Source organism: Clytia hemisphaerica, unplaced genomic scaffold (genome assembly GCF_902728285.1).
Source record: "Clytia hemisphaerica strain Z4C2 unplaced genomic scaffold, Clytia hemisphaerica genome assembly, whole genome shotgun sequence".
Lineage (NCBI taxonomy): Eukaryota > Metazoa > Cnidaria > Hydrozoa > Leptothecata > Clytiidae > Clytia > Clytia hemisphaerica.
This window is the reverse complement of record NW_027104407.1, coordinates 178,720-415,470: the sequence shown is the minus strand read 5'-3', so window position 1 is coordinate 415,470 and position 236,751 is coordinate 178,720. Positions and strand designations below refer to the sequence as shown.

Genomic DNA, 236,751 nt, shown 5'->3' with positions numbered 1-236,751 from the left:
TCACGTATCCTACTAAACACATCACTTTCAGATTAGATTGACAATGTTTCAAGCTTATTCGTTATTGACTATTTATGCTGCATGAATTTTTGGTTCAGTATACCTTCCGTATCTATTCAATGTCTTGTTATTGGAATATTGCTGTTGGAATACGTTGGTATTGACAAATAGACTTTATTCACTAGAGAGATTACATATTTTAAATGTATTGCAAAGAAGTAATTAATGTACAATAGTTAATATTTATAGACAATTATCTGATATCTAAAACAAATTGTTAAAATTTATGTTAAAAATGAAATTTATCAAACCTTGTTACTCATTTTTTTTATAAGAAACTCCATTTTTCGGGTCAGGGCTGGAGTCGCTAAGGGGTTTTTCGAAATCCAGGCTCAAGTTGCTTGTAAGGTTGCTTAAAATTTTTCAAGCACATTTTTTTTTGCATTTTTCGAAGATTTTAAGTTTTGTCAAAGTTATTTTTTATTGCTGAGGAGAAAAGTTACTAATTTGGATTTGAGGCCCTCAGGGTTGCTAAGCAAGGTCCTTATTTTTTTGGGCCATATGAGGCCTGAGCCCTTAGCAACTCGGTTGCTTATAAAAAATGTGTAATCGACCCTGACAAAATGTTGACGATTTTTGCACCCATTTTGTCTAAGCCACCTCCAAGAGTAGTTTATCGTTATCTTGTGATCACATCCTTTTTTCTACTCTCTCTTGATCCAGCTTATCCTTTGAACTATCTTATCCTTTAGGGCTGACCTTCCAGCGCAGCTGGTTTATTACAATTGTACATTGCACGCCTTTTGGGACCTACCCCGGTGGGGTGGAGGTCCTATAAATTAACATGTGTTCGTTCGTCCGTTCGTCTGTTACCAACAATTTCTATCCTTTTGCATTATCAGCATCACAATAATTAGTGGCACAAAATATTTTGAAAATAGTTTGAGAAGCTTTGTATTTCATCATCAGATTGTTATTTCTGTTGAAATTAATCATTTTGTCAGCATAAAGACAATAGAATAATTGATTAGATTCATATCTCCAAAACTGGCCTTCCCAATTTTTTTCCTACTGACAAGTTCTATCTATTCATACTAAAGGCATCTCATTCAGCATAATTAAAATATTTGGTTTAACAAAGCTTACAAGCATCATACTTAATGACCCTGTCAATATTTTTGTCAAATAGTGTCACTTTGTCAAGAAAATGACTGGTTTCTTCAAAGGTCACTTTTTAGTATTCTGAGGACTTGATTTAAACATTCTCTACGGTGGAGAGAGCAGATAAACTCGATAACCCAAATTTATCTGGTCGCCGGTCGTGGTCGCTAGTCGTGGTCGCCATTTCTGGTCGATGCTTAGAAATTCCCCCATAAATTAACCGTTCGTTCGTTATCAGCTTTTCTCTAGATTGGCTCATTAGTATTTTCTGATTTTTTGCACAAAGATACATAACTATAAACCCTCGAATGTAACGGAGCCCGATTTTCGGGAAAAAAAATTTTTGCCCAAATTTGAGCCAAAAAACGGCTAAAAAACGGGTTTTTGGACTTTGTGAAAAATTGGATCATTAATTTTTTCTGATTTTTTGTATGAAAATAGGGTACCATCATAGGTAAAAGATGGTTCAAGCAGATTTTTGCAAAAAGATTTTTTTGGCTCAAAAAATGCATGTTTATCTATAAGAATCACTATTAATAAGCATACATCAATGTTCTTAGTCAAATTACTCATTTTTTTTATGAGATAGATGGTTTTTTTGCTCACGAGGGCTTACTTTTGAAGAATATATATGTTTAGACATGAAATTTTGGTTGCTTGCTGTGTTTTTATAGAAAAACTGGCCAAATTCGATATTTTTTTATAAGCACATTATCAATTACTTAGGTATTAGCTTTACTCGAGGTTGGCGCTTTCATTCTTTANAGCGTGTTTTTATAGAAAAACTGGCCAAATTCGATATCTTTTTATAAGCACATTATCAATTACTTAGGTATTAGCTTTTCTCGAGATTGGCTCTTTCATTCTTTATGATTTTTTGCACAAAGATGCATAACTTTAAACCCTCAAATGTGACGGAGCCCAATTTTCGAAAAAAAAATATTTTTGGGCAAATTTGGGCCAAAAAACGGCGAAAAAAAGGGTTTTTTGGACTTTTTTTTCTGATTTTTTACATAAAAGTAGGTAAAAGATGGCTCAAGCAGAATTTTGTAAAAAAAGAATTTTTCAGCTCAACAAACGCATCTTTATTTATAAGAATTACTATTAATAAGCATACTTTAATGGGATAAATTTTAGCGGGGATTAATTTTCGCGGATTTCGTAGATTTGGGTGTCATCCGCGAAAATAAGTCCCATTGGAAATTCGAAAAAGGCCCATCCGCGAAAATTAGTTTCCGCGAAAAATTTGATTTTTTTTTGCAATCCGCGAAATTTCTATTTTTATCGTTTTTTATTTTTTTTTCTACATGAGGGCACGCAACCCTCGAAAAAGGTCAATTTTTTTTTCAAACTAATTCATTTTCAATTTAATTTTCTTATCCCGAATTTCTCTTCCGCTTTTTTCCCAAATAGGCTGTGAATATTTAGCTCCGCACCATTGAAGTTCAAATTCAACTTTTGATAGTTGTAATACATATCTCCTCGCCCTATTCCAAAACACCCTCTTATTACTTGTAAAAAAAATTCTTAATTTTCCTGGAAAAAATTTATTTCAATGTTTTAACCCTTTTCAAAGATTTTAATTTGTACCCCAATTAAATCCCCGCGAAAAATCAGGAAATCCCTAGTCTGAATCGCAGACCTCTACAAAACCACAGGTAGTATAAGGAGCACGAATCCGTTAGTGGATGCCAGCAGCCTAGGAAATCCCTCATCTGCGAAAATTAATCCCCGCGAAAATTTATCCCATTAAAGTACATCATGCATACATCAATGTTGTTAGCCAAATTACTCAATTTTTTAATGAGAAAGATGTTTTTTTTTGCTCACGAAGTCTTGAATATGAAAGATTATTTCAAGAGCATGAAATTTTGGTTTCTAAACGTTTTTTTATAAGAAACAAACGACTAATTTTAATAGATCGTCACTATTTGTGTTCTGAATGATTGTTTAACGGTCATGCTCGCGTAGATATAAATTATATTTGTTAAATGCATAACCAGGTAGGTCCATAAAAGTATCACTTGTTCATTTTTAAATAATATCTAATTTTTCAATTTTTCAAAATTCTCAAACCTATTCAAAAGTCTTTCAAAGTCAAACTCTGCCCACGATGACTAGATCTTCCTTCCTTGCCCCAGCAGGTTTAAGAAAATGGCAGTTTCAATTCGATTTGCTTTATAATAATTCTACCAGTTTTTAACTTTTTTTCAAGACAGACAGAAAGCGATTTTTCTTCAAGAATCAACTTGTTGAAAGCAGCAAAACATTTCTATAGAGATAACTTTCTTGAAACATTAAAATTGGCTTATGTAATTTTTTCCTTTGAAAATACAGCAAGTTGTTTATGGCAATTTTTCTTGGAAAATACAGGAAAAATATTTTAATCAATATTTCATTCAATATATGTTCAATTTTTATTTTATGAATGAACTCGACCTTTGCGTGTCTTTTTATTTTCTGTTTCGCATTTTTTTTTAAGATGTAGTACCTTTTGCTGCCTTTTTAGGAAATTTTATAGGTGAAATTCTACTTTTATTTTTATTTTATTTTTTGACCGACCAACCCTCTTTTTTAGTTAGCCTGGCCAGTAAAACAACAAATTATTAAACTTAAGGCATCGCCTTAAGTTAAAAGTTTTACAAATTTCCTAGTTTTTCAAGAATTTTTCATAAGCATAATCTTTCGCGATTTTCTTAGAAAAAATGTATATTAATTAGACATTAACTCTGGCGAAAAAAAGCGCCAAAACTTGTGAAAGTGTGTACGCTGTATTTTTCAATTTGTTTTTTAAGTTAGCCTCTTGTATAGAGTTAAGTTAGTGAAGAGTTCGACAAATTTTAAAGAATTCATCTGGGTTCCCTAATGGGATGTAAAAGAGGAAGAAATTTGTCTCAGTGTCAAACCCTGACTTTTAACATGACATTAAAACTCGGTCAATAGGATATGTTGGTCTTTTTTGCCCTTTTTCAATCGCGAACTCGGTCGTTTAGGAACTTTACTTTCCTGTTTTAAAGATAAATGGAAAAAGACTTTGTTAATAAGAGGAATTTGAGTTTATAAGGAACGAACAATTTTGTAAATTGAAGATGGATTATTTTTTTAATCATGAGGTTTTTTGAATTTGATAATTGACCCTGATATTATTGACCCTATGCAAACTATCCTTTTTGTTTGATAAAGAATGTAAGATTTCCTCTCTTCCTTGGAGCTTGTTAAAATCAACCTCTCATCCTCATCCTCACATGTAGAATTTTCGTGTAAAATTTGAATTTCAGTCTACGTTGAAGTATATTTTTATGAGGCAATGTTTTTATTTGAGAATAAGGGGTTGTAATTCTGTTATTGATGTTTGTTTCTCATTTTTGATTATATCCTCCACTCCAAATAGTTTTATTGTTATTTGGATTTATAACATTTTTCAACCTCGCCAAACGCTTCTAGTCTACTTCACTGGACTCAGCGTCATAAAAAATTATCAAAAAGCAAAGTTCAGCCAAAAGTAGACTCAAGTCTAGATAATGGTAGGTTTATCAGAAAATTTTTTAACATGATCGATTCACTTAAAGTTTACGGATCGTCTAGCATTTTTTTACAGAACAATCACTTAAAACCCCACTACCCTACTATGGTAAAACATTATTTATTAACATATTTATTTACATTAGACGAGACCAATTTGATTGGTTGTTTTACGGGCCTGACCGACCCTGAAATTTTGAAAATAGAAATAAAATTGATTTTGGTAGTACATTTTTATTTTCACTGTTTTACAGACTGCCAAATTTTCAAAATTTTGGTATTTTTTCCAAGGTTTTGAGAATTTAATGTTCAATTTTTCAGTTTATCTATGGATTCGCGCTTTTGTGTCTTTTTATTTCGCATTTCGCATTTTGTCAAGATGTTGTAGTTTTTGTTGCTTTTTTAGGAGATTTTATAGGTAAAATTCTATTTTTATTTTTTGGCCAACCGACCAACCCTCTTTTTTGGGAAGCTTATGGCCCATAAAAGAACAAATTAAATTAGTCATCGCGAAAAATCTAAAATCCAGATTTTGGCCAAAACCTAGACTAGTAAACCACGTCGTTGTATTTCGCTGCAGATTAAACTTGCAATGGGATCTATTTCTATATATGTTCACTGAATACAATCTTTCCAATCCACTCTCCCGCAGCAATTTCAATTTTTTATATGAACTCTTTATTATAAGCACTATTCCCGCGTTCCTGTGTCCAAGGAAAGACAGACGCTTGCTAGTCTAGCCAAAACCCTACGAAAATAACAGAACAAAAGAGTCCGATTCGCAAAATATCGTCCATGCGAAAATTTCCGATTCTCAATTCGTGAAAAAAGTCCAACCATGGATTTATCATAGAACTCTGGATACACAACGAGCTGGTTTTTCATTGATTTCTCATGTTCTAGCCTTGTCCGCAGTAATGACATTATTGTTCACCCTGTTCAATTTTTTTATTGCATTTTTCATCAAAACACAGCTATACAATTCCCAAATGAGACTTACAGATCTCTCAAGAGAGTCAAATGCATCAAATTGATTGCTAATAATATGTCGTTATGACGTTTCAAGCTGTGAGAAAGATGCGACAAACATGCTATGTATAAGAAATTGAATGTTGACACCAGAAAATTTCAAACTTCCACCTCGCCAAAACCACCATGCCACCATATCACTATGAAGCCAAGATACTCCAATCTAACATATGTCAATCCTAGCTCTTCCCAGGAAATAATTGGATAGATATTGTCAACCTTATTTTCAGCGTCATTCTAGGCTTTACTCAATTTTTTTTGTTTGATGAAGTTTTTTTTCACATTTAATTTCATAAATGTATTCGTTAAGCTTTCTTGCTTTCATTTTCAAAGTTGCATCCAGTAAATATACAAAAACAAGAAGTTACAGGACTTTTTAGAAATGGGATTATTAATCATTTTTCAAAATCAGGGACCTTCGAGCCGCCATGACAGTTGTCCTTTGCGGACAAAGCTAGAACACCGATTGTTTTCTAAAACAATGGAAAGACAATAGTTCGATCTCCACCGTTTTATTTGATGTTTATCCAGAGTTCTATGATAAATCCATGGTCCAACCAAAAATCAATAAACTAAAAAACCCTATTTAGCACCGGGAGGGGGAGGGCAAAACATCCATTCTGAAAAACATTTTCTATTCTGGAAATTTGCCAGAAGAGCTACTGCCTTGAAACTTTACAAGTTTTTTATTTTGTTACTCCTTAGCACTTTTAAAAATTGACCCAAAGCAAAATCATATAGTATAGAGAAAAACGTTAGATTTTTTAAAATTTACCAACTTGAATATCTTTTCGACTAAAAAAACTGCTTACGTCATCAGAATATGTGGAGTGGCAATTTTTTGTGAGTGCTGAAACAAACTTTTCATGGATATGTACAATCATACAAAGACTTTTTCACCATTTTTTAAGATTTCATGAGAGGGGGATGTTTTGTCCCTCCTTCCCGAACTATTTCATCTCAAAAAAGGCCGTGCTAAATAAGGTTAAGGTATTTTCTTTCAGCCGAGTTTTTTTTTGCACCAGGCGGAACCTACAAGCCTACAAACAAGAATTAACCTCAAAATATTTAATATCTAAACCATCTGTTGACGAGTATAATCTAGATTATTATCCCCAGTAAAAAGCCCAGAGATATAGTACACATTTCTATAAACAACTCCAATTTTCGGGTCAAGGCTAGGGTAGCTTATAAAAATGTGTAACCTAGCCTAATAAAATCCAATAGTAAATTTTGAAATGTTTGACCTTTACTTTTAGCAGTTGGTAATATGAAATACGTATCTCGATAAAAAAACAAAGCAAAGCTGGTTTCATTTTCAAAACAAAGTTAAAACGCATGCGCATGCGTATATTTTCATTTTATAAACTGTTAGTTGTTATTATACGCAAAACACAAAGAGGTTGCGACAGTCAATTTCGGTCGGGGTTTTGGATGAAATTTGTCGTTCTTTTTTAGGGTTGCGAAGTAGGAACTTTCTCCCCTCATAACATCGTCATATGATATAGAAATGGTAAAGCTACTATCAGGTGCCTAATAAACAGTGGATGAAGATTGTACCTCAAAATACGGTAATTATAGATCAAAACCAGGCTAAGGGATATATATTTTGCCGTTAAAAATCTCATAAGGAGCTTAATACCAATCGAGGTATTTTGCTCAACTGGCTGAGTTGGTATGCTCCCTGTGAAACAGCAGAACCGTTTCTCAAATTAAAACTGAAATTTCCCCCCATTATATTTAAAACGTCAAGCCCTTCCATGGTAGGTGGGGAAAGTTTCATAAAAACAAGGGAAACCTTAAATTGAATGGAGATTGAAAAAAGTGTGAGAGGTTCTCCAACGTGCAATGTCCTTCAACATTTTATACTACTGTAAACGTTGTTGATACCTGAACTGAAGTCAGTTAGCATAAAATAAACGTCATCCCTGCGATTACCCATTTCTGAATCAATTGATTTTACTAATTAGATTATATTATTAAATGGTTTGGCCATTTGAGAGATATAGAGTCTAGCTTGTAATACTGTGAGACTACTGTTCGAGCCATTGTTTTCGCTATTGATCCTTGCTCTCGTAATATCATCATGGCTAGATAAATTGGATAGTTTTTCGTATATTTTTACAGATAGATTATGCTTGTCATTCGACATTGGTATTTTGTGTACAAAATCTACACTGGTTGGTTTTTGAAACAGTCACCCGTTATGGACGCTGTGAGTATTTAAACGTTGAAACAACGTTGTTTGCCAGCTGGTTGGACAATTTGTTCGAGGTTAGACTTGAAGGTCGTGTTCAGACCTGAAAGTTTAAGTTTAAGGTTTAAATAGTACTTTGTTGATATGGGAATTCAATTATAATCACTTTTCTTTTGTCATCATCGATTGGCGATCTCGAGGAATCTCCTTTCCTAACTTGAAATCATGTCATCTTCTCTCATGAGACACTTTGAAACAAAAAAGATTTCAGGGAATCCCTCTGCAAAACGCTAATTCGTGTTCGCTGAAGCCATTACTGCTAGAGATGCTCCGAGCGTCTCTAAGTCATAAATTTTACGTTCCTTTTTCTTCATTTACAAAAGGAGCATGCTTTTCACTTGCGAATTCTGATTTCGTCTATTCAGAAAACTGTAACGAAATCGTAAAAACTTTTTTTTTAAACCAGAGGGTGATTCCTTTTTAAACTTTGGTTTAACTAATGAGAAGCGTGCCGTTAAATACAAAAGGAATATAAAAGAAACATGTAGACCTAATTGCTTTAAACCTTGGTCTGAACACGACCGAAGACTTTTGATATAGACCTTTTCATAAATTACGTCACGAACATCACTTGCCTTGTATTCAAACAATTATCATGGTGATTATGTCCCTTGAGACATTAAATAATTTTTTTATGAATGGTAAATAGTTTTAATAAAATCTACTTGGAGTTTATCACCATGGCAATATAATTTCAAAAGGAGGCAAGTGATGTTTGTAACGTAATTTATGAAAAAGTCTACAGTATATGGCCCCTAAAACAGAGACGGCCCCCAAAACGGATGTCGTCATTAAAATGAAGATTCTGACTTGTTAAACGATTTTTGTTTATTTTGAAAGAATGATGGTCGTTTGAAGGAGATACTCTCGGGTACCTAATAGCCGGGGGGATTGGAATAAGCAGGGGGGGGTTGGGAAAAATCTCAAAAATTAATAAGCGGGGGGGGGGGGGGGTTGGAATATAAATGTCCTGGGTGGAAAATTTTCGAAAAATTAATTAGCGGGGGGCGGCTATTAGGTACCTGAGAGTATTTCAACACCAAAATTAGATAAAAATTACATATAACTCACTCTAGCTCCTTGGATAATGAAGTTATGAAATGGGGTATAGGAAACTTTGTACACCTAATGCCTTTCAGAAAATGCAGATAAATCTGCGACTTTAGAGGATGGGTAAAAGATATAGCATCTTGAAGGTCAACCAGTATTTTATGGGGCCCTAGAATCAGCATTGATAAAACCGAAAATTCTAAAAATGAGAAACAGCAAAAAATTTTGGAATTCCATTCTTATCAGTTTGAGTTAATAGTTTATAATAAAAAATTAACATTATATATAAAAATTTTCGCTGAATCAGCAAAAACGGCAAATTCTGTCATTTTTTGCAAAATATAGAAGAAAAATACCTTTAAAGCTTAATATTTTCAGTTTCAGTTAAGCTGTTTTTCTAAAATTTTTACAACATATTCCATACATGAATGAAACTATTTTCAAAATAGATTAGTTTCCAGAAACTTGATTAAGACGTCGTAAAATCAAAATTGTCATTTTGAAAATTTCTAAATTTTCAGTGTGGACTTTGCATCATCGAAAAACTTGAAATATTTTATATAAATCATAAATTTTACATCCATCGGGTCGTAAATTTAAGGGAAAACGCAAATATGTTCATAGTTTCTCCCCCTACTGACACTGCGGGGGCTTAGTAATTTTAACTACACCTACGTTTTGGGGGCCCCAAACCTCCGTTTTGACAACCAGGGGTATACTGTACAAATCTTAAAGATATCTCGAGAAATCGCTAGAATTTCAAACCTCCGTTTTGGGAAAACCTCCAAATATTGTTGAAAATGAAAATTAAAAAATAAAACTTCCGGGAAATTCAGCAAAAAAAAATTTAAAACCTCTTTTCCTCTAGATTTGAGAAAAATTTTAAATTTGATCGACGTTTCGGGGGCCACACACTGTATTGCTTGATCTGTAATCTCTAACTATGATCCTTGCAGGGAAATCTAAGTAATTCATAACTTATCTCACCTTCAAATACAGCCTAAGTTCAAGATGAAAGAATGATAGCATAGATCAAATAAAAAGGAGAGAAATCAGCGAAAAAAAAATTATGAAGAAAAATGTTGTTAAAATGGGATAATGAGGATCTTGTAGAACAGTTTTGAAACAGTAGGAGCTGAGAGTGAACTTGCTGGTACCATTTTGTTTTGTTGCTCGGTACGCAGTTAAATAAATTCTTTTTAAGTAAGACAGTTATCGTTCATGAAAGAATGATCGAATATAGTTTTTTGTTTTGTGTTAAAAGAGGGTCTGTTCTGAGAGGTACTAAGACCTTTTTGGGGAAGAGAAGGAAGTAAAAAAGTAAAACGTTCATAGAATGAATTGGTAAAGAAATTGGTATGAAGAAAAATTCATGATGTTCATGACGTAATGTTTTATACGCATTTACTCCTAAAATATCCTGAACGTCAAAATGTGAGCACAGCCTCTTAGTTCACTTGTTTAAGATTCTGATAGTGCTCGTGAAAGGCTCAACCTAAGTTCATCAGTTACGTAAAAAAGTGATGCAAGTGGCTCTGGGTGTTAATTTTTTTATATCAGGAATGCTCAATTCATCACAAACCTGCACAAACAGTGGCATATCGATTTTTCGTGTGATACTTGATTTTTAAACCACTTTCTGGTGGGTGAGAGATGGTTGAATTAGTTAAAATTGGAAGGAATTTTAAAAAAGGAAGAAAAATTCGTTCGAGCTTTGGATTAATGATTCCATAAAACTCTTTTAAGATTGAACTTAAAAGAAGCTCCTTATCGATTGAAACCCTTCACTGTTGATTGATTGGTTTTTTAGCTTCAAATATTGAATATGTTTGTCCTTTTTTTTCACGAGGTTCTTAGAGTCTGATCACTTCAAAATTCCAATAGAATCCGGGATTATGATTCAATATGGTGCTCAAGATCTTTTCGATTAGTTCTTCTTTTTTTAACCAAAAGTTCAAATCCTCGGCAAAAGTAGCTTATTTTGTTGATCATCGATAAAAGAAGAAACTTTCAAAAAACGTGGGCTTGAAAAAGTATTCCGCCGAGGAAGCGAATCCAAGGAAAGTTGTTTTCGCAACTCTCGATTGATTTGATTAACATGAAGTTTCAATGTCTTCCAATTCGAAACAAAAAAAGTTTTCTTCTTTTCAAAAGTGAAGAAAAGTTTGTCAATGGAAAATTCTTCCACCTTCATTGGTGAAACTTGAACCTGTGAACAAACTTATTTCATATCTTTAGTTTGTATATTCAAGGTTGATTTTAAAGACCATATTTATCGCTTTATTTTCTCTATGTGTGTTTGCTGTTTGTTTATTTGGGGGGAAATAAGGGTGCTTTCTTTACAACCCTCTTAAAGTATGGGAAAATTATTTTTCAAAATATTTGTCTATTCTTCGTAATTCTTTCTGCTATTAGTTGATGAATAAGGAAGTATATATCTGAGACCGTAAATTTTTTATTCAAGGGTACTTTACATGCTTCCTGGAAACTAATTTTCAAAGGTGTGAAGATATATAATCGGTGAATTTCTGCGGAGCTAATTTTCATTATTACCAAGTGGATGCCATCCTTAGGAATTTGATTTTGAATGCTAACGATAGGCCAATCAAAAAGCTGGAAAGATCTGACAACTATTGTATTAATTTTCACTCCTGTCTTATTGAACCAATGAGAATATTTTCGCAAATGGAAATATTATAAAGTCTATCTCAAGAAATAAAATCTGCAGTGGAAACAATATACAATGTGTAATGCTATTAGCAATATTCTACAATTCTTTTTCATTTTTCATCTTTATTTCCCAAATAAAGCTATGGCTTTTATGTCCTCGCTGCAGATTATATTGAAACAGACTTTAGATTATTATATTATAGTTTTTAAAGAGAAAAGCAAATTTCAGGGATTTTTTGACTGGTGACAATTCTTTGTATCTTCTTCCGGAGAGTAGGGGTCCCGTCAGGGATGTGAAACTCTCCGATATCCCTTTGACATATTTTGTCTCAAGAGATGCAAATCGGCCCCAAAAATTAACGTCTTGTCATCGATTTTCCACAAATCAAGTTTTTTGAGGTGAAAATCGTCGATGTCATCAAAATTTCAATGAGGAATAGTATCATGGTAAACAAAGATCAATTAATCGAAATTACAAATAATTCAATCAAACATAATCGAACGCAATCGAATAATTGCTTTCGATTGCTTTCAATTGAATCATTTGACACTGTCTGGACAAGGTCACAAATTTGCATTCCTATAGTTAAAATTTCATCGGATTAGTATATATTATAGCATGGAGGTAGGAGCATCCAGCTACGGTACGCAAGGTTGTGGGTTCAACCCCCAGCCGGGTCATACCAAAGATTCCCAAAATGGTACTTGATGCCTGTCTGCTTGATGCTCAGCAATTGAAGAGAAGGATCAAGGGTAAGTGGAGAAATCCAGGGAAAGGAGCGGCGCCCTCTCCTACTTTCAAGTAGACAGCTAGAGAAAAGGGAGCCTTCGGGTCGCCCTCGACTGCGGTCGCAAACTTAATTACTTATATATATTGTATTTAAGCTGTTTTGTAGATCTAAAAGACAATTTATTTTTCAAATAGATTTTTCTGAAATCGTAAAATTTGACGTTTTTTTTTGTTTTGAAAACTTGCAATAGTAATAGTAACCTCCAAATACGGTAGGATCTAGTTCTTCAAAATGTAATGACGCAAATTATTTTGTCTTGCGCACGTCACTGGTAATTGAAGTATGGAAAGAAAAGAGTTGCGACCTATGTATTTCAAGATTTCAAGATTTTGAGAGAAAGAAAGAGAAAGTAAGTCGTTATGTATAAGAATTGGAAAGGTCCAACTTCCTGGGAAATTCAGTATCTGTCGTCGTGAGGAGGAATAAATGGCTTGAGAAAGCTTGTATCATTTCAGTTTTAGCTTTGAACACTTTCATGGTCTAGGTTAACAAGCCTTTTATATTTCATAACATAAGAAAAATCAGCAAAAATTACCGTGACTTTTTGTATTGACTAACGGTGAAAAGCTGCAATCTATTGAAAATTTTACCGTGTTGAATGAATTCATCTAAATTATCACAGTGAGTTTTCCGATTTTTTCTTATTTTTCTTTGAATTTTCTCATGAGAATAATTTTTCATTGAGGTTTGCATAGCCTGTTAGATGAAAACTGCTTTCTTTATCACATTTTAACATTAAAACAAAGAAGTAATTTGGTTTGTGGGAAGGTACTGGTTAAGCTTTGCAATGAATGTTTTAGAAATAATGCGAAAGAAGCATCAAAAATTATTTACGTAAAAAATTGACTTCTTTAGAATTTTCACGCGAGGCGAAAATAAAAAAATGTAGTGTTTCCGGAATGCGGGTGAAGGAAAAAAGCTCTCATGTGGTCGGCCGGAAAAACATGTTTTTGCTATTTTTTATAACTGAAGATCATTGAAACAGAACTTTAAAGATAACTTTTATGTACAAACAGTATGAAGTAACCCCGGAATACTAATGTATCAACTACTAACGAACAAAACTTGATTTACAGGCGGGAATATCTAACCAAACGACGTTTGATAGCTTGAACGGTCAACTTGATTTTCTTTATGGTGAACCATGTAGATGACCCATAGTCTGCGGCCGGGTCAGAAAATATTTTTTTTAACCAGGCCGGTTTCCGGAAACACTAAATTTTTTTATTTTCACGTGAGAACCTAATAAAATATAATGTCTGATAACAACATCAAGTCTGATAATTTCACAAGGGATAACAACTAGATTTTAATTTTCAACGACGAAAAAAACCTGTTATCTCTCTTGAGGTTTTTCTCCTAACATATTAATATTCTTTTATGTGTAAAATAAACCATTTTCCTTGATTTTCTAACCAAAAATTTTAATATCAGTATAACCGCTTAATATTTTTATTTTTAGGATAATCCGTTGTATTGTTATGTATATAAACTTTTCTGGTGAGCAAGCGGCTTTGAGGGTCTTAAAAATTGATTTTGGTATTAAGAGAAATTTAATAATGAATCCAATTTCATCATTTTGTCTGTGTGTTATTCCTTTTTTTATCACCGATTTGGAAAGAAATTATCAAAATATTACTAATTGAAAATCTTCTCACAGAGAATGTGATTTTTAAGTTATTTTCAGTTCATGTGAAAACGGAATTTTCGAGTTTAGAATGATTTTCGAGTATAAAATCAAAGCTAAAGCCTGTTTATTACGATACAGAATTTCGCGAATATTTTCGAATATACAGTGTTTTCCGAAAAAATAAAAAAAATAAAGGGAAATTCTAACAAATTTATTACTTGATTTCCTTTTCAATTTTTGTTTTGTACCGTAAAAATTATTAGTTAGCTTTTTTAACCACTTTTGACTTTTTTAACGGTTTTTCCTGGAAATGTACAGTATCAGACAACATCGGAATCTTTTTTCCGGAAACATATATAATATATAATATAATATAAAATAAATACCTTTTTTTAGTAACACAGAAAAAATAAAAGATTCCCTTCAATAGAAAATGTCAAATGTACCAACGTTTGATCGTGGTTCCTTCTAATTGAGCGCCATATATCATTCTCCTACAGAAGCCATCGTAATACTTTAGATAAATTAAACAAAATAGAATTGTGTAGCAAAATAAACAAAATTCTTACCACCAGCATCAAACTATGGGTGCAATCTGTTCCCACAAAACATTGGTTTCAAAATCCTTTGTCTACATCAAGAGTATCCAAAAGTCATCCAATATTAAAGTTCCACTGTCAGCCAAAGAAGTTAACATCTTGAAAAAAACATGGCCACCTGTCAAAAATAATTGGTTGAAAATATGTTTAGTGGCTTTTGAAAGGTATAATTTTGTGCTTTATAATATATTTTTCAGACCCAGGTTTACTCACGCTCCTCCCCTGGAATGGGAACGTTTGAGCCTTTAAGGTCTTAATTAAAGTTTCATACCCATCTTTGGATTCTTAACAGTATCGTGGTGGCAAGTGGGCACCGGGTGAAAACTACCCCTCCCCACAAAGAGGCCGGAAAACAAGGGGCTAAAAAAAGGTGCCTCTGATATGTAATATCAGCGCCCCTTTGCTTTTTTACACCTCTGAATTAGCAGTTTTCAATCAAAAAAGCTCGCTTCGGTCGCGTAACTTACAAAGATATTTTACTTATAAAAGGGGGCGCCGAAACCCCGAATTTCCAAAATTGCCATTCCAGTTTTGACCGACCCACTACGCTACCGATTTTAAGAGTTTTTGATACGATGTGGAAACTAAAGAATCGATGAGCTCTTGTTGGATGATTCTGTTTATCATTTTACCTATCTCCTCCATTTGCTTACACATCATTTTTAAACAAAAGAAAGATCAATTCGCTTTCCCCCTTTCGTCCGGTAAAACGTAAAACCGCTTAAATTTCCTCATTCGACCAGATATAAAAAGCTTCCGTACCTGTAAAAATGAATATCTACACTACAAACACTATACCCACAACTGCGGTATATGTTTCGCTCCCTACCCGAAGACATACAATTCGAAGATCTTTTCAAAACAGATGCATTGAAAATGCATGTTGATAAAGTTCGTGATGTTTTAGAATTGTTGATCAATAAGATTGATAATGTTGAAGAACTTGTCAACACATTAGTAGACTTTGGAAGACAACATCATATGTTAGGTGCTGAACAAAGATACGCAACTGTAAGTTTTTAATCTTTTGTTTTATTTTTCATCACAGTACGTAACTCAACTTAGCGACCGTAGTGCAGTGGTAGAGCATCCGGTTACGGTGCGCAAGGTTGTGGGTTCAACCCTCAGTCTAATCATACCAAAGATTTCCAAAAAGGTAATTGATGCCTCTCTGTTTGGTATTCAGTAATTAAGAGAAGGATCAAGGGTAAGTGGAGCAATCCAGGGAGAAAGAGTGGTGCCCTCCCCTACCTTCGGGTAGTTAGCTATCGAAAGAGGAGCCTTCGGATCGCCTCGGACTGCAGTCGCAGTCTTACTTACGTAACTCAAATCGATTTTCTAGCTAGAAATATTTTTTGCCTTGTGCTGATTCAACTGACGCTCTCTAATTCGATTTTCAAGGGGAATCGGATTTTCATTGAATAAGGGAGCGTATCAAATAGTAGAGCGTCGTTTATGAGAGTGTCTTTCAATATTATCGAATAATGGAGTGTATCGAATAGTAGAACGTCGAATTAGAGAGCATCAACTGTAGCTACAAGATCAAATTTTGTAAACTTCATTGTTCGGCAAGGTTTTTAGTCGTTTTTGAATTATTTATACCATAAAACATTATTAGAGAAAATTTGCTTTAGATACCGCAAAAAATTACACTTTTTATCTTATATGTAGTCTAGCAAGCTAGACGACTAATTCAGACATAGTAGAAACAATGAAGCAAAAAGTAAAGGGGGGAAAATTATACAAACTAAATACCGTAACAATTATCGTATTATCATATAACGCCTATACTTCTGTAATACACGCATTATAAATGACTCCAGTCCATCTTAAATGAAACTTTTCCAAAGCGTCAGAATAACGCAAAGTCGTATTTAAAGCTCTTTAATGATTCAAATATAAAAGTATGTTATGAAATTTCTTTTAGGCGTTGGCAGCGAGTTTCCAATATGGCATTTGTATGATAATGGACGTAGATTCGTCCGTCGAGAACGCGTGGGACAGTTTATTGCGTTTCGTCATGGATCTACTAAAGCTCGGTATGCGAATGGAAAAAGAAGCACAAGAAAAAGAGAGTTTAAATAAAGGCTACAACACAGAAGAACTATTAGAAAAAGCTCAAGATGGCGGAGAAGCTTTGGATGAGAATGAGAATTCCGCTCCGATGCCGCTTGCTTTGATAAACGAAGATGATTCTACGAGTAGCGTAAGGACGTTTCATGTCGCTGAAGCGGATCCAGACGGCTGATAAATTAGCTCAATGCCGTTCTTGTTTCTGTTGATAAATGGTTGTTTAAGGAGGTAAGGATGGAATGACACGTGAATGGTGTTGCAAAGAGACTGGTACGGGTTATATCGTTGTTAATATCTGACGCACGTAAATAAAGACATTTGATTGGCTTCTTTACCATCTAATATATCGATTATAGCTTACGATGTATTTTGTTTGCAAATTGGATTCGAATTTATTTAAAATAACTGTTTAATATAATGCCTGATACTTCGTATGAAGGACGATTGTTGGAGTGAGAAAAATGCCTTGAAAAGGCGAGAGATGATCTTAACACACCTTGAGATAGCAAGAGATAATGTCAACATTATTGGAAGGGACAGCTACCGGAGAGAATTTGTCAAGCATTTCCAATCAAAAGAAACATAGCGTGTTTCACCGTTAGACTTGACATTTATTTCAAGCAATTATTTATGTATCCTACCAGGTTTTTACTATGATTCTCTCACAGACATCTACGTCAAGTGGTACCCTGCAGACTGATTTTACGTTCTCGTCTTAGCAGGAAGAAACAAATCACAGCTTGAAGACTGTGAATAAAAAACTTCTTGAGAGACTGCGATAGATATATCAAATTTTGTGGATTCTTTACTACTCGATTGCTGGGTAAAATATAAATATTACTTTATTTTGCAATTTGTAATTCTTTTCCTTTTTGTAGGTCATGGTAACTTTTTCAGAGAGCATTGATATTAAAGCAACATCTTGGATCAATTGGAAATTTGCCAATAATAATAAAAAAAAGACTCCTTAAAGCGGCCCCGGAATTTCTTAGCCCTTGTGTTGAATGTATAAAATAAGAAATAAGAAAAAAACTAAATTTCATACAGTAGTACTGTAGAATAATTCAACACGTTTATGAAAATGAGAAGTCGAACAAAAAGGATTGGGATTGAAATTAGTTTTTGGACTTGCATGTGTATTCATTATCACTCATATGTGAAAATTTCCCCTTAAAAATTTATATTTTTCCTTTTCGCACAGCCTCGAAAAAAAAAGTGAGAAAAATTTCCCAAGGTCGAAATCTATTTGCTAGCTCCAACGCATTGAGGTCATGCAGGATTAAGATTTTTTGTGAGTGTTTTGCAATAACTCATACCGCAGAACTTCAACCGCATGAAAAGATTATGAGCATGGGAATTGGGTCAAATTACTTATTTTTTATCATCGCCATTGAGAACAAAATTTTGAATATATGAAAGTCACTGACCTGATGGAATCCCCTCTACGAGATTGATTTTTAACCTTTTAAAAGTAATTAGTTATTCGGGTCCTTTCTTCTACCCTTTCAACAACTTTGTTAGACGATCCTTCGTCTACACAATGTCACTAAAAAGGAAATTATTCAGGAGGCGGGATAAATTTGAAATTGAGTTTAGTTCGGGGCGGAGTAAACATTGGCGGAGGTATTTACGTTTGTTCCAAACTCTACCGCCACTATTTTTCCCGTAAACCGCCCTGACGCCCTAAATCTGCGCATATATCCTCTAACGGACTATCCCTCATCGTCTACAACTTTGTCAACATTGTTTTAGGAAAAAAAATACATAATTACAAAAAGTCGACAAGAATGTATACTACTGAGAATTCATACCTTTTTAATTCCATGAAAATAAAGTTTGAGAAAACTTATTGGATAGTAAATTTTGGCCGAAAAGTTTCGTTACAATTGAAACAATTTCCTCTTGTTTTTTATACTCGTATATTTTTCCTGTTACACCTTCTTTAGTTAGGTTTATTGTTTTGATTGGTGATCACCTGGTAAAATTCTCAGGGATAAAAATTGTCCAATACCATTTTAATCTGACAAATTCTCAAGATCAAAAACACGGGTAAAAATCATTTAGTGACAATAATAATATTATTCAACGTGAGGTCAAACAGACGAAAGATTACACAACTTGGGACATAACTACAGTTTAGAGCATAGTCCTCATAAAAAACCCTGGTCTGGAAGACTATTGTAACTTTTTGTTAACTTTTTCCTTTTTCCTCAGGTTTTGATCACGTTACGAAATACTCCTCTTGGGATTGGTTCAAAAGTTAATCACATGATCAAAAAGTAAGCAAAACAAACTAATTTCTCAATCAAGTTCAAGTTCAACACAATAGAAAGAAACAAAAGGCTTCCAGACAGGGTTTCTTAAACGTCCTATGCTTAGAGCTTAGATTTTGGATATCAGATATCAGAAACAAAATACAGTTTACAGTATGTCCCAAAAAAAAGTGGACAAATCTTTATATAAAGTAAGTAAAATCCACAAAACTCATTACCTAAACAAGTTTCCCCGATCTTCCAAAAAACTATATTTCAAATTTTTTTGCTTGATTAGGTTGATTTTTTAGTCTATTGGGCGGGCTCAATAATTCTTCACTGGACCACTTTCACTTAAATTTCTTTGAACCTTTCAAAACTTAGGGATTTTGCTATTAAAGTTTGATAAATACTTGATTTGCTTGAATCTTGTCTTGAATGAAAGAGTTTCTGAGTGTGTCTGATTGAGCTAATGGAACATCGTAGGTCTCTATGGTTTATTTCAGAACACCTCTGTCTCAAAGCATAGGTGGAAATTTTTCCTTAGTGGGGATAAAAACTCCTATTGAAATCCCAATTGGGATAGAAGTTCTATTGTTCAAAAATTAAAAAATCCAGTGGGGATGGTTTTGGAGTGCAACTTTAAAACATTTAATTTCGAGTGGAGATGAAATTTAAGTCAATTTCCCAGTGGGGTTGAAATTCCGGGGTATTTTCCTACCGGGGACAATTTTTTTGCCCGATTTTCAAGTGGGGCTGGGAGTGTTTTAGGGGCAGAAATATCATATGCCGAATTAAAAAAAGTGCCAGACGACTTTCAGTTTTGTTCGAGAATCTGTTTCAAATTCAGTATGCATTTTCCCCCTTATTGGGGAATGAAAGGTTACCAGAAGCCAAATTACTAGCGAGATAGGGTCAATGCCTCCCATTTAGAAGGAACACTGAATAACAAGGTGCGCCAAAGAGAAAAATTATACAAAATATTTCTCTAGTAGGCAAGAAGAAAAAAAATTCTTTAATCACTATAATTTGTCTCCCCAGTCTTGGTCAAGTCTTATTAGGTAGCTCGAAATTTGTTTATATGTTGCTAACTATAGCGCGGCGTCAAAGATTTACGTACAAGAGGTCTCCGTTAACATCCAACGCTAATTTGAATGCTTGTAATAAATGCCAACATTTCGAGAATTGATTGCAAAATCTTAATAAATATATTTTCTTTGTGGAAAATCGAAACAGGTGGAAAACCAACAAAGGATGTTCCCACGTCTTTGACGCAGTATTTAATCCTCCCGTTCCTTATCCAATGAATTCAATCTAGATGTTACCGATCACTTCATTAACAAGAACACGCGAAATATTCCGTTCACAACCAAACAGAAAAATCTTCATCCAAAGTTTATAAGAAACAGAAAATCAAGTCTATTTTCTTCTATCTATCAAGAATGCTCAATGATATTAGAGCTTGTTCAAGTTCTTAACAAGACTTAAAAAACTTAAACAAGAAATAAAAATATCGAATTTCGATTGAATTATAGAATATTTTGAAAGACCCTTTCCTCGGACCTGATCATTCTAAACCTAACAAAATCTTCATTAATAGGGAAAGATTTAACAAAAAAACTACACCTCCAGAACCTATCAGAAAAGTTTCACTTCAAAATTCTTTGTGGATTCTTACAAATAGTCCCTATCCCCGAAATTTTAGTGTTTCACTTAAAATTAATCAAAATCACACTCTAATCTATGAATTCAATTTTAGAAAAATATTAATATGATTTTCATTGATATGTTTGTTAGCTATTCTTATTAGAAGGTGTTTGCCAACGGACAAACAGGCAGACAGACAGGTGACAAGACGATGGGTGTATATAAAGAGGGTGACGCCATCAAAATAGTTTATTGCACCAGTTATATTGGTGAAAAGTGCTTGTTTTGAAGATAGTGGGGCATCGTAAAACTTATTGAAGGTAAGTCCTTTATCTAGCTGACACACAATGTTGTTTTAAAAGGTTCAACACAACTTCAGCTCCGTTTATCCCAGGCTTTATTTATGTCGCTGATGGACGCCAGAGAATATCGAGCCTTATCTGGCGCTATCAGTAACCATAAAATGCCATCAAATGCCATATCGATTTTTCCTACAATCGGTGCCGAAATATTTGGCACAAAAGGGGAATTCCCTCAAAACTTTAAAACCGCAATAATGATTTTTAAGTGCTTTGAAGTACAGTTGGAGAGTAGAGTTTTAACTCTGAGTTTTAACATTCGACTTAAGACTCAGGATCTAAAAGCTGAAAAATTTTCCAATAAGGCTGAGAATATAGCCTGGAAGCCACTTAATCCCTCCCAAATCGATCAATCCAACGAAGCAAAGTGGAAGTACTGAAACTGCAATTTTTGCCCGACCTTTAAATTCTGAAAAATGTTTAAATATACCCAAAATTGCCAATATATTTCGGCGCTGATTGTAGATCTCAACAAACGTTAGATGGATGTTTTTTGGCGTATAAAGCCAGCTGAGGAAACTAGACAAGTAGTAATCGGCTGGACAAGAACTGCTTTGCTATGGTGATATCTATCAAAAAAGTACATCGAACACAATCAGTTGAAATTCTAGTGTTTAGATTACAACTTTTTAAAGTTCGATGTTAAAAATAATTTTCGATATCCGTTAATTAACATTAAATCGGCTAGATTAAATCTGGAAAAAACTACTCCCGGAATTTTTTAGCAAATTCAAAGTTGAAGTATTGATAGTCGCCTCGAATCGATTATGCATAGTTTTATCACATATTTATCATATATTCTTTCTAGATGAAAACAGCAATCATTGTTTTGCTTGGTGTTATTGCTTGCGCCAGTGCAGGTATGTCATAATTATCCCTCTGGTTTTTCGACCGTAGCATAAAGGTAGAGCATCCAGCTACGGTGCACAAGGTTGTGGGTTCGATCCCCAGAAGGGTTATACCATAGATTCCCAAAATGGTACTTGACGCCTCTCTGCTTGATGCTCAGCAACTAAAGAGACGTATCAAGGGTAAGTGGAGAAATCCAGGGAAAAGGAATGGAGAGCTCCACCCCTACCTTCGGGTAGCTATACGAAAAGGGAGCCTTCGGGTCGCCCTTGACTGCGGTTGTAAACTTGCTTACTTTTCGACTTACATTTTTTATGAAGTTTAACTTGAAGAAATGATAAATGATTTTATAGACGTAGAACAAAAAAAGGAATTTTTATGGATGACATCTCGCGAAACTGCGTTAGCGACAAGGAAGCCTTTTTTGTTTGTTTCGTCGAAAATATCATTATTTTTCATCTGATAAATTTTATGTTACAGCCTTCCGAACATGTGACCGCAAGATGTTCGCCAAAGTCGGTTGTTACGCTCGTAACAAGGCTTTATTGCCCGATATGATTTTGAACGGTCGCGAAGTTACCGCTAAATATTTACCTGAAGATGGTTTGATTAGCTGGGAAGACTACAACAGTTACATTCACAGTTTAGCCTGTGAGTGCGCTGAAAAAGCTAAGGAACAAGGCTACAAATATTTCGGTATTGGTTTCTATGGAGAATGCTTTGCCGGCAAAAACGTTGGATTGGCTGGTGTGTTGGCTAAAACACAAATCTCAGATGTAAGTCTCTCTTTCTCAGATTTCTATACCTAGTTAGCTCTCCCTAAAACAACCTTCAAGGCAGTAGTTATTTTTTGAATTAAACAAGGATTTGACCTTTGACCTACAGGGCGTTGGTCTAAAAAGCAGGGTAGCCAATTGGGGTAGCCGCTTGGGGTAGCCAATTGGGCTAGGTTGTGGGGTAGCCATGTATTTCACAGACCAGAGTAAAAAAATAAAAAATTTTTAGATGATGATCCTAATTGGAGCCAGGGGGAAACTTTGAAAAAAATATTGCTTTTTAGACCAATCCCTTAAAGGAAAACCTTCTGTAGGACTTTTAAAGCTCAGATTATAACTGCCGAGCAAGGTCAGTCGCTCATAGGCATCAAGAGAAGTATCTTTTCAGTTATTAAAATAACAAAATACTAACATTACTTACATAGAAATATATTTTACATAAAAAAACACACACAAAGACACCAAAAGTGACAACCTGAGGACCGACTTCTGGGATCAGTTGCAAAACCTTTCAGAAAACCGAACAATAACAACTGGTAACATTTCTTCTACTGTAGCTTTGCATCAGAGGTGACTACACTGCATGTGAGAAGGTGGAAGATGGTTCACACGAGTGTGTTGGAGGAGCTAATGCTGAATACATTTACACCATCCAAGAACAAGCTGCTCAAGCTGAACAAAGTAAGACACCCTCTGCACACAGACCCGTTGACACCCTCTGCACACATAGACTGGAAAAATTGGCCAAAATATCGTACCCCGGTGAAAATATTTTAGTTTTTGTCCCCGCTGAAAATAATCAAATAAACAAATAGTTGCTCCAAAAGATTGCTGTTTTTTTTCATTGTGAATTTTCTAGCCTGAAGATAATACAATTCAAATTCCCAGGCATAAAAACATGAGGAATATCAACCCCCATTGAGTTCCAGTCTGTTTTTTTCCTTTTGCTAACCAAGATCCTATTAAAATCTGAGAAACTTGTTCTAGCTCTGTTCATGATGTTCATTATCGGCTTGACACATTACCCGATAAAAACATATAAAACATCGCACTTTTGATGTTTTTGAATTTGATCTATTATAAGCTCCAATGATTCAAACATGGTTTTCTCTGTTCACACTTACTAGGAATAAACGGTGGTTATGGCAAATGGGCTGAATGGACCCAGTGTGACCAGGAATGTGGTGAAGGAATGCAATTCCGTGAACGTGGTTGCAACAACCCAATCCCCTCAGGTGGTGGTGACGATTGTGAAGCGTTAGGAGATGCTGCTCAATCAAGAAAATGTATGCTCAAAGAATGCCCAGGTAAAACTAAATTGACCAAAAAACTTCTCGCTTATTTAACCGACTGTATTCTGCTTGTAACTTTAATTTGAAAATTGAGAGAAAAACACTTTATGTTGAAGCATACTCTACATATTAAATGTTTTTGGGCATCATCATATTTGCTTCTGATTCTGCTACCCAATCTTGATCAAAGAATTTCCAAAGATGAGTTTTGATTTCTTTCAAAGCAAAGCTCGTTTCAAGAGCAGTAGCTAATCATTACCCTTGAAGTTCATACATATATACGAGATTGTCTTATCTTTATTAATCTATTTTCCTAGTTGACGGAGGATATTCCCGATGGAGTGAATACGGAAAATGCAGCGCGTCGTGTGGAGGGGGTGTTATGAAGCGAACACGAACATGTACCAACCCTGAACCGTCCAATGGTGGTCAACAATGTGAAGGCAAAGCTGAAGAAACACAAGCATGTGGAATGGATCCATGCCCAGGTATTTGGACTTATTATTATCAGAATACTTTGACACTCAGTCAAGTCGTTATCTCAACCTCCCAAGGGTTCAAAAGAGGCTCGAGATTCGAGAGAATAGTTTTGGCTGTGCGGATATAGTTTGAAGAGTGTGGGCTTTAAGCATATTCTTTCTTTAACCTACACGAAGGTGAGACACACTTATTCTTAAGGATCTAGTGCAATCAAAATTATTTCCCTAAGTGGATGTCATTAATCACCCGGCACACTTCCATATTCCCTTACAAAAATGATATCACCTACACCAGACCAGAGAAAAATTTAGATATGATAGGTCTGCAAATCAGACTAGTTTTCTCCTTACTGACTTGGATTGCCTTTGAATATAACTGAAGCTTGACGACAAAAATAACGTTTTCTTTCTTTCACAGTCGACGGTGGTTTCAGCCAATGGTCTAAATATGGTCAATGTACTTTAACTTGTGGCGGAGGATTACGCGTTCGCGAAAGGTCATGCACCAAACCCTCACCAGCACATGGAGGAAAAGATTGTGATGGGTTAACTCAAGAAACTGAGAGCTGCAACTCACAATCATGCCCAGGTAAGTTCGTTTATAACCATTAAAATTAAATCTTAAATCTAACTTGGTTTTCTTCATCAAGAAAAGAAGTGGTCCCGAAACATTGCGTGAACGCAAAAATATCATAATATCAAAAAAGACATAGCAAAGAAATCGAAAAAGTTTCATTACGCAACTGTACTTTAATCTGGAGAATTGTCCCGAAACGTTCTTCCGAAATCAAATAGAACACTATATCGAAAACGATACAAAACTGTAACGTCTGAGCATGGTCTGAATGTAAGAACTTTCAGCTCAATATAATCCTTCTGATGTCACTTCTTTCTTTCAGTTGACGGAGTATGGTCATCATGGGGTTCATATGGAGCATGCTCAAAAGATTGTGGTTATGGTATTGAAACACGCATGCGCACTTGTACAAATCCTGCACCGCAACACAATGGAAAAGGATGTGAAGGCTCCACTAAAGACACAAGAGCTTGTTACAAAAAAGCATGCCCAGGTAATGAAGAAAATTTTTCTTTTCCCATCGTTCTTGACAATAAGAAAATGTGCAGTCTAGAAATGAATAAAATCTTCAAAACTCAAATACTTTTAACCCTTTAAGTGCCAATGACAAGGGCTATGTAGGAGAGCGAAGCCGTCCTGTAATGCCCAGTTTGAGTTTGAATTGAATTGAATTGAATTGGGCTTCATGGTCAAGCAAAAAAAAAATCGAAAGTGAGTCTTTTCAGCGAGATTTTAAGCTAAAAAATCAAAAAATGCAAAAATTTGACAAGAACCTCCAAATTTGGCCCTGCTTTACTTGATTCTGTCTTCCAGTGAAGTAGTTTGAAGTTTTACAACTGGGCACCTTTCTATCATTCAGGCAGGTCCGCGCATCGGGCTTGACTGCTTTAATTTCCCTTACCTTACCCCCCTTAGCCGCCGCCTACCCCGCCCTTCCTAAATCGGTCGGTGCCAAAGGCGCCTAAAAGAAAGAGGAGACTGCAATCTATCCAACGAGCTATGAACAAGCTTCTAACTCCTTCTAGATAAGATAAGCCTTTAAAGTTTGAACTAGCGATTTTCTTTAAAAAACTTAGAAAAAAATGACTGTGGCACTTAAAGGTTAACTGAAGGAGTACCGAAAAATCCCATTTCATTGGCATTCGATTCGTTGGCATCCCCATTCAATTTTCTCCTCTGCATTTTTGTTGGATGGTCTTAATCCACCTTCCCATATCAAATCAGAGCATAAGGCGGGCGTAAAATCGTCCTTTAATGGACGATTTAGATGAGCAAAGTCCGCAACTAGTAACATTGCATCTTTTCTCATAGTTAATGGTAAATGGTCAGCCTGGTCTTCATACACCAGTTGCTCAAAGTCATGTAAAGGTGGTCAAAAGTCACGCACACGATCTTGTACCAACCCAGCACCAGCACACAACGGAAGATCGTGTTCTGGATCGACCAAAGAAACAGTTGATTGTAACCAAAAAGTTAGATGCCCTTGTAAGTGACTCCTTTATTATTGTCTCATATGGACCGGTGTTCATCAAATCATTGGACACTCTATACAAGTTTCTGATCATGAATTTGATAATATTCTGAGATCTCTCAGGTCCTAAGGGCAAAAACAGATTAATCGTTTTGTTACGCTTTTCTGCCTTCCGTAATGAAATTTCTTGCCAAAGTAAAAAGACATAATGGGAGACAAGAGCCAAACTTAATGACAACCCGCCCTGACAAACATCAAAAAATCTAAGACTCCCTACATAAAATACCAAAATATCACTTAACTTGTAACTCCTATACGTCTATGTACTTCAGATTTTCAATACTTAAGCCCTTGCTTTCGACTCCAAGAAATCGAAGTCCCCCAGATAAGTTTGGGCTTTTTTCCGCGCAAAGCATTGTGGGTAATTCTCGGGGGTCAAATCTGAGTTTTCACGTTTTAGAGCCGATATCGTCTATTCCCTTTGAAGAAAGGTTACATATCAAAATGGGTGTTTTACAGAGAAACCTCGCAATAAATTAAACTTTAGGGTTACCTGATGGGTCCTGGTCCTGGGAAAATTCGAAATGTTTAATAAAAAAATAGAACACCAAGACTATCAGTATCAGTAGGGAATAGCTCATTTGGAAATTCAAAACATATCTTTGAAAAAACATACGACCACTCATCTAGGTGCAATGAATACAGACTTACGTAATGTGAAAATAACTCAAATAGTGGATTATTTATTGATATGTTTTGTTCAGTTACCCAGGGTATTAAATCCTTAATTGATCATGTAAATGAAATTTGAAACTAAAAGAAAGCTTTCAAAAAATTCTCAAATTATTTTACTTTATAAAGATCAATGTTTGACAGTTTGTTTATTTTGGACCTGTTGCCTGCGAGGCAAGGAGGTACCTCACTCCAGGCTCTTTTATGCCTTCCCAAAAGGAAGAATCTGAATAATTTAATAATTTTAAAGCTCAGTAACTCACGTGAGCTTTTGGGTTACTTAAAAAATACCTTTTTGTATTTTAATAGGGTCCCCTACCCTGATATCAACCACAAACCGTACTACAAGTAGATAAATATATATAATAAACCTCTGTCTCAGGGACCTGCTGAGAACATTTTAGTCGGTGGGAATAAAATACATCACCAATATAGATGGGAAATCTCGTACTTGATCAGATGATCAGAGTTTCGCAAATTTTGCTTTTTTCCCCTTTTGATAATGGTGACAGAAGCTAGTGTCCTGTCACCGTCATAATTCTAGACAATTGCCCTAAGATAATTGCCCCCGGACAATTACCCCAGGAGAAATGCCCCAGACACCTGCCCCAAATCCCTAAGTCGAAGCACCATAGACATATAAACGGTTTTTTTTTACAAAGGTAATTTTAAAAGACGACGAGGCTCAATTTTATTCAAAATTTAACTGAAAAATTAAAAACACAGGGGCCGCAGCTTTACTTTGAAAGTGGTAGGGCCATGTTTTAGTGTCTGAGACAGGAGTAATTTTGGAAAATTAGCCCTTCTAGACTGCCTAAAACAGGTCTTTTTCAAGATTTTTACCCAGAATTTAGCTGAATCAATAAATTTTCTTTTTACTTTAGCCCAGTTGCCCCCCCCCTCCCGCTGCCGCCGCAGCCCCTCTGTGCTAGTATGAGAGTTTTGAAAAAGCAAAGAGAAATCCGATTTCAAGTCCCTTTTAAGAATATTTATGCCTAAATCAGGAAACAATAAGAAAATAAATCTACATGCTGATTGCACCACTCAATAAATTTCATCATTTTATTTAGACTACACTGCGTACCATATAAACCATGTCTGTGAAGGTGGAAACATGAGAATGTGGTGTACAGATAAACATCAAGTTATCAAGCTATCTGAATACTGGTATGGTAGAACAAACACCAACACGTGTAAAAAGGGTATTAACTGGTTCTGGCATTGGAAAACCGCGTGTAAAGGGGGCTCAAATAAAGTTCACGCCTCATGCCAAAATAAGAATTCGTGCACTGTCTACGCAAACAACAGCTGGATGGGCGGAGATCCATGTAAAGGCACACCAAAATATTACTACGTTAAATTCAGATGTTATGGATAAGTTGTAGTATCGTAACAAAGGAACTTTTAACATCAACGTGCCATATTTCTACGTTTTACGAACATTTTTTTTTTTTTTTTTCAATCATATTTGAAGAAATATAATTTTTGCTTCAAAGAAAAAATACAACTTCAAAGAAATGACCCAGTGAGGTTATCCAAGGCAAATTGACGAATTTTTCCACGACACAGGACAGTGTTTGAAGGTATTTAATAGACCTTAGAGTTTTTAATTTTTCTAAAAAAGTGATGCATCGTGGGATTGTTTCGAGTGTATTACAATAGAATTCCCTTGAGGAATTCGTAAGAGATTTCTATTGTAATACACTCGAAACAATCCCACAATGCATCGTTTCTTTTAATATAAAAAACTCCTAAAGGTCTATTGCGAGAAAACGCATTAAGACAATTATCGTGAAATTTATAATTCTCAGTTCTTATAAACTGAAACTGAAAAGTTTATTTTTATTGGTAACAATCTTTTAAGCTTCCACGCATGCGTGACCCATGGCCCCAATCTAAACACTAGCAGAATGTGTTAAATGGTTTTAATTACGCAACTATGGAGGTATGCAGTCATAGAATTATAAAAGTGAAAATTAAAAGTATACCCTTCCCAAAAGATCAAATTTAATCTTTACTAATTAACTTTTACAAACTTTTGGCACAGAACTTCATCTTAAAAAATTCTAGCAATTTAACGCTGTGGATAGTGGTTTAACACGATTAATTTTGGTGATTAACAATCATTATGTTTCTAGGTCATGTGAGAAAAATGAATCACCCGGTGACACTCTGCCAAGCTGGAATTAAAATTTAACCAAAAGTAACTAGGGATACCGTTATTCTAAAAAATCTTAGTTTTTTCAGAAATGTTTCCCAGATTTATCTTTTAGAGAATGGTTTTAAAACGAGCTAGTTCTGACGAAACGGTAATATCCTTACTTATTAGGTAAAAAGAAGCACGAATGTACCCATTGATTTTAACCCGAAGGGCTAGAGCAGAATCTCTAACCTTTCCCAGGCAAGAAAAAGTGAAGCCACTTATTTCCCATCCAGAACGCGCATAGAACGCGCCGCAATCATGGCGACGGATTGTATCTAGCAGTTCCTTTGTTTTTGATGACTGTATTTTTTGAAATCTAGCGATAGATTTTACTTTCAATTCGGTGTTTGTGTAAAAACCATGTGCGGGCGTTCTGGATGGGAAATAAATGTCTTCATTTCCCATCCTAGAGTCTCGAGTCTAGCCCTTCGGGCTTGGAAGTCAATGGATGTAGCACAACAAAAATGGTCACCCTTTATCATCTCAAGAACGAAGAAAGAGTAGTCCCTGGAGTGGCAACAGTGTAATTCAGGGTTCCTTTTTCTTTTAGTCATCATTCAATCAAAAGTTTTTAACAAATTTTATCGAGCCAAGATAAAACTAATACTCTCGTATCGCAGCCAAGTTGAAAATTCCATTCAAACCAAAAAGTTACTGCAATAATTAGCCGACACTCCTGCCTAAAAGGCGGTCGCAACTAATTAGCAAATCACTTCCCGATGGAGAAACAAACAAAAATGGTCAAGGGTCACTTCTTGATATCATTTCAACGAGAGTTACTAGGTGCGGCAAATCACTGAAAAATTACTAGCAATATAAATTTTCCACACGGTATTAACCATGACGTGCTTAAAACCAGACCCATATCCTCAAATATGAAAAGGCAGACTTCAAGCTATCTCTTAAGCATATTTTAACTTTTAAGTCAAGAAGGAAACTCCATAACATTTTCAGAACGTTTAAACCTGAAAAACGAAATAAGATCAACAAAATCTAAATCAAAATATTACTGTTTCTTACAAAATGTATGTACCTCATCATGAATTCATGAATCATTATACCGCCCTAAGAGACAAAAACACCCACACTATATAACAGTAGTCTACTAAGAAATCGCAATATTAGTGCAAGACCGTTGAATATAATATGATTTGGCATCGAAAGTAACAAACATAATTAGCCTCATCTTGTTGCGCTAGTTCTCCAAATCAGTTAGCTAGTTTATCAATTGCAAAGTGGTCATTAAGGTATTACTTTGAGCCCACCTGAAGAAAATTTAGAACCGATATCATCGTTTACAGTAAACAGTTTCGACCTAACAGGAGGAATTTCTTAGGCTTTTAACACCCACGCGAAACCAATTTTCCACTCTAGAACGATAAACAACGACCGAGCAAAAAGGTTTACATCAAATAATCAATTTAAGGAGAATGATAGAATATTATCATTAAGATACTTTCGATTGTACTCATAACACTTAAACAAAAAGTCTAGAAGTTTCCTTGACAAGGAAGTTCAAGAAGTTTCACTTTAATTGTGCTGTTCCAAAAAAGTTCTATACGAACCTTTTCAAGTCAAAACAAAAGGACATCATTATAAACTATAAAAATTACTCTAAGGCTCTAAGGTACCTGATAGAAGGGGATCAGAACCATCAAAACTTTGGGTTTCTGAAAGCCTCAAGGATCTCAGGACCATTGGGTTTCAAGCCCGAAGGGCTAGAGGCGAAACTTTAACCCTTCTCAGGTAAGAAAAATAGATGCTACTTATTTCCCATCCAAAACGCCCATAGAACGTGCCGAAAACATGACGACGGATTTTTTCTAGCGGTTCTTTTGTTTTGGAGGACTACTAGTCGCGCTGATGATATTGAAAAAAGTGGCTAGAAAACGATTTTCGTGATACATCTCTGAGATATGATTTTTTTTGATGGAGACATCTTTTGAAATCTAGCGATAGATTTTAGTTTCAATCCGGCGTTTGTATAAAAAAACGTGCGGTTGTTCTGGATAGGAAATAAGTGGTTTCATTTCCTATCGAGGAATTTCGCCTACAGCCCTTCGGGCTTGAAACTCAATGCTCAGGACTAAAGTCTCTTGTGACGTGGCTTAGATTTTGATTTCGACAAAAACAAGGAGAATGCATCCGGCCGTGGGTGGATAAAGGAAGAGAGATAATCGAGAGACAAAATGACATAATTAATTAATTGTTCGAGTAATTAGAGAGTCGAAATAGAAGACTTGATTAGTTCCTTGTACAATTTTTTTTTAAGAACATCTAAAATCTTTTAAGCCTCTGGATGTTCTTAACATTTTGCGTTTTAAACCTAAAAGTCTTCTTAACATGTTCTTAATTCCACCATCTTGTGAGTATCTTTGTCAATTTTCTTAAGACATTGGATATTTCAGAGTTTGTTCTCAACTTGTTCTTGATACGACCAAAAAAACCTTATGTTTATAGTTTGTTCTTATAAAAAAGTGTAGCATTTAAGCTACATCCAACTCACGAAACTCACTAGACTTCCAAAAATGTTCATGAAATATGAAGAAGAAAATACATTATCGGTCAAAACTTAGTCGGGCCTAAGTGACTAAATTTTGGCTTGTTGACTAAAATTAGGGCCGACTAAAAATTTGGGCCGACTAAAATTTGGGCCGACTGAAAACTTAGAAATGGCCAAAACTTAGTTATTAGTCGGCCCTTAGGGACTAAACTTTGACGAGGTGACTAAAATTAGGGACGACTAATAATTAAGGCCGACTAAGTTTTGCCCGATAAGGTACCATTTTCACACCATAGTCATTATAAAAAACCCGGGTCTAGCAATGTATTGTTTTAGCTTTTTGTTCAATTTTCTTTTGTTACAAACAAAAGACAAGTTGCGATTTGCATACTTTTTGATCACGTTACCAAAATCTCCTCTTGGGATTGGTCTATTTTCTAATCACATGATCAAAAAGTTTGCAAAATAAATCGATTTCGGTACGTAAGCTTAATCTTTTAACAATAAAAAGAGACAAAAGCCTTCCAGACCAGTGTTTTTATAATGATTATGTTCACACGAATGACTTTCAGATATCAGAAAAAATCGAAAAGTCTAAGCATATAAAATAAGCATAAATTAAGGCTGAAAATGAGAATTTGCCAAACATATTGAGCCTCGACCCGATTTTCGGTATGCTTATAAAAAAAGAGTCAAATTTTCATCAATCAATCATGTTCCTATATAGTTTGCCATAGAAGTCTAATGTTTGTTTCAGAACTCAAAAACTTAAGAACATTTGAAAGCTTCAAAAGTCTTGTATCTCTTCTAATTCTTCTACTTTCCATAAAGTCAACGAAAATCGACCTTCTCAAAATTTCGAACAACATTTTTTAATAACAAATGGTAAATTTTTGCTGAGGCTCGACTGTTCTTACTTTTTGGCATTTTCAGCTTCAAATTGTCTTGATCTTTTTCGATCAAAATATTGGTATTGCAAGCCTTTAGTCCTGCAAAATCGTCAGGTTTTTTCTTAAAACACATGTGCCGTAATTACCTTTTGAACCTTGTTGTTTTGTAAGGAAATTGTTCTCTTTTTAATAAGGAGAGCATAAAATAGTTAAAGTTAAGTTCCCTAAATTCGAAGTATCAAGGATCGAAGTATCAAGAATCGAAGAATCAAGAATCGAAGAATCAAGAATCGAAGAATCAAGAATCGAAGAATCAAGAATCGAAGAATCAAGAATCGAAGAATCGAAGAATCAAGAATCGAAGAATCAAGAATCGAAGAATCAAGAATCGAAGAATCAAGAATCGAAGAATCAAGAATCAAGAATCAAGAATCAAGAATCGAAGAATCAAGAATCGAAGAATCAAGAATCAAGAATCAAGAATCGAAGAATCAAGAATCAAGAATCGAAGAATCAAGAATCAAGAATCGAAGAATCAAGAATCGAAGAATAAAGAATCGAAGAATCAAGAATCGAAGAATAAAGAATCGAAGAATCGAAGAATCAAAGAATCAAGAATCGAAGAAAATCATTAATTTTTCGAAAATCGGAAAAAAAATATTGCCAGAGACAAGCGTATTCCAGTCTCAAATAAACTGAAAATGCGTTGCTGGTTAAAACCCGTATACTGTCAATTCAAAATCAACAAAAAGTGTAATAATATTAATATTCCCAGGTATTCACTCTAAGAGCAAGCACGCTAATTTCACAGGCTGAACCAAAATATCAGAATTTTGGAATCTTTCCGCGGATATGTTATTGATAAAGAAAGAAATTTAAAAAACCTTATCAAATCCGACCACTTTGGCGACCTCCAGGCTTGTCGAAAAGTATTTGCAGAGAAGACAGAAAATTATCATCACATCTTCCTTATTAAAGTTAATAGTCTTTTAAAGAGATGACGATGTTTTTAAAAGGGACGAATTGTCAAAGTCGCTTCTTAACGAAGGGGGGCTTAACAAAGAAATTGTTTTGGTTAAGCGCGCTAGAATTTCAAATTCATAGAGCTATCTTCTGATGGCTGCACAAACAATAAAAACTTTAGAAGTAACCTTGGGCTTTTCGAGAAAAAAAATTTGAATATGAGGGGGGGGGGGGGGTGGAGGATATAACATCATTTAGAAATTAACCCCCCCCCCGGATATTGTGACTTTTGACCCCACAGACAGCAGGTCTAAACCCCCGGACAAGCATTAGTTGACCCCCTGGGCACTCAAAATTACCCTCAAACAGAGCAAAATTACCCCCAAACAGAGCAAGCTTAACCCCCAGACAAGCCAAATTTTGTAGATTTTTCACTACCCCCAGACATTATATCCTCTTCCCCCCCCCCCCCCGTTCGAGCCAAAAATGAAATTAACAGATTATTGCAAAACCAGCAAAGATTACACCCATAAAAAGAATATCGTGTAAGCCTGTCGGTTGTTAAAAGTTTTTCTTAAAACTAAACAGTTTTAAATGTCAATGTATCTGTAAAAAATACAAATTTACCAAAAAAAATCTAAAATTATAGCACAAATAAAATTTCTTTAGATTTTCAATATTTACAACATAAATAATATTTAGTACAAAGTTAAATGATAACCGAGATCAAAGAATAACAGCTCCCCTTGATAAGAGCAATACAATCTGAGGCTAATGACTAAGGCAATTTGAACAACCAAGGTCAGAATTTACCATGAAAGGCGTGCAAAGTGAAAGCGAATCCAATCAGATGGATTGTCAGAAGGGGTTTTAAAAAAATCAAATATTTTGGGACTGGAGTTCAGCAGAATAAAAACTATACCCTTTCTGCTCTCTTTTCACAACAATATGCACTAATATCAGAGCTAAGAACACACCCCCTTCTCAAAAACCCACTGGGAACCCTTCCCACTGGAAAAATCGTCCAAAATATCACCCCGGATATATCCTAGTATACCCTACTGGGTCTGTGAGAAGGAGGTGTAAAAAAGCTTTGGAACTCATGTATTTTTAGGGAATAGCCTCTGATCAACGTTATATTTCCTTGTGTTCTATGATAATTCCGAGATAAAAATGTTGAGCAAAGTCTATAAACTGTTGTAAAAAGACTATTTATAGCAAGGAATTTACACGCCTACAGGCGGACCCATACAAGAATTATACATTGCCCCATATGTATATTGATTATACTTAAATTGGTTCGTGATTTCTTTAAATATCGAATAGAGTCTAATTATATTCAATCAATCAAAAAAACCAACAGATATAAAAAATAGACCTACCGCAATGAATTCTAACATGCAGTAGCCAGCTTTGAAACCAGTGTTAACAACCAACAGTTTTTTAAACGTTTCAAGCGATTTTGCCACGTACTAATTCATTGTAGATCTTTTCGAGGTGCCAGATATAACAACAATATCAGCCATTCATATCCCAGCTCCACTAGAAGTGAGGGTATGTTATCCGCCGCTTTCTCTTGTTACTTACCTCGCCTTGCCTTGATTCATCCGTGTGGTGAAGCATTACCAAAGTTTTCTTTCCATTTTTTTCGATCTAACATGGATGTCAACAAATCTTTACCGGCAAAACCAGTTTCCTCTTCAATAATCGACTTCAGAGTAACATAAGGGCGACCAACACATCTTGGGGCATCTGGACGCCAGCTTATCAATTTACCGGCTGGTTCGTTATGTCTTGTTACTATCACTGAATTATTCATCTCTTTGTTTACTTTAAATTCTGACTACGTTGTTGATTCCTTAACATACTCAAGTTCATTTTCCAAAACCGCCCGGCAATACGCCCAAACAATTTCTTGGCGGTAAGAGTCGTTGAATTCACCTTTCGTGGTTTGTAAACTTTCCTTCCAAAGAAACGAAATGCGTTATCAGGTGGCGGCGGACATTTTTTAGTAATTGGATCAGCTCCTTGCTTGCATTCACGACCAGGCCCTGGTTTTGGTGTGGTGAAAACCGGTGCGTTAGTGACACGTGGTAGAGTTTGTCTTCCGAGAACTTTCAAACCAGGAGGTAGCGTTCCTTTCTGCCGGCGAATAACTTGCGGAACAACGTTTTGACTTGAGACGCTGATCTGGAAAAGAAGATTAAGCATTGTCAGCAAAATTGAGATGAGTGTGGTATAAAATCCAACCATTAGATAAATTATCTTATTCATTCAAAAATTATTTGACGGCAAGCTTGGTCCTCTTCGTTTTTCCTAATGAGCCTAGGTAGTGATGATCAACCTGTCTTAGCAAATTTCAAATTGTGGTTTGAAAATTCAAAAAATTTTTGAGGTTTACCTATATACAGAAGACAAAAACAACGATTTTAAGTGAAATTGGTTGGAATTTTACTTTGACCAGCCTTGCAAATAAATTTACAATTTTTATTTTTTATAAGAAATTTAAACTCTGTAAGGAAACAATTAAAGTGCTTATGATACTTTAAATCTGAAAAGACCCTACTTAATTATTTTCTGTGTAAATTATTCGGGCAATGCATGTATTAATAGCTGTCCTGTTGTCTGAAACTTTGGACACCGGTTTATATAAGTGTAGATTTTAAATAAATCGTGTAAACCACAATAACTGAAGGAGCATAATATATTTTATAAGTTTAATAATTCTATTCTTATAACATGAAAAAAACTAAAATAGATTGTATGAGGAATCTAAAGGGCAATTCACACTTCGATTAGTCGGTTAATTTTCAAGAAATTGCATTTTAATTGGAATAAAACCGCAAAAAAGTAAAACATATACTGTTGACAGGCAAGTTGCATAGTGTTGTTGCACATTCGAGTGCTTTAGCAAATCTTTTATATCGAACACACCCATGATGTATGACTTATTCTTTGAAATTTTTCAATCAACTGTAGGATTTCATATTTAATGGTTTTCATTTATAAAATCAAGTGATGATAGCAATATTGCTTCAAAATCTGGATTATTTACTCGATGGAAATTGTGTTACAAATTCTAGATTTTCTTGATTTCAGAGGTTTTTCACTACCACGTGTACGAATTATTCCAGTAGAAAGTCTTTTGAAAATTGTTGATAAGTGGGCATTTACTAAAGATCAAGGAAAGGTTTTTTGACTTGATAATTTCCATCAAAGTAGAAGAAGAAGTAATCAGTTTTGTCGTATCAAAAATTTGCAGGGTTTTTTAAATTCAAGAATAATGAGAAGTGCTCATATCCTACTAATTAATATTTGACCTAATGAACCATTACATAATATGGAGCTAATATACTATATAATATTGTATATAGACATTAATCAGAATACATTCTTCTCAAATGGAGTGTTACAAGAAGACCTGGTTTAAGTTAAAATCAGTCAGTGATTTTATTGCACTATAGTTGATTGACATTTGATAATTTCAAGCTTTTTAAGTCATTTCTTAACGAATACATCTCTATAAGAAATATACAGTTGGAAACATATTGCCGATAAAAAAATAATGTTCTATTTAAAAAAAAAATTGAGATAAAGAAGAAAGAAGAAGAAACTTTATTCCAAAAGTATTTCCACAGCCTCACTGTATCAAAAATTACAGCATCTTGAAGGTAGATAGTTGAATGTGAAAAACCACTTTATGGCCAAAAGCTCTAACAATTGATATTCTATTATAAATCAGAAGGGGTCAAAGTACATTTAAGTTATTCTTGTAGAAAGAAAAGGTGTTGATAAAGCAGAATTAGCAGAATTAGCATGAGAATTTCTCAAAGTTTGTGCTCAGCTGGCGCACCTACTCCCCGTAAGTTGTTAAAAATTTTTGTTTAAAAAGTGCTGTGGTCCTTATCCATATATCAGACAAGCAAAAAAAAGCGTTATCTCAAGCAGCAGATGCAGATCTAGACAATTATTCTGGACCACCAAAAACACTAGCAAAACAAAAGAATCGGTATAAATGTATAGATAGATAGATAGAGTCGATATTTTACGTGGATAGCCCAGTAATCTAGGACTTTCGTCTTTCGATTGTTTTCATACGGGGTCCACGGCCAGCCGGCTTGGCTATCTATGAACTGAACAGAACATTGGAAGGAGCGGGGATTCGAACCACGAATCCCTGGTTTGAGACGTTGACGCCTATGACCCCTGGCCATTGCTCCTTGAAAAATATAAATAACAAGAATCAATATTTGCAAAAATAAAGACAAAGCAAAAAATAAGTAATAACTCACCATATAAGAAATAATCCACCACACTAAAAAAAATCTTGATATCAGCATTTGTCTATCGATACAATGACACATCATTCCTAAAAAATTGAATCCTCTGGGTGCTCCGTAAGGTCAAAATTGATCATCTGCAGTCTGACTTCCAAAGCTGTCGAGGTCCTAGTCCTTTTATACTACTACACCTCTCGACCGGTATTGTTTTCTATTGCAACCACGCAGATAATGACCTTAATTCCTTTTGATCCCTTCTTTATCAATTGTCTATCTATTGTTTACATCATAAAAAGGGGCTGACCCATTTTTCAAAGTTTAAGAGGTCACACTGGCAGACGACATATGACGCGTCCTTTCCAATCCGCAATCTCCGTATCATTGAATGTATGATATATATTAACCACTATACTGAGTTCGTTTTGTCCAGAATGCAATAATTGAATAATAATTGAATAGGATATGTACTACTTGAGCTCGTTAGGAATTTATCATGGTGTAAAATGACTTGTAAATTAGCGTTACTATAGCAATAACATATATATATAATAAATAACATTAGCGGACTCGTTAGTTTTTTTAAGAAGGAATGAACTTATAAATGGGCTGTTCCATAAAATTTCCATACAGGGGGATGGACAAACCTTTTCAAGGCAAAGAAAACTTTTTAGAAATGTGTGAATACCTTGGAAAAATTCTTTTCATGTCTTAAAGTGAGAGTGGACGAACTAAAATCAGTCTTTTGCCCCCTGGAAATTTTGAAGTCCTTTTACCCCATGGAAAAATGAAAAAATACCTTTTTATACCCCCTAGAAGTTCCTCTCTGTTAACCCCCTGGAAATGTTTGTCTATCCCGCTGTTTGGATATAAAATGGAATGGTTCAATACACGGGTTGCAAAATTATATCAATGCAGTCAAAACATATGATTACTCAAAAAGGTTCCCGTGATTTTATTTCCATGTTACTTGCTTTACAACTTACAGCTGATAACTTTATTATAGTGTCAATAAATTCGAACCAATCAGAAATAAATGTCATGCAACAAGCACAAAAACATTTCGAGTAAAAGCGTGATTTGTCTTCAGACTTTTTATTTTGCAACCTGTGTGTTGGGTCTCCCCAATACTAGGAAATTTTAAAGGGGGGGGTTCACTTTTACGGTACGACGGTATTGGGCCTTTTTATCCCCGGTAAATCGGTATTACCAGAAAAAAACGACGGGATTACGGTATTTCATTTTCTAACGGTATCGGTATTTAGGTAATTAGGCTTCTTTTATCGACGGTACTACGGTATTTGACCCAAATTTTTGTCGGTATGACGGTATTTAAGACCCCTGAAAACCCCCCCCCCCCTTTAAACTGTACAATAGATTTCCTTTTTTAGATATAGCTTTAAACTTTAGTTGATACTCCTGAGCAGACAGCACTTCCCATTTTAATAAGTTGATTTACTTTCTTAAAGCTTTTTATGTATTTACAGTCATTAATTTACTGCAGTCTAATTTGAGGCTTTGACTTAACTGTAATGGAAATTCTTCATTAATAACAAACAAAAGTTTAAATTAGCCTGTCGTCGTGATTGCAGCGCATTCTGAGCGTGTTCTGGATAGGAAATAAGTGCCTTCACTTTTTCTTGCCTGGGAAAGGTTAGAGATTCTGCTCTAGCCCTTCGAAAGCATCCAACGAGGACCTTTTTTCAAACGCCTGTTTCCCAATTTTTCCAGTCAATGATAACTCCTAGAAAGGGGAAATATATATTTTGGGGGAAACAGAACTGATGAAAGTACCACAAACGAGGAAAATGATGAAGGCTCAATATGAATTGATATTTGCTGGGAATTGGAGGAAAATATCTAATTTGGACAACCAAAACCAAATACCTTTTTAAAATTTTTGAAGCCTTCGGATTCTTAGCGAAGTTTCAAGCCAAAAAATGTTCTTAACATGTTCTTATTTTCCCCATTTTTTATGTATTTCTGTCCATTTTCCTAAGAAATTTGGTGTTTAGGAGTCCACAAAGCCTTAAAATCATTGAGTTTAAAGCCCGAAGGGCTAGAGTAGAATCTCTAACCTTTCTCAGGCAAGAAAAAGTGAAGTCTTAAAAAATGCGGCGTATTTTTGACGACAGATTGAATCTAGCAATTACTTTGTTTACGATTGATTTTTTTTTTCTCGAAATTTAGCGGTAAATTTTAGTTTCAATCTGTCATTTGTGTAAAAACCAGGCGAGCCGCTCAAGGCCGCGCAACTTTGGTAGGATTTGTTGGCTTCAAATTCTACCAAGGAGATTCGATTCTAGCCCTTCGGGCTTATACTTCATTGCTTAAAATTTTCTAAACTAGGTCGTTTCGGTCATCAAAGCCTTATGTTCGATATATTTTGTTCGTATAGAAAAAAGTGTACAGTGACTCACCTTCCCATATGGTCTTCTTTTAACCTTTCCAAAATTAAATATATTATTTTTATTATTATTTTTCAGATAAATTGATCTTCGAGAGGGCTCAAAGAAACCATCAAAGACAAAGCAGTCTATATTTTAAACAAAAAACTGACACCTATATGAAAAATTGATGGGATTTTTGTAAAAATGTTCTTTTACTTTCCCTTTTATTGCCGACTGATGAAAAACTAAAGCGACCAAAGTCACCCAGGGTGTGTCAAGGCCTTTCGAAATCATTTTAATTATGTTCTTTTTCAAATCCTATGGAGAAATAAAATGCTATTAATATATACATAATTTTCTTACGTGCACGGTAAACCTCTGAAGGCGCTTGAAATTTAAACATCTGAGGAAAATGATTCTCCCGCGGAAAATTCTACAACAAGAATCTTGTTGTGCGCCGGAAAGTAAAAAACTGATACAGCGCCCTATTCGTAAACACAATCACGCAACTTTGTTGTCATTCCTAGTCCTTTTAGACGAACACAGTACGATTTCGAGATTGTTTATTCGTCAGATTGTTTGTTTTCACACATCCCTTTAAAGGTTCAGCGTCATGTGCAGAAAACAATCACAATCTGATCTCAGGTCAGGAGAGGAGGAGCCGCAGTGCTTAACTTAGTAGATGCGAGCAGCCACCTTGACACGTAAACGACACTGAGAAAGCGGAGGGTATAATTTGCACTTTACGAGAAAGCACGCATTCAAACCGGAAATCCATTGTACCACTGGTTGTACACGTCCTGAATTTCAATAAATTTTAAGTAACAAATGTTGTTTCTAAAACCTGTGAGAAAATCGGTAATCCATCAGACACTAGAAAGCTTAAACCAGTTGCATTGAGGAGAGGTGTTCAGTAGTCAATGAATGATGTCATCAAGCGTCCAAGAAGACAAAGGGAAAAAATTCCGACACGAGTAGAAAAAAAGAAAATAAACATCTGCAACCACAAGTAAATTATATGTTTTGAAGTTGAACATATTATAGTACGCCCTCACACAGTACAATGTAACTCTTAATTCGATATAGGTGGTCTGACTAAGTAACACGTAACAGATGACAAAATGTCAAATATTTTTTATGAAGAATATTGTGTTTTCTGAAAAACATTACAAAACTCCTTCGTGAAACCCCCGTCCCAATTAAATTGTTTTTGCTTCTACTAATCGTTTGTCTAATGCTTTAAAATTTCCAGCGCTTTAGGTCTGGCACAGATAAAGAAGTGGGGTAATATCTCTCTAAGGACATTATTACTTTTTCGCTAAAATTAAATCTTTCCGAGGTCAGGATTCAGCGATCCTGTCTGCACATACCCAACATTCTAAACCTAGTATATCTGATATAAAGGTTTGCGATGACAAATGTTAAGCAAGAGGGACAAGAGGGAGAGTGAATACTTGAACGCTTCCATGCGCCAGTGTGCTGTCCTTTTATGAGGTCCCCCAAGCGGTTTTCGTGATGACATGATACGGACTTTTTTACAGCGTGATTACGTGATTTCGACATTTTTGCGTGATGAGAGGTCAAAACGTGATCGTGATTTGAAAGATTTTTGAGCCGTGATACGTGGTTTGGACTTTTTCAAAGGGATGCGTAATTGTCCATTTTTTTGCTGATTTGTGTGATCGTGATTGAAGACAAAAAATTGCGCAATATCGCGGTTAGTTCGAAACGCAGGACACAGGACCCAGGAGGCAGGACACAGGACGCAGGTCAGTGCTGACAGGTCAGCTTTAATTGCTGTAAAGCACAAAGAAAATGTTTGAAAAACACTTGTAATTGTTAGAAATATCATTCTGAAGGTATTTTATTGGTCTAGAACCTTTTTAAATGTCAAAATCTATCCACATGCTTGCCACGTGCTTTTGCATTTTGTGCCGTGTATAACACGGACCTGTAATACTTGTATTATATATTACACATAAATCACGCATGTATAGTAGCAGATATTTTTTCAATGTCATTGACATGTGACATATATGTTATACACAAAATACACGTGTTAAAAATATTTATCTCATCTTTAAACAGCCCCAACAGGAAAATAGCTATTTCACAATCGCTATATCATATCTCATTATATCTCCTGAATCACCTTGGGTATGATAACAAAAATTGACTAAAATAGCGTCAAAGGTTTGTATTTTATTAATATATCAATATTTTCATTCCCTATCTCGTATTTTTGATGAAAATGACGTCACTATTTTCATATCTCTAAAACAGCTCTCTTGGAGCATTTAATGTTTTCAAAATATATAAATCTATATCTACTAACTTGCACCATCAGCATCCTATTGAGCATGAAAAAACATTTTGTTGTAAACTGATGTACACACCTTGTATTTTGTGCTAGCGTCATCATTTACAAAATTTAAATGTCATTTTGTCAATATTTAGGATTGATGGCTTGTCATTTAAAAATCTTTTAAATAGCGTATTTTGTATAATATATAATTTTCCATTGCTGCGTATAATGTTTTTAGAAACATTTTATACATTATATGTTACGAGTGTGTTACAATTTTCCGGTCTGTAGTTTGTATGACCTGCGTCCTGTGTCCTGTCTCCTGCGTCCTGTCTCCTGCGTTTCGAACCAACCGGCAATATCGTGATCAGAGCTAGCGTGATATCGTGATCAAAGTTACCACTGGGGGCCTCTTTTATGTTGTTTGAGAAAATATGTACAGGCCGGTAATGCAAAGATTATCTTGCCAGCTTGCCTGCCAACAATTACATTAACATGATGTCGTAACTAATTCCAAAAAACATGGTTAAAACAACCTCATAAACAACTATTGATCTATATTTAAACGTTCCACAAAACCACTCGAACCGCAGAACCGCTAATAGGGGAGGAGGTAGTTTGACAGAAATGACAGGTCATAATTAATGAAAATAGATTTGTTGTCTTCTGTTCTGTGTGTATACATAAAATGGAAATTCGAAATCTGGATTGCGTGCTACACGTTTTTTTTTAATATGAACAAACTATATAAAAAATAAGGCTTCGATGGCCAAAATGTTAAGAACAAGTTAAGAACATTTTAAGGCTTCGTGGACTCAAAACACCCTATTTCTTAGGAAAATGGTCAAAAATATCCCCAAAATGGTTAAAATAAGAACATGTTAAGAACAACCGAAGGTTTCAAAAATTTTGGATGTTCTTATAAAAAAACATGCCTATTTGTAGCCAATCACAGCGCATAAAAGCTCGTTTCCCAGCTGGCACACAACGTTGTTTCAACGTTTATCTAACGTTCACAACGTCCATATAACGTTAGATGAACGTTAAAACAACGTTGTGTGCCAGCTGGGTTACAATAAACATTTTGAAACCTGGAGGAAACAGGGATCAAGAACCAGCAAACCTTTCAAATCACCACATTTTCAAAACCTCTTTGGATTAGTAATGTGCTGACGGAATAGACACATCTCGGTCTCAGTGACCATAGGTGAGAACGTTTGAGGTCATTCAGTGAAGTTAACACGAGGGCACTAAAAAGGGGCTTAAAATCATAGCGCCCTTTTGAGTGGTGAAGAGAGATCGACAGTCATATTTTCCAATAGAAATGGTAATTTTCCTCGAGGATGATTTCCGGACAGTTTTTTTCAGTGAATGATTTAGAAGATGTTGAAAGCGGTGCATGAACAATGCTGACAAAGAAGAGTCAACGAAAAAGGAAATTTTATGCTCGTACAAGCATTTGGACAAACTGTTCAGAAAAATTAAGTTTGCTATGTAATCAAAAAGGATGGAGAAAATATCAAACAACTATACAATTATGCAATTGTGTTAATATGGAAGAAAACTAAAAATATGTATATAGTAAATTTCCGGTTCAGAATGGGTTTATAGTTGACACCGTTAATGAATGACCACGTAATGCTTCTTTAATGCTCAAACATTGCGTGGGCTAAATGATTTCTAAAAGTCTACATCAGTTTTCAATTAATTTTTCACTCTATTCTTTTTATATTAAATCATTTTATTCAAATTTACGTTCTTTTTATCCAAATCCAAAATTATAATTATTCTAAATTTTCTTTTACCATACTTCTTTTAGTTGCTTTAATTTCAAAAACTATTACTTTAATTATCATCGCAAGTCCGCTGCTCCATGGAGACACGTAAATTGTTTAACACAATTTGTTGAGTAAGGTACTTTTATCAAAGTTGCATAACGAATATGTTCTATGAGCTTGTCAGGACATTGTCATTGTCATTGTCATTGTCATTTATGATTTATTATAGAAGTAATTAAATCTTTTTTTTATGTGTCTTTTTCAGGTAATAAGGCAGCTTCGATTTCTTAATAAAACTGACGTCCAAAACACAAACGGTCCGAAACAAATTTCTTCGGATCAACTTCCAGGTAAAAATTTTGCAAAAAAACGCTTGACATTTGCAATTATTCTTTTTTTGCTATTTGACAATTTTGATGTTAGACCTTTTCATAAATTACGTCACGAACATCACTTGCCTCGTATGCAAACAATTACCATGGTAATTATGTCCCTTGAGACAGACAGATTTTTTAATGAATAGAAAGTAGTTTTAATAAAATCCACTGGGAGTGAATCACCATGGCAATAATTTCAAAACGAGGCAACTGATGTTCATGACGTAATTTATGAAAAGGTCTATTCTCTGTCAAAAATACTTGACTACACACATTTTTATTAGAATATACTTTATAAAGAGTATTCATTATGAAATTGGCCAAAAAATCTAGAATATGATAAGAATATTACCATCATGGAATTTGGCAACTGAAGATAAGAATGTCATTTTTAGGGCGTCTTCAATTGTAAATTGCCAATTAGCCTTAAGTAAGGCTCACTACTTTCACAAAATGCCATTTTATGCTGTATGTATTAAATGTTAAATCTAGTTTGAATTTGGGTCCTAACCTAAGAATATTTTAGGATGATTTTCCCTAAAAAGTTAAGAATATTCATCATGAAATGAAAGTTTAGTCAGTAGCAGACTCAAGTGTTTACAATCGTTTTCAGATGCAAAAGTTCTACCCTTAAGGACCTCAAGTATAACATTTACTGATGACATAACTTTGAAATCCTTAGATAAGGAATCAGATGAGAATGTAAGATAAGAATTAAAACAAATCTGCGCTAGGCAATATCATAGACATAAAAATATCAAGAGCTCAAAGATATAATTAATTAGCTAGCATAGGCTTCAATTTAGAGACAGGCGTGGCTCAAGTTACTATCAATTCCATTATATCTAATGAAGATCTAGTAGATAGCGCTTGTCACCTCAAAAATTCCGGTCCGCTCGCTCTCTAGCCGAAACTTTTGATACTCAAAGTTTTCATACTGTAAGAAAATAAAAGGAAGGGAAGGATCAAGTTGAGATTTTATCAGATTTGATTCAATTGTAACCGGAAAAAGCAAGACCTGGTCAGAAAAGTTAAAGATCTACGGCAAATGTAAAGCGAGTAAAGCTAGAAAAAAATCTGATTGCAGAGTCATCTCGGACGGCACGGGTCGCCGGTATGCTGTAATTTTAATGACGTCCTTTCTGATCATTTTCGACTTGAGAGCAGTCGAGAAAAAAATAACTCTCGGAGGACGCAATTTAAAGATCTTTTTCCAAATATGGTAAAATACGTCACCCTGAAGGGCTAGAGTCAAACTTTGAAGAGATTTTTGCTTACTTTTAATTTCACCGTGCTTGCCTCCTCTAACATCCAAAGGACTTTAAGTGCGTTCAGCAACAGCTCAACTGGCGTGCAACCCCGGGTACCGGCTAGTATTTTTTAAGGCAACAAGTTCACAATCTTTGCAGTTTAATTGGGTAAGAGGTAACACCAAGGACAAAAGAGTCATTCACCCAAACAAAAAGGGGAACCAAATACTTTCAATATCTTCACGAAGGTAGAAATTCTAGCCCTTTTTCGTTACATTTATATGCATATTCTTGTATTAGATTATAGATTTATTTCAACCTTTTTTAGGCTCAGTTTCGAATTAATTCATTATTTTGGGAAAAATGTATGTATGTTTGTTTGTTTATCATAACAAGTGACCGAACAAGTAAACAAACACAATAACTAGGGGCGTGGTCAACATGCTCAAATTTTACCACTCTTAAAACCAGTAGAAACACCCTTTAGCTATGGACACGTCATTGCCATACAGTCATACAAATTGGGCCTGATTACGAATACACAGCTTTAAGTACGCGTTCTTAATAAGAAAATCCAGCACACGGTCGGGAGACTGTTAAAAAAATTCTTTTCTCTGACTTCGGGGTCTGGCACTAGCGCCGATCCAAAAATTTTTTTGAAGCCTTCGGATGTTCATAACTTTTTAAGTTTAAAAATGTTCTTCTTTCACCTTTGGTGATTATTTCTGTGTAACTTCAAAATCGGGTGTTTTAGAGTTCGCGTCTTAAAATGTCTTAAAATGTTCTTAACTGTTATTAACATTTTGGCTATCGAAGCCTTCTGTTGACTCATATATAAAGCCAATAAAACCCGACCACCTACTCAGATAAACCGGAACCAAGGTGTATTGGAAACCGTTGATGCTCTATGATCTAATGATCATCTAGCGATAATCTTATAAAGCTGTTTTGAACAAATTTTCACATTCTAAATATTTATCTTATAAGTAAAGATATATCTTTAGGTGTTTGAATCACTGTTTAAAACTGAAAACCCTCGACTCCTATTTATTTCATAAGTAAAGATATATCTTTAGGTGTTTGAATCACTGATTAAAACTGAAAACCCTCGCCTCCTCCGTAGTCAGAGGAGACCCGAAGTCTTCTCTTTCAATAGCCATCTACCCGAAGGTAGGGAAGAGCACCACTATTTCTCCCTGGATTTCTCAACTTACCCTTGATCCTTCTCCAAATTTCTGAGCGTCAAGCAGAGAGGGATCAAGTACCATTTTGGAAATCTTTGGTATGACCCGGCTGGGGGTGGAACCCACAACCTTGCACGTCGTAGTCGGATGCTCTACCACTTCAATACGGTCGCTAAGATCTATATATATACTTCCTGTATAGAAAATCTGCGAGAAACTCTTTCCACTAGAGCATTAGCAGAAGCCTAAATCTTTCGCCTAAGAGCTTTCACCAAGCCACCCAATTATGGTAACCGTTTGAGCACTAAGTTGCTGAAAATCTCTACGAAATCGTGCTTAATATTCTACATACACGTTTTTTTTTTTATAAGGAACACGTTTATAAGGAACTTGAGGCTGAAAATGGTTCAAAAAATAAGGAATTGTTAAGGAACTGCTCAGGCTGAGAATAAGTGGATTTGAAAATAATGTACCTTATTGGGACTAATTTGACCAAATTTTGATCTTTCAAGGGGCAAAAAGTTCAAAATTTCCTATGTAGTAAGGAACTCGATAAGGAACTTTGAGACTGAAATTCTCTGTAAAAATAAGGAACTCCAGGCTCAGAGCAAAGTTAAGGTTCCTTATAAAAAAAAAACGTGTATATCTCCACTTGTATTTTTTTCTTCTCTTGAAACCGCACAGTAACTAAGATGAGGGCCACGAAGACAATGACTTTAACTGAAAAGTCGTTGTAGAAGATTTACAATCTAACCTACGTAGGACGTCAAAACAATGCCAATCTAACGTCCAAGTGAAGCTAGTTGAACATTAAAGCAACTGCGTGTGCAACACAGGTTAATAACTCCAGAAAAACTCACAGTTTTGGCAACATCTTCAAAAGTCAACACAGAGGATGGATTTTGCATCGTAATCAATCAACCTTTATGTAAGGAAATGCCTCAGTCCTCAATCCTGTGAAAAAAAAGTAGAGAGAAGAATGCAGATATCAATTATTAATAAACCACACCCAAACCAAACCAAAATACACCTTAGAAAAAGTTGTGGCGACATAAATAGACCTTGTTTGTGCCTGAGTGACATGTCAAGGTACTTAATATATTGAACCTTGTGATGTAAGATTGAGAGGTTTGAGGCATATTATTGAGCTTGATTTGAAAAACGGTCCCTAATATAGATTTGAATGTTTAAATGAGGACCAAGGTCACTAGTTCAATGAAAAAGACCTCCTTGTTTAATTAGTTTTAAAAACAATTTAGAAATGAGATGCACTCAGACAAAAGGGGTCAGAGTACACTTATTACTTCAGACAAAAAGGTCAGAGTGCACTAATTGATCAGAGCTTTTCCTGGTCTTTTCCATTTTGAGTTTAACATAGCGGAGAGAAAGTCTTAAGTAAGCTTTGTTACTAGATTATTAGAAGTGTATGCACAAGTAATATTTGAACTAATTTTAACGAAAGTTTGCAATGTCTTACCGACAGTTGTTAAATCATTCGGAAAAGATATCTTCCTTTAGGTTTGGAATGGTTTGGAATAGTTTGGAATTCTTTACAGCTTCTTACTTCTCTGCCAGACCTTAAAAATGTAAAAATCATGGAAATACATCTAACAGCCATTGGTGAAAACTTTGCAAATTACCTCTGTTTGATTTCTTCATCGATTACGTTTTGTTTTTGGTAAGACTCCATCAGGGTTAATCACATCAAAATGTTAAGAACAAGATACACATACGTATATACGCTTGCTCCTACACGGCCAGTAGGTGAAGCCTTGACAATCCTTTTCCAAGCAGCTCTTTGACCAATACATTTTTCGTAAGATCGGTGTTCTCCATTATGATGGATCTGAGAGTTGAACTTGGCCCTCAAACTTTCTCTTTTCTTTTTTTCTCTTTAAGGCTTTACGAACTCTAAAAGATCAAATTTCTCAAAGATTGCACAAGAAACAAGACAAGACAGTGAAAATAAGAATATTAAGAACTTTTTTAGGCTTCAAACTTTAACGAGCTACATGCTGAATGGACCTACCTGATATTGAAAGTTAGATAGCAAAGGAGAAAATAATGAAAACAATCAGTCAGGAAATATAGCGTTTAGCGAAATTGATTAGCATCATTGGTTGTTGATGGGGGGCAGAGGGACGAGGAGTAGGGAAAAAAGAAATACAAAGTTCCGGTTGCAAAAATCAGTTTCATTGACAATTGAATCATGCTTGATGGTGGGCATTGTTATCAATAATGCTTTTGTGTGAAAAACAAAACTATATAAGGAATATAAAAGGAAACAGCCCAATGAAAATCTGCAAAAACGGCAATATGCGGCATATTTCTATTTTGTTTCTGAAAAATCGGAAGACTCGGCCACATTTCGGGTATTGCTTATACGCATCTTTGGGCAAAAAATAGGAAAAAAATAATGATACAATCTCGAGGAAATACCAAAAACCGGGTTTTCAGGCGTATATTTCCGGCATTTTCGGCCGAAATTTTTTTTTTAATTCTAAAATAGGGTTCCGTCACATTTTGGGTATTGCCTAGACTAGCAAGCGTCTGTCATTCATTGGACACAGGAACGCGGGAATAGTGCTTATAATATAAAGAGTTCTTATAAAAAAAAGAAATTGCCACGGGAGAGTGGTTTGGAAAGACAAATTCAGTGAACATATAAAAAAATAGATCCTATTGCAAGTTTAATCTGCAGCGAAATACAACGTAGTGGTTTACTAGTCTAGGTATTGCCATTTTGCATCATTGTGCAAAAATTCAGAAAAAACTAAAGAGCCAATCCTGAGAAAAGCTGGTAACAGACGAACGAACGAACGAACGAACGAACGAACGAACGAACGAACGAACGAACGAACGAACGAACGAACGAACGAACGAAACGAACGAACAAACGAACGAACGAACGAACGAAAAAGAAAACGTGTACCCGCACTGGTTCACTTTAGTATCTTTTCATCATTCTTAGGCTCCATTGTAAATCAATAGCTAAGCTTGAACTTTAGCTTGTCATTGTTTTGACGTAAAGAACTGGGCCCAGGCCCCGAAAATCGAAAATTTTGAAAAAAAGAAAAAACATCCCTGAGGATATTGTGTGAAATGTTTCAGTCAAAATCGGCCCATTTTGATGTCCCAAGCGCTCTACAAAGTTTTAAAATAAGGGGGGGGGTGGTAGACAAAATTATTGACAAACTGACTGACAGACTGACTCGCTAACAGACTGAAGTTGAGGGGATCCAACTATTTTTTCGAATTACAGAAATATTCGTATCTTGGAGGTTCGAATCTGATGGAGGTAAATTATTGTAGCGAGTGCAATATTAAATTCACGAAACTATTGTCGAATGTTCGCCAATTCACAAAATGATTATCGCTTTACCAAAATTTTATAAGAGGTCTTTGAAGGAGTCAACAAACAACAGTTTCACGTCGTAATTCGAATTGAGGAAGATGGTAACTCAAAGGTTTATAGGTAAGCCGTTCTTAAGAAAAATCTTACGGCGGTAATAATTTATTTATATTTGAGAAAATAAAAATATATCACAAAATAATCAACAAAAATAAAAAGTAATTAAAAAATCATTAAAAAACAAATAATAGGTATTAGAGTTTGGTATCAAAGTTACACGTTTTTTTTTAAGAAACTAGTTTTACCAAGTAGCCTCAATGTTTCTTAAGAAATCGGCCTTTTGAGCCTTAAATGTTTCTTACATGTTTCTAAACTTTTTGACATAATCAGCCTTATATGAAAGGCTGGATTGGAAGGTTCTTAAAAAAACCGAATTAAAAAATGTTATTTTCTCATTCTCAGCCTCAGCATGTTTCTTAGATGTTTCTTAGTTTTTAGACATTCTGAGCCTCGTGTTTCTTAAAAGTGTGTTTCTTAAAAAAAGAAAAACGTGTATATTACAGCTCCAAAGCAAGCAAATATTGAGGTTTGCTCAACTACGAAAATGGAGAGTTCAAAATAGCTTCTAAATCCATCTAAAAATATTAACGAGTTTATGTATTTGCTTCATTAAGGACGGCTGAGTGGCTGGGCCGATTTGGAAAAAAAACCAAAGCTTTGACCGGCAAAATCGAAGACGGTAAAAGTACTGACTTACCGTCGTCCTTAGTCAGTCAGGATGTAGACAAAGCAGAAGCTGACCGTCTCCGCCGCAGAAAAACACAGATACATAAACTCAATATTAAGGAGTGACACACATCTTATAATCCACCAAACTTGGCGTAAATATTGATACAATGTTGACCACCATTATCTCGTTCGTCATATCGTCGAGAACGAATCATTCGATTGAAAAGTGCTTCGCCGTACCAGATACGTAATTCTTGACCAACACGAGCGTACATCGGTGAACAATGACAGGCCATAACGAGGTCCTTGGAATCACCTGTACATAAATCAGAAAACATTGTTTTGAAAGTGGAAGTCTTCTATTGCTAAATATGACGCCTCGGGTTTTTCATAACTTGGGGCTTCATAACTTGGGTTTTCCAGGCCTCCTTCATTTTCATAGGATATGACGAAATTATGTAAATTCATGCAACTTTTTGTTACCCCAAGTAACTCTCGGACGGGAATTTCATACACGATACGCATCCCCTATATCAAAATAAATTCAGGGACGGACTATGTATTACCTTTGTATCCTGGTAATCTGTAGTATGGATTTTCTTGCCACTGTGATATTTCTTTAGCTCCAGCGGGAAAAATGATTTCATCCGATTCGTCCGTCAGAAACGTACCAATGTCTTTGTTCGTGATCCCGTTACGATCTCCGTCAGCGTGACATCCCCAGTTGCTTGCGTAATACGTGTTACGTCCACGATCGCACGTCAAGTAACCGCTTACGTGTTCAAATTTAAGTGCAAATAAAAATCCTTCTTTTTCAAGCTTGATTGTTCCGTATGTTCCGCGGCGTGCGCCGTAACAGATATTGTTGCCAAGCATCTCCCATTGTACTGAAAATAAAGAAAGTAGATAGATGCAGTTCATTGTCTTTAAACTTCATCACTCGGGGCAACGATGTAAAAATAATAGATAACCAACTTGCCTTGATTCTCAAAAAAACATCCGTGTTACGGTTGTAAAAATATTAATGACATTTTGCATCGTAAAAAGTGCAATTAAATAAAAACTTGCTTTATTTGCAACCTTCTATTGGACAGAATCGATCACGTGATGTATATTTTTCCAAAATTTGGGTCAGAAAAAGTGTATTTTCCTATAGGCAGCCTCACAGAAGGAATTTTTTAATTAGATATTATTGTTCTATAAACATTCATCTGTTTATTTTGTATCAGGCAACCTTCATGCACTTTTCATTCGTGAGATATCGCACTTCAAATCACACATATATTTTTCAGATAACAGCATTTTATGAACGTTTATTTATCCAGATGAAGATTAAGTGGTATCAGGCCGATCCGTAGTCAATTTGTCTAAAGATTGGTACCTTTATCTTTTGAAAACAATTCCAAAATTTGCAGTAAATAACAATTCAAATTTTCTATCAATTCAGTGGATGTCAAAAAGTGTGTCAAAATCTAGCTAAAAGCATAACACGCACTGCACACAGAGCTTTTTAAAGGAGTGCTCATTTCAATAGGAAAACAATGGTTGTTCTCTTGGGAGAAGTGCCTTCTAGAGGTAGTTGGTTATCTATTATTTTTACATCGTTGCTCGGGGCTGGTCCCGGTATTGGATCTGGTCCTTAATTATGGTGCATTGACACAACTTTAACAAATCAATACAAAAGTAGATCACGCGTTTCGAAAATATTGTCTACCGCAGTATGAGTGGCTTAAAAATTTTTATTGCTATAGGTACTCTTCTAGTCTAGTTATGTTACACTTTTTCATTGATAGTATTATAAAGACCATTATAAAGTTTCGGCTGAGACTCTCCTTTTCTTGCTTTTGAGTGATTTTCAGGCTTATCAATATGTTCTCAACGGTGCTGCCACTGCGTGTCCCAATAATAACGAGAAAAGGGTATAACCGTGTCAGTACATGTCCGTATTTTTTCTCTATTTTTCACCCTTGCTTACTCAGTTACCCATTAACCGGTAGTTGCGCGGCATTTTAAGTAAAATATACATTATGAAGAAGAGTAAGTCATACCTTCACAATTGCAAATCCAAGCGAATAATGTTAAGATGACTGCTGTCGAAGTCCACATGATTCTTTAAATATGAGAGTTCTCCAAACGACTGCCTCCAAGTAAAATTTTTTCAATATTAATCAATTTCCGCATACACGCCTCACTTTTATACTAGTATGTTCAAGGTTGATGACTAAAGAAAACATCATCAAAAAAAGGTTCACGCATTTTTGACAGGTCTAGTGGTAAAAAGTTCGCTGGTCTAAGTTTGGAATATTTCGAACAAGAAGATGGAGTTTGAAAGATACTTAATATGGTATGGAAGCTTATTTGATTGGCACTCCTTCGTATGGTGTCACAAGAGCAGGATGTTGTGGGTATCAACTATCAACGCAGCACTCTTTGACCAATCGAAAGAAAAAACGAAGTAATAAAATGGAAAGGTCAAAAAGACAACGAACGAGTTTATTTTTGTTTGAGAAAATTTTGACGCTAAAAACAGTTTACTTCTTTGTTAAGATCCAGGGACTAAAAATAATAACGTGTCAAAAAGGTTACCAAGTTTTGATAGACAAAGAAAATAATTGATTATGTAAATTTTGATGACTGGCGAGAAAGATAATGAAAATTGTGACAGAAAGTTTTTTTGAATTTAGACAGTCTTGAATGTTCCACAGACATGTGGATTCTTTCATCCATTTTTGATGTTTTGAGATGTTGAGAACTTTTTGCCAGTATTATTGAAGAAAGATAATATTTCTCAAAAATAATGGTTCAACCAATTTTAGTTTATAAAATGTTAATCATTAGAAAATAAATATTGAACCTAACTACTACATAATATAATATCTTTAAGTATGAAATATCAAAAGTAAAGTAAAAAACTATTCTGGAGCGTTTATCTATTACCTAGATCCCCTTAATTTTCACGCGTCTTTTATTTTCACGCCCAAAGTTTTATTGGGCTATTACAGAAATAGTCTGTATCCCCTATGTTTAGGAGGTGTGACGTCCAGGGTGGTCTGCAAAATAAACAAGTGATACTTTTATGGACCTACCTGGTTATGCATTTAACACACATATAATTGATATCTACATAAGCGTGACCATGAAACAATCATTAAGAACACAAATAGTGACGATCTATTAAAATTGGTCGTTTGTTTCTTATAAAAAACGTTTAGAAACCAAAATTTCATGCTCTTGAAATATTCTTTCATATTCAAGACTTTGAGAGCAAAAAAACATATCTCATCAAAAAATTCAGTAATTTCAAGAACATTGATGTAAGCTTATTAATAGTGATTCTTATAGATAAAGATGCGTTTTTTGAGCTGAAAAATTCTTTTTTTACAAAAATCTGCTTGAGCCATCTTTTACCTACTTTCATGCAAAAAGTCAGAAAAAACAATGATCCAATATTTCAGAAAGTCCAAAAAACCCTTTTTTTAGCCGTTTTTTGGCTGAAATTTGCCCCCAAATTTGTTTTTTCGAAAATCGGGCTCCGTCACATTCAAGGGTTTATAGTTATGCATCTTTGCTCAAAAAATCATAAAGAATGAAAGAGCCAATCTCGAGAAAAGCTAATACCTAAGTAATTGATAATGTGCTTATGAAAGAATATCGAATTTGGCCTATTTTCCTATAAAAACACGCCAAGCAACCAAAATTCATGTCTAAACACACATATTTTTTAAAAGTGTTGAAAAAGAATTGAAAATAAAAGATCTCCTAAACATAGAGGATACAAATTTTTTTCTCGAATAGCCCATCGACTGTAAATTGTAGCCTATGAAGGTGAAGAATGAAGTTAAACTTAAGCTGAAACAATATGCAAAAATAAATACTTTTTTATTTTTACGGTCAGACCAATTAAACACTTCTGAACAATGTTTATTGAGATAAAAGCACAAGTAGCAAACGGTAAAATGAAGATTTAAGGCTGGCAGAATTAATGCTATTTCGTAAGTCTTGAAATAATCCTACGGACTTGTGCGGGAAAGGTAAGGGGATAAAGGTATAAATTATCAATTAATTTCAAAAATAATTTCTTCCTATGCAAGGTAAATATTGTCAAATTCTTTCACAACTATATCGTCTGTGAGCTACAAACCAATAATAACAGCATAGCAGTTTTAATTGTATTCAAGCCATTTATTTTACGTAAAGGTAACGCAGCATTTCTGAACTAGGGACAGTGTATCTTTTGTAAGTCCTTGCATTGGCAAATCATGATAGATAAAAGTTTTGATAAAATGTTTGAACTCTTTATCTCTGTTTATCCATAATTGTGTATATTTATAACCAGCAAAATTTACAATTCGTCAAAAGTAAGTTCGTAAAAGCACCATATTTCAACCCCTTCACAGAGCGCACGGTTAAAAGCCCTTGGGTTGATTACACTTCAAAGGATACCATCAGTCAAAACCAATAAAATTATATTATTTTTGCATCTCGTATGTCATGGCGGGTATAATATTATTCATTCTAAATGATTCAAAGTATTTGATTTTGATTTTGGTTTTATGATACCATATGTTAATGCCACTCAAAATCTGATATCCATAGTGAAACCAAAGCATTCCTTCCTATACGGTAATAGTAAATATCCCATCTCTTGTGTACCATTTTCAACTTAAATTATTGCAATAAGGTGATAGGTGTAATACATATAGCGAATAGGTCAATTCTCCCTGATACCTAATCTACCTAAGTATAATATCCTAGCGAGTAAACATCGGATTTATATACTCACACACCGATGGTAGCTAATCACTTCATTGTACCTCATCCAACATCTTTGTCATCGTTCTTCTTGGCAAAGTAACTTTTACCATACTCATAAGTGCTGATCATGATGGCACAGGCTGGCGCTACTTTCAATAGCCTTGGATTCATGCCTAAAGAAGAACCAATGACCATTATTATTAGGAACTACTTTATGGTCAAATCGGCCTGACGTGGAAGTACTTGTTTAAAATATGGCGACTCTTCAATTATCATAAGCTACATGGTGAAAAAAGTGAGGGGGCCTACCATAGATTTATAAAAGCCCGAAGGGCTAGATGGAGTGCTTTTGCTGAAAAGTGTGCCGAGGTTAGGTAGGAAATCCTACCTAAGTCACGTGACATTACAATAGAATTTCAGCTCTTGACCAATCAGAAGCTTCGCAGGTTTTCGAAAACAATAGCAAAAATATTTTTGCGATATTCACTTTTTTTCGCTTGGAAGAGCTTAAAGCACGTCATCTAGCCTTTCGGGCTTCATAAATCTATGGCTACGTAATAATGTAAAGCCGGGGCTCATATATTTTAATTAGTACTAAACACGGGGCACGGTTAAAGTTTAGTAAAAAATAATTGTAATACAACTTGTTGAAAAATAGACACCACTTACCAGTATAAAGACTCGACAAGCCTTGCACTTTCCGTAAATCGTTGAGTATGGAGAATGTGAAAGGCAGCTTTTTGGCTGACGACACTAAAAGTAAGAGATGCGGGAATGGAAGTTGGGCGACATGTTGTTTAAAGAGATCTTTACTATAGGCAAACTGATTTACTGAGTCACTAGTTTCGGTGCTTTTTCGTTATATTTTTCCGAAAAAGGGAAACTTTATTAAATATTTAACACCGATATTCTTCGCATAGATTTCCAAAACGCTATCGATTTCGCCATCAATGTTGATCCTGACATACGCTACAAGAGCGAGGTATAAACTGTACTAAAAGAAACCCCTTAGTCGATTAATCGAAAGTTCGATAAATATTGCATGTTTTTCACAAAGTAAAAACTCGCTCGTGAACCAATAATTCTCCGTTTAGGTTAGTAAAGAAGGAGACCTTAAAAACTCGAAAACGACTTGTTGTAACCGGTGTAACCGTAAATGCAAATCTATCTCAGTACGAACCATTACAAACACAAAAATTCGATAGACATGTATGTTAGAGAAAAACGTTCCAGAAGATACTATCTGTTGAAGTTGAAGCTGAAGTTTACAATATCTCCAGGCGAAAATCTCCAGTCGAAAATCCTCTTGTGTAACTCAATTCGTGAAAGACACTAAAAAAACACTTTGAGATTAGCACGTATGAAAATGAACAGAGTTGTTAAAACGTGAACGAGGCGTTTCGCAAAATACTCTAAAGAATAATAAATGAAGTACACATATTTATAATGAAAAGAAAGGGGGGAGATTCATGAGAGGAAAATGTAAATAAGACATGTGCAAGAAACCTTGATTACTATCATTTTTGAAATGAAAAATGAAAAATTGGGAAGAAGGTTTTTCTAAATCACACTGTAGAAATAGTGAGAATTGAAGATAAGAAAAAAGAAAAAAATTTAGAAGCTGTTTGAGATTTCTTCAAAATTACTTGTTGGATGTTTTACCAAAAGGAGCGATTATACCAATTAATTATCGACTGTTCTTTTTGATAGGCTGGCGAATGAAAAATTAACTCTGAGAAATTCTAGATTCTATAAGCCGGCGAATTCTTAGCAAGCCCAGTATGTTGATTGACGTGAATTATGTAGAAATTGAAGCGGCAAACCAAACATTAAGACCGACGAGTTTTTTGCGTGCCTTGGACCGGCAAAATTCACCGTTCGTCGAGCCATATATTCAAATACCTACATTTCCCATTAGTTCTGCGGTGAATCAACTATTAGTATATAGAAAAGCAACGACTCTAAAGGTCCGATGACCTGATCGTTTATCATGATGAAACAGTGTATATGTAGTAAAGTAAAATTGAAGGGAGGTCTAAACAAGCAGCTTAACTGCAGCAATCATCAGACACAACAAACAAAATGTTCTCAAAGTTTTGTTTATTACTCTTTTAGTTCATATTTATGCTCAACAAGAGAAAAACAACTAAACAATCTCTACAAAAGATATTAATTATCATTTTAATTACCTAATTGAAACCAAAACAAAGGAGTTTTCAATAGAAACGATCAGAACAATTTGAGTATTCAGAGAAGCACTTTTTCTTTTCCTTTCATTTCTCTGGTTCATAGTAGGAAAAAGTAGTAAGTTTAAATGATTTAATGGAATGATGTCAATGTGGGTTAAAGGAGAGTATGTTGGAAATTATTGAAATGCTGGAAATGCTGAACAAATAAGGTATGTCGTTTGTAAATTTTACATCTTTTTTGTGACTGTTATTAAGCGTAATATCCGTATTCCATCTTTTATTAATAAGAACAATTTAAAGGAAGAGAGCGGCTCAAATCATCGAGAAATAGAAACAATTTAGAAACAATGCTGAACTTGAATGGCTGAAAATTTCAAGCGCTTAAGGGAAGAAGTATCATAAAAGGATAAAAAACCTTTATTTGCACTAAAATAAGAAAATGATAGAAACAATAAGAAGTTGAAAATGCCAAAAAAAGTAAGAACAGTCGAGCCTGAACAAAAGTAAAACCCCTTAATGCTTGCTAGATTCCTTTATTTTTTAATGATCAGGTAAATGTTATGATATGGTCTTTAACAAAAATGACGACACTTCAGATCTTGATGTTTTTGAAGCACCCGGACTACTGATGAGGCCTCTAGCAGTTTGCGCAGTGGCGTGATTGAACCTTTTTTCGGTTTGATCTGTGTTTCAACGGGGAAGGTTCAATACATACCTTATCGGGGAAAACTTCTTCGGGGAAAAGTGACGAATATCTTTCCCCGACGAATATTTTCCCCGGCCTTAATGCGTACTTACCAACTACCAGCAAGTGACGAATATTTTCCCCCGACGAAAATTTTCCCCGACGAAGTTTTCCCCGATAAGGTACATAGTCTCTTCGAAGTTTGAAAAGTTCTTACCATCTTTGATTTCACCTAATTCAATTTGACGATATGTTTTGACCACATCGAACGGTTGCGTTGCAACTGCTGCGACCTAAAATGTAAATAAAAAATTCAAGGTCGTGAGTAATAAGAAATGCATTGAAAATAATAGATAAGGTCAGGCCTTTGGTTGAAATGGCTGTCGAGAGAAAGTGATCGAAAAGACTAATGGTTGACTTTCTTTTAAACTCAATAATTGAACTAAAAAAGAAAACAAATATTTAGAACTACATTCCTTTCTAAAGAAACACATGACACTAAATGCATCTAGCAATGACTCATGCCTAAGACACTTGATCAAAGCTAAAAATGTATCGAAAAACGACACATGCCTTAGAAAGCTGACTAAACCAATATTTTAATCAAAATACTATAACATGTGACTTTCAAAAGATGACTACAGATTGCAGTAATGCTAAAAACTATAACCCTTTATTTCTGGGATAAAAAATATCAATAGCTAGCGAGAAAAATGTTAACCAATCTTACCACTCCAGACAAGGCACCAGCCATGAAATAATAAAGAAAGTTTGGTGCTGAATTGAGTGATTTCAACTTCTCATAACTGAGCCAGTATAATGCTAGAAGAGGAGAACAAGAGAAAGATTTTTATTTTTAAGAAGATTGAAGAAAGATGGTCATGATGCTAATGCGTTGATCTCTCAATCAAACCATAGACTAAGTGAGTCATATGAGGCCTGTCTATGCATAGCTTCAGCCCCCCTTTCTTTTTTTTTTTGGGGGGGGGGGCTAAGAAATATTTCGGCCTTAAAAGAGCCTGGGGGCTAAAATCACCAAAATATTTGGGGGGACCTAGATTGTTGGGGGGAGTTGATGATCTGACTGAGACTCTGGGGGCTGTTTAGCTAATTTCAAAAGATCTCTTATCTACTATTAAATCAAATATAAAAAGCAAAAGATTTGTAAACATAAATATTAATGCAAGTAAAATTTAGTTTTCATTTATCAGGACTGTACCTGCATATATTTTTTATTGATTTCTCTCTACGGGGGGGTGGGAGAACAATGTTTTTGTTTTAGCTTATCTTGCTGACTAAGTATTAGGGGACCTAGCACAAGGCAATTTTTTGGGGGGAGCTAAATTGTTGGGGGGACCTTACTTTGTTGGGGGGAGCTAGAAACCTGGCTGAAGCTATGTATAGAAGGCAGAGGGGGGATCATGACTCCTCTCTTTTTTGCAGACTAAATTTTAAACCTGTTTTTATTCAATTAAATAGCGTTTATGGTGTTTAGAAGGTACAAAAAATTTTGTTTTGGGATATAAAGCTCAAAATGTTGATGCTTTATTGGGTATGAGAAATTTTGCTTTGTCTCACAGCAAAAATCTTGTCTGCTGGTCTGCTTCATCATATCCGTAAATATTTAAGAATTAGCATCATAAGTTTGTACTTATAATAACCCATCTTGGTGTAATGGCTTTCATGAGAATGGGTAGATATCCTGAATCCTTTGAAATCCTTTCCTGATTACTGCTTTCCACGTGTTTATCTTTTTATGTGAGTTACCTGAAAATGGTACATCTCTGAGTAGAGTAGGTCCAACTCCTCTCCACATAGAGAAGACACCATCTTGTTTGATTGTGAACAGTATCATTGAACACATCTCTTTATATCCAAGACGACTTTTGGATTGAAACTTCGTTCGAATCATCTCGATTGGTGAAACGCAGATCACAGCAAAAGCTGGAGATTAGAAACAAAAATTTGTCAGACAACATGAATTTCTATTCAACAATGACTACTAATACAATAATAACTGGTTTGGAGGTCAATACCGTAAAATATTGACCACGGCCGAAGTACAGACCGAGCTTGCGAGGTTTGTGCGCAGGATAAGGTCAATATTTTACCGTATTGACCGAGAAAACAGTTATATTATTGTGTTTATTAACTGGTGAACATTTTTTGTGTGTTTCTGGCAAAAAAATGCATTTTCCACTCATTTTCCATGATTTTTTCGTTTCTTTTTTACCCAATATTTTCTTTGATTTATTCTGACGTCACTTACTTATGAGAAGTCATTGCAACGTCAGTTTTTTAAATCATGTTCAAACTGACGAAACTTTTCTACAAAACAAATTTCCCTTTTCAAAATCATCGTCAGTTTGACCAAAGAACTGAAGTGGTTTTTACCGTATTATATTGACCGATGGAGAACCAATCAAAATAGCGCATTTTCTTGTATTGACCGGCTTTTACTTCAACCAGTTAATAAAGAGGTGTACAAAAAGGAAAGACGAAGGTTCCAATTTGCATTTCAAAATATTGGGGTAATTTTGAGGGATTAGAATTCATTGAGGGGGTTTAAAAATTTTTTTTGAATCTTTACGTACTATAGTTTACAAGAGGACGAGGGTGTAGTTATTTGCAAAATAAAGGCAATAGCTGAATCTATTTTTTTTGGCAAATGACAAATGTTATCAGGAGATAACTACCGAACAATTTTATCCTCATACATAATGGGCAGTACCCCTCCAATCTGAATAAGAGATTGGGGGTGCCACTAATAGAGAAAACTGCCCAGAGAAACATATAAGACTTACATCTAGAGGTTACACCTGCCACAAGCGTCGAGGAAACATTTTGTTTTCCTTCCATAAAGCCTAACCAAACTTTCATTTGATCGTACGCTGTATAGTAAATCACTGTTTGAGGTAACATCTGAACTCTAATATAACAAAACAACATTTTTTAAAGTTTTGACGTCTTTTTAGTTCAATCGACCAATCAACCCCAATCAAATAAAAAAAACCTTTTTCTCTTGAAATGGTTGGATTCGATTTATTCTTTAAAAGATCATTGGCTAAGTGAAATCGAATCAAGTAGAATCAATTATATTAAGCATTATTTCACTTCAAATTCAATGTTAACTCTTTCAGATAAAGCCAATCTTTCAGCCAATGAACAGAGACTGTTAAAGGGGACTAAGGGGAGCCATGCTTTAGACTTACAATGTAGCGGACAATCCTTTCCATAAGTTGAATACTCCTTCTCTTTGGACAATCTTGATAAAAGCATCCTGAAAGAATAATAATTTGTAATTTTGAAGAGGGTAGTAGCAGCCAAGTATTCAACGAAATAATTTTTATTAGAAATAATAACCCATGACAAAAAGCCTGTTTAACTTTCTTCTTAAAATACCTTAAGTGGATAGATTTTGGCGTGGATTTAATTTGGCGATTGGCCAAAATACAATTTTTGGCGCGGATTTAATTTGGCGAAAGATCAATTTCGTAAAATTTGGCGGGGATTTAATTTGGCGAATTGGAAATTTATCACACTGAAATGGGTGAAAATTACTAAAAGTTATACTAAAAAGTTGTGATTTTTCACATAATTCTCTTTTTGTTAAATTTGGCGGGGATTTGATTTGGCGAATTGCCGAATTTTGAAATTTTGGCGAGGATTTAATTTGGCAAATTTTGCAATCCCCGCCAAAATTTATCCACTTAAGGTAATAAATAGTATTATAGCAGATCTTTAGTGCTGGAGCCACCATGGCTAAAATTGGTGAAACTTTTATATTGAAGAAATGAAAGATGGCGATTTTGACATATCATTCACAAAAAACTAACATCTTTGTTAGGACAGTAGATTTCAATGATTGCCAGTTTGAATTTATCCAGGAAAGAATATTACAGTTCATGAAAGCAAAGATAATTTGTATATTAAGAAAGCTGCAAGATACAACTGATTCTTTGTGAATTTACCGATAATACTTACAGTACTTGATCTAAACGGCGGTACAGTCTGAATATTACTATGGATTGTACAGAGAACAGGACTATTAAAAGCAGGTTTTGTGGTGCAGTAACAAAGTGTATCTACAACATTCTCAAAGATTGAACATTTCACAGCTAAAAATAAACAAAAAGTCAGTGGGTATTTGATGGAACCATTCTTTCTTTTATGCTAACAAATTAACATAGATTTTAATACATGGGGTAATTTTAGTCCTGATTAAACAGCTAATAATTAAAATTAATTATTTAGTTTCGAGTGTTATATTAATAAAATAAGGAATTGAGTTTTTGACATTGCATAAATGTGACTTCATACAAAATTCTACCTGTTGGCTTTAGTTGTGCTTGCATTCGAACCTTGATAACTTCAAAAGGTGTAGCTAAAAAGACAAACCGAGTTGAAACATAGTGTACAATTCACAAAAATATTCTTCTTTTATAAAATTTTAATAACTACGACAATCTTTGAAATAATAAGAACTTACTAAATAGAGCAACCAAGACAGCTCCAAATGAAGATGATATCATCTGTTGGCTTGGTTGAATATTTGTTGAAGCCATTTTGAAATGGTTTTTAGGTTTCAAGTTTCGATGGGTGATTTTTTATTTGCTTTTTCATTTTTCTCTAATTTTCTAATGGAAGTTTTTATGAGTAAAATCCAGCTTTTTAGATAATTCCACCTAGATTAAAACTGAATATAAAGTGAACTCTAGTATAGATAGCAATTTCTGTTTCTTATTTCATTTCATTTTTTCGTGCCAGTTTTTACATGTTTATTTTTAAATACAGTTTTTATAGATAATTGGCCCAGCGCTAGCGATAGGGCCTTTCATTTGCAACTTTCCGTCCGCTGTCTGTCCGTCCGTTTTGGTAGAAACGGCGCTTGAAACCATAGTAACACACTTTTTAATTTTGCTGTTTGGAGAGGGAAAAGGTTGCTAAAGGCCGGTTTCCACTTGCGCGCGCTACGATCGCACTTTTGGGCTTCAATCCTTTTTGCTTGGAAAAAAGATTACGTCATAAAAATGTAGCGCGCGCTCGAAAAAAAAGTTGAACACATTTCAACTTTTTTCAACCGTTACGTCAGTTTGCGCCAATGGAGTTGCTTCATTTTTCTTTTGACCAATAGCGTGGAAGCTTTGCTCGAAAAAGCGCGATCGAAGCGCGCGCAAGTGGAGACCGGCCTTAAAGTCGGATACTGGCTATAAAAGATATATTTTCTGATTTCGCGCTCCTTCAAAAACAAATTTCAAGATGGCGGTCGAAGCGAGGAGGTTGATTCATACTTTCTTGAACATTTTCTTTGCTTTAGTGGTCAAGAGACTTTCAAACCAAAGATATTTTGTAATGATTTTCTTTTATAAACCTTTTTCAACATTCTGCCATATCTTATAGTCTTTGCTCAAGTTTTCATAAAGTTTTATGAGTGAAAATTCTACCTTAAATCACTTTTATTTTTAGTTTAAATTGCTTTCGAAAAGACTTTATTTTTAGGAAATAATGGCTTCTGATATAGAAATAAATAAACTGAAATGCAGCTCATGTGTAAATTTGAATAAGATTGGAACTTTTTCCTTGATGCTACACAAGAAAACAGTCACTTCTGGATCTGTCGCTAACAACGGTCAGTGGCTGGTGGGACGTGGTATGATTTTCAAACTCAACACATGATTATTAAAAGTAAACTGATTCTGGAATTTGGTAATGGACACTAAAATGGAGCTCATGTGTAAATTGGAACAAGATTGGTACTTTTTCCATGAGGCTACGCGTGAAAATGGTTATTTCTGGATCTGTCTCGTTTGACGATTGGTGGTGCGGTGGCTTGATTTTTCAAACTCGACACAGAATTATTTCAAATCTGATTATTGGAATATGTTAGCGGAGACTAAAATGCAGCTCATGTGTAAACTTTAACAAGATTGGGACTTTTTTCATGATTCTATACATTAAATAAAATGGTCAATTCTGGATCTGTCGCATTAAACAGTCGGTGGCTTGATTTTTCAAACGCGACTCACATACCGTCAACCGTCTCTAACTTGGGACGATTGGTCGAAACATGGGACTGTTGCATATCTGGTCTGTATTTTCACTTACTGTAAAATCGAAAGAGAAATCGTGTATTTTTAAATACGCCTTTCCTTAACTCAAATCAAATGACTTTGGAAGTTTGGTGAAATGGTGGCCGAATTGCCATCCCATGTTTTTTTCAGATAGTCCCAAGTTGGAGCAGTTGATGGTAATTATTCAAAGTATATAAACTGATTCTGGAATCTGTTAATGGCACTAAAATGCAGCTCATGGGTAAATTGAAACTAGATTGAACATTTCTCATGGTTGCAAGGCATGAACAGTGAAAATGGTCTCTGGATCTTCGCATTAACTGTTAACTCACATTCACATTAACCACATGAATTTTATTAGCTTGGATATGCAGACCGTAAAAACTATTTTACCGTCTAGTTCTTTAAAGATCATTTTTCTTGTTTACAGTCTGGTCCAACTAACATGCCTGCAGGGATATTTCTCCCTGCATATGTGAGTGCACCTAATTCGTTAAAAAGCGCCCACTCACTAAGCAGAATATTCGGGGGATTTTTTTTATATTTTTCTATGGGCGCGCATAATTTATGGAAAAAGCTGACCTTGTGAAAAAAGATGAACAAATGAAAATGAAAACACAGGTTCATTTCTAAACAAAATGGAAAGGAGCCTTTTTAAAATGTGGCCTGATGTGGCTGATGTTTTGATGTAGTTTAAAGTAGTTTTGAAAGTTTTTTGAGTTTGTAAAAGAGGTTATATGGTAAGTTAATTATGTGTGTCTGCCTGGGTTTTGATAGTCTGTCAACAAGGGTTCACTCACAGGCAGTATCAAACAAACTGTACCCGACATTTTTAGTTACACCAGATAAGATTTTTTTTTCTGAAATTTTGAGTCTGGATACACAGGCTAGAACTTTATTGGAAAGTTGAACCTGCGCCTGTGTAGGCCCGGTTGGTAGGAGACCATTCAATAAATTTCAAGCGTCTAACCAATGAGAAGTACCGCAGTGATTTTGAAATTTTTTTTCCTGTCTTCACTTTGATCCATGTCAACGGGGTCATGCATTTGCTGTTTTGCACGCTCGTTTTCAACACGTTACTTTTCGCTGGGCCTTCACGCCCAACGGGCTTCTTGTGTTGTTGTTGGAAAGAAGTTTTGAGGAGAATGCTACTGGGTGTCCCAGAAAAAAAGTCCCCCTCTTTGAAGTGAATTTTCTTGGGACAATTGGTAAATCTTGGGATGGTTGATATCTGGACTGTATTTTCACTTTTCACTTGCTGTTTTTAAATTTCTTTGATAACACAGGACAACAAGTTTGTTTTGATACTTCAACTATCAATCAAATATCAATCAAACTTTCACCCTCCCGCCCAAAATCACAACCAAATGTATAAAGTACATAATTTGAAGAATTAATTAACAATTTAATCACACTCATGCTGCTCACATCTTGTCGTGATCTTTTGTTTTGTGTTGTTTTTCTCTAGAAACTTTTTTCTATCGTGCGCGATTGATTGATATGTCAGAGTTACCAAGTGTTGTTAAAAGATATCAGAATTTTCCTCGGAAGAACAGAGTTTTTATTTTTGTGTTCGGACGCTTAGGCAAAAGCATGCAATTGCATTTAGGGGTCATCGACAAAAGAAAATCCTTTTTTTGAGGCCGTTAAGACTCTGACCCCATCCCACTTCCTCTTAACGGCCAAAAAATTCTCCTACATGTTCTTTCACATTCTTTTTCTTCGCTAACATTGAAATGCTTCTATAATTTCCATGGGAAAACACATGGTTTTGAGCCGTGAGCTTAGAATTTCAGGCGAGTCAGGGCAGGACAAGAATTAGCGGTTAATAATTAGGGAAATATTGCCAAATTGGGTCACATGACCCAATCATACTTCTCGATATACGATTGAAAAGTATGGTGGAAGTGATGGATTGTATGTATAGTTTCTTAGTATTTTTTAAAACTTTGGGACACTGTGAGGAGCTTTTATTGTAAGTGAGATTTCCCTTCTTTCTTAACTATTTTTGACGGCATAAACATGGACCCCCTCCCCCCTAAAAAAAGGATTGTTGATTGTCGACGACCCCTTAATCGTTTCTTGTTGGAAAGATTTGTTCCTTATGCAGTGTGAAAGCCTACCTGGTGAGAGTAGTGTATTTACATTATTTGCTAACAAACTATGATTCTAGGTATGTTAATCAAATGAAGTTTCCAGAGCGCCAGGAGGGCACTGAAAGCGCTAAAAGAAGGAAAGTTTATGGTAGAGTATAGTACCATACAGTATAGTGGTCTATGACTCGCACTATGGAAAAACATTCTCACTCTCGCCCTAAACTTCCCGCGCAGATTTTTTTCAAACACTTTCAATTTCAGTGTCGTGGAGATGTTACAAGATGGAGGAGGTTTTTGTACAGAAATCTTTAAAAAATGGAACTTCAAAATCGAATATCTGAAAAACTATTAAAAGTTGAAAGTTAAGTGACCCCTCATTTTTTTCTTAGGATAAGGGCTTTTCATAGTTGGTTAAAGTACTTCGATTTACGAAGCGTCTTCACCTCACACAGAACAAAAGAAAATAGCAAAAGAACAAAGGAATTACCCATAGCTACCATTTCGCAGCCATGGGGAATCCCATCTGAAAATATCTCTAGGGCACTAACTTGGCGGGAAGTTTTTGTTTTATAGTGCGTTTTGTTTAATTTTTTCGTTTTACAAACAAAAAATGAAAAATTGAATTTTTTTCGATCAGATTCAAATTCAAATTAATGGTGCCAGAAAAAGAAAAGGGGAGGATTGCCTACAGAAGAAAGAGCAGAGTGTTGCACGTTAGCAGTAGTGTTGTCAACTTTGAACGTGTTTGAATTCCTTTAGGGGGTTAGCTAAATGGCCAAACAAAAAGAATCATAACAGAACTTCAATGAGTTTTGTTGAGAATTACTTATTGCTTATGCTAGCCAATAAGCATCGATCCCAAATCACTGATCGCTTCCATCGCATTACACCCCTGTCTCACTGAACTGGTGGAGATTATACCTCAATTTTCACCGGAGAAAGGACAAAATTCAGAACAAAAATTCAAACTTTCAAACCCTGCTGTCGTCAGATACATCAAAATAGTAAGATTACATGCGAAAGGGGACACAACCATTAAGGAAGAGAAAATTTTGACTGGGTTTGAAATTTGAATCAATTTTGACTGGCTTAACTTATTCAGCCCACTTTTGGTAATTCTTTCCGAAGGGTTATTTACCGGGACGGATCTGACCAGGTCACTGACACAGGGGTGTAAAATTATTTTAATGCTTGCCTTGTTATAAATAAGTGCAATTGCATTACGAGTCAAATTTTATTTTGATAGCTATCCGCTCTTAGTCTTACGCGTTTCTCAATCAACGAATGATAATTGAATAATCAAAACTTTTAAGTTGATTTTTAAATTCATTATCGTATATTGAATAAACGAAATGAAAATCACAAAATTTGACAAATTTTGGTGTTAGTAAAAAAATTTTAGGAATTGTTTTAACAAATCAAAACAAAAATTTTAATTTTCTATGGTTTGTTTTTTTAGCAAAATAAGAAATAGAAAATTGGATTTTTTTCAATTTTCCATGTTTGTTTCAAAAAGAAAATTGAACTGACGGATAGGTACACGCATTACTTTTGTTTTCTAATTGTCTTTTTAATCTGCCACAAGGTGTTATAAAATTCCTTATTGAATGACAAGTTCTCCAACACTAAGAGATTTAAAAAATGACGTAAAAACAAGAAACTGTGAAAATCGATTACAAAACCTACGTCACAACCACGGAGTGATAACTTTTAGTAATGACTTGGTCTCACTTGTTTAGTTTCCATAATAAAAAGAAAGTTGTTATTGTGAACTTTGAACATGCTTTAAATGAAGGTATTTCCACAGACTGTTTCATTAAACTTGCATTGACATTTTGCAAATGAGGCGAAAATAAAAAAATTTAGTGTTTCCAGAATGCAGGTGAAGGAAAAAAGCTCTCATGCGGCCAGCCGGAAAATATTTTTTTTGCTATTTTTGATAACTTTTGATAATTGAAATAGAACTTTAAAGATAAATTTTATGTACAAACAGTATGAAGTAAGACCTGAATACTAATGTATCAACTACTAACGAACAAAAGTTGATTTACAAGCGGGAATATCTAACTAAACGACGTTTGATAGCTTGAACGGTCGACTTGATTTTCTTTGTGATGAACTATATAGATGAACCCATAGTCTGCGGCTGTTTCAGAAAATTTTTCTTTTTCACCTGGCCTGTTTCCAGAAACACTACATTTTTTTATTTTCTGCTGAAGGCTGAGTCTGATATTTTGAGTGATCTCCCTACACTACACTATACAGCAATATACGTCCAGACGGTACTAATCAATAAATTCGATTATCTAGCAATTGAATGTTGAGTACCAAAATTTCAAAAAAATTGTGAGTATTCGATCACTTTCTTAACAACCCTTTGAAGACTCGATAACCGTTCGAGTACTTTGATTGTTATTGATTACTTTCAATAACTTTGACAACTTCAATAACCAATTGATTATTTCGATAACCAATTGCTATGATATATCTTAAAGAAAAACCAAAAAAATGACCTCAAACCAAAGCACAAAAAGAAGGCTTGCCATGAAGATTAAGCCCCTTATTTCCCAGCCATTTCGCCCGCCATTTTGTGTGCCTTCGCCCAGGGTTTTCTCAAGTAACTCATATTGAGCGTTCTGATTGGTTGGAGAAAACGAAAGTGGTTTTCGCGTGTGTGACACATGCGTTTGTGTAGGGTAAAATGGCGAAATACGAAAATTGATTTTGGCAAAAAATTTTTTGAGAAATGACCCTACAAGATTTAACTTGTCTTGACTATCTTTTTATTCCATGAAGCAATTACTTTCAAATAAAAAATATATTGACAATGAATGTAAGCTTTCTAGAAATCCAAACATAAATTGCATAGCTTTTACCAAAAAATATCACTTTAGGATCAGAAATAGTCAAAAACCAGCTTTTTCCAATTTTCATTGAGTTACAGGAATTAATTCCTTGTCTGTTTTGATCTGAAATTTTCAGTAGGGGTGGCCTACATGGTTCCCTTGCTCACATCAGGGGGGGGGGACGAGACAGGGGTAAGAGAATTAAAGTTTCTAGGTAAAATCTTAAATATCACCCAAAAAAGTGCCTTTTTTTTGTCCATATCTTTTAAATAGTCCCAGCCTTGTCCATCCTTCAGTAAAGCTTCCTATACCTATCAAAAATTCGATTGTCGAACCAATTGATCTTAATCAAAACCAATCGAATTGATTGGTCAAATCGATCGAACTCAATCGAAGTGATTGATCGGACAATCGAACCCAATCGAATATTTACATACATTTTACTCTCGGTTGATTGGTTTCGATTGACTTCGATAGAGTTCGATTGATTTGATTGATCAATTTGATTGAGTTCGATTGGTTTCGATTAAGTTTCCTTTTTGTGCTTGAGGACTAAAGCCTGAACGATAATGCTGTGATTGTCTCCTTTTTACCCTTATCGGCTCCCTTTACGTCAGCTCTTATTGGCGTTTTTTCGTCGCTGGAGTGATAAGGGTTGCCGTTAGGCAGTTGGGTGTTTAAGATGTAAACTGCAATTATTGCTCTTTTCGGCAATTATTTCCTGAAAACGGCAATTTTTTCAACGATGAAATGCTGAATCAGCAGAAAAATAAAAAAGTAAATAAATGAAAATTGCCGTTTTCGGCAATTATTGCCGTTTTTGGAAATAAAAATTGATTTTATTATTGAACACGTGGACACCCTCGCGATAAGTAGGCCCACTGTGCCTCGTTTAGTTTTGTTTTCAACTGATTTTTGTTGGAAATGCAGATAGCAAAATCGAGTCATATGTAAACAAATTTACAACGGGGGTTTTGTTATCTCTTTCTGGCTGTGCTTCGGCATCGATGAAGGATCTTTTAACATATTATTTTAGAACTTTTCATATTGAGCAACGAAAAATTGAAAAAATCACTTTTAAAAATCTGAAAAACCTTTTTCTCAATGCAATTTTACTATTTTTAAACACCTCTGACATCTTTGCCCTTAAATGGACAACACATCTTGCTGATTCAGCATTTCATCGTTAAAAAAATTGCCGAAAATGGCAATAATTGCCGAAAAGAGCAATGATTGCCGTTTTTATCTTAAACACCCGACTGTTAGGTGTCTGTGGGGCCAGGCTTGAAATAAATTACATTGAGCTGTGGCGTTATAAGGGCCAGCGTAAAAGGGGCCGACGAGGTAAATAGTCTTCTATTCCATCTACGCTACGATGTAAGCCTAGATGTAAGCCTAAGTCAATCGGAAATGATTGATCGAATCAATCGAAGATCAAACTCAATCGAAGATCGAACTCAATCGAAGATCGAACTCAATCGAAGATCGAACTCAATCGACGATCGAACTCAATCGAAGTTCATGACTTGAATTGATTTCGATTGTCCGATCGATCACTTCGATCATGGGTTTGATCGATCTGATCGATCATTTCGATTGAGTTCGATTGATTCGATTGACAATTGAATTCGATTGTGTTTGATTGACATCCCCTGGATTCATTCACCGATAAAATCGATAGGTGGTCACTGAACACCGATTATTATCGATCATTATTGATTACTTCGATCACAATCAAACATTCGATTAGTACCGTCTGGATACGTGATTGTCTGGATTGTGAAGTGTGTTGTGCAGTTCGTGCAGTTGTGTGAGTAGCCTGGATATCCAGACCGTAAACTATTTCACTGTCTAGTTTTTTATAATCTTGTCTCTGGTTTACGGTCTGGTCGAAGTAACTCGTCTGCAGGGATATCTGTCCCTGCATATGCGAGTGTCTCTAATTGGTCAGTACGCGCCCAGTCACTGAGTAGAATTTTTGCGGGGTTTTTGATATTTTTCGATGCGCGCGCATAATTTATGGAAAAAGCTGACCTTGCAAAAAAAGATAAACAAATGAAAAAGAAAACACAAGTTCATTTCTAAACAAAATGGCCGCTGGAAAGGAGCCTTTATGAATGTGGCTGATGCTTTGATGTACTTTAAAGTGGTTTTGAAAGTTTATTGAGTTTGTAAAAGAGGTTTTATGGTAAGTAATTATGTGTGTCTGCCTGGGTTTCCAAAGTTTTGAGATTCTGTCAACAAGGGTTTACTCACAGTAGGGAGGTCAGGCCTTACGCGTGCGGCAGTAACAAAACATAGATTTTCGAAAAAAAATATTCAAGCTTACATACCTCAAGGAAGGAAACCTCTTTTAACATAAGTATTTTTTCCAAAGTGTAGAGAATCTATTCAGCTTTCTTTTGCAGAAAAAATCAGCACATCATGTCTTCATTTTCCTTCAAAATTTGAAAAGGAGTACTCGCGGGTGAGTTTTTTCAAACTTCTTGTTCACGGCACGGCAAAATTTTTTATCCGGGGGTTCTAAAATCCAAAGCGCTAGCCACCCAAACAGCTATCGACCTGGAATAGACCTTTTCGCCTTTGCGTCCGCCATATTGAATTGTATGCAAAAATTATGGTTGCCGAATTGCCGTGGTGAAATTCCCTTAGAAAGTATGCAAAACATATGCAAAAAGAAAGTATTAAATAAAAACTTACATGCATAATTGGCATTATATTAAAGTGTAATCTTGTAGAAGAAAGATTAAATTTGCTTCTCTTGAAAACTAAAAACAATTATATTTCACTCATCTCTTAGAACAAGCACTTCAAAAGACCATAACATTAGACAGAATCTCAAACTGAAAAATCACCCGCGAAGGTAAAAAACAATCCTTATTCGGCTGACGGCAAATTATTCTCCTGGGAATAGAGCCGCCAAATGATCAAATCAAAACATTGATAAAGTGTGACGTCATAATTACTGCTTTCAGTTTGCGTGTTTTGAAAGTTTGATGTGTGTACTCCGTCTTCGTGGAATTTCTTAATGGCATGAAAACAGAATATGCAATGTCTTTAAGAACAAATTCCTAAAAGGCTTTTGTTGTTCTGTAAATATTTCCTTTTGGATTAAGAAATTCCATCTTTTATTGTTCTAATGATTATAATATTTATTTATAAGATGCTTTGTTGTCTTTTTAATCTTTGTGTAAACTTGCATATGTTTTGCATACATTCCAACTAAATCCAACCACGGCATTTTCGTTCCTGTATTTTTGCATACAATTCAAGATGGCGGACGCAAAGGCGAAAAGGTCTATTTTTTGCATCGTTCCCCTCAATAGTTTAGCTTTTGAGACGTACCACGTTCGTTGGTTGGAGCAACGTATATTTTTCAGGAAGTCAAATTATGTATATACTTAAAATGTTTTTTTTTCATTGAAAAAATCAAATTTTTTTATCGAAATTTTTTATCGGAATTTTTCATAAAACACTTTCGCTTTTGGTGCCGTAATGAAGGTACAAAATGGCTGGCGATGCGTGCACGAAAATGCTTGAAAAATTGAACTTCAAAATGGAATATCTTTGGAACTTCAAAGAATTGGAAGGTAAATGACCCCTCATTTTTCTTCTGATGGTTATGGCTTTCCATTAAACTTGGTTTGGTATTCTGCAAGTAAGTTTGAAATTTCCTCTGACCACCCTACTCACAGACTGTGTCATTCAAAACTGTATCAGACTTTTTTAGTTGCACCAGACTCTAAAATTTTAGAAACTTTGTATGTTGAGGTAAGAGTTTTTTTTTCTGAAATTTTGAGTCTGGATACCCATGCTATTGTATTGTGTGAGTAGAGTGTGTGTCATGAAGTGAAGAAGAGCGACTCTTTAAAAAGCTAAATAAAAGGGATTATGCGAAAAACCCTGATGCTATTGGCAGCGGAGCTGAACATTTACCAGAATAAAGAGCAAAATATAGGTCTACCTGACTTTAAATATCTCTTGAATTGTTACAAAAAGAACATAACTTTCTTTGTACATCATCCTGCATCATCCTGTTATAGTTATGTCATCAAAAACAAAACTCGCAAAATCATGCTTTCCAAAGTACAGTCGGATGTGGTTGTAACTAGTACTACACTAATATATCCTATTCGTAGTATAGGGAACTATAACATAATCGACCGCCTGAAGGCGGTTTTTTACCGTCGTGTTTTTGTTTTACGGAGTCGGGAGGTTGAAAGTTGAAATCGAAAGTGAAATCGTGCAGCTTAAGTTACCATCTTTAATTTTCATTTTTGGTGGCTGAATATTAGGGAGATAACCACGCAAATATCTAAGAGATATCCCGCGTGTACGGTGGCCCAGAGAGGTATGGGTGGATGGTACGGTGGCTTAGAAAGTTCAGCGTGTTAGCTAGGAGGCCCCCCCCCTAGGAGGCAAGCGTTTTGATTTCAGAGGTAGTCTTTGTTTTTAGATGTACCTCTTGGAGTTATTATTTTGAATTATAACTTTTCTCGGTCCTCTGCAATTCTTTTTGGCATTGTTAGTTATATTGCATTTTACATGTGCTGGTTTTCACGAGGTTTTTCATTTTTTATGAAGTATCATACATGATTTGTGATGGATGTTGTTCTGTTGACTGCCAAAAAAGTGTTAATTGCTCTGTAGCGACAGCGGTCGCACCAGTTTGCTCTGAAGCAAACTGTGACCTAGTAGTATAATATTACTATACTGACACGGTAAATCTCTTATACTACAGTTAAATGCGACTGAAAGATTTCACGCGTGATGATCTCTTACCTGCGGCTTTACTACTCTAGAAAATTACGCTACGCGCTGGAACGATATCACGCGGGAAAATAGAGTGCAGGAGTTAGGTCATGAAGAAAACTTGTTCGGCGGGCTGGGGGATAGAAAGAATGCAGTGAGTTCAATGTAAATTCCTCTCGTAATCAGTGCATTTACCGTGTACCGTATAGATAGGTTTCGAAAAGATGACATGATACTATCGTGAGCGTTACCAAGATCATGAAAAAGCAAATTAGGCGACTAGTTGGCGGATGAAAAATATCTCTGACATGGCATGATTAATTAACAAATTGCACGTTTTTCTATCAGAACATCCAAAATGTTGAAGTCTTCGGATATGTTTTTGAGTTTTAAATCTTGTGAAAATCACAGTGTTTCAACGACGCGAAAAAAATATCAACTTTGAACTTAATCCAAGATATTGGATTGTCGCCCAGAGCGCACCACAATCATGAGAACATATTGTATCTAGCGGTTCCTTTGTTTTTTGATGACTCGGATACAGGAGGTAGGCTATCTTATTCATGGAGAGTAATTAGTTTCCATATAAGGTAATACGATAATAAAGTGCACTCTCCTCCATTGGTTATAGCAGCCTCCCTCTGTATCCGAGCCTGGACTGCATTCCTTGAAATCTAGCGATACATTTTACTTTCAATCCGGCGTTTGTGTAAAAACAACACGCGGGCTCTCTGGATGGGAAATAAGTGGCTTCATTTCCCTTCCAGGAGTAGCCCCTTCTTGGCTTGGAAGTCAATGACTGATACTGTCTGCTAGACATTAATATGGTATATTTTCTCTTCATTTTTGTCTCTTTCTACAGTGATTAGATTGACATATGTGCGATAAAATTTCTTTAATTGGTCTTCAGAGGTTGATATGTTCTTTGAAAACTCGGCCTCTGATACCCAGGGTATATGGTCCCTGTTAGATTCGTTAATTTGGAACGATTTCTTTCGGCTTCCTTTTTAAATGATAATTTACGGTATTTCTGGTACGTTGAGAAGATAAAACTCTCCAACGGGAACACAATGTGACCTATTTTGCTTTTCGCAAAGCTGAGATAATATTGCATTTGAAGTTGCTCCCTACCCCCTTCCACCATGTTACTTGTTTGGCTCTTTGTGCTCAAATCCTAAACCTTTGCAAATAATCCATACTATAAAAAAAGTCATCCTGGACCAAGATGAAATCCCAGTAGAGTTAAAAAGTAAGGATGTACACGCAAATGCCGAAAAGATATCTATCTACGCATGAGATAACAAAAATGTCACACGTGAAAGTAAACTTTTAATCGCTTATTTTTTTTCACGTGATTGAATCTCCTCTTTTTTCCCCAAATTTTGACTTTGGTGTAACCAATTTCTGCAAGATTCACCGATTTTACCGAAAATTTCTTCAATCGTCTTGAAAGGATGAATGGTTTGTAAATCAAGCTGCGAATTACCAAAATTATTTGCAGGGATGTTTGAATTTTTAGCTGAAGATGAGGGGTTGGTGGACCCTCTCAAATAGGCCAGGGTTCGGTTATGCAATCCATCCATAATATGTTTAGTAAATCACACCGTGTCTATATGGGAAGGTAACATCAATTTTCTGAGCGAAGTATGAAAAATTTATTATTTATCAAATTTACATATATTTATTTTGCAATAACGGAGAAGCGGTCATAAGAGAACTAAGCTTTAGATAAATGATGCATATCTTAGTGATTTAGTATACGTCTATAATTAATTTTTAAGGTCTGTGTAGAATTTGTACTGAATGAGGCCTGAATAGACCATTCACGCTCGCTACACTTTTTTATAAGAACAAACTATATGAGAATATAAGGCTTCGCTGGCCAAAATAATATGAGAGTTAAGAACATTTTAAGGCTTTGTGGTCTCAAAAACACCCTATTTCTTAGGAAAATGGTCAAAAATATTCACAAAATGGTCAAAATAATAACATGTTAAGAACAATTTTAGGCTTTAAACTCAAAAAGTTAAGAACATCCGAAGGCTTCAAAAATTTGGATGTTTTTATAGAATAACGTGTAGATGGCTTTCATTCAGAGGAGAACTCAATAAAAGTAACAGAAAATTTCTTTAATTATTTAAAAATTCAAAATCAAAAAATTTAAATACATCAACTGACTATTTTAAAAATATTTACTGATACATCAACCTTCAATAAGTTTTAATATTTGAAGAAAAGACTCGGGATGATTGATTGATGCGTAGTAGCGTATTCTTTTCATTTACAGCTATTTTGTTTGTGTGTTTTATAGTTGTGCTGCTTGATGCTACTGAGTAAGAAAGGTTGAAATTGGTAGATTTGACAAAAAGAATTTAGTTCTTTGTTTCCAGGAAGCGGCCAGGTGAAAGAAATTATAATTGGCAAAGGACCGATATGGAAAAAACAAAAAATTTTTCATGTGTTTTCATAGACGATCTTATCGTCCGTTACAGTGATAGTAAAGGCAGGAAAAAACGTAAAAAAAATCGGCGGGAGAGTTTCGAAGACTGGCAAATTCTACCGACTGTAAACTCTTTTCAGCAAAAAAAACCCGTTGGCGAATTTTCTTCGGCTTTGGGCTTATTTATTAGATAGTGATATGTTTTGGACTATAGCATAGCCTAGTGTTTTCATTAAGAAGAAAACAAGAAATTAGTGTGAGATGAGGTCTGAATAAAATAGAGGGGAGTTAATAAAACAGGGTTAGGTTGGCAGTTAAGTTGGCAGAGATAAAGTAGACTATGCTATAGTCTAAGACGAGGTTCATCTAAGAGGAACAAACGTGAAGACGGGAATTTTTTTCGGGGGTAGCTGTTGTCTTAAACACAGACTCTATCCGCCGCGAAACATATTACGTTTTAGATAATATACAAACTATGCTATATCATAATAATACATTATACGGACGATAGCATCGTCTAAGATAAAGGGATCAACTCTTTTGTCCGCGGGATCAACCATTTGAAATTTTTTTATGCAGTAAGAATTCGAACCTTCTTGGAACATTTTCTAAAACTTAACTAACTAAATTTTAGGTTTCTTAAGAAATTTTTGTACCGTATTTTTTATATCTGTTTAGTTTTGACAAGAAATTAAAAAGATTTGATGAAATGTTTTGTAGATTATTTGTTTTTTGATGACATAATGCAAACAAATATGTCAAAATGAAATTTAATAAAGATTTTGAATTAATTTACATTGTAACACTAATAACAAGGGCTTAGCGAGTGAAACTAACAACTTGATTGACTTGGTGATAGCTGTATTACGTACTGCGTGGGGACATGCTTTGCTCCTCCACATTCAAATAGAACTTAAATTTGCTAAAATAAAAGTATAAAAGGGAGTTCAGATCAGCTTGTGAGTTACTAAGTTAACATTTGATTGAAAGAGACAGGTATTTAGAGCCGTGAGCATCGCATATTTGGTTTACGAAAACATATATAAAACAGAGTTACTTTCGCGCTGACTGTCAGCAGTTTAGCAAACGGTTTATGACGTAATTATCAGCAAATACTTTTAAAAGAATTTGACGTGCATTTCTTTTCGATAAGGACACCCCTGTCTCACAGCCCCGGTGGAACTTTTTTCTCAGTGGGTATAATCATTCCTATTGAAATCCCAATGGGAATAAAAATTCCTTTGTTCAAAGGTGAAAATTTCAGTGGTAATGGTTTTGAAGTGCAATTTTTAAAATAAAAGTTGATTTTCAAGTGGGGCTGAAACTCTAAGGTATTTTCCCAACGGGGACGATATTTTTGTCAATCTTTCCAGTGGGGCTGGGTTCCCAGCGGTTCTTGGGGGTATATAAGGTGTGTATTTTGCATCGACGGGGTCACCCACTATCTCATCCAAGAGGAACATGAGAAAGACTGACCTCATTGTGCCAGCCTAAAAATGTTGCTGGACCATGATAATTCAACGAAACGAGACTTTACCCAAGAAATTATCCGTTCTTTAGAGCTTTAGCGTATATTGGGTGCCAAAATGAGATTAACTTAAAAAGAGAAATTTTGGCGGGAATAAATTTTGGCGAATAGATAAAACTCGCCAATTTCGAATTTATTTCTCAATTTGCGAGATTTAATTATGGTGAATGACATTTTGTTGAATACATTTTTTGGAGAGATGAAGAGTTTAAAGGGATATAAAATTAAATTTCACGATAATTTATTTTGGCGTTCTAATTCTCCGGGAGGAAATTTTGGTGAATTTTGCGAACTTTTTAGTCAAAAGAAACCCGATTTTGGGTTCAAAATATCCAATTGGCAGAGTGATAAATAAGTTACTTAGTAGCAGGATTAACAGAAGTTCAATCATGATTTCAGAATATTTGGTAGAATTAAATATCTACCATAACATATGCATTACACTATTGGTGATAATCTTTATCAAGTATTACATTTTCTGGTCTCTGTTTTCACTCTCCAAAATCTGTGTGTGAAGTGTTGTAAGATGTTGTAGAAGCTTCCTTTTCATCGCTTTTAAAGTTGTTTCAGCAGTATGCCAGCTGGCACCCAACGTTGTTTCAACGTTCATTTAACGTTATATGGACGTTGTGAAAGTTAAATACACGACGAAAAAACAGCGAAAAAAACGTTATGTGCCAGCTGGGATATATTATCGAAAAAGGCCAACAAAGATCTAGTCGTGGCATTAAAGTACTACATTTGATGTTTTACTTGTAATTTCAACCACAAAATAATGCTAACCAAGTGTAGTACGCGACTAGACCTTTTATTAGTTTTTCAAACAGCTATATAGTTTTTTACCAATTGCTACACTGTGTTTTAGTGCTCGATTGTAAGTAATGCAATGAAGGTTTTATTTCGTTGAGATAAAATGTAAGCCTCGTATCCATGCGTTAACGGCTTTCTAGCGTTTACTGAGGTAGTGAAAACATAAAATAAACGAGGACGTGGTTGATAATTTCTACTAGATCCTAGACCAGCATGAAACACGTTAAAGCATTTATGTCTCGATGTTTTACTACCGGTGGCGTTGGGATTATTCATTTCAGTGTTATTTTGCCGATTTGATATTTTTAAATGAGACAATTACTTGGGTTTTTGTTGCGTGGATCACAAGTAAGGCCTGATTCCATGGATATCTAGGAAATTAAATTCAAATGGAGACTGTCAAACATCTCGACGGTTTGGAAATTTAAATAATTTAAAAATCGACCATGTAGTATGAATCAATATGTAGTAACTATAGGTACAATTATAATTCACTAATGTATCTATGCTACCACGATTGAATATTCACCTTTGAAGTGTCAAGACTATTTAGTTTTTCAATTAATGCAATCGAAATGAAGTTACAGTTAAGGACACGTTACAAAATAGCCTTCAGTTGATTTCGCGCAAAAAAAGTTATTTTTTCTATAACTTTGAAGGTATGTTTTCACCGTTCACACTATTGTCATCAGTGTTGTAAGATTTCTTTATAACATTGCTTCTAAAATCTCTAACTGAGTGCTGTGCTCGGCGTACTGAGAAACATAGACTGGAGATGTTTACAATCCATGTAGTTCGGTATTATAGATGTTATACCTTTTCGGCCCTTTTTACACCGGCCCTTACTTTGTGCCGGCCTCGTTTAAGCCGGCCCTTATTACGCAAACGACGAAAAAAATGTCAATAAGGGCCGGGATATTGTATGACAACCGTTTCTATCACCCCCAGAAAAAAAATCGATAAAGCACTTCATTGTAGAGAATACATGGATACATCGAGGTTCAAACTTTAGAAAAAATTCATTGGAGCTTTGACTTTACCATGTGCAATAGAGGAAAAACAATATTAAGTGCTTGTTTTTAACTATTTCTTCGTAGCGTCCATGATATGTGAGGGTTCTAAGAGGGTTCACTTTACTTGTTTGTTTAACAGTTTAATAGTCTAGCCGAGTTGTTTAAATACGGGTCATTCCTAAGGCTTTCCTCATTTCTTTTTTATCTTGATAGAGTTAAGAAGTGAGCAAATAACAAACAGTGAATCAATCGCAAAATGGTTGGACATCGAATGTGATTATCACGCGAAACCAAGAAATATACAGTAGACATATTGAGACATCTTCATAAAGAAAACAAGACAAATCAATTGTGACATTAATTAAAGTTGACCTTGTTTGAGATCGTGAATTACAACGTTGAACGTAGATTGGAAGTGACGGACTCGAGTAAAATCCGACAAATCGGATGATATAGCGTCTGTCAGATTGACACAACGAAGAAAAGACGATAAAGTTTGACATTAATTGATCTTGCAGTAGTTAATACGACATTCAATTTTCAAGCAATTTGTTTACATCAAAGAAACGTCACGGCTTTATAAAACAAGACGGAAAAACGATCAATACTTAGCTAATTCAACTTTCGATTTCGGAAAAAACTTGAACGGTTGTAAAATAGAGTCACGCATCAAATCATAATTGATAAAGAGATAAGAGAGATATGATCTTTTAAAACTATTTGGTGAACGAGAAATTCTTTCCTATTGTGGGTCTCATTCATTTAGAACTGAAATTGATCTACATTACGTCAACATTCAGAAATCAAAGAAGTTTAAACATCATCAGCACAATTACTGCCCAACTTCGTCTGGTATAAAAGGAGGGAACTTAGCAGAATTTGTGATCAAATTATCAATATATTTACTAGTCAGTGAATCTTGATAGTGTCGAAACTGAACAAAATCAAATAAATTAAAGTTCCGTATATGACATATACACTGGAGAAGGATTGTAAACACTAACAAAAAAATTGACATTTGTTTGTTAAGAGATTGTTGTCAGCCTGTGGGTGATACTCTCACCGAATATAGTATTAAAAGATATCATATTGACAAGTTGTTTTGACATATTAAAATTGGTTCCTTATTAATTGTAAAGAGCAAGTTGTTTTGATTTCCGCGTGGAAATTCTTATTGGATTTAGACTTCTAAGAATATCTCATATTTTTGGATTTTTCGCATAAAATTGACACTTGCATTATCATGAGAAAAATGGCAGCACTTTGGATACCATTATGTTTTTGTTTTATTTCCCTGGTCACACGCGGAGTGTACACTCTGGGTAATGAGGCACACGATTCACACGATTTACACGGTGATGATGACCATGACCACGGTGAAAAGCATCACGGGGAAGATATTTTCGACGAACTTTACAAAGAACTCAACGGAACAAATGATGAGCTAACTACAGACAATTTAGAGAAATTTTTTACAAAATTACATTTGAAGAGTTGCTTTCCAGTGAAGCAAGATGGCTGTAATACAGTAAGTAATTATTTTTCCAGACAAATCAGCTAGAGCTGAAACACAAGATGAAGTACAGGTGGTTCAAAGCCATATCCTTTCGGGGGAACAGGGTTCAATACTTACATTCACTTTGCGATTCAATAAACCCTTGCCCGGGTCAACCCATTTGGTTTTACGAAAGGGAATGGGTACCATTACTCTGATACAAGAGTAAATAAGGAAGTATGTCAGATATTGTTACTTGTTGAGCTGTCAATAATTCTTACATGTTCAAGCACTAGGGAGAACAAATTTTTCTAGCCTCTTTGTTCGAATAACTTCATCGATAACCAATGACAAGGTTCTCGAGCACAGAAAACACATATTCCGGAATATAATCTATACCTTTCGCATCAGCTTGATAATCCTTCCGCCCTTCCTTCCGCCCTTCCTTTGCCCTTCATTCCGCCCTTCATTCTGCCTTTTCTTTTGCCCTTCATTCCGCCCTTCATTCCGCCCTTCCTTAAATTAACTGTCCAGTCAGTTTCTAATGACTGCCACCCAAGCAGTGGTTCTAAGTGTTGACAAAAGTGATTTATAATTCTTAACTTGCTGTCACTTTTTTGTCACTTTAGGATATTGATAGTTTATTAGGCAAACATCATATCTTTTCTACCATAAGGAATAATCTTGTATTTGCCGCAATTGCAAATATTTAAGTCTCGAATCTTAGACCTAGACTTTTCATGTTTTATTCACGCCAATAAGAGTTCTCCCAGATGATATCGGATATTTTTCGTTCAAAGTTCAAAGAGCTCATGGTTTCTTGTCTTTAGTCCATACTACAATCAATACACCTTTTCGACCGTAGCCGCCAATTGCCTCGCGGGCATTTTTTTGTCCGCTTTATCCCACTAAAACCGTCCCAGTCCTTTTTTCGCACCTATAGACAATAGAAAAATGTGTCAAAAATGTGTCAGACTGCGCGACTACGGTCGAAAAGGTGTATTATAAATTTAACAAAGTTGACAAAGTCCAACCCTTTCATATTGGAGACCTAAAGTCTACGTAAACACTCGAGATCTTGTATCACGGTGCCAAGAGGATGGACCTAAAATAGCGATAAACAGCAATTTTTAGTACAAAAACAATTAAAATATCAAGCTAGGTCTCTCGATCAAGTCTCCAGCTACAGAAAGTCTACATTTAGACATTGATATTTCCACTGATATTTAAAAAAGTGGGTGGACCGAATGACGATAAGCGTGCTTAAGATAGGCTAGGTAAACCCCTTCAACAGGAGGATATCCTGGTGGTTAATCTATGAAAGGGTTATCCGGTATAAAGTTTTCTCGTCCTTTCAATGTCTTATAATACTTTATTCCATAAAAAACTCCATAACTGGAACGAATTTGTTCAGTCTGAAAGTTAGAGTTTATCTGCGCAGATTTGAGAAGTTGATTTTATTTCTTTGATCTTTAGTGTTTCAACATCACTCAATTACTATCATGGTATGGTGTCACAGCTCCCATCAACGAAACTCAATTCTATAAACTCAGCCCTGGGTTACTATACATTCTATCAGAAACTTTTAATAATAATGAAAGAAAATCTAAAGATTGCGCCTCGATTTCACAATCGAAAACTTTGGTATCAGAAGTACAGAATCTGTTCAAGACTTTCCAAAAGAAATATGGTAAATATGGAAACAGTGAAAAGGAGACTGAGGAGAGCTTAGAGCATTTACTGGAGAAGATCAACGGGACCATTGGAGAAAATCTGAGTCATGTAGAAAAGGTATGGTCATGAAATTATTTATGAAAACTGCAGACGTTTGGCTGGCAGCTTGCAGGTTATCGTTTTTCAACGTCATTTGACGAGGACCTTGTTTTGATAAAGCTTGGAAAAGCCAGTATAATATGTGGAGAATCTATAGAGTTCTTACGAAATTGAAATAATTACTTCCTATCATTCTGAGATCGTAATATAATAAGTCTATTTTAATCGAAGGTGATAAGAAGGTGTATGACGTGGGTAAGTCAAACCGTAAATAGGTTATCAAAGAGCGAGTCTTGGCAGCTTATCTTAAGATCGTGAAACCAAAGAATAAAAATTCCCATTTATGAATCACTCAGTCAAGAAAATAGCTTTAGAAATATGCTGAATAGGTTAAACAAGCGTCAAACCATTATGACCGGAATTGAACGATCTGATAGACCTGATGTGATTTTTCTTTTTATCAAAGTGTTTCGACGCCCATGATATTCTCGCTAAAGCTGACACCCATCACGCCCTTAAAACACAAGATGAACTACAGGTGATTTCAAGTCATATCCTTTATCAAATATTCGAACAAAAATGCATCAGTGGGGGAGAGAAAAAAGAACACGAGCATGACGAATTACCTGAGGCGGGCTCCTTCGTAGAGTCGATTTTCAAGGAATTTGGTCAAAACAAAAGTGAAATGACACGAAAGGAGTTTGCACATTTTTATGAGGATATAGAGTTGGGTGAGATGCATGTGGAAGGAGGGCACGAGGAGGAGGGTGAAGGAGGAGGACATGATCATGATCACAAACGAAGAAGGAGAGATACACACGAGGACGACGACGAGGAGGGACACGCGCACGAGCACAATGAATTGAATAAGGTAAGTTTAACCATTCAGTGTCAGAGCTGTGAGTCTTTTGGAACAAAAATCAAAACTATCATCAAAGCGACCTATATAAGAGCGCCACAAATCTGATAGTAGTGCCGGAGTTAGAACGAATCATAGTTCGTATACAAAACAGCGGTCTGTAAGCTTTCAGTCTTTCTCCGTTATTTACAACTGTGAGCCTCTAGGCTTTATGAATGCAAGAGAAGGGTGTACTTAAAACCCTTACAGTGGAGTTTCTTTGACTTGAACCTCTAGAACTCAAATGTCTCCTTAACTCGAAAAACTTTTTCTCGTGCCAGTTAACAATGCCTTATAAACCAATCTTTATAATATAACTCGAAATTTCTCGAACAAATTCGCGGGATCTAGTTATTGAGACTCCACAATACCATCAAACGCATGACTTTCTTCCTTTCCTGCGTTTTAGTGTTTTACAGCTAACGAGATCATGGAGATTTATTCGGTCCATGGAGACGAGAGTGTGGATCAAGGCACTTTCCAGAAGATGTGTCCATCGTTATTATATCAGTTAGACAAGAAAACATGTGTGAAGAAAAATGAAGGCTCAAAGCGATCAATCGAAAATGACACTTGGAAAGGTTGGTATTAGAGATATACATAGACTGAATGTGAACCAAGATTTTGAAGACCTTAAAGTATTGGAAAACCTTTTTAAAGATTTTTTTTTTAAACGGCCATTATGGTACTCTTTCGTACCGTGCTTTCGATAATTTCGGTGATCTAATGTAAATTGTAAAACTGAACACATTTCTACATGGGATATCTGTGAGCATTTACCATATCTAGTGTATGAAGGAATATGATATTCGCGGCGGTAATCTCGCAAATCATAAGAAGAGTAGCTATAAGTGTCCCTGTTTACGATTGACCGTGCTTATGATTGGACTCATGACTCATTTATACCTTTCAATTTGTTTAGCCTGGGTTGGCATGTTTATTTCAATATCGGTGGTGAGCATAGGCTCGTTATCTGGCATTATTGCTGCTCCGATCTCCAAGAAGAGCTGGTTTCCATACTTGATTATGTGTTTGATATCATTGGCTGTTGCAACTTTGATCGGTGACGCTATACTGCATCTGTTCCCACACGTACGTATGCATGTTTCCTTATGGTTGATTTTCCATTTACAATCCATTCTGTTTTTTAACACAAGTATTATTAGGTAGCAGTAGGTCTGCAAAGTGTACAATTCGTAAACATTTGTAAAAACAACCATTACCATCAGAAATACACAAATACGCAACGGTAGCAAGTATAGCATGGTCTTATGAACTAAAATATATCGTTAAAAGCGCGTCAGATTGATTGATCTATTCACAAATCACGGCTTAAAACCAGTCAAAGCTAAGGTTAGGTTAGGATTGGTATTTTTGCACAAAATAATCATTGGATTATCAATACAATCATCTATTTCAACCACTTTCAGGCTATGGAGCTCCACCAGCACAAACCTGGTGAAAGTCATGGTAACCCACTCTTCAAATTCGATAGTTACCTATGGAAAAGTATCGCTTTCTTGATGGGCTTGTATATTTTCTTCTTATTTGAGATTCTGATGCATGCTTTCGGTGGTGAGCATTCACATTCACACGGTGTGGTAAGTGATGCTTTGTTCTTTATGACCACCTCTGTATCGATTCCTATCGGATGTCATTACCCTTAATTCCAACAGATACATGTGTTCAGAATGCAGATACGTGTGTGTTCGAGAAATGGAGACTCCATTGCACCATGAAAAACGAATAGGATTTTCTCATTAAAGATAATCTTTTTCATGGTATAGAAGGCAGGCACGCCTCTAAACAAAAGAAAGGACGATTTCCTCCTCATCCCTTCCGGGCCGAGCGAGCACAAATCTTTGAGATTTTTTTGTTTATTCTGCTCAGCATTTTAAAAATGTTGTGTAAGCAAATGGTAGTAGATACGTTAAGTAATGGCCTTTAAAAACTTAAACATAAGTGAGCAAGCTTTGTGTTGTGAATCCAGTTGCTTGAGAAAATTGGAACAAGTTATATGTATTTTCGAAACATCACTAAAGATTACTTAACCACTTTGAGGGTCTTTTTGGCTTAAGAATTAAGAATGATCAAAACACTGTTACGTCTGATAGTCGTAACATTATCATTAAAACACTGTTTTACACTACGGATACACTGTCAATTCTATCTCGATCAATCTTTTAGGAGAAACATGTAGCATCATCGTCAACCAACAACACTTCCAATGTAAAAGGAACCTTAGGAATGTCAGAGGGAGCAAGTGTACTTTATAATGTAAGTCAACACCGAGTCTTAAGAATTTCAAATTGGAGCAAAAATACGTTTCTGAGAGCTTTTCTTTTAGTAAAACGGGTATTGAACATAGTCAAAAACACGTCAATTTCTAGTCTTTTGAGACTAAATTTTCTTGCCATAAGTAAGTAAGTATATTCATCTGGTGGCTGTCGGCGGAGCCGGGAGTGAGGGAGTCTATCCCCTTTTCTATTTGCGCTAGACCTGGGAGACCTAATGCTGAGGTGGAGCGCCACAACTACTCTCAGCTCCCAGTAACTTACCGCCTAGATCAGATTACCCAATCTAAGCTACTCATCCGCTGAGTTGGCGGTGACCGGGGATCGAACCCACAACCTTTAGATTGTAAGGCGAATGCTCTACCGACTGAGCTGCCCGATCTTGCCATAGGTAGATCAAAAGGTTTGAAACTGGATTAGTATTCTTTGATACGCCTTCTTGACATTACTTGCTGATGACCCAATCAGTCCCAGCTTTCAAAAACAGTTTCCAAATTTCATTGTTTTTTTTTCACTCGCAGAACCAGATCAAGAATAACAGTATTTTAAGACCGTCCGGTCTTCATGAATGTTCACCTACGGACACTGAGTGTTCCGGTGATTGTCCGGAAGCGGAAAATAAATCGGAATGCTCTTCAGCACAAGAAAACACAGAAAGTGAAACTGTAAGTATACAATTGTAAAACACTAGTAGTAAATATTCTAAAGAACGTTGTGTGAAATCGTAAAAGTTTTAAAGGCCTTATGACACTATATAAAACTATCAGAATGAGATCATTTTCTTATTCAAAAAAGAATCTTGGCTCCTTGCAGATGGAGAGCCGGAGGTTAGTTTTCGCTGTAGCAAGCAACAGCGAAGAAAGTCCATTCAACGTCCAATGAGCATCCAAATAAAGTTTTGTATATCAACTCTAAAAAATGCTGAATGTCAGCTTAGAAATCCAAGAACCATTTCAAATCTAGATTTAGAACGACATGGTTTTTTTGTGATTCTTATATATTCTTGACATGCTTAATTCAAGATTACGTCATTTTTCATATCGGAAACACCCGAAAAAAACGGAATTTGACCCCTGTGTTGCTATTTTTAGTAACACTCAGACGTCAAATTCCGGTGTTTTCGGGTGTTTCCGATAGGGAAAATGACGTAATATCAAGAGTTACACAGTCATCATGCTTCTTTCTTAGGAAACCATTCCACCAAGCTCACCGACCTCGACAGACCTGATGCTCGAAAAAAACGGTAGCCGAGAAATACTCGTACTCTCTGAAGAAGAAAAACAGAAAAACAAATACCACTTAAATAATGGTTACCACGGTGATAACAATTCTGATCAAAATGGTAGCATAAGCCGTGGAGTACATGACCAACATTTAGAAACGGAGGAAAATAAACCCTTATCCTTAGCTAAATTGAAATCAATAGCCTGGATGGTTCTAATTGGAGATGCGATTCATAATTTCCTGGATGGCATTGCAATAGGAGTAGCTTTCAGTGAAACATGGCCTGATGGTCTTCATGGAGGAATCAGTACTTCAATTGCTATATTATGTCACGAGCTGCCTCACGAGTTAGGTAAGAACTAAAGATTATTTGCCACTGCGTAGCGTCAGAATTTGGATGACTATGATGACTAACTCACTAAAGATTAATTTTGTGTATCCAGTAAACAATTGTTTAAGTGAGTTAAACCAGGAGTGATAATTTTCTCACGAAATAATTGAGTATTATCGCTCAGGAGTGTGTACCAAGTGATTTTCAATGACGAAAAATTTATATCTTTTCTGTTAGATGGTTAGATGGTTAATTCTGTCAAGTAGTTTCAATTTCTATCTATCTATCTATATTTTAAGTATCAAATGTCCTAAGACCCATTATCCATACATACAAATTATAAGATTGTATAAAAATAAAAAGGAAAACAACATATGTATTTTTTTTTTTGCACTAACAGGGGACACAAAGAAATAGCTTGAGTAGGCTAAATTAGAGAAATGGCTAGAGTAGGCTGAATTAGAGTTACAAACATAATTATATGGTTGATTACATTTAGCTTAGATTTGTAAAGGACGAGCGGGGCGATAAATCCGTAATAGCCCCGCTTTTTTGTAATCGCCCTGATGTAAACAAAAAATTCTATTGGTTGAAAGAAAAGTATCGTACGATATTTTGATTGGTTAACAAAATATCCTACGAAATTTTTAAGCCAATCAAAATAAGAGTGTCAGTCGAATCTTTTTATATGTTTCGAAAAGAATAGCGATTGAGTGTTCTTCAATTCTTTTTTTGACCATATAATTAACGTGGAATAACATGGTATTCTCGGATGATTTTGGATTAATAACCCCTCGTTTCATTGAAAACACTTCAAAATAGCCCTCACTACGTTCGGGCTATTTTGAAATGTTTTCAATGAACCTCGGGGTTATTAATCCCAAATCACCCTCTATACCATGTTATTACTAGTACAAAGAGTTATATATGCAAAGATAAGGAAAAGCTGGTTGTAAAATAGTGGCTAAAATTTGAAATGGGGGAGTCCTCCAAATTTGACGTGTAATGTTTGACATTCTTGTAGATTCAGAACCTCATAGAAAATTTAGAAAACAATTTTAAGGCTCACACTATTTCAGCACTTATAATGTTACACATTTTTCATCAAAAACATTCAGAAGACTTGAAAGAGAACGGGTATGGTACAAAGCAAGGTAGCCTTGCTTTACGATCTTCTCAGGTTAAGCCTTTGTTCAAAGATTTATCCACACAAACATTTCTTTTTAGGGGACTTTGCAGTGTTATTGAATTCAGGGTTATCGATCAAACAAGCTCTGGTTATGAACTTCATTTCATCTCTCACGGCGTTTATCGGTGGAATAATCGGCGTTTCTCTGGGTACGCAATGGGCCGCTACCAATTGGATTTTCGCAATCACTGCAGGATTATTTGTATATATTGCACTGGTTGATATGGTGAGTAGAGAATGAGTAGATTTAGATTTATTGGCAATCTTCCCAACTGTTTTTTTTTTTATATTTTTTTTTTATGTTTCGTGCAATCTCTTCCACCTTGGTCATTTTACCCAAATTTTTGCTTATAGAAATAGATTTAGAAAAATGGTAGCCAAAAGATTGTTGAACCTTTAGTGGCATATTCTTATTATGGAAATCAAACGCACTTATTGCTTTACCATTTGAGACTCCTAACCATTAGATTGGGTCATCTCAGATCATTTCTTTCCAGCTCTTTTTTCTCTGGTGTACTGCTACTGGAAGAGGCATATCCTGTGTCACAGCAATGGGTTAAAATGAATTCATTCTGATTCAACTCACAAAGATTGAGTAAACCCAGAGCGCTTGTTTCCAACCTCCACCCCCCACCCGCTCCGCAACGCCCCACTCCGAAAAATCACCACATGACTTACGATGGCAAAGAATAGTCATGAACAAAAGTTAAACCTTTTTGTAAAGGACAGAAGACCATTCATCATTCTTTGTTTTCATAGTTACCGGAGATCTTGCACAGTTCTTCATTGAAACGTCATCCATGGTTTTGCATCATGTTAACCAACATTGGTTTATGGTGTGGCTTCATGATTATGATTGCTCTCGGTGCTTGGGAAGAAGACATCAAATCCGTGCTGAAACAATAAAAAACTTGCTGGAAATATGATAACTTTAGAAATAGATAGGAACCTTCGATGCAAGGGAAGAAAGATATCAAATTTGTTCTAAAACAAACAAACGTTGAAATATGATACGGATAGGAACTTTTATTCAGGCTTTAATGATAGCTCTTGGAACATATTATGAAGTCACCAAATCACTAAAGAATTGGATGGTGCTCACTTGGGAGAAGGGAATTTCAGCTCTGGAACATAAGAGCACCTCATTCTCACAGACCCATTGGGATCTCTTCCCATTGGAAAAATTGTCCAAAATATCGTCCCCAGTGGAAAATTATCCTCCAATTTTTGTCCCCACAGAAAAATAATCAGATATGCCAATCCCCACTGCAAAATAGTATCCTATTTTTTCCCATCCCCACTGAATTCTTTTTGAAGCTTAGAACAATGGAATTTAAATCCCTAGCCATAAAAAAATATGGAAATATCAACCCTCATCGAGTTTCCGCACTTTTTTTACCCCAACTGGCTAAAAGAATCGTACTGGGTCTGTGAGAAAGGGGTGTATAAGAAAGGAGACTGGGTAAGACATCAAGACGACCGTTTTAAAAGACCATGTGGGATGTGACACTCTCTAAGAGAAAGATAAAGTTCTTTCAAAGGAGAAAAATTATTGGATACACACGAAAAGTGATAATGCCCGCCTTATGATCGAGTCTAAATATTGAAGGACGGATGGGTCTTAGCTGCCTCACTTCAAAGACAACTGCTTGCTCCGTTAAAGACACCGGTAAAATTGATACGTCGCGATTGTCAGATGTATACAATCAGAGAGAGTGAAATCGGAATGTTTTGGATGCAAATACAAGAATACTATTGGACGAAATGGAAATTCTATAATTATGACTAAAAATGACTTCCCTGAAAGAGATGTAAATTTTTTTTTCGTTTTTGTTTTTGTTTTTGTTTTTGTTGATAAAGTCTGTCTAAATATAATCTGCAGCGGAGGCAAAAAAGGCATTGACTTTTGATAGAATTTGGATTGGATAATGGCTTTTTCGTTCTAGCTGTAGATTATATCGTGAGACTTTAGTTAAAGATTTTTATCAATGCGCTTTTAATTATTTTGTAAATATTTGCAGAAATTTTTTATTGAAAATTATTGACATGATCATTCATATAACGAAACATCGCTAGTCTACACTATAGGACTCATGCAGTGTTCGCTGAAACCCTACTGAATACACAAGTGAGTTGCTTAATTGGTCTATAACGCGTTGCCGTTGTATAGGATAACTGATGATTTTGGTACAGTGGAGTCTTCATAGGTCGAACCCGAACGGGGAAAACGCATTTGTTCGAGTTAAGGAAATTAAATGAAGGGGTGGAAGTTATAGAGGTTCGAGTTAAAAAGGCTCTAATTTATTTATTTTCTTGTCTCTGTACCCACTTTGATACTATGTGTCCAAATGAGGTGGATTTTAAAAAAACTCTGCATTTCATTGACGGAAATTCATTAACGTTTTGAAACAAATTGTACTTTTCGAATGGAACAACAAGATACTGTATCACTGAACACTAGGATTATCGACTCACTTCAAAAGGTTAGCGCTCGAAATATCTAAATATACAATGCGGCAAGCAGTCAAAGTTTTCTTTTCCTACTTAATGAAGTTTTTGAAACATGAAATCTAACAGGATAGCTGCATTGAAGGATCGCTTCACGATAAGTCACAAGAGTAAAGAGATAAAGGTGAATTTTGTTTTATTAAATTCCGAGTGATTCTGATATATCATACTATTAAATAAATTATACTTTTTCAACCGTAGCCACCAATTGCCGCGTGGGTATTTTTTTCCGTTTTACCACCCTTAAACCGTGCCAGTCTTTTTTTCGCACAGCCTATAGACAATAGAAAAAGGTGTAAAGAAGGATTGGATCGAGTTTTAGGGTGGTAAAACGGACAAAAAATGCCCGCGTAGCTATTGGCAGCTACGGTCGAAAAGGTGTATTACAGCCCGGTTTCTGGCATTTATGAACCCGGGAGCATTTCCTGTGTGCTATAAAACAATTCTACTGCTTATAGTATATTAATAAAAACACAAGTTAAAAATTTTAATTGTTATAAGAGTCATTAGGCCGGTTGGCGGTAGTATATACAGGCCAATTTCTCAAAAAAATATAAAACTTTAGATAAAACTTATCATTACCATTCTGTGACTTAGTTTGGCGTTTTTATATGTTTTTAAATGTCGGAACCAATTTTTAAGAAAAAGACCCTGTTCAAATAATCTAGAGAAAATTGCTTCATTGAATAAAAATTAAAAATTATTATGCCAAGGCTTCAGCTCTAAAAATAATCTCCAGGCATTTTAAACATAAACAATATATCCACGAATGAACACTTCATCCAGGGTTAAAATATACAGCGGCAAATTAGGTTCTACTTTCTGAATCAACAAGACATCTGCTTGCGCCATCCAAGGGAAAATTCTGTAATATTCTACAAAAACAAACATTGGATTTTCTTTGGTGATAGACGAATCCCCGTTTGAATGGCGTAAACTTGTGGTAATATTCAATTTGTTGTTATGACTTCGTATCCACGACCCTTGGCGATTGACCAATTCGATCTCGCTGATGAAAACGCGGCGATGGAATGAAGCTTTTAACCAATGTGGCCCAACCCTTCCGGCGAAAGTTGCTGAGTAAGAAGTTTGGAGACCAATTTCGCCATCAAAGGCTTTTGAAGCCGGATACTCAGGATGGTTCGGTGACTGTTCAGCATATAAGCATTTACCATCTAACAGGCCTAGAAATCCATGATACAAGAATTATATTATTTTGTGTAATAATTTCATCCCTTGAAATGATTTCAATAATTTTAGGATCTACGAGTATCATTATTCTCTAGCATTGGGCTTTTCCATAAATAGTCCGTCCCCCCTGTTGAGGAAATCGGATATCCAGGGGGTAAAGTGTTTTTTCAAGTGAAAGATACAATATCCAGGGGTAAGCATCTTTATAAGAGAGGATATCCAGGGGGTTCAGCATATTTTTAAGAGTGGATATCCAGGGGGTTCGATACTTCGAAAAATCAATATCCTCAACAGTGGGGGTAAAGTTTTTTTCTGGAAAAGCCCATTGAACTTCAACCAGATAATAAGTTTACTCTATTTATAAAATCAAGAATTAAAGGCTCGAGGGATTTATTCACCTTCTGGTAAAACATTTTCAAAACGAGGTAGTCGCTGCACGTAAAATAATTTATGCTTAAGGCCTTTCTATCTTTCATGTGAGACGAAAGTAACTGTTGTCATTATCTTAATAATCTTTTTGGCAGAGGTCTGAAAAGCATACCATAAATAGAGACACAACGTCTTCCCTGGCAAGTATCCTCGCATCGTTCGTTCAAAGCACACGAATTCGTTTTTTCACATGCTTCACCAATCTAAATGAATCAATGAACGAACTGGTGAAATGGAAAGAACCAAAAAACAAACGAAGAGATTTTAAAACTGGTGAAAGGCAGAGGGAAAAAAAAGAATTCAACAGTAGGTCAAGCAGAAAAGGGGAGGGATTTAAACGGGTTGGGGGGGGAGAATTTTAACCCTTAAAACACATAACGAATCAAGGCAAGGGAAAGAACTTTTGAAGAAAACAGACATCTAAACTTGGGGGAAGGGGGGGTGGCGGCAAAATGATCTTTTGTGAGGGGTTTTTCAAACATGGGGCTTCACAGGGAGGGAGGGGTTTCAGGGAAGGGAGTGAAGGGGGGTGTATCGACTAGAACGGGGCTTCTCTCTCTTTCCTCCATCGTACCTAAATTCAGTGGGTTCGGGGAAGGGAGTAGGGGGATGGAAAGCAAAATCACTTATCACCAACAGGTGGTAATAATACAAGTGGATTCGAACCTTTGGGCATGAGAACTGGGCCAGAAGGGAGGGGGAAGGGGGGAACAGCGAGTTGAATTAAAGCAGAAAGGGAGGAGGGACAAAAAAAGGGAATTTTGCAAAGGGGGTTTTTTTTTAGGGGAGGAGCATAAAGGGAGTGGAAAGGAAAAAGGGAAGAGGAAGGAAAGAAAACCGAAAACAAATAACAAGGGTGGGAAAAAGAGAGGGGAAAAAAAAAACGAATTTGAACGAAAAAGGGGTAGATAGTAACGAAAGCACAAGAAGTGGGTTTACGAATGAGCGAAACGGGGCAGAGCGGAGTAAAGAAGAGAAAAGAAAGTGGCGGAAAAGGGGAGAACATGGAGGGAAAAGGGAGTAACAAAGGATCGAGGCGAGGAAAGAGGGGAAGTAACCAATGGGAAGAAGCGGACCAAAAAGAGGGAGGAGGGTGGACAGAAACAAAAAAGAGAAGGGAGATTTAAAAAAAAGGAACGAAACGAACAATGGAAAAGGGAAAAGGAGCACCGAAAGGGAAAAGGAAGTGGAGGAGAGCGGGAAGGGAACAAAAAAAAAGGCGGACGGAAAGAGGAGAAAACGAAAAAGAAGGGTAAGAGGGGAAACGAGGAAAAAGAGAAGGGAAAACAAGAAGGTAGTAACGAAAAAAGCGAAGAAGGGAGAGTAGCGAAGGGAAGAAGGGAAAGTGGAAGGCAGAAGGAAACGGCGAAGGGAGGAAGGGAGCGAAGGGAGGAAAAGGAAGGGAGTAAGACGAAGAGGGAAAGAAGAGTTGGGAAGCAAGAGGAAGTTAACCGAAGGACAGAAGGGAGTAGCGAAGGGAAAAGAAGAAAGAAGCGGGAGTGGCCAAGGGAAAGAAGGAGTCAGAAGTAAAGAAGAGTAGAAAAAGTAGCGAAGGGAAGAAGGGATGAGTAAGGTACAAGGGAAGAAGGGAGTAAGCGAAGGGAAGGAAGAAGGGAGTAGGGAAAAAGAGGGCAGGGAAGGAAGGAAGGTCAAGAGTGGCGGGAAGGGAAGAAAGAAAAGAAGGAGGAGTGGCCCGCGAAGGGAAAGAAGGAAGTAGAGTGGGCCAAGGGGGAGGAAGAAGGAGTGGGGAACGGGCAGAAGGGGCTGGTGCGAAAAGAAGGAAAGGTGGGGGAGGCGAAGGGAGGAAGGGAAGGAGTTAGAAGAGCAAGAAAAGGAGGTGGCGAAGAAGAGGAAGCAGAGGGAGTGGCCAAGGGAAGAAGGGAGTGGGCAAGGGAAGAAAGGAAAGGGAGTGGCCGAGGAAGAAGGGAAGGAGGGAGAGTGGGGGAAAGTGGCGAAGAAAAAGAGAGAAGCAGGGAAAAAGCGGGACATAGAAGAAGGGAAAAAACAAAGCGAAAGGGAAGAAGGGAGTAGGGAAAAAGAAGGGCAAAGGAAGGGAAAGTGGCGAGCAGGGAAGGAAGGGAAGTAACGAAGAGCGAAGAGAAGAGAGTAGCGAAGGGCAGAAGGGAGTGGCCAAGGGAAGAAAGGAGTGGCCGTAGGGGCCAAGGGAAAAAGGGAGTAGGGAAGGGAAGAAGGGAGTAGGAAAGGGGAAAAGGGATTTGCCAAGGGAAGAAGGGAATAGCGCAGGGAAGAAGGAAGTAGCGAAGGGAGTAGCGAAGGGAAGAAGGGAGTGACGAAAGGAAGAAGGGAGTGGCCAAGGGAAGAAGAGAGTAGCGAAGGGAAGAAGGGAGTAGGGAAGGAAAGAGGGAGTGGCGCAGGGAAGAAGGAAGTAGCGAAGGGTAGAAGAGAGGAGCGAAGGGAAGAAGGGAGGAGCGAAGGACAGAAGGGAGGAAGGTAGTAGCGAAGGTGTGGATAAAAAAGGAAGGAAACGAAAACTAACATCTTCAAATAAACGAGAGAAAAAATGGCTTACCGCTTTTTTATCTTTGGTCTCGTAATGATTCCAATCAGAATCATATAAAAGATCATAACGTCCACCGCACATGTAAGCTGCATTTCCCAAAAGTTGACAAGTCAATGTGGAGGGAGAGTGGTTTACTGAGAAGCATTTTGGATGGTACATACACATATTTAAACAATTCAACAGCGTCATGTTTGGCACTCTTTGGAAACGAAAACCTTGTCCTCCAAGTAATAATATGTGGTGGCGAGTGACTACCGAAAACTCAGCATCAAACAAATTGCATTCTTGAAATTTTAACATTCGTGACAATGCAAATTGGAAAAATATAAGAATTAAGGCGGTTTTTAGGCTAACAAGCAACATTTTCTCTTTTCTCGTTACAATTAGTACTAAAGTTAAGAGTGACCTCTAACGTCAACTGAACTAGATAAATGTAAAATTAACACATTTTACAGAAATATATACCCTGCAGATTTTTTAGATATACACTTCCTTTTTTTTTTAACAAGAACAATTTCACAACAACAGGGTTCGAAAAGGCCGAAAAATAAGAAAATTTAAGATAAAACTGAGCCTAAAATTGCTGAATAACAATAAACAAGTCAAAGAAGTAACAGCTGGGTATAACGTTCACAACGTCCATATAACATTAAGTGAACGCTGAAATAACGTTGTGCGCCAGCTGGGTTTCTTTTAAAAGAAGAGATCCGACTCATTTTTAATCACTTCAATTTTGCGATCTAAAATTCACGAAGATAACTGATTTTTTGATGTTCAAGGTGTATTTTGTTTTGAAAGCCTCAACTGAGGGAATTGGATTGAATCATTAATAAACTAGCAAGTAGCTTTCGCTATGATGCTCCCGATGACAGGCATTTGACAGTGATTGATCGAAATTCAGAAAAGGCCGTGTTTATTTTTGTCAGAAATACAGTGATATTGCAAAGTATTCAATTTTTCTCAGCCATAGCTTGCACTAAACATGCCCCCTTTAATAGATACCTTATAAAGCTTGAATTATAAAGCTTTTCATGTTTTATAGGCAGGGTCTTGGAATAATCTCCAGGAAATATTTAGAATGACTTTCTTCTCAAAAGCATTTTCTTTGAAACAACAATAACAAAAATAAAAATAACAAACATATCAAAACATGAATTTATAATTTCCAAGACCATATTTTGACAATGATATAATTTTGAGCTAAGTTGTTGTCTATATCGTAATGAAATATTGTTTTGTAAAGAATACAGTGGGTACAGAAGCATTCCAAAACCAAAATGATTCAAAATACAACCAAACAACAGGAACATAACATGAAATATCCTTCAGGAATTTCTCCAACAAAAGGAGTGTTAATGTCAAGTTTGTGTACCGTCAACTATTATGAAATTACTTGAGATAACATGAGACATACTGCTTTCTGGTCAGCTTTTTCTCTCTATCGTCACATCCTCTTCAACAACAAACAGATTTCCATGTTTCTTGGACAGTACAAAAAAGGATTCTGTGGAGGTTCGGTGAAAATGGTTGCTGTTTCGGTGTCCCATTGCACAAACATTGCACAGCTCCATTAAAAACGCAGGCAAATTCATTCCAATTCTTTTTCAACATTTTGAAGTCAAAACTCTCTTGTCATTGAAATATTATATTAAAATGAAGTTTGATGATTGGTTGAACAACTGCTATCTTTGTGCAAACTCAGCGTATTTGAAGCAGCGATTCAGATCTCATAAAAACATATAATGTCAATCTGGCTTTAAAACAGTTGACGGTACATCCAACGTGTAAAACTACTTTAATGGTTAATATGGTATTTGTCATGGTGAATGAACGAAGGCTGGAAGGCAAAGCCATAAAGCTGAAATAGGAATAGAGAAGAAGAAACTGTCAATAGATAATTTGTAATAAATATCCAGGTGGTGTCAATCAGACTGTTTGATTACCGTGAAAAAGGGTAATCACTGGAGGGAAACTGGTATCGCCTCCAAATAGTAGAGCTTTCTGGTACTAAAATTGTAAAACATTTAATTTACATTTTAGCTTAGACAAAGTGCAGACCAAGAAAGGTCTGCAGTTTGGAGGCAATGTAAAGTTTCCCTCAAATGATGCAAATTACCCTTTTTCACGGGTACCAATCTAATCTAACATTATCAAACGATAGGTGTTAGATTACCGCAACCAAATCGAACAGTCACGAAACTAAAAGATTCTAGTAAAGTTGAATGTTCGAACGACCCTGCCGATTCCCCGGACTCCAGGGATTTTCTTGTTCCGTGTCTGCGAGAAGTACTTAAACTGGGCGATCACACATGGGCGTCAATTTCACCATATGGATGGCCATCCCTATTCTGCCCGCTTTCATGCGAACTTAGTCGATCGTGCGTTAACTTGTGACAACACGTTCACTTATCCAGCCGCGTGGTTCACTTATTTGGTCCCAGCGCAATTTGTTTGTCTGGGGATAGAAATATTTCTTTCGTTAGACAGGGTCGTCTTCGATCAGGTTCAGTAACCACCAAACACCTATAGTTTGATTCTGTTTGATAAAAGTTGATAGTTCAATTTAATTACGAAAATTTGGATCAATTGAATTCAATTGACATCGCCTGGAGATAAACAGAAAGTTCGTTAATGGTGGTATGCAATTTTTTTCCAATTTCTGATAAAAAGTACCCAAAAGTAACAGTAAAGTAACTGATGCCTGATTATACAACAAGGATACAAAGCAAAAAGAAATTCTTTAAAATAATTTTCAATCGTACATCCTATCTGAAACATTACTTTTCCTATCTGAAACATTACTTTTGATAAAATAGTATTATACTTACTATCAAAGTTGCAGAACAGTATATGGGATTTATATACCTTCTACTTTCTGAAACCAACTGGCAGACTGGTCCCAAGTTGCTTCGTTGCTTTTTGTTGTTGTATTCCAAGCTATGACTTTGGAGCGCTAAAGACGCAAAATATCTGTTCGCGCGGTCGAGCTAGCTTAAAAGCTCACCACACGGCAATCTTTTAGTAGATGCGGTCACTAGGTTACATCGTCCCGTTTTTTTTCTTGAACAATTTTTCGCCAGCTCGATCCCCAGCACGGCCTCGTGAAGCAACATAGGCTCCCTTCGGGAGCAATTATTTGAAAATTGTTTTAGTAGTTCCTTAGTTCCTTGTAAATCCTGGGTAGAATTGTGTTAGCCTGAGCTACAATAAACTTTAAAGTAACCTTTAGTAGGAAAGCTTCACTTTTTTCATCTTTCAAAATAAAACCTCTAAGATTTCAAATATATTTTTGGAGCCCTTTCCAAGTCGTTTACAAAGATAAATCTAAAAGTTCCGTTGATTGTTCTTTCTTCTGGTCACTCATACGAAACTCTCGAACAATTTGCGAGAAATTTCGAAGCGTTTTACGAGCATTAGAAAACAAGGAGCGCGTAAAGTCTTTGTGCATCCTCGAATAAATAACAACATTAGTCGCACTGTTCATAATTTGTAGAACACTCAACACTGAATTGAACGTTAGAACAGTCTCGTAAGCACGTTTACTGAATGTCACTCCAACATGATACAAAATGTAAACAATAAACTGAAATACATCCAGTGGGATGACACACGTGGAAAATACTATGACAACCACTATCAACATTTTACGAGCTTTTTCCATGTTACGACATCTAGGGCCGTCCGTAAATTGTGTCATGTCCGCATTCAATTGCGTATTGCTTCGCTTTAAAACATTATTCGACATTCGGCCCAATGTTATCATAACAAAAGTAGCTCCAAAGTCTCTGATGACATTCCCAATGCTATACAACAACATTATGCTTGTTTCTTTCTCCGACGGAATACAAGTGTTGATACCGTACTGGTCAGAAGTTACCAACTCCAGAACGTATACATAAGGAGATACCAATATCAAACCTATGACAAAAGTGATGAGCATCCAAACTAGAATGAAACTTTGTCGCAGCGAGCGCTCGAATGGAGCTTTAATCGATTTGTAACGTTCGTATGAAATTAAAACGAGTATCCCTTGAGATAAAGTCACGCTGATTGGGAAAAAACTTGAAATCATTTTACATCCAATATATCCGAAATGCCAACGTCGGTATTTCGTAATAGCACCATAGATGAATAATACAGGAACAACCATTGATGCAAACATGTCAACTACAGCTAGTATTGATAGTAAAGATTCGAACGGTTTCCGCATTCTACGTTTCTTCCACATGAATACATAGGTGACAAGTAGATTACCAAATGTTCCTAAAAGACATGGAATAACAAGGGCGATGATGTTGAGGATTTCAGAGGGTAGATAGGTCACTTCCATTGCAAGAGATTGTTGAGTACCACCAGAAGCTGATAATGGTTGGTACTTCTTCAGTAGTGATGAATTGTTTTGAAAGGTCATTGCTGTAAATAAAATAAAATAAATGTTGCATGAATAAGATCTAGTTTCTAGTTATTCTGAAGATAAAATTACAATTACCGGACGGGACCGAACGGACGTTTCCCCGACTATGACCTCTGTATAGCTGAAATTAAATAAATTCAATAATAGATGCCAAGGAATAGTCACTTACAAAGTAATTACATGACCGAACTCAATATCCTCCTCAAAAGCATAGTATTGACGGAAAAGGGAAGAGGCAGTTTTAAAAAATAAAAAATTTCAGACTTTTAAAACACATAAATAAATCATGTATGTCGATTGTCAAAAAATACAAAAAGCACCGCGGCTACCCTGTGAAGGAAGCTAACATGAAAATTATAGAAAAGAAAATTGTAATGTGATTCTAGACTTATTTTTTCATAAAAGATTCAAGCAAATAGCCCTAATGGAAAAACTATTTTGTAATTTTTCGAAATACAGTGACCTCCCTGCTCCCACGTATAAAAATTATGTTCGTCAAGAAAAAATGGAATTTCGAAATCCTATTATTTATTTAAAACCTTACATTTTCTATTGGACCCAATAAAACCAATTAACTATTTCTCATCTCTCAAAATGCATATTGTTTCTTAAGGTCTTTGGATGAAAGAGTATGTAAATGGTTCAAAAAGTTTGGACTACACTTACACCAAATAGTTTACTATTACTCGAAAAAAGTGTTACATCTACTAGAAAAATGAAGAATATAAATCCTGAGATTTGTGTCTTGAAAGTCCTCATTCGTAAACTTTTATAGATATAATTTGAGAACTGTGAAAATAAATTTTGAAAGAAAAGTTTCGTATGACTATGTTAAATGGGATGGCAGTGTTAACTAATGGAGAGTAAAGTTCCGCACAAATCAACAAATCTTCATAATATGGGAGATACAGTCTGAAAGAGATATCAGAACTGAAAAACATTTTTGATAAAAACGAATTAGAATTAAGAGCAGTTTTATGCTGAAAAATAAGAAAAAAAATAGAGTCTTCACAAAAATTACTGCCTCCTCAAAAAATATAGTGTCTAGTTGAAAGAAAGCTTTCTTGCCTTCCTCCACTTTTCACCATGGAAAAAATATCGAGCGATGCTTAGCACCCTTTCGTCACTAATCCTTCACACGAGAGTTCGAAGAATGACAAAAAAATGTGAGGGCTCTTTATGTAAGTTTTGTAGAATCAGTTATTCTGAGAGGTAAAATATTGACCTAAATTTACACGAGAAAAAGTATAAACATTTGCAATTCCCCTTCTTTAGGTAAATCAAATTAGGCAAATTTGGAGAGTTTTATTGGTAAACTGCTCCAGCAAGCTCCCGTCATGGCCATGAAACATTCAAATCTTCAACCAAATCCGACCATTAAATTCACATAAGCCTTCATACTACTTCACTTTTTTCAAACACAAATCGTACCGTCAACTGCTCTAACTTGGGACGATCGGTCGAAACATGGGACTGTTGCATATCTGGTCTGTGTTTTACTTACTGTAATAAAATCGAAAGAGAAATCGTGTATTTTTTAATACGCCGTTCCTTAACTCAAATCAAATGACTTTGGAGGCTCGGTGAAATGGTGGCCGAATTGCCGTCCCATGTTTTGTCAGATAGTCCCAAGTTAGAGCAGTTGACGGTACAAACGGTCAGCCCAAGGAAACCAGAAAAGCAACGAATCATGATGGCTTGGAATAGATCTAATAGGAGTTTTTTATTTTTCTAAAAAAGCGATACATTCTGGGATTGTTTCGGGGGTATTACAATAGAAATCTCTTAGGAATTCCTCGAGGGAATTCTATTCGAAACAATCCCACGCATATTTAGAAAAATAAAAAACTCCGATAATTTTAACCTGTGTCATCTAAAGCCAAGTCACTCTCATATAGTGTACAACAAATGAATTTACAAAGGTTGTTTTTACTTTTGATCCGGTAATGATCTTCAAATGACTTTACATTCTCCGCCCAATAATCTCTTTGTTGATTCAGTCAGTGAATATGGGAAATTTAAAGCCGGATTTCTTTAAGACACAAAGATATTAAGGAAATTAGGAAGGTTTTTTTCTAATTTTTTTCAGAGGAAAGAGTTCGTGGCTATGAGAAAACATACACAGAGCTACATATCACCAAAATGCTATACGAAATTTTCCGAATTCAGCAACTGCAAGAAACAACAATAATTAATCTGTAAAAAGTTGTAGATAACTTTTTTTGCAGCTTAAAGATTTTGTTTTTAAATAAGAGGGATATAGCTTGCTTACTCATCAATTTTAATTCACAACCTTTTTCACATTAGATTGACACGGATGTGGAGCAAGATTGGTCAGGAAGAGGAAAATCTTTTTTGCTTATAATCAGCATAATATAACAATAGGCAAACACTGTCCTGATATGATACGGGAACACTTATGTAACAATAAAACCTTTAACACAACATAAATAGGATATACATAGGTTGAAAGATGCCCTGCGGTTCCCCTCATCACTCCATCACGCCAAATTTTGTTGATCTAATCACAACCCCGACAATAGCAAAGATCACGCAAAAATTATTGAAGTAAAGCTAAAGTCACGTACCACGCATCAAATGTCTGCTCCATTACGCATCACGCATCACGTCAAATTTTGTTGGTCTAATCACTACCCCGAAAATTGCAAAGTTCACGCAAAAATTAGCAAAGTAAAGCTAAAGTCAGGCACCACGCATCAAATGTCTGCTCCATCACGCATCACACCGAAATCTGAGGAACGCTATCTCGCAATGAAATTCAGAATCACGCCGAAAAGAAGTAAAAAGAAGACACGAAAAAGCTCAAGTCATGCATAATCATAATGGTACCGATAGAAACCGTTTGACCTCCAATTTTTCAAGAACGCTTCCTATCTCAATCAATGGTAAGCTTTAAGGAAATATATTAAACAAATTGAAAAAATAAACAAACAAACACATCATTCACTATAGAGAACGTTTTTAAAACTTTCTTATGAGACAGTCTTACATCAAAATCCTTTACTTATAGTCTGTGATATGAGGATTGAGGGGACTAGCAGACTGAATTAGATTAGGATATAAATCGTATTAAATCGAGCCTACTCAATCTTCGTCTTAAGTAAACATGCTTTTCTTCCATGACCACATATTTCTAATGAGCTGAATATTATAGAATAAGTAAAGAAAGTGTGTCCAAAAAGTAGTTTTCAATTCAAAAAATGGTACAGAGGATTCCAGGCTACCTTTTCATTTCCCAAAGTCAGCTCTTTCGAAAGTTCAACAACACAAAAGGGTTTGTTTTTTAAACCTCAGAAGTACACACAGGTGGTGCTCGATTCAAGAAGACAAGAAGTATCCAGGTCAAAAATAGTACAAACGTGTACAGTGTCCCAGACTACCTTTTCATCCCAAAAATCATCTCTTTCGAAAAAACAAAAAAACAAAAGGGTTTGTTTTTTAAACCTCAGAGGTACATACAGGTAGTGCTCGATCCAAGAAGACAAGAAGTATCCAGGTCAAAAATGGTACAAACGTGTACAGTGTCCCAGACTACCTTTTCATCCCAAAAATCATCTCTTTCGAAACAACAAAACAAAGGGGTTCGTTGTTTAAACCTCTGAGGTACATCCTACCGTTCTGCTAAGATAGCTCAGTATCCTCCAGGGTGATACATCCAAGAGAGCCAGAACATTAGATTAATTCAAAGCTCGAATTCTTCACAATCTATTAAATAGTGAAGGAAAAAGCTAGTTTTAACCTCTTCTCTTCGTTGAAAATTACCCTAAATCATTCCAACTGAATAATAAACTTGTCATACCAGAGTTTGCTAAGAACGTTGCCAAACAATAAAACGTTGCCAAACAATAATTGACTGAGAAGATATTCCCAGTATCAAACCTAACGGAGAAAAAGGTGGACAAAAAGGCTACACGTTTTTTTACAAGATATTTTATAACTTTAAAGTCTTTGTATTTTTGTGAGTATTTTTGTTTAATTTTCTAAGAAATTGAAGTCTGTAATGTTCTTATATGCTTTTTGTCCCTTTGTTCTTAAAGTAAAATAACGTAAAAATTTAAAGTGTAGCCAGTGAATTGACGAAACAATTGACTGTACATTAAATGTGAGATCGAGTTGATGCCTCCTTTGCCAAACTTACTGCTAATGAAGGCAAGCATTTTTAACAAAGGCAACTCACTCTTTTTCTAGGCAACCCAACAGATATATACGTTTTAAAATGCTTGTGAACTCGACCATCATAAGAAAGCCGTTCCGTGAGACGAGTAGGGTAACTTGAGGTTCAGAAAGCTCTCTATTTACATTCGCATCAAAAATTATATTTCGGAGTGAAGGTATTTTGAAAAGAAAAGAAATACTTTTAATTGGAACGACAAATATTCAAAAGGAAAATGGAAGCCATGTTTGACAAACTAATATTCATCACCAGACACCGTATGTTTGTGAAAAAGAAATCCCGTCGAAAATTCGCACTCGCTTGCTACAAATCCCTTAGAAGACAAAACTGTATTATATTAATCTCAGAACTGCGTTCTACGAAAGAAGATGAAAAAAAAATCTTCCTCACCAAAAGTTTCCGCTATTTCTACAAGATTTTCAGATTAAAACTTCCACATTATCATCAAATTTCCACAACATTAAACTATATCTGTGTGATTGTCTCTTTAAGATAAAAGCCTTGAAGGAGCCCACCAAGTTGCACCCCTCATCATGCCTTATCGTGATCAAGAAAATTGTCAAAATTTATTCATCACACAAAAAAGGTTCAAATAGCCAAAATTACGCATCACCTCTCAAATTTTTGCCCTATCACACATCAGTCCAAGATCTTGATCACGCCATAATGCCAGAAAAATAAAAACCAGACAATAACGCAAACCACTGGGGCCTCTTGAAGAAGGACATAGTAAACGCAGAGAAATATAAGTTCACAGCCAACACGGCGGTTTACGGAAAATAGTGGCAGTAGAGTTTGGAACAAATGGACCAATAACGCTGTAAATACCTCCGCCAAGCTTACTTCACCCCGGGCTAGCCACCCGTTTACAAATTTATCCCGCCTCCTAAACTATTCCCTTTTTTAGCGATCGTCTACCATTGAAGCAAATCTCCAAACAATTACATCAAACCTCTTCAAATACATCAGTTTCGTGATTTAAAACTAACACATAACTTGTAAAATATTGGTCTTTAATTCTAATTGACAGGATTTGTGTTGTTTGCGTGTACATTATTTAATTAGACTAAGGCTGTGTTTGTATTTATTAAATGCTTGCAAAAATTATTTTATTTTAGACTTAATATGGTTTTTCCATACAAAAAGACTTTTGAAACCAAATAGTACCATACAGGCTAATTCAAAAAATACTTTACATGGTAAAATTTTGGGTTGGATCAGCTTGCAAATGCCCCCAAACGCAATACACGAAGAATCTGATTTTGGATGCCACCTCCCGAAAATTCGCTTAAAAGAAACAGATCCTTGCTTCAACCGGTACCTTGGTAAATGAGAATGATAATGAAACCTGATTTTATTATACCAAAAATTGGAAATTTGGGCGGCTGTTGACCATATCTTGTATTTCAAGAATATATCCTGAGTCAAATGAATTCCCAGTAAGATCGAGACTAACCAACCAATCACATTGAACCAATCTCAGCAAGGATTTACTACCTGCAAAAAAGAAGAAGAATTGGGAGAGTAAGTAAGTGGAGTAGAGTGGAGTAATTCTTCAAAGAAGTTACTATCATGCAAGTGTTTGTAATGTTAGGAAAGGAAATTCGTTGAAGGGAATTGTAAGCACAAGTGACAATAAACTGATCTGTGATTTGATTTTGTCAACATTCTCTAAGTATAAAAGAAGCCTTTGCTCAAAATTTCTTTGGCTAGATGGAAAAGATTTACGAACAATAGGCAATTTCACAGTCGAAATGGATCATGGGTAATCAGGACTGATTGCACCTCCATAACGGCTTTCTGTTGGCTAGACGCATAATCTTCAAAAAATTTCAAAACTTTGGACTAATAGTAAGCCATCATTAGCGCGCAGTGGTCCTGATTACCCATTACGCTTTGGAACTGTGAAATGATCTATAAAATAAAACAGTCTTCGCTGATAAAAATCAAGTCTACTTGATCTCTTTACCAACTCAACATTAGCTTACTTTTTTGAGTTAGACTGTTATGAGATACGTTGATGATTTCCAAAGAACATTTCTTCTTATTGAGCAAAATTGAACAAAAGCTGTTGAATCCGATGTCTTTGAGTCCATTCCAGGCCAAGTTTAATTCTACCAAAGAATCATTCAACCTTATCATTCTCTCCATGGCTGTGAAATATAGATGCATAATATTAAAAGGGATTTAAATCTAAGTTGAGCTAGCCTGCAAGGATTTGAATAACAAAATGACCGGTTGAGGTCACTATTGCTTGGATAATTTTTATTTATATATCAGAAAAGGAGATATTTGGATCTGATAATTTCGTTCATGTTTTTGTGGCTTGGTCTACAATCACGTGTTTTTTACACTTCTCACAGACCCACTGGGACCCCTTCCCACTGGAAAAATTGGGCAAAATATCGTCCCCGGTGGGAAATTATCCCACAATTTTTATCTCCACTGAAAATAATCAAATAAACCAATCCTCACTGCAAAACTTTATACTATTTTTCCCATCCCCTATGAATTTTCTGACTTTAAAACAAAAGAATTGAAATCACCAGCCATAAAAAATGTGGGAATATCAATCCCTATCGTGTTCAGTCCGTTATTTTTACCCAAATAGATGAAAAGATTCTAAAACCACTAACTGGGTAAAGGTGGTTACCTCAATAAGTGTCCGAAGAACTAAACACCTCGAACAATCATTTCGAAGCTAGACTGCGGTCAAGGCAAATCAAATACAGTGGAATCTCCGTAACTCGAAGCCTACGGGGAAAATTTGTTCGAGCTAAGGAAATTTCGAGTAATGGAGAAAGGTTCTTAAGGCATTGTTAACTTAAGGGATCATAAAACTTGTTCGAGTTGAGGAAACGTGCGAGTTATAGAGGTTCGAGTTAAAGAGACTCAACTGTAATTATATGCCAAGCGTTAGTTAAGAGTTGAGTTATTGAGTAAGGCTTATAAGGCATTGTTAACTAAAGTGACGAGAAAACATGTTCGAGTTAAGGAGACATTCGAGTTATAGAGGTTCGGGTTAAAGAGACTCCACTGTATATTGAGAGAAAATACACATTTCAGCGGTTGATGCGACTAACTGTTCGTTCACGTCATAAAACATTCCCAAATCAAGTTGGTCGGTCAGTTGGTAGCAAATGTTATAGGGTTTTTAATATTTAATAAATCCCGAAGAATCCAGTCGGCAAAAAAAACAGAATTTCTTGCCGCCCTGTTTAAATTTGCTAAAATAAATCCAGTGAAATGTGTTGACCTTAAAGCTGAACTTGATTTTCGACCCTCCATAAAAGTAATAAAAGTAAGCAACACTGTCAACAACTGTCTGTTTTGACCAAAGTGCCGATGATTAAAGGAATTATACGGTGTTATATACACCCGACTCGTCTAAAACTGATGTCAGCAAAAATTGTAAATAAAAGGAAGAAAAAAATCTTGCTCCACATTTTTCTTTATTCATTACAAAAGATTCTATTTATTTCAATCTGCTGAATCAACATATATTATAACTATGTAAAAGGTCAATGGCTTTAAGATATACCTGAAGTCGATAAAATAGTAATCTTGTTCCAAGACAAATCCAGGCGCTGAATATTGGAAGTTGAAGCCACCATATTAGAGATGTGAAAGAACACTGTGTCACCAATACCGTTTGAAGCAAGGGAAAGGTGGGTCAAGGAGAAATTGGTTGCTAGGCTATGTGATAAATGGATAATGCCTTCACCTAGAGGTTTGTTACCTGTAGATAGAAATGTCAAATTCAAAAGAAGCGTAAACAATTTCCATCTTTCCAATTTTACATTCTTCACTGATAATAAGGCAGGTTGATAAAAATCAGCTCAAAGTTATCTGGTACTTGGCGTAAAAGAAAACTTTGAGCAAAGTTCGCTAACATTCTCATTAAATCATTGGGGTTGAGCCAGACTAAAGTACAGTAGAACCTTAGAAAGCTTTTGATAAATTTTCATCGGAAAAGCCAGATATTTTAAACTCAAATCTTTTTTAAAGAACAAACTATTTTAAGGCTTCGCGGACTCTAAAACACTAAATTTTCTTCAGAAATTATCCAAAAATACTGAAAAAAAGGTGAAATTAAGAACATTTCAAGAACATTTCAGGCTTAAAACTCAAAAAAATAAGAACATTAGAAGCCTTCAAAATTTTGATATTCTTAAAAGTACCTGACAAGTTTAACTTCAAAAGTGTATTGTTCTCCTCCAATCCGTCCCCAATCTTCTCAAAGCCTTTATTGGACAATTGATTATCGGACAAATCGATTGCTTTTAGATGGGAGTTATTCCGTAACAATCGGTACAAATCGATAGATAATCGATCATCAACTCTGTTCCCTTTTAATATCAATTCCTTGATAAAAATATTGGTATTTATCGTACCACAAATTACTTTCAAACTATAATAGCCTAGCGATTGGTGTCGTAAGTCGACGCACGTCAACGTGAGAGAATCAGCGAATTTCCGACACGGCGCCGTCATGTATTTTTGACATCTGCGCAAATATTTTTCTCTGTGTATATCAACAGCATGTAGTGATTTCGCTGTGAATTTTGTGTCCATACTAGCAAGTTTGATTTTCAAGGCTTTGTACTCTTTTCCAACAGTGTTTTAAGAAGGGGTTATTTTTACAAAAACACTAAGAATTTTTAGTGTAATTTTCCTCACGAAAACCAACTCAGTCTGATTAAAAATTTCAAGTAGATAACCTAAATAACTAATTCTATTGTAAAGTGTTACTGTTTCTTTTTACGTTGCCCTGACCACAATTACAAGCCTTCTGGTGAGTTGTTTCCAGTTTTGAGTACACAAATTCTTCATCTAAAATTTCGAAGTGAATAAAAATCCTCTTCCACAGGATCAAACTTAAGCCGGGACTCGACCTCAATATGACGGTGTGTTAGAGTTCAGAAACACTCGGTTAGACATAGCGTAGCCAGATACACTGCAAGATTTATGGATGAGAGCGGTTTTTACGACACTGGAATTATTGTCTTTGTTTTATCAAATATCCCTCATAAATTTTGCAGGGTATCTCGCTACGCCTATATTATAGGTATCAATCAAAGCTAACAAAACATTATTTGACAATCGAATCAAGTGAAAAATTAAAGAAAAGAAAGTTTTCATCCGATTAATCAATCAATTAACTTCGAAGAATATTCAATCGACTGTGCGAATTGCCAAATTGCCTTATTTCTTTTAGGGGCAATTGAAGATACTCTAAACCATACTTCCTAACGATCGAATCAGGCGATGAAATTAATTGAAAATCAAAAAGAAAGTTTGATTGATATTGAATTAACTTTAATAAATATTCGATCGAAATTCCCAAAATACCATGTTTCCTTTAGGGGGAATTGACATATTCCCAATCGTTTGAGCTTTTGGCAATATTAAAGTGGTTCCAGATAACTCAATAAACCGATTCGGCAAAATCCAGTTTGGGACTATCTTCAAGCAAACCTCAAGCATGCTGCCTGTTCCTAATTGACATAAATTTCACCCGCGAAACAAAAAACTATGTGCAGGTTCAAACGGGAAATATTTGAAGACTTTGAGTTATCAAGTTGTTACTAAACCATCCTGTACATATTTTTCTACCATTTCTAACAAAAAATGGCTAATCATGGGTGAAAATGACGTGACACGGTATCGGTCTATTAAGGAAGGTGAGCATAGAGAAGGTCTAGCTAACATCAAATTTTCAGTGTAAACCATACGCCACTAAGGTTTGATAGGTGTATACTGTTTAGGGTCAACATAAAGTGAACATGAATAAAAAATCCTATCCCAAACTATGAAACTTCTTATGCACGCACGTCGAAATTAAAAAGATATACTAAGCAAGTTGTTTTCAATGTTTTACCATTTTATAACAATAAAAATCCATGACGTTCGCAGAAAAATACGCGAAAGCTTGGCAATACTTAGCGTATCGAGCACCTAAACAAACAACAAAAACCGAGATTTCTCATTCTGTGACGTCTAGTATAGTTACCTAGTGATAAATAATAACATCTTGTCATAAAATTAAATTGACGTCAAATATAAAAAATCAATAACAAATTCGTCTTCTTTCGAATCAATAGAAATCATAGTATCACTTACCATCTCAAAGAACGGTACTATAATCTCTACTCATCTCTCGGCTTGTCAACGGCTCTACACCATCTGCTCTTCTCATCCCACTCAAAATGTCTTCTGAAATTTCAAATTACTCCAGTGCATTGGGACATATTCCACGTCAAAGTATTGTTGATCGCTCCACGTATTTCCGTGTTGGTAATTCTGAATCGAAAAGACAACAATATGTTGAAACGGAAGCCGTACAAGATTTCCGTCACGGCGAACGATTGGTTGGCGTTCATTCTGAACTGCAACATGTATTCAGAGCTAGCGAGGTAAAATTGGAAATAAATTTTGTGTATGTAAATGTTTAGTTATATGCAAATTCCGCCAGTCATTATTGATTTCAACTGATGCGCAAATTATTTAGCTCATTTAGCAATTTTCTGTTTTGGATCTAGGGTCTTGAGACCACAAGGTTTAAAGATATGTAATAATGCAATGCATATCCATGAGAATAGAATATAGTTAACTATCTATAACGATCTTCTCGGCATTTGAATTATGGCAAATTTACAGGGTGTTCCATTCTCTAAATATATCAAACAGTAAGATATCTATATAAATTATGACGCCGCTCTGCAAAATTTGGTATTTAGCACTCTGCTGAATCTAAAGTCAATTGCACAATATTATATAACATATCTAAATGTCATATGTTTACCAAAGGTTAATAACTCAGTTACCAAAGAAAATGCTATACACAAACATAAACAAGCCATTCAATGCGTGCACGAAGAAATGCGACGAACATCCATCGATCAGCGTGTTAAACGAGAATTGAGCCGAGCCACCGAGTTCGAACGAAAGCGACGAATCTCCATTGTCGAGGATGCTTTGGAGAATCCTTGTAGTGAGACTTGTAAAAATATGCAAGCCACAAATAATCGATTGATTGAAGTACATCAAAGTTTAAAAGAAATCTTTAAGAGAAGGGAGGTAAGTTTTTAATCAAGTTTTCTGGGTATAGGAATGAATCTGAACAACCCTGTCTCACAGCCCCGGTGGAAGTTTTTTTTCTTCAATCATTGGGGATAAAAATCCCTATTGAAATCTCAATGGGGATAGAGATTTTTTGTTTCAAGGTTAAAAAATCCAGTGTGGATGGTTTTGGAGCGCAATTTTTAGACAAAGATTTTCGAGTGGGGATGAGATTAAAGTCAATTTCCCAGTGGGGCTGAAATTCCAGGGTATTTTTCCCACCGGGGACCAAATATTTACCAAATTTTCCAGTGGGACTGGGGTGTATCTGAGGTTTCTTTGCACTACGTGTGTATGAAAAAAGCTTCTATAAGAGATCATTGTGATTTTTAAAAGACACGCCTGAGAGCTGCTAATAGAAAGATGGAACAAATTTGACTTCACGAGATGTGATTTTGAAATTTGCTTTCAAGATGTGTTAGCTCTGTTAGCCATCATTTTTCCAAATAGCTTTATAATATACACCTTTTCGACCGTAGTCATGCAGTCAGGCGCGTGCCACTACACCCTAAACTCGATCCAATTCTTATTTTAGACTTTTTTCTATTGCTGTTAGGCGCGAGAAAAAAAACTGTGACGGTTTTAGGGTGGTAAAATAGACAAAAAAATGCCCGCGCGGCAATCGGCGACGGTTTTAGGGTTGTAAAATGGACAAAAAAGTGCCCGCGCGGCAATCGGCGGCTACGGTCGAAAGGGTGTATTGTAAAAAAAATGAAACAAATTTACTTGACTTATTCAATTCTAGTCCATCAAAGCAGCGAAAGAGAGAGAAGTAAGGATCGGAGTGGAAGAATCCAAAGAAATGTTACTACAACAATTACGTAGACGATCAGCGTATACGTCCTTAAAAGATGACATCGAAAATGAACATGTCCAACAGATCAGAGACTTTCATGAAAGATATCAGAATGAAGATTTTTGTCGCACTGATCAACAGTTAATGGATGTACAAGAAGAAATGATTAAACTTTACAGGAAAAACGAGGTAATGTTCTGCATTCTTTGGCTACTTTTGGTGGAGCAACAGAGTCTGACCCCTTTTCTATTTGTTTTAAATCAGGCCTCATCCATAACGTACGCAAGAATTTCCAAATATTTGACACCCATTTCCCTCTTGCATTCAGAGAAGAATATGAGTTACGTCATTTAAACAATAGATGTATGCGTTTGCTAACCCCCTCTCCCCCTTCATCGCGTACGTATTATATGTATGCCTCGTCAGGGAGATTGAATGCCGATAGGGCGGAGCGTCTCAAATTGTCTCAATAATCTAAGTAATTCATTGGCTGAATTGGATGCAGCAGGGGGATAAAACCCACAATTCATGGTTTGAAAGGCAAATACTCGAACACCAGCTATCAGCAGTGGATACTTTTATCGGATTAAATTTCACGAAATTAAATTTCGCGAATAAGCTTGAAAACAGCTGAAAAATAGCTATTTTTGGCCACAAATAGAGACTTTTTCCGCCGAAAATGCGAATTAAAAAATTTTATGGTGGATTTAATTTCGCGAGTCAGAAATCTCACGTGTTTTCGCGAGTTTTAATTTCACGAAAATGGCAAAAAATTCGCGAAATTTAATCTCGCGAAAGTTAATCCGTTTCAAGTAGTAGGGTTAAGCTGTCTTTTAAAGTCATACAGATAGAAAACCAATCGGTGTAGTGGATTTTACTTTGAATTGAACATTGTGAGAAACCTAGCCATGGTTACTGTATTTTAATTCAAAATGTTCTTTCAACAACCAGGGTATGCGACAAGAAAAGGAAAGACAACAAATGGAGAATGCCAAACAAAGGAAATCAATTGTGGAAGAAGAATTGGTACGCCATTTCAACAGAAAATGTGCTAAAACCATGTCAAACATTGAATGGGGAAGTGTGCGCAGAAGTAACACTGACTCGATGGCACTGGCTCGAGGTCAAGGTCGCCAAATAAAAAAGAACAAAAAGACTGCCGTCGGTTTTCGAAAACTTCAAGCCATACATTCAGCATTGATTTTAAGAACCATTGTAAGAAACAAAACCAAAGAATGATTTCTTTTATATTTTCTGAAAGATCGTGACAAAGAAATTAAAAAGTTAGTTGAACAAGTCAATACTTTTCATAAACCTTCAGTATAAATTTTGCTGATGACAGAAGCTTCTTGTTGTTCATATTTTTAAAATATATTTCGCATACGTTTCGGTTCTCAAAAGGAAACAATCCCCAGCAGAGTTCCGTTCAGTTCTAGATGGCCAAACGATCCGGCCGTTCGGATGCGAAAACAAACGTAAAACTGTCTAAATGTTCCTAGATAGGTCTTTTTTCATTTTCAATTTTTTTGGGGTGCAACCATGAACATATCAATGCCTGGTCTCTCTTCCATTGTCTCTTTGAAGCGAGCTTCATTGCCCAATGTATTTTAAATTTGGTTAAAAAAATCCGCCAATATTTCGTCACTTAGCTGGCTGTTTGAGTTTGAAAATTCTTTCGAACGAAGACTGGCACAGGTAGATATTTTCTTTTGCCGGGTGAAGGACTAAGTTTTAAGAGTTCGAGTTCCCTACCAATTCCAAATTTATGTGGAACGATCTAAACTTTGGTTGCCGTTAGTAACTGTTCAAAAAAAAAAACAGATGCATTTGCATACAAGATTGTAACAAAATTATTTTCTGTGGTTTTCTATCGCTGTGGTCGCGCCTAATAAAAATCTTCTTTTGGAAGAGAGAGATAGATTTCAAAACAATGGGTCTATGTACGTGAAATTTCACCACATTCGAACAATCCACAACATCTGGGATAACCATTCTCATAGGAAACCTTCTCAACGGGACAAAAGTCTTATGAATTATAAACGAACTTTGTTTAAGCAAAGCATTGCAAAAGACAATAAAAGTTTCCTTTTCGTGGGTGGTGTGTCTTTATTTGTTCACTGATGAACTTGGGCTTGAAAAGAGCAAACATATTTTCGTTTTTCGTTCACAATCCATTGAGAGAAGAGGACAAACACCCAAGATTTCGAAAACAAACGCAATTCAGGAATAGTTATACTGAATACTACAAGAATTCTACTCTAATCTAACAGCCAACGGGCGTATTTCGACTGATTCAACAACCATAATTTCATTATGGGTGGTGCTTTATCTAATTCGAGTTACACACAAAACATGGAAATCACTCCTGATCGTTGGTGTACGACTCCGTTCTTTACACGCACAAGACGTTTAGGGGAATTAGACCAGTCTTTGTTTTTACTGGCTGACCTTATCATATTAGCCCTTAACCTCCTTTTCGCATGTTCCGTGTTAAAAATCATCAAATCAACCATCACACGTATCCAACGGAAACCATGTATGTGGCTTCTCTACCATCTTGCCTTCAACGATATCATATTTACAATAGTTGCACAGTCTAGTTACGCAGCTAAACTCATGTTACCCAGGCTCAATTGTTCGTTTGATCTCACTGCTATGTTTTTCTCGCAGTCCTTATCGAACACATCAATCGCTCTTATCGTTGAAGTCAGCATTTTGAGATACTTGAGTACAAAACATTTGCTCTCGATGAGCTTAATACTGACTTTAAAAAGAGCTAAAATTCTACTAATGGTTGCAATCTGTTATGGAGTTGCTTTTTCCGGTTTGCTACTATGGGGCTCAATTATTGACAATCTAGTCGTCATCAATTTACCACCATGTTTAACAGACATCTGCGTCCCAATCATCATCCCCATGTTCTATAATCGGGCAATGGTGATCGCACAAGGCCGACGTGGAACTATATATGAGAAGGGGCGAATCAGTCTGGCGGAAAATACGTTACGTAAAGTGACAATTTATACGTTAATGACTTACGTACCTTTCCGTTTATGTTTCTTTGTGACGTCAACATTCAAAATGGTGTATACAGTCGAGTTGGAGAATAACTCGACATATCTTCTACAGTTCTTCCACTCGGCTTCCTACTTGATACTTTGTATGACACCAGTCGGTAATTCCATCTTGTACATTTTGAGCGACCGTCGTGCAAGGAGAATTGTGAACACTTGGAAACGCTACTTGAAAAGTTTTCTGTCGACTCGCCTGAGTATTGATATTCGAAGTCGAAGTGTGGCAGCCAACCTATGAAAAAACATCAAAGAACAAGATTTTTTGAAAAGAACAGAAGCCGAACTATCGAAATATATCGATTCTGCTATAGATACTTCATTGAACTTAAAGTGCAATCTAACTAGATCCACAAGACAGCAGAAACATATTGAAAATAGTGTTTTGTAGACAGAAAGTTTTCGGCTTCGATAAATATTTGTCACTTTTGAGCCCAATTTCGTTTGAAAATTCTCGTTTTCAACCAACAATTTTTCCTGTAATTTCACGATAAGTATTAAAGGTCGTAAATTTCAAGAAAGTTTAAACGCCGTCAAAGTATGTTCGTGACATAATTTATGAAAAGGCCTATACACTAGGTTTAATTAATGTTTAAATCGATAATTCAGAGCCTGGTGTTTTTCTCATTTTAATGCATTGCAGATTTCTGACGTTATTTTTGACACGGGCTGGAACCTAGTCTTAAAAAAGAGAGAAACGAAAAAAGACATTTTTGGTAAAATTGGACAGCCCTACTATTAACTATGGTCAATTCAAAACCTTCAGTTTCCAGAATCATTCCACATAATTCTACATTGTGAAACAACTTGCAACATGTATTGATACTTCTGATTTGCCTAGTGAAACCAAACCAAATCAAAACGGTTGATTGTAAACTTGATTAATTTTGCCCTGGAGAGAAATGGAGATGCAATAAAAATTGAAGACATTGCAGTTAGCAAAACCTGGCGAAGCTTGTTTTCTTGATTAAAATGAGGATTCTGACTTGTAGATTTATCAGAATTAAACGATTTTTGTTTATTTTGAAAGAATGATGGTTATACTTAAAAATGAGCATGTTTTTGATGGTTTGAGACAGATTCAAAATAGCATATTTGCGTCTGAAGGAAGTATTTTAATACCAAAATTAGATAGAAATTATATAGCATCTTAAAGGTCAACCAGTATTTTAGGGCCCTAGAATCAGCATTGATAAAGCCAAAAATTCTAAATATGAGAAACAGCAAAAAATCTTGGAATTCCATTCTTATCAGCTTGAGTTAATAGTTTATAACAAAAAATTAACATGATGTATAAAACTTTTTGCTGAATCAGCAAAAACGGCAAATTCTGTAATTTTTTTGCAAAATATAGGAGAGAAATACTTTCAGTTTCAGTTAACTTTTTTTCCTAAAATTTTCACAGCTTATTCCGTACATGAATGGAAATATCTTCAAAAGAGATTGATTTTCAGAAACTTGATTAAGACGTTGTTAAATCAAAATTGTCATTTTGAAAATTTCAAAATTTTCAGTTTGGACTTTGCAATATCGAAAATCTTGAAATATTTTATAAAAATCATAATCGTCAGCCGTGCAATTAACGATTAAAGCGACCGTAGTACAGTGGTAGAGGATCCGGCTACGGTTCGCAAGGTTGTGGGTTCAACCCCCAGCCGGGTCATACCAAAGATTTCCAAAATGGTACTTGATGCCTCTCTGCTTGATGCTCAGCAACTAAGAGAAGGATCAAGGGTAAGTGGAGAAATCCAGGGAGATAGAGTGGCGCCCTCCCCTACCTTCGGGTAGATAGCTATCGAAAGAGGAGCCTTCGGGTCGCCTCCGACTGCGGTCGCAGACTTAATTACTTACTTAACGATTAATCACTCGTAACAAAGGAGAAAATAGTAATTTGCACGAGTCCGAAGGACGAGTGCAAATTACGGTATCAAATCTTTGGTATGACCCGGCTGGGGGTTGAACCCACAACCTTGCGAACCGTAGCCCGATCCTCTACCACTGTACTACGGTCGTTTTAATCGTTAATTGCACTCCAAACCATACGATTACTAGTACTAATTACCACTGGGCTTAATAATTTGATTTTAGCTACATCTACGTTTTGGGGGCCCCAAACCTGCGTTTTGACAACCAGGGGTATACTGTAAAAATTTTATCACACAAATTTACGCCCAAAACCCTCTAAATCGCATTTCCAAACAATGGTCAAAATTTTGCACTCGTATCTTAAAGATATCTCGAGAAATCGCTAAAATTGCAAACCTCCGTTTTGGGGGCCATTAGAAAAAAGCTACCTATCTTTAAGCGATTGAAAAAATTGTTGAAATTGAAAATTTTGAAAAAGAACTTCCAGGAAATAAAGTAGAGATGTTTAAAAGTTTTTCATGCGGCAAAAAAATTTGTAAAACCTTTTCCTCTAGATTTGAGAGAAAATTTCAAATTTGATCGACGTTTTGGGGGCCATACACTGTAACAAGTACCCAGAAATAAAAAAAACCTTTAGTAATTTCATGTGTCATGAATTGTCTTTTCGTTTTCATTTTAATTAGATATTTTTCAAAAAAAAATTGGAACTGAATCACAAGGACTAAGGGGACCTAATAATAATCTTCCATCTATAAAAAAATAGTTACAAAATGTTCAAGTATTCAATAAAATTTTCTCATATGTGTATTCCTACAGTATTGGGTGAGTTTTTCAAGGAGGGGTAAAATTTTTGAACAGCGTTTCCTTAACATCATCTATTTCGCGTGAAAGATAAAGTTCGTCATCCAAGTAATGTTATTTACAAAGGAGAATGTTCTTGCAAAGCAGTATACATTGGGGAAACTACCCGAAATGCCGAAACAAGATGGAAGGAACACAATGGCAATTCAGGAAGATCAGAACCTTCAAAACATCTCATCGAAAATCCAGATCATTCATTTACTTGGAAAGTCATTAGCAAAGCCCCGTCATTTGCAAGAAAAAGGAAGATCCTGGAAGCATATTTTATAATGACTTTAAAGCCATCAATTAATGATCAAAAAGACATTAAAAAATTACAATTATTTAGAAATGGTATTACCTAGAGAATAATTTCCCATTGCGTCTCTTCACGTCATCAATTCCCCAATGTGTTTTAACCATTAATTTACGATTTATTGCCTCCTTTGAAAATTCTTTTATTGTTTTATATTGTTTTAATAGACCCTTTTAATTAGCCTTTTATCCTAGAATCAATTTTTTTTTGTATGATATGTAGATACATTTTTCAACCTAGAAATGTCATTTTTAACCTGATGATGAGCAGTTAAGACTCGAAAAGCTTTGTTTGAATAAAATCAAATTTTTGTGTTGTTTATTTATTTTGAATCATGATTTAGTGGCTTGGAGAAAAAAAAAAAAAAAAAAAAAAAAAATTAACATCAAGGTTAAGGAAATGTCCTTAACAAAATGTCCTTAACATCAAGGTTAAGGAAATGCAGAAAACTTCATTCTATGGCTTAAAACGCATTGAAATTAGCTGAAAAGTGAAAAAAATATGAATTTTCCAACAAGTTACATTCAAAATCAAATTCCTCTTGAAAGGGCTCAACCTAACAATGTAGGATTAACGTTGTTTTAAAAATAACATTCATTACTGCTGCACTGAAAGTGTCTGTTTCTCCTTCATGAATGTTCTTTTGGACGAATGCATGCGATATGATTCTCATAAATGTCTTCATTTGTTATAATATCTACATCTCTCTTATCATGTTAACCCTGGGAAGGCTGGCTAGGTGCAATGTTTAAAACATGCCTCCGCCCATACCACCCATTCCTCCCATACCACCCATGCCTCCACCCATAGGTGGCATTGGTGGTTCTTCCTTTGGAATTTCAGTAATGACAGCCTCAGCAGTTGTAAGAAGAGAAGCGACTCCAGCAGCGTCGTTCAAAGCAATACGGACAACTTTTGAAGGATCGATAACTCCAGCATCGACAAGATTCATGAATTCTCCGTTGGCTGCGTTGTAACCAAACTCTGGATCTTCAGCTGAAGCAACCTACGAAGTTCAGAAAAGAAGTAGTGGAAAAATTGAAGGATTTGTCTATTTTTTCCTTCCCATGAAAACAGCCTTGAAGTGAAAATCTAAAAGAGTCTGTCGAGCATACCTTACTACACTTATATAACTAATCGAGTACTTAACGCGGGAAATTGAATGCGACAATTTATTAACGCGAAAGGCAGGGTTTCCAAAGATTACCACGGATCAAACTTTGCTCAACGGTTGTAACTAAAGCGAGGGTGACCGATTCACGTTAATAACTTGAGTAGTTATGTAAGTGTAATAAGGTAGGCCTGAAATTATTTTCATGACCTATTCAACAAAATTATTTATTATTGCTATCAAATACAGGCTGAATCATTTGAGGAGTGAGAGTGGACCACAGATAATTCAAAAATTTACTATTAATAGTGGTGTCAGAACACCTTAATCACACCGTCTAAATAAGCAAAACTCAGATTTTATGAGTTCAATTGACCACGCGTCTGAATTTTTCAAATGAGAAAGCCTGAAATAGGCATTTCACTGTTACCTTTTGAACAATTACAGCAGGCTCAATTCCAGTGTTGGAGACAATGTTTGTACAAGGTGTGTAAAGCGCTGATCGGACGATCTCAATTCCAATTTTCTGGTCGTCATTCTTTGGGGTGAGACCATCTAACAATGAAGCGCAACGGATGAGAGCGGTACCACCACCTGGAACGATACCTTCTTCGGCAGCAGCACGTGTGGCGTTCAAAGCATCCGTAACACGGTCTTTTCGTTCGTTAACCTCAACTTCACTACCTCCGCCAACCTGTAGAGAGTATTTCAGATTGGATCATACTCGAATTCAGTAGATATGTTGTCTGTCGCTCTATCATCAATGTGTCAGAACTGGTCAGAAAGAAGGAAACTCAAGACATGAAACCAAAAAAAATTCAAACCTCAGAAATTAAAACATTCATCATCATAATTAAGCTAGTTTTTTCATCATGGGTTTTTAAGACATGGACGGAGGGCAAAAATTAGCCTCAGAAATTAAAACATTCATCATTAACAAATTAAGCTTGTTTTTTCATCAAAGGCTTTGTTTAGCGCTGATTTGGTAAAGTTTTCTTCAGAGAGTGTTCATCCATACAGTATTGTCCAAAGCCTCAGAAATTAAAACATTCATCACTAACGTATTTAAGTTTTGTTTTTCATCAGAGGCTTTCAGGCTTTTACACTGTTCACTACCAACTTATTTGTTTAGAATTACACAAAACTAAATTTCTTATTGTGCAACGTCACTAGAAAGGACATAAAAATGGAAAAGATTTTATGAAGTTATGTTTACTTACTTTGATAACAGCAACTCCACCGACTAATTTAGCTAAACGTTCTTGAAATTTCTCTCGTTCGTAGTCAGAATTGGTTTCGTGGATTTCGTCTTTGATTTGTGAAACTCGTGCATCAATAGCATTGCTATCACCACGTCCTTTCATCATAAGACAATCATCCTTTGTGACGACCAATTCTCCAACTTGACCAAGATCGTTTAGTTGAATCTCATCTAATTTTAAACCCATGTCATCTCCAAACAGCTAAGAATGGTTAACATGAAAAAAGTTATATTCAATTTTTTCTAGTACTAAGAGAAAGCGTCAAAGATTTTATTGGTGATCCCTTTTGTTGAATTAAATGAGAACCAAAAAAGCTATATCGCCGACTTCAAAGAATATGTTAAATCTAGCAATTGACAGCTATGATGAGTTGATATTTAAATTTGAATTTTCAAGAGGATGAAACAGTCGATTTACCTCAGCTCCAGTTGAGATGGCAATATCACGAAGAGTATTCTTTCTGTTATCGCCAAATCCTGGTGCCTTGACAGCAACGACTTGTAATCCAATTTTCAATCGGTTGATAACAAGGGCTGTAAGGGCTTCACTATCAACATCTTCAGCAAGGATCAATAAAGCACGTTTCTGTTGATTTGCAAGCTCCAAAGCAGGAACAATCTCTTGAACATTTGAGATTTTGGCTTGAGAGATTAAAACTAAGGCATTTTCATATTCAACTTTTTGTCCTTTGGCACTGTTGATGAAATAAGGAGAAATGTATCCGCGATCAAATTTCATTCCTTCAATAACTTCAAGTTCATCAGCAACAGTCTTGCCATCTTTGACAGTGATAACTCCATCTTTTCCAACACGTTCCATGGCACTGGAAATGAGGCTTCCAACAGTAGTGTCATTGTTAGCAGAGATTGAGGCAACTTGAGCAATTTCTTCTGAGGTAGTAACTTGCTTTGACATGTCCTTTAATCCTTGTGTGACAGTTTCGACTGCAGTCATGACACCTTAAAAAATAATTTTGGTTCTTATTTTCAACTCAAGAATACAGAAAGGCTGTAAAGTGCATCAAAATAGAAATGACAAAATTAGAAAACTGTAAATGCCTCAGAAATTAAAACATTCATCATAAAATATTAAGCATTGTTTTTCATCATAGGCATTTTTAGTCTACACAATAGACAGCTCCAGGCTTTAAGGCCTTACTCTTGGTCTATAGGCACTGCTATAGGCGGCCACTAGTAACCCCCACCCGGAATCGCTTATTAATAGGTTTAAAAATAATAGACAACTTTCACAAAAGAAGTTTATCAATAGATATTTCAAATAAAAGAATGTTTAAACACAGCTGATTGGCTTAAGTTTAAAACTCTATTGTTTCATTAAAACCTCAGTACGCATGCGATTGATTTATCCGGAGAATTTCAATACCTTAAAAGAAGAAATTTTGGCGGGAATTTAGTTTGGCGGATGGCTGGAAAAATTAAATTTGAAGGGAATTTAATTTGGCAGATGGAGGAAAAAATAAATTTTGGTGGGAACTTAAGATTTGGCAGATTTTGGCTAAATCTGCCAAATTTTCTTTCCGCCAAAATTTCTTTCTTTAATATTCAAAACAAGAGCAGTGCTCATATCCTGAAGAGTGGGAGTTTTACGCTTGAAACGAAGGAAAATATGACGTAGCCTAAGGCAATTTCAAAGATTTATTCAAAACAGTTCACGAAAGTGTTTCAATTTTGTCTAGGTTTCTGGCTGTTCCATCTGAAAATTCTTTAACAATATTTATAGTCACACTCTGGATATACAGGATGTAAACCTTTCATTCATTTTTTTATGCTACTGGTGTACAGCCTGGGCTATGCTGGATTGTGCATAGAAAAATATTTTTAAAAAAGAAGGAAATTTACAGATTCAGGCTATAACACTTATTGCGTACCTCTTCTAACTTCATTAGGGTTTGCTCCCTTAGAAACAGCCTCAAAACCAGATTTAGCAATGGCTCTTGCAAGAACAGTTGCAGTTGTGGTACCATCGCCAGCTTCTTCATTTGTGTTGTTGGCAACATCTTGTACTAAACGTGCTCCCATGTTCATGTATTTATCAGGAAGATCAATAGCTTTTGCAACTGTGACACCATCCTTTGTGATTTTTGGTCCACCAAAGCTCTGTTCAATTAAAACATTCTTTCCCTGAAAGAAAGAAATAACTTGAATTAGAATCAATGATTTTGAATGCTTTGGCTGATAATTGAAAATACACCGAATTTGATTTTATGTGCATACCTTTACAGAGACTTTCCATTAACTTCAATCATGTCTTTCTTGGTAAAAACTTTACATTAGTAGACAAGATCATCTTTGTAATCCTTCCTGACTAACCAGACAGTTGAGAGCTTGGTTTTACTGGAAGACAATACTTCAAACCTACAAACTACCCAAAAATTATTTACACTATTTGTCAAAATAGCCTTTTCCAGAGAAGAGAGGGAAAGTTGGTTTTTCTAACTTTTCATTAGTTCTGTCAAACAGAATCCTCTCAAATTTTGATATGTTGTTTCTATCTATGATCAGCCCTGTGAATTCAGACAAAATCACCAAAACCGGCCGTAGGCCGGCAAAATTTTGCTGACCTAGAGGTTATTTTAGGTCGGCAAAGCGGTCCTAAGTAGCTTGTTTACGTCGGCAAAGACAATAAATTTCCTACAGTTAGTTTAACAATCATTAATAATTGTGTTAATAAGTTTTATGTTTTATAAAGAGAATGGAATGAGGCTCGATTATCATGTGTTATCAAATGATAACACAATTAGATTAACCTAACAAATAATATTTTTCCTCTTTAGGTCGGCTTTGCCGACCCAAAACATTTCTTTTGTCGGCACGCCGACCTAGAGTGTAAATTACGTCGGCAAATAAAAGCCGACTTCAGCTCAAGTTACGTCGGCTTTCAGGTCGGCATTGCCGAATGCCGACCTGGATTCACAGGGCTGTATGATAATATACCACCCTGAAAATTATTTTTCATAAAGATATTGGTATCAGGCATTAGAACCTGAAAACCCACTTGCCCCAACCTCTTGCAAGCAAAAACACATTTGTTTACCTCTGAAACAATTTTTTATACAACGGTGGAGTATGCATTTTCCCAGGTCATTTCTGAGAAGTTGGAATTACTGGAAAGGTTAGTCTACACAATAGACAGCTCCAGGCTTTTAGGCCTTACTCTTGGTCTATAGGCACTGCTATAGGCGGCCACTAGTGACCCCCACCAGGAATTTGTTTATTAATAGGATTAAACATGATAGAAATTTTAAACAAAAGAAGTTTATCTATTGAGATTTAAAATAAAAGAATGTTTAAAACACAGCTGATTGACTCAGCTTTCGAAACTCTATTGTTTCATCAAAACCTCAGTGCGCATGCGATGGATCCTGTGAAATTCAATATAAGAATTATAACTATAAGAATTCCCTGACTTTTCCCCAACTTGAAAACATAATGAAAAATATAACTTTTCCAGGTTTTCCCCCAGTTTCCCCCAGTGCAGAATATGGCAAGGCTGCACTCGAGGAGAAATTCGAAAATACCAAGTTCCATACTGTAAGAACGCACCTGATAAATTTTGGCCAGGACAAAAGGCACACCTATGCCTCGGAAATTCACCCAAAAAGGCAAAAAAGTGCTAAATTAGCTGCACTTGACGAGGAAACAATAGCTGGACTCTGCACTTGAGGTTAAAAAACCGTCTGAACTTGAAAACCTCAAATTTTGCACCTGCACTCGACTTTTTCCGAGTTGTGCGCTCTAGATCCCGAGCAAACGTGACACACTCTGCAAACTGGTTTTCCCCTGACCAGTGGGAACCCTGCTATAATCATAAAAACATGTGCAGGCCAGTTCAAACGCAGAGTGGCTTGAAAAAGTTTTTGTTGATGAGTTTCATGGTTACATTTAAACAACATAAGATAGTCGAAAAATTAATACCTTAGGGCCCAATGTGACAGCGACAGTATCAGCAAGAAGATCAACACCTTTCAACATCAAAGCTCTTGCTTCGGTACCTGTTTTAATTTCTTTTGGTGCATTTTGAGAGTAAGTGGTACTAAAACAGGCCTGTGCAAATCTTGTAGGGGTCTTGGTAGAGCGAAGTAACGGTCTTGCAAGTCTTGTAATTCCAGACATTTCAAGGTTAAAGCGATGAGTCGAGAGGATGCCTCCTTTGTCCTTTGCAGTTTCTGTTCCAAAAGTATTTTGTTCGAAATGACTTGCAGCCCTGTGAGCATGTGCACATTGTTATTTAAACCCAGGACCAGAACATACCGGTTTTTTAATGACGCAATGAGAATTGTTAAGGGCAAAACCTATTGAAGAAAGCAAAAAGGTTCTGGTCTGTGAAATTACTTCTAGCGATATATTATGAGGCAACATTTCTCCAGAAGGTTCTGCCATTAACCCACGTGCTCACTTTTAATCAAGCTAGAATTTGCTGACCAGGTTTGTTTTGATTTTCCCTTTGTTAATTATGCCGACAGCCATTGTTTCTGTCGTATTCGGTAATTTGGTACAGGTCAGTAATTTTTACTAACAATGAAAGATTACGCAATTGAAACAAATTCATCAATGAACTTGAAACTTTTGCAAGAAAAATCGAGGAGAGCTCACAAAAGCAGAACGTTTGGGGAAACTATCAGCAGACTTTTATTCTCCTAGGAAAATAATATAATCGTCAACGAAAATGGTATGTTTTTTCAAATTAACAGTGATTTATATCTTAGTTCTTTACCTGTTTTGGGATACACGACCATGTAGCTTTTGAATTTATTTTCTTGAAAAATCCAACAGCAAAGCCTGCAGACCCAGTATGATAATGGGCCATTCCAGAATTTGTCTGTAACAGGGGGGCGGACGACACAGGATTTCAGAGGGCAAAAGTTTTCAGAAATCGCAAATTCCGGAGTCAAATATTCCTCGGTTGGCGGAAATGTCCAGTCAGGCATATCCGACCAAATGAAGGTATTTTTGCAGCAAAACTTGGCAAATAATGAAGGGGTCGAAAAGAAAGTGACGCATAGCGCTGAAACCCAGTTTTTAAATAAGGGTTGGAAAATGTTTTCTTATTTAAAGAATAATAATAAATTTTTTCCATGGGGTCAAATTTTGTCTTCGAAGATGAAAAATTCATTAGAAGGAAGAAAATAAAGTGTTCCCAGTTTTCTCTTCCTTTTTCCGTTTTTCATTTTTTCAGTTTCATTTTTTATTCTTTTCACGCTTTTGCCTGGGAAGACGCCTAATCCACCCATTATCGTTATTGTCCAATGGTACATGCTTAAATGAATGGAGTCGGAATAAAATACAAATTAAATAAAAACAAAATTCGAAAGGAAAAAAATGCTAGCGACCGAGGGTTCCCCATTGTGAGCATTAAGCCCAATGAGATAACCAATTGAGGTCGATCTTATTTTTAGGAGATTTTTATAGGTTCATACGGAGAAACTAAAAGGGAAATCAAATTTTCATTTGGCTGTGATGACGAACTTACTGCGGAATCTGAAAAAACCCAGACAATCTTTCCGGAACCTTCTTTAGACCAAAAACAACCAAGCGAATTTACCACAAATTTTACTTATTGCTGGACGTAGACAAAATTTCGTAGGACATTTCAATCATTTGGATTATATTTTATGGAATCAAAAGAAGACCCTTGGAGCGGTTTATCCCGTACTAAAAACACTTGCCGCGGGAACATTGCCGAAAAAGTTTTGAAACGAAAAGGACGCAGAAAATTTATGTTGGGAGCATTATTTTTTTCATTGTTTGGACTTACAAAAAAAAAAACCGGTTGTAGTCCATCCTTTTTTGTAATTTTTTTTTTTTAACTTATCAAAATCTTGGTTTCAACAGAATTGAAAAAAGAATTTCTATCTAAAACCAATTTAAAATAACCAAGTGTTACAAGAAAACACCCAATTTTGGAAGAAATAACATAGAAAGTATTGTTCGCGACTAATGTTACCTTAAATCATTAAATAAACTCTTTTTCATTAAACTTTACTTCATTTCACTGAACTTGGTCAACCCATTTTCCACAACCAACTTTTTTCGCCAAGATAACTAACATATATTCCTCATGGTAAAAATTCATCCGCACAATAAACTTTTTGGGTTCCCTGACCAAAGCAAAGGAAAAGTTTTAACCAAGAGATCAACGGAAAGAAAGGTTGAATTTTTGGGCCTGGTAAAAAAGGAAAAGTTGGTTTTTCAACTGCATTTACAAGGATTCCACTGCCAAGTTTCGGCTAGAAAAAATTAAAAGGGTCGTCGAAGACAAATTTCTGGATGGCCCACTTTGCTAAGTAAAAAGGGGCTTTTAACTAGGAAAGTGAAGCGGTGCGAAATGTGAAAAATCCTGTTTTTGTAACGCCCGTCCGGGAAAGGGAATATCTTGGGCAAAACTTACTCATAACTACGTAGAGATTTTAGAGTTTTATATAGGCCATCAGAATCTCGAACAAGAGGTTGAATCAAAGGGGGTGCCAGGTGGAGGGGGGCGATAAAATACGGGCCCACTAAGGCATTTGCAAATTTAAAGTTCATCAGCCTGTATCCTTTTATTGGTGTCTAAACCAACAACTGTTAATAACATTTCATTATTTACTGTATTTTATATTAGTATAAAAGAATTATGTAGCCTTTTTATGCAGGACCTCTAAGATAACAGTTTTAAAAAATACAAGGTTCTGATTTCCAAAATTTAAAGGATTTTGTCGTGTTTTCCAAAATTCAGAGTAAAAAATGTTTTAGTTTCATTTTTCACCCATCCATATTTTTCTATTGTCTTTGAGCCATTCATTTTGCCCGAAATTAAGATTATCTCCGTTTCAAAGATTTCAATGTAAAAATAGGACTCAGATACCGAACCAATTTTAAAATCTCAAAAAACTGAATAGATTTTGTATGAGATCACTATATCACACTTACTATATGTATGTATATTATTTATGCTACAGCTGTTGAATTATCCGGTTTAAAAATGCTTAAAAAAACTTCTTTCGTATAATAGTAACATTTCTCTTGTTATTTTAGTCTGCCTTGAGAAAGTTCATCCCATTGTTCGACAGAGTACTGGTTCAAAGATTTGTACCTGAAACAGTAAGTTATTATGAGATGAGTAAATGCTACTTGGTCGAGCTTTCTTGGTTTAATTTCAATTCTACCTCTCTCATCTTCTCTCCCTGGTTTTAAAATTGATATGAATTTAGGGTTTCTGGTATTGTATTCTTATCTTCTTGCAATTTTCGGGTCAGGGATCATTTTGGATCATTTTCTGAAAAAAGTTGCTTTGACTACCCCTAATATTATACCTACTTTACACTATTTGGGTAAAGGGCCATCATCTACCATGGTTATGAGGTAGTGAAGAAAATTAGCCAATTTGAAGGATCCATCGTTAGCAATTTGGTTACTTATTGAAAAACTTTTGCTCGTGAATTCTTATTGTATAATTTTTTTTCTCCATAGTCAACCAAAGGGGGTATCCTATTGCCAGAGACGAGTGTCAATAAAATTCCAGAAGGTACTGTCGTTGCAGTTGGACCAGGAGTAAGAAATGAGGTGAGTCTTTATTTATGTGATGTCTAAACAGCAGAAAATTGCAGCAAAAATATTTTATGGTTTTCCGTAACTGAATTCAATTTGAAGAAGTTAAGACACTTAAGAATTTTAATTTGCAAAGTTACATTATTTTTGTTTTGGGTTATGCTTCAATTTCGAATATTCTATCATTTGTGCTTCTTTACAGAACGGTTCAGTCACACCAGTAGCTGTTCAAGAAGGCGATAAAGTTGCTCTTCCAGAATTTGGCGGAACCAAAATCGAACTCAATAGCCAGGTAAATATTGTCAGAAATGTGATAAGAATCGGCAATAGCTCGTCTTTTTTTTCTTCTCGCTTTTCCGTTTTCTCTGTAACTTTTGAAAAGTCAAGGTTTTTTGAAATGCCTCTTTGTGTGGCTATGCAATTTAAATTACGATTTTATCAAAGATTAGGTTCTCTCTGACAATTTTTTGACTTTCGGGACTCTATATTAACATTAAGTCATTTGCTTATGCCACGGTCGAATTGAATTATCGGTATTCAATACTAGTTGTGCTTTTGATAACGACTTCAAAAACTTTGACAATCAATTTGATCACCTATCATTTATTTAGAATTTAGAAAGTTGCCCAACATATTTTATCCTTTTGTTTTTCCTCGTCAGGAATACTTCATTTTCCGTGAACACGAAATCCTTGGAAAACTCGAAAATTAAAATCCAAAACAAATCACACACTGCATTCACGCTCAAGGTAGAAAGTTCAGGGTAAAACATGCAAGATTCGCTAAGAAGGAGATAACGTTATGACAACCTCGTGTAAGATATACAGAACCAGTTTTTATACCAATTTTTAATGAAAGAGAGACTCTTTATTCGAACACTTAAACTCAAATTTATCAAGACTATTTTTTTCTATGCTTTACAGATTGTAAATTTTATAAAATAAAATTGAAAAATAAACTAAAAAAATACAAAAATATAATATTTACTTAAGCTTGTTTGTTATTTTCTTTATGCTCTTGCAGGTGTTGCTTTGGATTTAATTCAAATTCTTTTTAAATATTTTATAAAGTATAGATATTTACAATTTTCGAAAAAATATAGTCAAATAATATGGCAACACCCTACTCGATATCTCTGTAATGTATCGAGAGCGCCTGATCTACTTTTCTTTAAACTCTGCCGATGTAGCTTCTTTTGATGTTAGGCGAAAATTTTATTACTGCAATGACTTTGCGAATACCATTTCAAAAAAAGATTGATCAAAGATGGCTGCTATAGCTTTGTCCAGGGTTTATGAAGAATGGTTCCTGCACTGTAGTGATTCGAAATTGAGCTAAAATCGGGGTTGACTTTGTTTGTTACTCTCGGGTACCTAATAGCCGGGGGGGGGGTTGGAAAAAAATTCAAAACTTAATAAGCGGGGGGGGGTGGAATAAAATGTCCTGGGTGGAAAATTTTTGAAAAGGAGGCTAATACAGCAGAATTAGGACAAAAAAGGGAACTTTCAAAAATATTTTCCCAAAAATTAATAAGCGGGGGGGGGGACAGCTATTAGGTACCCGAGAGTAGTTTTAATTATTTATTCATCATCTTCGTCGTATTCGAGATCTTTTAATTTGGAGTCTTCTGTTGGTTCTCCATCTACTGCATCTTTCTTCTTGCGATCACGTTTGAAAAAGCCACACTGAAAAAATGTGTTGAAAAATATGGTTAAAGCGAGCTAAGTCATGCAGTTATTGAAAACTAAAAAGTCATATATATTAAAGGAGGGGGCGTGTAAACACGATGTGCATAAAGCCATTTATTTCTGTCCAACTTGAGTCTTTGACTGTTTTGGCTGTCAAATTAGGGGATGGTAAAAAAAAATCATAATTTTAATGAAAGGAGGGTAGCAAGGATAGCAAAAATGACCAATAACTTTCTTAACATGTACCTTGTATAAAATGAAGACCAGAATAGCTAGAAGTATAAGAGCAGCGATGACAGATACTAAGATAATCCACCAAGGGATTGGTTTTGTGTCTTGAATGATATTCTTCTGAAGGGGGACTGAAATCTAAACAGAAAAAATAAACTCGTCCAATATTGCCCATAGTTCGTCTTCTTTAAAAAGATTTTTTAAAGGAGGTTTTTTGGTCGTTTTCAATGCCCTTCTTCTGAGTCTGGTTCGAAAACATAAATTTTCTTTGGCAGCTGAAGACATCACAACAAAATATGGTTGATTTTAGGCAATTTCGGACCATTTTAAGGGTCAAAATGTTTCCAGGGTTTTACTAAAAGACGGACGTCACAATATATCCTTAATTGGGCCAAAACTTAACGAAGCTAATTGACTACGGTGGCTCTGGTGGCTCTTAGACCTATTTCCATTTAATTTGTCCTTATTCCATAATTTTGTTGCTACATAAAATTTGGAAACTTTTCATATATAATTTGTCTGGTCAGTTTTTTGGACTATTACTATTCTGAGCTAATCCTAGCAGACTATAACTTCAGAAATGAGAGGTTGCATATCCTACGGATCGATGAAAAAATCCTTACCATGGAAGTAGCATTACATCCAATTTTCTGCTCAAACATATCTTTCTGTGGACCAACAAAATTTGTACTGATTTCCATCTTAATTTCTTTCGGGTCGATCTTTGGTAGATTGTAATCCCACAACCGTGTAACCATGGTGATGATAACTCGTTTATTCGATTCGATACTGTTAATGTGACATGTGTACGTCTTACAGCCTTCCTTGCAGTACTTGAAAAAATGGAAAAATTTCCGTTCTAATTTTCTAGGCTTCACAAATCCTATTGTACTTTTATAAAAATTCCCATGAGACCTAATAATAAAATAAGTCATCATTTCTCGTAGGGATTTCTGACATTAAAGTCCCCGTAACTGGAACAAGTTTTCAGACCCCTTCACTTAACAAAGTCTCAATAGCTCGAACGTCTAGACGAAAGACTCCATTTCATCTCTATTATTCATGAGATTAAAATTTGTCGTCTGCTGGAAAATTGAATTAATGTCTCCTAATCCATTCATCCTCATTCTTTTTAAAAATTACACTGGAAACAATCCCATACCTCGCCTTCAGTAGAGTGTGTTTCTCTTGTGACACGTCTTCTCTTCTTTTTGTTGTTGTTGACATTCGCGTCGATCTTTGAGATGGTTGATTGAGTGATCTCCGTCTCAATCTCGTCCTCTATACCGTCTTCAAGCTAATGAAAAACGTTCACGATTTAGTAATTTTTTTTTAGCGTGAATATCCAAATACTTTAATCGTAGAAATTTTAGCTTGACTATTTTTAGCGTTTTAGCGAGTTTTCCCTATTTTCGCTATAATAAATCTCGCTAAAACATGCCGAATGGACAGATCGCTAAAATTTATCCGCGCGAAATTTCTGGTTATATTGCCTTGATACATTTTTATCAATAGGAAGGGTTTCAGTGCAAAGAAATGCTAGAAAACGAATTCAGTCAATGATGTAATACGAATATTAGCTAAAATTTATCCACGCGAAATTTTTTGAAATCGTGATTTGCTGAAATAAATCCAAAAAAAATCAAGATTTTCCTGACTCTCTAATATACGCTAAAATTATTCTCGCCAAAATTTCTACGATTAAAGTATTCGTATCTAGTCCCTTAGCTCGCTTTTGATAATTTTGATAGCGATGACGATTGTATCACGTCCATCAGTCAAATCAAAAAGTGGTACATGTGGCTTTGGGTACGAGATTGCTGTTGATTGGGTACGCTCTTTGTTGCTTTTGATAATTCAGATTTTTGGCATGTTTCTCTGTCCCACGCCTTCTTCTTGGGAATCTTTCATCTAATATCTAAGAACTCTTTATCAGACACAAAGAGAATTTAGACTCTTCTTAGGTAATCACTGCTCAATGCCATTACTTGCTATACTTATATAAATTGACAAGAACAAGTAACTAACGCACACTTACTCTATATCCGAGCTCGTTAAATTCTTCCAGACACGCAGATCCATCGACCTGAAAAATAAAAAAATTTAGTTTGATGTAATTTTTTCGAGAATTGATTGACGTTTCTCAAACAACACTTTTCTACCAGCATTAGATGAAAGATCACATTAAGTGTGACATAAAAGCAGGACGAGAAGCGGGTGAGAATTTTAAGTGATGTAGTGGTATCATATGCGATTACTCAGTAGTTTAGGCCTTGTATCGGTTAAGTCTGGACCTAGGAGCACCGCGACCCAAAACCCATATATAGGCCAACTTTACAAACACAAAATTTGATTTTACCGATAGATGGACAACGTAGACCATATCTTCTCCATTCTTTTGCACGGGAACTCGAATATGGGCTGCCATCTTTGGCATCGGCATCGAACCAGTGTTCTTGACCTTGTGAAAAAAATAGTTTAAGAAGTTTACCATATCAAATCTGCATCAAATATCGGGTCATTGCCAAGCAAGACTTTTTCGTGACTTTTAATTTTCTCAGGAAGACGGCTCGATACCTGGGGGAGAGCACTTATCTTCCGTACGTGCGGCCCTTAAGGGTCCCTTTTCCAAGCTTCTTTAAATTCACTGTAAGGGTCGAAATGAGCAAAGATGAGAAAAAGTGCACACTCTTAGTGTGTAAAATTTGGAAAAATCTGATTATTATTTGCCTCGGCTCAACAATAATACATAAAGTCAATCAGTGACATTTCAGGAACCCATCTTATACTGCTCAAGGAGAAACACTAAAAAGCTTTATGAAGCTCTCAAAGGTCTGATCTTGCTATAAAATCCAGAACAGTTTCTCTACTTACAGTAAATGAATAGATGACTTTACTACCAACAACTTCTGTAGTCACAGTTTGATTGATGGGCGTTTCTTTGGGTGAAGGAGGCGGAGGTTTGGCGGTATCTAGTTGGTATAAGACTTCTGATGGTCTCGCTACACTATGAATGAGAAATGAGTAAGATTTCACTTAACGTAATTGAAATGTTCGGGGAAGTTGTACGACGGAGAATATTCTAAAGCTTTTGGACTGTACATGTGCCGAAAAAGGCACCTCTGAAGTTATAAATATCGTCAGCAGAGTACCAACTAATGCCGACTGACGTACTATGTCGGTATAGTATGCTATGGATCAAGTGTAGCCCCCTCCTACTTAACAGGGTAAATTGTCAACCATATGTATATGTCAGCATCTTGACTTGAGATACATTGAGATGATATCATTCATATGGCTTAAACCGAACCCTTTCAGGTAGATTTTCTCGGACAGGATGATACGAATGATAGTGGTGGGGTAGTGGTACTATCCTTAGTAAGTTGCTTTTCCAGATCATTCGAGACTAGACCATTGAGAAAACTTACGGTATAACGTCAATGCATGTTTGTACAGAGACATCGACTTCTTCAATTGCTTTATTGTCTTTCTTGTTCATTTCTTCTCCAAACCTATGTAAGAATTACAAAAGTACTGCCGTGAAATATCCCCTTGACTGACAGGATGGCAAGATGGATGTTCAAGGATGTTCAAGGATGTTCAATTTACTCTTCTGTTAAAAAGCAGACTATGAAAGCCTGACCTTGATCTTGACACTAGGAAAATACCGATTTTAGACTTAGACTGAAGCAATATATTAAAAATTGAATCTATTCCAGATAGAAAGCTTAGTTTAATATGATGGATAAACATAGGTTAACGATGTTCTTACGCTGTGGCTCCCATTTCAAACACATATTTTGAGGCTGTTGGTCTTTGCTTTGTTGAAACAGCGAATCTTGCTCGTACAAGTAACTAAAAAAGGATTTTGGAGTATTGTAATTAGTATTAAGTAGAGTCATGAATTTCCTAAGACCTTGTTTTTCATTCAGGAATCAACATGCAAGTTGCTTCCTCTATAACGTATAATTCGTAACGTGTCAGTTACACGGTGGTTGCCCAACTTTGGATTTTTAAAATAACAATATACTCTTCAGGAATATTCATGATTAAATTGGCAAAAAAATTTAATGTAAACAAATTGGGCTTTTCCAGAAAAAAAAACGTATACCCCCCTTTTGAGGAGGTCAATTTCCGTTCCAAGGGGGTAAGGTTTGATATGTGGCGGAATTCCATAGGGAGATACAAAATCTGTCAAAAATAACTGGAATTCCATGGGGGTAGTCTTTTAAATCCTACTAAAATTCAGAATTCCAGAGGGGTTCAAACCTGAAATTGCCTGGAATTCCAGGGGATTACAGCATTTCCAGCCACAGAGGGATGGACCTCCTCAACAGGGAGAATACGGTTTTTTTTCTGGAAAAGCCCATTGCTTATTTGAAATCGAGATAATACATATATTACAAGTCAAACCTTTGAATTAGTTCGGACAGGGTTGCCAAGAATGAATTCAAGTTGACGAGTTGATGAATCCAAGAGCTTTGTCTTCCATAAGGTTGTCTTCTGTAAAGCGAAGAGTAGATATTGACTAATTGTTTTGATTTTAAATGTGCACTTTTTTATTTATCAGCAAAAGATAGGCCTTACTTTATGAAAGTACAATTATTTAATCTAAAAAGAATGTAAGGTAAGACTTTACCAAGCTATTAGCTCACGAAAATTAACACCATGCTATATAAAAACGCATTTAAACGGATCCGGTTAAGATATATCTACCAAGATAAGAAAATAATATTCACCTGATCTAGCTATCTAACCCGGCTATCTAGACTCATAGAGCACAGAACTACTGACCTCTTCAATGTCCACACCAATAACTTGAAGATCACTGTGATATTTCATTGTCATGGAGGACTGGTATGCATTTTCACCACCATTCTCCACCATCACCAACACATCTACTCGCTCAACTACACCGTATGTTATCTTGGTTGACCCTGTGTTCCTATGAGTAAGGAGAGAGTGTTCTTTAATTACAAGTGAGCTAGCATGGTGCTACTTTTTAAAAACCTTAGCTTAAACTAAACAGTATTGTGAGTTGCTTTTGAACGTTTTATCCCATTTTTACAATTATGCATACAATTATGAAGGGGACTCCTTGGTTGCCTTGAGATTTTTTTTGAGGGACCTTTATTGTAATTTCAAAGCGTTGCTTCTGATTTCCTCAACTCCTTGGTCAAATTTCTCACCTTGGATAAGCCAGAGCGCTGGTCAAGATGAGATCCGGTCTACACACTGTTTCCGACGCACATTCTTTGAAATACGGAACAAGGTGTTTGTCTACGGAGCTTCCGTATTGATCTAAAATCGGACAAGGTGTGTTGATACATGTGCTTGCGTCCTCTTGTAATTGGTAACGACTGACAAACTCGATGGCTGTTAACAAGTCTTGAGATACCTGAAAAGGGACATGTAATCTGAATGTTTATTACATCACGGACCCAGTAGCTGATTGGTTACAAGTGACGTAAAATCAGCCAATCAGCTGTTGGGTTCGTGGAAGACATTGCATTGCATAACATGAATAGAGAGATTTTAAAATTCCCCATACTATATAGTTATCTTAGTTAGATTTAAGCGGTACAAAAAGAAACAGTAGTACTGCAAAAAAGCAATTCCAATGCAAATTTTCTTGGAATCTATCAAATTGATCATTCTTTTCTCTAAAGACGAGGACGAATCGTGACTTACAGATACAGCAATGACTTGAGTGATTCTCTTATCAACATTGAGTTGTAATTTTGCTACACCTTTGATCTGTGTACGTCCAGTTTCTATAGCAACTGCTCTTTTGTCAAGCTTTTCGACATCCAAATCAATCGTGTATGAAATATCTATCAAATGAAATGAGGGATAATCAGTTGGTTTGGCATTTTCGGGTTGTTTATTTATTCCACGGTCTTAAGCAAAACCTCTAAAAATTTTTGCTATATTATCTTACAAAGTCTTATTACATGTCCCAAAATGCCATTTAGTAAAACGCGAAAAATCGAGAGCCTTAAGACATTGTCATTTGTACGTCAAAAGAAGCACATTAGGACGAAGATTTCACCTTTAATAAGATTAATTTTTTGTCTTTTTAGAGAAATTAGGGAAAATAATATGATGCTTAACCTTACCAATATATTGTGAAGCTGATTTTTGTGTGTATTTGAGGTCGATGTATAATTCAATGCTGAAAGATGAAAATTGAAAATATTTCTATTCTGCAGCTCAGGAGTCGAATGATCTAGAAAACGGTTTCAATACTAGCAGCAATTTACTGATATAATGTTTTCTTTCGTTAAAAAAAAAAAAAAAATTCAGTCAACCACTAAATTATTGCCTGATTACGTTTTCTTAAAATGAAAATTTTTTTAATGTGTTTGACTCTTTAGTATACCAGTTGAAGGAAGTATATCCAGCTTTGGTGCATCTGTATTGTTCATTGATTTGACTTGGTACGGCACGCAAGTTGGTCGATAACGTTGTCTCTAGATTAATCACTGGCCGTGTTCTGAAAAAAATAAAAAATTGCAAACTCGAACCCAGTCCCTTAGTTTGATTTTTGATGATTCAAATAGCGCTCACGATTGTACCTACGTCTATCAGTAAAATTAGAAAGTGGTGCTTTTGGTACGAGATTGTCAATTTTGATTAATATCGTTTTAATGATCTTGTATAACATCTCCATAATTATTTTCTTATTCTTAAACTCAAACGAAAATAACTTTATTTATCATTTTACTTTCATCTCTTCTTGTGTTAGTGGGTCGTCTAGAAAGCCCATCTCCATAAGAATTGCAGGAGTTAATGATATCCGAGGAGAAACTTCTATTGGGATTTTCCCGAGTAAGTCTGCCAATGGAGGGTGAAGGAATTTTATTTTCTCAATTATTCACTCAATCTCCTCCCGCGATTCCAGAGGGTATTTGTAAATAGCTACAATAGGGACGGTGTCGAGAAAAAAGTCTTGTTCGTTTGGTACTTGCAACTTTTTGGACATTTTGATTTATAAACCCCATCCCCGGACACAAAAGCGTTGTGGTCAATCACTTACTTCAGAGTATATGCTTGCGAGCTCTTGAACGCACCAATTGCAAGATCTAAAGAAAGGATAGTGAAATGAAGGAGCTGTGCAATCCAGAGTCGAGAACTCGAAATCTGAGTCAGAATACATCGAAATTATATATCAAAATAATTGGTATCACTATCAGTACCATTCAGTTAAATATAAATCCTTTTATCTATGTAAATATACCAGAAATATCTACGAAAGTTCATTTCCGTACTTCACTTTGATAAACATACAAAGAAAATCTTTGGTACAGAGTAATCAATCCCAGTCGTTAGAACTCCCGTTAGAACTCTATTATTCGAATCTTTCTCGAATTAAATTACTGGTCCCCACAGCTGGAACACTTTCTGTCACTTTAAATCACTTTCTGTGATTCGAATCTTTTCTAATTTGAATAAATGTTTGTTCCCTTAAAAATCGAATTATAGAGTGTCAATAAACAGTCTTCGTCACACAATAGAAACTTACCTGTGTATCCATTACCATCGATATCAACTCCACCAGCCAGGGAGATCCCAAATCCTTGAGGTGGTGTATTTGAAACATCACTGGCTGCAATTCTTTGAGGTTGGTTTACACGTAATCCATTTTGTCCACCGTTGTAAATGTAAACCATGCCTTTACCGTCTACCCCTCCGTATGGTGCTCCGATGGCGATGTCTAAACGGAAAATGGGACAAATAACAAATAAAAAACCTGCGTTGAATCCCCCAATGTTAACCATTTTCCCTGAGATACCGAAAAAATTAATCCCCTTGCGGAGGCTCCAGCGCTGAGACATTCATCGTATGGACACAATATCACAAGTCCTTACCTTGGAAACCATCTTTATTAATATCACCAATGTTTGCAATTGAACTTCCAAAACGTGCTCCTTGTTGGTTATCTCCTTCCAAAACTGAAGTTTGATCGAATCCAGTCTGATAGGAAAAATTATTTGGTGTATAATTTTTTCAGGAATTTTTACATTATAACCTGTTTAATGAAAACATAATACGATGAGATCGAGGCCTAGTGACTAGGGTTCAGGTCTCAGCGAGTGCTTGTCTTGCCCGGAGGATGAAGCTTGAGAATAAAACATCCATTTTCTTTTTGCTTCATGTTATAGCTGATGGTCCTTTAACAAACCCGATAAAGCAACAATTTTACAATTACTGTACACTGTCTTGCCCGATGAGCTGAAGGATGTCAGAAGGATGTCACAGGAAAATGATTGTTGGAGCTTGATAAACGTAGAGGAAAGATCTGTTAGTGCCTCGTGCTTTTATCCAGCACTCTTTTAGACTCTCGCTCTCTGACATGATGATTAATAAACCAGTTAACCAGGTTACAATGACTTACGAATCTGTATCCCTTTCGGTTCATATAAACATAAACTCGTCCTTCGTCGATGATTTTTGCGAATTGCGGTGCTCCAACCACCAAATCATCTTTGCCATCATTGTCCAGATCGACCGCACAAACTGCTGCTCCAAAATATGTGCCCACCTAAAACGTAAATGGATACTTTTCAGATCCGTTGTAGAGGTCGTGATTGAAGAAATTTTGCAAAGGAGCTTATGCAATGAGCTACCATTATAGATATGGATGTTATTACCTTGACCTGTGGAAAGTGCTGTGTTTATAAGTGTAATGTTTAATTACTTTACTATCAATGATCTTTCAAATATAGCAGAAGGAATTTCTATTCAAATAATAAAATTCAAATAATCTTTATAAGAGTTTGCAAAGAGTTTGTTTTTAAAAGTGACTCCGAAGGTTTTAAAGCTTTCTGGGGATTCTATGGCTAAGACAAATAAGGCGCTTATGTTCAAAATTTCAGTCAGCATGGGGCAATGGATGCACATTGAAGTTCGTTACCTTTTCGCCGGGCGCCTGAAATTTTTCCAAGACTGACGATCCTGTATCGGTCAATTTGTAAATGAGAACCTAAAAGATGAAAACATTTGAATAGACAGGCAGGCACACGGGGTAATTATAGATTAATTAAAGATTATAGACAGCTTTATTCTGTGAGGAGTAACCCACTGAAACTTACTGTGAAAATTTTCTGCAACAACTCATATTATACTGTTCACCGTTTACCTTTTCTCCACTACACATTTATTTCGAAAAAGAACCACCCATTTCCAAATCAGATTATTACATTGTCTGTGAACAGACCCGACCACTATCTACTGATCTTTCAAAATTGTTTTCCGTAGAAGTACTACGCAACGATAAAGGCGAGATACACTATGGTGCAAAGTAGACATATGATACTTACCATACCGGTCATGTTATTGGCTCTTGGCGCACCACCAACTACATCTAATGGAGAATAGAAAAAAACATTTATCAAAATGTGTCTAAGATCCCCTAGGCTTCTGATCTTCCTCTGGCAAAGAGAGTCTCTTATAGGAAATGTCTATAAAGGTCTGCGGTGAGCCGAACCCGCCATCAAAAGAGAGAACCTTCAACGTGAACCTCAATTCATGATAACTATTTGCCTCCTGAGCACGAGTAAATTTTCATCTTTAGTTAATATTGATAATATTGAAAACACAACAAATTGTTTCATACCTGCTATATAACCTTCTTCATTAGAATCTGAAATCTTTCCAATTGCTGATGAATAACCTATATAAGAAGAACAAGGAAGAAAACTTAATAAACTGTATGTCTAAGTATACTTTTGCATTTATAAATCTGCATCTGTTTGTACTATTGTATGAAAATAAATGGACAAATGTAACTGAAATTGTATGACAAAAATGTAAATGCCAATAACTGATAAACCAATAGACCAATTGTAATTAAAAATCTTACTTCTTTTTTTTCCCTCGTTTTTACTTCTTTTTTTCCCTCGTATTTTAGAGAAGAATGGAAAAAAATTATACTCACCCATGTAAGACGATGATTTCAAACTATCTCGATTTTTCAAAGTGGTGACAGTCTTGTGTTGGTCATTAATGGCAAAGAGAGCGCCGGAGAACCGCAACGCACCGGGTGTCCCGTATACAAATAACGGCTTCTCGTTGTCTAGGAGACCATTGGAGCTGAATCCTGATTGGCAATATCCATACCCAATGTGAGTAGTCGGTACTAAATGAAATCGAAAATTGCAGTCTTAATTGTAGATTTTACTGATTGACGTTCTTGAAATCGATTCGCTTTCTTCGAGATTCGATTTTCATGGGTAATGGGATTTTCATCGTATAAGGGAGCGTACCGAATAGTAGAACGTCGAATAAGAGGGCGTCAGCTGTATATACCAACCAACCTTCATTGTGGATTGACTTAGATTCATGTAGAATAAATCTATCTGAAAGCTCCTCAATACAGTATAAACTCCTACATCTGGTAAGTGAGTGATTAAATCCTGATACAGGGTGGGTAGTATAATTGAACAACAATCAAAAATTCGGATATCGCAAGTACCACCACAAATCTTGTTCTAATGCAATTTTCATTTTGTGTTTGAGATGGTTTTAATTTAGCAGGGGCGTGCATAGCTGACGCACGACGTTGTTTCAACGTTCCTTTAACGTTTATTCGACGTAGTGAATACTCAATAAACGTTGAAACAACGTTTTGTACAAGCTGGACTAGCTATCACTTACAAGTGCCACAGGGGACTTTTTCTAACACAATTTTATCCTTTTCCACTAGAATGATTCGCCCGATGGTCTCTTGTGATCCTTCTTTGTTCCAACGCGGTGAACCGAAAAAGGTGTGGTCATTAAGTGATGTCACGGTCACACCCAGGAACTGATTCTTTACACCTAGAAACATGGAACAACAAGTCAAATTGAGCTAGGTATTACTGTTATACTGTCTGATATCTATTTAACTTTCTTGTTTTTAGATTATGTCGTAGCGAAGAAAGGCCATTTTCGCTAGCCTAGTCTTAGAGGAATATTTTTCAAAACACTATGTACAAGACAAGACTAAAAATTAAGGCAAATGTGAATTCTTTCCTTTCTTATCTTTTTAAGCTTTATTATAAAGATACCTGAGGATTCCATGACTACACAGTTATTATTGTTCTTGCCACCGCATGAATAAATCGCTCCTGTTTTATTGCCACCGTAATTCAAAGCTAATGGCGCACCAACCAACAAATTTCTAGATGAAGAAGAGCAGATAAAATGGTGAGCTGACTAATATTTTTTTTCTGAATAAGTTGGTTTAATAAGACTTTTTGATTTCGGTAGGGTTTGAAATGATTGAGTAAATAAAAGCACCGTCTAAGTAGACTGTTTCTCATTGTATCGTTTTGTTTTGATTTAGCGAAAAATTGCCAGTGTGTTTCCACACACCAAAAACATTTGAGAAGTGAAACAGGGCTGTCAGGATAAGAAGTAAGATATTTTATCGTGCATTCTTCCCATTGAAAGAGACTTTTCAGAAAAAGAACAGGGTTGAATTATCAAAGTATCACATATTAAAGTTTGATCTTTCCACACACTCACCCTTCTTTTTGTAGAGCCACACTGTATCCGAAGAGCGATTGTTTCTGTGAGATGGTAAACTCGTTAACCAGTCGTTCTGTTTCGACGTTAAAAGTATTCACTGGTCTTCTGAATGTCGTCGTCAAAATAACGATGAAAGTGGTCAGGAGGGATGGCAAAAGCATTGCAACTTGCTTGTAAGTTTTTGTTTTATATTATTTCTTTTTTGTATGAGTTTCTGCGCAGAAAAATTGGTTTTAGAAGGGGTTGTTTAAGGTATGTTTGGTTTTTAGTTCGAGAACGTACGTTAGTCTCAATCAAGGCTCACCTCAATAACAATGCAAAAAGAACCCAATGTAAAACGAGAGCTTTTCTTTTTTTTATTTCATTAGCGAGAAATTTCAGATGCCAGCCTAACTAGATTGCTGAAAAGGGTGTGCCATGAGGTTTTTGATACTCATTCTAAACATAGTCACAAGAGAAGACTAACTCTCTTCTCGTGACTATGTTTTTACCACATGCTGATTTTGACAATTCGCTACCAACATTCAATTCCACACAAAATTTCTAACAACTAGTTTCACTGAACCAAATGGCACTCATCTACTAGTCGCAAGCCTACTTGCAGTCTACCTTATAAAAGTCTACTCCATAAAAAAAGGATCAGAGCAAAATATCCTTATTCAAACAACTTATTAATCTTACTGTGTGTTATGTCATCTTGATCAATTTACAAATAAAGCAATCCCTAGTTTTACAATTTATATTTATATGTACACACAGTGACGTTTAGAATGACTTCATAGCGCTAAAACCACAGTACCCAGTCATTTAAATTAACAAAACACTACAACCAAATTTCGTAATATGTTAGATGTAATCAACCCCGTCTTTATATAAGGAGTGAGTTATAAAGTTATAAATCGTATATATACCATTTCAAAATGATTCACTCAAACCTCACGTTAAGATTGATGTTGTAATCCCAATACTGTATGGTTAAGAGTCATCGAGGATGCATATTTCAGTAATAGTCCAACGTAATTTTGTTGCTACACACAAAAAACGTGTAATTCTCCATGTTTGTGATTATTCATTAAGAGCATCATTAAGGATGATTAACATGTTTACTTAATAGCTTACAGCCTTCTTTTGTGCCTGATTTGTTGTTTTTCAATTAGATTTTGTCGGTCTATATGTCTATCTGCCTTATTCAAAACTACGGTTATTTCAACGTGTTTGTTCAAAACCACCCAAAATTATTCTTAAGAATACTTAATGTATTCTAAAAATTTTGGTACCCTCGCATCGTAAAAGAATTTGCTTGGCCAGAAACAATAACGGTAGTAGATGTGTTTCAATAAACACTCACTCCAAAGTTCCAAAAATTCTAGCGATGTCAAACGTGTTAGTCCGGAGGTGGAATGGCCTTTTTTGCTCGATATTCTGCTGACTGGGCAGAAAAGGCCCAAAAACACCAAAAAACGCTGACTTACCCCCCTTCGATGCTCAAAAGAAAATTTTCCACTGCTTTGCCAGATTGATAAAAACTGGTTTTGAAGTCCTGAGGGGAGTATAATGAGAAAATAAACTAAAAACACATATATACTCCTTGCCAAAATCAACCAAGAACGCTCCTGGAATATCAATGTTATATTCTCAGAAAACTCTTGAAAAATATCTTTTATTTATAATATCTTATCCAATCATCCAAGAAATTTAGGCACTTCCTCCCTCCTGAGGTTACCGTAAAATAAAGCTCTCTCTGTACTCTCTACATTCTTAAATTCAAAAGGTTTCAGTCTAGTATTTACCCAAGGCTTAGTTTGACTCAACAAGAACAGTCAATTAGCACCACTTTATTTAATGGTTGACAAAATCAATAGATCCAATTACCACTATAGATTAATCCAGTGTCTGAAAAGGATTCTAAAGCTAATAATCTTGTTTACGGTAAAGATACAAAAAAAACATAAGTAAGTCAAATCTCCATCAACTCTAACTTTTCTTCTCCGTCTTCAACTTATAGCTGATATTTTGAAATGGTGTCGTTCCTAATGCTATCTAATATTACCAGCTTTTCGAGTATACATACTTTAGTTGTTAAAGAAATTAATCATCAATCTAGTAGCCTTGCTGACATCATAATAGCTCACATAATGTTGACTTGAATTTTTGCTTCTAACACTTTATCCACCCACTGTTACACTCAGACATTTTAAGAAAGCAAAAATCTCTGATATGCTTTTGAAAGATAACATCTTCAAATGCCGTACAAATGCCTTCTTCAGCTTATGTTACTGTTTTTTTTTATCGCGAAATGTTATCTCTCCTAATGAAAGCCAGCTTAAAAACAGATGGGAGGTTATGATAATAGAATTTGATTGAACATTTTTACTCTCTATATCAGGTTTGATTTATAAAGTAATTATTGAAAGGTTTACAATAGATATTCGAGCCTGAGGGTAAATTCAACCGCGTTGAACATTAAAAAAATCGCGAAATTTACGACATTTACCTTCGCAAATTCGATGAAAAAATATTTTTCGCAAGCACAAACTCTTGTACGCCTAAAGTAGTTAAAATGATAGAACTTGTTTAAAAAGACTAAAGGACTTTAAGTACTGTATCACGACAACATAACATCTGCAAAGGTTTCCACAAGCATCTCCAGTTTTGATGAGGCGAAGCAATTATCTAGGTATCATCCGAAAATAATCCACTGCTTATGTACAAGTAACATTCCTGATTACTGTAAATTCAAAAAATCAAAACTGACAAAATCACATGACAATTTAAACTAATCTATGTTTTGAGAATACTTCCGCAAATTTTTTGGATTTTCTCCACTAGATAAAACCTAAAAGTATGCTTTAAAGTTTTCCTTTACTTATTACATATTTTGAGTTTAGTTCAAACGAAAAATAATATCACTTAGCCACAAGCACCTCCTAATCTCTCAACGTATAACTAATCATAAATCTCAAAGCTTTATCCTAATAAGGTATTGATTGTTTCATTTTAAAACGAGAAATCCTTATCTAATTTGTCGTATTTTGTAGAAACATGAATTTATCATATCATAGTCCTTATAAAAACACTGGTCTGGAAGCTTATTGTTTTAACTTTTTGTTAGCTTTTCCTTTTTGGACCTACCCCGGTGGGGTGGAGGTCCTATAAATTAACCCATGTTCGTTAGTTAGTTAGTTACCAGCTTTTCTCGAGATTGGCTCATTAGTTTTTTCTGATTTTTGGCACAAAGGTGCATGACCATAAACCCTCAGATGTGACGGAGCCCGATTTTCGAAAAAAAAAAATTTGGGGCAAATTTGGGCCAAAAAACGGCTTAAGAACGGGTTTTTTGGACTTTGTGAAAAATTGGATCATTAATTTTTTCTGATTTTTAGCATGAAAGTAGGGTACAATCATAGTTAAAAGATGGCTCAAGCAGATTTTTGCAAAAAAAAATTTTTGGCATAAAAATCGCATTTTTATCTATAAGAACCACTTTTAATAAGAATACATCAATATGTTCTTAGCCATATTATTATTATTATTTTTATTAGTCTTTTTTAAGATGAAAATGTCACGGTGGAGGGTAATGATTTGAGTTTTCTAGAAACACTTATTATTTTTTTGGCTGAAAAACGAATCTTTATCTATAAGAATCACTAATTATAAGCATAGATCAATGTTCTTAGCCAAATTATTATTTTATTATTATTTTTTCTAAACAAAGAAAATGTCACCTTAGAGCGCGATGATTTGAGTTTTCTGTAAACACTTATTATTTTTTTGGCTGAAAAACGAATTTTTTATCTATAAGACATTAGAAAAATATAGCAAAAGATGGCGTGATGGGAAACAAAAGAAAAGTTGGATGGAAAAACTAGGCGCTTGGGTAAAAAAATTCAATAATTTGAAATATTTTGAAATATTCGATTTGGAAAATATAACCTACCCCCAGAGCCTCCATCAAGACAGCTAGGTACCCTTAATGAATAGGTAACCCCAAAGAATTGCAAAACATTAGCCCCCTTCTACTAACCTGGCCTAGGTGCCCTTCAGATTTCTGGGGGAGGGGGCTGAAACCATGTTATTTGTACAGATCACAGGCCTTGCCAATCAATACCACTAATACCAGTGGTCGAATAAAATCGAACATTTTTTGAACCTGCCTCGTAGGTCCTTTGAATTAACCCATGTTCATCCGTTCGTTCGTCTGTTACCAGCTTTGATCGAGATTGGCTCATTAGTTTTTTCTGATTATTTGCACAGTGATGCAAAATGGTGATTCCCAAAAAGTGACGGAGCCCAATTTTCGAAAGTTTTTTTAGGACAAATTTGGGCCAAAAAGTGCCTAAAAGTAGGGTTTTTTGGACTTTGTGTGAGATCACTTCATTAGTTTTTTCTGATTTTTTTGCATAAAGATAGAGGGAAAGGGTCTTTAAAAGGTATTTTTTTCGAAAATTTTTTTAGCCGTGAAAATCGAATTTTCTTATTTAGGGAAATTCTCTTTTATCATTTTTAGGGAAAATGAGCTTGTTTGGCGATTGCCTTGATTTTTTGCATAATGATGTAAAATGATAATGTTTAAAATCTGATGGATGCCCGATTTTTGCAAAAATGATTTCTTGGGCGAACTTGGGCTAAAATTGCCTTTGTGTAAAATTGCTTCATTAGTTTTTTCTCATTTTTAACACCAAAATGATAATCCTTAAAATGTTAGACTTCAAGATTTTCAAAAGAAATACTTCTTCGGCAATTTGTAGCTCAGAAATTTCCGTGAAAAGAGGATGAGTTGATTCCGAACAAATCTCAAGCTGAATGTATCTTAGTTTGTAAAAGAGGAAAGAACTGAGTGCCAGTTTATGCGGTGGAGCGTAGAGTTATTTTTAACACGTTCACTGCTGAGCCCTTTTGAGAAATTGAAAATTTGAATTTTATCGACAGTGGGGGTTGTGGCCTCAATTGCGAAAGAAAAGCAAAAGTTTTTGTATCAAAGTTATGGCTCTTTATAGTATGACCAGTATTTTGACCTCTCTACTACGAATATACTCGTATATTTGGCAGCAAATATGTTACTATCAACTATCAACTAAATAACGTTAGTTTATCCACTTCAATGAATCTTTCGTTTCTCAAAAAATACTGCTATGCGCCTGTTTTTTCGATACACGCTTTTAGGACCTACCTGGAGGTCCTATAGATTAACCGCTGTCCGTCCGTCCGTTCATCCGTCCGTCTGTTACCAGCTTTTCTCGAGATTGGCTCATTAGTTTTTTCTGATTTCTGGCACAAAGATGCAAAATGGCAATGCCCAAAATGTGACGGAGTCCGATTTTCGAAAAAAAAATGCCGGAAAAACTGGTTTTTTGGTCAAAGATGCGTATTGACAATGCCCAAAACAAGACCGAGTCCGATTTTTGAGAAAAAATTTTTTCCGGCCGAAAATGCCGGAAATATGCCGGAAATCGTCGTTTCTGGATTTTCATTGGACTTTTTCCTTATAATTGGTTGTTTTTTCATTCAAAAACATTATTAATAGCAATGATGCCCACCATCAAGCATGTTTCAATTTTCAATAAAATTGATTTTTGAAGCCGGAAATATTTAAAAATTGCCGGAACAACCTATTTTTGCCGGAAAGACAGTATTTCTTGAATTTCTCAAGCTGTACTTTATATTTTTTTATGAAATTTTGCACACTGATGCAAAATGACAATACCTGAAATGTGACGGAGCCCGATTTTCGAAAAACATTTTTTTCGGCCGAAAATGTCGAAAATATGCCGGAAAAACCGGTTTTTTGACATTTTCTCGAATTTTCATCCTTACTTTTTTCAGATTTTTTGCAGAAGGATGCGTATTCGCAATGCTTAAAACATGACCGAGTCCGATTTTTGAGAAATTTTTGCCAGGAATCACCGTTTTTGCAGAGTCTTATTGGACTTCTTGCTTTTTCACACAAAAACATTATTGTTAACTTTTATCATCAGGTCTGATCAGGTAGGTCCATTCAGCATGTTGCTTGTTTTTATAAGAATAATGTACTTTCGATGAGGGTCAAGTATTCTTAAGAAATTGACAAAATTGAGGGTGAAATATTCCTAACGTATTCTTACTTTTTTAGACTTTTTTACAAACATGAGATAAATGATCAATTTGAGAGTTTTGGACTTTTGAATGAACATTTGAAACTAAAATTACATTTTTCTGCCTCAAAGTTTAAATTCAAGTCTAATAAAGGCAGGAAGCATTTTTTTTCTGTTAACCAAATACAAAATGATTGTATTCTTATCAAATTCTGTGAAACTCACCCTAGAGGGTATTTTAGGGTATTCTTACGATTTGGCCAATTTTCACCTTGATATTCTTATAGAAGATATTCTTATTAAAAAACAGCGTGTATACGGTGGAGTCTTCATAACACGAACACACACGGGAACACAAATTTGTTTGAGGTATGGAAATGTTTAGTTATGGGGTAAGATTTATAAGGCATTACTTAACTTAGCTTAACTTAAGGGACCATGAAACTTGTTCGAGTTAAGGAGACATTCGAGTTACAGGGGTTCGAGTTAGACTCCACTGTACATAGTTTAGGTATATGTTCAGACGTTACGGTTTCGTATCACTCCAAAACTAAACGTCTCGAAACGCTGACCCGACCTGATCCATTATGATGTGTCCGCTGATGCTAGCTTCTTCATCAATGGAAAATTTATGGGAAGAAAATCATTATTTTCCGTTGATTTTCTGGATTTAGCAGCTGTAGGTAGTAACCCGCTAACGGGTTTGTTTATACTGGGGCAAGTTGATGACTTCGGAATAGTCGATGATATCAGCCAATCATTTTATGGGAAGATGACCAAATTAGATTTGTATGGTCGGGTATTGAATGAATAAGAAATTGAAGCTTGTTATCGGTACAGAGAACCCGTTGATGATCGCATTGTGTTGTGGGAAGAGTTCAAAGGTATTGATGCAAAAAATATTGATGTTCGCGAGAAAGAGTATTCTGTACAAAGATATTAAAAAATAAAAGTAACAAACTCACTTAACCCTTTCCGTGCCCACGGAGAAAACAATGGCATGGCATGTATATTTGTCCTCACCAGTTGTTAGCCGCCAGGCCCAATGTCAAATACACTGGACATGACTTATAAACTTTTGCCCAGTTTTTTTGTGCGGCTGCTCAATTGATTCTAAAAAAACATTTCGCAATGTCAAATATACTTGACAAGGGCCTGTCGAAAAATTTCCAATGTCAATATCAACATGGGCGCAGAAAGGGTTTAAGCATTATTTTCTAAAATTGCCGTCTTGAGAAAGTTAAGTTTCCAGATTCCTTATTAAGAAAAACGATTTTATTTTAGGAGAATACCTAATCTTTTAAATTTCTTCCAACCAGGTCAACTAAGCTGACTCCTTAGTTTGTTTCTACGTAAAGATATGTAATCAAAATACATATTTCGACCGTGGTCGCGCGGTCAGGCGTGTGTGATTATTTAATTATCCCCCTAAGCTAGATCCAATCCTTTTTTGACACCTTTTTCTATTGTCTATAGGTGCGTAAAAAAGACTGGGTAGGTTCTAGGGTGGTAAAACGGACAGAAAAATGCCCGCGCGGCAATTGGTGGCTACGGTTGAAAAGGTGTATTATGTTCAATATTTCCCTAATTTCACGTAGCTTTCTAATTTTATAATCCCTACCGAAATATATTGGTACTTTTGGGTATATTAAAAACTGTCAGAACTACAAGAATTGCAATTTTCAGTGCTTCCACTTTGCTTTATTGAATTTTTCTATTTAGGGAGAGGTTAAGTGGCTTCCAGGCTATATTCTCAGCCTTAATGGAACATTTTTGAACTTTTAGATCCTTGGAGCCTAAGCTCCTAAGCCTTAAGTCTCATGTTAAAACTCTACTTTCCAACCGTACTTTAAAGCACTTAAAAATCACTTCTGGTTTTTTTAATTTGAGGGAATTTTTCCCTTCTCGTGTCAAATATTACGGTGGGGATTGTAAAGTTTCTGTTTATTCTTGTGAATGTACTGACAATGGAATTAAAGACTTCAGTTTTCTAGTTTAGATAAGTTAGAAAATTGTAATTATTGATAAACTTCCTTTATATCAAAATTGTAATATAAAATGTATATAATAAGTTGCATATAAATTCAAATTCTGTACAAAAATATTAACGTTTGAGAGCAAAAATAATGATTTAGAAGTTCGAAATGAGAGAGTGTAACATTGACAAAAAATCCATCAGTCAGAAAAGTATATATATTTACAATTGTATAAAATTCAGAATAAAAAATAATTATTGTACAAAAATATAATTGAATGAAAAAATTATCTAAAACTAAGACAAAGGCGTATCGAAACCAATAAACTGAATATTGAATCGCTTTAGCACACATAAAGTTCCAACAAGATCTTCCATTTTTTTGCTTAAATATTAAATTCTCTAAAAGAAATCTTGCTATTTGAAAACAGTTTAGATAAACAATTCATGACGACGGACATTTCAAGCGTCAACGCTGTTGAGATTTGAAAAAAAATCTTTTGCCTCCTAACATCATTGTAATATGATTGGTTAATTTTGTGCCGACATCAGCATTATTCATCATCATCATAATCATCATCTGTGGAAGGGTTGGTGGCATCGTGTCCAGTTTCAGTTGGTCCTGTAATTTCTTTAATTTTTCGATTTCGTTTGAAAAAACCAACCTGTGAAATGAGGAATGTAAAAGAATGAAACATTTGAGGATTGTTTATGACACTGTAATTAGTGTCTTTGTTTTATCAAAAGATAATGAATATGTCATAAACGTCTGCACTCCCTCGTAAAATTTTCAGGGTATCTCGCTTCGCCTAGTTCCCTTTATTTATTCTGCGTGTATTTTTCAACTAAGATAAGGATTCATCCACAAGACAAAATACATACATACCTTATACAGAATAGCAATTGCGATAGCCAATAAGAGAAGAGCACCGGCTACTGAAAGGAGTAAAACCCACCATGGGACGGGGGGTGCTTTCTTATTTTCCAATTCAGGACTCATAAATACTGTCGTCTAAAAGAAAGAAATGGGAAGAAATAATAAGTAAAAAAGTATTTTAGCAAGAAAACGATAGAATCCTGACGTAAGAACTGTAAGAACCTTTTTTTAGAAATTTTAAATTTGTTGAACGTTAAAAGAATACAGCTATTATATTTTAATTTTTCCCAGAAATTTTAAGAGATTTCAAAATGTCATTTCTTGACTTTTGGAAAGACTTTGGTCAGGACCATTGAAGAAATCTAGAAGGTGAAGATCTCGAATCATCTGATCATCACCTATAAATTTGAGATCTGCCATATACCTGGACAAATACCCAGGAGGTTATTGAGGACTTCTTGATTCATGATATCCACCACTACAATGACTTCACGAAATTATGGAACTTTTCTGTTGTTTTTTCCCCACCCAATACGTCGCTTTTTCTATTGTGTAAGTGACGTATTGGGTGGAAATTTTAAACGTTCTCAGAAGACTCTCCAGTGCTGCATATCATGAATTAGCTGGCGCTGTTTCAGGCTTAGATGTCTTAAGTTGTTCTTACATCTTAAATTCATAAAGCATCCTTATAAAAATAATTTATCAAATCATCATGTCTATGATATGCATGACGTAATGTTTTATACGAAAGCACCAAAAACTGGCTGGGCGTTTGTCACTAATTTTATTGTTTGAATTCAAAACTGTTGACAAATATCCGGTCTTTTTTGGGTGCTTCCGTTTACAACATTAGGTCATGATTATCACGAATACACGTTTTTATATAAGAACATCCAAAATTTTTGAAGTCTTGAGATGCTCTTAACTTTTTGAGTTTTAAGCCTAAAAATGTTCTCAACATGTTCTTATTTTCGCCATTCGCCTATGAAATTCGATGTTCTCGAGTCTGTAAAGCCTTAAAATGTTCTTATGTTCTTATATAATTTGTTCTTATAAAAAATATGTGTACCACACACACTCACATCAGTTAGGAATTGGCATTTCTCGTCATTTCGTTGTATGTAATAATCTTTATCACTACCAACAAATTCAACTTCCACTTCTGACTTGACTCCTTTGAAGTCTTGCACCTCGGGTTTACCAAGATTATAATCCCAAAATCGTGCATACATCTTGATGATAGCCCCCTTATTAGGTTCGATTCGCTCAATGTCACATGTGTATTTCTTACAACTTCCTTGTCTGAAACACGTCTATGAAAGAAAGGTGAAATTTTCGTTGAATAAACAAAAAAAACTGCCGTAGCATGAAGGTAGAGCACTCGACAACGGTGCACAAGGTTGTGGGTTCAACCACCAGCCGGGTCATACCTAAGATTTCCAAAATGGTACTTGATACCTCTCTGCTGGATGCTCGGCAACTAAAGAGATGGATCAAGCGTAAGTGGAGAAAACCAGGGAAAGGAGCGAAAGGAGTGGCCCTCCCCTCCTTTGGGTAGAAAACTAGAGAAAAGGTCATGTTATGTCGCAAACTTTCTTTTTTTGTTGAAAGTCAAAGCGAACACCTTAAACTTATTCCATTTAACGAGTGTGCACAACTTTGATGATTTGATCATGATTTGATCTTAAACAAATTTCTTACAATAATTTCTTTCTCTTTTGCTGCGTTGCCATCATCATCATCTTGTTGTTCCGGATCATCGTCCGTATTTCTCCTTCTCCGGCGGTTGTTATTTGTATTACCCCCTGGATTGGTTGGATTACCGTCACCATCCGTTTGTTGGTATTTCGTCTGAAAAAAGATTTAATCTGAGTTTAAAATGAGTTTTGATATGGTACATAATTATATCGCTTTCATGGATCAATAAAAATTGAAAGCAAAAAGTAGCATAATTTTTATTTTATCAATTTTCAGACTTTGCATACTTTATTTCAATCATAACTGATGGATTATTTTAAATCTTAAATATTATTCACAGTCAAGTTCTTCAGTCCAGAGTATCGCCTTCGCTAAAATATGGAAGTAAAAAATGAACTTTCGGTAATTCACGTTCGTTTAAAACATTCAAAGAAAACTTTCCTTCATTAGGCTTTTCCAAAAAAAATTGAATATGACATTGTGAATTATGATCCCTCGGACATTGTGAATTATGATCCCTCGGACAACAGAACTTATCCCCCGGACAAGCATCACCAGTTGACCCCCCGGTCATTCAAAATTACCCCAAAACAACGCAAATTTTGCAGATTTTTCACTGCACCCCGGACAAAATATCCAATATATCCTCCACCCTCATGTACAAAAATTTTCTGGAAGAGCCCATTGTTAGATTTTTTTATATCAAAATTTGTTTACAAATATTGACTTTTACAGACATCCGTTGTGCTGCCTGGGGTTAACGTATGACAACGTAAAAATAGGGAATGGGACATTTACATTGCAGCTTTAATCAGTGCAAAAGGTACCCTTACAGTGTATTTTACCGAACCATTCTGAACGTGACAGTGTAGTTCGTTTCCGTGTCTTACAGGACATTGTGGAGCAACATTGGTCAGAAAGAGGAAAAGAAAGACATTTTATGCTTATATCAGCACAATATAACATTAGGGAGACACTGTCCCGACATGAAATATGTGTCTGATATGAAACGGGAACACTTATGTGAAAATAAAACCTTTAAAAAAGAATCAGGCAATTCAAAAAAAATTATAAAAGCTTTTGGCGTCCTTACAACGTAGTTCAAGTTGTTAAAATCAGTTTTACAGGGTGCACCATCGACTTCCACATACACAACATAAATTAAATCCAATCCTTCGATCTGTACAGCCGTGTTCATTTTCGCTTTCAAATTCTCCACTGGTAAATTTCCTCGATTTTGCACCTGTAGAAAACAAACAGTTTTTCATCATCATTTCTAACATACTGTATCATTTTAAAGTTCACTTCATCTCACTTTGGATTTGTATAAAAACGTCAGTAGCGGTAGCTATGAGTTTTCATAAACGGATAAATTTAACATTTTTATTAACATAATCGGTTTGAATAATCTCAATCGTTCATACACGGGTTCGTTACCGGGACTGGTATTAAGGTAATACCCTTTTTTAAACGGCTTTATTTGCAGAAGATTCGATGAAGCATCAAAAACTACAGTCAAACAACGATTATCTTGTAAATCGACTTCAAAGCGTTACATGTTCGTTTTAGTAAGTGTCTACCCCTATATTAGGCTTGAATTATGCTTAGCATTCTATTGTTCTTAAGCACTAAAAACTGAGCGCCTGCATATATGCTTATAAGCATCATGCTTATAGGAAAAAGCATGTATTCATAATGTGCACCACTGGAGAGTCTTCTGAGAACTTTTAAAATTTTCCACCCAATACGTCACTTAAACAATAGAAAAAGTGACGTATTGGGTGGAACAAAAAACAGAAAAGTTGCATAATTTAGTGAAGTCATTATAGTGGTGCATATCAGTATCACTTACGATGAAGGAGTAGGTTACAGCATTTCCAATGACGTCTACTTTGACCGATTCGTTCCTCAGAGTGGTGTTCGAAGAAGGTGGTGGTGGTTTGGCAAGGTTTAACAGGTATTGGAAATTCTGTGGACGCGCACTCCTGTTGAAGGTGAGAAAGAGAGTTTTTTTTAATGACAGGCATATAATGTAAAATAGTGCTTTACCAAATTAAAATTCTATACAAAATCTACTTTGATGTCGACTTACTCAGTAATACAGTTGACACTCACTAATTCGACATTCTACTATTCGATATGCTCCATTATTCGATAGTATTGAAAGTCTCTGTCAACAAGAAACTCTTATAAACGACGCTCTACTATTCGATACGCTCCCTTATTCGATGAAAATCAGATTCCCCTTGAAAATCGAATTAGAGAGCGTCAACTGTAATGTTTTCAAAAATAAGGAAGCGCCGACAAAAGCAATCCAAATCAGTAGACGAGGCCGCAATTTGACTTCTTTTTTTATGGATGAATGAAGTACTGTCAGTAGACAAAAAATGTTTAAGTAAAAGTAGATTTTCACTAAAAAAAACGTTCCGAAATGACAGCGCAAAATACTCAGTACACAGTACACACGAAAACTTACGCGGAAACACCGACACACGTTTCGATATTGACGTCAATCTTTTCTTCACCTTTATTCTTCTTGCCGACCATGTCACCAAAGCTGAAGGAAATGCAGAAAGTTAGTAAAAGATATTGAAATCGAAAAGATAAATCCAGAGCCGCTAAAACGTTTTCTTTTAAAGGTTTTGTTAAATAAGAGTGATATCGTTTGCTTACATGTGAAACAGTCTGTAGAATGTTTTAATTCAAAAAAATATTTTTTGAAGTAAGTAATTTGTAACTCACGCAGTAGCCTCTGCAGTGAAAGTGTATTCTCGTTGAGTAGGACGCGATTTGGAGACCGAGAATTTGGCTAGTACACTGACAGTTTCGTTTGGAGAGATAGGGTTTGCTAATGGAAATTGTAATTGCATCAAGGCTGCGTTCAATGAAACGATTTTCCTTTGGTTGATGCTTGCCTAGAGAAAAGAAGTAGAGATACATGCAAGGGACTTGATACATTTAAATAAACCCCAAACAAACCAACAAACAAACAAACCAACCAACAAACAACTGACCGGTCTGAGTTTGAACTAGTTTGAAAAAGTGTATATTTCTGGGAATGAATAAAAAAGAGGGTGAAGTCCCTTTTCACCAAAGCGTGTTTCAGTTATCGGGAAGTCGAATAGCAAAAGATCGTTCTTGAAGATTTTCAGAAGTGTCGAGGAAATGCGGTCGAGTTATTAAGGAAACATCCTATTCGAGAAATTTACTCTACTACTGTGTCTGCATAACTGGAACACGCACGGGGAACGCAAAATTGCGTTCGAGTTGGGTAAAACTCGAGTTATGGAGTAAGGTTTTTAAGGCATTATTAGCTGGAGGGACCATGAAAACTGTTCAAGTTAAGGAATTATTTGAGTAATAGAGGTTCGAGTTAAAGAGACTCAACTGTAATTATATGTCAAACGTAGATTTTTCTTCAAAATACACAAAAACTGAACAAATCACAAACCTTATTGACTTCAACACCAATGACTTGAAGATCTGAAGAGAAATTTAATTTCATGACGGATTGATAAGCAGCTTCACCAAGGTTCACAATATCTGCCAGCATGTCTACTTGGTACACGACACCATATCGTACTTGCTTAGGATCCAAATCTTTGTTCCTGAAAAAAAAGGTTTATCCAAGTCCAAACAATAAGAGCCCATGTGATGTCCCATGTGATGGGATTGTGAATTTAGTTAAATTAGGGGCCAACCCTTAGAATCTTTTGAATCTTTCGTGGGACTCAACCGCATGTGATTGGTTCGAAAGTAGATAGGATTTTGAATTTTTTTGAGAAGGGGCCTGCGAATTAGGCCTGGTAAAAGTTTTTATGGCCGAAAAAATGACGTCGTAGGCAAAACTCTTAACCTCCAAAATGAATAAAATTTACGATTTTTCAAAGCCGAATTAAACGAAAATGATTGATACCATCGGAAAGAACATGAAATCCTGAGCAAAAAAGTAATCCACAAAAAGTGTCTTTTTTTTGTAAAATAAGGTCGGTCTGATTTCTGGCCGAGGTAAACGATTCCAACATTTCATCCAACATTGAAAATTGAATGTTGGACAAATGTTGGATGAATTTTGGAATGATGTTGGATCTCCTAAAAATCGTTTACCCACAGTGTCCAACATCGTTTTCATCCAACATGGGTGTTCATTCATTTGTTCTTTTTAATTCATTCTTTCAAATCAAATATGGCGTCCTCCGATGCTTCCCATCCTTTTGTCAGAGCTTGTAGACTCTGACGATGAGAAACCACGAAGAGGAAAAACAAGGGAGTGGATCAAAAGGAGAGGGCAATATGGCATGTTTGAAACTTTGGTGAAAGAATTGATGATCGAGGATAGGATGTCTTTCAAACAAATGTTTCGTATGAGCGTGGAAGATTTCGAGATTGTTTTGAGTCAAATCAACGACTTGATTTTACCTCAAGAAAAAGTTCTGGAGGTCATACTTTAATCGGATTAATTTTCGCGAGATTAAATTTCGCGATTTCGCGAATTTTTGCCATTTTCGCGAAATTAAAACTCGCGAACACGCGTGAGATTCCTGATTCGCGAAATTAAATCCACCACAAAACTTTTAAAAGCGATTTCGAAGCTTCTCTACCATTTTTCTCCATTTGTTATGAAAATTTTCGAAGTTTTTATTAAAAACATTCGAATTAATTTCCAATGACGTCATTATTGTTTAAATGTTTGATAGAAGATGAGTAAACGAATCCAACATGATCCAACACAAGAATTGAGAGAAAAAAAGGGACAGATGTTGGACAAAATGTTTGATGGCGATCAAACTTTCATCCAACAGTTTTTTCCTTCTTCCAGCATATTTTTTTCTTCCACCCGGATTTTTGCATTCGTGTAAACGATTCCGACATTCCATCCAACAGCGAGAAAATGGCATGTTGGATGATGTTGGATGAAATGTTGGAATCGTTTACCTCGGCCTTAAACCACTTTTGATATAAAAGACATAAGAATATACCTTGGTAAATCCAATGAGGTTGTCATTTCAAGTTGTGGAAGACAAGTTGATTCTGATTTGCATTCACGGAGATATGTGATCTAAATGTCAAAATATAAATAACAAGGCGAATCCTTTTGACGAAGGTTACCTTACCGGCCATTTTTTACGCCGAACATTTGTGGCGTAAATTTTTTGGCTCGTGGCGGATTAACTGCCAATGAAAAAAAGGCAATCTTAACTAAAAGCGCGCAGTTCATTTTAACCTATTTTGCCTTATTGAAGGAGTTTTATTAAAGAAAAAATCAAGGAATGCTAACCATGTTTTTAAAAAGAGTTTGGTACAGGTTGGGGATAATAGACTTAAACTTTATCTGATATTCCGATGGCGGATTGGCGGCCGCCAACGCTTAAACTCTAAAGGAGCGGGGCCAATTTCCCATCGGAGAGGAATCATGGAGGAATGATAGTCGGTCTTTGATGTGCCACATCCCCAGTCGCGTTCAAATATCCTTGGCCGTAAAGATGAAAACATTTCAGTTAGACCCGCCAATCCCCGAAAACGGGGGCTGGGTTACCAGGCCTCCCGGTGCAAAATCCGTGACGCGGCCTTGTAAAATTCCGTAATTTAAAACTTCTAGATGTTGAAAAATTTTCCGACCTTCAGAGCTTTAGCCTGTCGGTTGAAAATTTCTACATCTGGGTTCGAGATAAACTTAAATTACGAACCTCATGCGTGTCAGCGTTCGATTCACCAAAAGCATCAAGGATTGCACATGGTGTGTTTGTACATTTAGATTGATCAATGTGTACTTTGTATTTTGCTGTGAACTCGATGGGGCTGACAACATCTGTGTCGACCTTTATGGAGAAAATATGAAATTATTTTTCAGTCAGTATGAGCAAGCAAAATTTCAATGTGACAACTTAAAACCCATACAATTTTACAGAACCCTTGTAGATTTTAGCTAAACCTCGACTTTTTATTATTATATTTAGATTTGTTATTTTAAGGTTGATGTTTTTAAAATCAGCATTTTGTTCTGCATTTCTTAAATTTGATGCTCAGATTTTTCAATTTGTTCATAGCTTTGGAGTAAAAATTAGCATCGCGTTCTTAAAAAGAAAAGGACTAATGGTTATTCTGCGGGGATGGCTTTTTTTCAAATCTGTCAAATCCTTGAACAAATCAACTAATCATATTCTGGTGTTTTCATGTTATTAGATGCTGTTTTCAAGTGGTAAAAGGACAACATGAGTTACAGCGGAGTCTCAATAACCGGAACCCACACGGAAACTAAAATTTGTTCGAGTTAAGGAAATTTCGAGTTATTGAGTAAGGTTTACAAGGTTTGTTAACTGAAGAGACGAGGAAACTTGTCCGAGTTTAGGAGACATTCAAGTTAAGAGAATCCACAGTACTTAATTTCGAAATAATCAATTACTTACAGAGATGAGAACAGCCACTTTGATTGTTTCTGTTTTTGCTATGTCCTTAGTCAATGTGATATTTTGCACCACAAGTGATTTCAAACCGGTTGGTGTCTTGGCTCGTTTTGGAAGACCATTTTTATCGAAATCAATGGTTGCTTCAACAGCTAAATAACAATCACAGTAGATTCTCCTTTACTAGAGTCGATGGAGTAGCTAGACTTTTCATCATACCCGTTAAAACTCCCCCTCCAAACTGGAAATCCGGTAAAATAATGAGAACGCCTATCGGAAATCCCCACTTATTAAAAAAAGGGTTTCTCCTTCATTGATAGTGAGACCATGTTCAGACGTTACGATTTCTTATCGTTACGGTATGGTTTCCGTTACGGATGGAGAGTGCTCATATTGGTTTCAGAACGTTTCGGAGCAGTTCCGTTCCGATGAAAATAGTGTGAGCGAAATCGTTTCAATCTGTTTTGCTTTGTAACGTCTTCTTTTTTGACGTTCACACAGTTTCGGAACCGTTTCGTTTCAGAACGATACGAAATGGTAACGTCTGAACATGGTCTGAGTACTTTCACTTCATCCCAACTCGGTAAATGATTTCTACAGGGTTTTCCTCCAACTGGTCAATCAAAACGCATCCTTAATAAACATTTTCACTCGAAGTGCATTAGATCCAATAATATAAACATGCTTTAGATTGAAGATAATTGTGCTCAAGTTCTAGAGATCATTTAGCGGTGAGAAAGGAATTATGGATAATCAGGACCACCGCCCTTCGAAAACTTTCTATTTCAGGACTTGAGATCTCTCACACTAAAAACATAATCACCCTTACGCTGACCTTACGATTAGAATATTTGGAAAATATTAGTGTTGAGAGTTAAAAGAGCACTTACACTAATTGAATCATGGTTAAAAGGCACTTACACTAGTTGAATCATGGTTAAAAGGCACTTACTAATTGAATCAGCAACCCCTTCACCAGTATATGATAATTGAACTTCAAGATCCAAACTAAAATGATTTGTGACAACAATTAAAGGTTTTGTTTTCAAATAAGAGTGATAGCTTATTCATCAGTTTTAATTTACAAGCTTTTTCACATTGAATTGACATGGATGTGGAGCAAGATTGGTCAGAAAAAGGAAAATAAAAACATTTTTTTGTTTATTCAGCACTTTATAACAATAGGCAGACACCGCCTGATATGAAATATGTGTCTGATATGAAACGGGGACACCTATATGTAAAAACGAAACCTTTAACTAAGGGCAATCATTTCAAGATTCAAGATTCAAGTAATAAACTGAACGGCCTCGCTATACATATAAAAATAACGGCCATCAAAAGTAAATTTTTTTATTTCCAATTCTGACTAAACATGGAACACACATTTTTTCCTTTGGAATTCGGAAAAGCTCCTTCTTAACATAAGGAGGGGAGGGGTAAGATGGGTATTTGAACGAGAATAAACAAAAACATACCAATTATAAGAGTCTAGTTGTTGAAGACCTCCACATGAAAATTTGTCAGATTTCCTACTCGGTACAGCATCAGCACTGGTTGAAAGTTTGGTGGTTAGTTTGATGACTGGCTTTGTTCTGCAAAATTAGAAATAAACTTTACTATAGTAACACCCCCGCCTCACAGCCCTGGTCGGACTTTTTGCCACTGAAATTTCTAATGAGAATAAAAATAAACCAGCCCAGGCTGGAAGGTCAGCCAATAGAGCTTAGCTAGATAGCTTTAATAAGTGGGTTAACAGATGTAAGAGATGTACTGAAAAAGACTAAAAGTGTTGAATAATGTACAAAATGTGAAACATTTGATAACTTGATTTAAAATTATTTAAAACAAGCCTGAGAGCTCCTCTAGCCCCCCCCCCCCACACGAGAAGCTCAAAGTATACTTCTCTTTAGCATTGTAGCACTGCTTTCTATGACATCAAACAATTAAGCTATAGTTCATTACTACAAAATAAAAGAGAAACATAGTGTAATTAAACTTTTTGCTAATTTCATTCCAGTCAGTTATGATACATTTTTTCTGTTGGATGTAGACAATATCCATATCTGACCAAAGTATTATACTAGAAATAAATAAGAAAATTGCCAAAACGTCAGAACCAAAATAAAGATATCCATCAAATATACATAGAAACTGTACTTTTTGTTTTACTTGATAAAACTCCAATAACACTTTAAACTAACAAGCTACAAACTTTAAGTCACAAAGCGCAAACTTCAGAAAAACACAATTTGCATAAAAAACTTTGCAAAACGTAGTTCATATTTATAACATTTCAACAGGAACTGTATTCTGGTAGACTTGGCCAAATTAAAGAAACCATTTGTCAGTTGTCTGCAAGGCCAAAAAAAGGTAAAGGTAAAAACTGACTGCTATTCAGTCAAAGCCAAAATTTGGCAAGGTCAGAAAAACATAATTTGCGTCCAGAACTGTTGAATAAATTGTTTAGTTTTTTAATTATTCAAAGTCAAAAAGCCATTTGTCGTAACTTTCTGCAATTCCATTAAAAACAAGTGATACATTTATGGACCTACCCGAATGAAAAATGAACACGTGAACAATTCCTGTGATTCAATCCCGAGAAAAGTTGGTAACAGACGAACGGACGAACGAACACAGGTTAATTTATAGGACCTCCAGGTAGGTCCAAAAATGTGACTGATCATTGTCCTACTTTGCACTTGAAGCAAAATCACAAAATCTTGAAAAACACAATTTGCATCCAGTCTGCGTATATAAATTTTGTAGTTTAGTACCGTCAAGTTACACAACATGCACACAACCATCTTGAAGACTTTGCTGGTCGCAAATGATAATCGAAAGCAAAACTTAAAATTCATAACTATGCGGGGAAGCTCATTTTTCCCCCGTTTTGCTTTAAACTCGCTTTTGATTGGTCTATGAATTTGGGCGATCGATTTACCGCCTTGGCGGAATAAACACACAACCATAATACTCTCGGGTACCTAATAGCCGGGGGGGGGTTGGAATAAGCAGGGGGGTTGGAAAAAATCTCAAAATTTAATAAGCGGGGGGGGGGGTTGGAATAAAAATGTCCTGGGTGGAAAATGTTTGAAAAGGAGGCTAATACAGCAGAATTAAGACAAAAAAGGGAACTTTCAAAAACATTTTCCCAAAAATTAATAAGCGGGGGGGTTGGAATAAGAATTTATTAGCGGGGGGGGGACGGCTATTAGGTACCCGAGAGTAAATAAATTCAACAGGGCAGCGGTGTAGCAATTAATTTCAACTGGGAGTTTTTCAAACTTTAAAACAATGTTAAATGGAGACCAGATTGATCTGTTTGTTATGGCTGTGCAAGTTGTGACAAGAGTGTAACTTGACGGTATAATTCATTAAATTCTAGAAACCATTTTTCATAAATTTCTGCAGCCCGCTTTCTGCTAGTCTGATAAGAGATATGTATAAACTGTTATCGCCATTCATTCCATTCCATCATTCAGTCAAAACGTGCGCCAAGGTTAGAAAAGGTTAGAAAAACACAATCACAATCTGCGTCCGGAACTGCGTGAAAAATAGTTTGATCAATTTCAACAAGAACTGTATATATTAATATTAATATAAATGATCATATTCCAAAGACCATTTGTCATAATTTTGCAAGTCCAATAATAGGAGATGTGATGTCATCATTTGGTTCCCGTCATCTGACCGACCCTGATTTACGGTCAACAGGTAGAGTTGGAGAGTCGGAAAGCTTTTCCGCTGCTTTGCTGGATTTCCACTGTCGACCTCTGCACGCTCTGTGTTTACAAGTTTTCAAATCGAAGTAGAGAGCCGCATGCTAATGGAGAGTAAACCGAAAACCAGTTTATCCACGGTTTCTCAAATTTAAAACTCGGATCAGTCCACACGGATCCCCTTTCAACAAGATGTAGCTGCTTTTTAACAGAAAAATAATTTCGACCGACTGAACGACTCCCACTTTTTAAAGTAGAAATGACGGGAACCAAACAATTTTTTGCGATTCGCCTTATCAAACAACGTATCAAACACGTCCAAGTCCAAAAAAGCACGATTGCATCCAGTCTTTATCAAATTTAGACAGTAGCTGTACTTTTGTAAACTTTATCAAATTCCAATAACATTATAACACCATCAATCCGCCTAGAGGCAAACAAGAAAAATATGTTTTTCAAAAGCAGCAATAAAAAGTATCAGAAAATTCAACATAAACAAAAACTTGAGTAAACGGCTTTAAACCTTCAAAAGATGTAGAAAAAGAATCCCCTTGATGAAAATCATGTGTTTGATTTGCCGAGTTAAAAAAATAAATGACAGAAGTTGAAGCTTGCAACAGATTTACACTGGAAATACTTTGGTACAACACTGACTTATCACATCTTACTTATCGCTTGAGCCGCCATCTTCTCCACAACATCAACTCCACAAACAACGCACTCTAAAAGTACCCAGAAAGTTAACCCGATCGGAAGAAAGTTTAGAAATCAAAGTGAGATCGGAAAATCGGATTTTTTTTTTGCCGTCTTATGATGATGGTGATGGAAGAACCGAATTTTACGGATTTGAATGCTCAGCTTAGGCTGACCAATTATATTGTTCCAAGCTTAAAAAAGCCAATAGTGGTTTTGGAATGCAATTTCTTTTACATTGAATTTCGAATGGGTATGAATCAAAGTCAATTTCTCAGTGGGGTTGAAATTTTAGGATATTTTTCAACTGGGAACGAAATTTTGGCCAGATTTTCCAGTGGGTGGGGTTTCTAGCGGGTCTGTAACACAGTGGTGTACTGTAGACATAAGAAAAAGAAGTTGTACTAGTATGGAATTATAGTCCATTCTCTTTAAGTATACACTTGTTTCAAGTACCTTGTGGACACCACTCTCAAGGGAACTAATCTAACTAAACCGACAGACCAATACAGGAGTTATTAGATTTGGCATCAATACAGGAAATAAAACACCAGCATTTCTGAAAACCTAGGTAAAGGCTTTCTCTGAAGAATCGAATGTAAATATTACAGTCATTCAATATTCACCTCAATACATAGGCTTTGGCGTCCCTGAAGGCACCAACGGCAAGATCTGAAACGAAACGAACCATGTACATTAAGAAGATCAAATAAACTGTTTAAAATTTTGAGTAAAGGAATTGGTTCATATTTCAAAGGATAAGATTGTTACTTGTAAATCTAAAAGGAGGTTAGGAAGATATTCATTTTGCGAATTCGCGACGAGGTCGTAGAATACTAAAGGATGAGAAAATTTGAAAAATCTAAACTTGAACAAAGTTACCCTCGAAATAAGCATATTTGAATTCCAGCCATAAAATTCTTTCCTCGACAAGGGAAAGCAAATTTGCATTGAAAAATCGTTGAAAAATCGTTCTCTTACCAGGGTATTTGTTGTTATCAATATCAACTCCACCAGCCAGAGAGATACCAAATCCTTGAGGTGGTGTGTTTGAAACATCACTGGCTGCAATTCTTTGGGGCTGGTTTACACGTAATCCATTTTGTCCACCGTTGTAAATGTAAACCATGCCTTTACCGTCTACCCCGCCGTATGGTGCTCCGATGGCGATGTCTAAACGGAAAACAAGTAAAAAAGTGGATATATGTTCTGATAAAAGCATTTTTATTATTTAAACATTTTGATCGAAAAAGGTGCATAGATGGGAAGCACTCGGTTCAGAGAAAAGAAAACGTTTTTCTTACCAAAAAATTTAAAAAAGAAACCTTTAGTGATTTGAAATAATCTTTCAACGAGTAGAGCTTTGGAGTTGTTCAGATTATAAAATTGACTCACAGATCCATATTTGGTTGTCAGGGTTCTACATTTTTTGAAAAAAAAATAATATTCAAAAAGCAATAAATTTAGATGACGAAGAACGAACAATTTGTAATGAGGGTTACCTTGGAAGCCGTCTTTATTAATATCACCAATGTTTGCTATTGAACTTCCAAAACGTGCTCCTTGTTGGTTATCTCCTTCCAAAACTGAAGTTTGATCGAATCCAGTCTGATAAAAAAAATTATTTGGTGTAGGATTTCTTCAGGAATTTTTACATTTATACTCTGGTTCAACGCCTCTTTCTATTTATTCGACATTCTGCATAAGTTGAATACTTATCTCTGTTTGCTGTAGTTGGAATAATCTAATCTCCAATTTTCAGATCTTTGTTAAGTTTTTTTTCTTTTTTGATAATGTTCCACTCCGGAATATCTTTTTAACGAGCACAAGACCGCTATTTAATTCGAATATTATCAAAAGTTTTTTGTCTCCGTTGTAGATTATATTGAGACAGACTTTGATTTAAATTATGCTTACAAAGCGAGGTCCCTTCCGGTTCAAATAAACATAAACACGTCCTTCGTCCATAATTTTTGCGAATTGTGGAGCTCCAACAACCAAATCATCCTTTCCATCGTTGTCCAAATCCACCGCATAAACTGCCGCTCCAAAGTATGTGCCCACCTAAAGAAATAATATACGTTTTTTTAAATAAGAGCCTTCGGATGTTCTTGACTTTTTGAGTTTTAAGCCTAAAAATATTCTTAACATGTTCTTATTTTGACCATTTTTTGAATATTTTTGATTATTTTCCTAAGAAATAGGGTATTTTTGAGTTCACAAGGCCTTAAAATGTTCTTAACTTGTTCTTCACATTTTGGCCAGCGAAGCCTTATGTTCTTATATAGTCTGTTCTTATAAAAAAACGTCTAGTTAAAAGGAAGCTCAACTTAAAGTATAGTGTGTCCAAAAGTACACGGACAAATTTTAATCAAAATCCTCAAAACTCATCATCTTTCTCGGGCTTAGAATGATTAAATTAGATTAGAATTCTCAGTTTAATCAAAATATATTCCATTCGCAGATATGATTGAATCATAGAATTATCATCACAATTTACTTTATAACTTGTCTGCTTTTTTCAAATTCGATGAAAAATGTCACGGCCGCTAACTAGGGTTCCCGGTGATCGAGTGTTTACCATAATGAGTGATCAAGGTCTTACCTGATCATCAGGACTTTGAATAACCATTTCTTCAGTTATCCGGTAAGAATTTTTCACATTGTAAATGATGACTTTACCAGCCATCACTGAACCTCTTGGTGCTCCACCAGCAATGTCTAGGAATCAATGACCATTACAAGATTTGATAAATCGCAAGAAAAATTTGTAGAAAATTTAAGGGAATATTTTCGGCGTAGAAGTTTTGTCTTTTCTAAACCCTTCCAATTGGCTGTTCATTAAATTTCCATACAGGGGGGCGGACAAACCATTTCAAGGCAAAAAGAGATTACCCCCTGGAAATGTTCGTCCACCACCCCCCCCCCTGTACGGATATAAAATGGAATGGCCCAATTAACAAGTAAGATTTTTTGTGAGAATTTCGCCACTGCCCTCTTTCTAAGTTTAAGGTGAAAGAGGGTCCGTGGTACAAAATAGCCATACCTGTGACATATCCTGATTGAGAAGGGTCTGTAAACTTTCCAGTCGTCACAGCATAGCCTGTGAAATAGATATGATAAATAGAAATGACAAAGTTGGAAGACTTTAGGCGTGGATGTGATCCTATTAAAACAGCAAAATGTTTCAAACAACAGATGTTTTATGCTATTACTGCTTACATTTGGTTTTATACTTGACTAAAAGTTCAGCTCGCTGTTACTAACTATGGTCATTGATTAAAGGTTTTATTTTTACATAAGTGTTCCCGTTTCATATCAGAACAGTCTCTGCCAATTGTTATATTGTGCTGATATAAGTAAAAAACTGTTTTTCTTTCCACATCCGTGTCAATTCAATATCAAAAAGTTTGTAAATTAAAATTGATGAGTAAGCAAACGCATCGATGGCAAATGATATCACTCTTATTCAAAAACAAAACCTTTGTAAGGCAAATTCACTACAAGTTGAAGTGAGGATTGGTAAATACTGATAGATCGATCACGCGTGATCTTGATTGCAAAGCCAACAGCAACACAAACAAGTAATTCCCTTATCGGCAAACACTGTTTCTTTGCGTGTTCTGTTTAGCTCGTAAGTAACTTAGGCGATCAGGTACTGCTCTGTACACAGACCCAGTATCTACGGCTAATTTTAAAATTCATTGCCGTAGAGGGTCTGTTGTCATTGTCTTTTTTCATTTGAGATTTTTCAAACCGACTGCTGCGATGGAGTGTTGATGAGAGAGGGGAGACGACGAGAGAAGTGTTGATATTTATAAATCATACTTCATCGCAGAGGTCTCCGTACGGGAATTTTTTTATCAAACAGACAATGCGCACAGAGTGTACTACGAAGCGATAAACGCGAGATACACTCTGGTACAGAGTAATCAGGTACTGTATAAGAACCCTGTTAAAGAAAGCGTCGAGTCCTTCCAAACCACTGGATAACTGTACCAATACATGATTTTTATAAGCATAACGCTTATAAACATATGAAGGCTCAGATTTGCATATTTCCTAAGCATAACGTAAGCATATAATATAATATATTAAATATCAAATAGCATATGCTATCCTGAAATATTTTTCAAGTCAATTTTTTTCTGTTCAAAAAGATTTAGAAGTGGTCAAATAAAAAAAAACCTTCAACAATTTCCACTGCTCCCCAAATCTGAACGCTTTTTCGATGAAATGTTTACAAAGATTTTACAAAACATTGGCTCGGGGTGAATTATAAGCATCGTAATTCGTAAACATATATAATAAGCATAGACTCTGCCTATATGCTTTGAAAGCATACGCATACACGAGCCTGACCAAGGGGCAGACACTTGCTTATGAAAAAAACATGTGAAGCATTTATGAGACAATTATACTCTCAAACATAACTTACCCATATATGAGTTGGCTTCCAAGCGATCTTCTTTAGTACGAGAAACTCGAATACTACCCCTCCTGTATACTGTGAACAATGCACCTGAAACGAAAATAAAAATTTTGGTATCTAAGCTTATATGAATTTAATTAAAGGAGGTACAAAAAATATTAACTAGAGAAATTTCCTCAGAGAGACTTTTTGATTTTCCAGGGGGTAATCCACACATTTTCAATAATATTATTTTGACTTGAAAAGGTTCGTCCACCCCCTTGTATGGCTTTTTAATGAAACAGCCCATTACAATAAGTAAGCAAGCACTATCAGAGTAAACTAAGGAATCAAAAATGTAATATACCTTTGAAGTTAACAGAGCCAGGTGCGCCAACAACGAATAAAGGCAAGTTATTATACGTCATACTGCTTGAACTCATCCCGGCTTCACAATATCCGAATGCATAATTACTATACCCCTCTAGAAAACAAAATATTAAAAGATCCTTGATTCATCGAGTGTTACAGTGCATTTATAGCAAATTTAGGATGAAGGCCTCTAGAAAAGAAATGATTAAAAGAACTGTAATAAAACCTAGAAACTACATAAACCATGAGTCTGATGCAGTTATAACTTTTATAACAAAATTTAAAAATGGCGATATGTTCTATAGACAAGCTAACCCATCAATAGTTTTAGATAGACCCGAACTAGAAGACTTTTGAGGCATTTAGAAAAAGTCATGAAGGGTGTCTGCAGAGTTAGAGTACACGCGTGGTCTCATTGAACTATGTAATTCATAGAGGTGGTCTTGTCTTGTATGTAATCCTAAACGATGAAGAGACCTTTTAGTTAGTTTTTGACAAGTATTTGTGATTTTGATTTCTGTTGTTTGTGGATTTCCTCATTATGCAATAAAATGATCAAAAAGTAAAAAGACAGCAATAAAATAAATTGACCGATTTGACCTCAGACAAATTGATTCAGGACAGTACAATGAATGAAAAAACGAACGCCACATTAATTGATGGTCTAGTTCTTTTGAATTTTAGAGCAAGGCTAATTTTTTAGAGGCCAGTCAAGGCCCTCAGATTCGAAAAACGGCCCCGTGGTTAATGCGTAAAGTTTTTTTAAAGGGCGTCTGTGCAAATTTCCACCGATGATGAAGTGTGTGTCTAAATTTTGCCATACTGTGTGTTCTTTTTTTACCCTCTTTCCTGTTAAATAACCTGTTTGGAGATCTCTCTACTAACCGTCTTCACACGGGACGGTTTCATAATCGACAGTGTCATCACTTTTCAAAACAGCTACTCTTCCACGATAATAAATTGCTGGACTACGTTTAATCCACCATCTTGGGGCTCCCGCCATTATAGTGTCACCAGAGGCGGCGAGGGTGACGCCCATCATGTTGTGTTTACGCTGGTCTTGATTAGAAGCTGAAAGTGAGAAAAAAAAAATTGCTACGACCCCAGTGATGCCAAAATACCTTATCGGCCAAAACTTAGTCGGCCCTAAGTGACCAAATTTTGGCTTGGTGACTAAAATTAGGGCCGACTAAAAATTTGGGCAGATTAAAATTAAGGCCGACAAAAAATTTGGGCCAAATTAAAAGTTTATAATTAAGCTTTCCTTATTTTCCAGTATTTTAAGCTTTCTCCTATTTTCCATCTGCTTGTAAATTTAGAAATGGCCCAAATTTTCAGTCGGTCTTAATTATTAGTCGGCCCTTAGTGACTAAATTTTGACGAGGTGACTAAAACTAGGGCCGACCAATAATTAAGGCCGACTAAAATTAAGGCCGACTAAGTTTTGGCCGATAAGGTATACAGTACGGTTTCATATTATTGAAAAAGAGTTGAATTTCAAACGAGTTAAAGACTCGAAGAGTCAAATTTGGAAATTTCCCTATCAATACTAAAAAAATAGGCGTAAGTACCATTTTGACATTAATTGGAAAACCACTAAACGTTGTAAATATGCTTACGAGTAGAATCTTTATAATCTTTAAGCATTTGGCATTGTTTTGTGTTTAAACCACACGAATAAACTGATCCTGATCTTTGTGCGTTTTGTGTTTCCAAGGGGGCACCTACCATTAATCTAGAACAGGAAATTAAAAAGAGAAAATTACAAATAGGTTTAATATCATTTTATACTTGGAAATCGACACAAAATACATTTTGGATATATCGAAAGATTTAACCCCTTTTAATTGATAAGTCCAGGTCTAAAGTGTTTGTAGCAAATAAAGCCATATACACCCCTGTGTCACATACCCCAGCCCCACTGGAAAATTCGGAAAATGTTTTGTCCCCGGTGGAAAAATACCCTGGAATTTCAGCCCCACTGGGAAATTGACTTTGATTTCATCCCCACTCGAAATTCAATGTTTAAAAAATTGCACTCCAAAACCATCCCCACTAAATTTTTTAACTTTGAGGAACAATAGAATTTCTATCCTTATTGGGATTCCAAGAGGAATTTCTATCCCCACTGAGGAATAAGTTTCACCGGGGCTGTGAGACGGGGGTGTCCATATGATTAAAAACTATTTTTTGGTAAGAAATCTTGGAACACATCATATGCTTACTCTTTTCCTTGGGTGTTCCTCAGAGCTACAGAATATCCAAATAATGATTCATTCGTTTGTAGTTTGAATTCATATACTTTCGAATTGTCCAAATCGATATTAAAGCTGTACACTACATTCCATAAAGCCAACAGCAAAGTGAATGTTGTTTCCCTCATTTTTGTGTAATAGTGTTGTTATTTTGATCTGTTGAAATGGAAGGTCGTAATTGACTTATTGAGAAGTTATTAGTATTACTTGGAAATCGTTAAATTCGTTGAAATTGATAAATTCTAAAGTGTCTGTTAATGGCGTTGCAAGAGTTAAATCGAATAAGGAGGAGAAAGAAATCCAAAAAGTTGTGAAAATACAATAGCAAATGCTTATTTTCATCTTACATTCCACATGATTTCGAGATAATAATAAGTCTGGGACAGGAGCATAGATTTATAAAACCCAAAGGGCTAGATGTCGTGCTTTAAGCCATCACAGGCAAAAAAAAGTGAATATCAGAAAAAATTTTGTTGCTATTGTTTTCAAAAACCCCGCGAAGCTTCTGATTGGTCAAGCGCTGAAATTCTATTGTGATGTCACGTGACTTAGTTAGGGTTTCTTACCTAACCACGGCACACTTTCTGCAAAAGTATGCCATCTAGCCCTTCGGGCTTTATAAATCTATGGACAGGAGACGTTTTTCTGAAGTTTGAACAACTCGTAAAATATTAAGACGTTTGACCCTGTCATACAAAATCATAAAATCTAACACATTTTATCAAAACCCACCCTGAAGAAATTATACTATTATATATATTTTAAGAATTTAATGATTGTGCGACCCTGTTCAATTAATTTTAATGTTCCTGGCCAGCAGCATGTTCCTTTTTTCATATACAGTAACATCTTATATGAGTGACTCCCCCTGGATAACATTGCATCAAATCTCAGTTTTACGATTCCAAACAAGATAAGTTAAACCTCTAATGTGCACTAATACACAATATGGTCAACAAAACAAAATTCAAACATCTTCTATGAAACGCATAGACAAACAAACAGCATCAAAATTCATGTTTTCAAAAAATGAATTTTCATGTGATTTCCATGCTTGTGCACATTTTAATCACAAACTTATCATTCATATCCTTTGCATCAGCAGCAATCATTTGGTAATAACCCTCAAACTTTCATCAATGACGCTTTCTCTAACATAAAAAGAGAAATTCAAGTGCATTTTTATTCAAAAGTATGGTATTTTGTAAGAACTGTCCATTTCAATAGTCTTAGAACTTTATCATATTTATCCGTTCAAGATTTTCGAAAAGTATAAATTTATCTATGAGCATTAAAAACAAAAACGGAAATATCAACTATACATCTGACGAAAAATCAAAATTTTAGCAGTGTAAAAAACTCCATAATGATTGGATGCTTACAACAACCGCTGTATATGTTCTTATTATCATTTTCAAATCTATTACCAAACCAAATGCAAAAGTATTATAAGCATGACACGATATTTAATGACATGACTGTGTTGTTTAGGTTTCTGAAGTCAGAACAAAGATTACGGAAAATTGGTTTTTACTTTTTAAAAGGCGGAACATACTTCTGCAATATGATACAGCTGCTTTTGGCTAAGGTAAACAGTAAAAAAGGGTTGACATGAAAAGTTTATACTTGTGTGGCTCTCTCTCTCTCTCACCAGCTCTCTGACCTAAGTGGTGCATGAAGCGATTCTTTCTAAAATGGTCGTTCATTCTAACCCTGACAGGCTCGACATCTAGATAGATATAAGCCCTTCGAATGCATTCGGGATGGGTTCTACCCACGAATGAGTAGGAATCACGGCGTTGACAGACACTGCGACTTGACAGACGCGAACTGCCAAGCCATGGTGTATACCATGACATTCGAACGACACTGGGAGAGCGATGCTCACGCGAGGCCGAACCTAATGAGTACCACGGCATATTACAATGTCTGTCTAATCTACCCACACTCTTGTATCATAGTAATGGTACCCAATTCCCCTTTAAAACATTTGGATATTAAAAAGTCTAAACGATCAGAACTATTATTGTTCCGCATCGTACACGGATCTTCTCTTAATCCTTGATAATCCAAATAATACAGCTTTCTAAACACTTGTTGCGGCTGATTACAAGCCAGATTTTATACCAAGAAGTATACCGAGTAATAAAAATTGTGGTTTATGATAAATAGAAAACCAATTTATATTGAACAGACTTCGCATGAGATATTTCCTTTATAAGGAAAGGTGGCTCACAAAGGAAAGGCTATCTTGAATTTTGGCATGATATAATTGGTTTCACATGTGTGACAAAATTGACATCAAATACAAAGTTCAAGTGATCTGAAGATCGATAAAGCAAAAAAAACATAAATTATATCTAATTCTACATATAAAAAACCAGGCTAAGTCGCAAAAGCTACAATTAAAGCATCAAAAAAGTAAAGATGTCCACAATCTATAAAATCAAAACTCATATAAATTTTGAATTCTTAATACCATTGATTTCAATAGGCCAGCGTATAACAATAACACCTTCAAGATGACATATCTCTTCTTTCTTGTTTCTCTAAAAATCAAATCTACACTTGCCCTTCACAAAATAAACAAGAAAGACATAAGAGGTATTTCTATTTGAAAAGACTACCATAAAAAGCAGTATTATCAAATAATCGTCAACAAATACTAACATAAAATAACTGAGAAATATTTGGATCCGATATTTTTCCTTCATATGTATGAAGAATTTCTACAGATTACAAATTCAGCAAATACATCATTTATTTTGTTACACAAAACCTAATAACAAGACAAGACTTGAACAGATTGCTTTACTGTATCACATTTTTTCTCATTTTTACATTCTATAAACGTCTCAATTTTCTCACAATACTGTATATGCTTTTTTTGTTTCAGTATTAATATTATAATGGTAATCAAATTAACCAAAATATTGATAACTATCTCACACGCTAACAATGTAATTTCCTTATAGATTTTCTGTTACACGATAGATTTTCTGTTACACGATGAAGTTATACTTTTTAAGTTCTTGATTTTGAACATGAATTTCTCATAAATCACATTCCTAAACCAACTGAATTCTTAAAAATTCTTATTCGAATTCAATTTAAATGGTCTTATAAAAAATGCAATTTATGTTTCTTCTCCAAAATAGATATCTAAATTTAACAAAAATAATTCAGTCATGAAAATTAAAAAAAAAATTATTATCAATACTATCAATGTAGAATTATCCCATCTCAACACAATCATCTCTGACTGAGACTTCCAGCACCCAATTCAATAATACCATACATCTGTATGCAATAGAACAAAACTGCATTTGACTGTTCTATTGTACTTTTATAAATACTTATTTGATTTTTAATATCTTCCTGGAAATTACAGCACCTCTTTAAACGTAACGATTAACATAAAATAAAATTATATTAACAAGAAAATAAGTGATAAATTTGGCAAACTTGAAATCATTACAGCATTTTTAAATGTTAATTTTGTAAAAGGGTTTTCGCAGGTGATATTTTTCAGCAATAAGTTTTCTTTCTCTGTACAATATGGTGAGGCGACTTGTGCCACATGTTAGCTTGAATTGACACTCCTGGCACTTCTCTTCCTTAAGGCCAGGAGAACGAAATCAGAACAATACCCTTTCAAACTTCTCAAACTTCTTTAATCTATTTGAGGATGACTTTTGACATCTCCAGCAGTATATATTTTGCGAATTCTATTATCACTCCAAATAGCAGCAAAACCATTATATAACAACTCCAAAAAACTTCCAATTAATTTTACTTTAATTTTACAAAAAAGACAAAAATTAATTTTAAACTTTAATTTTTATCTTACTATGTTTCTTAAACTAAGCATCCGCAAACCAATTCTAAAATTACACAAACATTAGGTTACAAAGTCAGGAAAATGTTATGTGTACTTTTTAGCTTGAGGTGCAGACACTTGTATAGCATAATCAATATAGATAAAATCAAGTGCTAAGAGGTTTATCCGATATCAAGCTATAAATCCTGTTTTTTCCTGTTTTTGCTGATAATTATTTGAGTCAAAATAATATTGTGATTAGCAAAAGGTCTATTAAATTTAATTTTCCCTGAAATACATCTTGTGAATTTAATTTCGTGAGCAAGCCAAAAATCAGTTAGGAATCTTTGTTACAAATAGCTAATTCACACACTCCTGAAAGCCAAAAAAGCCTGATCTTAAAAATGTCATGTTGATTTAAATTCATGAGTCCCTAATCACAAGTTTTATTTTCACAAGTTTTTATTTTACAAAAAAGACAAAAATTAAATCTGGCAAAAAAATTATCTGATTAAAGTACCTACAAAAAGTATTTTTAATTGGGGTCTCTAATGAATTGAAGATTCTTTTCTCAGCCAAGGTGAGGTGTACGGTACCTACCCATAACAATCTAAAATTACCCCTAACAATCAAAAGCTTTTTCAGAGCACTGATTGGTTCATTAAGGTCAATTACATCATGATTTTAAGTTTCAACCAATCGGATCGGTTTGGTTGTTAATGTAACTAAATGTATTCTTATTGGTAAGCACATTATAGATAAAAAATGAACCTCTCTAGAAATGGTAGAGTTGACTTTGCTTTTTAGACAACCAGCCTTAAAATGCTACGCTGTAGGCTATATGTGCACTGAGAATAGATGCTTTCTTGCAGATCTCATTTAATGCATTTTTTTGTTTATAATTTCAAAAATATTCTGGTTTAGGCAATTTTGATGTCAGTAATGCTGCCAGTTGTGGTAAAAGAAAATGAAAAATTAATTGAGAAAAACCCCAGAAAGAATAATTGCATACCAATAATAGGACCATGTCTGTCTACAGAAAAGGACATAAATTAAAGTTGGTCATTGGAACTCTCCAGACTTAATATGATTGATAACTTTTTCTGATAGATGACCAATTGATAACCAATTGATTGATTGATTTCGAAAATAGATAGGTAATAAGGCCTATTCTAAAATCTTGAGGTTTTTTTCACATGATCAATGGGCTATTCCGTTTTTAATCCAGACAAACTTTTCCAGGGGTTCTGAGCTTTTTTGTGACCTTTTCTACGAGGATTTTTGTTCACTTTTCATATTTTCAAAGCAGATCATTGAAAGTTTCCCAGACCCTTCCAGAGGCCATTCGAAATTTTTAGGGAGTTCTGGCATCAATAGTACTAAAACTTTGTGTAATGCCGACATACCTTGTCTAATTCCATCTACGAAAATGGAAAGTAGTTAGAGTATTTTTTTAAACAGCTTACTCATAAGATTTTATTCAAAAACATTTTGAAATACCAGTTGCTATGACAAAATTAGACAATGTATGTTGGTATTACACAAAGTTATGGTAGTTATTTTCAAGCCTTATTTTAATATTTTACTTTTCAGAGGATAAAATCTATTCAAAAGGGGTTGCTGAAAAAAAGTTTGTCTATACCCCTGTATGAATTTTTTTTTGGAATACTGTAGCCCAATCAACCGATCGATCATCTTAAAGCCAACTTAGCCTTAGTTACAAAGTGCCCAACTTGAATGCAAACCAATAGCATTTGTTTAGCGTTACTCGTTACATCAAAAGAAGTGTATTCTGATATACATTAATGAAATTGATGTATTTTTGATGTCATAATGAAAAAATTGAAATTATCAAAATCTAATTATCAAAACTAACTTCTAATTTTCACCAAAGATTACACTATACTATTAGTAATAAACTCTTTTGTTTAAAATTAAAATTTATTTCAACCAAGAGAGCTTATTAATATAATATTTTTGGTGCTATTGTGTTGCATTGGATTACCAAAGCTCTGTCAGGGCAGGGATCATACTCTAGATTAGATATTGTAACTATAGACCATTTCAAAGAGCGCCTTGTCAGCACCTCTGACTGACTACCCAATTCCAAGGTACATGCAAGGTACATATATGGTATGGGTTGACCCGGGCGAGGGTTCATTCACTTGCCAAGTGAACCGCTGTGAGTGGGAATCGAACCTCAGTCACCTGTGCAGCAACCAAGGTCAATGACCACTATACCACAGCGCCTAGAATCAACCCATCAAGCCTCCCTTAAAATCCTGATTATCGATTATTGGATCAATCGATCCGGGGGGCACTACCGTAAGTTGGTCTTATATTGACATCCCTCATCTAATTCCGACACCCTTCTTTAGAGACCGGAATAATATGAAAACTTGAATCACTGATTGAAAAAGAATTATTCCTCTCTGACCACTAAACAAAGAACAACAGTTTCAACCTTTCTATAAATTTCAGCTGGTAAAAAGGGTGTCGAAATTAGAGGAGAGGGATGTCAACATTAGACCAAGTTACGGTAATCTTGACGACCGAGCGCGAGGGAGATGTGTCGTTGGAGTTTGAAAAGTGGACCCTGTCAGATATTAATGTTTGGAAATTTTGGGACCCTTTCAAAAATGACTTTAAAGTAGATAGACGAAAAATTCAAAAATGTTCTAATTTCCACCCTGAAAATTGTCCAGAATTACCAAAAATTGACCCTGTCAGGTCCACATCTTCTCGATTGGAAAAAGTTAGTGGGAGTCTGGTATATAATACCTTTAATATTATTTTATTGCATAGTCCATCTTGCAGCTTCACTGATTTTCTTTTGTAATGTGTAAGCTGGTAAAGGTAAAATTGTGAACGAGTGTGGTAAAAAAAAGATTTGGTTTCGATTTCAAAAATCAAAACAAAGAGGAAAACCCGCATTTTAGTGAAAAATACACAACGCTAGAAAGCTTAAAAGTCGAAAGGAAATTCACGTACCGTATTTTACTAAATGGGTTTTTCCCTTCATGATAGGGGGCTTCCAAATAGTACATTAAAACGCGTTTTTAAAAAAGCATCCCGCGGAAAACTCTCTGAAAATCCCTTTCCGGAGAAATGAACGCACTTTTTCCGCGCATAATCTCCAAAACATAACATTACGGACCACGAAACCAGTTCGCAGACGACGAAAAAATTGTAAAATTTGGAAGAGAAAATGCATCAAGATGAATTTAGTTTCAAAATGATACATGTAATGTATGTTCAGCTTTGTAAGTAAGGTAAAGGTTTGAAGATCTCAATAGTTTACTTTTTAATTTACTTAGAAAAAGATCATGTTAACCTTGGCATGAGAAAAACGACACCACACGGAAACATACTCAATCAGGAAATGATCGTAAATAATTCAATTCATAATGAAAAATGAAACCACTGATCATGAGAGTTATTTATGAGAAACTGTTAACTGTAACACGAAATTGGCATTTATGACAGGAATGTAAAAGATGCCAGGCAATGATGCGGCTAGTGAATGCAACATCAAGGTTGTATGCCGTATTCGGCCACAATCTGAAGCTGAGAAAAAGACTGGTGGCTCAATAGTTGTTAAATTTCCATCAAATGATACAGTAATTCACAGTGTAAGTAATGCTGACATTGATTATTTGTCAAATAACTACTCAAATAGGTGTAGAAATCTCTTTTCTAGCCTTCATTGCAGAGATGCTGGGAATTTCAGGCAGGGTCCTTTTTCAGTCAGGGAAATCCCTCAATTGCGGTAGTAATTTCTTACTGCAATTGCGGTATAAACGTCACTTTTTAATTTTTCATGTACCGCAATTGCAGTATACTCAAGAAACAGAATTCAAGATTCAAGGAGAAAACAGGCAATTTTTGTACATAATTGATCATATCTTTTTAACGCACAGACAAAATATTTTTTCCGTAGATCAGATTCTTTTGATAAAGAAAAGCTATCTTCTCGTACGATTTTTTACAGTCGATGTTTGTTTATCTTTGTCGACCAGCACTATATGTAGCTGTTATAAGCCTTTTAGGCTAATCACGATTGAAAACTACCGCAATTGCAGTATACCGCAATTGAGGGATTTCCCTGACTGTTTTTATTGTTTTTTATTTCTCCAATTAAGCAAAAAGAGCTGTTTTATAGCAAAACTTTACCATAACTTTGTCTAATGGCGACATCCCTCTTCTAACTCCGACACCCTTTATAAGAGATAGGAATAGTAGAAAGCAGGCCATATTTTAGAAAGGCACGACAGCGTCCGTTGGTGGCCAAAAAGGGCACTTTTTAAGGTGTTGTTCCACTAAAAAGGCAGTTTTTACCAATATTTTAGTAATTTCAGGAGGGGCAGCGTCCGATAACCGGAAGCTTAAAGGGCATGAAGAATGGCCTGGAAAGGTTGGAATCGCTATGGAAACTGCTCTAACCTTGGGACTATCTGAAAGTCATTTGATTTGAGTTAATGAACAACGTATTAAAAAATACAGGATTTCTCTTTCCCACCAAGTAGGCTTTTAAATCGAAGTATGAAAAAAATCTGTAGTGGAACACACGCGAATGTCTGAAACAAAGAAGAAGACCATATTAGTGGCAAAACGATGGAGTATTTGACGTCACTTGCACGGCAAGTTACACACTCGTTTTTTGTTCATCCCATCAGGCGATAGGCGGTTAGGCAGCACGTGTTCTCTAATCAGCGTCCGGTCATTTTAAATGAAAACAAAAAAGTTAAAAAGGGCGCTATCAGTGAAAGTTATTGTGACATGTTATGACAGAAAGTATATTATCATTGATAAACTTGGTGGAGTTTTCAAAACAAATTTGTTGTCAAAGAGATAATTAACAGTAAGTGAAAATACAGACCAGATATCAACAATCCCATCTTTCAACCAATCATCAGTGAGGCTGGAACTTCGATTTTTGAGGATTACAATTTTACCAGATTTTTAGCAATTTTTGCCTCGCTAACCCAAATCTCGCAACCTCTTTACCTTAAGGAAGATCGAAATTAGAGTTTTTCAGCATTCCGAAAAAAACGCATAGCAGAAATTTTTTCATCTTCACAGGATCTATTCTCAACAACAAAATACATCTTTTGGTCTTTGGGTTTGTTTCTGACGTTTTTCCTTCAAAGAATATCGATCACTTTCCTTTTCCCCTTGAGCGCGTGAGAAAAAAATGATTAGCTCGCGTTTTCGCGCGGGCGAATAAAGATGAGGTGGTAATCTTGCACTGAGGGTGCTACTTAGTTTCCGCCCTATTTAGTATGGTCCAAAGACGGGGGTACTCTCTAAATGATAAACTATGTCGTTTTGTAAGTGTTTATTTTCTGAGAGATACAAATAAATAGTATATTAAATATTATAAACTTATTTATTTAAGTATTTTGAGTGCAAATTTAAATATATGGTTAAATAAAATACAAATGATAACAGTTCTGTTTATTCCTTAAACCCCTGGGAAAAGTTTTTCTGCCGACTTAGCTATTTTACAAATCTCGGAAAAGAACTCCCATAGGAATTCCGATACCTAACCCGATTGGTTTATTTCAGAACGGCTGAAAGAAAGTCATAATGGCAGATAATTTTAAAAGTTTCTGAGGAAATGTGTGTAATTTATCGATGTTGATGGCTTGTTGATTCTTTAAAGAACAGGTATAGCTTTTTCAAATCCTGGAATATGGAGGTTCCAGCTACACTGATCATCCCAAGTTAGAGCAGTTGACGGTATATTTCTTTGCTTAGCGACCAGAGAGAAAAAATTCTTATTCTAACCTTGCTATTATTCCTATCTCTAAAACTTGGTGTCAGAATTAGAAGAGGGATGTCAACATTGGACCAATCTATGCACGTGGTTTCAAACCAAGGTATAAAGAAGCATCTGAACTTTCCATTGAGATCTTGACAGCTTGACAATTAGGTATACTGGAAGTCGGGTAACTTGCATCAGTGGAGGGAAACTTGTATAGCCATCAAATGGGTGACCTATCAAAGCAGCAAAATTTCAAAACAAAATGTAGCTACACAGCTCCACTCCCAGCTCAACTCTACCATTTTAGAATCTCATATTTGATGCAATAGTATTTTTGGTGAGTTACTCGCCAATAAAATTGAGGGTAAATAAAACAGCGTGATTTGATGATAAAAATCAGGCGAGATCATAAATTTCAAGATGGCGGGAATTCAGATGTTTCTCGATGGCTGTTGGACTTGTAATCTCAAATTTAAAAAACATTATTATGTATGACGTTACTTATGATTAGGACATATGCATTTTACAACTCACAAATTTTGTAAATCAGGTTCAGGGTTCGAATTATGAATTTAAGGAGCTTCGCTATTTTTTGAGTGAAGGGAGACGTAAAAAAGGAGCGCCACAGGCGAAATTTCTTCACTCTTTGTGATGCATTTTTAGTATTTTGCGTTTGGAAGAAAATGCAAAAGTATCTTCAATGCATTTCTGTAGAAAAGTGAAGTAAGACTTGAAATAAGTGGTTGTCAATTTTTTTCTTTCCTTTATGATAATTTTATAGATCTCTCCCTGAAAATTTCACAAAAAATTCATCTAGAGGAAAAGAAGTTATGATTAAAAGTTCTTTAATTACCGTTTCTCTGCTGGGTTTCCTTATGAGAACCAGATTTTTACCTATCGTTTTTTTTACAGTGGAGAGTGAAGTTTCCCGCAGTCGTTAAAATCAAAACAATGGTGTTATGCCAATCCAATGAGAATATTTGGACCTACCTCAGAGGTCCTTTAACCTTTTCAGCCCGGCGGACGAGTATAGTCGTCGAGCATACGTTCCGGCGGACGAGTATAGTCGTCTTTTTGACATAGTGATCTTCTAAGCTATCTTTCTCCCATTGGCTTCTTTGCTAGCCGTAGAAGTAAAGAGAAACGGAAAGTAGAGGTTCTAAGCTTTCTTTTGATATATGGTGATGTAATGTTTTGATCACGTGGTGAGGCAGCAGATTTCGGAGAAAAGGTAGAGAAAAACACTGAATCAAGATGGCGACCAAGAAATGGGTTTTTCCAACTTACTGCTAAAGTTCTTGGATTTTTTGACTGGTTTAGGCCACTTTTCTTCATGGAAACATTGTTTTTATAATGGCAAAACATCCAGTAAGTATATCTTATATTTTTGTTTTGTTTTTAGCATAAAAAATCCATTTATTTGTCATTTTGACCACTTTTCTCGACAAACCATCGGAGTCGACCCAAACTTACAGTACTTTTTACTTTTTTATTCAGGTTGGAGCATGGAAAGTGGGACAAATTCAATGCAAAAGTGTTTTCTACACCTCATTTATTTCAAAGGAGCAACCAAAGAATTTGAAAAGCCTGGATTTATGTTGAATTGCACTACTTCTTCCGCTCCACCAGCAACGGTCGAATCGATCCCCGAAATTCTTGGCTCATAACGATGTCCTGATTACAGCTTATATGGATAAAAATGATAGCAAGAAACCACATAACAGCCACATGGAATTATTATGATGACATTTAGCATTCCTTATGGGCAAAAAGAGATCAGATTTGATAGCAATGAGTTTGCCTCAAAAGGCTTACGGTTTTTTGGAAACTTTTGCAACTAATCGCCGACTATGCCATCTAGTTTCACGGTAAGCCGATACCCTTCAAAAGCTTCAGGAGCTAAGAATACTGACTGAAAGTGTTGTGTTTAGATAGTTGGGGAATACTTTTACACCATTTTTGATGTTGTAGCCTGCTTCTGGAAACACATTATCATCAAAATACTTCAAAATTGTATATATTGGATTTTTTTTAGCCGAAAATCGTGATTTTTGGCAAAAGTGACCGATATTTGGGAGGCTGGTGTGACACATACAGATTTTTCTGGATGCTGATTTTTGGTATATATTACTTCAAAATGATGTATAGATTGATAAATAGCCAAAGACAGATTTTTTAATTAACTTCCCCCCACTTTTTTTTGCTCTAGAAGTGAAAAAAATGCAAAAAAAGTGACATTCCACATTACCGAAACCGCAAAACGTGAAAAAAAAACTGTGGTTTACGTGATGCTACCATTTTTGTAGGAATATTTTATTTGGATTGGTACTTGGTCTAAAAGTTGTAGAATTTAAGTAGCTTTTCAGGGATACCTTACTTTTTTTCTAAAGATTCCTAGTTCTTGAGTTATGATCAAATAACTGAACATGTCTATTTTCTGAAAAAATGTTGCGCGCTGACAGCGTGAAAATTTAAAAAGTTGCGCGCTGGAAAGGTTAAATTAACATGTGTTCTTTCGTCTGTTCGTCTTGTTCTGTTGATTTTTTGCATAATGATGCAAAATGGTAATGTCCAAAATGTGATGGAGCCCGATAATTTTTTCAGTCCCTATACATTTCTTATTTTCTCTTCTATTTCCATTCTATATTCATCATTGAGTATGTCCAATATGCGTTGTGCTTGTTTGAACATGATTTAACCTTTTTGTATATGATAAAAGAAATTTTGACTTATTAAAAGTTAAAAGATCATATTGCCTGAACCAAAATGGTCTATGAGCTTTGGCCACATAAACTAAGATTCTTTTGATGATAATCAGCCATTCCAGAGGAAGGGGTACATTGGCTAGATACTGTCAGTAGAGGCCTTGGAGCGCTGCAATCCATGCACCATTTGATAGCACCAATACAGGTCATTCAATAGGGTCAATATGGTGCAGTTAATTCCTTGGAAATGGCATAACATGTTTGAATAAAATGGCCTTTTTTACGTCTATTAGGTTACCAAACAAGTTGTTTATGCTAGCTTGTGTATTCTTGCCTTGGTGAAACAACATGCAAAAGTAATTGGGGAATCGCAATCTCTGTTAGGCATAGCAAATTCAAATTTTTGTGATTAACATGATGACATTCTATTCTATCTTTTAATTCTTGTTTTTTTTTCTTTTTAGTAGTAATGTAATGTTGCATGTAGTTGTGAATTTATTCTTTCTTATAGTTTACTAGTTATATATCATTTCCCATTCAATCCTATTTTGTCTACCTTACTTTACTTTATTTTGAAGAGGTAACTATTTTCACTATGTTTTTTTGTTTTTATAGGGGCGTGCTTATACCTTTGATCGTGTTTTCCAACCCAGCTCAACCCAGGAACTGGTATACACAGAGGCTGCAAAACCTATAGTTTCAGGTAAAGAAGTGTTTACTAAAACCCTTATGAGTCTACATTTTTGCTACTTTTCCACCATGTTTGCCTGTTGTTACCATGATTTTTCAGATAATAAGACTGGTAATATCAATGCTGCCAACAATTAACTTCTATACCTCAGTTGTCATATCAGCACATCTTTATGCTTGGACTCTGCTAGACTGAGTCAGATTTCCAACGTTTCTTTTGATTTCTTTATTTAGTTTTTTTGGACTTTTTTAAATTTAATAAAGAAATTTATCAATCTCTGTTTTGACGAATTCATTTACTTTGATAATAATCTTATTAATCCTCATGGAAAATAGATACAAAATATGAGTTTAAAGGATGCCTGATTTTTTTCTTGCCAAAAAAAATTCAAGCAGTAGATCGTCTTAATGGTTGTTTTCTTTTTTGAAAAGATAAAAAAAAGAAATTAGGTTTTTTCAAGATAAAAAATGGAATAAAGTTATCTTTTATGATTTCGATTATAATACAATGGTGTCTGAGAGAAAATTTCATTTGATCAAATTCATAATTTTTTTGTTTGTCCTTTACGCAGGAAATATTTTCAAAATCAAACATAAGGCATAGAATAAAAGCGTTCAATTTTCTGAATCTCTAATGGATAAAATCTGATAAAATGTAAAATTTGAAGTCCCTTGTTTTTCCCTCTAAAAGTTTGTCTTTCTTTATTTTGAATATCCCTCAAATTTTCCAATCTTCTCCATTTTGGGGGATGTCAATATTCCTGTTTCTTCGTTGTCCTTACCCCTTACCAAAGGCACACAAAAGGGAGTTCTAATTTATTGTAAAAGCATCGATTCCTTTAATCTAAAGGATTTTCTCAATGTCTTAAGGCTGAAAGTTGAAAGCCAATTCCTGACTTCAAGTTATTCTGATTTTACTAATTCAGTAACTTTCCACACAGATTGACTATTTACCTGAAAAAAAGTGTTCAATAAAAAGCTGCTTATCAAAAGAAAAGATAGAGCTAATGCGTTCGAGAAGATTGTAATGTTTAGAATTCTCACTGTTTATAAATTTTTTAGATGTGCTTGCTGGATACAATGGCACAATTTTTGCTTATGGGCAAACTGCCAGTGGAAAGACTCATACTATGGAGGTAACAATTTACATTATAGGGTTATGTATATTATTATCTTTAAAATCTTTTAACTTTAAAATGTTTTGAGAAAAGCCCATCATCTCCCAGTGGCAGCGCTACCAGTAGCTGATAAGCAGCAAATTCCAGAAGAAAGGTTTTGTCATTCTAGTATTTAACTGCTAGTACCACCAGTAGAGACCTAGAAGAATCTCAAATCCTGGTTGAGATTTTATGAGAATTACCCTATATCTATCATATAAAATGATTTCTGATTTTCTTATCCCAGAGAAAGTCTCTATGTCTCTATGTTCAAGGTCATTTTCTTATTTTTCATCTGTCTTGATTGATTTTTAGGGAGTCATTGGTGATGACAGCTGGCAGGGAATCATACCAAGGATTATACAAGATATTTTCAATTATATTTATACTATGGATGAAAATTTAGAATTTCATATTAAAGTAAGTAGTAATAATGTTTTATGAAAATACGGGTGGATCAGTGGATATAAGATACTAGTATTTGGCATAAAATCAAACTAAAGCTAAAACAAACATTTACTTTCACAAATAAAAGTACCTAGTTATAGCATACTTTAGACCACGTCGAACTTATCAGAGGAAGAGATTTGTGATTGTAATTTTATTGTCTTTTAACGAGCTTTGCACTCCTTCACATGTTTCCGACGTATTTTCTCTATTGTCCTCAATCCGCCAGTGTATCATTTCCAAAGTATGACATTATTCTTTTTGTTTCAGGTTTCATACTACGAAATATACTTAGATAAAATTAGAGATTTATTAGATGGTAAGTAAAAACTTGATTCATTTTCACTGCTTTGTGTTTTCAGAATCTCATTTAAAATTAGAAGGAAGAAATTGATTACCAAAAACCAATCGAGTTTGTAAATTATTTCTATGTTATTCCCTATATGATTTCAAAATACCAACTTATTTTTAAGAATTTTAAAGCCAAAAATTAAGGAGACATTAATTTTAATTAGTCCCAAATCAACAACCACAAAAGAGCATGAAGGGTAATGAATTTTCTTGATTTTAACTCAACAAACTTTTTCTTTTTTTCAGTTTCAAAAACGAATTTAGTTGTGCATGAAGACAGAAATAGGGTGCCATACGTTAAGGTAATACAATGTTTCCATCAGCTTAATACATTTTTCTCAACTGGTCTACAAGGTCTTTGAAATATTAGACTAGAGTCTACTTCCAACTGAACTTTGCTTTCAAATGATTTTGATGGCGTGAAGTAGACTAGAAGATTCCTCCTTCATCTTGGAATTTTGTTCACTTTCGTTTTCGTTTTCTAAGAAAAACAAACAAACGAATGAAATATATTCTTAAACCCCATCATCAATGTCTATAAAACTATAATAAAAAGATGAAAATACCTCCAAAAGATGAAAAAATTGGTCATTTGAAAGGGACTGGATCTAGTGGCATGGATTTGCTTACTGAACTATAAAGAACTATATAGCTCTCTTTAGGGAGCTCTTGTTGATTTGATTTTGTCAGAAATGTAGCACCACTTGACAAATTTGCTTATTTCTTTTTAATAGGGTGCAACAGAGCGATTTGTTTCTAGCCCTGAGGAGGTGTTAGATGTCATCACAGAGGGCAAAGCAAACCGACATGTATCCGTAACGAGTGAGTTAATTAATCCATTATATCTTTTTAATTTTCAATAAAACACATTGTTGTTCCTATTATTCCTTCTTTATCCATCCTATTCATTCCGTAGAGAAAGTATCTATAAGATACTCAAAGGGTTGATAGCATCTAGACAAGCTTTACAAAATCGTCAAAAGAATAGGGCCATACCATAACAGTTTCACTGAATGCCCGTTTCTGTTAAACTTTTCCAGATAAGCGCCCCAAAAAATGCCCCCTTTTGACCCGTTTATACCTTCAAAAATTGATATAATGATGCTAAAATAATAGTGATGTTATAAAGTGAAAAATAAGATCCACTTTTTTCCAACCAAAAAGTTATTAATAAGCGTCAAAAGCCTTGATACTCTAAGGAATATTCAAGAATTAGCAAGTAAGACATAAACTACGATCGTATACAAATATAATTTAACATTTTCCTCTATTTCAGATATGAACGAACATTCTTCTCGGAGTCACAGTATATTCCTTATAAACGTCAAGCAAGAAAATACTGAAACACAGAAAAAGCTTAGCGGGAAGCTTTACCTTGTTGATCTGGCTGGTTCAGAAAAGGTAACAATTGTTGGGCTACTAACTGATCTTCGGGTTATATTTTTTCTTATATTTTATGAAAAGGTCACCACAATTATGAATGTTTCTCTTGACATTTTAGGTGAGCAAGACAGGTGCTGAAGGTGATACCTTAGAAGAAGCAAAGAACATTAACAAATCATTATCGGCCCTTGGTAATGTAATTAGTGCTCTAGCTGAAGGTAGCAACACATACATCCCATACCGTGACAGTAAGATGACTCGGATTTTGCAAGAAAGTTTGGGTGGTAATTCACGGACCACGATTGTTATATGTTGTTCGCCGTCTTCATTCAACGATGTGGAAACGAAATCCACCTTAATGTTCGGCTCAAGGTAAGGAATAAGTTTTACTAAAGGCTGCTCACGAAAAGTTTGCACTCTTTTTTTTCGCTTCAACCATACCATCATTTGAAAATTGGCTGCTATCGTTGGACTAAACACTTACATGATTTTCACATGAAAACCAGAACAGTCTTGACAGAGGTTTAGATTGCACAGTACTGTTTAATTCTTATCTAAATCCTTGCTCGAGTTATTTAGAATTTATTTTAAAAATTTAATTATATATTTGATTCAGGAAAGGTACCTAAAAATTTTAAACATCTCTTGCTATACCAGCGTTATTGGACGAAAAACGATTACTAGAAAGGACGTATTTATCTTTGTGATACAGCCTCACATTTAAAGCTCTATCTGGCTCTATTTCACTTAAACTGATGCCAAAATAAAACATAATTTTCTAGTTTATAATACAATACAAAGATAAGAAAAATTTTTATTTTTTTTTATTCACAGGGCAAAGACAATTAAAAATACAGTCATCGTAAATGAAGAATTAACTGCTGGTAAGTTTGACCTATTGTGTTGATTCTCAATATTTTGCTGTACAGCCTTCCAAATAAATGTCAGACGTGGTGAAATAATAACGAAGTATGTTAAGAGACTTTCCCGTATCAAAATTCTGCATAAAATTTCAAGAATATGTGTTAATTTGCTGTGTAAAATCCGCTTTCCGTCTTAGACGAGAAACCTTGCTTTGACAACTCATATGATCGTAAACTCTGGTCCATACCCCACACTTTGGCTCTTAGGTTCATAATAAATCAAACAAATTAGGTATATAGAGCTAAAAGTTGTCCTTGCATATTTATTATAATGCACACAAGAACAAATTGATATTTTACAAATTAATACATATCTAGCACATTTTTGTTAGGCTGAGAATGACCAAATTTTTCTTCTTTAGACGAATGGAAGAAACGATACGAAAAAGAGAAAGAAAAGAATGCTAAGATGAAAGTGATGCTGAAACATCTTGAACAGGAGCTGGCCCGGTGGCGAAAAGGTTTGTTTTATTAATGCATTCTACCTTTAGGTTTTGATTTATTTGATTCGATTCAATTCAGCCTGACTGACTGACTGACTGACTGACTGACTGACTGACTGACTGACTGACTGACTGACTGACTGACTGACGACTGACTGACTGACTGACTGACTGACTGACTGACTGACTGACTGACTGACTGACTGACTGACTGACTGACTGACTGACTGACTGACTGACTGACTGACTGACTGACTGACTGACTGACTGACTGACTGACTGACTGACTGGACTGACTGACTGACTGACTGACTGACTGACTGACTGACTGACTGACTGACTGACTGACTGACTGACTGACTGACTGACTGACTGACTGACTGACTGACTGACTGACTGACTGACTGACTGACTGACTGACTGACTGACTGACTGACTGACTGACTGACTGACTGACTGACTGACTGACTGACTGACTGACTGACTGACTGACTGACTGACTGACTGACTGACTGACTGACTGACTGACTGACTGACTGACTGACTGACTGACTGACTGACTGACTGACTGACTGACTGACTGACTGACTGACTGACTGACTGACTGACTGACTGACTGACTGACTGACTGACTGACTGACTGACTGACTGAAAACAGAACCCAATCTTCGCTTTCGGTTTTTGTTAGCAAAAGTTTCATAATTTTATTGTTTTGCATAATTTCTTGAAACTGAAATTGGAATTACTTTTACCATCTGTTAGGTGAAGACGTACCAACAAACGAACAAATCAATACAGCGGACAAAGGAAGAACAGCAGAACTTCTTTTGGAACAATCACAAATCGAGCGTAACAATGAGGCCAATGCTGCTAACGTCAGCAAAATATCCGACGCTGAACGACAAAACTTCGAAGAAGAACGATCAAAACTTTATAAACAAATCGATGAAAGGGTTAGTATTTATTATCATTTTGAATAATCATCTTATGACATTTGTGTCTTTGAGAGAATATAACAATGCCTCAAGATCCCGAGGCTTGATTCAGAATCTCAGATGTATAATTTCACCATAAGATTTTGATAAACGGCTTTTCTTTTCGGTTTTCTATACAATGCTTGTCTGTGACTGTGTCTTTAGTTTTCTTATGATCTGTTTGTTTCTCAATCTATAACCTCGACCGCATCTTTATTAGGACGAAGAGATTCAAGCTCAAGCTGCAAGCATCGATAACCTTCGACAACAATTCACTGAATTGGAGGAGGTAAGCCAAGACAATACATTACAATTTCTTGTTCCTACTGTAAATTCAAGTCAGAGACCACTTCACTTCAATACAGTAGAGTCTCGCTAATTCGAACTTCTATTATTCGAATCTACCTATAATTCGAAGGGAGACTATTATAAAAAAATATGCTCTGTAATTCGAATCTCTCTGTATTTCGAACAAACTAGACTTCCTCTTCAATTTCGAATTAGCGAGAGTCAACTGTGTATCTTGTTGAATTGAGATCGTGAAGCATGCTTGCAGAGTACAGTAAGTACTGAAAATCATCCAAATTTTTGAAGATTGTTCCCTACTAACCCAGCCTAAAAATTGATTCTATTTTTTGTGGATACAGTAATAACTCCCTTTTTTGACCTTTTCAAAGACGCTGATATTCACCAAAGCAAATGCTGAAAGCCTCGAAGGACAAGTCGGATCAATCGCCAAAGATCAAGAAGCATCGAAGAATGAAGTCAAAGAAGTCCTCCAAGCTTTGGAAGAACTTGCTCTCAACTACGATCAAAAGTTACAAGAGGTCGACCAGAAGACTAAGGATAATGAAACACTGATGGAAGATTTGAATACTGAACAGAAGAGTCGGCAAACTTTGGGCCATGAATTAGAAATACTACAAGAGAGAATGCACGTCATGACTAAGAAAGTGACCGAAATCACCAATACATTACTTGGAGAATTGGTAAGAGGCCTTATTAAGATGTTCGATTGTCTACTTTCTTTTGTTGAATCTCTATTTTTGTCAAACATGAAGAAATGACATGGACCCACCAAGACTTCAGTATAAACTGTTAAGTTAGTTATGTTAGCCTATGTGTATGTACCTCTAGACATATAAATTTTTGCTGGCAGACTTTAGTCAGCTACAGATATCTAATTGGTCATTTGTATCATTTTTTCAGAGTTTAATTGGTGATTTAATTGGTGGATCTGTCAGCGGAATGAAGGTAAACATGATCACTAATTTTAAGCAGTGTTTCTTTTCCTGCTGCATTTTCGTTATTTGTACCATTAAAATATGCTTATTTTCTAATGCACAAATTGTAATTTTCGTGGTAATTTATATTCTGGAGAAGTATGCTGTGGACAACACCATCCAGGGGGGGGTCCATGTACAAAAAAGCGGCGTGTATCATGGGGTGGGTGGGTGTTTTCAAAAAAATTTTGCTGTTTAGTACTTGTGTACAATACATGAGGGTGTCAGAGTCAAATTTCTGATTTGCTGTTTAGTATACGTGTACTATACAGGGGGTGTCAGGGTCAAATTTCGGATTTTCTGCTTGGTATTTGTGTACTAAAAATTTTTATTTTATGAAGGGGTGTAGGGGTATATTTGGTAGTTTTCTGGATAGTATATTGTACTATGTAAGTGGATGTTGGGGTATATTTGGCAGTTTGCTTGATAGTATATTGTATTATACAGGGGGTGTCAGGGTGTATTTGGGAGTTTGCTGGATAGTACTGGATTGTATATTGTAAAATATAGGGGGTGTTGGGATGTTTTTGGGAGTTTGCTGGATAGTATTTTGTACATTTTGTACTATAGGGGTGGGTGGGTGTTTAAAATCGAAATTTGCTACAAAGTACTGATACATGCCGCTGTTTTGTACATTGACCCCCCCCCCCTGCACCATCCCGTAATGACAACAATTATATTAATGCGTTACATTTCTCAGAATCCTGAAAATCTCTTTTGAATACTGCACGTCCGATTGTGCCCGTAATATCCAAACGATGTCAGAGAAGAGACTACAGAACTTGTCCTGGATTTTGGTTTTGCTTTGGTTTTCTACACATTTTCCTTGTTATTTCAATTAACTTTGAAATTAATTTCGCTTTATTTAATCAGAGACCAGAGATTGAGAACGCATCACAGTTCGATGAAGAGTTTACAGTAGCACGTTTGTATGTCAGCAAATTGAAAACAGAAGTCAAACACATGGTCGAGGTAATGAAACTGATCTCTAGTTCCATTCCGAAAAATTGCCAACTACGGTCGGATTATCTATACCCGATTGAGCCGCCTCTATGTTTTTATGTCTCTGGAATCGCTGTTTAACTACTTGACTGGATCAGGCTTTACATAATAAAAGAAGTCTGGCTGTTTTTAAATCCATCTTGTCTGCAATGTTGTTTTCGTTTCTGGTTTTACTAACGAAGATATTTTGAAATTGAAACTATTTTGAAATATTTTGGGAAAAGTTTAAGACACTTTCAGTCGTATCAAAGGACACTTTTCTTTCAAAATTTCTTCGATTTCAGTCATTTAGGCCTGAAAACCTTCTTAATTTCTCTTTCAATAGATTAACGTAAATCTGACACACAACTGCAAAAAAAGTGATTCCAAATTAGATGCAGTAGCCAAAGAAATTCAAGCATACAAACTGACCATAGCACAGGTATAATACAATTACTTTTACTTTCTTTCCCTCTCAGCAGTATCACACAAGGTGAAACTAAACCATTTTGGTTTATAGCTACATCTAAAACTGGTTTTATTACTCTGGAAGATAGCGAGTTTTCCTGCCCCAATAGACGAAATCTGTGATTGGACGGTCTAAACATTTCACTACCCTACCGTAGGACGTGTCTACAGCAAGGAAAGTTATATTTGAATATTTTTTATTGGCTATCCATAAATGATTAATGATTTCTGTGAGCAGGCCTTTAAAATGGATCACATTCTTCCGACGTGTGGAAATCGAGGAAAGTTTGCCAATCCTTAATAAAGGGACCTAAAATCTTGTATTCCTCTAGGTCAGAGATAAATAATTTCAGAGTTGAGGTAATGATCTTTTTATTGGTTTGAAAATAATCTGGTGGAAGTCTGAGAGAGAGAGACTGATTATGCCAAAATAGGGATGATCAATAAATTGATTGAGGAGTAGAAACTACTAGACTACAGTCTCCCCTGACCATATGAACAACCTTTTGGGAACCAAACGAAATAATAAGTATACGTAGAAACAAAAGAGAGGTCTATCAATAATTTCGTTTGCTTTTCAAATAGCTTAGTACGTCTGTTTGCATCCCTCTCCTTCGTAGATAATTTCTTGTGATTGCATTCCTAGCTAGCTGGAGATATTAATGAGATTGTGAAGGAGAGTGGTCCTACATTAGATAATTACGAGCTTACCATCATAAAGGGTTCAAAGTAATGATGGAATAGGAAAACAAAGAAGCATATGTTTCATTTTGTTATTTGTGAATAACAAGGAATATAGAGGAAAATAAAAAAGGAAGAAGAAGAAGAACTTTTCTTCTAGACGTCTCTCAAAAAAAATTTTTTCAAGAGAAAAGAAAAACAAAAGAGCTTTCTTTGTTTGTAAAAGGAAATTTTTGTTATGTGTGTGGTTGAGTTTTCTCGCGTGTGTGTGTTTTTTTACCGTTGAATAAGCGAAAAAAATAAAAAAATATTCTCTAGATGGAAGTAAAGAGAAGAATCAATAATTAAGACCTGAAGGGAAATGGGAGTTTTTGCTAGAGCAAGAAAGAGAGAGAAAAAAGAAAGATGGGATTGAAAATTGAGAAATAAAAATTTTAAGAAGACTCTTCAATTTCATTTTCCATAAAATTTTTGTTTTGTTTGGATTTTATTAGTTTGACTGTATATTCGTGTCTGAAGAGAGATTTGGTTGATGGTTTGTAAGGAGTGAGTTTTTTGATGATAAGGGATTTTTTCGTTTTTGGTTTAAATCTTTGCTCAAGAAGGTAGAAGGAACTCTAGCATCAGCTGCTTTAAAATCTTTCAAAGGCTTTCCTTTTGATAAATCGTAGCTAATCAAGACAGGAGATGTTATTGCAGTTAAAGTAACGAACAGGCATCATATTATAAAATTATAACTAACAATGAAATTTTAGTGTCCCAGCTACCTCGAAACATGCTTATCACTTATGTTTATCACATGTTGAAAATGTTGAGAAGTTTTTCTCTAGTTCAGCGAAGTTAATTAATTTTGATTCTGAGAACGAGAACGTGAGATTTTGTATATACAAGTTTTTTTTATATAAGAACATAAGGCTTCGGTAGACAAAATCTTTAGAACAAGTTAAGAACATTTTTAGGCTTGAAACCGAAAAAGCTAAGAACATTGCACTTTGATTCATTACCGTTCTTAACAAATTTGCTTGGAGCCTTGTGATTACTCTAGTTGCTAAAAAGGTTTAATAATTTTGGGAGTTTCTAAACATCGACCAGAAATGGCGACCACGACCAGCGACCACGACCGGCGAACAGATAAATTTGGGTTATCGAGTTTTTCCTCTTTCTCCACCTTAGAGTCTTTCTCCTATGATCATTTATTTATCGAATTGAAGAGTAAAGCTCACCCCTGTCTCATTCACAGTAATTATAAAGCCACGTGCAAAACGTGTAGAACAGCCATTTCAACACTCTTGGGGCTTGAATGGGGTGTCAATTTCTATCCTCTTGAACTTTCGGCATCAAATTAATCAATGGCAAATTTTTTGCTGAAATTCATTTAAGAAGCTTTATATTTGATCATCAGATCATTATTTTGTCAAAATAAGTCATTTTGACAATGTAAGGACAATACACGTTTTTTTTTATAAGAACGTCAAAAGTTTTCGAAGCCATGTTCTTAGTTTTTTGGATTTGAAGCCTAAAAATGTTCTTAAAATGTTCTTATTTTCAGCATTTTTTGAGCATTTTGATGTAATTTCTTAAGAAAATGCATGTTTTTAAGTCTCCAAAGCCTTAAAATGTTCTTAGAATGTTCTTAAATTTTTGGGCCTCGAAGCCTTATGTTCTTATATAGTTTGTTCTTATAAAAAAAAAAACGTGTAGAATAATTGATGAGATTGATATCTCTAAAACTGCCCTTCCCAGCTTTTGCCTACTGACAATTTCTATCTATTTATACTAAGAGCATCTCATTCAGCATAATTAAAATATTTGGTGTAATAAAGTTTACAGGCATCACACTTAATTGCCCTGTCAATATTTTTGTCAAAATGTGTCACTTTGTCTAGAAAATGACTGGTAACGTCAAAGGTCACTTTTAGTATTCTAAGCTAGAGTAATTTTCTCAGCCACGTGCTCAGTGGTTCATTTGAAAGCCACACCAGGACTCGATTTGGATGTTCTCTACGGTGGAGCGAGCAGATAAACTCGATAACCCAAATTTATCTGGTCGCCGGTCGTGGTCGCTGGTCGTGGTCGCCATTTCTGGTCGATGTTTAGAAACTCCCAATAATTTTGTACCCACGTTTGTCTGTCTATTGTGGATTTTCTATATGAATGAATCAACAATAAGGGTTGAATGAAAGTGTGACGTCAATTTTATGATTGTTTCAAAAAAAGGTTTAATACTGTGGTTGGAATTCAATGATGTATAACTTTACTTCATCGTTTGTTTTTTGTATGTGTTTTTTGAGTTGGAATGGAAGAGGGTTTACAAACAACAGGAGGAATGGGCTCTGACAGAAAAAGAATCATGGGTAGTTGTAGGATTTTTGAGGAGTTAGGAGTATAGAAACTGTTAGGATTCACATTGTCAAGGGGTGAATTTTGGATGTCTAGAAAGTTCCCTCTCTAACAACAAGAGGCATACTAGGAAGCACTTTAGACCAGACAGGCTAGGAGCACATAGGCAAGATTCAGGTGCTGATAAAGCTTCTGGTCAAGATGATAGTTGAAAGTAACATAAGGCTTTATGTGCTGGAGAGGTGTTCCATAAGCACTAAAGAGGTTGCTATTACTTTACACCCTTTCTTTATACCTTTTCGCTAAGGTTCGAAAATGGCAAAAATAAAAACAATTTATGAACAGTGAGTCTGGAATAGCCCCGGGGGGGGCACTCGATTTCGAAACGACGGTATGCGCCGCGCAAAATCTGCTTTTCAAAATCGTACCCTTTACAGTGCAGTTCAATATGGCTGAAAAGGTACCCTTTCAGTGCATTCTCTCGTGATTTACCCAACCCTTATAGTGCGCTATATTTCTCAGCTATAAATCTGCGTGAAAGAAGAAGCTTGGGAAATTTTCTGTTTCAAAGAAAAACTGAGAAAATTATTCTTGTCAGCTGTAATTATCAGACAATAGAAACTTTTTCAAACAAACGAGAAGTAAAAACCTTTCTTTTTAACAATTATTTTTCGACCCTTACAGTGCAATCTCACAGAAACACACCCTTACAGTGCATTTTGGGATGCTAAAAAACACCACCCTTAAGCGCGGCACATGACGTAGGCCAGATCATATGAGTGCCCCCAGGAGTTTTGACCCTAGACACTTTCAAAAAATTGATCCAGTAAAAAAGGTTTTTCCAATGTAAATTGCGTTCAGTTCTAAGTTTAAGATAAAATATTTTGCACACTTTCAATAAAAATATTGCGCCGCAGGCGAAAATTTGTCAGATTCATGTTGATCAATTTGAGTAATTCAAGCCAACTATTGAGCTGAATTATTTTAGCCCCCACGTTAAGTGATGAGATTTTAGCTCCCCCCTAAGTACATAGGTCCCCCCAAAAAAGTGGTGTACTTCCAGCCCCCTCCTTTTTTGGGAAAAGTTTAGGGTGTAACCCCCCCCCCAACCAGCAGGGGGAGGCTGACGCTATGGTAGAGATTCTGTCAGAAAAAAAAGTTTACCAAGCTTACTGCTGTATTTTATAGTCCAAGAGTTTGTTTTTGGAAAATGAGAAATTCCAGAAAATTTGGATTCAGAAAGTGATTTTTTATTGGAACAAACAACAAAGTGTTTAGTGAATATTTTTAAACGTCTGAAAAATTCATGCTCAATATAATATTTGCTCTACTTTTTTACTTGAAGAAAAGTACAAAAAATTTGAATGTTTGGTTTGGTTTAGAAGTTGATTTTGAAAGATGAACATTGGTTGTATGCAAGAGAACAAAAACATAAAAAAAAATGAGAGGGTGAAATAATATATTGGAATTATATTTGGGTTATAAATATTGAATATGGTGATTCAACGTGCGGAAAATAATACGAGTTATTAATATTGGATTGATTGACTGTATTGATTTTTCTTCAACAAATAAAACACCTGCGTTGTAAAAATATAGAACTTTTTAGGACGTCTCTTGTCCCATGCAAGATTGATGAAAGGAAGATTGTGAGCTGCTTGCTGTTCCTTGATTATATATAGAACATTGTTTGTTCAAAATTTGAAGTGAAAAATTGAAACTTGAGAGACATATATCTCATAACATTTGTGGAAAAAATTTAAACTTTGAAATTGAGAAATATTTTTGTGTGTGTTACATGTTACAACGGTAAAAAAATGCTTCAAAAGTTTTTTCGTAGAGGGCGTAACAGTTTGAATCGATCGTCACTGAAAGAAGACAGTAGTGGTGGAGGCGGTGGCTCGAAACCTCTGTTTAAAAAACCGAAACTTTTTCACTCTAAGAGCTTAGACGAGACAGCTCTGACAGAGAAACAACAATCACCCAAACCGATGCAATCAAATTCGCTCGGCCGCTCGAACGGTGAGCCACGAAGTAGAGCTCCACTTGCAGGAAAGGATGATTCGTTTGAAACGGAGAGTGGTAGGAAAGTACATTTCAAGGACGTTCAAAGTCCTAACGGAACTATAGACAATATGGCTGATGATAAACTTTTTGATGATGGTGTAATGAAAGCATTTGAAGTTGGTAACTTGAGTATACAAGAATTTCTCGAGTCTCCACACACTTCGCCTGAAACAACACCTGATACAACGCTCATCAAGAAACACAAGGAAAACGGTACCCATAAACCAGGTATTCTGACCAAATCGAAAAGCCTACCCACCTCACCTTCTAAGAAGGTTTCTCTTTTGGATCAAGCGCACGCTAAAGCTGGCTTTAATACAGATCGTTTACCCGCTTCACCGGCTCTGAGACGCCAGGTCCAGATGAGACGTTCCTCGACTGAAAGCGATGCCAAACCGAAACCATCGTTAAGGAAAAGTCATCGTTTCAGTAAATCGTTAGAACATTTAGCACAGCAAGTTTTCGGTGATGAATTCGAGACGCAGCTTGAGAAAGCTGTCCATGAAGAACCACCGAAATTTCCATTAGCCAACGTTGAAGAGGACATCATTGAGCCAACTTCAGCCCCTGTAGCAGAATCTTCTCCAGCTGTCTCCAGAAACACAAGCGCTAAGAAAGAAAAACCAGCTATCGCTAAGAAACCGAAAATGGGACCCCCGGTGGCTTCTAAAGGCCTTAAACGTGAAGCTTCGATCCCTCCCAAAGAGCCTGTCGAAGGTGAATCGGTGACATCCAAAGTTAGTGTTAGCCCAAAATCTGTTCCTGTTATTCGGCGTAATTTACAACGTTGTCATAGTGCGTCGCAACACACTGAAATGCGGTTGACGTTGAATAAAGCACAACCAATAGCAAAATCTGTTGATTTCCCGTCACCAAATGCTGAAGATAAACAACCAGAGAAACTAGAGAGCTGGGGTAACAAAATGGATTTGTCGAGTTCACGTACGTCTAGTTTAGGCGGGGAAGGTATTGGGAACTCGCGAGCTCTCATGGATCCGGTCATTGAAGGAGTTCCGATGGAATCACCACAGAAATGTGTGACCGGAGGTAACGAGCCAGGCAAAGACCGCCAGAGAGCCAAATCTGTCGGTTGTGTTGGTAACCCGATGACGTCAAACCAATTACAATTACGATACCAAGATGCCAAATTGATCAAGTCTGATTCGAACGCTGCCACGTGTGGAAGTGATTTAGATTTAAGTGAAAGTCAGACTTCTATTTTGGATTTGAATTTCCCTCCGCCGCCCCCTGTTGATCACGAGGAAGAAGTTTTCCACGAGAGTCCGCATAAAGTGGTGGAAGATGAAATACCGTTCGATTGGGAAGTTGTTTCTTCTGATGGTGGTTCCGCTGATTTTCAACCTGACGGCTCCATTTCCGACCCGTTAACCGATACCCTATTTTCTATCGTACCGCTTCCTGAAGATCCGGAACAATTGAAACCCGCCTTAACAAGAGCTTTAAGTGAGATGGTCAGCGAAATTATTTCAGCTCGTCATAAACTGAATCGTATTTTAAAAGCGATAGAGATTCACCAACAGATACTGAAGGATCAAAGTAAACAGATCAACACTCAGAATCAACAAATCTCGCAACTTCGTTTCGCTCAATGGGAACAAAACATTGCTTTAAAAAGCGTAAAATTACGACCGAAACAACCCGTTCAAAGTAAACCCAGGAGACCGCAAAGTGCGCGGACCTATAGACCACAAAGTCGTGAGATAGCCGAGATAAACAGTACACTGGATAGTCTTTTACATCAATGCTCAACCATGCAGATATCACCGCGTAGCGACAACGGTGACACAACATTGAAACGTTCGAATCAGGTCAAACGCTCGAATACCTTTCCGTCTAGAGAACATGTACCTACATTGAAACGTATCGAGAGTACTAATGACTGTCTATGCACGTCACCTACTAAATAAACAATGTTTACATAAATTTTCCTCCTTTCGTTGGGAGGGATGGTATTGATGATTGTCATTTTTGATTGATGGACTATTTATTAAATCTTTTGAACTTGATTTAAGGCCCTTTTCTTGTAATACTCTAAAATAAGGTCGAATTTCCTTTTTGTTTTACAATGTTAGTGAAAGCCATTGTCTTCTTTTACTCTTTTAATATTAATTAAGTCAACGTTTTCTGTTGTTGTTTTTTTTAATATGAAAGAAAACCGTTCACGTTCTCAAATGACCTACACGAAACCTAAATTTTCCAGCTTCTGTCAATAATTAAACCTAGCATTGATTATAAGCTTTCTCTTACATCTTGTGAATATATTATTACGTCTAGCTTGCATTTTTTTAAGTTAGTAATATCATACATTTCATGAAAATAGTTCGCAGCCGTTTTGAAAATTTCTTATACCCTACCCTGCAGATCTCCCATGATTTGAAAATTTGCTTTCCTTTTGATTTTCTCACCAAACTCTCAGAGCTGTTAGAGTCTGGTATTGATTTCTAGACGACAGCTTTTTTGTCAAGTTTTTGAAAAATTTCCGAGCCAGGATAAGCTATTTCTTTTCTAATCAGTAGTAGACGATACAGTATATACAGGCTTTTTTCCTACTTGATGTAAATGTGAGAATTTCAAGTGCCCAGTAGGTTTATAATACGAATGTTTGCCCACATCAAGAGCAATAAAAACCCACCTTATTTTTGAAATGACTTTTAACAATTGTTGAAATCCTAAACCGTTATTATCAATTATCTTTCTTATAAAGATTATCAGTGTCGCTTGTCAGCAGACATTTTTCTTTTCAGAGTTGGGGGTCATCGCATATAAAAACTTTCCAACTATTTGACACCCAGTCTCATCTTGTACTCTGTCAACAATAGACATGATGTCATCCAAATAATAAATGCACATTTTTGCTATACCCCCTCTCCTCCTTCACTGCTTACGTACTATATGGATGGCCCTTGGCGACTAGTTCAATCCTATTCTACAAACCACTACAGTGTTACTTTTAATCCAATTCATTATGTTTTGTTTAGGTCGTTAGTGCCGGTATTTTTCGTAGTATATTATGGACATTTTTGTTTAAACCCCTTCCTCAATTGAGCTCCCTGTCTCACTATTCAGGGACCGAAAGTCTTTTCAAACTAGCTCTGTATAGAATATAGGAGCTATCACCCATGGCTATATTGTGTGGGGCTTTTGTTATGAGTTCAAGGTATATTCAAATTCGATCATCAATATTTGATGACAAAGACCAATGTATGTCACTGACATTAAGCCAACGTAAAATTGCTTCATGTTCCACTGTTCTAAATCAGAATAAAGGGACTTTATCTTTACCATTGCACACTTTTTATACAACAACCAGGTTGCTAAGGCTCCAGAGCTCAAATTTGCCAAAATAAAATTCACTATCTCGTAGAAAAATACTTTCCAGATAATCTAACTATGGCAAACAATAGTTCTTAAAACCCAATAAGCATAAATATGGTATAATATCAGGGGTTGTCAAAGCAATTCTTTTTTGGAAAATGAGCAAGAATGCCAAGTAACCCTAGGGCTGACCTGAAAATTGGAGTTGCTTATAATAAAAATGTGTATGATGTTATTTGTCACAGGCTCTGGTAATTCTAATTTAGATTTGACGCAATTCTTTTGTCTTGCATTTTCAGAACGAAGCAAAGATGCAGACTTTGGGTGAGAATGTGAAAGAGGTTGAAGCAAAGAAACGAACTTTAGAAGAAGCTGTCGATAGTCTGAATGAAAAACTTGCCAACCAAACTGCTAAAGGTAATACTACACACAACCTGACCTTAAGGATGACATCGTATAATATGTGTAGAATGTTAATCCTGGCGATTAACTTCTGTTGTTCGAACGTCAGATTAGCTATTCGTGAACCTTTTCCTGTGTTCTTAAAGACTTTGATCCAAACGTCACTTTTCGAATGTTTTGAAATCTTTTCTCGTTCGAAAATATACCTTAAGTGGATTAATTTTGGTGAGGATTAAATTTGGCGATTGTTTACAAAATTCGTTAAAAAATCGGCCATTCGCCAAATTAATCCCCGCTAAATTTAATAAAAAGAATATTATGTGAATAATCAAACCTTTTTAGTATATTTTATAGTAACTCTCATCCATTTTAGTGTCTCAAAATTCCCAATTCGCCAAATTAAATCCACGCGTAAATTAATCCACTGAAGGTACCTAATCGGGATTTAATCAAAAGTTAATCCCATTCACCGCTAATTCGCTCCTTTTCACTCCAGAGGAAATGCAACTAGAAGTGATGAAAGACAAAGAAGAAAAACACGCGAAAGGAATGATGGATGCTCTAACCATAAAGGTAAAAAATTACAACAATTTATTCATCACAGCTTTTCTTCGTTCTATCGTATTTTTATGCGTTGAAAAACTCATGGTGGGCGGGAATTTTCTTATTTTTTGCGGCGTTGAATGAGGAAAATTATAAAAAAATTATATAAAAGCTGCTGCTACCATAGCCTGTAAGACGACTTTTTAACCGCGTTTTAACCGCCTAACAAATAAAAAACTTGGTTTATTTGGAAGGTACTGGCTACTGTTGCCAAGGTGACACGGAGTATTTAGTTTCTTTGGTATGATCCGATTTTTCAGTTAAGCTTCAGCAATTTTCCTTGTTCCTGTTTAATACCAACTATTTTTGACGATTGACTGATGACGAACACGCTGACGACAGATTTGACAACCACGTTTTAAATGAAGTTCTCACTCAAAAAGCATTTTTATTTTCTAAGGTAAATTTAATCATTTTTCATTTCATTATTTTTACGTCATAATTCTTTATCTTTTTTTTTTGTCTACGTGAAACCCAAGTTTTTTTAGTGAACCGAGACACTTGTCAAGGATGTTCTGCATTTTTATTTGTCCTGTAAAATCACTGACCTATGTATGGCACTTATATACCCGGGACATTTTCTCGATCCCAGCTCCCAGCCTAATGATTTTTTCGGATATCTTTGAAAATGGTACCCTCAACCTCGTAGAGTAGTCCTACCATTAGGGTACCACTTTTCTTAAAACCCCGATCAAAGATGGCGGATATAACTTGGTCAAGGGTACACAAAGGTCTGTGTATAAAATAGATATTTTTGACGTTGATCTCACCATTTTTTATGGATTTTTTTCATTCGAAGCTAAACACACATTTCTATACTGCAATTTCGGGATATCCCAGATCATTAACATCATCATTTTTATTTAATACTTATAGCTTAGATCCAACTCTTTTTCCCATTTGCAGGGTGGTGAGTGGAGACCGTGTTGCGTCCATTTCTGGCCGTGCTTGAGCGGATTATTGGGCTCACTGTGCAGACAATGTTATCGCCTTAGTTTGATCTTTCCTTTACTGGCTTTCTCCATGTTCCCAAAGATACAAAGTTTCCTGCTCATTGTAATGAAATAAAGCTCGTGAGCTATTTGCCTCCGCTGTTCAGACACAAACAAGATTTTTATTTTTCTCGTCCTGGCTTCCGTAATGTAATGAATTGATCAGGCGAGAGTGCCCTGGTATGAGAAAAGAAAAGGATTTTAGATTCGAATGATCAAATACCATGAAATGACATAAAGAACATACGATCACATTCTATAATTTAAATGACATTATTATCCCTTTAAATCCCGGAGTAAAAGAACCTTTTGAAAAATAAACCACGGTTCAAAAGCGATGGTTTTTCTATACCTTTAGATTAGCTGCAAGTACTCTGCAAACTTTTTTTACAGGTCAAAGACAGGACTCTGAGGGTATTTAGTAAATATTAAGGGTTTTGATAATGTAACAGTTATTGTATGATTGTATTGTATGGTATTTTTATTTATTTTTATAGGAAATTTAACTCGATATTTCATTTTATATAAATCAGAAAAACTTATTTTATTACCATAAAATGTTGTATTTTTAAATTCAAGAAAAATGTAGTATATAGTAGTGAGAATATGTAATTTATAAATGCAAGGAATATAATATTGGACTTAGTCTTCTTAAACTCTTTACTCTCAAGAAAAAGGGAACGGGTGTTCAGCACTTTTCGATTTAAACCGAAAGAAAATTTGAATTTCAGAGTTCTGGTTATCTTGTTGGTGATAGGGATTACCAGTAGAAAATGATGTTTAAAACCCACCTATTTTCTTCATTGCACCATAGGAAACACTAGAAGGACAGATGGCACAACATAGAGATGTACATAACAAACAGTTGACCGGTCTTCGTGATGAAATACAACAACAAAGTGATGCTATTAATCAACTCAAAGAGTAAATTAACTCCGTCTCTCTATTAAAGCCCTCATATTTTGTACCACCTCTCACCTCATGTGGTTTTCGTCCAGAAAAAAAAAGATTAATTATTTAAGATCAATCCCTGCCTCAAATTTGAGGAATGACTAAGAAAATGCTGAATTTGAGTCAAATAGTGAGTAAAGTAAGTATATCGAGAACATCTTAAGAACATACAAGTCTGAAAATTGCGAGAGAAAAAATAAAAACAGAATTTCGGCCAAAATTTACTGGTTGTTATCAAAAAAGTTTGTATGTATGTCGAACCTCAAGCATGAAAGATTTTGAAAGATTTTTAAAAGCTCCTATTCCACTAAAAAATAATTTGAACCAACAAACTTTGTTTTGAAGAACTGTGTATATTTTTACATTATGATGAAAAAACATTTTTAATGATCAGGTACACTACCTTTAGTTAGTAGTTTAACTTTGCGGTCTCTTCCCTAAATGATCTTGTACACGTTTTTTATTAGAATATCCAAAATTTCTGGAGTCTTGGATGTTCTTAATTTTTTGAGTTTTAAGCCTAAAAATGTTCTTAACATGTTCTTAAACTTTTGGCCATCAAAGCCTTATGTTCTTATATAGTTTGTTCTTGTAAATAAAGTGTACTCAAATCACTTCTCGTTCACCGCTTTTCTTCAGGATCAATCAACGACAAGAACTGGAGGAGAAACAGATCAAAGAGGAGAACGAGAAGTTACACAGTGAATTGACAATGCTGAAAAGCAAATACCAGGATTTAGAGTAAGTACTGTTGTTGAAAATGCTAGACGTAACGAGATACTTTATCGGGAAAAACTTCGTCGGGGAAAATTTTCGTCGGGGAAAAATATTTGTCAATCGGCCAAAATTTCGTCACTTTTCCCCGACGAAGTTTTCCCCGATAAGGTAGATATCTTCTCCTAAGTATTCGGATTTTGCGTCCTATTTTTGTTAGCATCAATCAATCGTCGAATAATACATATATGGCCAGATGATTGTAGTTTCGTTAAGACAGAACCTAGCTAGCATCGATACCACGCCTATGATGCCTATTGTCTCTAGCGAGCTATAAAATTTTATTTAACTTGGTATTTGCCACAAGGCAAACTATCTTTTCATCAGAACTATTCTTTGCTTTGAATAATGAAAGGATATCGACGTTAAAATGTGGAAGTGTTCTTTTCAATAAAGTGTCAATTCCCGAACCATAAATACCACGAGAGTAAACAAGTTTACAACAAATCGTTGTGTGAAATCAGGAAGGTATATTTCAAACCATTTCCACCGCTTCTTTCTCGCATACTTTTAGAATGTTGACTACTAAAAAAGAACACGCGCAAAAAGATTTACAATATTTGGAAGAAACTGTTGCAAGGGAGTTGGCCACTCTCAACAAATTACGTCAAATGTTCGTCAAGGATTTACAATCGAGAATGAAAGTTGTGAGTAGAGTTACTTTTCCTAATGACACTTTCATAGACTAGTCTCTATGACTCGAAGCCGCACGGGGAACTCAGACCCGTTCGAGTTAAAGAGACATTCGAGTTGTAGAGGTTCGAGTTAAAGAGACTCTACTGTACTTCAAAACATATTTCTCTGACTCAAGTCCCTGCTTCTCTCATTTTCAGTCTATAGACAGCCGAGCTAACTTGCCTTTAAACTCGTCAATGGAAACAACCAGATAACTTAACGTTATCAAGGATACATATATTTCCATTATATATTTCTATGTTATTATTTGCAGATGGCTCATCTATCTTCTATCAGTACAATTGGAGTACGTTTTATTAAGTCAAGCCAGATCTCAATTCCTAGTTTCCTAATTTTCAGTTTAAACTGCCGAGTAGAGTGTTGTTGAACACATCAACAACCCTTTGGATAGTGCATAATTATATTGAAGGTGGCTCATCTTGGGAAAAATAGTTCGTATTCATCGTGCTGTAGCCGGTGAAAATTTATTTACTTGGCCAAGATTTATATCTCCATTCCAGTCAAATTCAACTGGGAAAACTATATTGCTACCCTTAAAATTGAGCCACATCATAAATCTTAATTTCCTTTCCTTTTCTTTTTGTTCAGATAACGGGCGAAGAAACGGAAGACAGTGAAGTAAATAGCCAAGCACAAAAACAGAAGATTTCTTTTTTAGAGAACAACTTAGAGCAGCTCACAAAAGTGCACAAACAGGTATAGCTCAGAAGCGTATATTTTTTCTACTGAATTCAAGTTTATAGGACTATGATATTTGTGCTATTTGCTAATATTAGTTTCACAGACGCCTAACTAACCTCAGTGGTCTGAGGAGTTGAAAAAGATGAAAAAATAACTTTAGGCGTACAAACTTTCGTGATTTTTGCGAATTTAAGCCCATTTGCTCGAGAAAAACTCTTGACAAGATTGAAAATCTGTTAAATTTAAACTAAAATTAGATGTAACATTTTTTGCTTAAGTTAAGAGAAAAAAGTATTTGTCCCTCTAAGACATTTTTTCGTGTTAAAAATTTCACATTCGTTCATGTCTTGATTCGCGAAATTTTATGCTCGCGAAAAAGACTTTTTTGTCAAATTCGCGATTTTTCGACCTCGTAAACGTATCTGCTCGCCAAAGTTAGTACACCTAAAATAAATTTTTATAGTAGTTATATTGGATAACCGACTGATTAAATGTCTTTGTCTTATTTTACGAATTGAATTTATAAAAATCTCCACCTTAACTACTCTTGGTATTAATCAATCGATTTATTTGTAATATTTAGCTTGTGAGAGACAACGCAGACTTGCGATTAGAATTGCCGAAGCTCGAGAAGCGATTGAAAGCTACTCAGGAACGCGTCAAAGCTTTGGAAGTTGCTCTAAAGGATGCTAAAGATGGAGCTATGAAAGATCGTTCCCGATACCAAAAAGAGGTAACTTTTTTTCTAGCTTGTACCAGGCTAGCTTTCACCAACCCACCACAGGGTGTTCTGATTATTTTGCTGGTCTATTACGTTTTACAAAAAGTAATGAAATGGTGTCAGTTCCTTGAAGCAGTACTGAAATGACATGCTACAGTAACATCAATCTTCCTATGCGATTCCTGAATAGGGGACTTATAAATGGATACAGACGGAGAATCAATCAATCAATCAGCGGTTTCCGGTTTCCTATGATTGGAACAGTGTTGTAAAGAAGCTGTAGCCGTCTGGAACAGACTTTTCCCCAGTACCGTTCAAAGTGGTGAACAAAAGTCGGTGTCATAACTTTCCTGTCTGCAGGCCAATTTAATGAGCAGTTATTTCAGTAAAATTACTTACTACACCTAAGCTTTTCGAAGTTTCGGCTAAGATTTACAAAATCAAAATTAAGTTTATATTAAACTGAGACATTTAGGTGTTACTTCCTCACGCTCCTCCTAAAGATGTTCAAGGCTATGTATTTAAATGATCCACGAGAATATAGAATCGTTTAAAGTCTATAATAATAGAATTCCCCTCTCATAGGTGGAACGTTTAAAGCAGAAAAGCTCCAACGCCAATCGACGCATACAACCCCAAATCGCCAAACCTATCCGCCCCGGACAACACACCGCCATTATACGCCCTGGAAATTCAACCCTTGCCACTCACGGCTCAGATATCGACTCATCCCGCCAACAAGGTTCTATCGTAGTTAGGGCGGCCTCGCCCTCGAAGATTCCCATCGTTCCGATGAACTCCGCCCAAACACCTATAATTAAAGGACATGGTTATAGGGACTCGGACACTAGCGCATCGGGTGTCAGTCAAAGAGTGAAAAATGCTGTTGGCGTTGAACCACTATCTCGACAACGAATCCGAAAATCTGGGTATGTTTCCATTTAACCCTTTGAGCGCGCAGTAGTTTTGAAAAAGTTGAAAAATTTCAATGATTTTTTTTTTAAAACTTGAAAATTCAAAATGGCGTAAAAGCTTGTAGCTTTTGATTTAGACACTCGTTTTGGTACCATTGGAAAGGTAATTTTATATTCTTTCAAAAAGCATCGGTTTATGCCCCTTTAAATCAAGTCCTAGGGACCTGGGACCCAACCTTTGGGACTTGGTATTTTGGCTGTTTCAGGACGCGAAAACGCGTCTCATGGAGTCTAAGGGTTAAGCATTTTAGGCATGAATAAAATCTTCCCTATTGTTTTTCAAAGTAGTAACAGTACTGACATTTTTAGAAACTTTGATTACGGGAATTTCACGTGTTTTGTTTAGAGTTTGATGTAACTTTCCTCTTAATGCCTTATGTACCCTGCAGCTTCGTTAAAACGATAATTCACGCACATGGAAAATGTTGCTGGATGTCGAGTAGAGGCTCTTGAGTGCTTTTCTACCGTATTTTTCAAATACAGTTGTCTCTCTAAGATTAGATATGTAAGGTACTAGGACTTTTCTTCGAATTAGAGAAGAACTAAAGGGTATTTTACACTATTCCAGCCGAGGGGAACCAATGCTTCGATTCGAATTACAGGAAGATTCGAATTATAGAGGTTCGAGTTAAAGAGAGTTGACTGAGATTTGCAACAATTTCTTTCTCTACCTTACAGAGAGGAAGCTAAACGTTCATCCATACACGGTGAAGCATCGCTTATGAAATCAAGTTCAAGTTCTGATCGATTGAACTATGTAGAATCTAACGGTGTTGGTACTTCTCCAAAGGTAACAATTTCCCTTTTTTAAACATCGAGTTTGACTGTGAAATCTTACACGATATAGACATTTTCATAAATTACGTTACGAACATCACTTGCCTCGTATTCAAACAATTACCATGGTGATTATGTCTCTTGAGACATTAAATGATTTTTGGACCTACCTCCGGGTGCCCCGGTGGAGGTCCTATAAATTAACCCATGTCCGTTCGTTCGTTCGTCCGTTCGTCTGTTACCAGCTTTTCTCAGGATTGACTCATTAGTTTTTTCTGATTTTTTGCACAATGATGCAAAATGGCAATGCCCAGAACGTGACGGAGCCCGATTTTTGAGAAAAAATTTATTTGGGCAAATTTGGGCCAAAAACTACCTAAAAATAGGGTTTTTTGGACTTTGTGCAAAATCCTGTCATTACTTTTTTCTGATTTTTTGTACAAAGATGGAGGGCAAGATTCTCTAAAGAATGGCTGAAGTGTTTTTCCCTGGAAAATTCTTATTCGCCTTAAAAAACGGATTTTCGTATTTTGGGGAAATTCCCTTTAACAAAATAAGAAAGTATAGCTTTTCTCAAAGTTGACTCGTTATTTTTTTCTGATTTCTTGCACAATGATGCAAAATGGCAATGCCTAAAATGTGACGGAGCCCGATTTTCGAAAAAATATATATTTGGGCAAATTTGGGCCAAAAACTGCCTAAAAATAGGGTTTTTTGGACTTTGTGTAAAATCCTGTCATTACTTTTTTCTGATTTTTTCTACAAAGATGCAGGGCAAGATTCTCTAAAGAATGGCTGAAGTGGTTTTTCCTGGAAAATTCTTATTCGCCTTAAAAGACGGATTTTCGTATTTTGGGGAAATTCCCTTTAACCAAATAAGAAAATATAGCTTTTCTCGATGTTGACTCATAATTCTTTTCTGATTTTTTGCACAATTATGCAAAATGGCAATGCCCAAAATGTGACGGAGCCAGATTTTTAAGGAAATTTTTTTTGGCCAAATTTGGGCCAAAAAAAGCTTAAAAAGTTTTTTGGGGCTGAATGGTTTAAGTGATTTTCGTATTTAGGGAAATTCCTTTTTACCATTTTACATTATTCAACACACAAGCTTTATTTTTCCATTCTGAATTTTTGTACAATTATTGTCACTTTTTTCTTATTTTCATCTGATGTTAATCATTAGGTAGGTCCATTCAGCATGTTGCTTGTTTATGAATAGAAAGTAGTTTTTATAAAATTCCCTGGGAGTTAATCACCATGGCAATAATTTTAAAACGAGGCAAGTGATGCTCGCAACGTAATTTATGAAAAGGTACATTACAAAGCAAGCATTAAATTCAATGCACTATTCTTGAGATATTTAAAATAATTGTTGTCCTTGATTTGAAATTTAGTTGACGAGCCGAGATGCTTAAAAATCGGCTTATCTGAACATTTGGCTTTTTTTGGATTCGAAATTGATTTTGGAGAATACAAATTTCTGCATGTAAATTAATTATCCTGTTTGCAAACGATGTCTGCTAGTTACTTGAGACGAGTGTAAATCTGAATTAGCAATAGATTAACAAATTTTCAATAAAACATTCGAAAAATTTTTTGTTTGTATTTCATTAATTTCAATACATTTTATTTTTAGACGAATCGTCGTTTACCATCACCTTCATCCCGATCACCTCTTTCACAGAACACGCTGAGCGGTCGTGAAGAAGAAATACGAGCTCTGATGGCAGGCAATCGACTACCTCGATCATCACATCAAAATAATTCACCCTCGCCCAGTTCTGATGGTAAGTCTGTCTTCTCTTGATAAACCGTCGAGTGTCACCCGTACCATTAAGATCATACACTTATTTTCATTTGAGCAGAGTATGAGCATATGGTTGAATTTCTATTGTTCTATTACAATCGAGCTATTGTTTTCATGCCCAAATCTGAGCCTTCATATGTTTATAACCTTTATGCTTTTAAATAGAAAACATGTATTGGATTGGTCACCGTTTGGCCGTTCTGGTTATTAGTGAGATAGTTGTTTCGTACTCCCTTGTTCTTTGAACACACAGCCTAAGTTAAAAAAATTGAAATGCCAATAATTTAGTAATTTTAAGAGCTATATAATTTTGATCAGGCCTTACTTTTATTCGACAAATTAAAAGAATTTAAAAAGGATTTTTTACAAATTTTTCGAATGAACATGACATGATTATGATGTTGTCCTGACGAAATTTTCATGATGTCACGACCTGAAACCAGTGTTAAGTTACGAACTTTAATCCTAAATGAAATGAAAAAAAAAATAAAATGAAAACTAGGTTTTCCTCGGCACCAGAAAATGAATCTGTCGGCCAAAAAATCGCAAGTTGGTCTATTCACAACTGCTTTCTTCTTCTTCTTTCTTTTAACGATACTTTTCCGGACGCCCTTCAAGTTATGCCTTAAAGTTTATCGCCGCATTTTAGATGACTAAGTGAATCTAGCGTTTTCTTGTTTTTTCGTGGTTTATCTTCAAACGAACCTCTATTATTCGAATCTTTCTGTAATTCGAATCTTTCTGTAATTCGAACTAAAATATTGGTCCCCTCAGCTGAAAAGTGGTATAAGTTACTCTGTACGTAGGATCTTTTTGTAATTCGAAGAAAATTATTGACCCATGGAAGATCGAATTAGAGAAAGTCAACTGTAAGTGGTTTTAAATATAGGATTCGCATCTAGCCTATGGCAATTATTTTGTTTTGTAAATAAGGTTGAAAATCAATGGAACCAAGCATCAGCTTAAATTTACTTTTTCTCATAATATAGCACGTTATCAGTAGGTTGGTCTTGCAATTCCTGTATTAATAACACGCATGTGTAATTTGTCGTTCTTTTAAACCACATGTAGTCAATTCCCGTGATAAGCAAAGAGGATTGAATCCGGGGTGGTACAGTCACTTTCGGTCGGGGTTGTGGACGGCAAAATGTCGTTCTTTTTTGTCGTTCTTTATGAAATTTGTTGTTCTTTATGAAATTTGTCGTTCTTTTTGTCTATTTTTAGTAATGCAGGATTTGTTAGACCCCCTCTTTTTGCCAGATTAAATGATGAAGGGTGGTACATTAAGAATCCAGGATGTCTTGGTCAACTAAGATTTCTTAAATCTCAAAATGTCCATCATTTTTTTCAGGTTCTTGGGATCGTCGTTCAAGCTCTGGCAGTAAGAAATAACGAAATGACTGTTGTAGGAATTTTGGAATGACGAGATGAATGAATGACCTCAATCGGTTAGGGTGGAAGAATAGAAGTTCTGTTCAGTTCCTTAGAACTCTAATCCCATTGGATGGAGGATGCTGGTCTTGTTTGACCTCTGCAAGGAATTATAAGTCTTGTTGAAGAATAATTTCTAAGATGCGCATGCGTGGATTGGCTGGTAGAAACACGTGTTGAAGAATGATGAAAGGTCACGTGACAATTAGTTTTTTAAAGGTAACACAAGAAAAATATATATTTAAGAAATTTGCAAAAGATTTTTAAACTTAAAACGATTAGATCCTTTTTTGTTTCAAGAATTAAGAAAAAATAATTTAAATAATGATTGATTTGTTGAAAATTAGAAAATGTTAAGACTGAACAAGGGCAATCAGGAGACGACATTATTTTCTTCGATGTTAAAACTGGGAAGAATTTTTTTTGAAAGAATTTCATTTGTGTAAAATTTCAATTTTGTTCACTCAAGTCTATTTTCATTTCGACACTTTAATTTTGAAATATTTCAAGAACAATGTTTAATTTTTGTCACAAATAGTCTACTTTTTATTATATTTATTATATCTTCTTTAAAAACAATTTCAATTGTCAAGCTATCTTTATCTTATTTGAATCTTCAAATTTTGCTACAAAATGTATTATTTTATTTGTTTTTGTTTTGTGTTGTTGTTTTTTTTTCAGTTACTTAAAAATGTCAAGGGTACAAATTTTGCAGCAGACTTTGATATTGATAGATCTTCCCAAAAGAAATTTCTTTAGCTCGTGCTAAATCAAAGATTTCATACTGCAAAATTTGTACCCTTGATACCAACACTTTGTCTATTTTGAATTTGACTTACACTAATTTTTTTCCTGAAAAATTTGAATGCAATAAAAGAGAATGAAATTGAATATATAAAATAGGAGATAAAAAGTATAATTATGATATTACGGATAATTACCCCCTTTCAGATTTAGATACACAAAAAAACACTTACGGAAGGCAAAAGAGAATTCAATATTAATAAAAACCCAAGAAGATATTTATCTTCCTGAGACTTTGCACAATTGTAGTTTAGGGGGCAATTACGTCATTTTTCTGCATTTTTCAAAAAACCTTTTTTTGGCTTCATTTTCAAATTCAAATTTTCATTCTTCATTTTCTAAACGAGCATGAAAAATGCTTTCCAACGGTATGTAATATGACATACTTTGGAGAAAAGAAAATTCATTTTAGCCTGGGAACCTGTTCTGGTCTGTAAAATACACAAACATGTTCCAATTTTTTGGGTCTGAGATTTAAATCCATTTTTGATCCCTAAACTACAATTGTGCAAAGTTTCATGCTTGTACACAATGTTAATGACTTTTGGCACATTTAGACTGCACTAATCTGCTTTTTTTTCGGACACTATGATATTGCATCGTAACATTTCAAATAACATTACATTTACATTTTAGCTTTTTAATTTACACAGTTATACCCAGATGACAACATACTTTATACAACTGCTAATAATACATGATAACTTTATTTTAGATATACAAATAATAACTAAAAATAGAAATAACCAAAAATACAACAATTCAAGCCCTAACCATTACAAAGACTAACAACAAAGAACCCGCAATCAACGTTGGATGATTTATGTATTTTGGTAAGTCAATTTTCATATTCTAGTCTCATAAATCTTATAAATAACTTGCGTTACTTCAGAAAATGCTAAGGTGAAAAGGTTTGGACATTTTGGTCACAATGAAAAAATTAAAGAAATCCAGGGTGTCTACGGGACCTTGAAAACTTTGAAAACCTTGAAATTGGACTAAGCAACCTTGAAAACCTTGAAAGTGAATGTAATCTGAAAGAATTCCTTGAAAGCCTTGAAAATGCATGATTGTGACAGTATAGTTGTCTTGTTTTGGCCTGGGTCATCACTGGAGTTTTGGTCTATGCTAAAGCTTAAAAAGTTTTTTTGCTTACTTTGCACACAATCATTTTTTCTACACCAAATACTGGTAGTAACCTCTCATGCAACTTGTCAACACAGTCACATCCTACTATTTGAGTTAATTTTAGTTCTGAAAAACCTTGAAAGTACCCAAAAAATGTTCCAGAAAAACTTGAAAAAACACTACAATTTTGCCAAAAAAAAAACTTGAAAACCTTTAAAATGGTGAAAAAAATCCGTAGAGACCCTGAAATCCCTTATCATTCCTTTACGTAAGCCATTTATGTTACTCATGTTTAAACCTTAATTTGATGGATAAGAATTAATGTACATGGTCGAGACGAATATTTTTTGTTCTAATCTTGTTTTTAACTCGAATCTTTATTCTTCTTCCAAATGCATGGTAAGAGAAGACCAGTTCTTTCTTTGTATGCTTTGAACTCCTCGTGTCTTGACATTGATTTGTCCTTACGCATCATGTTTGGGTAAAATAAAGCAACAAAAACAATAGCCAATAAGAAGAAAGGAACGATACTACCTGAGATACCAGCAAATCCTAAATAAGTCAAAACCTCACCCAAATAATTAGGATTTCTTGTCAAAGTAAAGAAGCCATCTGTGATTAAACCTTTCTTTAATTTTAAAGTGAAATGTTTTTGACAGTCAGCACCATAGTGGAAAAACATACCAAAAGTGAATGATGAAACTGATAATAAAACAGCCAAGTTGCTCGGCACATGGTTTGCACGACAGATCATGAAAGGTGCTGCCCAATAAGCTATCATTCCAAAGAAGCCTAAAACGCACCATACCAATGATATAGGTCGCATCCAGCTCGGATCGGGATACCAGACTTCTTTCATCAGCCAGCACATAGAGTACGTACCATGCATAGCCAAGTAAAGATACGCAGCAAAGGTTTGAGTTTTAAACCACCAGATAAGCATAAGAACCACGAAGGGTGTCATAACTTTGTGCAAATTGATAAAATGTCGCCATTTGAATTCCATTGTTTTTACATTTAGAGATCTAAGTTGTTATTATCCTTAAATTAAACTATGTTCATGATTAAACTAGAAGCGTTGTTATCATTTTAATACAAATATCAAGGCCACACCATAGTATATTTAATAATTTCCCATCACAATGTAGATTTTCGATTTGATGTAACTGAAAATGGATGAAAGTCTTATCTAAAATTCCTAAAACTAACTTTCTTAGGTTTTTCAATATTCCATTCTTGATGCCTTTACCATCATTGACATCCTTAAATGCTCACAAAATATACTTAAACTATTCGTTCTATAAAACTAGAACCTAATGCTTTAAAAAGTATAAGTTTATGAGCTGCTTATCAGCTTAAGCATGATTAATCCTCTCTCTATCCACTTTAGCTCGATTTAAGATTTAAACATTTATTTCTAAAGTCTGTCTCAAAATGATCTGCCAGGAGGAAAAAAAGGCTATAACTTCTGAAAGAAATAGAATCAAATGACGGTGCTCTTCTCGTTGAAAAGATGTTCAGAAGTGGACCATTATTTAAAAAAAGAAAAAACAATCTGGAAAATGATTTGATGTAAAATGACGACAGATAGAACATCATCACCTTGAAAAAGATTTAAATATCTTTCTGTATTCAATCGAAAGGTTTATTACTAACTGACTTTAAAAACATGGAAATACGACAAAAAAGAGCCCTGATTATGGTCAACCGGACAAATTTTTAAGCTGTATTTTTGACCCAATAAATATTTTTTGAAATTTTCTCACAAAGAAACATGTTAAGAACATTTTAGGCAAAAAAACTCAAAAAGTGAAGGACATCTAAAGGCTTCAAAAATTTCTCTTAAAATTTTCTTTAAAAAACATGTATTCCACTTCAAATTTTCTTTTCAACGAGCACGTAACTGCCGTCTTGTTCGAATTCTATCAAAAGTTACAGCCGGTTTTGTCTCCGCTCCAGATTATATTGAGACTTACACGTTTTTTTCTTTATTAGAACCTAGTCTATGAGAACATTGAGGCTGAAATTCGTCGAAAAATTAAGAACATTGTAAGAACATGCTCAGCCTCAGTTCTTTTCAAGCAATTTTAACCAAACTTAGGGATGAATTTTCTAAAATCTAGAATCAAATATTGTCCAAATTTTACCAATTTTAAGTGCTCTTTATTTTGCATATTGTTGATTTAGAGTAGTCTGGAAAATTAAGAACGCATTTAAGAACATTTCGGGCTGAAAATTTCTAAAAAAATAAGCACATCCAGGCTCAGCCGAATTTTAGGTGTTCTAATAAACAAAAAACGTGTAAATTTTCTCAATGTTTAACTTGATGGCAAAATAGGCTAAACATTATTCCGCACAAAATTGCCCGTCCTAAAAACACAGTGAAACACACTTTACCCTCACATCGTTAACGTCAGGAAAAAATATCTTTAATGAAGCTATACCCCCCCCACCTTTCAAATCACGCAAGCACGCAAAAAAAATCACGTTGATCAAAGTTGGTTCCTGCGATCACGCAATCACGAAGTTGAAAAAACGCCTTATTAATATCTCGCAACTGTTCTCAAAACAGGTCTTCCTACTGCATTTTTTTTGCATCGAGAAAAAAATATTGAAGAAAAGAATTGAAATTGGAGATATACGGATGAAAATGATCATTACAATGTGCGAAGTACGCAAATATTTGATTTAATATCCATCACCTTCTCAACTAGCACAATAAAAACGGTTCAAAGTTGTTATGACATAATTCGATCATCTACACGTTTTTATAAAACGTTTATATAAGAACAAACTATATAAGAACATAAGGGTTCGATGCCCAAAATATTAAGAACAAGTTAAGAACATTTCTAAGACTTTGTAGTCTATAAAACACCCGATTTCTTAAGGAAATGGACAAAAATACCAACAAATTGGTGAAAATAAGAACATTTTTAGGCCTAATACTATAAAAGTTATGAACATCCGAAGGCTTCAAAAATGTTAGATGTTCTTATAAAAAAAATGTGTATCATTGAAGGTAGTTTTTTATTTTGAGGCAGTATCTGAATTAAGAAGATCGCAAAATATGGCCACATGTAACGTAGCCCCTCCGCTCTACGGCAATGAATTTTGGGTACTGGGTCTGTTATCGCCATAGAGAAAACTGAGTTAGCAAAGACTATCAACAATTTTGGAAGTGACTTGTATGACAATCAATGTCGATACTTTTCCTGCGAGAATTAGAAGAAACAAACAAAGATTTTTTCAAAAAATACATACTTGAAAAGGTAACGTACTCTTTTTAAAATTTTCCAAACCCCCAACTCCCCCCGTTTATTTGGAACTTAAGAGTATAACGAGCATATGGCTTTCATCAATAATAAAACGAAACAATTGGTGAAACTCTAAAGGCTTGGGAACACGAGAATTTTTTTTTTTCGCATTTTGGGTATTCCCCTCACTTTTTGCCCCATGAAACAAAAAACGAAACAATGAGACACGCACTTTTTTTCTTGTGTTGGTAGGATGCATTGCACCAACGTGAAAAAAACTTCTCGTGTCCCCAAGCCTTAAAGCTTTGCAGCGAAAATGAATTTTCATTGTACGAGTGGCTTAACGGGTTTTAACAATTCCAATTGTTCAAGGTTTATACAGTTTCGTTACTTTCGCATCAAACCCTAAAACCACGAACTGAAAGATAGGGAATTCAATTTTCAGTAAGGAACTTCTCGAAGCATAACGGAGTAAGGGGATCAAGGGAAATCAAGTTTCCAAAGACACTCCCACAGCACACAAAGGAGAAGTGCGAACCTACAAAATCCTGTTTACGTTGAATAGCAAACTAGCACTCACCCGTTGACTAAGCTTACTTTAGTCAACGGGTGAGTGCTGGTTTCGTTAAAGGGATTCCGGCACAAAAAAATGAAACTTTGTCAGAGCATAGCTATCATGAAAAGCATTTATAAAATTCAAGTCGAAGTTGTTAACAGTAATTCTATCCCAATGAATTGACATCCAAAGTTCCAAATTCAAGACATCTGCACTCTGTGGAAGCCATATAAAAATGAGAAAATTTAAATTTGGAAAGCTTCTTTTTATACCAGCTAGTCATCAAACTAAAATAATTTAGAGCAGGCTAGAAGTATACATGTAGTTGAACTAAATAATTTTAGTATGATTGACCACTATGTACATGACATTTAGAGGATTTGTATACCATAAAAAGTCATTTAATTTTTGATCTAGTCCTCTAATCTTTACCTAAAATGGATTAAGGATACCAGAAAGTTTGAAATTAAACTATCATTTTAATATGGCTTCCACATGAGTACAGATGTATTGAATTTGGAACTTTGAATGTCAATATCTTGGGATAGAATCACTGATTAACAACTTTGACTTAAATTTTCCAAATGGTTTTCATGATAGCTTTGCCCTGACAAAAGTTTGGTCCTAATGGTATTCAATACTTTTGTGTATATAGGCTATATACAGTTCTCCTGTGAAATGAAAATGACGGATATTTCCCATGAAGACAGGAACCAGTGAAATGTGAAATAAAGCTTCTGATCTAATTTCAGCCCCTAAGTGGGGCAACATAGTTATCCATCATTGGAACCGCAAGTTGTTACTACCTGCGGTTTTGTAGAGATCTGCGATTCAGACTAAGCAAAATGAGGTCAGAACCTCACGGTGCAATTTTATTCATCTTTGCTCATTTCAAGCCTTACAGTGCACTTTGGGAAGCTTGGGAAAAGGACCCTTAAGGGCCGCACGTACGGTAAGTTGTTTACCTTGTGAGCTGTGTTTATTGCTTTGGCAAAAGCATTTTATACTGTTGGTCATGCTATCCTACGACAAAAGCTTCGAGAATCACTCACACAGAACTAAAATGGTACAAAAGTTTAATTGACAGAAATCCAGAAATCACATTTTTAATCGATTACTCGGATTGTCTTATGAAATTGAAAGACATTCAATATGTACGCAGACGACTCAGTCATACAGTATGTCCCGAAAAAAGCGGATAATAATTTATTTTTAAAGAAAAATCCTTATACCGGGTGACCCACGAAAAAGTTCGGACGTTTCTCGGCGTCTTGAGGCCGAACAAATGTCCCAAAGTGCTTGGAGTTTTATTATTTATAAAGTAGATATCCTAACTTAAAATCCGAGCCATTACGTTTTAAATTTGACGCACAAGTTCCCTAGTTATGAGCTTTTAAACTCAAAATTCACTTTTCGGAAAGTGTAAAAAACAGGTAAAAAAGGGGTATCAAATTAGGTATTTTTAGACGTTTTTGATATACAGTTTTTGAGAAAATTCCTTGAAAGTGCCAATTTTGATAAAAACTAGTCTTGTTTTAAACAAAAACTACTTTGAAAAGTGTTTTTAATAATTATTAATGTCATAAAACTCGTTAAATGAGTCAATTTATAAGATATTTTCTAATTGATTGCATTAATTTAATACCTCTTTTTTACGTGTTTTTTACACTTTCCGAAAAGTGAATTTTGAGTTTAAAAGGTCATAAGTAGAGAACTAGTTGGTCAAATTTAAAAAGTGATAGCTCAAATTTTAAGTTAGGATATCTACTTTTTAAATACCAAAATTCCGAGCACTTTGGGACATTTGTTCGGCCTCCAGACGCCGAGAAAGGTCCGAACTTTTTCGTGGGTCACCCGGTATGTAATTAACTTTTTAGCTTTTGATAATTTATGCCTCTTCCTTCTAATTTATGCCTCTTCTCGAGTTACATGTTGATTTTCAAATGTGATTATTAATCGTGTTGGTCGCGTTCAGACCTATACTACAGGGTGTCCCTAATTAAAGTATCGAGTTTGAACATGCGATTGAGTAGAAAAGTTTGTGTGTGTTATCGCTAAAATATAAGAACGTTCTCCATCACACAGGCTTATTACAAAAGGTAGTTACAACGTATAAATTAATCGTAATGACAAAGAAAAAAGAGGGAGAGCTTAAAATACAATTCAATTTTGTGAACACGCACATAAAACTTTCTACTCATAGTTGTGTTTCGACTCGATACTTTAATTAGGGACACCCTGTAGGTTTAAGGTGATTAGGTTTACATGCTTTTTCTATTCTAGTGGTTTTTGTGAAAAAAAGTATCGAGTTCGAACATGATTCTGAATAGGAGGTTGTTGCGTGTGTAATAACAAAATGTAAGAAATATATACCAACACAATAATTATTTGTACAACGGTCATTACGATTAAAAAGAATTAAATTTCTTTACAATTTTCATGACGTTAAAGTTATTGAGAATTGTTTTTTGTAAAAGTTATTCATAAAAGATGTCTTATGACAATTAAAATGACACAGAGAGAAACTTTGATAAACATTGCAAATTTAGTGAAACCATGAAGGTAATAAAGATACAGATGGAGAGAAAACGTCTCGGTAATGACCTAAATGGTCGTTGAAATCTTTTATAAATCTATTCAAAGCGGCTTTTCTTTGATGTACCATCATTGGAAGCAAAAAAACATCAATTTATAACTTTATAAGAACAGAGAGAGGCTGATCCGTTGATTTTGAAAAACTTAATTTTGCGAGAAATCTTAGTTAAAATGCGATTCGAAATAGTTTCAAATGATTTAAGGATAAAAGAATATATTAATTTCATAAGGATACATTTTTGGGCTGGCATTTTGTGAACATTGAGAGTCGCATCACATTATCATTGAAAGTTTCTTATCTTGAAATCTTCACGTCTATGTGGGCAGCGGTTTTCATACTCTGACAAAATGATCGATACAAGGTTCCTAATCGTAACACGTACTTTAACCGGATTAAATTTTGCGAGATTAAATTTCGCGAGCTAAAAAAATCGCGAAATTTTCTGGATTTAATTTCGCGAGTCAGAGTTTTGAAATATTTCGCGTGGATTTAATTTCGCGAATAAGCCAGAAAACAGCTGAAAATAGCCATTTTTTGCCATAAATGGAGACTTGGAACTAGTTTCTCCGCCAAAAATACAATTTAAAAGTTTTGTGGTGGATTTAATTTCGCGAATCAGGAATCTCCCGCGTGTTCGCGAGTTTTAATCTCGCGAAAATTAATCCGATAAAAGCAATTTTTTTTTTAAATCTATCCATGGCTTTATGGGCAGCTTCCCCTAGAAGTTTAGCGTATTGTGCTTATTATGTGAAGTTTTTTTCAAGTTTTCATGACAAGCTATTATATTTCAATATACTTGTTAAAAATGTAATGTCTTTTCATATATTCCCACGAGTATACCCAAAATTAATCATCTTATTCCCAAAGCAACCAAACAGCTGTTTGCTTCCGATGATAAATCAGAATAGAACAAAAGGCATTGACTCTCCGTCTATCTTTATTACCTTCTTGGTGAAACACACAAGAACTTTCTTTCTATAGAAGTTGTACGACTCGATTTATTTTCCGGATACCCTGTATTGCATTCAAATGTATGCTCGTCATTAGTTAGACCAAAGTTTAAAAAGGGATCACCCTCTAGAGTTTAAGACAAAAATATTTCACACCTTCGTCTCAATTTTTTGAATAGGCGAATCAGAATTTGCAAAGTGACATGCGTTTTTGTTAGTCACAAAAGGAAAATATATTAACTACTAGCTAGACCTGGTCGGAGGAGGTTTAGACTAGAGTCAGCTTCTGGCTGAACTTTGCTTTCTGATCATCTTGATTTTCTACTTTCGTCTTCAAAAATAAAATTATAAGAAAACAATCAATAAAATATATTCCAATTTCACATCAAAGTTTTTGAAACTATAATAAAAGCATGTAAATGCCTCAAAATTTTGAAAAAATATTGTCTATTGGTCATTGTTTTCTGTTTGTTTTTTCTCCTCCTTGCTACCACCTCAGCCAAAGCCGAAAAAAATGGAGTCTGCCAAATTAAGGCGGGCCACTTATCAGCGGCATTCAGTCTATCAAAAAGCTTTAAGTGGACCCCGGGTTAGAGGAAGTTTGGCAACTAAGGCTATAACGAGCATAAATCAACATTTTACAGTGAGATTCCCTGGTACTCTTAGGTGCCAAATAAACGGGGGGGGTTGGAAAATTTTCGAGATTTTAATAAACGGGAGGGACTTAATTGCCGGGGGGGTTGGAAATTGTACTTCTGAAAATCCAAAAATAAGGTAAATATAGGCTAAAATCAGACTGTTTAGAGCAAAATAAGGGGCTTTCTCTTTAACAGCTAAAAATATTTTCAAAATTGATAAACGGGGGGGGGGATCCTAATAAGGTCCGGGGGGTTGGAAAATTTTCGAAAAATTAACAAGCGGGGGGGCGTTTATTTGGCACCTAAGAGTAGTTCTTTAATTACAAAACCTCCCAAGAGATTCTGAAAAGATTTCTAGTTTTGAGAGAGTATTCCCTGCGACATTTATAATCGATGATAACAAAAGAAGAGTAATCAGGATTGAATTCCCATACCAACTTAGAACTAATTACAAAAACTTTCTGGTCTGAAACGCGGCCCTTGTGTATTTTTTCTCATTTAGCGCTCCTTCAAAGAGAGTAATTAATCGTTAATTGCATTCTGTAAAGAGTAATTAAAATGTGTCTGCAGATATAATTGGCAGTGGAAACAAGAATGCCTAAAACTTCTGATAGTCGAATTCAATTTCAACTAAAGATTTTTCTTCCACCACCACGAAGAAGCTTCTGAAAGACTGACAGTTTGAGCAATGTTTGCTTTTTCTTTCGGAACCTCTTCAAGGTTTATTACACGCTTTTTTTCATAAGAATGTTGTTTTTCCAATTCATCATGAATATTCTTAACTTTTTGGGAAAAATCATCCTGAAATATTCTTACAGTGTTCTTAGCTTTGGATCCAAAGCCAGCCAAAACCTAGCATGTAATATATACCTCAGGCAATGAAATGGCATTTTTGTGGAACCTTTTAGCTATTATACCATTCCATTAGTTCGTAATTTACACGCTTTTTTTTTATAAGAATACACTTTATAAGAATGTCCATGATGAAAATTACTAAAAAATTAAGAATATGCTAAGAATATCACCATCATGGAATTTTGCTACTCAAGCTAAGAATGTCATTTTTAGAGCATTTTAAATTATAAATTGCCAATTACCCCCAAATAATAAGAATGCTGTAAGAATATTTTAGGATGATTTTCCCAAAAAAGTTAAGAATATCCATGATGAAATGGATTTACACCATTCTTATAAAAAAAAAAGCGTGTAATGATAAAATACTCTAAAAATGGCATTCTTAGGTTCAGCATGAAGGTAATAAAGATAGATGGAGAGTCAATGCCTTTTCTTCTATTCTGATTTATCTTCGGAAACAAACAGCTGTTTGGTTGCTTTGGGAATGAGATGATTAATTTTGAGTATACTCGTGGGAATATTTAAGATGAATGAAAAGACATTACATTTTTAACAAGTATATTGAAATATAATAGCCTTGTCATGAAAAATTGAAAAAAACTTTACATAATAAGCACAATACGCTAAACTTCTAGGGGAAGCTGCCTATAAAGCCATCGATAGATTTTAAAAAAGAATTACGTGTTACGATTAGGAACCTTGTATCGATCATTTTGTCAGAGTATGAAAACCGCTGCCCATTTAGACGTGAAGATTTTAAGATAAGAAACTTTCAAGTATCCTTATGAAATTAATATACTCTTTTATCCTTAAATCATTTGAAACTATTTCGAATCGCATTTTAACTAAGATTTCTCGCAAAATTAAGTTTTTCAAAATCAACGGATCAGCCTCTTTCTGTTCTTATAAAGTTGTAAATTGATGTTTTTTGCTTCCAATGATGGTACATAAAAGAAAAGCCGCTTTGAATAGATTTATAAAAGATTTCAACGACCATTTAGGTCATTACCGAGACGTTTTCTCTCCATCTGTATCTTTATTACCTTCATGGGTTCAGCTGCCAAATTCCATGATAGTGATATCAGAGATTTGGAAAAAGAGGATAAGAAATGCGCTATTCATCTATTTGAAGCTAGGCTGTAGAATCTTTTGTTTCTATTGAAATGTCTGCGGCCGATCGATTGTTTTCGTTCTGAACCAATCAGAGCGCTTGATTCGTTATGCGCACAAGACTAGAAGTACAAACAAAAAATGGCAGCCGTGATTGATATCGAAAGTGAATTTTTTTTTCTTTCTAAAATCGAGAATTTTGTTATTTTTTATAAGCACTTTTTTACTTTGGACAAGACTTTGGGTTGCGAGCCTTAAATAGTTTCTCAGCTTTATTTGTAAAAAAATATTTTCCTTGCTGATAATTTAGATACCAAAATAATTGAAATGTGTTGCGTTTAGAATACAAACGAAGCTGGTAAAACTAGTTTATCATTATTCTCGGGCTAAAGTTTCTAAGAAACAATACCATAAAGGCTCTTCAGTAGGGATAGCGAGGTTGAAAATAAAACCTTGGAGGACAAAAAAACAACAAACAAATGTCAAAGAAAGAAAAGGAAAAAAGAAACGATGGCCATTCATGATATCAATGCCAGGAGGTCATAAATACCATGAAAGCTTTCTTGTAAGAACTTTATGAGTTCTAGACAACAAAACATAAAATAATCTTACAATACCATTGAAAAAAATACAAAAATTATACCGAAGACATCACCAGGGGATTTCCCCAGATATGTTAGAAAAAATATTATAAAAAAACATCGTAAAAATGAGGTTAAAAAAAAACTATGCATTTCCATCCAACCCAACAAATAATAGTGTATAAAAATTAAATATTCTTCCACAGTGTATATTATGTATATTGGAATTACAGATTGTCATTGTTATTTTGTATTTTTTTTCAGTGCATAATATGACTTCGCTATTTCTCTGAATATAAATCTTCTTTGCAACTGCTGCAAAAGATTAAGAACAAAAAGACTTTTCAGTATAATTTAACTTCATTTATAGGCCTTTAAAACACCTCAAATCAATGTGTATTGCAGAGCATGATGAAAAATAGATCACCGTTGACTTTACTTGAAGTAAAAAGTTGGATATACAATAAAAACGACCAAAGCCTTTCCAACTATGTTCTTGAGTAGTACATATTATACAGATTTTAAGACTTCAAAGCTGATTAAAAATTGGATTATTGCTCCATGAACACTAAATGCAAAAGGTGTTATGACTCCATGCTAAAAAAATTCAAATCTAAATTTGAAAAATATAGTTTAAAGATAACATCAGACTGAAAATATGAATATAAATTTAAATTATAGAAGCATTTCTGGCTCTTCCTGGTTTGTTTACATTTGGCAATTTTGGCCTACATGTTCCCCCTGATTTGATGACTTGTTTTGACCTGCTTTCCCAAATTAAGGGATAGCTTCAGGGCAAAAGCCCCCAAATCAAAATATAGACAAATGAAGTAGACTTATCATCGCAGCACGTATCCATTTCATCTATACCATGCAATATGTATTTATGCCTCAAAATTCAGTTTTCAAGGACAACCTGGATAAAAAACAAACATCGATCAATAAAGATTCCAAAAAGAAGTTGCATCAAAATCCACTTCGCCAGAGAACATTTACATAATAATGTGTATATCGAAATCCCCAATTTTCCATTGAACATTCTAATAATAAATATATCGACATCCATTTTTCAAAGGGCATACAGGTCCAACAGCTCAAATCCACTTTTTCCATAAATATAACATCAAACACCATAGAATTATTATTCCATCCTGCTTCTGTTGAGTCAAATAGATATAATACACGTAAAGTTTTAATACATCAGTTCCCACTCATCTTTTAGCAGTCCTTTTCTGCTGGCACTGCCTGACTGCAGAGAACAGAAGTGACCGTCAACATGCAAAAATGTCTGAATCTTGAGTCAATCGTCGTTGCATCGGCAACCTGTACTTGGATGGCCAATACTTCTATGGGACGGTGTTGTTAACAGTATTTCACAAAGAATATGATAACTAGCCTGAAAATATATAAAATGTAAATCTGTATATGAAATTACCCTAATCCGTTTAAATACAAAATGCAAATTCCACGGATTAAACAATATTTTGAGTGTAAAAGTACCAAAGCCTTGCACCTTCTAAATCATAATCCACTGACTGGTCAAAATCATGGCCCTTCAGGTAGTCACAATTTATAAATATCACATGTCAAAGTTATTTTTTTGAAATGTTTTTGTTGTTGAAACCTTGAAATTTCCAACCCAAAAATCAATGGTTTCCCTAGATAAAGCTAAAAGTACAACAGAGGAAATCAAGTATACTTACTGAATCTCAATTCCATTACCATGGGGCAAGTTTTGCTTAAAATTACATTTTTTTTATCTAAAAGTTGAAGAAAAACAACAAAATTATCAATTGATTTTGCCCATCTTAAATCAAAATGCCAAGACGTTTTTAGAGAGTGCCGGGGTAAACTAATACTTACATGATCACTATCAACCTTCCTACTACCCATAAAAATTATGTCTGCAACACAAAAAAATTCATTCAGAGCAATACAAGCCAGAAAGAAATTGGTCCCAATTTTTCAAAATTTCAAGCATGCCTCATGTCCGCCATCTTTACTCCCAGAATATGGAATGATTTTCCTCGATTTTCTCAGGGGAAACCCCCAAAAGATCAAAGATTCACTCCCCAGTCTCTTTTTCACAAAGAACTCACTGGAAAGCTTTATTCAAGGACTTTTTTCTTGAACATTGGTTAACCTGTACGTAACGCCATTTTGTTTCGGCCTTCCTTCTTGCTCAACTATTCTACAGCCTTGCTTCTTCAAAGGGTGCCGAATTCAAAGGGAAAGAATAGGAAAACAGCGAGCGGCAGCGGCGTTTCTTATCCTCTTTTCCCAAATCTCTGGTGATATTCTTACCATATTCTTGATTTTTTGGTCAATTACATCATAAATACACGTTTTTTTTTTAAGAAACTAGTTTTACCAAGCAGCCTCAATGTTTCTTAAGAAATCGGCCTTTTGACCTTTAAATGTTTCTAAACTATTGGACATAAACAGCCTCGTGGAAGGCTGGATTGGAAGGTTCTTAAAAAAAACGAATTAAAAAATGTTATTTTCTCATTCTCAGCCTCAGCATGTTTCTTAGATGTTTCATAGTTTTTACTTTATTTTAGGCATTCTGAACCTCATGTTTCTTAAAAGAGTGTTTCTTAAAAAAAACGTGTATTCTTATAGATAATATTCTCTTATAAAAAAGCGTATAATTAGGTACAACCTAGCTCTTTACCCTACGATCGCGCTTTTGAAACCTTATATCATTTTCACAGTTGTAGTCCCCTTTCTAATCTTTTTAGCTTCTCTCGCAACTTTCAGCTTTGACTTAAGCCTAGACACATGGGGTTTTAAAATCTAAATTTGTGTAATTCTAATGTAGTATTTTTATAAGCAAAAAAATATCAGACTCGCATTATGCTTAGCATTCTATTGTTCTTAGACATTAGAGTCAATGTTTGGGCACCAAAAACTGAGCCTGCATATACTTATAAATGTTATGCTTATAGAAAAAAAAAAATCTTTAGTGTGTGTTCTAAAGGTTTGATGTGAAGCGAGTATATGATTTGGGCGAGAGGAGTGACGTTACAAGCAGTTGTGAAATTATCTATTTAGCTGATGTACTATCACAAGGGTTCAAAGTAGAATACAAGTTGTTTGAATATCTTCAATCGCTGAAGAGATGTTCAAACGTATGAAAATATGAAATCCTGAATAAACCCCCTGATCCTGGCAATTATTTGAAATTTACAGAATATTCATTTTTCATGAAAAGTATTCATAAAATCGTATAAATATATTTTAACTTTCCATAACAATATTAACAATATACTAATGATGGCATGCACTATGGAGTAAAAAAAAAGGGAACGCAAAAATGTTTTTAAAAATATTATACACAAATAATAAATAGTTTTAGGAATAATTACAGAGATATAATGACAAAGTGGCCTTTCTTTAAAAAAAGGATTCCTCTTTTTCAGTGGAACAGAAAATTCATAGGAAAACAAAAGAAATTCCTTTTTCAAAAGAAAATAATCGGTTTGATGTGACGACGAAGAAGATTTTCTCAAACATAACCAATTTTGTAATATTTGAGCTGTTCTTGTTGTATAAGTGAAAAATAATTCAAAACTCTTCAAATGTTTTACAATCAACAATTACCTACCTTAAAGGAAGAAATTTTGGCGGGAATTTAATTTGGCGGATGGCCGAAAAAGTTTTTTAGAGGGAATTTAATTTGGCGGATTGACGAAAAAACTAAATTTGGCGTTTGCTGAAAAAGTTATCCTTAAAATGGCGTAAAAACAGCAAAAAAAATGCAAAAACACCTTAAAAGAGATCATATTTTCAAAAAGTTTAATTTGGCGGGAATTTAATTTGGCGGATTGCGGAAAAAAATAAATTTTGGCGGGAACTTAATTTGGCGGATTCTGGCCGAATCTGCCAAATTCGCCAAATTTTCTTTCCGCCAGAATTTCTTCCTTTAAGGTACATATCAACAACATTTGGTTAAATACTTCAAAACTACGAATTTAGATTTAATCTTATAGTGCAAGGATTAGACATTTCTCCTTCACGTCCATGTATGTCAACTGCAACAACGGCAAAATAATAAACATTACCTGTTGCAAATTGCGTCAAAGTGCATGCCATAGGTAATGGTAAAGCATTGACATTTCCAATTTTCTTCCACGGTCTTGACTCATGGGGCCGGGCGGCCGTATATTACCTTTTGCCTGATGTGCAAACAGCTGATAACACTCAACTTTATATTTATCTGGGTTTTCACCCGATTTTTCATAATCCCATGTTAATATGATGCCACTTCCTGAAGCAGAAATACTGGCTTTTAGTTTTGGTAACGGGTTAAATGGTAGTGCTATATGAGCTTCAGATGAATTGGGAGGTTTAGGGGGTGGAGTTTTTGTAGTTGGCGGTGACTGAAGGGCGGGTTTTTGTACTTTCTGTGGTTGCTGTATCGGAACTGGTTGTCTTTGGGCGACCATCATTTGAGGGCGGACTTGTTGTGGCGGAGCTGACCAACTAACAGGAAGACGAACATTGTTCGTTTGAAATCTACTCATAGGCGGTCGAAGTGGGTTTAATGTTCCTGGGAAATTTTTCCCATTGACTTGAGCGATTTGTTGCACACGATTGTCCTTTGGATGTGAAGACGCCATGCGTAGACCTTGATTAGCGACCACTACTTGAGTTCCAATATTATAATGTCCGTTATTTGAGTTCGGGTCAATCATAACAAATCCTGGATCGTTTGTCGGGGTTGGTAACGATTGTAATAACATACGTTGCCCATTAGGAAGGATCTGGTAGAATTGTTGAGGAGCGTGTTGAATTGGTCCAGGTGGAATATAAACAGACCTCACCGGAGACGCGAAAGAAACCGGTTGAGGTGACGTGACTGGAACTTTATTGATGTTTCCGATGTTTGATTGTGCTGGCGGCGTCGTATTTATTGGTACAGGACTCTTTGTTGTAGTACAAATGCGTTTAGGTGGAGTTTCTACAGGTTGCGGGTTACTGGATGGGCGCTGATTGAAATGTAATACAAAAGATTTCCTTATAAGACTGATACCTCCAAACACATTAGCAATTTTCTTTAGAAAGAACTAGACATTAATGCAATGTAAATTAAGTGTTCTTACGAACACCATCGTGTCTTAAAACCTACCTTTTTAGCAGAATTTTGGTATCTTTCAATGGCTTGAAGTTTCTGTTTCAAAACGGATGCTTTTTCTCGAAGATCCCGATTTTCTTCCTTCAGCCTTTTCAAAACAGGAGATAATTTTTCGTCCATTCGTTCAGATTTTTCTGCAGCTTTCTGGTATGCTTTGACGCGTACAGTAACTACTTTCTGGATAAGTTCCTGAAGTTTAAGAAAAAAGTTTCTAATTAAGAAAAAAGTTTCTAAATTATATATTGTTCGTAATTAAACGATGGAATAATGACTTATTGATTTGTTATTTTCCCTATTCAATTGGTACCATATAAAACAGTAAAATGTTTAACTACCCTTAGTAGTTATATGCAGTGTTTCATTTAGAATAAAAAGCAAACGATACAGGGCGGAAAACGTAAAAGAAAAACGTAATATAATTTCAAGGCTAATTCCATTCAAACGTTAATTACCTGGAGCCACAAGCAATCTTCTGTTTGGACAGCCATGTCTTTAGATTCAACTTTCTCTTCTTTCTTCGGAGCTTTCATCATTTCAGTCGAACATAACTCTTTGAGTGATTCGATTTTCAGATTTTTTGAATCGACAGAGGAAAGAAGTGCTGATGGGTCATCTTTGATATCCTTCATTTCTTTAACTTCACCGTTTTTTAAAAAGTTCTCTGAATTTGTTTTGGTATCTTCTGATAACATTGTTATCGTGTCTGTATGTTCTTTATTGTTTCATCTCTAAGAAAAAAAAACTTGACCTCATTACGTAATGTCAATCAACAAAGATGATGTTTTTGTTATAAGCAAGGTGTAAAAGGAAAAATATTGTCACACAAAAGTGGCATAGAAAATCTAAAATGATGACAGTTTTCACGACATTTCGATGTCCCAAAAGACATTACTTTATAATGGGATTAATTTTCACGGGGATTAAATTTCGCGGATTTCACGCGGAATTGTTTGTCATCCGTAAAAAATAAATTATTCGACGAAATAATTTGTCCAAGTTCAGAAAGTAACCATTTAGGCTGCTGTCATCCACTAACGAATTCGTGTTACTCGTCAATAGACACACTACCTGCGATCGATTGTGCGATTCAGACTATCAATCATTTTTATAGTTACAGTACACATCAGTGAAGTCTCTTTAACTAAAACCTCCATAAATCGAATATGTCTCCTTAACTCGAACAAGTTTTATGGTCCCTTCAGTTAACAAAAACTCTTAAACCTTACCCCATAACTCGAAATTTCCTTAACTCGAATAAGTTTGTGGTCCCTAAGCGTGTTGGAATTAACGAGACTCCATTGCATTAAATGAGAACTGTTAATAAGGAAATGCTTCTTGAGGCAAACAAATATACCTGCCTGGATGTTGAAATTAAATTCAAATGTTTACGCGCGCACAAACAATAAACCAATCATTATAGCTTGTGCATAACAAATTATATAATAAACGCGGAAAAAAAAGTTTCATTGATTCCCGGAGCAATTACGGTAACTTTTGTCAAAGGAAATCTCGATTGAAGGTAATTTGAGGATGTTAATTAAAAATATTTATGAATGAAGATAACTGTGTTACTGTATCTCGTCTTATGGCGCTTTGCTGGAGTTATTCTTATGGCATAGAAAGAGCCGCGCCTCTAATGCTGACAAATCAGAATTAATAAAATAATTTCTCAAAATGTGTGTAGGAGAAGGAGAGGAGGCGCAGAAGAGGGAAAATTTGTTCTTTTCCTTTATTAAAAAAATGCAATGCTATGTTAGCAAATAGTAGTCGAGATACGTTACGACATTAGGTGCTAAATTTAGCTAATGAGTTGTTGAATTATTATCGGTCTTGCTTGCTCCCTGTCGAGACCGGGTTGAGACAGAGTATATTCATAAAATTGATCATGTGCACGTGGCTCTTTCTTTTCCAGGCCTCTTTTCTCATTTATAATATTTGCAATCCTGGATGTACTCAAGAATCGCTAAGTTATTCCGAATACGAAAGGAGAAAACAATGGAGAGATAATCTTTGTCGGTTTCAGACAATCTTCTAATTCAAGTTTCAGCAGCTAACCCACCTTGTTCAGCCAATGTAGTCAGGATTTTAATCCGGATTTATTTATTGGTACTTTCTTAAACAACCCGCAAACAACTTTCCAAATTGCACACGTGATCACCTCTCAAAATCTTAAAATAATTCTTCATGCTTTTTTGTTCGAACTCATATTCTGAATAATCAAATTCGAACGTTGAGTGTGTTAAAACATTCGAATACTTTTTCAGAAACGAGGATCTCATTTGCAGTTTTGTTTGCACGAGACTGTCTGTCATTATTCCTACAGTTGAAAGTTATAATAAAGAAAGTCACAAATACATTCTTTGAATTTCTTCATTCACATTTATACATAGTAAAAAACAAATTTACCCTCGAAAATCTGTGAAAATTAGTTTTTTCTAGACTAAGAGATAAAAAATCCCGTTCAAAAAGACCCACTGTAAAGCCTTCTACATTCAAATGTTCAAATCCTTTTGAAAATACCACATTCGTCCTTCTCAGTAATTCTTTTTCAGTGTTCTTTTCTTTGTGTTCACAACATCTAAAGCGGATTGTCAGTAAAACTTCATATTTTCTGAAACGCAAAGCATGTCGGGATATTAATTCTCTTTGTTGACCATATATGGTCAAAGAGAAAAGCACGCGCCTGTTTTGCGCGCAGCTGATTCGTTAATTTTCTCTCTCTCCCTTCTCTCTTTCTGAAAGTTTTTTTTTCAACATTCAACACGAACTTTTTAAAAGAAAGACCTGTTCTGTTTTTCTTTGGTGTCCAGAAATACACAAAGATAAAAAATTAGAAAGAGACGAAAGCCAAACTGAAAATCAACAATTTTCAAAAGAAGCTTTCTTTCGCAACAAAAAAAAATTCTATTCTATTTTGTCATGAGCACCGAACCGTAGTCTCTAGAGAGAAGGTTTTTTCTTTCTCTTTTGCCGTCTAACATCACATCATTATTACATATCAAATCATAACAAAGAGATTATGACGTAGGAATGTGTGTTCTGTGTGTTATTGATTTACATCCTCAACAATAGATTTCTTTTGTGTAGGAGAGTGTTTGATAACACGCCAGTTTCTCGCTGTTATATGTTTAAACATGTAGCGAGCTTCTCTGTTCTTTCTTTTATATCTTCGTATGTGTGCTACTAATTTAAAACTTTTCTTCAACGATACTCAGTTTTGTACATTTTGCAATTCTTTGCAACCACGAATAAATCTCTCTTCTACCATGTACCACTCTGCCATGTCTCAAAAATAAAAAAGTACAATATATCGTTTTCTGGTATATAAACGAATAACTCTACCCAGACGACAAATCTTATAAACTTCCTAAATTATTAGATATTGTTGTCCGGTTTCCTCGTTTTCCATTGCGAATCACTTGAGAAGGAAAACATAACAGATCAGACAGAGGTAAAAAGAATGACAATTGATTGGCTCCGGGGATTGTCTTATGTCCTGCCTACCGGAAATTCGCCTAGCTACTGATTTTCATAAACAAACGACCCGTATAGAATTTTGAACTATCGAACAAATCGGCCCGATAAAAACGTTCGAAACTCTCTGATTGGTTCATAGAATAATAACAGCATTCGAATTATTTGAAGATTCGAAAGTCTGACTCGCGTGGAGACAAAATGTATAGTTTTTAGGGATGCATGTAAACAAAGAAGGCATCGCAAAATTTATGTTTCTGTATGAAAAAGAATAACCAAATGGAATAGCATGAAACACATTTTATTGTCAAGTTTATCAATTTTTTTTTATCATAGGTCTTTTCAAGATATGATCCAAAAATCTGGTTATGTTATTTTTGCAGGAGACATGTTTGAATGTGTTCGGAATAAGGTACTTCACTTATTTGTAAATTTTCTTCTGTCACTTTGTACAGTTTATAGTTTGTAGAGTGTCCCGGGGAATATCCTAATATCTTCGGTTTTTTTTCCAATTTTTTGGCCCATGAATCTCTTTGTGTGTTTTTGTTTTCGTGTATTTGTTTATCAAATTTACTGTCGAATCGAATGACGTCATCTTTTTCGTCATAGTACTTTTCGAATAATTTTCGTTCGAAATGTTTATTCAGATATTTTAGCATGTCTCATAAGATATTTTGTTGCATATCAAAGGGATAGGTAGAAAACCTGGCCTGCCTGGCCCACCTCTCTGGCCCGGGCCATATGGCTTACCCTTGGCCTACCCTTTGGCGAGTCTGCTAAATGACGCGCCTTACGCGCCCACGCGCCCTCATATTTCTAACGCGCCTTCGCGCCTTACGCGCCTTGAAAATTTGACGCGCCCTATGATTTCGACGCGCCTTCAAAATTTGACGCGCCCTAGAATTTCGACGCGCCTTCAATCTTTGACGCGCCCTAGAATTTCGACGCGCCTTCAAAATTTGACGCGCCCTATGATTTCGACGCGCCTTGAAAATTTGACGCGCCCTATGATTTCGACGCGCCCTAGAATTTCGACGCACCTTGAAAATTAGACGCGCCCTAAGATTTCGACACGCCCTAGTTCAATCAAAAGATTTTTTACCATAAGGCAAAAGTGAAGTATTAAAAATACAGTGAAAAGTTTTTAAAAAACTGTAAAACAATAAAAACTTCTAGATAAAATACGATACAACAAAAACACTACAAAATAAATCTACTGGTATATATGTAAGAAGCTTTTTACACGAAATAAATTTTTCACAAAAACAGGCATGATGAGTTAGAATTTAACTAAATATATAAAATATAAATACTAAGGGTCGGCGGAAGGCATCTTTTTCGTTTTTTTTTTTAAACTGCATGTGCTCCTACCCCTTAAAGCATGTACTCCTACCCCTTAAACATACCTATTTTTGGACTTTAACGAAGTGTATCAATTTAGCAGTGATGAATCTAACCAGGCAGATTGTCCGTAATTCATCAAACTCGAAAAATTTTGGAAAGACCGTTAAAAATAGTTTCGTTAATTTTGTTTCAAAGATGGGGTGGGCCACTTGAAACAAAGTTTATCAATTAAACTGCAACTTGTTTATGATTCTATTTGATGAAAAATGATTCACGTGGCCCCGAAGCTTTACCATTCTAAGCGTTTTTTATGCGTAACAAGACTCTCACCCGACGTTTGAATATGGAGGATAAATCAATAAAGTCGAAGTAATAGACAATATCGGCTTAACGAAATTCTCCCCGAATGATTACCCATGATGCATTGCGCAAAAAAATTCACGGACAATATTGACTTACTGAATTTTTTTGCGCAATGCATCATGGGTAATCATTCGGGGAGAATTCGGAAAGCCGATATCGTCTATTGTTCTCATTACTGTCAGTTACTTAGGTAGTGTCAAATTATCAGGGCGCGTCAAATTATCAGAGCGGGTCGATTTTTTAGGGCGCGTCGATATTTTAGGGCGCGTCAAATTTTTAAGGCGCGTCGATATTTTAAGGCGCGTCGATATTTTAGGGCGCGTCAAATTATCAGGGCGCGTCGATATTTTAAGACGCGTCAAATTTTTAGGGCGCGTCAAATTATCAGGGCGCGTCAAATTTTTAAGGCGCGTCAAATTACCAGGGCGCGTAGGCGCATGGGCGCGTAACATTTTAGGGCGCGTGGGCGCGTAAGGCGCGTAAGGCGCGAAGGCGCGTTAAAAATATGAGGGCGCGTGGGCGCGTAAGGCGCGTCATTTAGCAGACTCACCCTTTGGCCCACCTTACAACTCTAAAAAGATTTGATTCTTATCATTCTGAAAATCTGCAAACCAATTCTGAGGTTGGACTTTGGTTTTTCTGGCATTCTGGCATTTAGAAAAACAACGAGACTGAAATAAACAAAAAAAATAAAAAGTTTTGAGTCTGCATTTTATACACCTGACATAGATTAAGGGGACCCCCGGGAGAGGGTCTGGTTAAGTCCTGTACGGGTGCCAAAAACCCCCGTAGCGCTGTTTCTTCAACTTTTCAGGACTTCGGACCCCTTTTTTCGGAATCTTCACCCAAAAAAACATAAAGTATCAAAACCTGGCGAAAAACTTTGACGTTGACCCGAACCCGACTCGAACTCGGGAACCCTAGTGCAAGAGCACAATGCGCTACCATTAGGCTGACTTCTATTGAAATGAATTAGAAATTTTAAGGGCTTTATCCCTTGGTCAGATAGACAAGACCTACGTTAAAAATATTTCACCCTCAATTTTGGCACTTCTTAAGAATAATTGACCCTCTCATCCAAAGTACACTATTCTTATAAAAAATGCGTTTAATTCTTAGAGCATTTAGAAGGACCAATTGTTTGTCGTAAAACGGCTGATTCAATAACGCCAACGCGCTTTATGATGAAATCTTATCATAATGAAATTATAGCGCATCCCGACGCACACATATCATTATAACCTGGTTGTCCGAGAATAAAATCGGGGAAAAAAATGTTTGAAGGTGGGCCAAAGGGTGGGCCAAGGGTAGGCCATATGGCCCGGGCCAGAGAGGTGGGCCAGGTTTTCTACCTACCCATATCAAAGCTCTTTACCCCGCTCTTTACTCTACTCTTTACGCTAATTATTCTTCGATAACTTATTATTTTTATTGAAAATACATCCTAACCTAACCTACCTACATACCTATAACCTTGACAAAAATGCGAGCCGCATATGAAATGAAGTCTATTTTCCGGAGATTGTACTACACGTTTTATCAGGTGGGGGGGGGGGGTCTCAGGGCCAGGGTAAATGACGTGACAGACGTGACGACTCCAACATTTCATAACAAAATAGTTTCTCCTCTCCGGGGGGGGGGGGGCAATCTGGCAAATTGACTGATATGTATGTGCGGTGGTTTTTAAGAGTGTGTTTTTCAAGATACCAGAAATGCCTTGAAATGCATTGTAAGGGTGGAAATTTCAGCAAATCATCCAGGAAAAAATTACATGTTTTGCCTAAAAATTCTGATTTTTTTTTACTGTAAAAGAGTTGACAATTTGAGAAAATGCACTGAAAGGATAAGAATTTTCGCACCGCTTCGTGCTGCAATTGATTTTAACCGGAATTTACTCATTATCGTACCGGACTTAAAATTAGGCCCTTTTCGCAATTTTCCCTGGGTTATCAACCGGGAGGGATCGAATGGGTCACTGTCACTACCCTGAGTATCAGGGTCAAGTAAAAATAGGGGGATAACAACTTTTGGTCAAAATATCTCTATCATATTTATTTATATTGATTTAGTGTGGGACAACTAAAAAACAAGTGTAGATAGCTAAATTTTTGCCTGTGGCGCCATGTTTAAACTCTTTTTTTTTATATAATTTTTAATGCAAATTTCAATGTTTTTGGTTTTGAATTATGGTATATAATGCTACTTCAATGGAATCGAAATAATAAACAAATGTTACTTTAATCGTAAAAATTTTAGCGAGACTCATTTTAGCGACGCCGAATCGACAGACCGCTAAAATTTATCCGCGCGAAATTAAAAAAAAAAGCTGATTCGCAAAAATAAAACCAGTATGTTTCTCCTTCCTTTTTTATCATTTTCATAACTTTTTCAAAAACTACAATCTCGATCAAAATATATTGAGAATTT

The 236,751-nt window shown here is 35.4% G+C and overlaps 17 protein-coding genes and 2 long non-coding RNA genes across 19 annotated transcripts; 8 read left to right on the top strand and 11 right to left on the bottom strand.

Moving 5' to 3' along the window:
- Positions 1-15,504: 15,504 nt before the first annotated feature.
- LOC136820126 (uncharacterized) lies at positions 15,505-17,013 on the top strand. Its single transcript, XM_067076364.1, has 2 exons — positions 15,505-15,720; positions 16,637-17,013. Exons 1-2 carry the CDS (start codon positions 15,523-15,525, stop codon positions 16,955-16,957), a joined length of 519 nt encoding a protein of 172 aa, XP_066932465.1. The 5' UTR covers positions 15,505-15,522; the 3' UTR covers positions 16,958-17,013.
- A 3,893-nt stretch (positions 17,014-20,906) lies between these two features.
- Positions 20,907-28,761, top strand: LOC136820117 (coadhesin-like). Its single transcript, XM_067076355.1, has 10 exons — positions 20,907-21,001; positions 21,849-21,900; positions 22,370-22,665; positions 23,223-23,346; positions 23,793-23,972; positions 24,275-24,445; positions 24,855-25,025; positions 25,336-25,506; positions 26,325-26,498; positions 28,287-28,761. Exons 2-10 carry the CDS (start codon positions 21,849-21,851, stop codon positions 28,592-28,594), a joined length of 1,647 nt encoding a protein of 548 aa, XP_066932456.1. The 5' UTR covers positions 20,907-21,001; the 3' UTR covers positions 28,595-28,761.
- A 394-nt stretch (positions 28,762-29,155) lies between these two features.
- LOC136820113 (DNA ligase 1-like) lies at positions 29,156-33,447 on the top strand. Its single transcript, XM_067076352.1, has 2 exons — positions 29,156-29,161; positions 33,049-33,447. Exons 1-2 carry the CDS (start codon positions 29,156-29,158, stop codon positions 33,445-33,447), a joined length of 405 nt encoding a protein of 134 aa, XP_066932453.1.
- Positions 33,448-34,331: 884 nt separating this feature from the next.
- LOC136820136 (uncharacterized) lies at positions 34,332-38,447 on the bottom strand. The gene is made up of 2 exons (XR_010848530.1): positions 38,068-38,447; positions 34,332-35,965 (listed from the first exon to the last, which is right to left on the bottom strand). It is a non-coding gene; the product is annotated as an uncharacterized lncRNA (long non-coding RNA).
- Positions 38,448-51,445: 12,998 nt separating this feature from the next.
- On the bottom strand, positions 51,446-53,595 carry LOC136820115 (uncharacterized). Its single transcript, XM_067076354.1, has 3 exons — positions 53,466-53,595; positions 51,984-52,304; positions 51,446-51,733 (listed from the first exon to the last, which is right to left on the bottom strand). The coding sequence occupies exons 1-3, from the start codon at positions 53,521-53,523 to the stop codon at positions 51,549-51,551; spliced, it is 564 nt and encodes a 187-aa protein (XP_066932455.1). The 5' UTR covers positions 53,524-53,595; the 3' UTR covers positions 51,446-51,548.
- Positions 53,596-55,182: 1,587 nt separating this feature from the next.
- LOC136820129 (mitochondrial glutathione transporter SLC25A40-like) lies at positions 55,183-63,682 on the bottom strand. The gene is made up of 10 exons (XM_067076366.1): positions 63,536-63,682; positions 63,377-63,430; positions 63,031-63,164; positions 62,259-62,326; positions 61,851-61,975; positions 60,814-60,990; positions 59,777-59,868; positions 59,264-59,339; positions 56,842-56,925; positions 55,183-56,345 (listed from the first exon to the last, which is right to left on the bottom strand). The coding sequence occupies exons 1-10, from the start codon at positions 63,609-63,611 to the stop codon at positions 56,233-56,235; spliced, it is 999 nt and encodes a 332-aa protein (XP_066932467.1). The 5' UTR covers positions 63,612-63,682; the 3' UTR covers positions 55,183-56,232.
- LOC136820128 (metal cation symporter ZIP14-like) lies at positions 58,404-91,873 on the top strand. The gene is made up of 12 exons (XM_067076365.1): positions 58,404-58,570; positions 80,816-82,130; positions 83,574-83,888; positions 84,337-84,741; positions 85,178-85,349; positions 85,691-85,860; positions 86,199-86,369; positions 86,956-87,045; positions 87,584-87,727; positions 88,251-88,638; positions 89,845-90,032; positions 90,566-91,873. Exons 2-12 carry the CDS (start codon positions 81,846-81,848, stop codon positions 90,710-90,712), a joined length of 2,475 nt encoding a protein of 824 aa, XP_066932466.1. The 5' UTR covers positions 58,404-58,570; positions 80,816-81,845; the 3' UTR covers positions 90,713-91,873.
- An 848-nt stretch (positions 91,874-92,721) lies between these two features.
- LOC136820130 (uncharacterized) lies at positions 92,722-96,888 on the bottom strand. Its single transcript, XM_067076367.1, has 3 exons — positions 96,465-96,888; positions 94,047-94,137; positions 92,722-93,498 (listed from the first exon to the last, which is right to left on the bottom strand). Exons 1-3 carry the CDS (start codon positions 96,816-96,818, stop codon positions 93,059-93,061), a joined length of 885 nt encoding a protein of 294 aa, XP_066932468.1. The 5' UTR covers positions 96,819-96,888; the 3' UTR covers positions 92,722-93,058.
- A 639-nt stretch (positions 96,889-97,527) lies between these two features.
- Positions 97,528-99,412, bottom strand: LOC136820125 (uncharacterized). The gene is made up of 2 exons (XR_010848529.1): positions 99,284-99,412; positions 97,528-98,313 (listed from the first exon to the last, which is right to left on the bottom strand). It is a non-coding gene; the product is annotated as an uncharacterized lncRNA (long non-coding RNA).
- A 339-nt stretch (positions 99,413-99,751) lies between these two features.
- Positions 99,752-100,885, bottom strand: LOC136820124 (type-1 angiotensin II receptor B-like). The gene has a single exon (XM_067076363.1). It carries the CDS (start codon positions 100,864-100,866, stop codon positions 99,766-99,768), a length of 1,101 nt encoding a protein of 366 aa, XP_066932464.1. The 5' UTR covers positions 100,867-100,885; the 3' UTR covers positions 99,752-99,765.
- A 5,534-nt stretch (positions 100,886-106,419) lies between these two features.
- LOC136820112 (leucine-rich repeat-containing protein 74A-like) lies at positions 106,420-109,639 on the bottom strand. The gene is made up of 4 exons (XM_067076351.1): positions 109,246-109,639; positions 108,606-108,803; positions 107,053-107,217; positions 106,420-106,561 (listed from the first exon to the last, which is right to left on the bottom strand). Exons 1-4 carry the CDS (start codon positions 109,637-109,639, stop codon positions 106,422-106,424), a joined length of 897 nt encoding a protein of 298 aa, XP_066932452.1. The 3' UTR covers positions 106,420-106,421.
- Positions 109,640-111,166: 1,527 nt separating this feature from the next.
- Positions 111,167-114,259, top strand: LOC136820123 (UPF0430 protein CG31712-like). The gene is made up of 4 exons (XM_067076362.1): positions 111,167-111,480; positions 111,875-112,144; positions 112,932-113,171; positions 113,934-114,259. Exons 1-4 carry the CDS (start codon positions 111,274-111,276, stop codon positions 114,219-114,221), a joined length of 1,005 nt encoding a protein of 334 aa, XP_066932463.1. The 5' UTR covers positions 111,167-111,273; the 3' UTR covers positions 114,222-114,259.
- A 1,036-nt stretch (positions 114,260-115,295) lies between these two features.
- On the top strand, positions 115,296-116,294 carry LOC136820111 (uncharacterized). Its single transcript, XM_067076350.1, has one exon. The coding sequence runs from the start codon at positions 115,296-115,298 to the stop codon at positions 116,292-116,294; it is 999 nt and encodes a 332-aa protein (XP_066932451.1).
- A 3,431-nt stretch (positions 116,295-119,725) lies between these two features.
- LOC136820121 (heat shock protein 60A-like) lies at positions 119,726-125,674 on the bottom strand. Its single transcript, XM_067076360.1, has 6 exons — positions 125,384-125,674; positions 123,337-123,589; positions 121,866-122,407; positions 121,407-121,649; positions 120,617-120,880; positions 119,726-120,081 (listed from the first exon to the last, which is right to left on the bottom strand). Exons 1-6 carry the CDS (start codon positions 125,579-125,581, stop codon positions 119,824-119,826), a joined length of 1,758 nt encoding a protein of 585 aa, XP_066932461.1. The 5' UTR covers positions 125,582-125,674; the 3' UTR covers positions 119,726-119,823.
- A 364-nt stretch (positions 125,675-126,038) lies between these two features.
- On the top strand, positions 126,039-129,981 carry LOC136820122 (10 kDa heat shock protein, mitochondrial-like). Its single transcript, XM_067076361.1, has 5 exons — positions 126,039-126,137; positions 128,483-128,548; positions 128,918-129,010; positions 129,198-129,287; positions 129,657-129,981. Exons 1-5 carry the CDS (start codon positions 126,135-126,137, stop codon positions 129,705-129,707), a joined length of 303 nt encoding a protein of 100 aa, XP_066932462.1. The 5' UTR covers positions 126,039-126,134; the 3' UTR covers positions 129,708-129,981.
- Positions 129,875-142,753, bottom strand: LOC136820120 (integrin alpha-V-like). Its single transcript, XM_067076359.1, has 26 exons — positions 142,426-142,753; positions 141,966-142,078; positions 141,574-141,735; positions 140,855-141,055; positions 140,534-140,590; positions 140,238-140,281; positions 139,832-139,900; positions 139,313-139,459; positions 138,786-138,891; positions 138,440-138,631; positions 137,954-137,999; positions 137,297-137,410; positions 137,034-137,089; positions 136,606-136,748; positions 136,104-136,312; positions 135,709-135,859; positions 135,328-135,417; positions 134,687-134,769; positions 134,343-134,426; positions 133,789-133,921; positions 133,274-133,375; positions 132,953-133,000; positions 132,077-132,211; positions 131,538-131,747; positions 130,930-131,052; positions 129,875-130,680 (listed from the first exon to the last, which is right to left on the bottom strand). The coding sequence occupies exons 1-26, from the start codon at positions 142,587-142,589 to the stop codon at positions 130,576-130,578; spliced, it is 3,087 nt and encodes a 1,028-aa protein (XP_066932460.1). The 5' UTR covers positions 142,590-142,753; the 3' UTR covers positions 129,875-130,575.
- A 7,732-nt stretch (positions 142,754-150,485) lies between these two features.
- LOC136820119 (integrin alpha-V-like) lies at positions 150,486-171,069 on the bottom strand. Its single transcript, XM_067076357.1, has 25 exons — positions 170,877-171,069; positions 170,271-170,386; positions 169,537-169,722; positions 168,647-168,763; positions 168,307-168,390; positions 166,915-166,971; positions 166,474-166,589; positions 165,786-165,932; positions 165,371-165,476; positions 164,850-165,041; positions 164,495-164,540; positions 160,932-161,048; positions 160,406-160,461; positions 159,457-159,605; positions 158,737-158,868; positions 158,029-158,108; positions 156,501-156,657; positions 155,792-155,964; positions 155,526-155,606; positions 154,902-155,034; positions 154,143-154,292; positions 153,053-153,202; positions 152,434-152,664; positions 151,361-151,486; positions 150,486-151,139 (listed from the first exon to the last, which is right to left on the bottom strand). The coding sequence occupies exons 1-25, from the start codon at positions 171,032-171,034 to the stop codon at positions 151,029-151,031; spliced, it is 3,171 nt and encodes a 1,056-aa protein (XP_066932458.1). The 5' UTR covers positions 171,035-171,069; the 3' UTR covers positions 150,486-151,028.
- Positions 171,070-178,042: 6,973 nt separating this feature from the next.
- Positions 178,043-211,941, top strand: LOC136820118 (kinesin heavy chain-like). The gene is made up of 28 exons (XM_067076356.1): positions 178,043-178,358; positions 183,814-183,901; positions 184,951-185,024; positions 185,361-185,465; positions 185,763-185,811; positions 186,090-186,145; positions 186,578-186,665; positions 187,120-187,244; positions 187,345-187,598; positions 188,061-188,110; positions 188,512-188,610; positions 189,355-189,545; positions 189,787-189,855; positions 190,244-190,555; positions 190,776-190,820; positions 191,723-191,821; positions 192,177-192,272; positions 201,022-201,139; positions 201,621-201,697; positions 203,534-203,643; positions 204,310-204,411; positions 204,959-205,091; positions 205,729-205,836; positions 206,405-206,554; positions 207,128-207,471; positions 208,195-208,306; positions 209,930-210,080; positions 211,452-211,941. The coding sequence occupies exons 1-28, from the start codon at positions 178,224-178,226 to the stop codon at positions 211,490-211,492; spliced, it is 3,381 nt and encodes a 1,126-aa protein (XP_066932457.1). The 5' UTR covers positions 178,043-178,223; the 3' UTR covers positions 211,493-211,941.
- A 15,764-nt stretch (positions 211,942-227,705) lies between these two features.
- Positions 227,706-229,871, bottom strand: LOC136820114 (bromodomain-containing protein 4-like). The gene is made up of 3 exons (XM_067076353.1): positions 229,596-229,871; positions 229,138-229,332; positions 227,706-228,997 (listed from the first exon to the last, which is right to left on the bottom strand). Exons 1-3 carry the CDS (start codon positions 229,833-229,835, stop codon positions 228,086-228,088), a joined length of 1,347 nt encoding a protein of 448 aa, XP_066932454.1. The 5' UTR covers positions 229,836-229,871; the 3' UTR covers positions 227,706-228,085.
- Positions 229,872-236,751: the final 6,880 nt, after the last annotated feature.

Coding starts and splice junctions, on each gene's coding strand:
- LOC136820114 (XM_067076353.1), bottom strand. CDS start 229,835: ATGTTATCAGAAGATACCAAAACAAATTCAGAGAACTTTTTAAAAAAC. Junction 229,333..229,595: donor AAGATTGCTTGTGGCTCCAG/GTAATTAACGTT, acceptor CTTAAACTTCAG/GAACTTATCCAGAAAGTAGT. Junction 228,998..229,137: donor ACCAAAATTCTGCTAAAAAG/GTAGGTTTTAAG, acceptor CATTTCAATCAG/CGCCCATCCAGTAACCCGCA.
- LOC136820118 (XM_067076356.1), top strand. CDS start 178,224: ATGCCAGGCAATGATGCGGCTAGTGAATGCAACATCAAGGTTGTATGC. Junction 189,546..189,786: donor ATAAACAAATCGATGAAAGG/GTTAGTATTTAT, acceptor CATCTTTATTAG/GACGAAGAGATTCAAGCTCA. Junction 201,698..203,533: donor TGGATGCTCTAACCATAAAG/GTAAAAAATTAC, acceptor ATTGCACCATAG/GAAACACTAGAAGGACAGAT.
- LOC136820124 (XM_067076363.1), bottom strand. CDS start 100,866: ATGACCTTTCAAAACAATTCATCACTACTGAAGAAGTACCAACCATTA.
- LOC136820121 (XM_067076360.1), bottom strand. CDS start 125,581: ATGTCTGGAATTACAAGACTTGCAAGACCGTTACTTCGCTCTACCAAG. Junction 121,650..121,865: donor CCATCTCAACTGGAGCTGAG/GTAAATCGACTG, acceptor AACCATTCTTAG/CTGTTTGGAGATGACATGGG. Junction 120,881..121,406: donor GTGGAGTTGCTGTTATCAAA/GTAAGTAAACAT, acceptor TACTCTCTACAG/GTTGGCGGAGGTAGTGAAGT.
- LOC136820119 (XM_067076357.1), bottom strand. CDS start 171,034: ATGAGGGAAACAACATTCACTTTGCTGTTGGCTTTATGGAATGTAGTG. Junction 155,035..155,525: donor ACGTGTGTCGGTGTTTCCGC/GTAAGTTTTCGT, acceptor CACCTTCAACAG/GAGTGCGCGTCCACAGAATT. Junction 153,203..154,142: donor TTAACAACTTGAACTACGTT/GTAAGGACGCCA, acceptor ATCTTTTTTCAG/ACGAAATACCAACAAACGGA.
- LOC136820128 (XM_067076365.1), top strand. CDS start 81,846: ATGAGAAAAATGGCAGCACTTTGGATACCATTATGTTTTTGTTTTATT. Junction 83,889..84,336: donor ATCTGAGTCATGTAGAAAAG/GTATGGTCATGA, acceptor TTTTTATCAAAG/TGTTTCGACGCCCATGATAT. Junction 87,728..88,250: donor AAAACACAGAAAGTGAAACT/GTAAGTATACAA, acceptor CTTCTTTCTTAG/GAAACCATTCCACCAAGCTC.
- LOC136820115 (XM_067076354.1), bottom strand. CDS start 53,523: ATGTGGACTTCGACAGCAGTCATCTTAACATTATTCGCTTGGATTTGC. Junction 52,305..53,465: donor TTGGATTTGCAATTGTGAAG/GTATGACTTACT, acceptor CTTTATTTTCAG/TACAATGGGAGATGCTTGGC. Junction 51,734..51,983: donor CAGATTACCAGGATACAAAG/GTAATACATAGT, acceptor ATTTATGTACAG/GTGATTCCAAGGACCTCGTT.
- LOC136820112 (XM_067076351.1), bottom strand. CDS start 109,639: ATGGACACAAAATTCACAGCGAAATCACTACATGCTGTTGATATACAC. Junction 108,804..109,245: donor TTTGAAGTTAAACTTGTCAG/GTACTTTTAAGA, acceptor TTCTATCTACAG/GTAACAAACCTCTAGGTGAA. Junction 107,218..108,605: donor TACTATTTTATCGACTTCAG/GTATATCTTAAA, acceptor TATATTTCACAG/CCATGGAGAGAATGATAAGG.
- LOC136820122 (XM_067076361.1), top strand. Junction 128,549..128,917: donor AAAGATTTGTACCTGAAACA/GTAAGTTATTAT, acceptor TTTTCTCCATAG/TCAACCAAAGGGGGTATCCT. Junction 129,288..129,656: donor AAATCGAACTCAATAGCCAG/GTAAATATTGTC, acceptor TTTCCTCGTCAG/GAATACTTCATTTTCCGTGA.
- LOC136820111 (XM_067076350.1), top strand. CDS start 115,296: ATGGGTGGTGCTTTATCTAATTCGAGTTACACACAAAACATGGAAATC.
- LOC136820126 (XM_067076364.1), top strand. CDS start 15,523: ATGTTTCGCTCCCTACCCGAAGACATACAATTCGAAGATCTTTTCAAA. Junction 15,721..16,636: donor CTGAACAAAGATACGCAACT/GTAAGTTTTTAA, acceptor AATTTCTTTTAG/GCGTTGGCAGCGAGTTTCCA.
- LOC136820123 (XM_067076362.1), top strand. CDS start 111,274: ATGTCTTCTGAAATTTCAAATTACTCCAGTGCATTGGGACATATTCCA. Junction 112,145..112,931: donor AAATCTTTAAGAGAAGGGAG/GTAAGTTTTTAA, acceptor ATTCAATTCTAG/TCCATCAAAGCAGCGAAAGA. Junction 113,172..113,933: donor AACTTTACAGGAAAAACGAG/GTAATGTTCTGC, acceptor TTCAACAACCAG/GGTATGCGACAAGAAAAGGA.
- LOC136820130 (XM_067076367.1), bottom strand. CDS start 96,818: ATGTTGCTTGTTAGCCTAAAAACCGCCTTAATTCTTATATTTTTCCAA. Junction 94,138..96,464: donor AGACCAAAGATAAAAAAGCG/GTAAGCCATTTT, acceptor TGATTCATTTAG/ATTGGTGAAGCATGTGAAAA. Junction 93,499..94,046: donor ACGTTGTGTCTCTATTTATG/GTATGCTTTTCA, acceptor ATGGATTTCTAG/GCCTGTTAGATGGTAAATGC.
- LOC136820120 (XM_067076359.1), bottom strand. CDS start 142,589: ATGCTTTTGCCATCCCTCCTGACCACTTTCATCGTTATTTTGACGACG. Junction 138,000..138,439: donor CGATGGTAATGGATACACAG/GTAAGTTTCTAT, acceptor TCCTTTCTTTAG/ATCTTGCAATTGGTGCGTTC. Junction 133,001..133,273: donor TCTACGTTGTCCATCTATCG/GTAAAATCAAAT, acceptor TTTATTTTTCAG/GTCGATGGATCTGCGTGTCT.
- LOC136820129 (XM_067076366.1), bottom strand. CDS start 63,611: ATGGCTTCAACAAATATTCAACCAAGCCAACAGATGATATCATCTTCA. Junction 59,340..59,776: donor CTGGTGCCTTGTCTGGAGTG/GTAAGATTGGTT, acceptor TTTACATTTTAG/GTCGCAGCAGTTGCAACGCA. Junction 56,926..59,263: donor ATTAGGTGAAATCAAAGATG/GTAAGAACTTTT, acceptor TCTTACTTTTAG/TGTCGTCAGCCAAAAAGCTG.
- LOC136820117 (XM_067076355.1), top strand. CDS start 21,849: ATGAAAACAGCAATCATTGTTTTGCTTGGTGTTATTGCTTGCGCCAGT. Junction 21,901..22,369: donor TATTGCTTGCGCCAGTGCAG/GTATGTCATAAT, acceptor TTTATGTTACAG/CCTTCCGAACATGTGACCGC. Junction 23,973..24,274: donor TATGCTCAAAGAATGCCCAG/GTAAAACTAAAT, acceptor CTATTTTCCTAG/TTGACGGAGGATATTCCCGA.